This window comes from Phacochoerus africanus, chromosome 8 (genome assembly GCF_016906955.1).
Source record: "Phacochoerus africanus isolate WHEZ1 chromosome 8, ROS_Pafr_v1, whole genome shotgun sequence".
In the NCBI taxonomy this organism is placed as follows: domain Eukaryota; kingdom Metazoa; phylum Chordata; class Mammalia; order Artiodactyla; family Suidae; genus Phacochoerus; species Phacochoerus africanus.
Window position 1 is genome coordinate 52,683,298 of NC_062551.1, and position 254,277 is coordinate 52,937,574.

General features: G+C 48.6%; 5 protein-coding genes across 11 annotated transcripts in view; 2 read left to right on the forward strand and 3 right to left on the reverse strand.

Moving 5' to 3' along the window:
* Positions 1 to 3,421, reverse strand: part of AP2S1 (adaptor related protein complex 2 subunit sigma 1) — a 7,298-nt gene extending 3,877 nt beyond the window's left edge. Inside the window, exons 1-2 of the mRNA XM_047792121.1 lie at positions 3,277 to 3,421; positions 611 to 760 (exon numbers count right to left, since the gene is read on the reverse strand). Coding sequence (XP_047648077.1) covers positions 611 to 760; positions 3,277 to 3,279 — 153 coding nt within the window. The 5' untranslated portion in view covers positions 3,280 to 3,421. The remainder of the gene's footprint in view (positions 1 to 610; positions 761 to 3,276) is intronic.
* A 9,282-nt stretch (positions 3,422 to 12,703) lies between these two features.
* Positions 12,704 to 139,873, forward strand: ARHGAP35 (Rho GTPase activating protein 35). The gene is made up of 7 exons (XM_047789811.1): positions 12,704 to 12,834; positions 54,276 to 58,146; positions 74,078 to 74,222; positions 125,382 to 125,459; positions 127,398 to 127,529; positions 133,957 to 134,062; positions 134,870 to 139,873. Exons 2-7 carry the CDS (start codon positions 54,463 to 54,465, stop codon positions 135,225 to 135,227), a joined length of 4,503 nt encoding a protein of 1,500 aa, XP_047645767.1. The 5' UTR covers positions 12,704 to 12,834; positions 54,276 to 54,462; the 3' UTR covers positions 135,228 to 139,873.
* Positions 139,874 to 154,761: 14,888 nt separating this feature from the next.
* NPAS1 (neuronal PAS domain protein 1) lies at positions 154,762 to 173,452 on the forward strand. Of its 2 annotated transcripts, none has more exons than XM_047792595.1 (12): positions 154,762 to 154,907; positions 155,978 to 156,160; positions 156,557 to 156,792; positions 164,900 to 164,967; positions 165,223 to 165,312; positions 167,388 to 167,562; positions 169,443 to 169,558; positions 169,723 to 169,880; positions 170,411 to 170,517; positions 170,991 to 171,091; positions 172,302 to 172,396; positions 172,886 to 173,022. In XM_047792595.1, exons 2-11 carry the CDS (start codon positions 156,039 to 156,041, stop codon positions 172,362 to 172,364), a joined length of 1,236 nt encoding a protein of 411 aa, XP_047648551.1. In that variant the 5' UTR covers positions 154,762 to 154,907; positions 155,978 to 156,038; the 3' UTR covers positions 172,365 to 172,396; positions 172,886 to 173,022. The 2 variants fall into 2 exon arrangements, with proteins under 2 accessions (XP_047648551.1, XP_047648550.1); XM_047792594.1 differs by having other exon boundaries at positions 154,764 to 154,907; positions 170,944 to 171,091; positions 172,886 to 173,452.
* A 92-nt stretch (positions 173,453 to 173,544) lies between these two features.
* TMEM160 (transmembrane protein 160) lies at positions 173,545 to 175,980 on the reverse strand. Its single transcript, XM_047792497.1, has 3 exons — positions 175,668 to 175,980; positions 174,445 to 174,537; positions 173,545 to 173,892 (listed from the first exon to the last, which is right to left on the reverse strand). Exons 1-3 carry the CDS (start codon positions 175,873 to 175,875, stop codon positions 173,627 to 173,629), a joined length of 567 nt encoding a protein of 188 aa, XP_047648453.1. The 5' UTR covers positions 175,876 to 175,980; the 3' UTR covers positions 173,545 to 173,626.
* An 18,345-nt stretch (positions 175,981 to 194,325) lies between these two features.
* Positions 194,326 to 236,859, reverse strand: ZC3H4 (zinc finger CCCH-type containing 4). 6 transcript variants are annotated; one of them, XM_047789817.1, is made up of 15 exons: positions 236,809 to 236,859; positions 235,616 to 235,781; positions 219,982 to 220,201; positions 219,590 to 219,700; positions 217,457 to 217,679; positions 215,757 to 215,911; positions 214,710 to 214,806; positions 214,464 to 214,603; positions 213,742 to 213,852; positions 211,398 to 211,509; positions 210,521 to 210,630; positions 202,733 to 203,097; positions 202,192 to 202,511; positions 199,452 to 199,703; positions 194,326 to 198,221 (listed from the first exon to the last, which is right to left on the reverse strand). In XM_047789817.1, the coding sequence occupies exons 2-15, from the start codon at positions 235,774 to 235,776 to the stop codon at positions 196,705 to 196,707; spliced, it is 3,894 nt and encodes a 1,297-aa protein (XP_047645773.1). In that variant the 5' UTR covers positions 235,777 to 235,781; positions 236,809 to 236,859; the 3' UTR covers positions 194,326 to 196,704. The 6 variants fall into 6 exon arrangements, with proteins under 6 accessions (XP_047645773.1, XP_047645775.1, XP_047645774.1 ...); XM_047789819.1 differs by lacking the exon at positions 236,809 to 236,859 and adding an exon at positions 234,165 to 234,226 and having other exon boundaries at positions 235,616 to 235,735; XM_047789818.1 differs by lacking the exons at positions 235,616 to 235,781; positions 236,809 to 236,859 and adding exons at positions 234,165 to 234,226; positions 235,360 to 235,498.
* Positions 236,860 to 254,277: the final 17,418 nt, after the last annotated feature.

Here is a 254,277-nt window from a genome sequence, read left to right on the forward strand (position 1 = left end):
AGGGCCACACCTGCAGCATATGGACGTTCCCAGGCTATGGGTCGAATCTGAGCTGCAGCCACAGCCAGATCCAAGCCAAGTCTGTGACCTACACCATAGCTCACAGTAACACTGGATCCTTAACCCACTGAGCAAGGCCAGGAATCAAACCTGCATCCTTATAAAGGATAGTTAGGTTTGTTACTGCTGAGCCATGACGGGAACTCCACATTTTAATAGTTTTAAAAAGGCACCAGAGGAGTTTTGTCGTGGCACAGAGGAAATGAATCTGACCAGGAACCATGAGGTTGCAAGTTCCTGTTGTGGCTCAGCAGTAACAAACCCACCTAGAATCCATGAGGATGCAGGTTCCATCCCTGGCCTCACTCAGCGGGTTCAGAATCCAGCGTTGCCATGAGCTGTAGTGTAGGTTGCACATGTGGCTTGGATCTGGCGTTGCTGTGGCTGTAGCGTAGACTGGCAGCTGTAGCTCCAATTCCACCCCTAGCCTGGGAACTTCCATATGCTGTGGGTGCAGCCCTAAAAAATAAAAAAAAAACCCACAAGGTTGAGCAGGAAGGGTCAAAAGGAAGCAGGGGAGTGTGGGAGGCAGGGGGGAGGGTCCGGTCACCTCCACAAAGTTGGTGTGTTTGGCATCTCGGACAGTGACCACGGCGTGCACTTCCTCAATCAGCTTCTGTTTCTCGTCATCATCAAACTGCATGTACCACTTGGCCAGGCGCGTCTTGCCTGCCCGGTTCTGGATGAGGATGAAGCGGATCTGGGGGCAGAGGGAGGAGGAGGAAGGGAGAGAGATGGGGAGGGTGGGCCAGTGCCAGGTGGCCCAGCCCAACAGCCCCACCCGCCCCCACAGGGGAGAGCAGGTCCACCCATCTCAGCCACTCCCCAGAGCCCAGCCAGGCTGGCCTGGCCGCAGGCTCTGGTCCCAAGTCCCTCCCACCCCCCTACTCCCCCCACCCTTGTGGAAGGATTTCTCTTCCACTGGCGGACGCTGCTACCATTGGTACTGCACTGAGTGCCAGGCTCTGCCAGTTCTTGTTCCCAGGACCCGGGACAAAAGATCTGCCCCTCTAAGCCTCAGTTTCCCCACCGGTGGAACAAGTTTCCTTAGAAGGTCCATCTTGTCAGGGTGTTTTGAAGGTTAAATAGGTTTATCAATTTAATCCAATGGCCGACGCTAGCAGGCATGCTCGGTGTCAGCTACAATTATCATCAGTGATGGCTAGGAAATGTGCTTTTGTGATTCTGAAGCGTCAGCTCAACTGTCCTCAGGTGACTATGAACACTGAACAAGTTCATGATAAAAGTGTTTAGTATAACGCTTACTGCTTACTGAGCTCTCAAGAAAATTAGCTATTATGACAGAGAGGCATTTTATCAAGTGGCTAAGAACTCAGGCTGGAGACTGTGAATGAATCCTGGCACTGCTGGCTGTGTGTCTGTGGGCAAATCACTGAACCTCTCTGGACCTCGGTTTCCCCATCTGTATAATGGACATAATGAGAATACATCCCTCATAAGACTGTTGCACGAGTTAATAAATATAAGAGTTACAGTACCGTGATGAGTGCACACGAAGCGATATACAAATATTAGGTTGTTGGTTTTTTGGCCAAGACCACAGCCTGTGGAAGCTCCTGAACCAGGGACTTGAACCCTTGCCATGGAGGCAACCCAAGCCGCTGCAGTAATCACACCAGATCCTTAACCCACTGTGCCACAAGGGAACTCCCCAATATTAGTTCTTAGTAATATTATAATTGATTATCATTTGACTTTGAGAAGACCATGGCCCAAGTTTCATCCTGCTAGGAAGCCTGCCTTTGGGCCCCGTTCTGTTTGAGATGGGCACGCCTGTGCCCATTTGATAGATGAAGAAACTGAGGCTCAGAGAAAGGACGTCTCACAGCCAGAAAGCAGAGCTGGGAATCCAAGGGCTTTGCTTTGAACCCACTTCCCCTGACGTGTGTGTGGCGGCCTCCACCCTCTCATAGAGTCCATTCTCTTCCCTAAACCTCATTCTCCACACACCATTCCTCCTCCCCCAACCAATCAAGCAGGACGGGAACAGGATATTATGGTCTCCTTTCAAGAACACTGTCTGCTGAGCCAGGGAAAACCACTTCCTAGCAAGGCAGGGGTCCTGGGAGACAGGGAGAGGGCACGGGGTGGAGGTGGGGGTACCCACACCAGGCAGCCACTGCCTGGGGCAGAGCCAGAGAAATATGGGGCACACTGAGGGCAGAGATAAAAGCAAGCCTGAAAAGCTGAGGGAGAGCTCTGCCTCTGACCCCCCCCCCAGTTCCCTCATGCACCTCTTCCTGTTTCTCCTCCCAATTAGAGTCTCCCCACTTCAGGGAATCCACCCTCAGAAGCCCTTTCCCTCCTGCACCCTCAACCCTCGGATGTCCCCGCTCCATGTCCCCCAACCTACTGTCTCCAAGACCTTACCCTAGAGCTGTCCCCTTTCGACTCCCTCTTTCTCGATTTCAATGCCCTCTGTCAGGTCTCCCCATCTCTGGGGAGGGGTACCAAATCCAGTGGCTTGTCCTTGCCCCCAAAGCCTCATCCCCATCTCTCGCACTCCCGTGCCTATTACCTACCCTCCGTGACCTCTTCCACTGTTCCCCACACATCTCTAGTATCCACTCCCTACGCCAAGCCTTCTCCCTTTTCTAGCACGCTTTCCCTAACTCTAAAGCCCCATTCCCTACAGTTGCCTACTTCCCGTTTCCAATGTTCAGTCTCTTCCTCTTGAAATTCTGTCTCCCTCATCAGCAGTATCCCGCCCAGTTCCAACACCCCCTCTCCGTCTGCAGTGTCAGCTTCCTGCCTCTAGAGACCCCCGTCTCTCCCAGCCCAAGGTCTTCCATCCTTCTCCAACTATCCGGTCACACTCCCAGAGAGCTCTCTTCTTGGGATGCCCCCTCGCCACCTCCAATTCCTTCTCCCCACCTCGGAGATCCTTCTTCGTGAGTTGCCTGCCAGTTTCAAAACCCTTCAGCCACCTCCAATGTCCCCTCCCGCACAGACCCCTCCTCTTGTCATCCGGTCTCCAAAGCCCCCTAGCCTTGAGAGCCCCGTTACACTCTGGCGTCCAGAACCGCCGCCCAGTCCCCTTCCCCGGCCTTTGGTCGGCCCCAATCTCGAGAGCCCCCGCCTGGCCCAGACCATTGCACCGCGGCCGGGGGGGCTTGTCAGTATCCCACCGCGCCTCGAGTACCTGCACATGGACCCACCCTCTGCCCACCCCCAGCATGGGCGCGCCCCCGTTACCATGGCGACCCCCGTCCGGACCCCAGCGGCCCCGGTCCCACGGCTTCTGGGAGGCTCGGGCTTTGGCGGCTGTTGGGGGACGCGGGGCTAGAGCGGACTTCCGGCAGAAGAACTCGCCCGCCCTCTCTCGCGCACAGCCGGCTGGGAATTGTAGTCCGAAGAAATGGGTTCGTTCGTCTGAGCGGCAAGCCAGAGAAATGGGCCTGTCCCAGCATGCTACGCGACTGTCCTTTTCCTCCCTCAAGGTTCGGTCTCCAAATGCATTCTGGGAGCCGTGGGTGAATGTCTCCTGGCAGGACTACAATTCCCGAAATGCTGGACAGCCAGCAAGGCAAGGGTTGCACTCTAGGAAATGTAGTTCGGCCAGCCTTCCTTCTCCCTCCCACCGCCCCCCCCAACAAGGCAAGAAGGACGTACTGGGAATAGCTGTTTTAGCAGAACACTGTAAATTAATTGTACTTTAATAGTAAATAAATTAAATATCAATCAATCAATCAATAAGAAACTACGTTGGGGGAGCATGGTCACCCAGTACTTTGTTTAGAATATGTTAAGCGACTTATGTGGGACAGTGGCTTAAGCGCATGAATTTGGAAGCCAGACTGTATGCAAATCGTGCCTTGTATTTCCTGGCTGTGTGACTCTGGGCCAGCAGCTTCACCTCTTAACTCAATTTCTTTAACTGTAAAAGACGGTTGATCAAGGGGTCACCTCAGTAGAGTTGTTTTAAAGCATCCGTAAGTTTCCAAAGTACTTAGCCCAGTGCTGGACATATAGTACGTGCTCAGTAAATATTAGGTAATGTTATGAATGTTCAGTATTAACAGACATCAGGTATTAGGGGTCTTCTTACTTCCTTTTTTTTTTGTTGTTGTTGTTGTTGCTATTTCTTGGGCCGCTCCCGCGGCATATGGAGGTTCCCAGGCTAGGGGTCAAATCGGAGCTGCAGCCACCGGCCTACGCCAGAGCCACAGCAACGCGGGATCCGAGCCGCGTCTGCAACCTACACCACAGCTCACGGCAACGCCGGATCCTTAACCCACTGAGCAAGGGCAGGGACCGAACCCGCAACCTCAATGGTTCCTAGTCGGATTCGTTAACCACTGCGCCACGACGGGAACTCCCCTTCTTACTTCCTATCCAGAGATACACTTGTCTTCTTTGAGTTACTTAAGCAGGCCCAGTGCTTTCCCACCTCGGGTGTCTTTCCTTTTTGCCTGCTGTTCCCTGGAAGTTCTTCCCCCTTTATTTATGTGTTTGTTTGTTTGTTAGGGCCACACCCTCCGTGTGTGGAAGTTCCCAGGCTAAGGGTCGAATAGTAGCTGCAGCTGCTGCCTGTGTCACAGCCACAGCAACGTAGGATCTCAGCCACATCTGCAACCTATACCACAGCTCACAGCCACTCCAGATCCTTAACCCACTGAGAAAGGCCAGGGACTGAACCCACATCCTCATGGATACTAGTCAGGTTCCTTACCACTGAGCCACAACGGGAACTGCCTTCCCCATTTCTTTGATCACTGACCTCTTTTCTTCCTTTGGCTTAAGCATCACCTCCACAGTCCTATATAGGGGAACCCAACATACCAAGTTCCCCTCTTTGACCCCCCCCCCATTCTCTAGGTCAGCAGTTAGTTTGATTTCTTTAAAGCCTTTTTACAGCTGTTAATGATTTTATTTGGGGTGTGTGTCTGTGTGTGTGTGTTGCCTCCATTGAGGGCAGGGAACTTGTTAACAATCTACATCCCCTAGAACATGGTGGCACATAGTAAGCATTCAGTAAAGGGATGGATACTGAGGGGAGACTTGCTCTAAGAAAGCAAGGTAAATTAGGAGTTCCCGTCGTGGTTCAGAGGTAACAAACCCAACTAGTATCTATGAGGACACAGGTTTGATCCCTAGCCTCGTTCAGTAGATTAAGGATCCTGCCATGAGCTGTGGTGTAGGTGGCAGACGCGGCTCCTCGGATCTGGTGTTGCTGTGGCTGTGGTGTAGGCCAGAAACTGCAGCTCTGATTCAACCCCTAGCCTGGGATCCTCCATATGCCGCGGGTGTGGCCCTAGAAAATACAAAAAAAAAAAAAGGATATCAGCTGGGGAGTTCCCTTGCGGCCTAGTGATTGAGGACCTGGTTGCTGCTGTGGCTCAGGTTGGATCCCTCATGCCTCGGGTGCGGCCCCCCTCCCCCCCCAAAAAAAAAAAAAGAAAGAAAGAAAAGAAAAAGAAAGAAAGAAAAGAGAAAGATGTCAGCTGGGAATGCAGTCATTTGAAGGCTCAATTGGGGCTGAAGGATCTGACTCCCAGGTGGCTCACTCGTAGGGTGTGTTGATTAATGCTGGCTGTTGGCAGGACTCTGTTCCTCACCAGGTGACCCTCTCCCCAAGGACACAGAGTGTCCTCATGTGGCAGCTATTTTCCCCCAGAGTGAATGACACATGAAAGGGCAGGGCAGAAGCTGCCTGCAATGTCTTTTATGACCTGGCCAAAGTCACACCCTGTCATTTCCACAATATCTTATCAGTACACAGAACTGCCCTGTCCAAGGTGGGAGGGGACTTGAACACCAGGTGAGAACAGCAGCGTCCCTCTCGGAGGCCTGGCTACCACAACTGCTTATAGCAGAGACACCTGGCCCAGCTGAAGAGTTGGGGACAGAGTTAGACTGAGTGTCCCAGCAGGAAAATAGACTTTGTCTCTGCTCTTAAGAGTCGCATGGCTTGGGAGTTCCCATTGTGGCTCAGTGGGTTAAGAACCTGACTAGTATCCATGAAGATACGGGTTTGATCCCTGGCCTCCCTCAGTGGGTTAAAGGATCCAGTGTTGCCTTGAGCTGGTGTAGGTCGAAGATGCAGCTTGGATCCCATGTTGCTGTGGCTGCGGTATAGGTCGGCAGCTGCAGCTCTGATTCAATCTCTAGCCCTGGAACTTCCAGATGTCACAGGTGCAGCCCTAAATAGAAAAAGGAGTCTCATGGCCCAGATGGTTTGGAGTCTGAGGTGTTATTCCACAACTTGAGACAGAAAAGACCAGTCCCAGCACTTCCAATTAAAAAAAGATGGACAGGGAGTTCCCTGGTGGTCTAGCAGTTAGAATTTGGCACTTTCACTGCTGTGGTGGCCTGGTTCAGTTCTTGGTCTGGGAAGTGAAATCCCACATCAAAGCTGCTGCACGCAGTGGTGGGGAAAAAAAACAAAACGAGAGAGATGGACAATATCAAGTGTATTTGGGAAAACATGGAGCAGCTGAATTTTTTTTTTGTCTTTTTGTCTCTTTTAGGGCCGCACCTCTGGCACATGGAGATTCCCAGGCTAGGGTCGAATCAGAGCTGTAGCTGCCAGCCTATACCACAGCCACAGCAATGCCAGATCCAAGCCGCATCTGTGACCTACACCACAGCTCACAGCATTGCCGGATCCCCCTTTTTTTTTTTTTTTTTGTCTTTTTGCCATTTCTTGGGCCGCTCCCTTGGCATATGGAGGTTCCCAGGCTAGGGGTCAAATCGGAGCTGTAGCTGCCAGCCTATGCCAGAGCCACAGCAACTCGGGATCTGAGCCACGTGTGCAACCTACACCACAGCTCAGAGCAACGCCAGATCCTTAACCCACTGAGCAAGGCCAGGGATCGAACCCGCAACCTCATGGTTCCTAGTCGGATTCATTAACCACTGAGCCACGATAGGAACTCCTGAAATTCTTATACATGGCTCTGGGGATGTCTCCAGGGATGTGAATAGGTACATCCACTTTGGGAACCTGGCTGGGGAAGGAGTACATGTGCATCCCATGTGACCAGCATTTTCGCTCTTAGGTACATACCTAGCAGAAATGAGTACAAATATTTATCAAAACACATGTTCAGGACTGTTCACAGCAGCGATATTACCTTTTTTTTTTTTTCCCCTCTCTCTCCCTTTTTTTTCTTCTTCTTTTTTTTTTTTTTTTCTCCACAGCGTGGGGAAGTTCCTGGGCCAAGGATGGAACCCACACCACAGCTGGGCAATGCCAGATCCTTAACCTGTTGCACCACCAGGGAACTCCAGGAACACTACTCATAATAGCCAAAAAGTAGAAACTACCCAGGTGCTCACCAGCAGTAAAACAGATATCTACACCGAGGTTCCTTCACACAGTGGAATACTACATAGCAGTGAGAATGAACCATCTACATCTACACAAAGGAAGGTGGATAAATCCAACAAACTATGTTGATCAAAGGAAGTCACTCACTGGAGTTCCCCTGTGGTGCAGCATGTTAAGGATCCATCCAGAGCTGTCCCTGCAGGGGCTTGGGTCGCTGCTGTGGCAAGGATTAGATCACCGGCCTGGGAACTTCCACATGGCGCAGGTGTGCCAGAAAGAAAGAAAGAAAGAAAGAAAGAAAGAAAGAAAGAAAGAAAGAAAGAAAAGAAAGAAAGAAAGAAAGAAAGAAAGAAATAGAGGGGAGGGAGGGAGGAAGAAAGGAAGAAAAAAAGAGAAAGGGAGAAAGAAAGAAATCAAGATAAAGGGTCTCCTTGTGGAAGGGGACAAGGGAGGGGGTGGGGGGGCGGCTTCTCAGAGACTGGTCACTTTATCTGGGTGCTGGATACAGGTGAGTATTCTTTTGCGAATATTCATCGAGCTGAACACTTGTGATTTGTGCACTTCTCGGTATACGTGTTATATTTCCATTCTTAAAGTTTTTAGAAATTGGGAGGTTCATCATCCGTCCTTCCGTCAGTGCGCACCGACTACATGCTCAGCACCGCCAGGCGCTGGGATTTTGCAGTGACTCTGAGCATCCCCGCCTCCTGTTCCTTCCTCGTGATTGGCTGCTCGTCCGGCCAATGGCGGAAGAGTTTACCTCGTTCAGACTGCCCCGCAGCATCAGCTAGCTGCAGCTTCCTCAGCTCGGTTTGCAGGCGGCGCTGTGAGCTCACCAACTCCTTGGTCAAGCTCAGACGTGGCTCCCACCCTCTCTCTGATTCCGATTCTGAGGAATGGAAAGAATATGCCCCAGCACTTCCACCCTTTGCAAAACTCTTTTGTGGATTTTTTCCGCTGCGCATCTCTCCGATGCAGGTCTGGATCCCCAGGTCCCACCTCATACCTACTGCAGCTCCACAGTTGGTGTGACCTCCAGTCCAAACTATTCTCGCCTCTAGGGCCACGTTTGGGAAATCTTGACAGTGGCCTAAGGGAGACCTAGGGACTTCCCCGTGTTCACTGGAGTGGAGTCCACGGAGTTTATCTTGGAGTGGAGTTTGGGTCCGCGGAGGTGGCCGCCCCCAGGGAAGCCTGTTTTCCCTGGTTGTTCGACTTGTGCAGCTAACACCCGCCCTGCCCTCTTGCGCACTGGAAAGAAACGCAGAGCTGGGAAGACCCTCCTTGATGGGTGCTCTCCGTTCATTCAGGGAAACACTGCCTGAGCCCCTGCCTTGTGCCTGGACTTGTGCTAGAACTTCAGCATTGATTGAGACTCCCCACCCCTGTCCTCATGCCGCTCAAAGTCAGGTGGGAGAGAAAGACCTACAGGGACAACCCGGAGTGGACAGGGCTTGGTTGGAGGACCCAAAGCCTAAAGAGGACACCTGATCCAGCCTGCCAAGATTAGAGAGGATCTCCAGAAGAAGGGACATCTTAGCTAATATTTGAAAGAAGGGTAGAAATTAGTCTTTGAATAAGGACTGTGTCTTGGCTACCATGGCCCCAGCAGCCATCATTACCTCTGTTTAGCATTGGATTCATTCACTTACTCATGAACAAGTATTGTGGGTCATGGGCCCACATTTGAGGAACTAGGCAGAGTTTCTGCCTTCAAAGGGCTCACAAATTGGTGAAGCCAATACAGAACTTCAACCTCTGACAGAATGCTATGCAGAAGGCACTAGGTGGGTTTGAGTTTCTATGCCACTCGCTAGCTATGTAATCTCACCGTGGCTTAGTTAAGTAGAATAAGAACTCTAAACTACATTGAAGGTGTTGTGAGGATTAAGTGAGTTAATATGTTTAAAGTGCTCTAGAATGTTGCCTAGCATAAAATGCTCATTTTAATCAAAGTATGAGAGGTCAGGCCAAATCTGGGAGGCCACGCTGAGAAAGTGACTTCGAGACTGACTTAAGGCAGAGCTGAAGGGCTCTAAGAGAAGGGGAGAGAGGGGTACCTGGATCCAGAGTGAGTCCAGGCTTCTCTCTTTTCTAGGTGCTGCCAGTTCAAAAATTTTCCAAGGTTGGAAGGCCCTAGAACACTGCATTGGAGTTATAAACACATATGAATTTAAGGTAGGGGAATCTGTTGTCCCTTATCCCCAGTATTTATGGCGTTCTAAAGTGATGGATCTCAAAATCACTTACATGCCAAGGTTTGTAGTGGCAGCCTAAAGAAATTCTGGCTGGGAGTTCCCATGGCTCAGAGGTCAACGAATCTGACTAGCATCCGTGAGGACAAAGGTTTGTGCCCTGGCCTTGCTCAGTGGGTTAAGGATCCAACATTGCCCTGAGCTGTGGTGTAGGTCACAGATGAGGCTCAGATCCTGCATTGCTGTGACTGTGGTGTAGACCAGCAGCTGCAGCTCCAACTCAACCCCTAGCCTGGGAACCTCCATAAAAAGCAAAAAAAGGAGTTCCCGTCATGGCGCAGTGGTTAATGAATCCAACTAGGAAACATGAGGTTGCAGGTTCGATCCCTGCCCTTGCTCAGTGGGTTAAGGATCCGGCGTTGCCGTGAGCTGTGGTGTAGGTGGCAGACGGGGCTTGGATCCTGCGTTGCTGTGGCTCTGGCGTAGGCTGGTGGCTACAGCTCCGATTTGACCCCTAGCCTGGGAACCTCCATATGCCGCGGGAGTGGCCCAAGAAATAGCAACAACAACAACAACAACAACAACAACAAAAGACAAAAAGACAAAAAAAAAAGCAAAAAAAAAGGGAAAGAAAAAGAAAATCTGTCCCTTGTACTGGATTTGTTTAGGCCATAGTGCTAAAAACAAACCTTAATATATAAAAATCAAACTTCATGCATTAAAAGTGTAAAAAAAAAAAAAAGTCAAAGGAACTGACCCTTATCAGTAATCAGAAAACCTTTATTTAATGGGATGCTTTAAATTTTTTTTTCTTCTTATGGTCACACCTATGCATATGGAAGTTCCCAGGCTAGGGATCCAATCAGGACTACAGCTGCTGGCCTTTGCCACAGGCACAGCAACATGGGATCCAAAATTCATCTGCAACCTACACCTCAGCTCACAGGCAATGCCAGATCCTTAACCCACTGTGTGGGGTCAGGGATCAAATGCGCATCCTCAAGGATACTAGCCAGGTTCGTTCCTGCTGAGCCACAAAGGGAACTCCCTGGGCTGCTTTAAAACTTGGGTACATCTAACGCAACGCTATAAATCAAGTACACTTCAATTAAAGAAAAAGGGCAGTGAGCTGTAACCTCAAAAAAATGGAGTTCCCGTCGTGGTGCAGTGGTTAACGAATCCAACTAGAAACCATGAGGTGGCGGATTCAATCCCTGGCCTTGCTCAGTGGGTGAAGGATCCGGAGTTGCCGTGAGCTGTGGTGTAGGTGGCAGACACGGCTCGGATCCTGCGTTGCTGTGGCTCTGGCGTAGGCCGGGCGCTGCAGCTGATTCGACCCCTAGCCTGGGAACCTCCATATGCCGCGGGCGGGGCCCAAGAAATGGCAAAAAGACAAAAAACAACGAAAACAAAAAAGAACGACTAGCATCCGTGAGGACAAAGGTTTTTATTTATCAACTTTTAAAATTTTTTTATTTTTATTTTTTGTCTTTTTGTCTTTTTAGGGCTGCACCCACGGCATATGGAGGTTCCCAGGCTAGGTAGGGGTCTAATGGGAGCTACTGCTGCTGGCCTATGCCACAGCCACAGCAACGCCACATCTGAGCCATGTCTGTGACCTATAGCACAGCTCACGGCAACGCCGGATCCTTAACCCACTGAGCGAGGCCAGGGATCAAACCCTCAACCTCATGGTTCCTAGTCGGATTCGTTTCCGCTGTGCCACGACAGAAACTCCATCAACGTTTTTAGAACAAGCCATGATTTTCTGTGCTCTTTACACATAGAACTCCTTAAATTCTCACAACAAACCTTACTAAAGAGATAAGATTATCATTCCACTTTTTACATGAAGAGACTAAGAAACGAAAAATGCAGTAAGAAGCATAGCGTTTCTTCATGCATTCCTTAAATATTGACTGAGCTCCCAGAACGCTCATCTTCCACGATCCGTACTTCCGGAGGGATCCCAGAGGAACCCCTCTTCAGTTCACAAGAACTCTGGGGTTATAGTAGTGCCCCTTCCCATCACTAATATTTCCCCTCCGGGCGCCCGAACTGACATTTGACTTGCAGTCATTTGCACAATGCTGACCTGGAGGACAGCGAGGCAGGCAGGACCAGGCCCTCGCCCCTCTCCGGGAAATCAGGGCTTCATAGAACCCAGAGCAAGTCGTAATAAGTCGCACGTAGCCTAAAGATTTTCCTCACTGCTAGGGAAAACAGCACGCGCTCCTCAGCACCGCCCTCTCTTCCGGAACGACGAAATGCAAGGTTCGGATTGGGCTAAGGCGGGCCACGCCTCCTCCTGTTCCCCAATCAATTCCCTCACTGGGTGCGCTCCCTCCTCCTCAGCTCCGCCCCACCGCCCCAAGTTACGTCGCTCCCTCTTTCCTCCTCCTCCGTTATCCCGGGGGCTGCGCTCGCGCGGCAAACCCACCTCCCTTTGCCTCTCATTGGCTGCTCAGGTCCCGCGCGAGCGGAATCGCGCCCTTCGCCCCCTCCCCCAAAGCCTGGCCATGCCTCTCTCCCGTTTTCTCCAAGAGCCCGCGTGAGGAGGGCATCGTCTGCTTCTGGCGCGCGCAACGGTGCGCGCGCCCCCCGCGGACCACTCCCTTCGCCTCAGCGCGAGTTGACGCTGCGGCTGGCATCCCTTATCGCGCACGCGCAGTTGCCCACCCCGTTCCTTCTGTCTCGCGCTGCCTCGCGCCGCAGCCACCGCAGTAGCGGCATTTTCTTGGGGCGCACGCGCACTGCGCCCTGTGCGGCCCGTTCCCTGGACCCGGCCGCTGCGGTGGCAGTGAGCCCCTCGGGCGCGTACGGGCTTTCACTTCTCCCCCACCCAGAGCGGGTTATTCCCTCGCGGCGCGCGCTCAGGGGCCGTTATCCCCCTGCAGAGGTCCCCGCACCACGCACGCGCAGTAGCGAGGGGGCACGCGCGCGGGAGCTGGGGCCGCAGGAAGGCGGTGCCGCTGCCGCCATTGCGAGGGAGGGAGGGAGCGAGCGAGCGAGGCTGGTCCGCCCTCCCCCTGGTTCCCGCCCCTCCCCCCTTCCCCTCCCCGCCCCCCCGCCCCGAGGGAGAGCAGCGGAGCGGCGGGAGGAGGAGGTGGAGGAGGCGGAGGAGGGAGCCCGCGAGGGAGGGTCCGCCCGGCCCCCCGCCGCCGGAGCTGCCGGCGCCGCCGCCTCAGCCGCCGCTGGACGAGGAGCAACAGAACATGGCGCCGGGGCCGCCGTCGCCGCTCCCGGGAATCCGGAGGCCGGGGCCGCGCTGAGGACGCCCAGCTGGTGAGTGCGCGAGCTCGTGGGCCCCGGTGGCGAGGCCGGGCGCCGCCCCGTTGTGGGGTCCAGGGGGAGGCGGGGACCGCGGGGCCCGGAGCCCGCGAACAATGGAGGAGCCGGAGGGGGAGGGGAGGGAGCGGCCCCCCAGCCCCCCGGGCCCCGCCGCTTCGCGCTGTGGCCCGGCCCGCCGGGGCCCGCCTGCCCTTCGGACTTGCTCCTGCCCGCCCCAGCCCTGCTGTCGCCGCGTCTGTCCCCACCCTCCGACCCATTGGGATCTCGGTGTCTGCCTCGGCCCCCCCGCTTCCCTCGGCCACTTCAGCCACTTCGCTCGCAATTCTGCGCCTCCCCTTTCCCTCTTCCTTCCCTCAGTAATGCCCCTCGCCCCTCCCGGACTCTGCAGTGCTCATGGGACCCACCTCCTCCGTGACCCTTCCGCATCCCTTAATTCTGGACCTTCACTTTCTGGTTCGTGACCCTTCTGCCTTCTCCCATTCCGCTCTCAGCACCCTGCCCCTGCCCCCCTCTTTGACCCGTCTGCTGTTACCCTCTCTTGCACCCCCTGGAGCTGTCCCTCTAGGACCTGCGGTTCCACCTCCTTGGAGATCCATCCGGGACCCCGTTTGTCTCGGCACTGCTGCCCTAGGTCTTCTCTTTGGACTTAATTCCATCTCCCTCTTGGGCCCTACTGTCCCCTCGCAAAATCTGTTCCACACCTCCCCCCCCCATACCCCTTTGGGCTCTCTGACCCCTGCCTCTCGGATGCACCTTGCCTGCTTCCTCCCTTAGTCAAAATGTATCATTCACATCCTTTCCTCTCTTCCAGACTTTGCTGCCTCCCCTCTCTGCCCCTCGTTCAGTCTCAGATCTTGCTGTACCCTCCAGCCTGCTTGCTTTCTGACTTTGCCTTCCGTGAAGCAGCCTCCTCTCCCTTCTCTGACCCTGCAGCTCTCATTTCTGCCATTCACTTCTCTGATCTTTTTCCCTAACTCAGCCTCTCTGCAGCCTCACGCCCTGCAGTCCTTTCTGCCCCGGTGTTGTCCTTGCCTGTTGTCTCTCCATCTCACCTCCTTATTGGCCCTCTTTTGAGCTGTTCCATTCAGTTGCCCCCTCTTCCTTTGACCTGTTTCCCCTTCAGTTCTCTGCTTAAGACCTGCTTCCACCTTCTATCTCCAAGTCCTGTCCATTTTGGCCCTTCTTAGATTTGCTCTTTACCTTACTGAATTATTGGTAACTTCTCTCTCTGTGATTCATCACCCCCTCCCTTCCTGTTGTGCATCTCAGACCTGCCCCGATCCTTTTTGCCCCTGCTCTTTCATTTGTTCGCTTCTGCCTCATCCTATTTTCCTCCCAGCTCTACCCCTTTTGGAGCTGTCCACTTGTCTGCCTATTTTGGGGATCCATTTTAACTTTCCTGCTGCTGTCCCTTCTTGGAGTGGTCCTCTTTAACCCTGGTCATCTTGGTACTGCCTCGCACCTCTGTTGCTTCTAAATTCTAAGTTTTCCTCCTGATCTCCCCCCACCGTTTTGATTCCCCTCTCAACCTCCAGTCTCTCCTTTCTTGTATTTGTCCTCCTTTTTTTTGCCCTGCCCCTCTTACCTTTTTAAGTCTCCTTCCCCCAGCTCTGCCCCTTGTAGAGATGTTTTCCCAATCATTCCTACCTTTCATTTCACCCACCCCTACCCCAGCTCCCTCTTGGAACTGCACAGTTTTTGGCTAGAGTCTCCCTCCTTTTTGTCATTCCTCTCTCAGTTCTGTTCTTCATTGCCTTGTTTCCTGCTGGGCTCCTTCTCTTCCCATTTAGTTCCTGTCAGACTTGCTTCTCCCACCTGCCCCCCTTGACTGCTTCTTCCCCCTGGGTGCTTCGCCTCTTCAGGCATGCCTTTCTCTGAACTCTGTCCCTCAGCTTTGGAGGGCAAGGGTCTGGGTTGGACCTAGGCTTCTCCAGACTCAGGTTTAGACTGCAGAGTCTCTCAGCGCCCTGACCCTGAGGGTTTTATCTCCAGGGATCCTGTGAGATCTCGGTAAATAGGTGGGGTTGGTTAATTGGCTACTGCTCTCTGGAGTTGGGAGTGTCTCCCCCATTTCCTTCTCTTTTGCCAAGGTTCGTGGTGGTGGGGGTAGATCTGTTTCCATTGCCCCATTTTCCCCCTCTCCCATTTTGCTCCCCAGCCCCTTTGGGTCCCTGGGCTTTGCAGCTTTGTCATTTGGAAAAGGAGGGTTGCAGCTGCTCACAGATCTGTCTTCTCTTTACACTTTCCCTCCCTCCTCCTCTGAGCAATTGTTAAGAGACAGTTGTACCCTCTCCCCCTTCCATCTCCAAGGCAGCACCCCTTGGGAGATCTTCGGAGTATGCTTCCCCCCACCCCCCATATTTTTGTTTTACCGTTGGTTGGGGAAATGCCAGTTTTCAAGTTCTCCCCAATCCCACCTGGGGTTATGGCCACACTTGGCATTTACTGCTTTGGGTCTGTAGAAGCTGCCTGTCTGTCTTGCCTTCCGACTTGGCCTCTGGTTTGCTGTGTGATCTTTGGAAGGGGCGGGGAAGGGTGGGCTTATTTCTTTCTTTCCTCTGGCCAGGAAGGATTTGTTTCCCTGGTCTTCAAAATAGTGAGGGCTTGGGTTTGGAAAGCTCTTTGGGGTTGTTTGTTGAAAGGGAGAGTGCCAAATGTCACTCAGATTTCTGCCCGTGATACTGCAGGCCTCCTAGTCACAGGAGCTGAATGCCTCTAGGCAGATCCTTGCTGGATTTGGGAAAGAGATGGGGCTCATTGGTACACGAGGAGTATGGGTGGGCCCTGACACTCCCCAAGCCTTTGGACTGCCCTGATTTGGTAGAGTGAGAAATGGGTGCCAGAAACTGGCTGACATTGGGATTTCGGTTTATTACCTGGGAAATGTACCTTTGCTACCTTTCCTTGAACTGATCTTCAGTGATCTTATGTTGGGGGTGGGGTTTAGGGGTTCATTCAGAGGAAGAGGTAATTTTTACAGAAAACCATCCAACCATTTTCCTTCCTTAACTTGGGAGAGGGAATCTTTTGCATGTTCTCTGTTTATTTATTTCTTAAGTAAATCAAAAGTCTGATTTTTTTTCCCCCTGTGGCCTAGGGCAATTGCATATTAAAGCAGCCATCCAGCTGTGAAGGAGCATTTACTGGAAAGATTTTTATTTCTTAACTGAGCTATGATCAAACTTTGTTTACTTCAGCACTTATTTAGAAATAGTTCTGTGTGAATATATCTGAAATAAAAAACATTCACTGTCATCTACAGAACTGGACCATTGACTCATCAAATGTTAGGGCAATTGTTTATGAGACAGTGTGAAGGCTGGATAGTGGATCCATATGGCTCCTTCAGCTTCTAAGTTCTTAGGCCTTTAAATTTTGTGTCAAGAAACTATGGCATTTGTCATCACCATTATTGACTTTCAGTATTTTACTGAATTTTGGTTCATTTATCTTAGTTTCTGTATATTTCTGAATTTCGGCCTTGTTGAGTTTATGTTCCCCATGTTGGTATAAATAGTTGTTTGGTTTTTTATTCTTAATGTGGACGTGGTGGCTAATTAAGAATAAAAACAACTGTGTATGCAGTACTGGTGAAATTTGTGTTCCAGTGTTTTAACATCACTGACAGCATAGAAAGTTTCTGTGTGCCCAAAGCCTGAGTTTGCATAATAGGAAGAGAAGAGACTGAAGAACAAAGAGCTGGTTTTTCTTCCTAAACTGGTAATTAATGTTCCATAGACTGTCATATTTCTCTCTGCTACAGAGGCTCCAACTCCTATATCAGAATTTGCTTTCATGGTGGAATCGGATGCTACAGAAATCTGAGGTAGTAGCCTTGGCCTTCTGGATCAGTTAATGTGCCACTTGGGGGTGGGGTATGAAGCAGGATACAGCAGTAGCCTGTTTTCGACCTAGTAACATGTCTTTAAGGGCTTTTGCCCTGCCTAGCAAATCTTTGTATCACTGGCCTGATGAAAGTTCCAGGTTTGTTTGTTTGCCTCACGCATGGCATGTGGAAGTTCCTCAGTCAGGGATTGCACCCATGCCACAGTTGTGACCTCTGCCACAGCTGTGGCAGCACTGGATCCTTAACCCGCTGTGCCTCACAGGAACTTCCCCTATCTTTTTTTATCTGAACCTTTCTTTTTGACTGTCTCCCTTCCCTTACCCACTGCCCCTTTTTTTCTTGGCATGATGAAGGTCAAAGCATTTAGGACAATAAAAAATCAGAATGAGAAAATAAGTTATTCCTCTTAATACTGGCTACATGGAAGAAGTTGTCCATGTGCAGATCCATGGACCTGATGGCGACTTTTGGCAAAGGACAGTCTGAGAGGAGTGAGGGTTGCACAGGTAAACTGCAGTCTCATAGGTATTTGGTCTGTATGTGATGAGGAAACACATCAGGTCAGCACAGTTGGAAATTGAAAAGGTGAAAGTGGTTGTCCATTTCCCTTTGGACTTTTCTGCTTTCTCCTCTTTTGTCTGCCTTGGGATTCTGAGGTGTTGGGCCTCTTGTAGGGCCTTCCTGTGATCTCTGACTGTGGTCGTTCACCAACTGGCAGTTTAAACACTGTGGTAACATACCCAGTGAGTGTGACATTTTATTGATCATCTAGTTTAGTTGTTTAAAATTTCTTTTTCACATTATGTGAAATAGATAAACTTGGAGATTCTCTGCTTGAAGAGGGAGGGTGACTGAAATCCCTCGGGTTTGGAAAAACAGTTTGAAGATCATTGCCTAGTCTAGCCTCCTCATTTACAGATGGGAAAATGGAAGTCTTGCAAGGAGCATGATGACAGGCTTCCTATCCTAGTTGGAAGAGTACAGGCAGGAGATCCTCTACTGTAGGCCTGAGCCTCATTGGATGGAACTTTGGACAAAACGCTTTATCTCTCTGGGCTTCACATTCCTAGCCTGAAGTCTTGGGTGCCATCCATCTCTGATTGTAGATTCTTGTCCTGGATCACATACCATGTTAGAGTTGGGACGGGGACTGAACTCCTGTACTGCTCTTAACCACTGTCCTCCCACCAAATCCTGTAATCCAGAATGGGCGGGGGATATTTCCTGGGGGATGCAATAAAATGAATTGGATTACCTTTGTTGTATGCTTTTTCAAATGTAAACACTTGGCTCTTTTTCAGCCATGTACCTGAAGATTAATTTATAATTTTGGGGAAAAGAGGCATCCAGATTGTATTAAATAAATAGCTAAAACCATATACCTCTTTAAAAACAGTATGGAATTTTTCAAGCTGAGTCATTGTTGACCTAGGCTCTCAAATAGCAGTGGTCTGAATAGCACTTGAGTTGCTGGTATTAAGAAATGCAAACAAATCATTCATGTTCATCTTCCTGAAAATTTATTTCTATTTAATTTTTGATACAATGTTTTATCATGGTTCATCTGTGAGGAATTCTTGAAAATAATATCTGGCATCTGTCAGTCTCATTTTCATTTATTTGCGTCTCTGATATTAAGAAACACCATTAACTTGATATATGAGCGGAGAACCAGGTACTTTCAGCCATGAAACATCATCACAGGAAAGTAATATTTATTTTAGTTGGAAATAGCCATTCTTGCCTATCTCCTTCATCTTCCTTTATTGGAATGAACGTTTTCATTTTATGAAATTTTGTGGTAGTCGTGACTGTTGCATTATGCATCTATAGGTATTTCATACTCTTTTTGTTCTGCTAGTGTCTCTGTGTTCTTGTTTGGAAAAATGTTCTCTTGCTAGTCACCATTGTAATATTTGCACTTGGTAATCGGACTCGGCCAATTGAGAGACAGCTTTTCGTGGCGAAAGAATGTTGAATTGATAATGAAGAAACCTGGGTCCTAGCCCTGTCTCTGCTGCTTACGAGCTGTATGACTTGGGTCAAAATCATTTTCACTTCTCTGGGCTGCAGTTTCTTCATTAGAAAAATGAAAGGGTTATACTAGTTGGTTCCCATTCTTTCCCATCATACCTAGCAAAATACCTTGGACATAATAGGCCCCCACTATGTACATGCTGACTGAAGCCAAGCTGGTGCTACAGCCTTATTCTCTTTTTTGGGGGGTGGAGTTGGGGAGGGAGGCTGGGAGACGTGTGCACTGACTATAATGGCTGGGTTTTTTTTTTCAGGCTTGAGACTCTTAGATGGCATGCCCTCATGGTCAGCATTTAATCCCTATATGTATATAGAACATAAGTGTCTTGACCAGGGCTATACAGCCGTAGGGCTGTATTATGGACATATGTCTGTCTGAATCTAAAATTCGTACTGGAGTTCCCGTTGTGGCGCAGTGATTAATGAATCCGACTAGGAACCATGAGGTTACAGGTTCGATCCCTGGCCTTCCTCAGTGGGTTAAGGATCCAGCATTGCCGTGAGCTGTGGTGTAGGTTTCAGATGCGGCTCAGATCCCCCCTTTCTGTGACTCTGGCGTAGGCCAGCGGCTATGGCTCCGATTAGACCCCTAGCCTGGGAACCTCCATATGCTGAGGGAGTGGCCCAAGAAATGGCAAACAGACAAAAAATAAATAAATAAATAAAAATTAAAAAAAAATAAAAAAATAAAATTCATATTTATTTTATTAGACTGCCTTGCCTTTCTGGGATATAAGAATAAGCTATAGTTCAGTCCCTTGAGCAGTGTCTCTGGAGCTCTGGGATGCAGATTTGATTCCCGGCCTGTTACAGTGCATTAAGGATCCGGCATTGCTGCAGCTGTGGTGTAGGTTGAAGCTGTGGCTCAGATCTCATCCCTGGCCTGGGAACTCCACATGCCCCACGGTGGCCAAAAAAGAAGATGAAAAAAAGATTTTCATATTCAGAGACTGAGCACACATTGGGTTCCATATAAAAGAATCTACAGCTGCAAGTACCAGCTTGCCTTTCTAGTCGGCATATTGAAAAAGTTGAGCATTTTGTTTCTGACCTAGATTCACACCCTGGAATAACAAAACTGTAAGTAAATTTGTTTAACAGAAAGAAGATAGAATTGTTGGGTCATGGAATGACCTTAAATTGATGTTTTCTTTGGCAAATAGAAGATTATCTGAATTGCTGCTAATTGAGAAATTTTCTTCCGATAAAAACTTGAAACGTATAGATTAAAGTAGACTTTGCTCCTTGACTTATTTGTGTGGCACTCCCCCAAATTTTTATTATTGTTTTTTTAATGGCTGCACCTGTGGCATTTGGAAGTTCCCAGGCCAGAGATGGAAACTGTACCTCTGCAGTGACCTGAGCCACTGCAGTTGGACAGTTGGATTCCTTTTTTTTTTTTTTTTAGGGCCACACCTGTGGCATATGGAAGTTTCCAGGCTAGGGGTTGAATTGGAGCTGCAACTGCAGCTGCTGACCTATGCCACAGCAAAGTGGGATCCTAGCCGGGTCTGTGACCTATGCCATAGATCATGGCCAGGCCGGATCCTTAACCCACTGAGCGAGGCCAAGGATTGAACACGAAACCTCATGGTTACTAATCTGATACAGTTCTGCTGCGCCACAGGGGGAACTCCCTGCAGTTGGATTCTTTTTTTTTTTTTTTTTGTCTTTTTAGGGCTGCACCTACGGCATATGGAGGTTCCTAGCTAGGGGTCAAATCAGACCTATAGCTGCTGGCCTACACTACAGACATAGCAACAGCAGATCCTTAACCCACTGAGCGAGGCCAGGGATTGAACCTGAATCCTCATGGATACTACCCAGGTTCGTTAACTGCTGAGCCACGACAGGAACTCCTGCAGTTGGATTTTTAACCCATTGTTCTGAGCTGGGGATTGAACCTTCACCTCCACAGTGACCTGAGCCACCAATTGGATTCTCAATTCACTGTGCCACAATGGGAACTCCTAAAATACTTAAAAAACAAACAACCCCCCCCACTCAATTTGGAGTTCCCTGTGGCCTATTGGTTAAGGGTTTGGTGTTGTCACTGCTGTGGCTGAGGTTTGATCCCAGTCCTGCATGCCATGGGCACAGCCATGAAACAAAAAACCCTGCAGGGAGTTTCCCTCGTGGCCCAGCAGTAGTGAACCTGACTAGTATCCATGAGGATGTGGGTTCAATCCCTGTCCTCACTCAGTGGGTTAAGGATCCAGCGTTGCTGTGAGCTGTGGTGTAGATCACAGACGTGGATCCCAGGTTTCTGTAGCTGTGGCCTGTATCGTAGGTTGGAAGCTGCAGCTCCAGCTCAAATTTGACTCCTAGCCTGGGAACTTCCATATGTCGTGGGTGCAGCCCTTAAAAGACAAAAACAAAAAAAACCCCTCCCAAATCCCCCTGCAATTCAAAAAAAACGTTGGGGTGAAGGGATGTTGGCCAGCTACAGCTAATAGCGTCCTAAAGTGTAAAATAAAAAAATGTATTGTTGGGAGTACTGGTCTTGGTGCAAGGGAAATGAATCCGACTAGGAACCATGAGGTCACGGGTTCGATCTCTGGGTTAAGGATCCGTTGTTGTGAACTGTGGTGTATGTAGGTCACAGACGAGGCTCTGCTGTGGCGTAGGCAGGAAGCTGTAGCTCTGATTCGACCCCTAGCCTGGGGATCTCCATGTGCTGCCAGTGCGGCCTTTCAAAATATATGTATATATGTATACGTTTACATATGTAGTTGCATTGTACTTCTCCCCATTTCCATATAAAAGAAGAATCAAGGAGTTCCTGATGTGGTGCTATGGGTTAAGAATCCAACTGCGGGGGTGGGGTGGGGGGGTAGGAGGGATGGACTCGGGGTTTAGGCCTGGCATACGCACACGGAGGCATATGGAATGGCTGGCCAATGGGGACCTGCTCTATAGCACAGGTGATCCTCTGTGTGGGGAAAGAATCTGAAAGAGAATGGATTTGTGTATATGGATGACGGAATCACTTTGTTGTACAGCAGAAATTATCACGACCTTGTAAATCAACTATATTTCAATAAAACTTTAAAAAATCAAAGAAAAAAAAGAATCCAACTGCAGCAGCTTGGGTCACTGCAGAGGTGGGGATTCAATCCCCGGCCAGATACAGTGGGTGATCCCACTGTGGCATACGATGCAGCTGTGGCTCATAATCAATCCCTGGCCAGAAACTTCCTTATGCTGCAGGTGCGGCTATAAGAAAATAATATAAAAGAAGGGTCGACACCGTGGCTTCATCTGGTTGCAGCTTGGACTATGTAGGAATCAAAGACAAAGGAAAATGATTACTGTTAATTGCCATGGGCAATTAAAAAGGATTCTTTGTTCAGTAACAAATTGTGTACAAATGAAAGTCAGCCCTGCATTAATACAAGATTATTAGATTCTCGAAATCAGCATCTTCAGCTGGAGTGGCTTTAACTTCAAGGGAATTGTCTCATTGGAAATAGTGTACCTAAATGCTTGGTGATTAAAAGTATTACTAGGTCTATTTTTAAAAATGCTTTTTAAGTTTGTAGGTGGATGCTGCTTTTGTTATATCATTTTGTGGAGGAGTGGGACTCACCTATGGCATGTGGAAGTTCTTGGGCCAAGGATTGAACCTTTGCCACAGCAGCGACCTGAGCCACTGGAGTGACAGCGTTGGATCCTTAACCCTCTGCACCACAAGGGGACTCTCTGACATCTTTTTTTAAAGGGCCACACCTGCGGCATATGGAAAGTCGAATTGGAGCTACAGCTGCCTGCCTACGCCACAGCCACAGCAGTGCAGGATCCCAGCCATGTCTGCGACTTGCCCAGTTCACAGCAGTGCTGGACTCTTAACCCACTGAGTGAGGTCAGGGATCAAAACCACATCCTCATGGATACCAGTTGGGTTTGTTACCACTGAGCCACAATGGGAACTCCTTTTTCTTTTTTGGCCTTGCCTGTGGCATGTGGAAGTTTCTGGACCGGGGATTGAACCCATAACGTAGCAGTGACAACACCAGATAGTTATTTAACCCACTGAGCCACACAGGAACTCCTTAAGTGTACGTTTCTGAATTTTCTACATGTACAGACCCCTTTTTCACATGATGGGACATAATTTCCTTTTCCACAGTTTTTTTGTTTTGTTTTGTTTTCTTTTAATGGCTGCACCTGTGGCATATGGAGGTTCCTGGGTCAGGAATTCAGTCTGAGCCACAGCTGGGATCTTGCTGCAGCTGTGGCAATGCCAGCTCCTTTAACTCACTGCATCTGGTTGGGGATTGAGCCCATACCTCTGCAGTAACCTTAGCCACTGAAGTCGGGTTCTTGACCCGCTGTGCCACAGTGGGAACTCTTCTACACAGTTCTTAATAAATTGGAAACTGTTTGAGAGTCTCCATCTGTCAGGCACTTAGGTCATGACTTTAATATATGAATGTAACCTTACAGGATGATATTTATAACTTTTCCAAGATTGTTCGAGGTCACATACCTGATAATGAATGGGAGAATAGCGATCTCTTACAAGCTGCAAGCATCTTGTAATGACAGATCTTCCCTGTTTGTGTTGTAATTCCATATTGTTTGGGTCTCTGTTTACTGGGAATTAAAAGGAAATAGGTATGGCCCCTGCTGTGACATCCTGATGGGACTGCCAGGCACGAAAACTGGTGTGAACTTTCTGGAAAGCGGTTTGGCAGTGCTTTAAGAGACACATAATTCTTGATCTAGTTATAGATACCTCTATGGACCAAGAACTAGAAATGAGCACCAAGATTTTACATTTATACAAAGATGTTTTGTTTGTTTGTTTTTGTTTGTTTTTTTTTTGTCTTTTTGTCTTTTCTAGGGCTGTACCCGCGGCATATGGGGGTTCCCAGGCTAGGGGTCTCATTGGAACTGTAGGCGCCAGCCTATGCCAGAGCCACAGCAACTCGGGATCCGAGCCACGTCTGCGACCTACACCACAGCTCACGGCAACGCCGGATCCTTAACCCACTGAGCAAGGCCAGGGATCGAACCTGCAACCTCATGGTTCCTAGTCGGATTCATTAACCACTGAGCCACGAGTGGAACTCCTGGTAACTTTTTTTTTGTCCTTTTTTTCTATAGGGCCGCACATGCAGCATAGGGAGGTTCTCAGGCTAGGGTTTGAATTGGAGCTGCAGCTGCTGGCCTACACTGTAGCCACAGCATCAACAGATCTGAGCCACATGTTTGACCTGTGCCGAAACTTGTGGCAAGGGCAGATCCTTAACCCACTGAGTGAGGCCAGCGATTGAACCTTCATCCTCATGGATACTAGTCCAGTTCTTAATATGTCGAGCCACAGCAGGAACTCCCAGGGGAATGGTCATTTTATGAAAAGTCTGGAGTCATGAAAAAAGGATGCTTTTGGAGAATTCTTGACATGGGAAAGTGCACACAAAATTAAGTATGAGAAAAAAGCAGGATATAGAACTGTAAACAGTATGGTTTCAGTTATTTTAATATATATGGAGGAGAGTGGAAGAAATATGCTAGAGTACTGTTAGAATTTATCTCAGTGCTGTAGAATTTTGCGTGATTAAATTTTCTGAGTTTTCCGCAATGATTTTACTAATCAGAGAAAAAAGTTAAAAAATTTTTTTGCAGTGTGGTTGTATTATGTTTGGTTTTTCTGGTAAACATATAAGGGGAGAATTGAGCTGAAAAGCAAGAAATTAGTAATAATGAGATCTGTTGGACTCTAGTACTTTTGTTTGTTTGTTTGTTTTGTCTTTTTGCAATTTCTTGGGCTGCTCCCGTGGTATATGGAGGTTCCCAAGCTAGGGGTCGAATTGGAGCTGTAGCCACCGGCCTACGCCACAGCAGCACAGGGTCCGAGCTGTGTCTGTGGCCTACACCACAGCTGGATCCTTAACCCACTGAGCAAGGCCAGAGATGGAACCTGCAACCTCATGTTTCCTAGTCGGATTCATTTCTGCTGCGCCAGGATGAAAACTTGAGGTGTATGTTTCTACTTCTCATTTTTACATAGACTAGGGAAAACTTTGCCACAGGTCAGCACCGGTAATGTGTGGACAGGTGTTAAAATAGATTCTTGTCCCAGTTCCTCCATTTGTTTTGCCACCTTAAACAAGCTCTTTAGAAACCAAAGTAATGTATAAAAAATGTTTAGCATATAGTAAGTGCTCGATTGAAAGGGATTGTTATTCTCAAATGGTGAGTTAAGTACCAAGTCAGTTAAGTGAAATCCACTGCTATATGCCACTGGGAATTCTGAGAGGTAGGATTTTATTAGTTGCAGAAGTCTTCTACAAAGGTGTCCTCTCGTCATTCTTTCCTCGCTTGTTTCTTCTCAGCAGGTCACTGGAGGCACTAAAGAAAAACCTGACCGTTGCTCGCCTGCTTTAAAACCTTTAGTGCTTTTCTGTGGTCTCTAAGATTAAATCCAGATCACTAGTGTGGTCTGTAGAATCCTTTATACTTGGGCCCATCCTACTTTCCCAGCCTCAGTTCTTGGTCTCCAGAATGAGATCTGTTCTTTTTCTCCCTCTGTGTTTTTGATGAAGCTGGTTCCTCTTGAGAGTTCCCTTACCAGTCTTCTGATTGGTGAATTTCCTGCTCATCCTTCGACATCCTCTCAAGTGTCCACTGTTCTGAGATCTTTCTTCCTGGGGTTTTTCCTCAGCAGGTCTTTCCTGCTAAGTGTTCCATTAGCACTTTGCTGGTGATGTTATACATATCACTTGTTTTTGTGTAGTGATATGTTTCTATGGGGCTGTATCAGCAGTCACAAAACACCCATGCTGTTCCCTTATCCCTGTTCCCTGGCTGCCCAGTTGTCCCCCTTAGAGACATAAGTGTTCTATCAGAGGTATTTTTTTCCTTCCAGAGATATTTTATGCACATATAAACAAGCAAATAGAAATACGTATGAGCCCCCCCCACCCCTTTACATGAATGGTAGCATTCTGTGATTACTGTTCTGTGTCTCCCTTTATACTTTTTTGTTACGGTCATACCCGCGGCTTATGGAGGTTTCTAGGCTAGGGGTCTAATTGGAGCTACAGCTGCCGGCCTCCACCACAGCCACAGCAACACCAGATCCATGCAACCTACACCACAGCTCACGGTGACGCCGGATCCTTAACCCATTGAGCGAGGCCAAGGATCGAACTCTCAACTTCATGGTTCCTAGTTGGATTTGTTTCCGCTGCGCCACAACCGGAGCTCCTCCTTTTTTCCATTTAATATTTTGGGAAATGTTCAGTGTTAGCACAAAGGAAGCTTCCTTGTTCTTTTTTATAGCCTCATGGTATTCCAGTAGACAGAGACACTGTAATTAGCCAGTCTCCTATTGATGGGCTTTGGATTTGTTTCTGGTTCTTTGCCTTTGAAATCAGTGTGCTAGGGGAAACTTGCATGTATGTCACTTTGCACATGTGAGATTATACTTGCAGGAAAAATTCCTGGAAGTAGAATAGTTGTCATCATCTTATTCTTTTTTTTTTTTTTTTTTTTTTCCTGTACCTGTGGCATTTAGAACTTCCCTTGGCCAGGGATGGAACCCTCGCCACAGCAGTGACCTGAGCCACAGCAGTGACAATGCCAGATCCTTAACCCACTAGGCCACCAGAGAATTCCTTTCTTCTATTACTACTTTTTTTTTCTTTTTTCCCCAGAGCCACACTCACGGAATATGAAGGTTCCCAGGCTAGGGTTCTAATTGGAGCTACAGCTGCCGGCCTACACCACAGCCACAGCAACACCAGATCCAAGCCGCATCTGCGACCTACACCATAGCTTACGGTGACGCCAGATCCTTAACCCACTGAGCAAGGCCAGGTATCGAACCGGCAACCTCATGGTACCTAGTCAGATTCATTAACCAGTGAGCCACGAGGGGAACTCCTCATCTAAGCTTACCTTAGTGTAAAAAAACCCCAAAAAACCCAAAGCCTGTTACCCAATTCTTACTATAATGCTTTCTTGAAACATTTTACTTTTGTTTTTGGGGGAATAGCCCTGGAAATTTTGGTATTGCATGATGCTGAAGTGGATGGCCAGTGGCATGTATTGTGTGTCATCAGCCAGTCTGGAATGCTCACTTTAATAACCATTTCAAATGCTCTTCCAAGAAGCTTTCCCCAGATCCTTCCTCTATTTCTAGGACCTGAATTAGCATCAGACCTTCTTTTAGATCAGCCCTGTCTAATAGAACTTTCTGCATTATCCTTTACAACAGCCTCTAGCCATATATTTCTACTTGAAATGTGGTTAGTGGGACTGAAAAATGAATTTTAAATTATACTTAATTTTGGAGTTCCTGTTGTGGTTCACTGGTAATGAACCTGACTAGTATCCATGAGGACTCCAGTTTGATCCCTGGCCTTGCTCAGGGAGTTAAGGATCCTGTGTTGCCGTGGCTGTGGTGTAGGTTGGCACCTGTAGCTCTGATTTAACCCCTAGCCTGGGAACTTCCATATGCTGCATGTTCAGCCCTAAAAAGTGGAGAAAAACAAACAAATTTAATTTTGAATAACCTTTAAATGGAGAAAGTATTGGTGAGTGCAGATGTAGGCTATTATCTTCCACATAGGATTTTTCTTTTTCCTGCCTCTCCTAACTCTGATATAGGGCCATGCTTCTTGTGTATTTGATGAGTGTTTGATAAATAGCCCTCAGGACTGAATATATAAGGAAAGTAAAAATATTCTTTAAATTCTACTTCCTAGGGATAGCTATTGTGTTTTAATTGTAGAAGAAATTGGCAGTTTTCAGTGACAGCAATTTCTGTGAAGGATTCATCCTTGATTCTAGAATCAGCATTAATCAGAGTTGTAGGTTTGGGAATTTTAGGAGATGGAAGCTTAGGATAAATGTAATAGAAAGGGTCATAAATGTAATAGAAGTATGACTAATATTGGTCAAGTATTTTTATGAAGATTTTTGTGACATAATCCAATTGTATCCTAATGATTAGAGTCCTTAGAAAGTCTAAGAATTAATCATCATTCTTTCCTCTTCCAACTCCCAAGCGATTTTGCTGGCATTTGTTTTGAGGACAAGTTGGGTGTTCAGGTAATTTTGGTTTGACTCTTTCTTGGGGTGCTCAGGGTATTTCAGGAGAGAAAGATTAAAGGGAATTTATTACTTGCTAGCAAGACTAAAGAGGCAGAAATGTATTGGCTTGAATTTCTTTTTTCTTGTAATGCCAGCATTTTGTAAATGGATGGGGGGATTGTTGGTGGCGGGGGGCAGGGTGGGGGGGGTGGGGGGGGGGGAGGGAGTGTATGCTTGCTTGTGCTCACGTGCCTATGGTTCTTTCTCCTGTAAAGACATCACTGATTTAATTTTCGTTAAATTTCTTTGAATCTCTAATAGTTCTCCTTACTCCAGATCATCTGTTTTGGAGAACTTCTGTTCTGTTCTGAAGTAATGTAGTATTTATATTTCGAGCTGGCTGGTGATGTTGGGGTATAGTGAGGCATGGAGAGACAGTGATCGTGATAAATGATAAAACTGTGGTCCTCAGAAGTAAAGGGAGGACTTTAAAAAAAGTCTTTTAATTAAAATGTAGTACTGGATCCTGGAGCAGAAAAGAGAATTGATGGGAAAACTGAAATACAAATAAAGTCTGTAGTTTAGATTTTTGTACCAAAGATAATTTCTTTGTTTTGACACATGTACCATGATTCTGTTAACATTAGGGTAAGCTGTGTAAGGGCATATAGGAACTCTCTGTAATATCTGCAACTTTTCTGTAAATCTAAAATTATTTCAAAATAAGTTAAAAGACAAAACAGGGAGAACAAGAGCATTTAAGCACTGTAATTCCCTAGGGATGGGGGTGGGCTGGGATCTATATAAATTGAGATCCTATAAGGGCCCTCTGGGAGTTCTGCCTGTCTCTGTCCATTTCTCTCCTTAAATTCAGTGTTCTAGCCATGTTAGATGACTGTAGGTCTCCCTGACATCCTTACTTCTGGCCGTTTTCATATACTATTTCATTTTTCATGGTGTATTTTCTTGCCATCCCTACCTCTTAACTAATCCAAAACGAAAACCAAAAAAAAAGCCTCTAAAAACAAACAATAACCAAAAAACCCAACTAATTCCTTTTTTTTTTTTTTTTTTTGCCCCCGCCTGTAGCAGATGGAAATTCCTGGGCCTGGGATTGAACCCATACTACAGCAGTGACTTGAGTCACAGCAATGACAATGCCAGATCCTTAACCTGCTGAGCCACTACGGAACTCCTAACTAATTCCATCAATTGATGATTGAAGTATGCTTGATTTTTATAGTGTTGTGCCAATTTCTGCTGTACAGCAAAGTGACCCAGTTACACACACACACACACACACACACATATATATATACATTCTTTTTTCTCATATTATCTTCCATCACATTGTATCCCAAGAGATTGGATATAGTTCCCTTTGCTATTCAGTAAGGTCTTGTTGCTTATCCATTGTAAATGCAATAGTTTGCATCTTCTCACCCTACAAACTAATTCCTTTTAATTCTTTATGTCTGTCTTGGATGTTATTTCCCTCAGAAAGCCACCCCTGGAGTTCCCATCGTGGCATAGCGGAAACGAATCTGACTAGGAACCATGAGGTTGTGGGTTCAATCCTTGGCCTCGCTCAGTGGGTTAAGGATCTGGTGTTGCTGTGAGTTGTGGTGTAAGTCACAGACACAGCTCAGATCCTTCATTGGCTGTGGCTGTGGTGTAGGCTGGCACCTGTAGCTCTGATTTGACCCCTAGCCTGGGAACCTCCATATGCCTCAGGTGCAGCCCTAAAAAAACAAAAAACAAACAAACAAACAAAAAAGCCACCCCTGACCTGCATTGGTCAGCCCCTTGCCTGAATTTGCCTCCTGAATTTATCCCTAATGTGGTACTCATTACTCTGTTCTGATTGCCTGCTTTCTTTTCTCTTTATCCAACTGCATCTTAAACTCTGTGCTTTTCATCATTTTATCTCTAAGCTTATAACCCAGGAATGTAGGCATCATTGAAGTTCAGGAAATGTTTCTTTTCTGTGTATGTGTCTTTAGGGCCCCACTTGCAGCACATGGAGGTTCCTAGGCTAGGGGTCTAATCGGAGCTACAGCTGCTGGCTGATACCACAGCCACAGCAACTCGGGATCTGAGCAGAGTCTGCAGCCTACACCACAGCTCATGGCAAGCCAGATCCTTAACCCACTGAGTGAGGCCAGGGATTGAACCAGCGTCCTCCTGGATTCTAGTGGGGATCATTAACCACTGAGCCATGAAGGAACTTCCTACCTAAAGAATTAAATGCTGGCTTCTTGCTCACATATTCCACAGATTGATTCTAGGTTATCACTCAGCCTCCTATTCCCTGTACTATAACTTCCAATTAGACTGGATCACTTGTTTTCTTCTGAGCAGGAGTTTACCACCACATGTTGGTCCCTCTGCCTACGCTGTCCCTTTTTCCATAATTTGCAGGTCCATTTCTCTGTGCTTCAAGTCTCCTTCCTGATGCTGCCTTTCTTAATTGTCATCAGCTTATAAATTCCTTGAAAGCATTCACTCTCATTCATATTTTACCTTCCAGAGGCACAGTCCTTTGTATAGAGTTAGGCACTAGATAAAGGGTTGTGGAACTAAAGTGAAGAATGGTGCATAGGAGTTCCCGTCGTGGCGCAGTGGTTAACGAATCCGACTAGGAAACATGAGGTTGCAGGTTCGGTCCCTGCCCTTGCTCAGTGGGTTAATGATCCGGCGTTGCCGTGAGCTGTGGTGTAGGTTGCAGACGTGGCTCGGATCCCGCGTTGCTGTGGCTCTGGCGTAGGCCAGTGGCTACAGCTCCGATTCGACCCCTAGCCTGGGAACCTCCATATGCCGAGGGAGCGGCCCAAAGAAATAGCAAAAAGACAAAAAAAAAAGAATGGTGCATAAGCAGGAACTAAATATCTGCTTAAAGGAGGAAAAGGATTTAGGTTAAAATTACTGAAAACAAAAAAAATCATCAGATGCCAGTGTGAGTTCTGAGTTCTGGGAGAGAGTTTGGGAAACCCTTTTATAGCCTCAGTGACAGCCTGGGTAGGGAGAAGAACCCACCCTGAATGAGGAAGCAGGAGTGTGGGGGAACAGGTAGCCAGCATTTTGGCCTTAGCCAGGTTATAGCACTTTTGGACTGGGGTTATCTTCTTTGGAAAGTGGGTTGGACTTTTTGAATATGTAATAGTGGTGGTGTTGATGAGCATCTGCTATGGGAATATGCTAGGGAGCAACCAGGCAAGACCCCCTGCGTTGGTTCCAGTAGAATGTACTGGATGGATTAATCCCAGCCTTAAAATTCTGTGGTCTGGAGAATGGGGTTCCAACCTCTGTTTGGAATTGTGAGGATTGAATGAGAAAGGGCTTTAAAGATTATAAAGTGCTCTTCTCATTTGTTTTGAGTACCCTCCACCCCACCTTTGACCTACAACTTAAGCAGATTAAAAATGTTTAAAATGTGTATGAAAGTCACTTTCAGCATTTTTACATTAGCCAATCCTCAGTGAGGTTGTCGTGCCATACTGTAAGCACATTAGCATAAAAAGATTGGGGAGAAGCTTTTACTACCAATAGGAGTATGAACTTATGATTCCAGGGTTTAGGTAGATTCAGGCTCTTAATTCTTTCCATTATAAGTGAATCCTTTAACAGGATTGGAATATAGATTTGTAATACCATCTTCACCAATGAAAGATGTATTTGAGGAGAGTACATCTATATATGCAAATTTTGAAGTTTTTTTTTTTACGTCGGGTTTGTTTCTACCTTTCATTGTGAATTTTTTTTTTTTTTTGGTCTTTTTGCTATTTCTTGGGCCACTCCCGCGGCATATGGAGATTCCCAGGTGGGTCGGAGCTGTAGCCACCGGCCTACACCAGAGCCACAGCAACGCAGGATCCGAGCCGAGTCTGCGACCTACAACACAGCTCACAGCAACGCCGGATCCTTAACCCACTGAGCAAGGGCAGGGATCGAACCCGCAACCTCATGTTTCCTAGTCGGATTCGTTAACCACTGCGCCACGACGGGAACTCCTGTTTCTACCTTTCAATTGAATTATCCTCCCCTGACCCCCCCCCCCCAAAAAAAAAGATTTCAGGCTGACTGGCTCTTTACATTCTTAAATGCAATTTCATGTTGAGGAAATCCACACTACTGATTTGGGGCTCTTTTGACCATAAATTCAGGCTACAGTTGTTCTTTAGGTGCTTCCATTTTGTGATTAGGACGAACATTTTAAAGCACAAATTCCTTACCTTTAAAATTGTCCCCAGAATCTTCAAAACAAAGAGTAAATGATGCAATTAGGATGCAATCCATAGCCTGTGGATTTCAAGGAAAATTATTTTCCACAGAACTCAGAAATTCATTGACAAAGTCAAGCTTCCTTTTATTTTTTAAAATGTTTTGTTGTTACTTTTTGTTTATTTGTTTTATCTTTTTAGGGCCACACCATGGCAATTGGAAGTTCCCAAGCTAGGGGTTGAATCAGAGCTGCAGCTGCTGGCCTGCGCCACTGCCACAGCAACGCCAGATGGGAACTGAGTCTACAGCCTACACCCTAGCTCATGGCAATGCTGGATCCTTAACCCACTGAGCAAGGCCAGGGATTGAACCCGAATCCTCATGGATTCTAGTCGGATTCGTTTCCGCAGTGTTACATCTTATTCTGCTGTTTTGTGAGTTCTTGGGATTGAGATGAGATGGATTTTTACCTACCCACAGACTGTTAGTATAAGTGCTTTAATTCCTTTAAATTTGAGACTTATTTTCTTCCCAAAGAATTTAATTTTATGATTTTCCTTATTTGGGACCAAACCTCTCAGGATTCACATGAACACTGCTGTCTGATAGTAAGAAGGAGATACTCTTTCTGGAACCTTGAAAGAGTATTTCTAGAAAAGTGGAGTCACATAATTACTTTTTCTGGTGACTTTTCAGGTGTACTTTTTTTGTTGTTGTTTTTTGTTTTTCAGGGCCGCACCTGCAGCACATGGAGGTTCCCAGGCTAGGGGTCGAATTGGAGCTATAGCCGCCAGCCTACACCACAGCCACAGCAGTGTCAGATCCAAGCTGTCTGCGACCTCCACCACAGCTCACGGCAACAACAGATCCTTAACCCAGAGCGAGGCCAGGGATAGAACCTGAAACCTCATTGTTACTAGTTGGATTTGTTTCTGCTGAGCCACGACGGGAACTCCCAGGTATACTTTCTATGTTAGTAGAAGTGAATTTTTGCAATGGGTTGAGAAAAGAAATGAGGTTAAATTTGAGGGCAGAAACGTAAGAGCATCTTCTCTCTTCCATGGTTTGAGAAATGAAGAAAGGTGCAAGTTGGTGTTCTCTCTGATGACTGAAATCATGTTCTCCCCCCTCTGGCTGTGAGTGTAGCATGTGGAAATTCCAGGGCCAGGGACTGAAGCTGCATCACAACTGTCGCCCATGCCTCAACTCTGATAATGCCAGATCCTTAACCCACTGTGCCACCAGGGAATTCCAATATTAATTCTTAATTGCAAATTACAGCCATTTTCCTTCAGAGTCTCATTTTGGAAATGGTCATTGTGGTTAAAACCAAGGCAGACATTCTGTTTTTCCTGAGTCTTGGGTGACATCAGTGTGCCTATTGAGAACACAGAATATTGAATCCTTCTGACTTTGGGTGAGTCATTTAATCTCCAAATCTCAGTGTTCTTATCTATTGAATGAGGAGACTGCCTCCCTTCCTAAGTGGGTTTATGAAGTTGTAAGACAAGGTATGTGATAGTACTTTGAGCAACATAAGGCACACATACATTTTTATGGGCAATATATTATTAAAGTGTTGCCCCTAGGTAGATAAGAAGCTGTCCCCCTTGTAGTGGAGAGTCCCGCTAAAAGAGCAAATGGATTGTATGGAAATAACCTTTATTTTCTCCAGAATGCTTTAGCTGCACAGCTGTTTTTATCTATTCTGACTTTGCAGCAGCGCAGTGTTGGGGTTAAGCCATGTGTATAGGTTTCAGAAGCAGGCAACTAGGGCCACACAAAGCTGGGTGATCTAGAATGAGTCACTTGACCTCCCAGAGCTTGTTTTCTCATCTGTAAAATGGGGATTATCATAGTACCTGACTTCTTAGGTTATTTTGAAAAATGAAATGAAATCACACGTGCACATTATTTATTTGGTACTATGCCTGGCTCATGAATATTTGCCATTATTGCTTACATAAAAAGGAGATGACAAAAATGGGAAAACAATTGGTGTAGGCATGTATGTGTGTTTAAGGCCAATTCTCGGGTATCTTCTGTTCCATCCTTTACCCCACTTACTGTGCAGTGGGAAGACTTCATGCTGGCGTGGGACTTCCAACTCTGATTGTTTTTTTATTTCTCACCTGGCCCCAAAAAGGCCTGCAGTAAATGTTAAATAAGTGGTGAACCTGAGGCCACTTGTTTTGAAGTACTGGCTTAATGATCAGAGAAAGATAGGGTGGTAATTGCTAGATATATTTTTCAATATTCCAGTTTGTTGTGAGTCGATTATCTATTCAGCATTCAGTAAATCCTATTTTATCCGACCTTTTAATTTTCCAGTCTCTGAAAGAAATGTGTTGTGCCTAATACTCGGGAAGTGCTTATGTTGGGTTGTACAGCATGGTTTCCTGTGGTAAGATTGTTAGAAGTAATACTGGATTAGCTAAAAATGTTCAACCATTTATCTATTAGGTATGTTGTCAAATGAAGTATGAAAATGATAACAGCTGATGGCCCAGTTTCATCAGTCAGTCTGGAAATCAGTGAGAATCAAGCTTCTTTGACTCCTCTGAGGTTTCTATTTCATGGAACATTTTTTGTTAATTGGAGAACTGGGTCAGTAGATGATGTGACTAAGGGTTATAGGTGTGGTTTTAATGGTTGTTAACCCCTGGAGTTATTGTGTTTTTATTTACTTAGCCTTTTAAAAAATGTATATGCTCCAGCACTTCTTACCCTTATTTAGGTTTAGTGTAATACCTGAAATTGAATTTAAGAGAAGACTTAGAGATGTCTAAGTGATCTCTGAGTAGATTGGAAACACACAGACTTTCAGGAGCCGGAGGTTTGTATCTGCTCTAGATTGATTCAGTTCTTCATCCTTTTAAGAAAGGTAAACTGTGTTCTGGGCAGTTTTTTGTAATGAGGTTTCAAGCTAGATCTTTAACCAAAAAATGGAGGCTCTCCTCAGAAGTGCAAGTTCAAGGGTGACTTCGATAACGAGGAGGCAGAAATCCCTTCCTTGCATACCAGTTGAACTCCCCCGCCTCCTCTCCTTAGTGACTGCATTTCAGGACTTGAAAGAGCTTTGGAATTCTTTAAGTGCTTTGGATGAGACTTGTATTCAAGTTGTTTTTGAGAACTAGACTGACTATTTGCTTGACCTTCACCCCCAATCTCTATGGATTCCAAAAAACTGTATAAAATACATCAGTCAGACATCCTATACCTAAGAAGTACCTCCTGCGTGTGAGGTTCTGGGGAAACAGAAGGAAGCACAGAGTAGACGGATTCTCTCTATTCCCTTGAAACTCAGTGAGTCAAAGAGAGAAGTGATACTTCCTTTTTAAAAAATGTACAGCTAGGATTTCCTGTTGTAGCTCAGCAGAAACGAACCTGACTAGTATCCATGAGGACTTGGGTTCAATCCGTGACCTCAGTTGGTGGGTTAAAGATCCAGCGTTGCAGTGAGTTGTGGTGTAGGCCAGCAGCTCCAGTTCCAATTCAACCCCTAGACTGGGAACTTACATATACTGCACCTGCCACCCTAAAAAAATGTACAGATAAACCATGTATAAATGTATACCTAAATAAATATACAGCTAAACTGGCATTTTAATTTTTAGAACTAAAAAATCATATCGGGAGTTCCCGTCATGGCGCAGTGGTTAACGAATCCGACTAGGAACCATGAGGTTGCAGGTTTGGTCCCTGCCCTTGCTCAGTGGGTCAAGGGTCCGGTGTTGCCGTGAGCTGTGGTGTAGGTCGCAACTCGGCTTGGATCCCGCGTTGCTGTGGCTCTGGCGTAGGCTGGCAGCTGCAGCTCCGATTTGACCCCTAGCCTGGGAACCTCCACATGCTGCGGGAGTGGCCCAAGAAATGGCGAAAAGACAAAAAGACAAATAAATAAAAATTTATATTGTCATTTACCTAGGGAGACATTTTCTAGGATTTCGTTTTATGGAATTAAGAAAAAAAATTGGTAGTTTTCATTCTTTTGCCATTTTATATTTCATTTTTCATCTTAGTTGATATTACTATTTTTATTTCTTCATTATCTGCTGTTGTATTAGTTATTATCCAGTCAGGAAAGTGGGAACCATTCTAGATGCTTCAGGCAGAGAGGGATTTAAACGTAAGGAATTTGTTGCAGAGGTGGTAGAAGGGCTGGAGGAGCAAAAGGAGGAAAGAAAAATGTGTGGAGAAGCACAAGGAGCAAGGGGGTTCTTACCCAAAGATCGGAAAGCTGCCTTTGGAGTCTGCACTCACAGATGAGCTGCTGACTTGCTGCTGCTCCTTGGAGCCACATCATCGCGGTTCAGCAGGAACCCAGAAGCCAGCAGTCCATTGATGCTGCTAGAGCCTGTGGTGTGTGCAGTTGCTTGCTGCTGCTGCAGACATACCAAAAGCAGGAAAAAGTGTTGTATCGCTCTTCTGCCATCCAGTCTCTAGCCTTTGTCAGAATCTTTACTGGAAGCCAGCTAGCAAAGGAGTCTGGGAAATGTAGTTTGCAGACTTTGAGTTCTGGTGAGACACAGAAGGGAATAGAAGGTGCAGCTGTGGCCAGATGAATGGTATCATTGCCTGGGGAGGTGAATCTGTCATAGTGGGCCTGAGTGGAGAAGGCATTATTTTTAAACTGATAACATTCAGATAGGTGGAGAAGTGTTTAAGCATTCCAGATAAGGGGTATAGCCTGGGTGGAGGCGTGAAAGCAGGAATATACCAGACCTGTTCAGGGAACATGATAGTCCAAACTTGAAATTCTTATTGAAGAATAATTGGAAAGGTAGATTGGCATCAAATTGGGGTGGAAGTGTTGTGATAAAACTGTTTTAGAATTAACACAGGAGTTTTCTTGGGGCACAGTGGGTTACGGATTTGGCATTCTCACTGCAGTGGCTTGGGTCGCTGCTGTGGCAGGAGTTTGGTCCCTGGCCTAGGAATTTCCACATTGCCGCAGGTGTGCCCAAGAAAGTAAATTAAAAAAATAAATAAATAAAATTGAACCAGAGCAGTGATTTGGCCTGGGAAAAACTAGTGAGGAAACTTAAATGATAGTCTAAGGTTTGGAATGAAAAGGACACAACTAAGGCCACAGTAGTGGAGTTGGAGCTTACAATCCAAGGTAAGCTTTTTTTTTTTTCCTAATGGCCACACCTGCAGCATATGGACATTCCTGGGCCAGGGATTGAACCTGCACTTCTGCAGTGACCCGAGCCACTGCAGGTGGATTTTTTTTTTTTTTTTTAATCTTTTTAGGGCTGTACCTGTGGTATATGGAAGTTCCCAGGCTAGGGGTCAAATCAAGGTACAGCTGCTTGGCCTACACCACAGCCACAGCAACATGGGATCCAGGCCACATCTGCGACCTACACATACCACAGCTCACAGTAACGCCGGATCCTTCACCCGCAAGGGAGGCCAGGGATTGATCCTGTGTCCTTATGGAACTGGTCAGATTTGTTTCTGCTGAGCCATGACGGGAACTCCCCATTAACTGATTTTTGATTAAAAGAATAAAACAAGAAAAGGGGGGAGAAAAAGCCAAGAAGCAGAATGACGGTGATGAGATCATGTAGGGATGTATAGAATTTTGGGGTTTTATTAGAAGGGTTGTAAGCAGGAAATCAACAAGATCATATCTGTACTTGAGAAAGATAATTTACTGGTCTAGAGTAAGGATTGCAGCCAGCAGGAGTAGGGTGGGAAGGAGCACTTAAGGCTGTGGAGATACAGGAGCTCTGCCTTCCCTGGCAGCAGGTATATTTTCTTTCTCTGCTGTTGAATTTGAGGGTCTCTTCCAAGGGTAGGGATTGATTGTTATCAGTCTGATTATAATTGCATGCACTTAGGTTATCATTAGCCCAAGAAATCTACCTGTCTCCTTGAAGAACATCATTGTCTAGTGAGCCTGCTGACTACGGATAAAAGCTGTCAGGGCAGTTTGGCTGTGAGATACCATTTAACTAGTTTGTATCTGTGCGCCTCTCTTCCCCTCTATGAGATTTAATGACCTACTTAGGGAAAAAGTCCAGGCCTCTTGGCTACTCTCCAAGTGTTCTGCCACTAAAATGTTAATACTACCTTTCTCAGAGTTCTTCTGAATCCGTTTGCAGGCACTGTGTTTTGTTTTCGTTTTTGTTTTGTGTGTGTGTGAGTGGTTTTTTTAAACTTTGATTTTGACACTTTAAAGACTATTTGTACTAGTACTTTTTGCTGTAGGAATTTGAGTGGCTTTTGTTACTTGAAAAAGTCCTTTTTACTTGCTTTTTAAAATGGAGTTTAGTGGCCTGTGATAGGTGGGAATGTTTCTGTCTCCCAACATGCTAGTTGGCAAAGTAGTAGAGGCAGCTCTTAATAAAGGTCACTTTAGAAGAATATTATTTGGGTACTTAGCATTCTTGGCATTCTTGTGGAATGATACAGGTTTATGGCCTTTTTATTAAGTTCTTGAAATCGAACGGTCTTTAATTAGAAGCAAGCATGTGTAAAACTTGGTGACTCCAGACAACACTGGCCTTACTGTATTAGCTTTATAGAGTGTGGTTTGCGCCTGTAGAAATAGGGTTTTGGAGAGGGAATCAAGAAGGGGTGTGAAAAGGTTGTATCGAACACATTCTAACCTTGTCCAGGCCATTGGCTTACTGCACCCTTAGCTGTGTGGAATGTGGATGTACAGCTTTCAGGCTCAATTGCCTTTTGATTGTTCCTAACTAGGCTTTTAGCTCTCATGATTCATCTGGTTGAGTTGAGCTTTTCGTTAAATAGTCCATATGGAAAATGGAGTTCAGTAGCTTAAAATTTTAAACGTTTTAATTGCCGTCTTTGAATTGGTTGGCTTTAATGTAATATTTCAAATAAGACAGTGAAAGTGTATAAATTCAAGGGCTGACAAAGTATTACAAAATTCCCCTCCCCCCCCCCAAAAAAAAGTAAAAAAGTGAGAAAGTCCACTATACTCTATTGTGTAAGATTCTTCACTGGGGAAAAGGGCTCAGGAGAATGTTTGTCATCTCTATCCGAGTGTAGTTCAGGATGTCCTTAATGAGGAAGACTGAAGGGTTGGTATGTTTGATGGGGCATTTTGGTATAAACAAGGCTTATAAGTTGACGTGCTGATAACTGTGCTCTTTAGGGGAGTTGATAATCAAAGGGGTCATCCTGGTATGGATAGCAAAATTAAGCCCCTGACCGGCTCTCTTAAACTAGTGGATTTTCTGAGCAGAAAATTGAATAGTTGGATGTACGAGCAAGTCAGTGGTTTGAGGAGTTGGAAAGATACGTGCAGAAAGTGAAGGAGCTGGGTTAAGTCACCTCTGTTCAGCACCAAATGCTCTGCCTTCTATAGGCTGTGTCACATTAGCTGTGTTATAAAAGTTGTCATTTAAGATTTTAATACAGATAATGCTGTAGGTAAAGTCAGTCTACTGGCAAGGTTTTAAAATGATAATGTTTTTCTATTCTGTTCTTACCAGTGTGAGTTAGAAATCAGTAGCTATTTGTTGTACACTGCTTTTGACTTGTTGTTGAGACTTTTCTAAACAAAGTAGCTGTGATATAAACCCAGGGAGTAGGGGGTAAGGTCAACAAAGGAAGCACTCAGTGGATTTATGTTGGGATGAAACTGTGGACATTCTGTGCCTGTGTAACTGAGGAAGGTATGTTGTCACCTGACATGAGTATATTTGATAATTCGAACTCAGAGACATGGTTTTCTTAATAGCAGCCAAATACATGAGGTCAAGATAATTTCCTTTAGTAGGTAGGACAGCTGTCATGGAAGAGTAGGCTGGACCTGTTTTCCTTCTTTAGTCTGAGGACTGAAGTATTCTAAGAGATGACTCATTAGTTTTCATGAAAATTACTGGCCAAGGACTTTCAAGGAATGGTGGTTGATAAGGAGGAAGTAGTTACTATTCTGGTCTGTTATCTAAGGGAAAATCATGAAGCTCATATTTTACAGAAAATGCCTTTTATTAAATTCCTTATATGATCATGAGTGTTTTCTTAGGGTTATTTATTTGTTTTTTGTGTGTTTTCTAGGGCCATACTTGTAACATATGGAAGTTCCCAGGCATGGGGTCTAATTGAGCTACAGTTGCTGGCCTGCACCACAGCCACAGCAACACGGGATCCAGCTGTGCTTCAACCTACACCACAGCTCACGCAACACCAGATCCTTAACCTGCTGAGAGAGGCCAGGGATTGACCCCGAAACCTCATGGTTCCTAGTCGGATTCGCTAACCACTGACCCACGTCGGGAACTTCTGTTTTCTTAGTTATCTTTTTTTTTTTTTGTCTTTTTAGCTATTTCTTGGGCCGCTCCCGCGGCATATGGAGGTTCCCAGGCTAGGGGTCGAATCGGAACTGCAGCCCCCGGCCTACGCCAGAGCCACAGCAACGCAGGATCCAAGCCGCGTCTGTGACCTACACCACAGCTCACGGCAACACCGGATCCTTAACCCACTGAGCAAGGGCAGGGACCAAACCCGCAACCTCATGGTTCCCAGTCGGATTCGTTAACCACTGCGCCACGACGGGAGCTCCCTCAGTTATCTTTAGACTCCCTGACAGGACATGTTACTTTTATAGTTTGAAATTTATCCTGAAGTAGCGGGCAGTGGTTAGGTACTGTATGGAACATATAACAGAAGCTCAGGAAGGTATACACATGGAGAGGGACAGAGATTGTAGCTTTAGTAAATGGTACTGGCTGAAGGACACTCCTTTTTGTCCCCTTTCCAATCATTTGGATTCTAGGATTTAATTAACCTTATCATCTCTGTCACCCATCAATGGCAGAGTCATGTGTAGAAATAGCGAGGGTGTACATGGGGAAGCGGCCTCTCCTAGAGCACAAGCCTGACAGCAGCTGCTGTGACTTCCATTTTCCTCTTCAGTTTCCGTATCTATTACCTGGCTACCAGCTCTCCCCAGGTCTGCGTCCAAGGGGCTTTTGTTTCATCTAGAAGTCTTTTTAGTTGTTAATCTCAAGAAGAATCTTAGGAATTTTTCTTTTGGCCAGTTTTCTTCAGATTTTGCTTCTTATTTATCTGCCCTTTCCCCTTGGCCCACTCCCTTGACAGTGAGACATAGGGTCATCGGTTTAAGTATGGGAAGGAAATTATGGCCTTGAGCATAGTCAGAAAGAATCTGGCTCTCAGACACTTCCTGTGAGCCGCCACTAAATTACAAAGACTGGGCCCTGACAAGGCTTTTCAAAGGGTGTCTTACACCACCACTGTGTCAGTGTTTCCATCATAAGCAGTTATTTTTCATGGTGCTTATTATGACCAGGTTTGAAGTGGCCTTGTACAGAAAGCATTACCCAGTAGGGTGGGGGTAGAATAGCAGAGAGAGATACTGCTTTCAGAATTACCTCTTTTAACCTAGACTTACCATGCCATTCTGGCTCAAAATTCAGGGGGTCTCTCAGAGGATGAAGTCCATATTCTGCTTACTGTCTGTGACAGGCCACCACACAGGTTTGCCCCTGACCTCTCCCACCATGCATGTCTTTCGCTCTCATTCAAGTTCTCTGGCCAGGGCAGCATGATAGAGTGGGAAGACAGGCCGAGGGGGTAGGGGATCGGGGGTGGGGTGACGTCAGACTTAGGCCTGTTATACCAGGCTTCATCTCTTACTAGCTAAATTGTTTCCTTTCTCTTTAACTAGTTTCTTACACAGTCACTAATCTGCATAAGGTGTTTTTTGTTTGTTTTTTTTGGGGGGTGGGGGGGTTTTGCTTTTGTAGGGCCACACGTGTGGCATATGGAGGTTCCCAGGCTAGGGGTCTAATCAGAGCTGTAGCCGCCAGCCTACACCAGAGCCACAGCAATGCGGGATCCCAGCCTCATCTTCGACTTACACCATAGCTCACGGCAACACCCTATCCTTAACCCACTGAGGGAGGCCAGGGATCAAACCTGCAACTTCATGGTTCCTAGTCAGATTCATTTCTGCTGTGCCACGACAGGAACTCCTGCATAAGTTTCTTGAATGAGAGGAGAAAAGAGCCTTTTTGACTCTCTTTTGGCACAATCTTGGGAGTTAGACAACCAAATATCTGATCAGTAAATGGCTTTTTTTTTTGAATCAATGAAGTTTTTTGAGCTTTTTTTTTTTTTTTTAACTGTAGAACTTGAAATTTTTTTTTCTTTTTATGTGGAATCCCACCATATAAAATAGATCAAATTGAGTTGCTCTGTTTTAAGGCTGGAAGGTCTGATGTCCCACCTGTTCAGCCTTCTCTATAGCCCTGAAGATCTGCCAGTTAAACATCCCGGCTCTCCAGGCACTGCTCCTCATCATTGTTCTCATTGCTACTTTAGGTTTAGGGTCATCTGTTTGACATGTTGACCCCAAGCAGAGGCCTAGAAGGGAGAGAATATATTCCGGTGGTTCAGAGAGCCATGTTCAAATCGCAGTTCTACTTGCTATTTATGTGAACTTGTGTTTCTTCATATCCTTTTTTAAAACTATAGAGAAAAATATATAAAAGCATGTAAAGTCTGAAGAATTAGGAAGTGAGGAGTTCCCATCATGGCTCAGTGGTTAACGAACCTAAGATCGTAAAGACACGGGTTCAATCCCTGGCCTCGCTTAGTGGGTTAAGGAGCCGGTGTTGCTGTGAGCTGTGGTATAGGTCGCAGACATGGCTTGGATCTGGCATTACTGTGGCTGTGGTGTAGGCTTGCAGCTGTAGCTCTGATTGGACCCCTAGCCTGGGAACCTCCATTATGCCATGGGTGTGGCCCTAAAAAGACAAAAGACAAGGAAGGAAGGAGTGAATACCCTGGCCCTATAACCAACCCAAGTCAAGAGAGAGAGCAGAAGCTCCACTCAGGTCTTTTTTCTATCATATCTTCTTTCCTAGTCTCAAAGTAGGAATCTGAAATATGCTTTTCAGATGTTGAAGTGATAAATATTTCAATAGGAAATAACATTTTTATAGCTTTTTGTTAATAGTGCCTACATGTATCATCTTTTCATTCAGAAAATCCTTTTTTATTTTTTTTTTGTCATCTTGCCTTTTTTAGAGCCACTCCCGCGGCATATGGAGGTTCCCAGGCTAGGGGTCGAATCGGAGATGTCGCCAGCCTACGCCAGAGCCACAGCAACGCGGGATCCAAGCCGACGTCTGCAACCTACACCACAGCTCACGGCAATGCCGGACCCTTAACCCACTGAGCAAGGCCAGGGATCGAACCTGCAACCTCATGGTTCCCAGTCGGATTCGTTAACCACTGCGCCATGATGGGAACTCCGAGAAAATCCATTTTCTTTTAAACATGTCAAGTCATGAATCCATCACCTCTAGAAGATAGAGATAAACACTTCAATTTAGCAGATTTTCAAGAATGATTAATTGAGCCTAGGTGTAATTTCGTGCTGACACCAGGCTCCTCTCCTTCCCATGTTCTGTAGTGTAATTGTTTATTTTTCATCTCTCTCAGAGCTCTGCTTTTAACTTTGATTTGAAACAAGGCAAGTATGTAAGTAAATGTGGAGTCTAGAAAATGAAAAGGAGAAATAGAAAAAAGTATTGATTCTGCTAGTGTGAATCCTAAATAAGTTCTTTAGTCTATGAATTCAAATTGTTGCCCATTTAAATTTGCTGAATGTAGAAGTTGTTCTGTTTTGTTTCTGTGTGATTGACCATTGTTCTTATCTTCAATACAGGTGAAATTTTTTTTTTTTGTCTTTTGTCTTTGCTGTTGTTGTTGTTGTTATTTCTTGGGCCGCTCCCGCGGCATATGGAGGTTCCCAGGCTAAGGGTTTAATCGGAGCTGTAGCCACAGGCCTACGCCAGAGCCACAGCAACGCGGGATCCGAGCCACGTCTGCAACCTACACCACAGCTCACGGCAACACCGGATCGTTAACCCACTGAGCAAGGCCAGGGACCGAACCCGCAACCTCATGGTTCCTAGTCGGATTCGTTAACCACTGCGCCACGACGGGAACTCCCATCCATTCTTTTAAAAAGATTTATACATGTGGCATAACTTATTACTTGAAGTAGTCTGTTTTAGCACTGGCAATTTGTAGAATAATGCAACTGAGTAGTGAGAAATACTTAGAAATAATGGGCTGAAATCTCCATGTCATCTTAGACTGCCACCAAGGGAATAGAATAGTAAGGCTTACTGTTGGACTTGAAAATAAGCCAGCCTATTTTTCTCATTGACAGAAATGCCGGTTTCTTTCTCTATAAGACACATTTGGCTGGAGAGTGCCCCCACTTCTGTATATTCAGAGAAATTTTTTTTTTGGAGAATGTTCTTTCAAAAAGAACTTTTTTCCTACTGAGTTAAAAAAAATTGAATAGATCAAAGACTCAGAAGCAATTGCTGAAATAATTTTATGGGTTTTCTTTACCATTTCAAAAATAAATATAGGGGAGTTCCTGTTGTGGCACAGCAGAAACAAACTCGACTAGGAACCACGAGGTTCCATCCTTGGCCCTGCTCAGTGGGTTAAGGATGGAGCATTGCAGTGAACTATGATGTAGGTCGTGGACGCTGCTTGGATCCTACATGGCTGTGGCTGTGGCATAGGCCAGCAGCTGCAGCTCCAGTTCAGCCCCTAGTGTGGGAACTTCCATATGCCTCAGGTGTGGCCCTAAAAAGCAAAAAAGTAAAAAAATAAAAATAAATGTAGACTTGGCCTGAATACCAGGAAATTCAAAGGCAAAACTTGGCTGTGTTTTTGTATTTTGGGTTTGGTAGGAATCTCATCTCTCTGTATTTTAACGGTAGATAGGCTGTGATACCAAGGAGGTGTATTCGAGTAACTTTAGTTTCCATCTGGCCTTGGTGTTGGATTTCCTTTGGTGTGGAATATTTTTGCAGGTTCTCAGAAATCCTGTGGTGGTGGTGGTGTTGTTCTTAATATAGGTAACTCAGAGAAACTGTCCTGCATCAGTGAAGAAAGATTTCTCAGCCTTTGGTTTTATCTTTCTTTGTGGTTGCTTTGATCCGAGAGGCTGATCAGAACTCAGGAGCACCTGAGCGCTACAGAGGATAACATTTAAGGAAGTGCTTTTGCTGAAGGCAACTCCCTTCATTCATCAGAGAAATTTGATTTCATCCTGTGAATAACTTGGCTTAGGAATTTTGTTTCGTTGGGACTGGCTTGTAGAATTCTGCCTGAGAACTGCGTCAGGGTGAAGTATGGGCTATTTGCTTTATTCTGTGTGTGCTGGCTGGGACTGTGTTTTCCTACCCTGGAAATTCAGAGGTACCTTTACCAGGGGGTGGGGCTGAGGGATCAAGAGGAGAATTAAGGGACATTTGTAAAAATTATAAATGTAATGTCAGAGAATCTTCCGTAGCTGTTCTTTAAAAAAATTAACTTTAGGCCAGATTATTTTCAAAACAGACATCTGAGTTATCAGTCCTTGAAAACTGTTTTTGTTCCCTTTGTGTTTTCATCATTAGACTCTCTGGAAAGTGCTGTCCATTGAGTTTGCATAGGGTATAGTAAGAGCTGAATGCACACACATAGCCAGTGTCCAAGAATAGCGCATCTGTTGTATGAGATTACATGTTTCAAAACCAGATGGCTAAACACTTAAATCAGTCTTTCCAAAGATCCTGATGACCCATTTCAAAGATTTCCTGTACCCAGAGCCTTGGATGAGTGAGATTCTGTGACTGTGAGGAAATCCTCCCTCCTACACTAAACAGGGGTGGGTGGGTGTGGCCTCTGTTAGTGGGAGCAACTCCCAGTACTATTCTGGGCAAATACTTGCTATTTGCTTCCTTCGTAAATCCATCGCTTTCTGCCCCTTCCCCTCCATATTATTATAGTCTGTATTGGACTGAACGGTAAAAACACAATTGCCATATTCAAATGGTGTTTTCTTTCATGTAAGATAATCAGCTCTTAGACTGTGTGAATTTGTTGGGTCGGGAGTTAAGGTAGCAGTGTTACCCACCATAAATAACACTGGTGGAATAAAAGTATTTCCATATTAGATTCTCACAGGTAAAAGTGCAGTCTGTTCATGGTCTGAGCCCTGATGCCCTTCTTGTCTTATGCTGCTCATGCATGAAAATTCTGTGCCAGTCAGTCTGTCCCAAAACACATCTGGTGCCTTTTCATTTTGGTCGCCACCAGTCATACCTTTTCATGTCTTTAGAGTTCCTGGGCCATCTCGTCAAGCCCTGCCAGTTTTATGTACTAATTTAAACTTAATTACATCTGCTCTGACACTGTTCCTACCCTACCCCAGGTCTGAATGATCTCTTCCTTTCTCTGGATCCCAAGAAATGGTCTATGCCATTTATTGAATGTGGTCTCGTTGCTTTTTAATTAAAAATACTGTATCTCAGCATTCTCAGTGTAGCACAGTGGGTTAAGAATCAGACTGCAGCAGCCCAGGAAGTGTGGGTTCTATCTCAGCCCAGCACAGCAGGTAAAAAGATCTGGCGTTGCCACAGTTTCTGCATAGGTTGCAGCTCCGGCTTGAATTCAGTCTCTAGCCTGGGAACTTCTATATGCCGCAGGTGTGGCCATAAAACGAAAAGAAAAAATTGTATCTCAAATTATTAATTCACACCAGCAAGGAAAGTGCTCCATTTTTTCTTTCTTTTATCACATCTCAGAGGTAAATAAGTGTTTAATTTGGTTGTGGACATCTCAGTTCTCAATTCTAAGGATTAGAGACAAGGGAAATGCAAAAATGGTTAACTTCTCCAAAATATTATGAAGGAAGGACAATTTAGCTGTTCTGTAACTGGGGCCATCGAAGGGTTTACCTTTCTCTTTTATTCAGTGTTAGAGGCCGTGTTGTGCTTGTTGAGTTTGTTGTAGTCATTTCAAAAGATACTTCTCATGTGGTAAAGAGATGAGCAGAAAAAGAAAAAGGGCATTTCTTCATGTTTCAACAAATCACACAGAGGAAATGAAGACTCCCCCTGTATCATAAAGATGATAATTCCTATTTATAGCTAAATACTCTGACACATTGTGCGCATCACTAACTTTAAGGTTCTGTAAATTTATCTGGATTTCACAGGTGAATGGATTGGATAAATGAGGACCTTGGACTCTATTTCCAATGATTATTTAATTTCTTTTTGTAAAGGGAAAAACCAACAAAAACCTTACGAAAATCTACTTTAACATTTAACATGAAAATGAAAACATTGGGTTTTTAAAGATTATTTAAATTCAGTGATTCACTAGATCAGAGAGTAGTAGTCTCTTCTTACTAGAGCTTTTTTATATGCCATCTTTCCTGGCCTGTTTGGAAAATTTTAATTCTTCTGAAAAATTCTCCTTAAGGAATTTCTCTTGTTTACAGGGAAAATACTTCCTGTAGATTCCCTCCTTTTGTTTTTCCTCTCCCCTCTGTGGAGCAGTGAGTCTTAGTATGTATCTACTTAGTGCAAACATTTTAACCAACTCTTGATGGTAATTCATAGCTTTGAAAATCCATGCAGAAATTTAATGTGTTGAAAAGTATGAGGTATTAAGGACATTTAGAAAATGCTCTGCTTTCTGTTAGTTACAGTGCATATTTCCATTCCTTACTCCTATTGGAATTAAGAAAAATTATGGTAACAAGGATTTTGCTTCCTTTGCCTAGTGCCTTGCTGTGAAATTATTTCCTTATATCATCACATAATATTATATAATTATACAATATTATATTATTAGTTTGATGGTGTTTTCTGTGTATGGTTGTTTGAAACAAAATGTATTTTCAGGATTTGTTGGCTCTTCTCACAGAGATAGTAGTTTTGGTTATGAATGATGGTGTTTGCGTCTTAACAGGGCACTCCAGATCACAGAGCTCAGAAACATCTCCTCTTGTAGGGTAGTGGTGGGATGTGGGAGGTTGCAGGATGGGAGGGTGAAACACAGATAGAGCTGTTGACAGTATGAGCTTTAGCAGTCATAGTAGTGCCTGATCACCGTGGCATTTCTGTGTCCTATGAAATGTGTACTATCTTGGGAATGTTACCACTTCTGGCCCTGGGTGCGGTTGTGGAGGTGTTAAAAAAGAAAACACCCCTCCTCCTACCTTCCAGTTGAGGGGCTCTTGGGGACATTAGTTTCTTGGTTAAACAAGGCAAATAAACAACTCTGGAAGCTTGGTGACAGGTTCTAAGAAAGCTCTCAGATGTTTGCATTATGTTTTAATTCAGCATACATTTGTGACAAGAATTGAAAATATTCTTGGCATATTTTCCTTTCTGAATATTTCCTTTCTTGATTTATGGCTTAAAATATGAAACTGTATGTTAGGTTCAGTGTTTTTGTTTTTCAAATGTAAGTAGCTCAGTAAAGCTCGAAGATAAAACGAATTAACTGTTTTAAAGAATACTTTTTTCCTCCTCTTCTGAAACTCTTCAGTTTCAAAAGGATTAGTATTGGCAGATAATTAGAGTGGATGTTCAGACATTGCTCTTTGAGTATCTTAGTTGCCCACTACGAACACTGGTTCCGTCAGACTTAAACTCTGAAGACATTGTGAAGTCTTGGACATGCCCTGTCTTCTGCTTTCTCTTTCTTTGTGGCCTTCAGATCATTAAATTCAGTGACTCAGCTAATTTTTTTTAACCCACCTCTTAGAAAAGTTGAACGTGTTTGCGACCAAGCACTTAAGGTTATTTCCTTTAAAGCAAGGGTTTGAGACGTTTTTAGATTTATAACAGTCTTTGTTGTGTAATTCAGTCCAATTGAGGAACTAGTAAAACTGCATTATCCAGACATCAAAGACAGATGTGTAAAAAGAGCTTTCTTATACCAGGGATACTATTAGGTTTCTCACAAGTGGAAAGTTACCAGGTGTCCAAAAATTAACCGCTCCTATGCCAGCCAATTCTTATTTCTTACAGCTTTTTTATAAAGCATTTTGGGTTTAAAGTATTAGTTGCTACATTCTTGAGAGTTGAGAGTGTTGTTTTCTTAAGCATCTTTCAGATAACTGAGACTCTGACTTGAATAGACTAAATAGAATATCCTGCCATTTAAAAAAAATTGTAAATAACAAGGTGTTGAATGTACTGTGCATTTCAGTTTAGTTCAGAATTGAACTGATCTCTTTATTTCTTGGGGTTTTGTTTTCCTGAGATTTCTGCAGCGATTATTCTGCCCATTTTACAGAGGGTAAGTGGGATGATTTGCCAGCTGCATGCAGCAGTTGCTTGAATTAGGACCTGTGTTGCCAGGTTGCATTTGAAGATTGGTCAAATGAGGTTGAGTCCTGCCAGACCCTGGGATGAGGAATTGATAGAGAAGGGCTTGTTAGGTGAGCACCCTTGATTTCCTTAAACCTTTATCAGCATTCCTACCTGAGGTGCTGTTAAACTCAAGTCCATTAAAACAAGGTTGTAGTAGTTCCTGTCGTGACTCAGTGGTTAACGAATCCGACTAGGAACCATGAGGTTGCAGGTTCAATCCATGGCCTCGCTCAGTGGGTTAAGGATCCTGCATTGCCCTGAGCTGTGGTGTAGGTCGCAGAGGTGGCTTGGATCCCGTGTTGCTGTGACTCTGGTGTAGGCCTAGAAAAGACCAAAAAAAAAAAAAATTGTATATGTGTACTACAGAGTAATGTGCAAAAAGCACTTTGATTTTGTACAAATCTTTCCCTTTCAGGTATTTCAGAGGATGTATGTAAACATGCTTTAGATGCTCTTGAACATCTTATTATTTACTTATGGCAGCAATCATCTAGGGAAGGTGGGGCATGAGGAAGATTGATTCCCCCCGCCCCCGCCCCGCCCCCACCACCACCTTTCTCATAGATGCCTGCTTGCTCCTGCTGAAGTCTGGAACTTGGCTTCTATAAGAGTGTGCCATTAGGTTATCTGGAGGTGATTGTTCACAGGCATTGATATTTCTCTTTTGAAAATGGTCAGACAATTCTTACATACTACATCTAGCCACATTTTGTTTCCATAGAGGGTTTGGCTTTCTTGGTTATCAGAGGAAGATATGGATGTTTGGGAAAGACCTTTTGAGGTTATCTTTCTAGGGGACAGTTGTGCTTTCACAGTTGTTGCTGCCTGGTATCAGTCAGGGTAACGTGTCATGGCTTGACTTCCGGTGGTCTTTCTTTTGAGATAGGCTTACAAAAAATATTAAGGTTGTGGCAATACTGAATTCCTACCAAGTGTAAATGAGATTCAAAAGAAAATTGCTCTGTTTGTTTATATTAAATTCTTCTCTTTGGTGAGTTCCCATTGTGGATCAGTGGAAATGAATCTGACTAGTAACCATGAGGATGCAGGTTCGATCCCAGGCTTCGATCAGTGGGTTAAGGATCCGGTGTTGCCATGAGCTGTGGTTCAGGTTGCAGACTTGGCTTGAATCTGGCTTGGCTGTGGCTGTGGTGTAGGCTAGTGACTACAGCTCCGATTTGGCCCCTAGTCTGGGAACCTCCATATGCCTAGAGTGAAGCCTTAAAAAGAAAAATAAATAAATAAATAAATGAATTCTTCCCTTTGGGACTGTTTCAGAAGACTCTTTATTTGGCTACAGGTTTAGCAATTATACAATCATATTTGTGTAAGTAGATTGCAGTGCAGTATAAAGTGTAGTAGCCATAAGATCATTTATGTAGAGGCAGCCAAAGACTACATATTTCACTTTTTTTTTCCTTTTTTTCTCTTTCTTTTTAGGGCCGCACCTTCAGCATATGGAGGTTCCCAGGCTAAGGGTCTAATTGGAGCTACAGCTTCTGGCCTACACCACAGCCACAGCAATGCCAGATTTGAGCTGCGTCTGTGACTTACACCACAGCTTGCAGCAACTCATATAACATTTCGTTACTTCAGCTATTCAAACTTTAGGTCCTTTTAGGTGTCACTTCTCAGCCACATTCTGTGGTTCCTCATAACTTTTGGGAAAGATTTCAAACCCTTTGAAAGTGACTTAATCTGGTCTCTGCTTACTTACTAATGCATTGTATTCATTTCTTCCTCACACTTTTTTCTTTCTTTTTTTTTTTTTTTTTTTAGGGCCATTCCCACAGCATATGGAAATTCTCAGGCTAGGGGTCTAATCATAGCTGTAGCTGCCAGTCTACACCACAGCAATGAGGGATCTGAGCCATGTCTGCGACCTACACCACAGCTCACAGTAACGCTGGATCCTTAACTCACTGAGCGAGGCCAGGGATTGAACCCAAATCCTCATGGTCAGGTTCACTACCTCTGAGCCACAACGAGAATTCCCCCCACATACTCTTTATTTCAGCTGGTTCTCCAGTGGGGTCATGCTCTTTTCTGGGGAGAGAGGAGTCTTTGCACATTTTATTCCCTCTGCTTCAGGTTTCACCTGAGATGAAGTTTCCCCAGCAAGGCTTTCCTATATCTAAAGGCTGGGCTTAGGAACTCTTTAATATGCTAAAATAATCAGTCATTTATTCACTCCTTCAGTAAATGTTTGTGTCAAACATGTTGTCATAGCCTAAGGACACAGAAGTGAACAAAGCAGCATTGGGCCTTATCCTCACAGAGCTTATGTTCTTGTCAGGGAAACCACCCCATATTCATACCCCTTTAAAAAAAAAGAAAAGAAAAAAAAAAAAAAGGAGTTCCTGTTGTGGCACAGTGGTTAACGAATCCGACTAGGAACCATGAGGTTGCGGGTTCGGTCCCTGGCCTCGCTCAGTGGGTTAACGATCTGGCGTTGCCGTGAGCTGTGGTGTAGGTTGCAGACGCGACTCGGGTCCCTTGTTGTTGTGGCTGTGGCGTAGGCCGGGGGCTGCAGCTCCGATTCGACCCCTAGCCTGGGAACCTCCATATGCCGCTGGAGCGGCCCAAGAAATAGCAAAAGGACAAAAAAAATAAATTAATTAAAAAAAAAAAAACTTAAAAGAAAAAAATATAACAGGAGTTCCCGTCATGGCTCAGTGGTTAACAAACCCGACTAGCATCCATGAGGACACGGGTTCGATCCCTGGCCTCACTCAGTGGGTTAAGGATCCGGCATTGCCGTGAGCTGTGGTGTAGGTTGCAGATGCGGCTGTGATCCTGAGTTGCTGTGGCTGTTATGTAGGCCGGCAGCCGTAGCCCTGATTAGGCGCCTAGCCTGGGATCCTCTATATGCTGTGGGTGCGGCCCTAGAAAAGACCAAAAAAAAAAAAAGCAGCCACGGAGGAATATCCTGTACACTTTACCCAGATTCACCTGTAGTTAGTATTTTTTTTTCTTTTTTTTTTTTTAATGTCTTTTTACAATCATACCCACAGCATATGGAGGTTCCAGGCTTGGGGTCCAATTGGAGCTGTAGCTGTTGTTATGCCACAGCCACAGCAATGCCAGATCCAAGCCATGTCTGCGACCTACACCACAGCTCACTGCAACACCAGATCCTTAACCCACTGAGCAAGGCCAGGGATTGAACCTGCGTTGTCATGGATACTAGTCAGCTTTGTTTCTGCTGAGCTGTGATGGGAACTCCCACTTTGCATTCCTACTCTCTCTCAATGTATAGATGTAAATTTTTTTGGACCAGTGATATACATACAAGTATTTCCCTCTAAATACTTCAGTGTATATTTCCTGAGTAGGGCTGTTTTCTCAAAGATAGTTATACACTACTTCATAAATTTACATTGATAAAATACTTTTATCTAATTCCATCAGAGTCCAGTGCTATTAATTGATCTAATGATGTACTGTATAGCCTTCCTCCTCCTGTCCCTGCACCCCCTCTACAGAGTTCAGTCTAGGATCAGATATTGCATCTAGTTATGAGGTCTCTGTAGCCTCCTTTAATCTGGAATATTTACATAGTTACTCTTTTATTTTGGCCACTCGAAGGCATATGGAGTCCCCAGGCCAGGGATCAGATCCGAGCCTATGCTGCAGCTGCAGCAATGCCATGTCCTTAACTTACTGTGCTGGCCACGGTATCAAGCCTATAACGTTCCAGCACTCCAGAGATGCTGCCGATCCTATTGCGCCACAGTGGGAACTCCTTTCCATAGCTACTCTTTGTCTTTATGACACTGATTTTTTTTTTTTTTTTAAAGTTCAGGATCCCCCCCCCCCCCATAGAACCTTGCTCATTTTGTGTTTGTCCGATGTTTCCTTGTGATTAAATTGAGGTCATGGATACTAGGCCATTGTACTACATAGTGATATTGTATCTTCCTGGGGTATCACATCTGGAAGCACATGATGTCCTTCTCATTCTCTTTGATGGTAATTTTCTTTACTCAAAACATTGCCCACTATCTCCACTGTATAATTAGTGTTTGTTTTTCTTCCCTTTGCAACTAACAAGTAGTCAGTCATATGAGGAGTGACAGCTCATTTCCATGCAAAATTCTGCTCCTAATCACAACTTCCCCTCTAAATTTAGCATCAAGTGATGATATTTTTTTTTTGGCTGCACCTGTGGCATGTGGAAGTTCCTGGGCCAGGGATTGAATCTGCATCATAGCAGCAACCCAAGCTGTTACAGTGATAACACTGGATCCTTAACCCGCTGCTCCACAAGAAAACTCCCAAGTGGTGATTCATGTCTGATCCACTATTATAAACTCAAGTTCTTATTTTCTGCAAAGGATTATAATTCATTACTGTGCTTAATTATTTGATGTTCAAAATGGCCCAGATTTGACTAGTGGATTCCCCTTCAAAGTTGGCTCCTGTGTCCTAGTGAGGTGCCCTGTGATTTTTTCGAGCACTTCCTTCCTTGTACAACAAGATGTTCTTGGCTTGTATTGTACTAACCTTGCCTTAGCCTGGAATCAGCCATTTTTCTTTCTTCCTTCCTTCCTCCAATCCTTCTTTCCTTCCTTTCTTCCTTCCTTCCTTTCTTTGTTTCTTTCTTTATGTGTGTGTGTGTGTTTAGGGCTGTACCCACATCATAAGGAAATTACCAGGCTAGGGGTCCAATCTGAGCTGCATCTGCCACCTACACCACAGCTCAGCAATGTTGGATTCTTAAGCCACTGAGCGAGGCCAGGGGTCTAACCTGTATCCTCATGGATACTAGTCTGGTTCATTACCGCTGAGCCATGACGGGAACTCCTGGAATCAGCCATTTTTCCAAGGAGCTTGCAAACCCTTGTTTTAGCACTTGGCACAGTGCTCACTTATGTGTCTTCCTTCGTTAGATGATATTGTACCTCTCTGAAGGTACATAGGTGTCAGTCTTATTTGCTCTTATATCTTCACCCAGCTTGAGCCCTGGTGCATTTGATGTTTACCATAATTATTTGTCCAATAAGAAAATTGATTTTTGCTATCATTTGCTGATTAAAATTGGGTTTGAAATTATGATGCTGATAGGTTTTCTTTTTCCCTCCCTTATCTAGGAAGAAATGTTGGCTATTTGGAGATGAGAAGTAGCAAAAGCTGACCTCGTACTGGTGTACAAACACTACGAGACCTTAACACCTTGGCTTCGGGCTGCCCCACTTATAATGTCAGGAAGCCATTGGGTCCACTGGAAAACACTAATCTGATCTCGGAAGTGGCTGATCGTGGCAGGATGTGTCGACAATGATGATGGCTAGAAAGCAAGATGTCCGAATTCCCACCTACAACATCAGCGTGGTGGGATTGTCTGGGACGGAGAAGGAGAAGGGCCAGTGCGGCATTGGAAAGTCCTGTTTATGCAACCGCTTCGTGCGCCCAAGTGCTGACGAATTTCACTTGGACCATACCTCTGTCCTTAGCACCAGTGACTTTGGTGGGCGAGTGGTCAATAATGACCACTTTCTCTATTGGGGAGAAGTTAGCCGTTCCCTGGAGGATTGTGTGGAATGTAAGATGCACATTGTGGAGCAGACTGAATTCATTGATGATCAGACTTTTCAACCTCATCGAAGCACGGCCTTACAGCCCTATATCAAGAGAGCTGCTGCAACCAAGCTCGCATCAGCTGAAAAACTCATGTACTTTTGCACTGACCAGCTGGGGCTGGAGCAGGACTTTGAGCAGAAACAAATGCCAGATGGAAAGCTGCTAATTGATGGTTTTCTTCTTGGTATTGATGTTAGCAGGGGCATGAACAGGAACTTTGATGACCAGCTCAAGTTTGTCTCTAATCTCTACAATCAGCTTGCAAAAACAAAAAAGCCCATAGTGGTGGTCCTGACTAAGTGTGATGAGGGTGTTGAGCGGTACATTAGAGATGCACATACTTTTGCCTTAAGCAAAAAGAACCTCCAGGTTGTGGAGACCTCAGCAAGATCCAATGTAAATGTGGAGTTAGCTTTCAGCACCTTAGTGCAACTCATTGATAAAAGTCGGGGGAAAACGAAAATCATTCCTTATTTTGAAGCTCTCAAGCAGCAGAGTCAGCAGATAGCTACAGCAAAAGACAAATATGAGTGGCTGGTGAGTCGCATTGTGAAAAACCACAATGAGAATTGGCTGAGCGTCAGCCGAAAGATGCAGGCCTCTCCTGAGTACCAGGACTATGTCTATCTGGAAGGGACTCAGAAAGCCAAGAAGCTTTTTCTCCAGCACATCCATCGCCTCAAGCATGAGCATATTGAGCGCAGAAGGAAGTTGTACCTGGCAGCCCTGCCGTTAGCTTTTGAAGCTCTTATACCCAATCTAGATGAAATAGACCACCTAAGTTGCATAAAAGCCAAAAAGCTCTTGGAGGCCAAGCCAGAATTCTTGAAGTGGTTTGTTGTGCTTGAAGAGACACCATGGGATGCCACCAGCCACATTGACAACATGGAGAATGAGCGGATTCCCTTTGACTTAATGGACACAGTCCCTGCAGAGCAGTTGTACGAGGCCCACTTAGAGAAGCTGCGGAATGAGAGGAAAAGAGCCGAAATGAGAAGGGCATTTAAAGAAAACCTGGAGACTTCTCCTTTCATAACTCCTGGAAAGCCTTGGGAAGAGGCCCGTAGTTTTATTATGAATGAAGATTTCTACCAGTGGCTGGAAGAATCTGTATACATGGATATTTATGGCAAACACCAAAAGCAAATTATAGACAAAGCAAAGGAAGAGTTTCAGGAGCTACTTTTGGAATATTCGGAATTGTTTTATGAGCTGGAGCTGGATGCTAAGCCCAGCAAGGAGAAGATGGGTGTCATTCAAGATGTTCTGGGAGAGGAACAGCGATTTAAAGCATTACAGAAGCTCCAAGCAGAGCGTGATGCCCTTATTCTGAAGCACATTCATTTTGTGTACCACCCAACAAAGGAGACATGCCCTAGCTGCCCTGCCTGTGTGGACGCTAAGATTGAGCACTTGATTAGTTCTCGGTTTATCCGACCGTCTGACCGGAATCAGAAAAACTCACTCTCGGACCCCAACATTGACAGAATCAACTTAGTGATCTTGGGCAAGGATGGCCTCGCACGAGAGTTGGCCAATGAGATTCGAGCTCTTTGTACAAATGATGACAAGTATGTAATAGATGGTAAAATGTATGAGCTCTCCCTTAGGCCAATCGAAGGGAATGTCAGGCTTCCTGTGAACTCTTTCCAAACACCAACATTTCAGCCGCATGGTTGTCTCTGCCTTTACAATTCAAAGGAATCTCTGTCCTATGTGGTAGAGAGTATAGAGAAGAGCAGAGAGTCCACCCTTGGCAGGCGAGATAATCACTTAGCCCATCTCCCCTTGACCTTAATTTTGGTGAACAAGAGAGGAGACACCAGTGGAGAGACCCTGCATAGCTTAATACAGCAAGGTCAGCAGATTGCAAGCAAACTTCAGTGTGTCTTTCTCGACCCTGCTTCTGCTGGCATTGGTTACGGACGCAATATTAATGAAAAGCAAATCAGTCAAGTTTTGAAAGGACTCTTGGACTCCAAGCGTAACTTGAACTTGGTCAGTTCTACTGCTAGCATCAAAGATCTGGCTGATGTTGACTTGCGAATTGTCATGTGTCTGATGTGTGGAGATCCTTTTAGTGCAGATGACATACTCTTTCCTGTCCTTCAGTCCCAAACCTGTAAGTCTTCCCACTGCGGAAGCAACAACTCTGTTTTACTTGAACTACCAATCGGACTACACAAGAAGCGCATTGAACTGTCAGTTCTTTCGTACCATTCCTCATTTAGCATCAGAAAAAGCCGGTTGGTCCATGGGTACATTGTTTTTTATTCAGCCAAACGTAAGGCCTCCTTGGCTATGTTACGTGCCTTTCTCTGTGAAGTGCAGGATATTATCCCCATTCAGCTGGTTGCACTCACTGACGGCGCTGTAGATGTCCTGGATAATGACCTGAGTCGGGAGCAGCTGACTGAGGGGGAGGAGATTGCTCAAGAAATTGATGGAAGGTTCACAAGTATCCCCTGTAGCCACCCCCAGCATAAACTTGAGATTTTCCACCCATTTTTTAAAGATGTGGTGGACAAAAAGAACATAATTGAGGCTACTCACATGTACGACAACGCTGCAGAGGCCTGCAGCACCACAGAAGAGGTGTTTAACTCCCCTCGGGCTGGCTCTCCCCTCTGCAACTCAAACCTGCAGGATTCAGAAGAAGATAGCGAGCCGCCTTCTTACAGCCTGTTTCGAGAAGACACATCACTCCCCTCTCTTTCCAAAGACCATTCTAAGCTCTCCATGGAACTGGAGGGAAATGATGGGCTGTCTTTCTTCATGAGCAATTTCGAGAGTAAATTGAACAACAAAGTACCTCCGCCAGTCAAACCAAAGCCTCCTGTCCATTTTGAAATTACAAAGGGGGATCTGTCTTATTTAGACCAAGGCCATAGAGATGGACAGAGGAAGTCTGTGTCTTCTAGCACCTGGCTACCTCCAGATGGGTTTGATCCTTCTGATTATGCTGAACCCATGGATGCTGTGGTCAAGCCAAGGAATGAAGAAGAAAACATATACTCCGTGCCCCATGACAGCACCCAAGGCAAAATCATCACCATTCGGAATATCAACAAAGCCCAGTCCAATGGCAGTGGGAATGGTTCCGATAGCGAAATGGACACCAGCTCTCTGGAGCGAGGTCGCAAGGTATCCATTGTGAGCAAGCCAGTATTGTACAGGACGAGATGCAGCCGCCTGGGGAGGTTTGCTAGTTACCGAACCAGCTTCAGTGTGGGGAGCGATGATGAGCTTGGGCCCATCCGGAAGAAAGAGGAGGATCAGGCATCCCAGGGCTATAAAGGGGACAATGCCGTCATTCCGTATGAGACAGATGAAGACCCGCGGAGGAGGAATATTCTTCGCAGTCTAAGAAGGAACACTAAGGTAAGAGACAAGCTTAGGAATGAGTCATGGGAGTGTCTTCCACAGTGTCTTGGTGAGAGTTCATTGATGATGATGATTTTCAAGGGCAGCTTATTCTGGTAAAATGTGTGTGTGTGTTTTTTTTGTTTTTTTTTGTTTTTTTTTTGCTATTTCTTGGGCCGCTCCCTCGGCATATGGAGGTTCTCAGGCTAGGGGTTGAATCGGACCTGCAGCTGCCAGCCTACGCCAGAGCCACAGCAACGCGGGATCCGAGCCGCGTCTGCAGCCTACACCACAGCTCACGGCAATGCCAGATCGTTAACCCACTGAGCAAGGGCAGGGACCGAACCCGCAACTTCATGGTTCCTAGTTGGATTCGTTAACCACTGCGCCACGACGGGAACTCCTGTGTGTGTGTTTTTACTCTTTGTTTGACTTAGCGTAAAAGAGTAGGCAGTGTCTCAGATAACTACTACTGGTAGCTCTCTCAAGTGGTGAGGACCTTGGATAGATAGTCCGAAATGTTTTTGTCCAAAACAGTAATTAGGTAATTATCAAAATGAGCAGATCGTGTAGAACTTCTCAGTGTCCCGACAAGTAGCCAAGCCAGTGACGATACGCTTGGTCTTTCTTCATTGAACACCAGAATCCAAAATCACGTGCCTCGGTCTTTGACTGCTAAACAAGCATTTTATCCATACACCTCTAAAATTCTTCCCCTTGCTGATGTGTAAAGGTAGCTACATTGTATATTAGGGAATGTTGGATGACTGTTTTATTTGCACACATAAATTAGTGAAAGCTCTTCAAGTACGTAAGATAACCTTGCCAGTGCAAGTTATAAACTTGTCCCATATTTGTAAAATTGGAGTGCCCTCCACCTCTTTAAGTGAGTTCCTACTACTATGAGTGAGAGCTTCAGATTTAATTTAGGGACCACAAGTGGGGCAGGAAGGGGGAAAAAGTAAATCATGCATGTTAGGAATGTCAGGCCTCTGTCGGATGTAGAGGAAAGAGTCCCAAATACTGCAGCAGAGGAAGTCCTTATCTTGTGTGAAATTGTGTTGTGCAGGGCAGTGTACCTTGTCCTCTTGGACTTAGGCTTTGACACGGGAAAAGTATTTCCCAACTTCTTCTCTTTTCCCATTTAGAGTTGGAGGAAATACCCATTGTGTTTCAGAAAAAGACATCTTGGTCACCACAGCAGAACTCTGCTAGGGAGTTCCCACTGTGGCTCAGTGGGTTAATGGTTCAGCTTGTCTCTGTGGAGGCACCGGTTTGATCCCTGGCCCAGCGCAGTGGGTTAAAGGATCCAGCATTATGCATGAGCCCTCCCCCAGCACTAGTATACAGCCGGATTTCTTTATCTTGAAAGCTTTTGCTCCTCTCCCTGCTGTGAAGTGGCAGAGAACAAAGCCACTTGTCTGAAAGTGTTTCAGAGAACTTTGGAAGAAAGGTTGCCCAAAACGTAGAAGACATATTAAATCAGAAGGATCTAGAATCCAGGCTGTTGTGAGAGCTGACAATTCCATTGTAAAATACCGTCTGGAGGCTAGTTGTGCAGCTCATGCTGGTTAAGAGGGCCCTTGAAGATGGAGGAACATGGTGCTGTGGAAAACCTTTTCACTTTGTATTCCCTGCGAGCATGGCATGCTCCTCAGTGTGACATTGGCCAGAGCTTCTAGAATTTTCTTACCTATGCAGTTTCAGAAAAAGCAGGGCAGTATCATTGTGGGTTCTGTTCTGCTCCCATTCTGAGCTGAATATTCATGAATATCATAGGCATTCTCCTGTTTGATTTCCCCTTGGTTTGTTTTTACATTTATATTCCGTCATCTACCTTCAGTATTTTGTTCTCCAAAGATTACCAGTGGGCAGACCCATGGAAGACAGTTCTTATTTAGGAAGCCGGAAAGTAGCCTGACCAGCTCCCCAGTATTTCCCCAGAGCTCTCCTCTTTAATACCAGAATCCAAACATTTTGGATGTTTAGACTTGCTTCTCTTCCTCCTCCACTCCCAGTGAAGGCTGTTGCCAGCACAGCTGATCTAAATGCTGACAGTTTTCTAATTGTGGGGGTGTTTGCACACCTGGGAATTAGGAAGATGGCATAATATCACACTGTGAATCATAACTATTTTCCTGACTTCCAGCTACATTTTTTGTTTTGCTCTGGCCACGGCATGTGAAAGTTCCTGGGCCAGGGATTGAACTCTTGACACAGCAGCAGCCCAAGCTGCTGCAATGACAGGGCCAGATCCTTAACCAGCTGAGCCAAAAGAGAACTCCTCCAGCTACCTTTTTCTTTTATAATGACCATGCCCTCAGCACATGGAGTTCCTGGGCCAGGGATGAAATGGGAGGTGCAGCTGTAATTTATGTCCCACTTTCGGCAACACCGTATCCTTTAACCCACTGCACCAGACAGGAAATTGAATCTGCATCTCCATGGCAACCTGAGCTGCTGCAGTCAGATTCTTAACCTACTGCATCATAGTGGGAACTCTTCTAACAACTTTTTTTTTTTCTCTTCTCCTTTTTAGGGCTGCACCTGTGGCATATGGAGGTTCCCAGGCTAGGGATCAAATTAGAGCTACAGCTGCTGGCCTGCACCACAGCCACAGCCACATCAGATCTGAGCTGAGTGTGTTACCTACACCACAGCTTACGGCAACACCAGATTCTTAACCCACTGAGCGAGGCCAGGGATTGAACCTGCGTCCTCATGGATCATAGTCAGATTCGTTTCCATTGAGCCAGGATGGGAACTCCTAACGACATTTTAAATACTGTTGAAAATAATACTTTTAAAATACATACCCAAATAAGCTGTGCTTTAAAGAGTATGCTCAGCAGAAAACAGCTGGTTACAGTGAACCTCTGAGGTAGCTGCCTCCATGCTCTCATAATGAGCACTTCCTTAACCTAGAACTTCCTTATGCTGGGTGGCTAGGTCAGCATGCAACAAGTGATCGACTTTCCGTCTATCTTAGTTATTATGGGCCACACCTCTTCAAGTCAAATTAAGAGTGATACCTCTGGCCCAAGAGCAATAGCATGCCAGAAGTCATTTAGGAGTATCCTTTGGAAAGAGTGAGTAAAAGGTGAGGCTGTCTTCTTCCTGACTTGGAAGATGGTGCCTTGAAATGAGCATAGCTGCTTTGTCATCCTAATGCAGAGATAAGCAAAGCCTTCATTCAGTTCCCTGTTGGAGCAAACCTCCTATTGCTGCCTTTAAGAAATCAGACTGACACTTGTTTTACTGGAAAAGCAAGATACCATGGGGCAGAGAATGCCAAGCCAGCCCCTACATGGGGCATTTGGCCTTTGATTTTTTTTTTTTTGGCATGACAAAGCAGTACAGAATTTGAAGTGAGGGGTGAACCAGTTGGTAATGGAAAACACACTTAGTCCCTCTTGCATGCCAGACATCACTGGGGAAATGGCACTGATCCTTCTTGCCCAGACCTTAGTGCCCAGTCGAGGCAGCAAGACCTGCACAGCCTCTGAAAATAGGTAGTCTGCCTAGGAGGGCATGGGGAGAGGGGCTGTGTTGGGGCAGAGCAGAAATCCTGTGCTGGATGTTGTTAAGGTGGTATCGTCTGTGGCGATTAGGAGCTCAGGCTCTAGGAATCAGGGGACCTAAAGTCAAATCCCAACTCCTCCACTTCCTTGCTGGGCCTTTAGGCACATGATTCACCTCTCCAACTCCCTTTTGCAAAAGGGGCGAACGTAGTAGTGGCACCTTCCTTGTATGTTATGAGAAATGGAGTGAGATTATGCTTGTAAAACACTGAGCATACTGCATGCTGTATTATTATTGTTTAACTTGACCTTGGAAAATAAGTAGAACTTAAGTGATGTGAGGTAAGGAAAGGCTTGAAGGAGAAAATAAGCATGTTGTATTGAAGGAAAGGAGAAAACTGCTCTGGTCTAGTTGAGGGCTTGATGGACCCACATTGTCCCTACCTTTTGTATAATTTTTAACCCCCTGTGTTACTTAGCTGCTTTCTCAGCCCTCATCCTAGCAGCACCCCTAACAATAATTACAATAGGAGTTCCCGTCTTGGCACAGTGGCAACTAATCCGACTAGGAACCATGAAGTTGTGGGTTCGATCCCTGGCCTCACTCAGTGGGTTAACGATCTGGCGTTGTCATGAGCCGTGGTGTCGGTTGCAGATGTGGCTCGGATCCTGTGTTGCTATGGTTGTGGTGTAGGCCAGCAGCTCCAGCTCTAGTGGGACTCCTAGCTTGGGAACCTCCATGTGCTGTAGGTGTGGCCCTAACAAGCAAAATAATAATAATAACAACAACAAAAAGTTGTGCTCTGGGTACTTGTGTGATGTAGGTAAAGAATTGCTTGGCACCCTTGGCTAACTTGTTAGATTAGCTCCTTACTGTAAAATTGAAGTTGGAGTAAGGAAATCGCTTTCCTTTCTACTAATGAAAGTGCAAACTGTAAAGCTGATTCTCATTCTGGTTCCTTTTCCCAGCTGAACCATTAGCAACTCACCCTCATAGTGGGAGCCTTCCGCACTCAGCTGAATGAGATTGAAAATCTACGACTGCACTTCAGTGGGGTCCATGAATAGATGCTTTGTCTGTGAAGAGGTGTCGTTGCACATGGTCTCTGTCTCACAGTGCCATGCGTTTGCAAAGATGAGATCAGGACCAGCAGGGTCTTATTTTGAAGCCAAAAAACAATCTGGGGTGCCTTGCTCCACAAAATGTCCTCTTTGGGCAAGCCCAAATTGCTGAATTTAGTGTGCTTGACCACAGATTTAAAGGGAAGATATTATTGGCTATTTACCCTACTATCTGTTGTGCTCTTATTTTGTGTTTTTTTTTTAAAAAAAAAAAAAAAACAAGACAAAACAGAATGATAAAGAAAATCTTTCACTCAGTGCAACCACATGACAAGACAACCTATTGAAAAGCAAACCAATTCAATCACGCATTGTTTGGTCTATAAGGCACCAAGTAACCAGTTTGACAGTTTGTGTCCCCCCCAGTGAATTGGCTTATTTCATTGGATTCAGTGAATTGGCTGGTTGTTGTGGCTTTGTGTGGACACAGCTCTCATTTTGTGAGGCCTAGAACGGAGTTAAAGTCTCTAGTGTGAATAAAAACCAGCTGGGGGATTGGACTGCTCGCTCCCTAGGGAGGGATGTAGCATTTTGACAGACAAGCTGAATGGTATGAAATATGAGCTCTTTGTAACCTGCTCAGGAAAGACCCTCAGTGTTTGCTTCAGAAAAGACCATTCCTACTCAGCTGTAAGGCCAAATAAATACCTTGGTCTTCAAAATGGTGTGGGGTTGCAAACTTGACCTTGGATTTTTCTGATTTCCCCAGAGAATTTTATCTTTTAAAAGAAGTACTTTTGCTCCAGAGCACATGTTCATACAGTCTTTTTTTTTTTTTTTTGAGATTTTATTTATTTATTTTTTTTAGGGCCGTGCCTACAGCATGTGGAGGTTCTCAGGCTAGGGGTCCAATTGGAGCTGTAGCTGCCGGTCTACACCACAGTCATAGCAACTTGGGATCCATGCTGTCTTTGACCTACACCATAGCTCACAGCAACACCAGATCCTTAACCCTCCAAGCAAGGCCAGGAATTGAACCTGTGTCCTCATGGATGCCAGTCAGGTTTGTTAACCGATGAGCCATGTCGGGAACTCCTCTATTTATTTATTTATTTGATGGCCATAACCACGGTATGTGGAAATTTGCAGGCCACAGATTGAATCTGAGCTGCAGCTGCAACCTCCATTGCAACTGTGGCATCACTGGTTCCTTTAATTTACTGCTCTGGGTCAGGGATTGAACCCTCACTGAGGGTTAACCCACTGAGCCACGGCAGGAACTCCTCATTCATTCTTTTAGGAAGGAAACATTCAACTCAATCCATGGGCATTGGTGAGCACTTATATGCCTGTCATTGTGCTAAGAAGCATATGTGTGGTCGTTGTGTTCATCTAGTTTACAGTCACAGGGATGGTAGATTTTATACATGTATTTATGTGCATTTTGAATGTTAGCAGAGTAGAGGTACAGGGTGCTAAGGAATTACATAGAAAGGAGTTTTATCCTCAACTAGGATATCTGGATAAGCTCCTCAAGAAAATGATATATAAGGAGTTCCTGTCATGGCTAAGCAGAAACGAATCTGACCAGCATCCATGAGGATGCAAGTTTGATCCCTGCATTGCCGTGAGCTGTGGTATATAGGTCGCAGACGTGGCTCAGATCTGGCATTGCTGTGGCTGTAGCTGTGGTGTCAGCTGGCAGCTGTAGCTCCAATTAGACCCCTAGCCTGAGAACCTCCATATGCCCCGGGTGCAGCCCTAAAAAGCAAAAAAAGAAAAGAAAATGATATATAAAGCTAAGACCTAAAGGGTGAAACAGGCAAAATCAGTGTAGATGGAGGCTTCCTTTTGAGAAAACAGTATGGAACTGGAGCTGTCTCTGCATACATGGCATATGCAGAGACTTGAAAGAAATCTAAAGTGGCTACTGCAGAGAGTGAGGGAGAGCCAGGCCAAATAACAGAGAGCTGCAGATCCTGTGTGAAGGATTTTGTACTTTCCTATATTTATTGAATACCTACTGTGTGCCAAGTACAATACCAGGTATTTTCACATCAATTTTTCATCTCTTTCTCAGTCCTAATGAAGAGATTTTTCCCCCCGCCACAGGGTGCAATGGCTTGATATGGGGTCCCAGTTCCCAGGCCAGGGATTGAACCTGGGCCACAGCAGTGAAAACACCAAGTCCTAACCACTACACCATCAGGGAACTCTTTTAATGAAGTGATTTTGAAATCCTGGTTTTAGAGATGAGGAAACTGAGGCTCAGTGCAATTAAATACCTTGCCCAAGTTAGTGTCATGACTAAGTGGAGGAGTTGAGATTTGGGAACCCCATTTTCCTGACTTGCACTTCCAGTGGTTTTTTAAAGTCCAGTCTCCAAGAAAGATGGTGATATTCCGTAGCCAGGCACACATTTGGACCACTCCGTCCAGTCAATTTGTTCATTTTGGACATAGGACTTTGGTTGTTATCTAAAAACATCTATTTCCCCACACTGCCCTCTAAGAACAACATGGTGCTCTTTGTTTCTAGCTTCAGTGTCTACTTAGTAGAGGACAAAAAGGCATGGAGACACCGAAATAGCAACTGGAAAAATTGTTTTGGACTGGTGTCACTCGTTTCTTAGTTTATTTTAAGCTGAAAGAACTGCTGTAGTTTGTTTTTTTGGTGACAAAAATAGTCTATCTTTAACTATCTGCCTTAGTTTACAGCACACCTGTTCTTAAAAAAAAAAAAAAAATTACAATAGGCAACCCAAATCTATTTTTCAGAGGACAGAGAGCTGCTCTGATCTTCTCTAAGCCAGTTTGTTCTCCTCTACCACCTAGTGATACTGAAGTGTCTTTGTAGGAACTCAGATTATTTCTTTTTCTTTTTTTTTTTTTTTTTGGTCTTTTTGCTATTTCTTGGTTTCTTGGCCGCTCCTGCGGCATATCGAGGTTCCCAGGCTAGGGGTCAAATCGGAGCTGTAGCCACCAGCCTACGCCAGAGCCACAGCAACCTGGGATCTGAGCCACGTGTGCAACCTACACCACAGCTCACGGCAACGCCGGATCGTTAACCCACTGAGCAAGGCCAGGGACCAAACCCGCAACCTCATGGTTCCTAGTCGGATTTGTTAACCACTGCGCCATGACAGGAACTCCCAGAACTCAGATTATTTCAACTCAAGTCAGGAATTACCTCTACTTCCACGGAGTCTAGATTGAGTGTTGAATTCAGGCAGGAATGTTTATAAACATTTCCTAGAACTAGTGGACCCTCTTCTCTGCTTAACTCCCTATTGCATTGGTCATTCGTTCTGAGAAAGCAACAGGGATTGACCCAGATTCATACCTTTAGAGACCAAAAAGCTATGGTCTTGGTTTATCTGGGGCCTATGAGGGGATGACATACCTCTCTTTTCACATCATGCAAGAGGGAGGGTCAGGGATGCTAGGAGACTTTGTGCTACTTCCTGTTTCATCCCTAAATAAAGATGCTCCAAGTTGGTGAGTGACTGGGTCATAGCAATAACTGCAAGCTTGAAGGAGACAAGGCTAATAATAAGTACATTTATGCTTTCATAATAGACTTTGCCAGTAAGAACAAATCCACCCTCAGGTTTTCTCTGAAATGTGGGCTTAGATTTTTTTTTTCAGAGCCAGAGGGGGAGCACCAGTCAGCCAAGAGTACATTTGGGGCCTGAGCAAGGAGCTTAATTGAAAAGGTCCTTTTGAAGAGGTGTTGGAAATAGAGAATCACCACCAAACTGAAAGCTGTGATATATGGTAAAGCACTTCAGGGGAAACCCAGAGTAATGTAGGTTATGGAATCTTTCTGTTTTCCTAAGGTTTCTTTCTTTTTTTTTTTTTTTGTCTTTTTGCTATTTCTAGGGCCACTCCCGTGTGGCATATGGAGGTTCCCAGGCTAGGGGTCCAATCGGAGCTGTAGCCACCGGCCTACGCCAGAGCCACAGCAACGTGGGATCCGAGCCGCGTCTGCAACCTACACCACAGCTCACGGCAACGCCGGATCCTTAACCCACTGAGCAAGGCCAGGAACCGAACCCGCAACCTCATGGTTCCTAGTCGGATTCGTTAACCACTGCGCCACGACGGGAACTCCATGTTTTCCTAAGGTTTCTACCAGTTATGGTTTAGTCCAGGGTGTTTGACTGCACAACTTGGCAGACCATCTGCCTGATCCTCTTGGGCTCTGCTTCTATCAGTTTCACTGTCAAGAGGGAGAATTGCCCTATTCAGAGGACACTGTCCCTATTCCAGTGGGGACATTCTGTATATGACATTCCTCCTTAAAAAACAAACAAACTTTATTAGGTATGTTACATGTGTAAGGGTATTTATGGAGATAGGAGAGCATATTTGAGGTTGATAGTTTTGGATCACTAAATAGCTGTGCCTGCTGTTTCCATAGAAGACAGAATATTCTTTGTCCAGAAAAGGTGGCTGACCTCTTCATTGAAATCATGGGAGACTCTTTTTTGCTTTTGTGGCTCAATTGGTACTTATCTGATACCTAGGTCACCTTCGCTTGCTGTGGATATATATCTTCTCTTACCAGTTAGAGTGTAAGTTCATTGAGGGTGAGAGATTTGCTGATATTTGCTTTGCTGCTAGTTTGTTATGTAGCCTTAGGTATAATTCATTAAAAGGGAAAAACACCTAGATTCCTACACTCTAGGAACTTAGGCCATTAGGAAAATGGTCATATGCGCATGTTGATGACTCTCCCTTGATCACTGCTCACAGAGTGATGCAGGAAACTTATTTCCTCATTTGTTTTTTATTTGTTTGTTTGTTTTGCTTTTTAGGGCCTCACGCACGGCATGTGAAGATTCCTGGGCTAGGGGTTGAATCGGAGCTACAGCTGCCGGCCTACCCCACAGCCACAGCCACATCAGATCTGAGCCGCGTCTGCGACCTGCACCACAGCTCACGGCAACGCCAGACCCTTAACCCACTGAGCGAGGCCAGGGATGGAACCTTCGACCTCATGGGTTCCTAGTCAGATTCGCTTCCGCTGCACCACCATGGGAACTCCTCATCTGTTTTTTAAAAGGGAGTCTATTGATACAGTGTTGTCAGTATGAATAAGACATTCTGAAGCCCACCTTCTCACATCCTAGTAAGAGCAGCACAATGTTAGCAGAAGAAAAAAATACTCTGTACCCACAGAAATACTCCTCCGTCTTAGCTAAACTTGAAAAAATATAAAGAAACATTGGCCTTGTACGTTATTGGAAACTTTTTAATTCAAGAAATTGATTGTCAGTCACACCTCAGGCTCTGGAACCTAGTTATCCTCCAGGCTGATAGAAGGGGCCCTTCTCTTAGCTGTTTCCTAATCTTTAGCTGCCATTCTAATCTTATTCTTGCCCCTGTGGACTTGAAGGAACTGTGGAGAGGACTTACTATCCCATAAGCAGATGGCAGACATCTTAACTCTGCCAGAGTCAGGAGTTTCCCCTTTATGCTCTTTCTTGTTTCAGAAAGGCCGAGAGGCCAGAGGCAAATTCCAGTCACTGTTCTCCATGGCGCAACACTGGCATAAACTGTTGGGTTCATTTCTTTATTTCCTATGCCACCTGATTAGTATCAAGACTAAGAATCAGGCGTGGTTTTTTTTATTTTTTTTTTTTAATTTTTTTGCTATTTCTTTGGGCCGCTCCTGCGGCATATGGAGGTTCCCAGGCTAGGGGTCGAATCGGAGCTGTAGCCACCAGCCTACACCAGAGCCACAGCAACGCGGGATCCGAGCCTCGTCTGCAACCTACACCACAGCTCACGGCAACGCCGGATCGTTAACCCACTGAGCAAGGGCAGGGACCGAACCCGCAACCTCATGGTTCCTAGTCGGATTCGTTAACCACTGCGCCACCACGGGAACTCCCAGGCGTGTTTTTAAGGACACTGTGAAGTAAAGAACAATGGACTGTATTATTCATTCCAAAAATACCTACCGAGGAGTTCATGTTGTGGCATAGCAGGTCAAGAATCCTACCAGTATCCATGAGGATGATGGTGTGATACCTAGCCTCACTCAGTGGGTTAAGGATCTGGCATTTCTGCAGGCTGTGGCATAGGTCGCAGACTCGGCTCCGATCTGATGTGGCTGTGGCTGTGGTGTAGGCTGGCAGCTGCAGCTCTGATTCGACCCCTAGCCCCAGAACTTCCATATGCCCCAGGTGAGGCCCTAAAAAGAAAAAAATCTACTCAGAGGGCAAGGTGAAGTTGATTTTAACTGATGCAGCCCTCTGTTTATGTCAGCGGTGTTTCATCATGGAGATGGTTTATGTAGGGGAAAGAACATGGGGCTTTGGCATTCATAGATCACTGGCCTCTGAATCCTGGCTGTCTCAGTGCTGGGTGTGAATCTCTGTGAGCCTCTGTTTTTTCATCTGTAAAATGAAGTTAGTAACTGTTCCCTTGAAGAGTGGTTGTGAGGTTTCAAATAACTGTGCAGAGCACCCGGCACAGTGTGTCTAGCAAATGGCCACGTTTGGTTAATCACTGTTATCTTCCATTTTTGACCCAGCCAGACTCCAAACTTAGAGGCACAGATGTGTAGATTGTTCTCAGGGCTTGATTTCTTTGGCTAGATGCTTTTTTCAGTCCAGCCTGTTAATGAGTGTCCCCAGAAGAAGATGGATGTTTGGATGGTGTTACTTTCTTCTCTCCAAGGACCTGCTGCTAACAGTGCTCCACTGACTCCCTAATGAGTGACACATGACTGACGTGGGACTGAGACATCTGCCAGGCTACTCAGAAGAATGGCATTTCCATCTTGACAATTGCCCCGTAACCCTTCAGATGCCTGAGGTGGTGCTTGTCCTATCAACAGTCTAGCCCAGTTCTTGGCATGCACCACAAAGTCTGATTTCCTTCTTAAAAAGGTTTAGAGTTAGTTATGCAAGAATCCCTGCCTGATTTTTTAATACCCTAAAGAGGTTTCAGTTAATTCAAGGAAGTATTTTGACATTCTGTAAAGCAGAGTTTGTTTAAATCTTAGACAGAATGAGAATGAATACCCATGTCATTCAGCAAGGGGATTTGATGCCAAAGCTTACTCTCTGTTTTATAAGAAAAAGCACTGATCTTCTCAGACTCTTGGAGGTGAGAGGGATGAGAACAGTTCTCTCGTGTAGTCTTCCATCCAACAGAATCTCTTTGCAGTGAGAGTGGAACATAGGTTGCAGCCTTGGCTTTGATTACTTACAGAGCAGTCCTTTCCTTCTTAAACAGCTGGGGGTTTGTTTTTTTTAATTTCTCTGGTCAGAGTTACCTCTTTGTTTTCTCTCTCCCAACAGAGTCATGACTGTACAAAAGAATCTGTTCTTTTTCCAAGAGATAGTCCTGTAGCTTTTTGAAATAGCTGTCAGAGTGTCCCATTCTTGGCTTGTCCAGCGTAAAAATCCCTGGTATTTTACGTGAGTCTTCATTACCTTTAGACATTCTTCAGATTGGCAGTGTACCCTTAATCATTTATTTGATCATTTATTCATTCTGTGTATCCTAAGAACTTTCAGAAGGCATTGAGCTGCACTGGTTAAGAGTGCAGGTTTTTGTTTTTTCTTTTTTTTTAATTTATTTATTTTAAATTACTCAAATGAATTTATCACATCTGTAGTCGTATAATGATCATAACAATCTGATTTCACAAGATTTCCATCTCACAGCCCAAGCACATCCCCCCACCCCCCAAACTGTCTCCTCCAGAGACCATAAGTTTTTCAATGTCTGTGAGTCAGCATCTGTTCTGCAAAAAAGTTCAGTCTGTCCTTTTTTCAGATTCCAAATGTCAGTGAAAGCATTTGATGTTGGTGTCTCATTGTATGGCTGACTTCACTTAGCATGATAGTTTCTAGGTCCATCCATGTTGCTAAAAGTGCTGGTATTTCATTCTTTTTAATGGCTGAGTAATATTCCATTGTGTATAGGTACCACATCTTCTGGATCCACTCCTCTGTCGATGGACATTTAGGTTGTTTCCATGTTTTGGCTATTGTAAATAGTGCTGCAATGAACATTGAAGTACATGTGTCTTTGCGAGTCGTGGTTTTCTCTGGATAGATGCCCAGGAGTGGGACTGCTGGATCAGATGGTAGTTCTGTGTTTAGTTTAGTTTTCTGAGGAATCTCCATACTGCTCTCCACAGTGGTTGCACCAATTTACAATCCCACCAACAGTGTACTAGGGTTCCTTTTTCTCCACACCCTCTCCAGCACTTCTTGTTTGTAGACGTTTTGATGGTGGCCATTCTGACTCATGTAAGGTGGTACCTCATCGTGGTTTTGATTTGCATCTCTCTAATAATGAGTGATGTTGAACATCCTTTCATGTGTTTCTCAGCCATCTGTATGTCTTCTTTGGACAACAGTCTGTTTAGATCTTCTGCCCATTTTTTGATAGGGTAAGAGTGCAGGTTTTGTAGTCAGAACTGACTTGGGGCAAGTAACTGAATTGTTCTGGGATTTGGCTTCTTCATCTATAAAGTGGAGTTTTAACACCCATACCCACAGATCTGTTATGGGTCTGGAATGAAATAATACATATAAAGAATTTAAACACGGCTCTAGTACTTAATTAGTATTCAGCTGATGGAGGCTGAATTTTCTAGCCAACTTAGATTGTTAAAACACACCCCATCATCTTGTTTTCTAATATTGAGAGGGTGGAAGGAGTATAAGATTAAAATATAATTTATCGTCTGGTCACTAAAACTGTGGTCAGAAGGCGTTATAGTGATTAGAAATAGCTTCTTTGGAGTTCCCGTCGTGGCGCAGTGGTTAAGGAATCCGACTAGGAACCATGAGGTTGCGGGTTCGGTCCCTGCCCTTGCTCAGTGGGTTAACGATCCGGCGTTGCCGTGAGCTGTGGTGTAGGTTGCAGACGCGGCTCGGATCCCACGTTGCTGTGGCTCTGGCGTAGGCCGGTGGCTACAGCTCCGATTAGACCCCTAGCCTGGGAACCTCGATATGCTGCGGGAGCGGCCCAAGAAATAGCAACAACAAAAAGACAAAAAAAAAAGAAAGAAAAAGAAATAGCTTCTTTGTAGCTCTCTTAAAGTTCTTTTTTTTTTTTAAATTCCTTTACAACAGTTTATTTGGAAGTCTCAAGGTGCTATTGAAAAACAATGCTATTGTTATGTTAGTTTTGACAGACCAATTCTGCCTCATTGATTTTGGCCAAAAGAATGTCACTTAAATCCAGATGGTCTTCCTTGTGTATTCAGATTCTGCAGCTAATAGTTGAAATGGTGTGGCATTTTTCAGGGAGAACTTTGCTTGACTCATTGATATCCGGTTGCTGCACTGTGTAACAATAGAAAACACTCACCCCCTCTCTTTCCTTTAGTAACAGCTCACTTTATTGGGACTTTTATACACTAGGCCCTGAACCATTTCTAGTACATCACATCATTTCACCCTCAGGAGCACCTTGTGAGGAGGGTACTGTCCCCAGGATGCTAAGTCACGGAACTTGTCAGAATTCAACACCAGGACTGTTCGATTTGAAAGCCTAATTTTTTTTTTTTTTTTTTTTTTGCCATGCCTGTGGCATGTGGAAGTTTCCGGGCCAGAGATCGAACCCACGCAGTGACACCACCGGATCCTTAACCCAATGGGCCACAAGGGAACTCCTGTGAAAGCTTAAATTCTTCATGTTGTGCTCTGAGTAGAAGATGCTAGGGAGAGAGTCTAGATTGTTTACATTGATTTCACGTGAAGATGAAATCATTAATCATTAATTGTTTTCCTTCTTTGGTTAAAAAAAAAAAAGTCTGTAGTCAGAGCCCGATTGCCTTAGGCAGTCTATAAGGGAGACAGCAGCAGTACCACCCTCAGGCAACCTGAGAGAAGGGTCACTGGTTTTACCAGAAGTGGGTATATTTCAGTGACAAGGGCGAGAGACAGGCTGTGTGGAGTACACTTTCTTCCCTGGGACTCGGATCCATTGACATTGCCTGCAGTGCTCCATACCAGATCTGTTAGCAGGCTGTGTGAGGACTGGATTTCTCTTGCCTCGGAGTTGTCATTTCAGATAACGTCAGCCAGCAGCCCAGAAATGCCCTGGTTCCTTCTTTCATGTACATTTTTTTCTCAGCTTTTCTGTTTTCGCCACTGGTTTGCCCAGGAAGTCCTCAGTAAATCTCAGACTAAACAGGAAGTGATTTCTTTCCGTATAAAGGGGTACCAGAAAGAATGAGGGTGAGCTGTCCCCTTTAGCGGATTTTATGCAAAGATCCCTAAATACTCTTAAGTTTATATGTTGGGCATATTTGTAAATAAACCTGCCTTTCTAAATTGAGCTCGTTAACTTAGACATGAAACCAAATTGCTGAGATTCTCTTGGGTCCTAAATGGACCTTGATTCTGGTTACCCTCCTCTTCAGTAGGTATTTTAACAAAGGGCCAAGATGTTTGGAGTATTTCTCTCGCTTTAGGGAATTTGCCATTTGTTAGAGCATTTTTTTCCCTCATATGATCTTCAAAATAAAAGGATTGAATAATTTTGGAACAAAATATCTCAATAATGTTTATGAGCATGGGCTTGGGAGTCAGACCTTCCTGGGCTTGAATCCCAGCTCTTTCACTGACTAGCTGTGTCATTTAGGCATGTGAGACCTTTTTTCCTTGGTAAAATGGAATGTTGTAAATTTTAACAGAAATAATATCTAGGATTTGCTTGGCACATAGTAAGCTCTCAAGTAGTTGTCACTGCTGCTGCTACTCCTGCTACATGAGGAAGGTGACCGCTGGGAAGGAAAAGACAAAGAATGATCTTATTTGTCATGTCTGATTAGTTGGTGTTCCCTTTCCTAATGCAGAAGCCATTGGGAATTAACCCCAGGCTGATGTAGCAGAGGGAATTCTTCCTTGGGGCTTTCAGCAGAATGCATGCTCTCTCTTTTCTGGAAGGAGGAAATTATTAGGTTTCAATTTCACTTTTTAGGCTTTTTAATATATTTTAGCCATCTTTATGTGTATACTATCTATTGTCTGGGATGTTTGGAAGACTTCCTGTTTATTCCGTTGCACCCCTGGTAAAGGATGCTGGGCAGCCATCTATCTCATTGTTACTGAATAAACATGGCCTGCTTCTTATGAACACCTTTGTTCTGCTCATGCAGTTTCACACTCAAGATGTGACTGTGTGGCAACTTGCTGTCATCTTTTGTGATATTTGGAGGCTGGAAAATAGAAGATTATTGAGATGAGTAAGTGGGTCTCTATCCTCCTTGGACTCTTTCTAATAGTTTCCATACCACTGAGTTCCCCTCTGGAAGCCTTGCTGATGTTTGAGTTGTGTGTTGAGACTTACTTTGTTTTTGTGCTTTCTTTTCTTTCTTCTGGACAGAAACCAAAGCCAAAACCCCGGCCATCCATCACAAAGGCAACCTGGGAGAGTAACTATTTTGGGGTGCCCTTAACAACTGTGGTGACTCCAGAGAAGCCGATTCCTGTTTTTATTGAGAGATGTATTGAATACATTGAAGCCACAGGTAAGTGTTAATCTCAGAGCTTCACTGTGTACAAGATGCTTTCTAGAGGACTAAGTCATCTGGAGATTCTGGAATCATTTCTTGTTTCCATGAGATGCTTTCTGAGGAGGAGCTGAGTAATCCCTACAGCTGTCAGACTTGTGGCTCTTCCATCTTCATGCAGTTTTGAGGCTGTGGTGCTGGATCTATTAGGCCTTTCAGTGTGGAGGAGCAGTCCTATTCTCAGGACTGCAGTTTCGGCAGTGCTTCTCCAGCTCCCTGTCATGGCATGCAGCCTGTTTGTCCCCTACAGGTCTCTCAGCAGGGAAGTTTTGTTTATCAGTGACCTCAGCACTGTCCTGGACACAAATGTTATTAATACATTTTAGTTGACTAAAAGGAGCACCTGGTTGTGGCCATTAAAACCCTTAGCCATCGGTCAGGTGCCTGAAATTCATGTTTGTTAAGAGATTTTTTCCTGAGGTACAAAACCAGCTGGGATGCTTAGATATCATCTGCATTTGAGTTCTGCTGACAGTTTGGTGTAATCGCAAAGGCAGACAGGTCTTAAAATGAATTCTGTATTGTTCTTGAAATGATTAAATATTACCTATGTTAAAAACATTTATTCATTCAGCACTTCCATAATGTGTCTCCTTGGCATTTCTTTTTGAAACCCCTGGAGCATCACCAATTTCATATCATTGTTTCCCTTGCTTTTTTTCCCAGATGCTTTCAAAGCTGATGAGCTTTGAGGAGGTGCTAGAGTAGGCACATGGTTATGTGGATTCTTGAGCTTTAAGAGTTTAGTTCAAGAATATAGTCTCATTAAACTGATTTGTAACCAAGGTAGGGGGTTATAGCCTCCCTATGTGTTCTTGCTAATTCTGTTATTACCTGTAATGACATTAAGTATTGTGTGGTGTGGACAGCCCACCAAGCTCTGCTGATAATTTCAGCAGCATCATATTAAGCTGAGTGATGGTGTTAATATTTACTTAGCATGTGCCAAATCAGGGAAAATGGGTTTCAAATTGAAGCTCTCTAAAGACTTTGTAGGGAGTTCTTTTGTGGTACAGTGGGTTAATGATCTGGCCTTGTCACTAGAGCAGCTGTGGTCACTGCTATGGTTCAGGTTCAGTCCCTGGCTGGGGAACTTCTACATGTCACAAGTGTGGCCAAAAAGGAGAAGATTTTGTGGTTATTTCCAGGATTTTCTCTGCAGCACATCAGGGTTGAATCACAGCACTTTTTATAATTGTAGCAGATCTGTAGCTTTGTATAGTCCTTCAGTACCCAAAGCCTTTTGTCAGTTTCCCTCTTCTTGATACTGGTTTTATATCAGTTCCTTCCAGGCACCTCTGCCTTGGGCAAGGAGTAACTCTGCAGGAAGCAAGTTAGAATGATTCAGGCCTCTCCTTGTTGACCTAACACTTGAGAGAGATAGTTTTGTATCAGGGGTGGTATTGCTGGGGTGGTTTTTCCCCTGACTCTATTTTGAAGTGATTCCAGATTGGTAGGAAAGTTACCAAAATTTTTAAGTTGTAACAAATTGAAAGTTACAAGTCCCAGGTTTCTTAAATGTTAACATGTTACCACATTCCTTCTATCCTTCTTTATATATACATTTGAATCTTTTTTTCTGAAATTTTTGGAAGTTGCAGGTATGATGCACCTTGACTTCTAAGTATTTCACTGGATATTTCCTAAAAACATTCTCTTTATGTGACCACCATGCAGTTATTAAAATTAGGACATTAACATTGGCCCAGTACTAACCTATCTAGTCTATAGACATTTTCATCTCATCAGTTGTCACATTACCATCCTTTAATAGCAAAAGATAGAACTTTTTTATGGCCTAGGAGCTAATCTCAGACCAGGTTACATTTAATTATCAAATCTCTTTAGTCTCCTTGAATCTGGATCAGTTCATTTTGTCTGTTTTTTTCATGGCCTTGATAGTTTTAAAGAATACTGATCAGTTATTTTGTAGGGGCTTCCTCAACTTGGATTTTTTTGATGTTTCCCCATGATTCAGTTCATATTTTCACTTTTGGCGGAAAGAGCAGGGCTGTGTCCTTCTTGGTACATCACACGAAGTGGCATGTGTTGGTGATTTGTCCCATCGCTGGAGGTGTCCTCTCTGATCCCTAGATTAGGTAGTGGTGTCTACCGAACTTCTCCACCCACCGTAAAGCTACTCTTTCCCCCATTGTATGAGTAAATACTTTGAAGCAAGATGCTTTGAGACTGTTTAAGTATCTGGTTGCTCCTACTATTTTCCCTCACTAGTTTTAGCATCCGTTGATTCTTCCTGAGACAGTGATTACCCTAATTCCTTCTTTGTTTATCAGTTAGGATTCTTCTGTCAGGGTGAGCTTCTCTTCTCAGGGGGAGTCTTTTATGAGTGGGCTCTTTGACTGGCTCACCTGTGGTACCACCAAATGCCTGGATTTTACCCACATGCCCTCTAGCTGAGCACATAAGTGGGCTTGGCCTACCATACCCACCGTGCTTCTCTGACTCTTAGACTGTGTTTAGCATTTTTTTAAATCCAATACCTCTCTGTGCTCTTCTACCTGTGAAGCCTTTCAGGTGTGAACACCTCTTCAATCCTGCCCCCAGTTCACCACCACTACTACTGAGCTGGTACTTCTGTTAAAGCGCTGTTAGATTGCACTGCTGCTCATGCTATCACCCAAAAGCTTAGCTTTGTCACCCTCTCACTCATCTAATTGTTCCCAAGTATATCGCTTCTGTGTTGTCATCTCTTGGCTCTGTCCCCTCCACTTCATTTCCACTGCCCCACCATAACCCTCCTTCTCAATCCATCCTGATTACATACAGTTCCTCTCCTGGAAACCTCTCCTTACTTCCCCATTGCTTACCAGAGGCCGGCCCACTCTTGGCTGCTCCCTGGCACATGTAGGAACTGCAGTGCTGTTTATGCTGTGGTCTGCCTGCCTTCCTCCCTCCATCCTTTCCTCTTTCCCTCCCTCCCCACGTCTTCCTGTTTTATACTACTACAAGAATTGATTTTAAAATTGTTTTACAAGAATATACTCAATGTATTAGGACATGACTGGAGCAGAATTTCTTTGTGTTTCTGTTTTACATGTGCCCTTTGTGTGGTTTGAAGTGTGTCCCACATTCCTTCTTGCCTCTAGAACTTGTCCTCATTCTTCAAAACTCCCCCAACCCCAGTAGTGAGTATAACCTCCCTAGTAGTTTTCTTTGGCACATTTCAAATTCCTGGGCACAGTATTCACTGTTCTTATCTCCAAGAGCTTGGCACACAGCATATGTTAATTGTTGATGGAATGATTGGTTTTACCCCAGAACACCTTAATTCCATTTTCTTCTTCCTTTCCTTCTCCTTTTAAATTTGGTCCTATGCTTCCCCTCATTGGCAGTGGTTTGTACTTTATAAAATTTCAGGAAGAAAAGTTAAACCTGGTATCTGTGAGCTTAGTATGTGCGTTGGGGAAAGTTGTCTTTGTGTACTGTTTCCTAAAAGAACTTCCCCTCTTCATAAAATTAAAAAGTATGTTCATTTTAGAAATTCAGCAAAATGCAGAAACTGAAAAAGGATGTAAGGATTCATTGATGTCCCACTTAATGAAAACCACTGTTAATGTTTTGATGTATTTCCTTATAGTCTTATTTCTCTGCATGTGTATAGGTTTTTGCTTTTATATAATTCAGGATATGTGGTAGGAGAGTTCTCAATTTTTATGCTTTTTGTTTCTCTTTTTCGGTTTTGTTGTTGTTTGTGTTTGGTGGTGTTTGTTTGTTTGTTTTTTGCTTTTTAGGGCCACACCTGCGGCATATGAAAAGTTGCCAGGCTAGGGATCAAATCGGAGCCACAGCTGCCAGCCTACACCACAGCCACAGCAACGTCAGATCTTAACCTGCTGAGCAAGGCCGGGGATCCAACCCACATGCGTCCTCATGGACACTGGTTGGGTTCATTGCCACTGAGCCACAGCGGGAACTCCCAGAGGACCATTTTTTGAGAACCATGGCTTTTTAAGCCAGACGTTATTTTGTGAGCATGTTCCCCTGTCGTTAAATACTCTGTGAAAATATGACTTTTAATTGCTATACGATGTTCCGTTAAATGGCTCTATCACAAAGTACTTAACCATTCCCCTGTTGTTGGGCCCATGTAGTGTTTTCTCTTGATGTACTTAAAATAAATTAGATTCACTAGGAGGGACATTGGGAAGAGCGATGTAGAGCTTCAGAAATGCAGTTAGACCACGTTACAGTCAGCCTTACAGTACAGTCTTACAGTAGATGACAATCTTTGTTCTGCCATTTGCTCATCTGTAAACTGAGGGTGATAGCAGGACCTGCCTACTCGGGCCACCAGGGGCACTTGCACATCGGACTCTGAGCGTGACACCTGGCACCTGGAAGTGCTCAGTGTGTGTGATCCTGTGCTGGTTGTGGCTGTCACCTTCACCAGTAGTATATCTGGTCTTCCTTCCTATTGCCTGTCAGACCTGACCGTTACATGTAAAGTTATGACCTTTTTCTTTTCTCCGTAACTTTTAAGTTTGAAAATGGTAAAATCCATTGAAAGAGTAGTACAGTGGCCACCCAGTATTTATCAGTGGGTAACATTTTGCCACTTTTGCCCCTTTCTCCCACAATTTTTATTGTCGTTAAATCATTTGAAAGTGAGCTGCAGGAATTCTCCTGCCGTCACTGCAGCAGCTGAAATTGCTGCTGTGGCATGAGTTCCATCCTTGGCCCCGGAACTTCTACATGCCACGGGCATTGCCAAAAAAAGTATTTTGAAAGTGAGCTAAGGTCATCTTGTCACTTCAGCTTAAAAATTTCAGCATATATTCCTATGCTCAAGGACTTTCTCCTCCATAACTGTAATAACATTATCACTTTTAAGAATATTAGCTTTGGAGTTCCCGTTGTGGCTCAGTGGTAACAAACCCGACTAGTATCTACGGGGAGGTGGGGAGGTGGGTTCGATTGCTGGCCTCACTCAGTGGGTTAAAGATCCAGTGTTGCCATGAGCTGTGGCGTAAGTTGCAGATGTAGCTCAGATCTGGCATTGCTGTGGCGTAGGCTGGCAGCCACAGCTCCCTAGTGCGGGAACTTCCATATGCCCCAAGTGTGGCCCTAAACAACAACAACAAAAAGAAAAGAAAAGAAAAAAAAGAAAAGGAATGTTAGCATTAATTCAGTAGCATTTCATATACTGTGTATATTTAAATTTACTCAGTTGACTTATATATCTCTCACTGCTGCGTTTTATGCTCTAAGATCCAGTCAGTATTCACAGCGCTTTTATTATTGTCTCCTTAGGCCCTTTCAGTTGAGGACAGTTCTCTCTGCCTTTTTTCTTTTTTTTTTTTAATGATGACCTTTTCTGAAGAGTCTAGGCAGTTGTCTTGTAGACTGTCCCATTGTGTGGTATGCTCTCTGCACCTCTCCATGCTTCTCAGCCCTTTCTGACACCACCCGTAGCCACCTCATCGTGTGGCTCCTGTCTGAGCAGAGGACGGGACTGAGGACGCAGGGGATGGGGCAGCAGGACTGCGGCCTCCCTCGCTGGACAGAGCACGCTGGACTTAGGGACTGAGTAAGGCTTCCTCTGACTGATTTATACTGGCCTTGTACTTCGGGAAAGCCTGTGCTGCCTGCCACCTGACCACCCCAGCCCATCTCTCACTCTCCTGCTTCCTGTAGAAATTGCCACGCAACCCAGTGTCCATGTGGTGGTTCAGACAGTCACTTTGAGCCCAGTGGAGATGATACACAAAGTGAAACTTGTTTGCCCTGACTGCCTCATGTAGGTCAAAGTCAGAAGTCTTTGTGTCCCTGATTTCGTGTCCGTGTTATGCTCCTCTGTGCTCATCCTGGCAAATAAAATATTGCATCATCACGGCAAATAAAATATTGCATCATCACTTTCAAGGGCAGTACTTGGGTGTTCATACTCCTGCTGCCACAGTGAGGTCTTTTATTCCTCAGGGCCCATGTTGCTATCCACCTGCCACTTTATAGCCAGTGTCACAGTAGAAACCAAAACCAGAACCTCGGAGAGGAAATGGTGTGACTGTTATGAATTGGGACAATTTAAACCATCCCGTCACCTTAAAAGCATTTTTTTTCTTATTATAAAAGTAATATACTTGCTTGCTATAAAAAGTAATCAGGAGTTCCCGTCGTGGCGCAGTGGTTAACGAATCCGACTAGGAACCATGAGGTTGCGGGTTCGGTCCCTGGCCTTGCTCAGGGGGTTAACGATCCGGCGTTGCTGTGAGCTGTGGTGTAGGTTGCAGACGTGGCTCGGATCCCGCGTTGCTGTGGCTCTTGGCGTAGGCCGGTGGCTGCAGCTCTGATTCAACCCCTAGCCTGAGAACCTCCATATGCCGCGGGAGCGGTCCAAGAAATAGCAAAAAAAAAAAAAGTAATCATTATAAACATAGAAAGCCCCTTATAATCCCAAGTTTCTATGTAATCGGCATTAATAATTCAGTTGTGTTTCCTGCTAATATTGCCCACTAAACATTTAAAAACATGAGATCATGTACTTAACTGTTCCTCAGCTTGTCAATTTTTTTTTTTTTGTCTTTTTGCCATTTCTTGGGCCGTTCCCGTGGCATATGGAGGTTCCCAAGCTAGGGGGTCCAATTGGAGCTGTAGCCGCCAGCCTACACCACAGCCACAGCAATGTGGGATCCAAGCCTTGTCTGCAACCTATACCACAGCTCACAGCAATGCCGGATCCTTAAGCCACTGAGCAAGGCCAGGGATCAAACCTTCGACCTCATGGTTCCTAGTCAGATTCATTAACCACTGAGCCACGACGGGAACTCCAGCTTGTCTTTTATTTGTTTTAATTCAATATTGTGTATCTTGTGCATCATCTTTACAAATTTCTTCCCTAGGCCAATTGCATTTTAACCTTTGGCCTCAGAAGAGAGTGGCAAAAGTTTGGTCAAAGGGGGTCTCTGGGAGAGCAGCTTTTTTGCTTTTAAGGGCTGCAAGTGCGGCATATGGAAATTCCCAGGCTAGGGGTCGAATTGGAGCTGCAGCTGCCGGCCTACACCACAGCCACAGCCATGTCAGATCTGAGCTGAGTCTGCGACCTACACCACAGCTCAAGGCAACGCCAGATCCTAACGCACTTAGCGGGGCCAGGGATCGAACCGGAGTCCTCCTTGATACTAGTTGGGTTTGTTATTGCTGAGCCACAATGGGAACTCCAGGAGAGAAGCTTTGTTTGCAGCCAACTCCACATTCCAGGGGTGGCCCATGGCATGTTCCTCTGACTACGCTGTCCCAGCCCTATATTTTGTGAGTAAATTGCCAACTTGTCATAAGCACAAATCACAAAGAAAAGGATCACTGGCTTCTTGGCTCAAAATATACTGCTCCTGCTATTACCAAGACTCCATTGGAGCTCCTCCCCCATATTCTTAGGTTATAGCTCATAACATTGTAGGTGGAGATTGGTTCTGGTTTGCACCTGTCTTTTTTCCTGAGCTTTCTGACCAATTCATTTATCCTTGCTCCATATTTTCTAAAATTGGAATGTGTTCAAGAAATGGCTAGTAGGTAGAACAGCTTTCAGATCGATTTGCTGATGCTTTTAGCCCAGCCCAGGCTCAGGGACAGTCTTTGTGCTTGCTGCACTAATAGGATATTAGATTTTCACTCTCAGCTCTGGTTACATGGGAGGGCAGGAAAAGAGCAGGTAACTCCTGCAGCTGCAGGTCACCACTGTGGGAGGCTGGAGGAACTCACTGGGTGTCAGACTGACTTCATATTTCTGGCTAGAAAACTTTTTCTTCCAGTTTTTATCCAAGTGGAAAGTTGGTTGGGGCAGTGGCGTCTCTGCTCCCCTTGACTCCTCCGTGAGCCATCTGAGATGTCTGCTGTGTGGCAGGAAGTAGGAACACTCAGTGCTGGACAGTTTCTCTCACTAGAGTTGGGGTGAGGATTTACTTTTAGAGCCTACTCACACTCCTGAGAATAATGTCTCAGGATAAGTATGCTATTTGTACACCTCATTGTGGTCACAAAACTAAGGTTTTAGTTTTTGCTTTTTGGCTATGCCCATGGCATGCGGAAGAGTCAGGCCAAGGATCAAGCTTGTGCCATATCACTAACCAGAGCCATAGCAGTGACAATGCCAGATCCTAAACCCATTGAGCCCCAAGGGAACTCCTTTCGTAGTTGTTGTTGTTGTTTTAAACTAAAGTTTTAAATTCTGGGTCTCTGGGCCAATTTTGAGCCAAGGCTTCCTTCCCACAGTTGGAATATTCATGTTCTGTAGCACAGAAACCCCCTGAGGGAGCTTCCAATTGTCACTCTTCCGCATCCCGAAGGTATACTACCCGGAGGCTGAATACCTAGTGCCCTGCTCTTCTGGGCTCTGCTGCCTATATCCCCAGGCCCACAGCCTCACTTGTCAGCAATTTGACTAAAAATAGTGTTCTCTGGGAATGATTTCATAATGAGTGAGACCAAACCACCTTGCTCCCTCTTTCTATGATTTTTAACCATTTTCTTTTGAGAGTGGGAGGGGGCAGGTGACAGTGGTACAAATTATTCTGCACCTATCAGTCCTTTTCTTTTCTTTCTTTTTTTTTTGTCTTTTTGGTATTTCTTTGGGCCGCTCCCACGGCATATGGAGGTTTCCAGGCTAGGGGGTCGAATCAGAGCTACAGCTGCTGGCCTACACCAGAGCCACAGCAACGCAGGATCCGAGCCGCGTCTGCAACCTACACCACAGCTCACAGCAACGCCGGATTGTTAACCCACTGAGCAAGGGCAGGGACCAAACCCACAACCTCATGGTTCCTAGTCGGATTCGTTAACCACTGCGCCACGACGGGAACTCCATAGCAATCCTTTTCTTAATTGCTTTGCTTACTAAGAGGTGACCAATCCCCAGCATCTCTAACAAGTGCTGCAGAGGGTGAGAAAAGGAATTGTTCCCAGGGAGAAGCAGTTTCATTTGGATAGAAAGCAGCTCTTTTGCATCTTGATTTATAATGTATTCAGACCGTACCATATAAATAATTGGTAGGCCATAGTTTTGTTGGTGCATCTTAATTTCTGTTGGTTCCCGTGGAATGAAAAACTCCCTATAGTCAAGGAAGACTGCACCTGTTTAAAATAATAATGCCAAAGGAGTTCCTGTCATGGCACAGTGGTTAACGAATCCGACTAGGAACCATGAGGTTGCGTGTGTGGTCCCTGGCCTCGCTCAGTGGGTTAAGGATCCGGCGTTGCCATGAGCTATGGTGTAGGTCGCAGACGTGGCTCGGATCTGGCTTTGCTGTGGCTGTGGTGTAGGCTGGCAGCTACAGCTCCGATTGGACCCCTAGCCTGGGAACCTCCATATGCCACGGGAGTGGCCCTAGAAAAGGCAAAAAGACAAAAATAATAATAGTAATAACAATAATAATAATAATGCCAAAGATGGCCTGCGGTCAGGTTAATTCTCCCCCTTTTCTATTCCTGACACATGTACTGAGTGCTTGCTATGATCCAGGCATTGTACTGGGCACTTGGCACATGTGATTTCATTTCACAAGAGATGTTTGTTGTTGCTGTCAATCCAGATGTGGGAAGGTAGCCCTTGGGAGTGGGTCAGTCAGTGGGTGAAGGATCCGTCGTTGCCGTGCTCTGTGGTATAGGTCACAGATTCGACTCAGATCTGATGGTGTTGGGACTGTGGTGTAGACTGGCAGCTGCAGCTTCAATTTGGCCCTTAGCCTGGGAGCCTCCATATGTCACAGGTTCAGTCCTAAAAAGCAAAAAAAAAAAAAAAACCCAACAGCAGCAACAAAAGTGCATTCCAGCTTGGCTGGAATTAAGGTTTTATTCATTTATATTCTCTTCCCCTGCTCTCTGGGAGGAATCCTACCCCAAAATCTGGTCACAGAACCGGGACTCTGCTTTTTAAGGCATTGTCTACCTGGGCACAGCAGTACTCCTGAAAGTCACATTTATTTTTCAAAACTCTTTTTCTGAAAGTCCTGGAATCAAACCACACTCCCTTCTCTGGGGTTTCACTGTAATGCAAGAGGAATTTTGTTTGTTTGTTTGTTGAGGGGGGGTTGTTTGTTGCTTTTTAGTGCCACACCTGCATATGGAGGTTCCCAGGCTAGGAGTAGAATCAGAGCTATAGCTGCCGACCTACACCACAGCCATAGCAACTCGGGATCCAAGCCTCGTCTGCAGCCTACCCCATAGCTCACAGCAATGCCAGATCCTTAACCCACTGAGTGAGGCCAGGGATTGAACCCACATCCTCATGGATACTAGTTGGATTAGTTACTGCTGAGCCACAATGGGAACTCCAAGAGGAGTCTTTTCCATCTGCCTTCCAGGAGCACTCCTTGATGGGCAGCAGAATCACGTCAAGCTTGACCTCTCATCTCTGGTTAAGTGGGAAGATCAGTTAGAGCCACATGGTGTAGAAAGACAGAAATTGCCTGACAAATTGTTAGTAGGTCTAAAAATATTTACCTTACTATCTTTTGGTGTGGGTGGGAGAATGACAGATTTCGTTCATTCAGCACATAGTTAATTATTGTATTAATTTATTCGTATATTAATGCTAGGCATTGTGTTGAACTGAAGTTGCCGTCATTATTCTTGGGGTGGGGGAGAGAGACATAATCACATGAATGAATAATTAATTCAGGCAAGGAACATTATTGGGTTTTAAAATCACTGGAGAATAAAACGACTGACAGGAGCAAGTGATGATATGGAGCAGTTAGAACCCTCACCACTGCTCCTCAGGTCAGTGAACAAACAGGTTCGTGCATCCACAGGAATACTATTCAGGGACCAAAAGGAATGAATTACCACTACGTGCAGCAACATTGTCAGATATCAGAATCATTATATGCTGAGAGTGATAGAAGCCGGACACAAAAGAGTACAAATTATGATTCCATTTATATATGGTGCTGGAAATGCAAACCAATCTATAGTGACAGGAGGCAGATCAGTGGTTGCCGGAGAGCTGGGATTGGCAAGAAGAATTGATTGCAAAGAGGCATGGGAAAACTTTTCAGGTGATGGAAATACTCTATATCTTGATTATGGTGATGATTTTACCCTCAAGTATACATATTTCAGAATTATTGAATTGTATACTTTCAGTGGATACAGTTTATTGTACATAAGTTAAGCCGCAATGGTTGTTTTTTGTTTTTGTTTTTAATCATTTAAGGGGAGAGGTATTGAGGGAATTTGCATGTTCTCAGAATACCACCCAATATTTTAACTACTAATTATAAGGGGAAATGCACCTTTATAATGGAGAGGTATGGGGGTTTCCACCTTAAGAAATCAGGATCAGAGGAGTTCCTGTTGTGGCTCAGCAGGTTAAGAACCCAACTAGTATCCATGATCCCTGGCCTCAGTCGGTTAAGGATCCAGTGTTGCCACAAACTATGGCATAGGTCACAGATGGGGCTCGAATCTGGCGTGGCTGTGGCTGTGGCATAGTCTGGCAGCTGCAGCTCCAATTCACCCCTATCTGGGAATTTCCATATGCCACAAATGTGGCCCTAAAAGCCCCCCCCTGCAAAAAAAATCAGGATCAGGTATGGCACACCCAGTTCAACCTAATGTTATGTGCCTTTTTGCCCAAAAAGTTTAATCTGAATCTTATCATGAGGAAATAATCAGACAAATCTAGAATGTGATATATTTTACAAGATAAATTGGCTTGGACTCAATAACAAGGTTAGTATTGTGAAAAAGAAAAAAGTTTGGTGGCCTGTTGCAACTTCTGCATTTATAACATGGACTCCTTTCCCATTCAGGTAGCCAAGGGTTAAGTCCATGAGCTTTTGAGTCACCTCTGGTGTTCTGACTTTCCCATGAAATAGCTGGCCTTAAACTGTCTAAGCCTCATTTTCCTGTTCCTTCCAGTTGGGAATAAAAATAATAGCTCTTACAAAGGGAACTTTTTAGAATTAAACGAACTTCTCTGTGTAATGTTCTTAGCATAATGTCTGGTACATAATAATCACTCAGTCGATGTTGTCCATCTTTTTGGTGGCTCTTGGTACTGACTTCCTGTGGTTGTAGAAATCCAAACGGGACACTTCCACAGGACAGTAATAGATGAGATTAGATAATGTCTGTAGGCAGTTTTTTAAAACTTCTCATTGAAGAAGTTCCCATTTTGGCTCAGCAGAAACAAACCCAACTAGTATCCATGAAGATGTGGGTTTGATCCCTGACCTTGCTCAGTGGGTTAAGGATCTGGCATTGCCATGAGCTGTGGTGTAGGTCACAGATGCGGCCTGGATCCCATGCTGCTGTGGCTGTGCCATAGACCAGCCGCTGCATCTCTGATTTGACCCCAGCCTGGGAACTTCCATATGCACTCATGGTTATGTGAATTGTTGATTATCATTGCTGTATACTATTCCATCATAGTGAGTAGTCCACACTTTTTTACTCAGTTTAGTCTTCTTGGGTATTTGGGCACTCACTTTCCAGTTTGGGGCTATTATGAATAGGGCTGCTGTGAACAGTTGTGTACGAGAATTTTAGTGTATGTATCAGAGGGTTTTTTGTTTGTAGGTTCCCAGGCTAGGGGTTGAATCAGAACTGCAGCTGCTGGTCTATGCAAAGCCACAGCAATGCCAGATCTGAGCCATGTCTGCGACCTACCATAGTTCACAACAACACCAGATCCTTAACCCACTGAGCGAGACCAGGGATCGAACCCACATCCTCATGGATGCTAGTCGGTTCATTCCCACTGGGCCCCAGTGGGAACTCCTGGTTGTATATCTCTACTCATGCATTTTAGGTATATACCCAGGAATAATTTTAGCATGTCGAACATGTTGGTTTAAAAGATGTCTTGAAGCACATATTAGTTCTACCGGAGGCACAATAAGTCTATGAGCTTGAGAGCTAAAGCAGTAAGAGGATCTCTGGTACCTATTTATAGCTTTGTGGTTCCTTTCTTTTAAGGGGTAAGGGGTGGTTCTGGCAAGGGTGTATGTGGGTGCCCAAAGCTGTGTCGTACATTCTTTTAGCAGCTAGATCATTCCCATTTGCAGAGTGTGCCTGCTAGAAGAGTCTTGAATTCTTCCAGAACCTTGCAGTATAGCTCTTCTCTTTGCTGGGGCTCTCCCTGTGATTCCGAGTTGAGACTGTGATTAGCACAGATCTTCATAACTAACCACATGGTTTTTACTTGACGGGCATCGTAGGGCATTGCTCCCTGATTGAGTTTTGGCCATTTGTAGCACAGATAAATAGGTGCTCTTATTGACACCTGCCACTGAGATTCTGAAATAGTAAGGTTCAGCCCTGCAGGTGGTTTGTGAGGGGAAGAAGGAGAGGGGAGGCAGAGTCTGGAAGCAAGGCTCTTACCCCAGTGTCTCTGAGGATGATCCTGGAGCCATGCAGCCATGGCTGGAGATCACCTTGTCTGTTTTGTTTACAGGTCAGAAGTGGCCCATGGCTCTTCTGCACAAATGGATAAAATTGGTCTTTGACAGAATACTTAGAGCTGTGACCTTCCTCCTGATTGAGCTCATTTGCCTGGGTAAATGAGCAGAGTGCTTTCTGCGTGGCAGATTTAAATTTCACCACTAATTGAGGATAGCATCTTTGGGGAAAAACGCTTGCCATTAGATCAGAGGCCTTTGGGAGACAGCCTGGCAACAAGCACATCAGGGCAGATGAAGGCCGGGGGTGGGGATGGGGAAAGGACAGAGCGCAACTGTTATCAGTAACTGAGGGACAGACCACGGAGAAGCCAAGTGAAGACTTTTGCCGTGTGCCTGTGGCGACTGTGATCATGTGCACTACGTGTTACATATTTTTGGTGGCCTTTTCTCCCCTTTCTCCCTGCTACTGATTAGTCTGTACAGGATGAACCTGGAGCCAAACCACCTGGATTTACATCTCTGTTCTGCTGCTTATGAACAAATGTTTAATCTTTCTGTGACTCAGTTTCCTCAGCTGTAAGGTCAAGATAATGATAATACTTTGAGTCCTTGCAGTAATTCAGTGTGTTAAAAACCTTATAACAGTACCTGGCAGGATGTAAGAGATCAGTTAGCATTTGTTGCTGTTGCTTTTAGCACTGACCCTCTAGTGGGGCCTCTCAGCCTGCTGGAGACCTCATCTGCTGCTGTCTGCTGGGCTCTGTTCCCCTCCCCTTGTGCAGAGGCAGCTCAGCTTTGAGGTCCAGCCCAGGCTTCTCCCTCCAGGGAGGATAACCCATTGACTCACTTGCCTTTCTGAGTTTCAAAGGGCTTGATAAGCAGGGGGGTCAGGCGTGGACTTTAGAACCAGTCGCACTGGGTTCAAACTCCCAGCTATGCTACTTTTCTTCGTTAAACCATTTCACATCTCTGAGCTCGCTCGGTAAAATGCTGCTGATGGTAATGCCCACCATATTAGGACTGTGAGGATTGAATGCGATCGTGTGTCTAAGACACCTTTGGCACATACTGAACGCTCAGGGGAAACCTTGCTGTTTTGTGGTGAAATTTTCAATATTAACTTCTTGCCTCTCATTATTTCATGGGTTGGTTTTGAATCCCTATATAGATGTTCACCTCTTGTAGTCAGGGAGGTTTGTTGCATATTTTAGATCTTCTCCATGTTTATCCAGCCTGTGGGAATCTGTTTTTCCACAGACAATCTTCACCTCCATTTTACCTCACTCTTCAGAAAACTCTGCGTTCATTTCTCTGCCTGGTTCCCATGTGCCGGAAGACTGGGCCCATAGAACTGCGAGGATCCTGTTCTTCCCTCGTTCACTGAGCACATAGATATGGAGTACCTTATATACTATGCACCATGTGCTGTTCCAGATGCTGATGGTGGAGTACTGGACATAAAAGGCCTTGCCGTCATGCAGTGGCCCTTGCAATCTAGTGGGGAAACAATGATAAAATATAAAGAATTTTGGAGTTCCTGCTACAGTACAGTGGGTTAATGATCTGGCTTTTCTCTGGGGCATTGCCAGTTCAATTCCTGGCCTGGCTCTGTGGGTTAAGTGTCTGGTCTTGCCACAACTGTGGCATAGGTCACAAATGTGGCTTGGATTTGGTACCTGGCCTGGGAACTTCCATATGCCGTGGGTGCGGCCAAAAAAGGAGAGGGGGAAAAAAAAAAGAAGAATCTTAGTGATGAGTGCTTGAGAGGGAGACAAAGCAGGAAAGTGGTATGAGAAATATCTGGGGTGAGTGTTAAAATTGTAGATTTGGAGGGCTGGGGCGAGCGCCTTTGGATGAGAGGCTGAAGTAAGTGAAGGAGGAATCCATGCCATTACCTAGGGAAGAACCTTCCAGACAGAACAGCAAATTCCTAAGATGACAACATTCCTGGTAAGCACCTTGGCTTTTACTCTGAGTGAAGTAAGAAGCCATTGGAGGGTTTTGAGTGAAAGGACTGTAATTGACCTTTGTTTAATAAAATAACTCTGGCCACTGTGTGGAGAATAGTCCTGACCCTTCAGGGCTTGAATGCACTTGATCTAGCTGCCTTTCTGCAAATCTTCCTCCATCTGCCCTTCCTTTCTCTGGATATGTACCCAGTCCCCCATAATGCTGGCTTGGGTTCACCTAATTCCTTAGTTTAGACCTGAAATGGTAGAGGTGTGTAACTCAGCCTGGCAGGGAGGTGGGGGACGCCTGGATTAGAGCCCAAACTGGAAGAAGGCAAGAAACGATAAGCAGATGGGTCACTTCCTGATCCTGACTGGCCTTTCCAACCTCATCTTTCCTCACACTTTTTCAGTTTTGTTCTTCCATGTCTTTGCTCATCGCCATTCTTACTGCCTTATGTTGTTTCTCCTCTCACCTGACAAATCCCCACTCTTTCTAAAGCCTTCCCTCTCTAGACATGCCTCTGTTATAGCAGGTTTTCCCTTGTTGAGGTCAAATGAGGTTGTAAGGTTGGGGCTCTGGTCTAATAGGATTAGCGTCCTTGTAAGAAGAGAGATGAGGAGTTCCCTTTGTGGCTCAGCAGTACAGAACCCGACTAGTATCCATGAGGATTTGGGTTCGCTCCCTGGCCCTGCTTAGTGGGGTAAGGATCCAGCATTGCTGTGAGCTGTGGTGTAGGTCACAGGGCACAGCTCGGATCCCGAGTTGCTGTGGCTGTGGTGTACACCAGCAGCGGTAGCTCCGATTTGACCCCTAGCCTGGGAACTTAAATAGGCTGTGAGTGCAGCCCTAAAAAGACCCCAAAAAAGAGAAGAGACATGAGAGCACTCTTACCAGAAACCAAATTGGTCAGCACCTTGAGCTTGGAGTTCCCAGCCTCCAGAACTGTGAGAAAATAAATTTCTGTTAAGCCACCACCTACCACCCAGTCTATAATATTTTGTCATGTTAGCCCTAGCCAAAGAATGCAGATGTCAAGGTGATTGATGCAGGCATCAGAACTGAGATCTTGGGAGTTCCCGTTGTGGCTTAGCAGAAACGAATCCAACTAGGAACCAGGAGGTTGCACGTTCGATCCCTGGCCTCGCTCAGTGGCTTAAGGATCTGGTGTTGCCATGAGCTGGGGTGTAGGTCGCAGAAGCGGTTCGGATCTGGTATTGCTGTGTAGGCTGACAGCCTACAGCTCCGATTCGACCCCTCGGCTGGGAAACCTCCATATGCTGCCAGCACGGCCCTAAAAAGCAAAAAGAAAAAAAAAAAGAAGAACTCAGATCCTTAAGGTATGGGCTGATTCTTTCTCATTTATGCATCCCTGTGGGACCTAGCTCTCCAGAGACCTCAATCAGGGATCTTTGGGTTCACATGCCCAGAACAGAGCAATTGGGTCAGTAGGAATGGGAATTGAGGCAACAGAAAAGTCAGAAAGACTGAAGCTGCTCGCAGAAGACGTGGAAGACTGTCACTTGAGAGTCCTGGTCTCAAAAGATAAGCTCACTCTTTTGTGTTGCACACAGGTTTATTTGTTTGAAATGTAAGATGTTTTGGGTGTCAGACAGTTGAATCCCACTTTTTCAAACAGAGGTGGTGCAAGGCCTTGTGATTTCACCCTCGGCCAGAATCCTTTGTCTGTTTAAGTTTGGTGGCCTCCCAATAGTTTAAAAACAAACTCACACAATTTATCTTTTCAGGTAACTGCAATTTGGTTGAAACAAGACCTTTCTAATATGTAGCTCCTGATAACTGCAACTATAATCAGTGTTTCTGTTTTGTGTGTTTCAAAAGCCACAACAGAAAACTCTTTCTTCTGTTATAGTTGTCAGGAGCCAGCATTTGGACTGTGGCAGCAAGAGAGTGTTTTTGTGGAAACTTAATCTAGAATGCAGTATTTCACTTCCTGGCCTGGGCTCTCTATGAAGAACTTGTGTTCCTTTATAACCCATAAAGGGAATGAAGGACCCCAAATCCGGGTAAATTCACAATTCTTCTGAGCTTTGAAAAGTGTAGGTTATGTAGTTGTTATTGTTTTAATACTAAACTAAATGAAACTAAATGAAGAAAAACATGGTGCAAATACCCAATCTGAATTGAATTAAATATAACAATTACTGATTCTAAGAAGCCCTTTCATTCTAACCTGGCCCTGTCCATGTGATAATAGCTACTGTGGGAAGGATTGCGGGCCAGTACAGCAAATGGTATTAATGCTAAGTTAACCTGGTGTGGAGAATGTTAAAATGGCCCAAGATGTACATCATCAGAGGGAAGGAATGTGGTAGTAGCTGTTTTAACAACAATAATAATGAGGATAATTAACATTTAGGAGGAGCAGTCCTAAGCTGTTTATAAGCATTATTCATTTCATCCTCGTGGTGAGGAGTTATCCCTTGCCCACATACAGCCAGCTTTTCAACAGCCTTCTTGGCAGCAATTATGTAAGGCTGACAATATCTTCCTAATCTGAACATCACTCTTTCATGTTTCCTGTTTTGGGTAAGAAAGCCCTATCTTTAGAGTGATCTTTGAAAGAAAGGACTTACACAGCATTTAAATAATACGAGCAAGATTACAGGGGAACTCTTTAAACGATTTAGGAAAAAATGGCTGTCTTTTTTACAAAATGGAAATTGCTTTACTATTGTCATACATTTCTTCTTGAAAGATATAAAGAAAAAAGTAAAAATGAGCCTTAATGCTGTCACCCACTTGTAATCATCATTTACTAGGAGAGGTAATACAGCAAACTGGTGAAGCACAACCCACTGGAGTCAGTCTGCTTGGATGCCAGGCTTCATTCTGCCACCTCCTTAGCTCTGTGACTTGGGGCAGGTTACTTACTCTAACGAAGCTTTAGTTTCCTCATCTGTTAAGTGGGTGTGCTGATGAAAAACAGTATTCTGATATATCCAAATATCCTCTTAAATTTTTTTTAATGGCCACGCCCACGGCATATGGGAGTTCCCAGGCTAGGTGTGAAATTGGAGCTGCAACTGCAGGCCTACATCACAGCCACAGCCACACCAGATCCGTGCCTCATTTGCAGCCTGTGCTGCAGCTTGCAGCAACGCCAGATCCTTAACCCACCGAGAGAGGCCAGGGATCAAACCTGCATCCTCGTGGATGCTAGTCGGGTTCATTACTGCTGAGCCACAATGGGAACTCCCTAATTTTTAAAATAAGTCATTTGTAAGCCTTCTGGGACCATATTAAACCATATATTAATTTTTTATATCTCTGTGATACTGTATTTTCTTTTTTGTCCCTCAGCAGCATTTTAAACTTCATATAGCTTTTGGCTTCTTTTTTTTCCCCCTCAAAGCACTTGTAAAAGGAACTAATAGGTCTGTGTTTATATAGAGATGAAAGCTTTTGATTACTGCATATTCACTTTGTATCCAGGCTCCTTACTGAATATTTTATTGCTTGTAATAGTTTTTCAAATGATTCACTCAGACTTATTGAAACATAATTTACATATAATAAGATGCATCAATTGTAAGTGTACACCCAGTGAGTTTTTGACAGATGTGTACAGTTATGTAATCACCACAATCAAGATACAGAGTTTCTTGGCATTTTTTTTTTTTAGATAAATACATAGTAACATTAGTAAATAATTATAATTTATCTCCTTTTCCTCATATTTATTCCTCTGAATTTTCCCCTCTGAACTATTCTGTTGGCCAATAATACTTTCAGGACAGTATGATATAATGTTAGTAGTAGCGGGTATTCTTACCTGTTCCTTATTGGCTTTGGGATGATTTTTTTTTTTCTTTTCATCTTTTAAGGACTTAACCTATTCATCATTTTTTACTAAGACTGTTTTGGTTTATCAAGAGTGCAGTTAAATTATATCAAATATACCCTGAGCTTTTATAAAGATGCAGTCATTATAATTTCTCTCTTTTGATATATTTAGGAATACATTAAGTTAATAATTTTCACAATGAGATCTTACTGTGTAGCACTGGGAACTATGTCTGGTCACTTATGATGGAGCATGATAATGTGAGAAAAAAGAATGTATACATGTATGTATAACTGGGTCACCATGCTGTATAGTAGAAAATTGACAGAACACTGTAAACCAGCTATAATGGAAAAAAAATAAATATTGTTATATAAATTAATAATTTTCTGGAGTTTCCGTCGTGGCGCAGTGGTTAATGAATCTGACTAGGAACCATGAGGTTGCGGGTTCGGTCCCTGCCCTTGCTCAGTGGGTTAACGATCCGGCATTGCCGTGAGCTGTGGTGTAGGCTGCAAACGCGGCTCGGATCCTGCGTTGCTGTGGCTCTGGCGTAGGCTGGCAGCTACAGTTCCAATTAGACCCCTAGCCTGGGAACCTCCATATGCCGAGGGAGCGGCCCAAGAAATGGCAAATAAAGACCAAAAAATAATAATAATTTTCTACTGTTGACCCACTCTAGCAGTCCCAGAATAGATCATACTTGGTGTGAAATACTGGGAAATAGATTATTTGGTCTTTGTCTGCAGGTTCTGCCACATAGCTCCTAAAACCCCTGGAATCTCTGGACTGATGTCTTTTGTAGGCTAATGAGATGACTGGTGACTTGGGGCCCCTAGGATGGGGCTGGTCCCCAGAAAGACCAAGGATTATTAGAGGTTTGAAATTTTTGGCCCCATCCCCCAACCTCTGAGGAGAGGCAGGTGGCTAGAGACTGAATTTAATTACCAATGGCCAATGGCTTAACCCTTCATACCTATGTAATGAAGCCTCCTTAAAAATCCCTAAATGATGGGAGTTCCCGTCGTGGCGCAGTGGTTAACGAATCTGACTAGGAACCATGAGGTTTCTGGTTCCATCCCTGGTCTTGCTCAGTGGGTTAAGGATCTGGTGTTGCCGTGAGCTGTGGTGTAGGTCGCAGACGTGGCTCAGATCCGCGTTGCTGTGGCTGTGGTGTAGGCCGGCAGCTACAGCTCCGATTGGACCCCTAGCCTGGGAACCTCCATATGCCTCGGGAGCGGCCCAAGGAAAGGCAAAAAAAAAAAAAAAAATCCCTAAATGATGGCGTTCACAGAGCTTCTGGGTCTAGATGCCAAGAGGATGGCATGCTCAGAGGAGGGCACAGAAGCTCCGCTCCTCTTTCCCCACACTTACCATATGCATCTCTTCCATTTGCCTGTTCCTGAGTTTTAACCTTCATGATAAACCAGTAATATTATGTAAAATGTGTTCTTGAGTTTTGTGAGCTCTTTTGGGAAACTAACAAACCTGAGGACAGGTTGTGGGAACTCCTGATTTATAGCCTGTCAGTCAGAAATACAGGAGGCCTGGGACTTGTAACTGGTGCCCAGTGTAGGGACCAGTCTTGTGGAACGGAACCCTTAATGTGGGGGTGTACACTCACTCTGGTGTAGCTAGTGTCCGAATTGAGTCGTTGGATATCCAGAGAGTTGGAAAATTGGTTGGTGTGAGGAGAAAAAAAAAAATGTACATTTGGTGTCAGAAGTGCTGTGAGTAAAAACAGATGGCTTAGTTACAGAATATTATTTTAAATGTGCTGCTGAATGCTATTTGCTAATAGATTTTGCGTCAGCGTTGATAAATGCAGTTATTCTTTAGAGATTTTTTTTTCTTTTGAATGTTCAAAAATGTTTATTTTCCTTATATGTTGAAATGGCAATTTTGCTGGATATAAAATTGGCTTAGGGAGTTCACACTGGGCGCAACAGAATCAGCAGTGTCCCTGCATTGCCAGGACGAAGGTTCAGTCCCTGGCAGGGGACAGTGGGCTAAAGGATCCAGCGTTGCCACAGCTGTGGCATAGGTTGAAACTGCAGCTCAGATCTGATCCCTGACCCAGGAATTCCATGCTGTGGGATGGCCAAAAAATAAAGTAAAATTAGGTTAGCCTTTCTTTCCCAGAGGACTTTATAGGCACCTCTCTGCTCTCTTCTAGTGTGGGCTATGTATTGGAGAGACCTGAGGCCAGCCTGTGTTTTGCCTGAATGCCTCAAAGATTCTCTTCTCCCTCCCTCTCTGTCCTCTCATCTCTCCCTCTCTTTAAAGGTTAATAAGTATACCAAGACAGACCTTGTTAATTGAATTAAGTCAGTTTTTCCTAGAATATAGTGAGCTCTTTTGATCTGTAGGTTCAAGTCATCCTAACTTATGTTCTGCACATCCTTTACAAGGTTTTCAGAAATGTCTTCTCTTTTCTGTGTTTTTTATTTCTGTAGCAAAAAGATTCAGTTTTCTCCTCTACTTCCCTAGGTCTGACCCTAAATGTTTTATCTACTTTTGTAGTCTCATATCTTTTCTAAGTATATCTCTGCTTTATTTATTTATTTATTTATTTAGTCTTTCCTAGGGCCGCACCCACGGCATATGGAGGTTCCCAGGCTAGGGGTCTAATCGGAGCTGTGACCAACGGCCTACGCCGGAGCCACAGCAACATGGGATCTGATCCAAGCCTCGTCTGTGACCTACACCACAGCTCACGGCAACGCTGGATCCTTAACCCACTGGGCGAGGCCAGGGATCAAGCCTGCAACCTCCTGGTTCCTAGTCAGATTTGTTAACCACTGAGCCATGACGGAAACTCCTGTCTCTGCTTTATACACTGTTTCGTAGAGAAGATGGCATTGTTCATTTGTTTTTTGTTTCATGGGAATATATTTTTGTTTACTAATGGCAACAGTTTTGATGAATGTTCTTTGCAGTTGGTTTTCTTGTACTTCTGTTTGTTTGCTAGTAGTCTTCCTGGAGATCTTATGCTGGGGTTGGGGTGAGTATGAGAGAGAGAGAGAAAATACATAACAAAGTTTACCATCTTAACCATTATTTAAATGAACAGGTCAGTATGTGCTAGATACTTTTTTTTTTTTTTTTTTTAGTTGTTGTTGTTGTTGTTGCTATTTCTTGGGCCACTCCCGCAGCATATGGAGGTTCCCAGGCTAGGGGTTGAATCGGAGCTGTAGCCACCGGCCTACGCCAGAGCCACAGCAACGCAGGATCCGAGCCGCGTCTGCAACCTACACCACAGCTCACGGCAACGCCGGACTGTTAACCCCCTGAGCAAGGGCACGGACCGAACCCGCAACCTCATGGTTCCTAGTCGGATTCGTTAACCACTGCGCCACGGCGGGAACTCCAGTATGTGCTAGATCTTTTATAAAATTGTCATTTATCTCTGAATGAGGTGATTCCTTCAGGGCAGACAATTTGTAGAAAATTCTTTTGGGAAGGGGCTAGCCTAGCAGGAGCTTTTCTTAAATACTCTGCTGGCTTTTCTTGCCCTCAGACATTTGGAATTGGCAGCTGGAATGCCCAGGCAGTCTCTCTCTGTCAGCCTGTGTCCTTGATAGACTGTCTCCTGTAGGTCTGCCTTGTGTATATGATTCTTCGTGCTAGACTGGGTTTGAGGAAGCCTCAGTCACCAGTCCCTGAGCAGTTCCCAATGTTAGAAACAGTGAGTAGCTGGTTTCACCCTTTTAGAATCAAGCATTTACTTTTTTTTTTTTTGTCTTTTTGCTGTTTCTTTGGGCCGCTTCTGCGGCATATGGAGGTTCCCAAGCTAGGGGTCTAATCGGAGCTGTAGCCGCTGGCCTACTCCAGAGCCACAGCAACGCGGGATCCGAGCCGCATCTGCAACCTACACCACAGCTCATGGCAACGCCAGATCGTTAACCCACTGAGCAAGGGCAGGGCCCGAACCCGCAACCTCATGGTTCCTAGTCGGATTCGTTAACCACTGCGCCACGACGGGAACTCCAAGCATTTACTTTTTAGAAATGGACTTGCACGCTTTATCCAACATCTGTAACAGCAGGCATTCTCTCTCATCGCTTTTCCCACACTTTTATTTGACCTTTACAGCATTTGGTGGTTCTTACTCATATATTGGGATTTGAGGTCACAGATGTCTCTAGTTTTGTCGAAGACGTGACGTTTCTGTTTCTCATTCTCCTGGTTGCTTTTGTGTGATTCTCTAGAAGAGAAAGGGGTAAAGTCTTTATTGTGCTGTTTTAAGATGAAGTGTACTCTTTCAACTTTAATAAATAAAGCATTCTGAAAAATTCACTTTTTATAGTCCTTATTTTTTGCCTTCTGATAAGAACTTCTTCCCTCCCACTGGTTATTAAATTGTTGCTTTTGTGTCATTTAAAGGTAGCTTGATCTTGTTGAGGGGGAGTGGTGGCTTGAGGGTTTATTGTGAGGGATGTCTTTAGACCCTTTTCTGCATTCTCTCCATTAGCCTGGCTATTCTGTCTCTCTGATTTTATTAGCATTTCAGTTAAATCTCTGTCCTCGGTTACCCATCTTCTGTATATATATATATATATATATATATATATATATATATATATATATATATCACTTGGCTGAGAAACTTGGAAAGAACTGTGTACTGCAGGAATAAATGCAGACCCTTCTAATCACCAAAACAGGAAGCTATTTGTGAGCTTGTAGGTAACAGACCCCTGTGGCTTCCTTAGGTCTTGTAGTGTGGAGAATTTCATAGGTTTTCATTCTTTAGTCTACATAAAGACAGTTCCTTTTTAAAGAATAGATGTTATTGTTCACCCCAGCCGTAATTATTACTGTCATGTCTTTTTTTTTTTTTTACTTTTTAGGGCCGCACCCATGGCATATGGAGGTTCCCAGGCTAGCTTGAATCGGAGCTGTAGCCACTGGCCTACACCACCGCCACAGCAATGCCAGATCTGAGCCAAATCTGCGACCCACACCATAGTTCACAGCAACACCAGCGAGGCCAGGGATCGAACGTGCATCCTCATGGATACTAGTCAGATTTGTTTCCACTGCGCCACGACGACGGGAACTCCTACTGCTGTCATTTCTTTAGCCAAATTTTTCTTTTCCAGCTGGTCATAGTATAGCAGTCAGATTAAGCCAGGTTAAAATTTCGGTGGCTTAAAAGAACAAAGTCATGGCGTTCCCGTCATGGCGCAGTGGAATTGAGTCCAACTAGGAACCATGAGGTTTCAGCTTTGATCCCTGGCCTCGCTCAGTAGAATAAGGATCCGTCGTTGTCGTCAGCTATGGTGTAGCTCACAGACTCGGCTTGGATCTGGCATTGCTATGGTTGTGGCACAAAGTTGTTTTTTATATTTTTGTTTGTTTTTGTCTTTTTAGGGCCGCACCCATGACATATGGAGGTTCCCAGGCTAGGGGTCCAATCATTGCTGTACGCCACAGCGCAGCAATTCGGGATCCGAGCCACATCTGCGACCTACACCACAGCTCACAGCAATGCTGGATCCTTAACCTGCTGAGCGAGGCCAGGGATCGAACCCACCACCTCATTTTTCCTAGTTGGATTCATTTTGGAACTCCTGTTTTTTGTTTTTTTGTTTGTTTTTTTTTTTCTTCTTCACTCATGATCTTTCTTTCTTTTTTTTTCTTTTCTAGGGCCGCTCCTGCGGTTGCCAGGAATCGAACCCACAACCTCATGGTTCCTAGTCGGATTCGTTAACCACTGCGCCACAATGGGAACTCCTTTTTTGCCATTTCTTGGGCCGCTCCCATGGCATATGGAAGTTCCCAGGCTAGGGGTCTAATCGGAGCTGTAGCCACCAGCCTACGCCAGAGCCACAGCAACCTGGGATCCGAACCACATCTGCAACCTACACCACAGCTCATGGAAACGCCAGATCCTTAACCCACAGAGCAAGGGCAGGGACCGAACCCGCAACCTCATGGTTCCTAGTCGGATTCATTACCCATTGGGCCACGACGGGAACTCTACTCATGATATTTCTTTTGACATCTGTGCTCTGCACTGTCCTCATTCAGAAACCCAGCTGATGGAGCAACCACCCTCTTGAATGATGCCAGGTGCAAAGGGATAAAGACTTCTAGAGGATCTTATTCTAGCAATTAAATGTTTCAGCCTTGCCTCAGTTCTACCCTCCAGTCAGTGGGCAGACTGGTCACATGGCTTACCCAGCCACAGCAGGGCAAAGAAATTTATTCCCTGTTCCCAGGAAAGAAGAGTGGGACATTGGGAGAAGCACTAATGATGACCAAGACTAACTATCACTTGTTTCAGCAGAGTTGGCAAGTGTTCCATTTAGAATTTCAGATGTTTGTGTTTGTACCTTTTTCTTTTGCATGGGTTGGAATGTCTGTGCCCAGCTCTGCACAGAACATCCTGGCTGATTTTGCAGAGGGAAAAGATTCTGAGCTAATCTCTGTTTTTTGTATGATTTTACTTAATCCCCAAACAGTCTTATGAGGCAGAGACTATTATTTTCCTGTTTTAATGATGAGCTAGTATTGCTAAAAATTAAGTCATTTGCCCCAAAGTGGCTTAACTAATAAGTAGCAGATTCAGCTCAAATGTTGATCTAATTCCAGTACGCAAGCTCTTAATTGTCTTTATATTTATATCTTAAAACCTGAATGTCCCCAACTTTTAAACGGGAGGCTTATTAGACTAGTTTGTCTACAACAGCCTTGCTGACTTAAAAATCTGCCTACCTTCCTATAACTAATATAATAGCCTTGGTTATCTATGCTTTGAAATGCTAACCCTTATAACAAATGACATTTCCTGGAAGCAGGGAACCAAAGCCTGAATAATTTGAAAATAGAAGTCTTGATATGACAAAGAAGGACAATTTATGGCAGCACATATTATATACTTCTCTTGCCTGAATGTAGCATAGACCTTGGCATCCAGCAGTCATGGTGGCAGGGTAGTTTCTGATCAAGATGTCCAGAGCCAGCATTCTTTGGGGTGAGGGTATATGCATAGACATAAATCAGGTGCTTTCTTTGGCCTTGTAAGTAAATATGGCAGTTGGGAGACCAGCTTTTAAAATAGCTTAAACTGGAGTTCCCGTCATGGCACAATGGTTAACGAATCCAACTAGGAACCATGAGGTTGCAGGTTCGGTCCCTGCCCTTGCTCAGGGGGTTAACCATCCGGCGTTGCCGTGAGCTGTAGTGTAGGTCACACACGTGGCTCAGATCCCGTGTTGCTGTGGCTCTGGTGTAGGCTGGTGGCTACGGCTCCGATTAGACCCCTAGCCTGGGAATCTTCATGTGCCATGGGAGCAGCCCAAGAAATAGCAAAAAAAAAAAAAAGACTAAAAAATAAAATAAAATAGCTTAAACTGGGAGTTCCCGTTGTGGCTCAGTGGTTAACAAATATGACTAGGAACCATGAAGTTGCAGGTTCAATCCCTGGCCTCCCTCAGTGGGTTAAGGATCTGGTGTTGCCATGAGCTATGGTGTAGGCCAGCGGCTACAGCTCCAATTAGACCCCTAGCCTGGGAACCTCCATATGCTGCAGGTGCAGCCCTAAAAAGACCAAAAAATAAAATAAAATAGCTTAAACTTAAGACTTGGGGTGGGGGTAGGGGTGCTATGTCCTAAACCTAAAGGTTTTTACTCCTTTTTAAAGCATTTGTGCTTGTTAAAAATAATCAAAGTCAAAATGTTTAGAAATTGGTGCATTCATGTACTGGTTTTTGGGATATAGCCATTAAAAAAGGTAATTGGGGAGTTCCCATTGTGGCTCAGAGGGTTAAGAATCCAGCTAATATCCATCAGTGTCTAGGATTGATCACTGGCCTTGCTCAGTGGATTAAAGTAATTTGGGCTGGCTTGCTGCTGTGCCAAAAGTTCAGTCCCTGGCCTGGGACTTCCACATGCCACACAGGTGCGGCAAAAAAAAAAGATTAGGTATATCTAACCATGTGGGACTATATGTCCATGATTTATTGTAAGGTGGGAAAAGCAAGTTGCAAAATAATGTATATATAATGATCGCATTATAAAATGTTGAAAACCTGTGTGTATATGCTTATGATTTGATGTGAAAGTGTCTGAAAATAGCAGAGGTTTTAGGAGTGCCTCCCAGGTGGCTCTGGGAGGGGAGGGAAATTTTTGATGGGGGTATGGTGAAAAATGCAGCTTTTGCTACTATATACTCTATATGTACTTGGTATATTGTGTGAAAAGAAGTTTTTGTTTTGTTTTTTAGGGCTACACCTGTGGCATATGGACGTTTCCAGGCTAGGGGTCGAATCAGAGCTGCAGCTAAGGCCTACACCACAGCCACAGCAACAATGGATCCGACCCAAATCTTCCATATATAGCACAGCTCACGGCAACGCCAGATCCTTAACCCACTGAGCAAGGCCAAGGATCAAACCCACATCCTCATGGATCCTAGTCAGTTCCTAGCTCACTGAGCCATAACAGGAACTCCGAAAAAGAAGTTTAACAGTAAATGTATAGTACTCCACTTTTTTTTTTTTGCTTTTAAGAGCCACACCCATGGCATGTGGAGGTTCCCAGGCTAAGGGTCCATTGGAGCTACAGCTGTCGGGCTACACCACAGCTACAGCAACATCAGATCCAAGCCATTTCTGCAGTCTACACCACAGCTCACAGCAATGCTGGATCCTTCACCCACTGATCTAGGCCAGGGATTGAACCCACAACCTCATGGCTCCTAGTCAGATTCATTTCCACTGCACCATGATGGGAACTCCTTTTTTTCTTTTTCTTTTTTCTTTTTTTTACTTTAAAAAATTAAACTGTATAGAACTGTTTGTGGTAGCAAAATAAAATCACTTTCTCTTTCCTCATATTTATCTGCTATTAGGAGTTTGAGTGGTTCCCTTGCAGAGATTGTTTTCTGTGCATATATGTGTACATAGTAGGTATCATGTGCACAATATGTTTGTACACAATTGGAGCAACACTAAACACACTGTTCTGTGGCTTATTTTCTTTTCCACTTAAAAAATATATTGTGCACCTTTTCCCATATTGGTAGGCATAAACTACTTACTACTACTACCACTTCTTTTAACTCTTCTGATTCCTATATATAGTGAGTAGTATTTCTTGGTCTGGGTTTATCATAATTTATTTTCTATTGGGGGATATTATTTCTGGTCTTTTATTATAAATAATACCACAGTGAATAACTGTGTATAGGTGTGTGTATACACATACCTACAGGTGTATAAATATATCCATAGAATAAATACCTCAGATTGGACTGAAGGGTACATTTTGTGTTTTGATAGATATCGCCAAAATGCTCTTCATTGTATAAGGGTAGCACAGTGTTTTTAAAATGGTAATATGGTAGGATTGCAAGATGCCTTAAAAATCATCTAGTTCGGAGTTCCCGTCGTGGCGCAGTGGTTAACGAATCCGACTAGGAACCATGAAGTTGCGGGTTCGATCCCTGGCTTTGCTCAGTGGGCTAAGGACCCAGCGTTGCCGTGAGCTTTGGTATAGGTCGCAGACAAGGCTCGGATCCCACGTTGCCGTGGCTGTGGTGTAGGCCGGCGGCTATTGCTCCGATTCGACCCCTAGCCTGGGAACCTCCATAGGCCATGGGAGCGGCCCTAGAAAAGGCAAAAAGACAAAAAAAAATCATCTAGTTCAACTCTATAATGTGGGTAAATCTCACGAACATGTAGAATAAAAGAAACCAGAAACAAAAGAATACATATTGAATGATTCTATTTATATAAAGAAAAAAAAACAGAAAACTTACCTATGCTATTATCCTTGGTGAGGCGTGGAGACTAGAAGGAGGCTTCTGGATTTCTGGTAATGATCTCGATCTTGATCTGGGTACTGTTTTCACGGGCGTGTTCAGTGTGCGAACATTCAGCACCGTACACTTCTCTATAAACTTAAAGTTTTTTTTTTTAAAGCATCTGGTCCAAGTCTTTTACGTTTTATAGATAAGACCTCAGGAATTAAAGGGTCTCCTGCCTGATGCAACTGAAGTTTCCTGAGAGTCTTATACCAGAAGCCAGAGCCCCAGGCTTTTTTGCCAAGATTGGACTAGTGAAGCTCTTGGCACTCAGAAAGACTGTGACTGTGACCATGTCTCTCATCTTGAGGAATTACGGTGTGTCTAAGAGCCCCCTGATGTGTCGAATGGAGTTTCTTATTCTAAAGCTCATGCTGCTATGTTTGGGGAAACCCTAGCACAGGCTTCCCACACCTGGTCAATAGACCAGCTCAGAAATTTTACAGCTGAGGAAAAGTCCACTTCTGTGTCATTCCAGCCTGTCTCCCACTCATGATTTCTTTTCCTTAAGCCGCCTTCCCATGCATCTTAATCTGTACTTTCCACTGTTTATTTCTCATTGTTTTAAGCTCTGTCTCTATTTCAGATAGTTGTATCTTTTTCAGTAAAAATCATTTATTCAAATTAAAAAAGAAACATGGAGTTCCCATCATGGTGCAGCAGAAACGAATCCGACTAGGAACCATTAGGTTGCACATTCATCTGGGGCTGCACTCAGTGGCTTAAGGATCCGATGTGGCTGTGGCTGTGGCGTAGGCTGGCAGCAACAGCTCCGATTAGACCTCTAGCCTGGGAACCTCCATATGCTGAGGGTGCGGCCCTCAAAAGACAAAAGACAAAAAAAAAGAAAAAGAGAGAAGAAACAACAAATTAAAAAGGAAACAGATTCATTTTATCCTTCGTGGTGTGCTTTAGGACAGTGATGGAGTGTTGGGTTCCAAGGACTTGTTTGCATGATGTGTGACTCGAAGAGGGGTGATTTTCAGCATCTAGGATTCCTTTATTTTAATGTGGAGAGTCTGTCTGGAAACTTCTGTGAGTCAAAGCATAGTTGGATATTTAAGCATGTCATGTGGTCAGAAACATTCCTTGCAGTCATCAAATTGATTGGAGATTAAGATGGATTCTGAGCATTTGCTAAAGTGCATGTACCTGTCAACTCTGCCAGTGCTGGTAGCACATCTATATGGGATGCCCTGTTTGATCATGAGTTAGAAATGTGGCTAAATTACAAGAGCCAGCCCTCTTAATATAAGACAACCTTAGCAGCATAGTCCATTCCATGTCCTGACAATACCAAGAGATTTGTGCAGACTTTAGGTAAGTATTTAAAGTCCAGGAGTTCTCATCATGGCTCAGTGGTTAACGAATCCGACTAGAAACCACGAGGTTGCAGGTTCGGTCCCTGGCCTTGCTCAGTGGGTTAAGGATCTGGTGTTGCCGTGAGCTGTGGTATAGGTTGCAGACGCGGCTTGGATCCCGAGTGGCTGTGGCTGTGGGGTAGGCCAGCGGCTACAGCTCCAATTCGACCCCTAGCCTGGGAACCTCCGTATGCCGCAGAAGCGGCCCTAGAAATGGCAAAAAAACAAACAAACAAACAAACAAACAAAAGAAATAAATAAAGTCCAGACTGGCCGCCTCTTCAATCTGAAACGTCCCTGCCGTGTGGAGGAAATGTTAAAGGTTAATTTGCTAATCTGTTCTAAAGGGGCGCTGGTAAATACAGTGCTGGGGAAAAACATTCCAGATATGAATTTGAAGAAGTACCAGAATGATGAGTCCCTCCCTATCTTGAACCAGACAGGGCCTTCTGTAAGTGGACACTCTCAGTAGAAAATTCCCATGTAGGACCTCACTCCAAGCTCCTAACCCACTTCACTCCTTTTTTCCCTTTTTTCCTTCACCCTCGGCCTCCCCTCTGGCGTCATCATACCCATTTGTTATCAGCAGGCCAGCTGGAGTCACACCTCACTGACTGACCACCCTTACTTGTATTGAGCTTGCCCTCCCTCTTCCGGACTTGGGTGCCAGTGTTGTATGTGTCCTCTGCTCAGCAGTCATCATGGTCTACCTTATGGCTTATCTTTTATTATCTTTAATTTGATGACACTTTTCACATCTTTACCTGATCTCCCTAAGTTGTCACCTCCTGAAAGGATATGACAGTGTTTCATTTTTACATCCCCACTATACATATAGGATTTAGTATAGTGTCACCCAGGTGGTATGCTTTCAGTAATATTTTATTGCTGTGATACTCTGCCCGTGTGTCATTTCATATAATATCATCAAAGAAGAGATTATTATAAATAGAAACTTCAGTTTCAAAATTTATTTTGCAAACTTAAGCAGGTAGTATCTTTCTGTCTTCTTTACACCAAAGGTCAACCTCCGTTGAAAAACTGTATAACAAAATTATTTTCCGGTTCTGATAGTTAACCCTCTAAAGTTAGGGTAATATTTGCTTGACAAGGCAGTTTCAGTTGAGCAGAAGAGTTCATGTGGCTTACTGGAGCTTACTGGCAGAAGATTTTATCTGGGTTTTAAGATCAATATGTGAATTCTTTGAAAAGGAAGAATAGGCACAACCAATATGAACCCAGGGGGAGACTAAGTCTCAAAACCTTGTAGAAATAAGTAGTCCTCGTAAGTCTTTGGCAGCCTATCCAGATATAAAGCATGAATCTAAAGCTATTGATTTCCCCTTCGTATTTATATTCAATTATCGTAGTACTACCTTTTATATCTTTCCCCTATATTTTGTGACATTTACTTCATCAACTATTAAATCCTAAAAACTGGATCTTTTCTAAGAGTTTGTTTCACAGATTTCACTTTCTTATTTTTATACCAAAATCATGTTTCCTAAATTCTTATTTTATAATGTATTCTAATAACTGGTAGAATTAATTGTTTCCAACTCCACTTTCCATTCCCTTAATTGCTCTCTTTACCAGAATATTCTTTAGTCTCTGGGTTTTTTACTGTCCTAAAAGAGTAACTAAGGACCTGTTATGTGCCACTTCCCCTTAGGTGCTGGAGGTTCAGAAATGTGTAAGACAGCTCATATTGCCCTGGCAGGGTTCTCAGTCTAGTGAAGATTATGGTGAAGACCAGTTAGTAAAGGAAGTAGTTGCCAGGAAACCTGTTTTTCTACCTCCCTGTTGCCTAGCTTAATCTGTGTACGCAGCAACCAACTAGGTCTACAGGGCAACCTTCCAGCCTGCCTCTGTGTGACATTTTCTTTTTAGGGCCGCACCCACGGCACACGGAGATTTCCAGGCTAGGGGTCGAATCGGAGCTGTAGCCGCTGGCCTACACCACAGCCACAGCAACACCAGATCTGTCTCTGCAGCCTACACCACAGTTCATGGCAATGCCAGATCCTTAACCCACTGAGCAAGACCAGGGATCAAACCTGCGTCTTGTCCTCATGGATACTAGTCAGATTCATTTCTGATGAGCCATGACAGGAACTCCTGTGTGACGTTTTTATTACATCTTTTAAAGATAATTTTGCTGTTTTTTTCTTTTTTGCAAAATATCTTATGTAACTCAGTGCATTTTTAACCCTTCCAATGGAGATTTTTGTCTGATTTATGTTTAAAATGCAATTGAACATCTTTGTGTAGTGTGTGGTTATTCAATAGAAGATTTTGGCATTTCTATATTTTTTTCTCTTCCTTTTTCTCATAATTAGTCATTGCAGCTGTTTGTCTTTACTTTCCTAGATTGTTGAGGTGGGTAGAGTGTAATAAATTAGTTTGTCAGTCTGTAAGTATGGCTGGGCCTTTTTTTTTTTTTTTTTTTGTCTTTTTAGCTATTTCTTGGGCTGCTCCCATGGCATATGGAGGTTCCCAGGCTAGGGGTCGAATTGGAGCTGTAGCCACCGGCTTACGCCAGAGCCACAGCAACGCGGGATCTGAGCTGCATCTGCAATCTACACCACAGCTCACGGCAACGCCGGATCCTTAACCCACTGAGCAAGGGCAGCGACCGAACCTGCAACTTCATGGTTCCTAGTCAGATTCATTAACCACTGAGCCACGACGGGAACTCCCTGGCTGGGCCTATTGAGTACAAGGCATTTTCAATGCTGAGGAGATCCTGAGCCTAAGGCCAGGTCCTCCTGGAAAGAGAGCTGCATGATAGAGGAAATTAATAGTTAATAGTTCACAGTGTGGGTTTGCCCCACGTCTGTGAGGCGGAACCATTAGGGGGAAGTCAGGGAAGGAGGAAAAATCCCTTGAGCTGATTTGGCCTGTCTGGGCTGGGGGCTTGACCTGAAAAGATAAGTTAGATGCTGTAACAGAGAATGGGGACGATTATTCTAGGTAGGAAGGACTGAAGTAGAAGTGAGAGGTGCGGTGCTGTTGATCTCAAATCCTTTGAATGCCAGGCTCTGGCATTTAGACTTGTGTTTTCAGACTCTGTCTCAGATCCCTAGGACTCCAAGGAGGTGCTTTTGTGTGGAAACCCCAAGGAAGGCAGGCCGCTAGGACTGTGGGTCCTTCACCCTTAAGATTTTATATGGAAAAAGAATTTGGTGCTCCTGAGAAAGCTTGTCAACCTTTGCTATCATTGGTGGAAGGCAGAGTTTGAAGGTTTTTATCTGAGAGAATTTGTGGACGCTCTCAGAGGCTGCTCCCCTGTTACCTTCCCACGTCAGTCAACCTAACCAATCAGTCCTGTTGTTTTTACCACTTAAATGGGTCTCGAATCTGGCCCCTGAGCCTGCAATTAGTCTCACTCTCTTCCTGGTTTATAATCATTGCCCCTTGCTCTGCTCTGGTCTCGTGTCCATTCAGGCCTTTATCCACACTGCTATAAACATCTTTCTAAAATAAATGAGATCACATCACCTTCCCCTGTTTAAAATTCTTCAGGAGTTCCAGTCATGGCACAGCAGAAACGAAACCAACTAGGAACCATGAGGTTTTGGGTTCAGTCCCTGGGTTCAGTGGGTTAAGGATCCGGCGTTGCCGTGAGCTATGGCGTAGGTCGCAGACATGACTTGGATCTGGTGTTGCTGTGGCTCTGGTGCAGGCTGGCAGCTATAGCTGTGATTAGACCCCTAGCCTGGGAACCTCCACATGCCGCAGGTGCAGCCCCCAAAAAAGACAAAAGACAAATAAGATAAAATAAAATTCTTCAGTGACTGACTATTACATCTAAAATAAAGTGTAATGCTGTTGTTAAGGTAGCAGAACCGGCCTCTGTCCGTCAACTAGCCTCACCTCTTGCCATTTTCTTCATCCCCAATGATAAACTTCAGCCACACAGATTAGAGCTGCATACAGCTTCTTAAGCTTTTGTGCTCTTTCTCACCTGCAGTGTCTTTACTTGCTGTTCCATTTCAGGAGCCCTCTTCTGGAGTCTCTGGCCTACCCCTGAGTTGGTGCCCGTCACCCTGTGTTCTGTAATGCTCTGTGCTGGCCTCTGTGAGCACTTAGATACTGGACTCGGATTGTCTTTCTCCCTCAATAGATCCTAAGTTCCTTGAGGGAATGGGCTGGGTCTTCATCATTGTATCCTCTAAACCAAGGACACAGGGCTCTAATAAATGATTCTGAATGAGTGAATGGTGTAGAGACATTCAGAAAACCTCAGCCCTCAAAAGTGCCATTCAGTGGAAACATGGAATTGTATCCAAAGAAAGGGAGAAGTAATAAGATATATATAATACTAAGGTCTTAAGCAAGGTTGCAGCAACTGAGTGGGAACAAATTTCCCTGTGTTCTTAGTGTCAGGGGTAGAGTGTGTACTGCCAGCAGTCCAGGGAGTGTGTGTGAAACTTTTGAGGTAAGATTTTAAATAGAGGGACCCAAAAAGAAGGGAGCTACGAGGCAGCAGAGCAAGGGGAAAGAAAGTGAATGAATTAGGCCGGCAGGGCTAATGGAAACATGGTGGCCTGAGGGTGGGGCTAGCCATGAAGATTCCAGTCCACCTCCTGAGTGGAGGGAAATGTCTACAAATCACTTTAGAATTTAGAGTTCAAAAACAGGAGTTCCTGTTGTAGCTCAGCAGGTTAAGAACCCAACTAATATTCATGGGGTTGCAGGTTCAATCCCTGGCCTCGCTAAGTGGGTTAAGGATCTGGCTTTGCCACAAGCTGTGGCTTAGGTTGTAGATGCAGCTCAGATCCAGCATTGCCGTGGCTGTGGCGTAAGCCAGCAGCTACAGCTCTGATTTGACCCCTAGCCTGGGAACCTCCCATATGCCACAGGTGCAGCCCCCAAAAGGAAAATAATAGTAGTAATAATAATAATAATAATAATAATATGGAGAGGCAGCATTATTCATTATAGGCAAAGAGTGGTAACGACCCAAATATCTAAAGGTGAAAGGATAAACAAAATATGGTCTATCCACACAGTGGAGTGTTACTCTGTCCTGAAAAAGAATGGTGTGCCTCCACATGCTGTGACATGTTTCCCTTGAACACAGTGTGCTAAGTGAAAGAAGCCAGTCACAAAAGACCGCCTATCTTAGGATTCCATTTATAGGAAATATCCAGGATAGGCAAATCTTTATTTATTTTTTTATTTTTTTTGTCTTTTTGCCTTTTCCAGGGCTGCTCCCGTGGCATATGGAGGTTCCCAGGCTAGGGGTCAAATCGGAGCTGTAGCTGTCAGCCTACACCATAGCCACAGTCACAGCAATGCCAGATCCAAGCCGAATCTTCGACCTACACCACAGCTCACGGCAACACCAGATCCTTAACCCACTGAGCAAGGCCAGGGATCGAACCCGCAACCTCATGGTTCCTAATCGGATTCGTTAACCACTGAGCCACGACGGGAACTCCACGAGGTAAATTCTTGAAGGCTGATCATTTAAGATCTCTTATTGGCTACACTTACGTTTTTTTTTGTGTGTTTTTTTTGTTTGTTTTTTTTTTTGCTTTTCTTTTTCCTGTTCTGGCTCTTAATTGCAAAGTTCCGTTTCACCTTTGAGTGCTGCAGAGTGCTGCTGCCACAGAGCCATCTTTGGAGTTTGCTTAAATATTTTGTTGTTTAAGGGACCTGATGCAGTTAGAGCAGGGAGCTTGGTAAAAAGCAGATTCTCAGACCCCTGGAATCCATGACTTGAAGGTTTATTTTTTATTTAGAGCTGCATAACCTTGGGACTATGGATAGGCTTCTGGAGGTCTGTGAACTCCTGAAAATCATTGCTGAGATTGTGTGTGTGTGTGTGCATGCGCGCGCGCACACACAGTGTGGATGGACCAGAATCCTCAGCTTCGTTAAGATACCGGAGTGAAAGGAGTCTCTTCCCAGAAAGTTAAAGACTACTCTGCAGCCAAGTGTTTGTGAAATACCTACCATGTGATCCAGAGCAAACAAGAATGATGGCACACCCTTGTCCTCAAGGAGTTTATGGTCCAGTAAAGGTAAAAAGAGTTGACCCTAAGCCACTTAGAGCTTGCAAAAGAGAACTCAGTGAGGGCTGGCAGGTAGATTCGTTGGAACTTAAAGGATGAGTGAGATTAAAGTAATTGAGCCTAGATCAAATAGTTGTCTCTTCACAGCTCTCTAAGACAGGAGACCTCATAGCTTCCTAGTGATTCCATGTGCCTTGGTGGTCTGTATTGAGTATGGTCCACCTCCAGTTTTACTGTGCGCCCGTCCCCTCCTTTTGGATCCTTTCCAAAATGGAGAGTCACTGACCTCGTATATGATGGCAAATACCAGTAATAACAACTAATAAAACGTATAATGTGGTAACATTAGTTCCTGGCTTTATTTCCAGTATCTCACCTCCATATTACAGATTGAAATTAGACAACCCCCCTAGCTTCTAGAGTTTAATAACTCCCTTGGTTTTATCCCTCCCACAGATAGATGCCTTAGCACCCATCTGTTTCTGTTGTGTTTTCACAGTGACTGCAAGAAATAGACTGGACGCCCAGTGTCCAGTTCTTTGGGTGGTGCACAGTTCCTCAGAAAACACCAACCCAGTCTTTTCTGGAACTGCCCTCCCAAAAACCCCCCCAAGTAGTAAACAAAAAATGGCTGCTAAGTGTTTGGAATAAGAAATCTGCATATATTTTCAGCTTTATAACTGAGAGCAAATTACAGTGTTGCCCTTCTAGGAGATAGCAGGACAGAAGGCCAAACTCTTTATTTGAGCTGATTTCCTACAGCTGTTGGTGAACTCCTAGATTGCTCAATCTAATTGGGAAATACTCTTTATTTAGCTCTAGCATGCAGCACAGAGCCTTCACAGAGAGGTGCCAAAGCAGCATCTGTGGACAGCGTGGTAGGAGTGACCCTGCATGTGTTCCTTAACTTCTCCAAGTCTCTGTTTCCTTGACTGTAAAATGGAGATGAAAATAACTTCCCTGCAGGGTACTGTGCGTATTAAGAGAGATAATGTGTACCAAGTGCCAATTTGGATCTCACATTGCCAGGCCCAGTGCTGTTTCCATGGGTTTCATCTCATTCTCATAGCAGTCTTCTGAGAAAGGTGAATTTCCAGTTTTCTGATAAGGAAAATGGGATTCACAAACAGGAAGATAGGAGCTGGGATTCTAACCCAGAGCTGTTACCCTTTGGCCATATTGCCTCCCTTCATCGAAGTCATTTGAAGCCCAAAGAAGACAGATCCATGGGGCCCTGCCATCAGTGGAACAGTGGGATCAGGCAGCTAATGTTAGACTCTGGTCTCCTACACCAGGGTTCTTTCTATCTAACTGCACCACAGGGGGAGTTTCCCTCCTGACACCAACTATGGGGGCCTTTTTCAACACCACTTCTTCAACTCTCTAACACCAGCCAGGTGTCCTACAACTCGGTTCCGGCTCTCACCACCCAGGGTCATCAGCAGTCCCTATGGGTTTCGGGCTCACTCTCACAGGGTCGTCTTACTTGCACGTGCCAGTTGCAGGTCCCTAGGCTACCAACACTCTGGCTTGGCCGCAAAGTCAGGGGGTTCCCACAGTCTCCCCCTAGCTTCAGTCATTTGCTAAGAATGACTCACAGAACTCAGGAAAATGCTATATATGTGACTCTTGAACAACAGAGGACTGCGTGGGTCCATTTATATGTGGATTTTTTTCAATAGTAAATACTCTAGTACTACCCGATCGGTGGTTAGTTGAATGTGCAGATGCAGGACCACAGATGTGGAGGGATCACAGATAAGGAGAGTCCACTGTAAGGTATAGGCGGGTCTTCAACTTTGTTAGGGTTCAGCACCCTAACCCCTACGTTGTTCAGGGTTCAGCTATGCTCGCTATTACAGTTTATTGTAAAGGACACAGCTCTGGAACAGCCAGATGGAAGAGAGCTTAGGGCAAAATGTGGGGTAAGGGATTCAGAGCTTCCATGCTCTCTCTGGGAGTTTCCATTCTTCCTCCCAGCACCTCAGTGTGTTCACCAACCTGAAAGCTCTCCAGAGGTTTAGGGGTTGTTTAGGGGTTTTATAGAGGTTTAGTCACGTAGCCACGATGGATTAAATCATTGACCGTTAGCAACTGAATTCACTCTATCATCTCTACCCTTCCTGGAGGTGGGGGTGTGGGGCTGAAAGCTCTGACTCTAATCAAGGCTTGCTCTTTGTGGTGACTAGCCTCCACCCTGAAGCTATCTAGGGGCCCCCAAGAGTTACCTTACTATCATAAACTGGTATCTTTGGAAGGGGCTAGCTGTGGATAACAAAAGACACTCCTGCCACTCAGGAAATTCCAAGGGTTTTAGGAGCTCTGTACCAGGAACTGGGGACAACGATCAAATATATATTTCCTATTATATCACACTGCCCCTGCCCTCCTCACAGAGTTCCTGTGTTTAAGACCTTGCCAGTGGGCTTCCTCTGCCCCTCTGTGAACACCTAAGGCTAAAGAGGCTACCGTCCTTTGAGGCTGGAAAGGAATATCAGGAAGAGCCCAGCCGTGGGCCAGGATGTTTGTCATCAGTGTGAGGACTCTCATGCAGAGCTCTTTCTTCCTAGAGCACCGTATGCACTTCGTCACCGACTCTCCCGTGACTTAGAGGACAGTGTTAACCTCAGAGTAGCACTAATCCCTTTTTAGAAGAGAGGAAACAAATCCCAGAGTCCTTTAGGCAGAGGCTACTCACAGCCATCAGAATGGAAAGGACCCTCGTTCCAGCCCTTTCTTCAGTGTTTGGGGCTGGTGAAGCTGTGAGCTTTATAGCATCAGATTAAACAGATTTAGAATTTTACCAAGTTTCTTCCCACTTGGGTACCTGATGCCTTAAAAAGGCTCCATTTTCTGTCCACATTTGTCATAGCCACTTTCTAGAGCTATCCTGAAAGAGAATTGGTGGGACTGGAGCTGTTAAATCTAGTCAGTTATTTCCCTGCAGTCAGCCTAGATCTCTGTAATTCTGTCTTTCAGAGAAGGCAGCTAATTTCAGTATAGATACTCCCATCTATCACTGTAACAATTTAATATAAAGGTGCAGTTACAGCTTGAATACACCAACAGGCTTTATGTGAGTAATTGCTGTATTTATATAGCTTTGAATTGATGATAAAGTGCTAAAATATGAGGTATGTGGTTTCATTTCATATGCTGTGATTTTTATGGGGGTTCTGTGTTACTTAATCTCTCCCTCCCCCTTTAATTCTAGGTTTGTTAGCCAGTTGCTTTCTCATTACCCAAATCGTTTTCAAACAAAGCTTTCTCCACTTTTTTTTGACTACCTCCCATGTGCCATTTCTTGCCACCCTCCTGGTTTCTGCTTGCTTATAAACAAGTCACTTACATTCCAAAAATGCCTCCTTGCCATAAAAGCAGGCAGGCAGCTCCACTTTTGCCTCTTCCAGACAAGCAGAGTTCATGTGGCTTGTGACTCGGCATTGCTAGCGGATTTCCTCAGGACCCAGTGCCCTGATCAGAACAGCATGCCCTGGCAAGCTGCCTGGAGAACCCAGCAGCCAAAGAGAAGTAAAGCCTGTTTCACAGAGTAATCCTGCCCTTCCATCCAAGACAGAAAATGTCTGGGTGGAAGCTGAAATCCCGAAACATTTCCAACAGGCCTGCCTTGCCCAGTGGTTCCAGTTGCGCTTTTTTTCTCCTTGCAGAGAGCTCTGACTTAGCCAGCGCAGAGAGGAGGGCACTGTGTCTGCCCCACTGGGCAGCGGGGCAGGCTCTCCTCTAAGAGCAGCCCCCACTCTCGACGGAGGGCCCTCTCACCCTTGCTTTCTTGCTCCCTCTTATGTGGTGTGGGGGGCGGGTTCTGCCCAGCTTCTGGGAAAGGGTGCAGCCCTCTTGTGGGGGATCCCAGCCAAGGCTTCATAAAGTGAGCGGCCCAGATCGGGAGACGGTACATAGAACAGCAGATGACTTATTACCCTGGTGAGATCTTGAAGTCACTGAGTCCCTGTAACTTCTCTAGGGAGTAGCAGAGGCAGGAAAACCAGTCCATAAAAGAAGGTAGGGGAGTTCTCATCATGGCTCAGCAGAAGCGAATCTGACTAGTATCCATGAGGACCCTGGGTTTTGTTTTTTGTTTTTTTTTTGTCTTTTTGCCATTTCTTGGGCTGCTCCCACGGCATATGGAGGTTTCCAGGCTAGGGGTCTAATCAGAGCTGTAGCTGTCAGCCTACACCAGAGCCACAGCAACGCAGGATCCAAGCCATGTCTGTGACCCACACCACAGCTCATGGCAACGCCGGATCCTCAACCCACTGAGCAAGGGCAGGGATCGAACCTGCAACCTCATGGTTCCTAGTTGGATTCGTTAACCACTGCGCCATGACGGAAACTCCAGGACCCTGGTTTGATCCCTAGCCCTGCTCAGTGGGTTGGGGATCTGGCATTGCTGTGGGCTGTGGTGTGGGTCGCAGACACGGCTCAGATCCCACGTTGCTGTGGCTGTGATGGGGCAGCTGTAGCTCTGATTTGACCCCTAGCCTGGGAACCTCCATGTGCCACAGGTGCAGCCCTAAAAAGACCAAAAAAAGAAAGGAAGAAAAGAAAACATGCCTGTTCTCTACTAGGGGGACCAACATTCAGCAACTAATCACACAGCTGTACAAGCGACTTTCAGGTTCTGCCCAGTGCTATCTGGGGAAAGTGTGGAGGTGGTGGAATGCAGTGGTTAAGCATGGGCTCTGAAGTCCCTACGGGATAGTCATAAAGTTAGTGTACAGCTCCTAGGGCTGTCGTGAGGGCCGCTGAGACAGTGCGTGTAAAATGCTTATCACTGCACCAGGCCCACAGTAGGAGCATTGTGTAAATGCAAGCAGTTTTTATTATCATAACAGACTTAATTTAGATCTCTGGGGGTCAGTGGAGACCTGAGAAAGCAAAAAATATAGAAGGAACAGGAAGTTCCCTTGTGGCCCAGCAGATTAAGGAATGCAGTGTTGCCACAGCTGTGGCACAGGTCACAACTGCGACACGAGTTCGATCCCTGACCTGGGAACTTACACATCCTGGTCCCCAGGCCACATGTGGACAGTTCTCCGTTTTATCCTAGATGCAGAGTGCAGGGATTGTGGGCTGGTGGGAACCGCAGTCAAGTTTTCTGCCAGAGCATTAGAGGCTTCTTAACCTGTATTCTTTCTTAGTGAGGCCAGGAAAGGAAGGACACTGGGCTGTGGTTGGTGACATCTTTGAACCTTTGATGGTTCATTGGAAATCAGGAACCTGAAAGAAGTTAACCTCTGCCCTCATTAATGCTTGAAAGGAATCTGTCTGTGACCTCAAGGAGCTTTTCTCTTGAGAGCCTGCTGTGGAAGGGACGTTAGCATTGTGTGTGTGCGTGGAGGGGGGTAGTGGTGACATATTGTACCTGTGTGTTAGTTCAGCTGGTTTTTTGTTGGTAGCTCTTTGTTTAGTCAGTGAGACACACCCGCCCCCCCACTGCCGTGGCACTAGCTCGCCTCAGAGTCACACTGCCATCACCCCTGTGCCATTGGGCTTGAGTGTGCCAGCAAAGTCACACTCAGAGCCCAAAGGATGCTCACATTTTTGGCAGCAAGATCTCCCAGCTGCTCCTGGCTGTGAACAATTGTGATTGCTTTGCAGAATGCAGTTTGCTCACCTCAGTTATAGGCCATACTCCTCTCCCCTCTGGCTGCCCGGAAAAAGCAGTATCAACTCTGAGCCAACGTAAGGTTCAGTTTATCATTGTGATTTCTTAAACATATCAAATGGGGTTTGCATTTTCTTGAAAGTCAAAGGAAAAAAACAGAGCCCTTCATTTGGCTCAGAGCAGGGTCCAGAAGCCCTCTTTCACAATTAATGACAGTAAATACATGGGTAGCTTATAAAGGATCAGCCAGATGCTAGAGCCGTATGATGTCCCAGATCTGGTGTGATTCTTTCGTCTCTTCCCTCCAGATCTCTTCCCTCCCTTCCTCCTCAGCCTTGAGATTTATGACATGGCCATGCATCCATACAATGGTGTTGAAAATTTATGAAGCCACCGTGCCTAGTTGTGGGGCTAATACCCAGTCAAGCAGTCATAATAAGAGTGCTAGTGGCATTCTGTCATGGGGAGAAAGGAGGTCTGGTGTTGCCAGAAACAGATCTTGATTGACGAGGGAATTACCAAGGGAAGAAAGACAGCTAACAAAGGGGCACTGGAGGGGCCAGGGTGACCCCGGTGTTCAAGTAATAGAAGGGCCAGAAAATCATTCCAAGCACATCCAAAACAGGAAGGCAGCAGGGAGATCTAGTGGGGATTCTTTAATGTTATCAATAGTAGAACTTCTTCATAGGAATAAAGCAAGGACACTGTCTGTTGGAAAAGGAGGCAGCCTTTTTTCTCTGGCTCTCTCTGCTTATCGTCCAGTTGACATGAGGCCGTTGAATGGGGTGTGAGTGAAGAGATGAAGGCATATGACTAAACAAGGGACGTATTGAGAATCCTTCTAACCTGTAGTGAACCTGGCCCTTACAGGATGTAGCCTGCATATACTGTCTTAGGGATAAGAGGGCAGAGAGCTGACATTGGAGGGAGGAGTGTAGTATTGAAATGCACAGTCATCTAAGACAGACTCAGGTGAGTTCAAGTCCTGCCCCCACCACTTACCCAGCTCTCTGGCCTTGGGCTTAGCCTCTCTGAGCCTTTATTTGCTCTCTGTAAAATAGGAATAAAAGTAATATTTATCTCAAGGAATATTGGGTACATTCACTATGGTAATTGTAGTGTTGAGCTTAGGAAGGTACCTGGCAGATAGGCCCTCAGCAAAAGTTAACTATTATTCTTTATTATTATCATTATTATTTCAGTATGCCAGCCATTTGTATCATTTGCTTTCAAATGTGTAATCTCTGGGTGGGGGGATGCACTGGGGTTGTGGGATGGGAATCCTATAAAATGTATTGTGGTGATCATTGTACAACTATAAATGTAATAAATTCATTGAGTAATTTTAAAAAAATGCGTGATCTCAGTATTCACATCTCAATAGTCGTTAATAATGAGGAACCCAAGGCTCTAAGAGGTGGAGTGATTTATCCTCAGTCACCCAGCAGCTTAAGACAGGGCAAAGATCAGTGGCACAATGCTGTAAATCAGTTATACTTTATTTTATTTTTATTTTGCTTTTTAGGGCTGCACCTATGGCATATGGAGGTTCCCAGGCTAGGGGTCTAATCGGAGCTACAGCTGCTAGCCTACACCACACCATGATGGGAACTCCCAATTGTACTTTAATTTAAAAAAGAGAGAGAGGGAGTTCCCGTCGTGGCACAGTGGTTAACGAATCTGACTAGGAACCAAGTGGTTGCGGGTTCGATCCCTGGCCTTGCTCAGTGGGTTGAGGATCCAGTGTTGCCGTGAGCTGTGGTGTAGGTTGCAGATGCAGCTCAAATCCCGCATTGCTGTGGCTCTGGCGTAGACCGGCGGCTACAGCTCCAAATTAGACCCCTAGCCTGGGAATCTCCATATGCCTTGGAAGAGGCCCTAGAAAAGTCAAAAAGACAAAAAGAGAGAGAGAGATGGAGTTCCCATCATGGTGCAGCAGAAATGAATCCGACTAGGAACCTTGAGATTGAGGGTTTGATCCCTGACCTTGCTCAGTGGGTCAAGGATCCGGCGTTGCCATGAGCTGTGGTGTAGGTCGCAGATGTGGCTTGGATCTGGCATTGCTGTGGCTCTGGCATAGGTTGGCAGCTACAGCTCCGATTAGAACCCTAGCCTAGGAACCATATGCCCCAGGTGTAGCCCTAAAAAGACAAAAAGAGAGAGAGAGAAAGACGGGGCAGGATCAAAACTGAGGTCACTTTGGAAGTTCCTGTTGCTGGCCTTGAAACTTAACCTGCCTGAGCCTTAACCTCTAAGAAAAAGAGGAATAGTCTATTAGATGCATCTTTAGCCTCCTTAATAGTCAACAGAATAGTAGTTAAAGCCGGTCTGGTATGAAGCATTTTAGAGCATTAGCAGCACCAATTAAATTTTTTTTTAAGGACGAAAGTGCCGGGTTTTATGTCTAAATATGGTAAGTGAAAAATAAACAAGTCCAAGTTTGTCTTGGAGGAAGTATTGATTTGTTGCTAGAAAGGAAACTCAGGAGGACCTGAGTCCTGGTGTGAGCGAGCACAGACGAAGCTTGGCCTGGCAGGCTACAGAAAGACTTTTGGCCAAGAACTCTGGTGCTGAGAAGTGGTTCGTGGTATCCAGGAATAAAAACTTATTGGGACAGAAAATCAGACACATAACAGAGCAGAAGATGGTTCTTCCCTTGGTTTCCAAGCTCCTATGGGTCACTTGTCCATTTCCCTGGTGCCCCTGGTATGCCAGGAACCACAGGCATCTCAGGAGCTAGAGTCAGCAGCAGCTGCTGTGTGGTAAAGTGAGAGATAAAAATGTGCCAGTTCTTAGCCTGTGGGGAACGCCTTGTGGCTGGCATTGGCAGGCCATCTAGCCTTCTGTGTCACCAAAAGAATTTTGAGGAAGATCATGGCAGAAAGCACTGTAAGGAGTCTTATCTGCAATGTAGGGGTTCATTAAATATATATTGAAAGGGGGAAAAAAGCCTTCTTGCTTTTCTCTTTACTTTTTTAATGTTCTTTGGAAAATCATATGTGGCCATGGTTTTAGTTAATATGTAAAGGCTTGCTTACATATAGAAAGCACCAGTTTTGGAGTTCCCATTGTGGCGCAGCAGATTAAGAATCTGACTAGCGTCCATGAGGATGCAGGTTCAATCCCTGGCATTGATCATTGGGTTAAGGATCCAGTGTTGTCGCAAGCTGCAGCATAGGTCGCAGATGTGGCTTGGATCTGGCATTGCCGTGGCTATGATGTAGGCCAGCACTGCAGCTCCTATTCGACCCCTAGCCTGGGAACTTCCATATGCCTTGGGAGCAGCCCTAAAAAAGAAAAAACCAATTTTGGAGTTCTCTTGTGATGCAGCCGGTTAAGGATCCAGCCTTATAACTGCAGCAGCCTGGAGTTCCCGTTGTGGCTCAGTGGTTAACGAATCCAACTAGGAACCATGAGGTTTCGGGTTCGATACCTTGCTCAGTGGGTTAAGGATCCGGTGCTGCTGTGAGCTGTGGTGTAGGTCACAGACACGGCTCGGATCCCCCATTGCTGTGTCTGTGGCGTAGGCTGGCAGCTATAGCTTCGATTCGACCCCTAGCCTGGGAACTTCCATATGCTGTGGGAGCAGCCCTAGAAAAGACAATAAGTAAATAAATAAATTAACTAACCAACTAACTGCCTGCAGTTACGGTACAATCCTTGGCCTGGGAACTTCCACATTCCATGAGCGCGTCTGAAAAAAGCAGTTTTAACACGTGGAAATGCTTTGTTCCTCAAGTATCTAGTAGTATTTATTTTTCCTTGTGTATTGCCCCACAATTTTATTGAATCATAGATATTAAGAGTTCGAAAGACCCGGAGTTCCCATTGTGGTGCAGCGGAAACGAAACGGACTAGAGACCCTGAGGTTGTGGGTTTGATCCCTAGCCTTGCTCAGCGGGTTAAGGATCTGGCATTGCAGTGAGATGTGGTGTAGGTTGCAGATGCGGCTCAGATCTGGCATTGCTGTGGCTGTGGTGTAGGCCGGCAGCTGTAGCTCTGATTCACCCCCTAGCCTGGGAACCTCCATGCTGAGGGTGCAGCCCTAAAAAGCGAAGTAAAAAAAGAAAAAAGAAAGACCTTAGAGGCCTGGACCATCTTCTCAAGCTGTGGCAGTTCTCATATGGTTCCCTGACCAGCAGCATCACCTGGAAATATGCTGGAATGCAGATTCATGGGCCCTACTCCAAACCACCGAATTAGAATCCTTACAGGTGCAGCCCTGGAACCTAGATCATAACCACCTTTCCAGATGATTCTGATGCATGCTCAGGTTTGAAAACTAGTGATTTAAAACATCACGGGCTCTGGAAGCATATGATAGGGTTTAGATTGCAGCTCAGTAGCTCTCTGACCTTGTGCGTGTTATTCTACCTCTTAGCCTCTGCATTCCCATCTGTAAAATGAGATGAGTAATAACCCCTCTGAAGAGGCTGTTGTGAGAACTGATGTAGAAATGCATGGTAAGCACTTAGTATTATGTGCCACACACACCATAAGCATTCAGTAAATGGTTTGTTGTTCCTGTTATTAACTGTGTTTTTAGACCAGGTATTAATCTTTTTAAAGAGCATCCTAGACAGATGGCTATCCAGTGAGTAGGCAGTTCAAAAGCTCTGGCCCTTTGCAATGAATGGCAGCTGTAGCTATTGTTGTTTTACATATTGAGAGAATGTTTGCCTTCCTACCATTTCCAGTCTTAGTCGTGCTCTGTTCTCTAGAGCCGTTGGAACAAGACTGTTCTTCGTAGAAATTGTTTAGATTTTTGAAGATCTCGTCCTTAGGTGTTTTGAGTTTTTTCTTGTTCTTTTATCAAGGATTAACTTGTTTCTCTTGTTTATTCCCAAAGATTAAGAGATTCCCAAAGAAAGAAAGAAGAAAGGCCTGTCACAAGACTCTGCTGTGGTAGTGGGTCTTCGGAGATTTCTGGTGTGTAGAGATGAATTTAAGGTGGAAGCTTTCTCATTTGGACCTCAGGGCATGGAAAAGACCTTGTGGCTAGGGGGTGCTGCTTTCTGCTGCCAGTTGTGAGTCAGAGTCACCCCCAGAGTATTTCTGTGTGGTCTTAGGGTCCCAGGATGCACACCCCTTGAAATCCAGCATCTCTGAGGGCCTGCTCCTGGCCCCCAGCCCTTTTCCTGCTCTGGTCTTGGACTCCTTGGCAAGCTGCCCTTGCTCGTCTGGCATCCTAGTTCTCACTTGCTTTGCTAGCACTCTATTTCACAGTGTTTGCAGTCTGCTGTAAGGTTTTTGTTTTTGTTTAATTGATGTCTAATTAATAGTTGTGAAAAATTGTACTAGCCAAGCAAGTGATACCATTCCTAAATTATGCCACATTGTTGTGTAGGGCCGAGGCAGAATTGCTATTTTAAAATGGGGTTTTGTAATATAAACTTGCTTTCAGGTTACAGGAAATACTAAGTTGATGATTAATTGATGCAGTGGAGCTGGCCTTGGCTTTCAGGTGCTTCCATTTTTTGTGATCATCCATCTCATGAGGTTTCAGCAGGCAGGCCCACACCTCTCTTAATTTCCAGATAGCTCATTTGCAGTTTGGTCTCTGCCCTATGCTGCTGGGGTGTACGGCCGTTAGGAGACTCTGCAGAAGACTCCGCTGTCCGTGCTGAAGGTTAGAGTTGCCAGAAGATGATGAATGGCCTGGGGCTGTTGGGACCTTCTGCAGTTCAGAGGGTGCCTCTCCATGCTGGGGCTCAGAACTGTGGACATCGTGACTAAGTCAGGGACTTTTTAGCACCTGCCACTTATTCGTTCCATTGTTTTCTTTGTATTAGAGAGGGCTGACATTCAAGTAAAGAGAAGAGTGGAGTGATTTCACTTCAACCTAGGGAGTGAGGAGTTGAGTCTGTTGAGACATCCAGGGCTTCCCCAAATGTGGGTGATTTCACATGTAAGCATGTGACATGTGTTACCTGAGATGTGAAATGGGTAGAAGGTTTAAATATGTCTGAGAAGAGTTTAGAAAAGTCACTGAGGAGCAAGACCATTCTAAAATTATGAACTGAAGGTGGTGAAGAGGAGCCACCCTGACCTGTGACTTTTGGAGGTTGACAGCAATAGGGGGATAGACCATCTCAAAAGCGACCCAGAATACTAAGGGCCAGTGGGCTTCACCCAGGTGTGGTATTTCTTCAAGGGGTGGAAGGGAGACTGTGTCTGGACCCCAGCATAATGGTGGATAAGAGTTAAGCATCTTCTGGAACAGCGTGGAGGCAGAGGAGTGGCAGGGCCCTGAACTTAGACCACGGTCCCTCTCCCCCCGCCCCGCTTTTTCTTTTTCAGCTGCCCCATGGCATATGGAGTTTCCTGGCCAGGGATCAGATCCAAGCCCCCGTTGTGATCTACGCCGCAGCTGGAAACACCAAATCCTTTAACCCACTGTGCCAGGCCAGGAATCAAACCTGCATCCTGGCACTGCAGAGATGCCACCAATCCTGCTGCGCCACAGCAGGAATTCCAGACCACTTCCTTTTTGATCTTTCACCTAATAAGTGAGTGAGCTAGTGGCGGGAGTTGCCGTCGTGGTTCAGTGGGTTAAGAACCCAACATAGAGTTCCTGTCGTGGCTCAGTGGTTAACAAATCCAACTAGGAACCATGAGGTTGTGGGTTCAATCCCTGGCCTTGCTCAGTGAGTTAAGGATCTGGTGTTGCCGTGAGCTGTGGTGTAGGTTGCAGGCGTGGCTCGGATCCCGCGTTGCTGTGGCTCTGGCGTAGGCCAGCAGCTGTAGCTCCCATTTGACCCCTAGCCTGGGAACCACCATATGCCGCAGGAGCGGCCCAAGAAATGGCAAAAAGACCAAAAAAAAAAAAAAAGAACCCAACATAGTGTTTGTGAGGATGTGGGTTTGATCCTGGTCTCGCTCAGTGGGATAATAAGGACCGGGCGTTGCTGTGGCTGTGATGCAGGCTGACAACTGCGACTTTGTTTTGACCCCTATCCTGGGTTCGAATCAGCCCTAAAAAGAAAAAGAGTGAGTGGTGCATGGATGTGAGAAAGCACGTAGCTCAGTGCATGACTGTGACCGTGCAGGAAATGTTAACTCCTAAAGGGAGGGCCGTGGGAAAGGGCAGCATGGGTCTGGGGTGCATCGGGGCCTCAGGCTTGGGTTGTGTCTGCACTTTTCATGCTGAGCACAGTGATGACAGCTCCTTTGTAACTGGGCATTACACAGTAGGGTGTCCTTGGGGCTGGTCCATTAACCAGCCCTCTTTTCTCTGGGGTGAAAGGTCCACGTGCAGTTAACAGCTTTTAGGCCAGAGAATTGATGACTTTTGTTTTTGGTGTTCTTCAAAGTTCACCTGCCACTAGTCTGGGGCCCCAGAAACAGTCAGACTGACTACTTTTACCTTGCCTCATGGGCACCTCTCCAGAGGCGTCAGTTACAGTGATAACTGATGTTGAGACATTTGGTTCTTGGGAACCTCCTAATTGACTTAAGGGCATGGTCCTCTCTCCACGGCCCACTGCCTTCTGGTGGCCTCAGGGTGCCTCCTCCATGCGCCTTCAACTAGTCAGAGTTGCTCAAAACCATGGCCTTCAGAGGAGACCCAGGATTGGTTTGGCCATGAGCCTTGGTTTTTCACAGTGACTTCATTGTCCTGTAGACCCAGGGTCTTAAAGGTGCAACAGTGAACTTTCCCTTCTGGAGGGAGGGAGGGAGAAGCAAGTCAATGGACAGTGCTTGGAGGGCCCTCCCCGCTGAACAGGGCTTCCCGGGCCAACGGGTGGGGATTGAAGGATAGAATTTTACTCTTGGTTTTTTTCTCACCTAATACTGTGCACTAAGTTCCAGAAGGATTGCAGAGTTAAATGTAAATTTAAGAAAAAATTATAAAAAGGACAAGAAGGACGAAATAGAGACTATGATCTAGGAATAGAAAAATCTACTCTATGGAGTTCCCATCACGACTTAGTGGGTTAAAGGGCCCAGCGTCGTCTCTCTGAGGATACAGGTTTGATCCCTGGCCTCGCTCAATGGGTTAAGGATCCGGCATTGCTGCAAGCTGTGACATAAGTCACAGATGCAGCTTGGATCCAGTGTTGCCATGGCTGTGGTCTAGGCCCCAGCTGCAGCTCTGATTCAGCCCCTTGCCTGGGAACTTTCAAATGTTGCAAGTGAGGCCTTAAAAGAAAAAAAGGGAAATCTGCTCTAATGGCATTCCCACTGGGGCACGTTCTAGGTTTGATCCTGAATCCAGGCGTGTCCTGGATTGAGGATGCAGCATTGCCACAGCTATGGCATAGGTCACAGCTGCAGCTTGGATTCAATTCCTGGTCTAGGAACTCCCATAGGCCAGGGGCACAGCCAAAAAAACCAATCTGCTCTAAGCATAAAAACAAATGGAGTTCCCATCATGGATCAGTGGTCAACAAATCCGACCAGGAACCAAGAGGTTGCAGGTTCAATCCCTGGCCTTGCTCAGTGGGTTAAGGACCTGGCGTTGCCGTGAGCTGTGGTATAGGTCGCAGACGTGGCTCGGATCTGGCATGGCTTAGGCTCTGGTGTAGGCTGGCAGCTACACCTCTGATTGTACCCCTGGCCTGGGAACCTCCATATGCCGTGGGTGTGGCCCTAGAAAAGCCAAAAAAAAAAAAAAGAGAGAGAGACATCATAATGAAACTGACTGGCCTTGAGAACCTAAAATTTTTGAATTATATACTTCAGAAAAATTCATTACCCAAAATTAGAAGACAGATAGCAAAAGGGAAAACATGTGAAGATATATAGGGAGTTCCCATCATGGCTCAGCAGAAACAAATCCGACTAGGAACCATGAGGTTGCAAGTTCAATCCCTGGCCTCGCTCAGTGGGTTAAGGATCTGGCATTGCCGTGAGCTGTGGTGTAGGTCACAGTTGCGGCTCGGATCCTGCGTTGCTGTGGCTCTGGCGTAGGCCGGCGGGAGCGGCCCTAGAAAAGGCAAGACAATAAATAAATAAATAAATAAAATAATAACCAAATATTTTTAAAACTCTGAGTGAAAAAGAAAATGGGCAAAAGTGGATTGGAGCATCTAGGCAAGTCAAGAGTACTCAGCCCCACCCTCTCTCACGCTGGGTGCCTGATGGGGTCTCCCCTTCTTTCCTGAGATCCAGTCCTCCTCGTTCTCTGCTCTCCACTCCCTGCTCCTAAGACACCTGCTTGTTTCTCCTCAGGATTGAGCACAGAAGGCATCTACCGGGTCAGTGGGAACAAGTCAGAAATGGAGAGTCTGCAAAGACAGTTTGATCAAGGTAAGGCCACAGCCCAGCCAAGCATGAGAGGCTGGAGCCACCCAAGGCAGATGAGTAGGCGAACTGCCAGTGGAGCCCCTCAGGGGTGCTCCTGCCTCACAGATGCAAAGCCGAGAGGTGCTGGCTCAGTGACTGAACAAGAGGAAGTATTTGGGCCCAGTCAGCCTTACCTCCACGGGCACACTACCGCAGAGGAGTGGGGAACGGACATAGCATCATCCTCGCCTGAGCTGCGTCAGCCAGGCTGCCCCACATGGGCCACATCTCTGCTCCTTTGCCTGTTCACAGTGTAGGCATGGCCAGTGTAACCTTCTTTGACCTTAGTTTCCTGTGTTACTATCCCACACCCCCACACACACTGCTCACCCTGGCACCTGCCTCGTTCACTGGGAAAAGGCCTTGCTTCCCTTGGACTGGGCCGTGCAGGGGCGATTGTGGGCACGTGATGTTGTATTGAGGTAACAGTCCTGTTTTGCCAGGGCCACAGGAGTACCCTCCCCATGACTACCTTCCTCACACAGTCCTAGCACAAGAGAAAAAGCAAGGGAGCCTTTTGTGATGAGCTGGGCATGGGGTCCTGGACTCTCAGAGCTGACCTCTCATGAGTAAGACTGGCTCTTCGCAGAGACTTGTCTCCTAAGCTAGATCAGGCCTGAGAGGCCTAGAGCCAGATGGCCAAATCCATTTCACCCTGACTCAGTGGCCCAAGTCTAACTCTTAGAATTGAACACACTGTGGGATGAGAAGTCACAGCCACCAGTGTTAGAAGCAAAAGAGCCAAAGCAGCAAAAATTCACAGATGTCTCTGGCCAATGAGGATGGAAAGCTGAAGGTCAAAGTAGGGTCTGCCTTAGCATGTGGCCTTAGGAGACCAATCCAGGCGGCCTGTTGGACAAAGCAGCTAACCAGTATGCACTGGGAGCTGACACCCAAGCACCCTGGGGGCCATAGCACTTTGTAGCCACATAGTCCCTCTTTGCCAGCTGGCAGCAGGAGGTGGTGACCCGTGAGAGCAGGGAAATGTGTCACTCTTGCAAGCTAGGAAGAAGGGGTCAAAATGAGCGTATAGCCATGCTTGGGTATACACTTATATATACGCCAGAATCTATACCACAGTTTAGAACCCCCAGATCAAAACTGATGTCACTGTCAGTAGATGATTTCTTATAAATCAGACACGCATTAAGAAGAAGGTATACAAAGAAAAATTGGGTGTTCCCGTCGTGGCTCTGTGGTTAACGAACCTGACTAGTGTCGATGGGGATATGGGTATGATCCCTGGCCTCACTCAGTGGGTTAGGGATCCGGCGTTGCTATGAGCTGTGTGGCTCGGATCCCGAGATGCTGTGGCTGTGGCCAGCAGCTACAGCTCCGATTCGACCCCTAGCCTGGGAACCTCCATGTGCCAAAGCTACGACTCTAAAAAAAAAGACAAAAAAAAAATTGGAGACAGAGGTCAGTGGTGTATCATAAGCTGGAAGAGCCAAGACAGCAGAAGAATAAATACGTCTCCTTGCCCTTCCACCATAAGGAACAAGGGTGGAATGGCAGTCGAGATTGTTGGTAACAATTTGGAAACCGACCAGGAAAAGTGAGCAAGCCCTCTGGGAAAGCTTCCCGGTTTCCCTGAGCAGGAGGGCTACGGAAAAGGTAGCAGCAAATCCAGGCCAGACAAGGGAGGGTGGATGCACATGATGGCAGGCGCAGCAACTCTACGCAGAGGAAGAATTGGGTGGCAGCCTCTGTCTGTGAGTCTCAGCACCCAGGATACCACTTTCTGTCTAATCTGTGATAATCCTGAGTCCCTGCCCAGGCTCCAGGCCTGCCCTGGGCAGCAGCCCTGTCCTCAGATTGTCTCAGTTTTTCCCAGATGCTAAGTTTTCCTTGCCGCTGGCCTTCTTAGATGAGTCTGGCCTCACTCTCCTAAATTCCTTTCAGACCACAACCTGGATTTGGCAGAGAAGGACTTCACAGTGAACACCGTGGCCGGGGCCATGAAGAGCTTTTTCTCAGAACTACCAGACCCCCTGGTCCCATACAACATGCAGATGGATCTGGTGGAGGCACACAGTGAGTACCGGCAGACCTCCGCTGGCTCCACGCTGGCGAGTGGCGGGAGGGGGCAGCGCTGTGGTGATGCCCTGCCCTCACAGAGCTGGCACTCTGAATCTTGAAACTGAGATTTGAAGGAGGTAAGGAGAGGGCACTAACACCGTAACATCCAAGGGCTGACAGATTAAGCCCCCTGCCTTTGTAGACCAGAGGTGCTTCTCTGTGGGTTCTTTCAAAAAGGTTGCAGATGACCCCAAAATTCCATGAGTTAAGCGGCTAGTTTTGGTGCCAGACCCGGGGCAAATCTCCTTTGCTTGTTCCCAGTGTAAGCATGGCCAGCGTAACCTTCTTTGACCCTAGTTTCCAATGTTACCATCCCTTCTCCTGTTACCGAATGAGATGAGAGGTCTGGAGGCAGGGTTGTCTAACAGACGGTTAAATGGCAGGGCTTACTTTCCTTTCCCTTCTTCTCACCCACCCATCTGCTCCCATCTCTCACAGAAGGCATTTAACGTGTGGCCTGGGGCCAGATAGACTCTGAGGAAGCCATCTCCTTGAGGGAGGGGGGCAGCTCCAGTGGCCCTGGCCAGATCACTTGAGGCTGCAGCAAGTTGGCACCTCTGGTGGGGGAGTGTTGTCTGGGGGGGTTTTTTGGCCACATTCGTGGTATGTAGAAGTTCACAGGCCAGGGATCAAACCCACGCCACAGCAGCACCCCTAGCTGCTGCAGTGACAACACCAGATCCTTAACCTGCTGTACCACAAAGGGAACTCCCAGCACCTCTGGTTTTAGAGGTCACCTTTCATGCCATCCCTCCTGCCCTGACAGCTCTTTCTGCCCCAGTCTCCCCTCTCTCCAGAGGCCTTTGTCCACATGTGGGAACCTTCCCACTGGGCAGCCTTTCCCAGACCTTGCACAGTGCTGCAGAGAGGGCCTGACCTCTCAGAGCTTTACTCAGGGTGGCACTTCCTAGGTTTTTTAGCCCAAGGCAGCCTCCCTACTTTGTACCTCTGATGGGTTAAGACCTCAGAAGCCACCACTGCTGTGCAGCTTCAGAAGGGGATGTCCTTGCTAGTGGCCAAGGGGGTGGGGAAGTGGAAATGGAGTGTGTCCCCTCAGATCCCAGGACACTAGTTTTATCTTGCTACCACCCACCTCAAAAGAGGAAGATTTAAGCATGTATGATTTACTTAAAAGGCTGATGGCATGAGCAGAAATTTAGAGGAGGTCACACATTCACAGTCTTTTAAGTCCTGGGTTATATACATTCTCAGCGGCTTTGGGAAATTGAGATGCTGACAGAAGCGCAACCCTGAACTGTGGAGCCAAGGGCTTGCAGGGCCCCTAGAGTCACCACTCTGGGGTCTGCATTTCCCTGGTATTTGTTTCCACAATCTGGGTGCCGCCTTCACCATATTTTATACACAACAGTCTTGGCTGATTGAAATCATTCACAGCTTCTGAGCTTATCCAAGCCCACGGGGATGGGGCAGAAGCACACAGTTCCCTGGCACTGTCATAGGGTTCCCTGGCCTTCCTTCCCATCTCCCTTCCCAGGGCAGGAGTCTGGATTTCTCCCAGATGAGCTGGAAGCAGGGACAAGGTACCAGCTTCTGCTCTGATCCTGCCATCCAAAAATAGACGTCCTCTCAGCAATCACTTCTCCTGCAGGCTCCAGCCTGGCTCAGATGGGAAATGTAGGAATCTCCATCCTGAGCCTTTCCACCTAAGCTAAGCTTGTTAGGAAGAGAAGGTATGAGCCAGAAGCCTGAAGATTCCTGATAGCATTTGTCTTGACTTGGCGCCATCTAGAGGCTAGCAGAGTCCTGGCACCCAGTAGAATCCCATTGTTTCTGCGGGAATTGCTGACATAGCATCTTTTTGTTTTTGGAGGGTTGTGGAAGGCAGGAGAGGAAGATGTTATTGATGGGGCATCAGCTGCCCTTCCTATAGTAGCTTCTGCTGACTTCCACTCATTAGGAACGGAGCTTCTTGCTGCTACTGGAGCCTGGAAAGGGTGGAGATTTTCCGCTTCCGCTTCCTAGTGTGTGTTTCCTGTGCCCAAAACTAGTCAGCTGGAGCTCTGTGGTCTTGAACCTGATCGAGAGGAGTGTATCTCACCAACACGGCACCTCTCACAGCCAGAGAAGTTGAGTGAAGAGTGGGGCTGTATGTGTCAGAGGGTGGGTTTATCTGAGCCAGAGACACCAGCCAGGCGATGCCAGAGTTAGTGTTAAGGGACATTATGGAACAAAGATTTTCATGCCTAAAAGTAGCTATTCCCAGCCTGGCTGGGTTTCCATAGCAACATCAACTTGACCAGCTCTTTCCACTTAATACATAGGAGCTGTTGTGTCTGCGTGTGTTCAGGGCTTGGAAATGGTGTCAGATCCTATCACAACAAATATCAAGGTCACTGTCAAATTGTCTTGTTAGCCCCTGGAATTTCATAATATTGAACACTGCTGAAATTGTGCCTACAAACAGAGATTTTTGTGATTATTCACCAGTTATCTTCCTACCACAATCAAGGTGATATGTAAAAGATTCAGAAATGAACAAGAGGGAGTTCCTGTCGTGGCTCAGTGATAAACGAATTCGACTAGGAACCATGAGATTGCAGGTTCGATCCCTGGCCTCGCTCAGTGGGTTAAGGATCCGGTGTTGCCGTGAGCTGTGGTGTAGGTCGCAGACACATCTTGGATCCCGCGTTGCTGTGGCTGTGGTGTTGGCTGGTAGCTGTAGATCTGATTCGACCCCTAGCCTGGGAACCTCCGTATGCCACGGGTACGGCCCTAAAAAGACGAGACAAAAAAAAAAAAAGAAAGAAATGAATAGGAGCAGCCAGATCCTATACCACTAGGGAGCGGCCGGGTGGGCATGACCTTTCTATGTGGAGACATTGTTCCTGCCCTCTCCTCCCAGGGTACACATTGAAGTCAGCTGCCAGGCAGCATGAGGCAAGCTGAGCTAGAAGTGCAGAAAATGCAGTGAGGAGGGAGTACCTGAGCTTGACTCAGATAGGACCGGGATTTCAGGAGACAGAGAAAGCGGCTTTGAATTCCCCATTCCATCACATCCTTGCGTTTCACCCCAGCCTTCAAGAAATAGTGTCATTTGGAGTTCCTGTCATGGCGCAACGGAAATGAATCTGACTAGAAACCATAAGGTTGTGGGTTTGATCACTGGCCTCGCTCAGTGGGTTAAGGATCCGGCGTTGCCATGAGCTGTGGTGTGGGTCACAGACATGTCTCGGATCCTGTGTTGCTGTGGCTGTGGTGTAGGCCGGCAGCTATAGCTCTTATTAGACCCCTAGCCTGGGAACCTCCATGTGCCACGGGTGAGGCCCTAAAAAAAAAAGGCAAGAAAAAAGAAATAGTGTCATTTATTTTTGCCCCACATCTTTTCCCTTTGCTCTCATGACCAACCTCACAATCCCACCATCACCTCTCTGGAATCCCTCTGGTCCAGCCAGTCAGTCTGCACACACCCTGTCCTGTGTTTTTTGTGCCAGAAGCGGCCCTAGATCTGACTCTGTCTCAGTCCAGGGGCTCTGAGCCTAAGGACTTTTGGCCTCAGGGCCTCATTAGCCCCCGCTTATTGCTTATCAATTCTGTGTGTTCATTTTAGTCTATGGAGAAGACCAGTATCTTTTATCAGATTGTCAAAAGGAATGAATGACCCCAGATGATTCAGGATGCCAGCTTATCATCTTGCCCTTTCTATCTGAAGATGAGACAACCTAGGGCTAGAGATTAATAAATGACTGACTTGCAAGGTCTCCAGGCACACCGATCTTGCTGCTTCTTGGGCTCTTGTTCGTGTACTGCCTTGTGATGTTGCTAATCCTAGGATCCTGCTTCAGTGGCATCATTAGCCCCATTTCCTGCCTCCAGCCAGGAGGACTGGTGAGGCCAGGCTCTTAGATGAAGGTGCTGCCATTCAAGCGCTTAATTAAAACAAACACAGCTGTGTTTTTTGTTATACGGGCACCTAAGAGAGGCCTGTGCCAAGCTCACATCTGGAAGGGGGCACAATTATTTTATTAAGTGAGACTCTGAGCCATGCACGTGTTTCTTTTGGTTTTCAGTATAATTGTTCATCCACATCCCCCACCCCAGAGCAGTATACTTCTTTTAAGTAAACTTGTTATTGAAACTTAATAGTAAAGGGTTTTGAAACTCAAAGCCCTTGAAGTTCCTGTTGTGGCTCAGTGGATTAAGGACCCAACGTTGTCTCCATGACGATGCGGGTTCAATCCCTAGGCCTCACTTAGTGGGTTAAGGATCCTGCGTTGCTGTGGCTATGGTACAGGCTGGCAGCTGCAGCTCCAGTTTGACCCTTAGCCTGGGAACTTCCATATGCCGCGGGTGCAGCCGTAAAAATAGGAAAAGAAAATTTAAAAAAGTATGCCCTTGAGGTTGGACCCTTACCGTAAATCTTGGGTTCAGAGAAATAAAGCTGATAATGGCCCCACATAATTAGTTCCTGTGATTTTTCAATAGTCAGATGTTGCCAAAATACCATTTTTATCAAGCCACGCTCTCAAGTCAAAACATTCGCCCAGTTTCATGCTCATTAGCCTCCCAGCAAATGTTCCCAGTAGCTCCGTCCCTGCATCTTTACAGCCTCCTCTTCCACTGGTTCCCTGAAACTCATACTTGCTCCCAAGTGCTTTTTATGTGTGTGTCTGTGAGCTCTTCCTTTCATGGTATGGTGTCTCCACGTAAAGGAGACACTGTCCTGAGCCCCTTTTATGGGCAGGGAGACTGATGCTCAGATGTAGCACTTCCCTAAGATCATACAGCTGGTTGATGTCAGAGACACCACCCTTCCTCCCTGTACCGCCGACCTGCCCTCCCAGGATTGGCTTGAGGCTCCTTACACCCGCTTCCCCGAGACTATGACCCTCTAGGCGCATCACCCACTACAGAGGCTTTTAACTGGCAGGCCCCAGACTCCCTAGGGAATAGATGGTTTTGGGGAGTCTGTGAAGCTCCAGGAATCATAAGCAGACTTACATACAGTTCGTTTGTGGGCGAGGACCCAGAGCTTCCATATATCCTAAAGGAGCCCACACCCCCAAACCAAGTGGGAACCATCATATTCTTAACGAACCCACTACCTGCCCACCCACCCCAACCATCACTTTTGGAATAGCTGCCATCTCCTCATGGGATCCTTCTGGGACTTTTCTGAGCCCAAGAGTCCTAGAGATAGCTTTCGGTTCCAGCACGTGGCTGTAGGGCTATCTTGCTGTGCTCAGAGAGGTCTCTCTGCCACACCCACAGCACACGGAAGTTCCCAGGCTAGGGGTTCAGTTGGAGCTACAGCTGCCGACCTACACCACAGCCACAGCAACGTGGGATCCAGGCCACATCTGCGACCTACACCACAGCTCATGACAACGCCAGAGCCTTAACCCACTGATCCAGGCCAGGGATCGAACCCACAACCTCATGGTTGCTAGTTGGATTCGTTTCCACTGCACCACAACGGGAACTAGAACCCCCATTTTTATCTCACTCGCCCAAGCCAGCTCTCCCAACCAAGGAGGGCAGGTCCACTCAGGAAGAGGGAGCCAAGGCCCCAGGGAGCACAGTGGCTCTGCTCAGACTCTGCAGCCCGTTGGACAGGGTTTGGTTCCCAGACCAAGATGCTGATTTCTGCAACCTCTCTGGGCCCCAAATTACTTTTCCCTAAAATGGGATGATAGCTCCAGCCTCATAGGAGGCCTCACTGAACCAGGCCTGGCATGGCTGAAGCATTTCCCTTGGGTTAGCTTATTTTCACCCTCTCAGTCCATTAGGATTCTATGATGGGCAAACTGTGGGCAGTAGGGGGGGAAGGGGGTACGGAGTCCCTTTGATGAACTGCATAAGAATTCCCCCACTGTTTCCATCAGCTCCTCCAATAGGGAGATATGTAGAGAATCCCTGTGACTCTAGGAAAAGGACAGAGCCCTGGTCTTGTGACAAACTCCCTCCCTAGACCGTCTGTTGGCGTGGGTGGGTGGCAGCGCTCTCCCGTCTGGTCAGGAAGCAGGCAGGCTTTCTGCATTGGGATGCCTGTCTCCAGGGGCAACCGGATGAGCAAAGAATGGTGTTCTTTATGGTGGAGTCTCTCTGGATCGTGGAGTCTTGGGTGGTGGGGGCCAGGAAGCCCCAGGCATACAGTGGTCCCCTTCAGCAGGGGCCTGGGACATGGAGGTAGGCCTGGCCCCTGGCCCTGTGCCACGGCCAGGTGTGCCAGCCTTAGGCACCAGCTTGCAGGGAAAGGATGAGGTTGCCCTTGTCTAAGCCCTGGGCCATCCTCAGAGAAGGTACAGTACACAGCGTACCCTTCGTTGGCCACCAGCCCTCGGTTTTCACCAACTGCCCAGGACCAGTGTCTGCTCAGAGCCTGAGACCCATCAACCTTCGTCTTGGTTTTCTCTTTCCGTAGAAATCAACGACCGGGAACAGAAGCTGCATGCCCTAAAGGAGGTACTCAAGAAATTTCCAAAGGAAAACCATGAAGTCTTCAAATACGTCATCTCTCACCTGAACAAGTATGTTGCAGGGCTGGCCATTTGGTCTTTCCTCTTTCAGAAACCTCCAGTCAGGGCCAGTCAGCCCCTCAAGCCCGGCCGGGCGCTGGCCCGGCTCCTCAGTGTGGCCACGTCTGCTTGCCTGGAAGCATCCTAGGCTCTTGGCTTCTCCACCTCAGGCCTTTGTCCTGGTTCTGTCTAAGCAAGGCCTGCATGGCCCACAGCACACATCAGGACCTTGCCCCAGGATTTGTGTTTCCTGACCTGCGTGACAAAACGCTGGGCCAAGATAGGCGCGCTGTGTGAAAGCAACTCCAGTCCAGCAAGTGCGGGGAGCTCCGATCAGGAAACCTGCTACCTGGATGGTTCCCACGGCTTTTCACACACAGACTAAGTCTGTTTTACAGGCAGGCCTAGTCCTCTCTTGACAAAAAATGGTGTTTTGTGAGCCCTGGTTTGGGACACACGCATATTCTCTCTCTCTCTCTCTCAGAGCATTGTCCCCCACTTTGGGGGCCTGAGGGAGAGTCCCTGAGACATTCTGCCAACCTACAGGGCTTGCAGGGGCTTCCTGTGAGCCGGGGCCTCAAAGCCACATGGAGACCCTGGAACCCAGGATGGGGCAAGGAGGGCTCAGACCTCAACTCCCAGGCCTGGGCTGGAGAGCTGTGCTGGGGCCTTTTTTGTTCTCAGGCCGTTGGTGGCGGGGGGGGGCAGGCGGGGAGAGAGCAGCCAGGGTGGCAGTGACCATGAGTACAGGTGACCGAGAGCCTCACCCAGGCCCTCTGCCCTGTGGAGCTCTGACCTTGAGTTTGGTGTCGCCCACAGAGTCAGCCACAACAACAAGGTGAATCTCATGACCAGTGAGAACCTGTCCATCTGCTTCTGGCCCACCTTGATGAGACCCGACTTCAGCACCATGGACGCCCTCACGGCCACACGGACCTACCAGACAATCATTGAGCTCTTCATCCAGCAGTGCCCCTTCTTCTTCCACAACCGGCCCATCAGCGAGCCTCCCGGCGCCACACCCAGCTCCCCCTCTGCCCTGGCTTCCACTGTTCCCTTCCTCACCTCCACACCTGTCGCAAGCCAGCCCTCACCACCCCAGTCGCCACCACCCACCCCCCAGTCCCCGATGCAGCCACTGCTCCCCTCCCAGCTTCAAGCCGAACACACGCTGTGAGCCCCCAGGGCCCAGGGCAAAAGGAGACAAGGTCTTCTCTCTTTGACGGGGTGGTATTTGGCCTTGAACAAAACCAGGTCTACTAGGGCAGAGGTGGAGAGGGTGTCCCCTCTCTCTTGTCCCCTTCTGAAGACCTCGGCGGTAGCACCAGCCAGCACTCCACCATCAGCTAGGCCGTCTGGTGCCCTGAGCCCAGCACTGCACGCCTGGGGCTGGCTGCAGGCCCTCCCCTCTGACGTGGACCTTTCTGAGGACTGAATTGGCCAGGCAGCGATGCCTGCGGCCCTTCACTGCGCCCCAGGACCCCCCGCCCCCGATCTGTCTGTGCATAACAGCCTCAAGGCGTCTGCCCACTGGACAGAGACCTGGCCTTGGCTGGAGGAGGAAGAGGAAGTTCTGAGATTCAGGCCGTCCCAGGGCAGAGCCAGCAACCCCTAAAGAGAACACTTGCCGTCTGTTGCACCTGGCTCTTCCCACCTTCCATAGCTGCACCCCCACGCCCAGTTAAGGGGTGCAGCCTGTCTAGCAGCCTCCTTGGGAACATGTGGGCCACAGCTCTGCCACCCCAAGGTACCATGCTGAGGACATTAGCCCAGCAGACCAGAGCAGAGGGAGGGTAGCTTTGTGCCTGGACTGGGTGAGTGTGTGCAGCTCCCCCTCGCACCCCTTCCCATTCACAAGCCTTGGGGATACGGTCCCTTCAAAACAAAGGAACACTGGAAGAAAAATGGAAAGACCCCCTCCAATGATTTTTAAAAAGAAAAGGAAAGAAACTATAGGAAGGAAACTACAGACCTCAAGATTCAGCTTTCTTCCCACCTCTGCCAAGAGGCAGACAAGTGAAAAAATTGGCCCTTTGTGACAGCAAAACAAGGATGCCCGGGGTGATTGCCTGAGACCCTGCTGGGGCCCCACTTAATGTCGGGTTACTAGAGTCTCACCCCAAGAATACGCAGTTTGAGCCCTTGATGGGAAGAGCTGGGGAGACCAGCCTGGATCCTGGTCTGCCTGGGCACCCACTGCAGTGCTGTGGAGACAGGCGTGTGTGCGCGGGGGCCAGCCATGGGTGCTGGGGTGCAGTTGGGATGTGGTTTAGTGTGGTTGCTGTTGCAGTGGAGTCATTTGTATCGTGGGCTGTAGGGGGTGCTGGCAGGGGTGTTTGTGGGAAGTGGGCAGTGTGGGGGTCCGCAGCGCCACGCAGGGCTGCCCTTCACGTTTCCGGGCCATCAGGGCCCACAGGAGGTAAAGGTACAAAGGCCATCAGAGTCGTGAGGAGGGCATCATGCCTGCCTGTCACCATCCTCCTCCCATGGCCTTCCCCCGCCCTTCCTGGCTTTTCCACTGGCCTTCCTCTGGGAGAGGCCTCCTCATGCCCCACCTTTGCCCCTCAAACACAGCAACCCTGCTAAGGCTGCTGTAGATACTGGCTGCCCCTCGCTCCCCGAGGCTGGGCCATGGCCTCTGCAGTGGAAAAGCCTGACACTAAGGTACCCTGGGCATGGGGGTGTGGGGTAAGAGCCCCACACGCCCCCTAGTCCTCCAGGGCTCTTTGCACTTTAAGAAGCAGCACCTGTGGCATGTTCCAGGCTGCCCTGGGTCGCCTCAGCTGGGTGGCCTGACAAAGGAAGAGATGCCTCCAAACAATCTCAGCCACTCCCAGCCTCAAACTCTTCTTGTTGGCTGCTGGAGGGTGGCGTAGGCCCTGTGCTCACTGACTTCTTCCTCTGGATAAGCTGGATATCTTAGTGTTTCTGGTTCTTGTACGGCAAAATAAGGTGCTTGGGAAAATTAAAGCAACTTTTACCGCGTCTTAAGGACACTACAAGTCAAAAAACAAACCTAAGGTACATGAATGTTTTATGTAAATGTTATGATGGACTCTCTTCTGGTGGGGCTGTGTCTGGTGCTTTAGGTCAGGGCTTGGCTGGAAGGTGATACTTGTGTTTAGTTTGGACAGAGGGGGCCAGGCCCAGGCTTCTCCAGCCCTGCAGCTCCCCCAGCGCTGAGCCCCAGGCAGGTCAGGAAATGACTGCATTGAATTCGTCTCTGCCTTTTTCTGGGTCCTGCTCACCTACTCCCAGTCAGCCCTTCAAAGTATGGGGGGGAGGGAAGCCACAGGGGTAGTCTGGGGCCACTGTTCTTTGTGCTGGCACACTGGGCCATGCTACCACCTAAACCTCTGCTCTGTACCAGGAACTTCACCTTCACAAGCGCCCCCACTCCCCTCAGTCCTTGAGACTGCATAGATCTGTAAGCCGTAGGTGAGTTTTCTGGAAGGGGGCATACATAGTAAGGGCAAACACAGTGCTTGGCATCCTTCCCTGGGTCAGAATAGCAGAGACCAGGCCTCCAGAGGGTAGCCTCTAGTCCCACAGCACCCCCTGCTAGCCGGTCTGGGCAGCTGCAGAAACCCCTTACCCCTGCCCCTGTTGTCCCGCAAGGGCTCTCACAGTGTGCAGGTGGGGACAGGGCTCGTGCCCAGTGAGCCACAGTTGGACAGGTAGCTGTCTGTTTCCTCTGCTAACTCTCTAACTTCTCATTTTCTGCTTCTCAGGCTGACCCTGGCTGGAGGACGTTTTTCGGTCATTCTGAGTTGGCATTGCCTGCAGTAGTAGTACCGGGCCCTGGGCTTCCACTCTGGTTATTGGGGGGGTGGGGTCAGCTTTTGGACCAAAAGGGCCCTCAGAGGGGACCCATGAAGGAGTATGGGCATGGTTGGGGCATGCTGACCTTAACTAGAATGTTCCCCACCGCTCCCATTCATCTGACGAGCTAAGCGCTGAAAAGCTCTTTCACAAGTCATTCTCATCGGAACTGCACCACACACAGGATTGAGGGCGTGGCCGGGGGTCATTAGCATTGGCCAGGGTGGCTAAACAGTTCAGGGGTGTCATGGCACTTGTTCCGTGCCCTACACCAAAACAGTTGGATGCCCAGAAGCTCTCTCCCCATCCAGTGTGTTCTTTTTACCCCCAGCAGAGTGTAGACACCAAGGACTGGAAGGAAACAACCCTTGATTTTAAGAATGAGACTGATTCTGGATGTGACACTGATGCTTCCACAGAGGGAGCTGGTCCAAGGTTAGGCAGCGTGGCTTACGAATTTTCCTTCAGTTCCTGGCTGTGTTGCATGTGGGGAGGCCGTCACTTGACATTTTGGGGAGCAATGCTGAGTGCTGTTTCCTGGGTTTTCCTACGTTGCACTGCCGCAATCTTCCTGCTTTAGGCAGGAAGCATGTTGGGGGTGAGTTTGTTCTAGCAGAGTGTGTTTGTCTTCACCAGGGTAGCCAGAGGGTGACATCATAGGAGCAGCACACTAGCCTCACCTCCTTCTGGTCTTGGGGGAGGCCTGAATGGATGCCTTCCCCTAGATCGCAGGTGTTCCAGCCTCAGCCCTGGAACTCGCAGACCAGCCAGCTGCAACCTGTGTGATCCAAGGTCATCTGCATCCGCGAGGGACCCCCCCCCCCCAGTGCTCCCCAGCATGCTGCTGGGGTTGTCTGCCTAGGGGCTCTGCTCTGCCAGTGGCTGTTTTTCCAAGAGAAGCTTCAGGGACTTGGGTGGGTGCTGGGGACTGGGTTCCCTCACGCCAGCATCCTCCTGTGCTGTGGGCATGGTGTGCTCTGGGGCCTGGAGACAGTCCCAGCGCTCACTACCAAGCACCGGTGGCTCTCCATAGATGATGGACAGGAGTTGCTGCCACTCTTGCTTGGCAGGTTCAAGCTGATCACTCATGCTTAGGTGAAACAACGACTGAGTCGTGTGTGCTGGAAACCTGAGTCACATCTGTGGCTGCCAGTGATTGCACCAGGAAAGGCGTGGCGTGAGGGGAAGGGCCTCCCCCAGCTATGCCTGCTGTGCTGTCCTGGAAGAGAAGGATTCTTACCAACTCTGGGAGCAGTCATTCAACTCCTCAAGGATCAGAAGCGACTCCCCTCAGCACCCTGCCCCACTGCCCAGCAGCCCTCCCTCAGCAGCAGGCTCCATCAGCAGTGATGTCACACTTCAGTGTAGTCAAGACAGGGCCTAAGTTATTGTTTGCATAAAAAAGAATCATGTTCCCTGTGTACATTTAAAAAAAAAAGTGAATTGTAAGAATAAAACTTGTTTGAAAATTTGGAATAGTGCTGCTGCCAGCTTATTTTTCTGGTACTTGTATTTTCACATGTTAAATGATCTTTATATATGTTGAATTAACAAATATTTTGAGTTTCTTGAGGGGGGAAAAAGCATATTAATGGTATTGAAATGTGTTAGTAGTTTGGCTGTGTGCCCAAAACTCTGTTTTCGCAGCAGAAGTGGAGAACTGTATGTGAAGAAAGTATAACCATTATTTCTTTGTATTTTAGGGGCTTTAACCAGGACATCCTCTAGTTGGTGTTAGGAATGTTTGCTTAATTTCCAGACTTTTTTTTTAAAACACATCGTGAGTTTTTTGAGGCTCCAACCTGACTGATTAGTGCATGGTCAGCCATCAACTAAGGCTGAGGCATCTCTGACTGAGGTGTTTTTGTTTGGTTTTGTTTTTTAAAATCATGTATTTGCTACAAAGTATTGTACTTGTCTCAATGGGAATGGTGTAAAAAACTGAAAAGGCCTTATGTGATATGTATCATAGTTAATAAACCAATCTTGTAAAAAACCAAACCTGAGAGAGATGAGGGTGGCCCTCCTCCCTGGGCCCCCTGAGCACACCCCCAGTGGGCAGCCAGCAGGGTGGGCTCTGGCCCATCCTCAGACCATCAGGCAGGAGGGGCGAGGCAGGTCTCTGGCCAGGGGGTGAGGGTCCCAGAGCCCCACATCCACCCCGCCTAGGGGGAGGCAGTCTCCCATGAGGAGCTGCTGGCACCCTCCACCTGCACCCCCAGGGCTGCTGCCAGGAGCCCCTTCTCCGCTCTCGCGGAGCCGCCCTGCTTCCCCTGCAGCTGCAGTTCTTTCAGGTCCTTAGCCGTTGCACCGCCCACAGACCCCTGTGGCCAGTGGGGCCCAGCAAGCCAGGGCAAGCCCAGAGCCGGCAGTCCCTGCCTTCCCTCTGTGCTCTGGTCTGGGTGGAGGCCGCAGCAGCGGTGCTGGGCTCAGATTCCCGGGTTTATCCCTGTTGACCCAGGACTGTTGGCCTCTCAGGACAGCACCTCTGGGGCGCAGGTTGGCTGCCCCTGAGAGACACCTCTGCCACCCAGGCTTGGTCCACTCTTATCTCTATTCTCTCCTCACCCTCTTCTCTCTTCTAGGCTCCCTAGGTTGCCCTCCAAGTGCCACCTGCAGCCATGACCTCTCTGTTCCCACAGCCTCCCTTCCGGCCCAGGTCCTGGTTCTAGTCCACCTGGACTCTGATGGACACGCCCGTACTTTAAGTGGCCTCCCTGCCCTGTCTTCATCCACCGAAGCTATTCCAGAAGGCAGAGCTGGCAGGAGTGGGGACGAGTCACCCAACGAGCTGCCTCTCTCCCCTCCTGTGCCCCCGGCGGACGCCGTCCTTGATCACAACGCAACCTTCCCATGCCTCAGGCTCTGCACGCGGCTGCCCCACGGGTGCCTCCGCCTCCGTCTAAATCTTCCTCATTCTCCGAAGGCGCTTGCTTGCTTCTAGCTTCCCAGCTTTCGCTTGTGCTGTTCCCTCGGCCTGGAATCCTTCCCAGCCACATGCCCCCAAACCTCACCTCTGCCCATCAGATCCAGGCCTGCCCTTCAAAGCCAGTCTTCCTCCATGAAGTCGTCCCAGACTCACACACGGATTCACTCAACATCTGTTGGCCTGCTGTGAGGACTATGTGGCTCCCATGAATGTTTGAGCTTGTGTCTTTTTTTTCGTGGCCTTTTTAGGGCCGCACACGTGGCATAGGGAGGTTCCAGGCTACAGGTAAATCAGAAGCATAGCCACTGGCCCACGCCACAGCCACAGCCATGCCAGATCCAAGCCGTGTCTGCAACCTACACCACAGCTAGTCAGATTCATTTCCGCTGAGCCACGATGGGAACTCCAGCATTTGCCCTTTCAAAAAAAAAAAACAACTATAGTATACAGTTGGTACTCCATATATGTTCTGACATAAATCTGTCAATCTGTCTTTGCCTCTAGTTCCTTTTTTTTTTTTTGGCTGCTTCATGGCCTGTGGAATTCCTGGGCCAGGGGATCGAACCTGACACCCCCGATGCTGCAGTTGGATTCTTTTTTTGTTGTTGTTGTTGTTGTTGTTGCTATTTCTTGGGCAGCTCCCGCGGCATATGGAGGTTCCCAGGCTAGGGGTTGAATCGGAGCTGTAGCCACCGGCCTACGCCAGAGCCACAGCAACGCGGGATCCGAGCCGCGTCTGCAACCTACACCACAGGTCACGGCAACGCCGGATCGTTAACCCACTGAGCAAGGGCAGGGACTGAACCCGCAACCTCATGGTTCCTAGTCGGATTCGTTAACCACTGTGCCACGACGGGAACTCCTGCAGTTGGATTCTTGGCCCACTGTACCACAGCGGGAACTCCTGCCTCTACTGCTCGATGTTCAAGTCGTGTACTTGTGTTTTTCTCTCTTTTTTTGTACTTGTATACTTACATTTCTCAGCCACCATCCACCCAAGTCTAGAACTTTGAGGGGCCTGGTTCCCCCATTTGTCTTCTCAAAATGCCCCACCAGGGGCTTTGAGCATGGTGGGTCCTTGGTTTGTTTAGAATACAATGGTCTGTTTCCACCTTGCCTTTAACTTGATCTCTCTCTGTAAGCCGCCCTCTCCCACATGACTCCAGCCTGGTCCTCTGCTCCAGGTGCTGCCTTCCAATCCACCTGCCTATGACACTCCGTTTGGTGACTCCAGAGTGACACACCCATGGCCAAACTCCCAGCCCCTGTCTCCAAACCTGCTCTCATCCACCACACTCCCTCACAAGTCAGAGGCCCCAGAGACCCTCCTCAGGGTTTTACCCTCCCTTTCCCATCAACCCAGCCCACTTGCAATTTCCATGTTTTCCTTCCACACAGCTCTTCCTGGGTAAGTCACCCCTTCGCCCAGACCGGTCCCCCGCTCCGCTTTCAAAGAAAAAAAACGTTCTCTTCAACAGTGTTTGTCTGTCTTGCTATTCGGATTATATTCACCCACTTAACACCTATGTCCTGAGTGTTTACTCTGTGCCAGTCCCCGTGGAACACAGCCGTGAGCTGACCTCAAGTGGAACAGATTCAGTAAACAGGCAAAGAAATGAAGGCATGCCATGGTGCCAGCATCCATGAGGGGTTATGGAGGATGTGGATTTGAGGGAACAGGGACGTTACTTGGGTAGGTCAGGAAGACCTCTCCGGGAGGTGACATTGCAGTGGACAGGGACCAGGATGAACTGAGTGAGGCGCTTGCCTTGGATACAAAACTTAAGGGGACACAAACTTAGGGATCAAGATAAGAAATATTTCAATGTGTCCTTTTAAAAACTCAAAGCCTGAGAGCTTCCTTGCCTTCCTGCTTGCATCTCTTAGAAGCATCTTATCTTAATAAATCTGTTTCTTGCCTATCAAATAAATAAAAAAAAAAAAACCCTCAAAGCCTGGGAGTGCCCTGGCAGGCTAGCAGTTAAGGATCCGCTGTTGTCACTGCTGTGGCACCTGTTCAGTCCCTGGCCCAGGAACTTCTACATGCCACTGGCACACGTAGCCAAAAAAAAAAAAAAAAAAAAAAAAAAAAAACCCAACCATGATGATCAAAATTTCAGGTAAAAAACAGATTGAGTAACAGTGGTGTGAAGCCTGAGGCAAAGGGAGAAATTGGGGAGTTCCCTTGTGGTGCAGCAGGTTAGGGATGCTGTATTGTCACTGCAGCCACCTGGAGTGGAGAGGAAAGTGGGCATGGATTAGACCAGAGACAGGAGACACCAGGTGGGAGTCTGGATATCCTAAAGGTCAGGGCGACAGAATCTGCTCAAGATTGCACGTGGCAGAAGTTCCTGTCCTGGCTCAGTGGTTAACGAAACCGACTAGGAACCATGAGGTTCGATCCCTGGCCTTGCTCAGTGGGTTAAGGATCCAGCGTTGCCGTGATCTGTGGTGTAGGTTGCAGCGCGGCTTGGATCCCGCATGGCTGCGGCTGTGGCGAAGGCCGGCGGCTACAGCTCCGATTAGAACCCTAGCCTGGGAAATTCCATACGCCGCGTGTGCGGCCCTAAAAAGAAAAAAAAAAAATTGCACGTGGCTGTGAGACAGAAGAGGTGGGATGATTCCAAGGCTGACACAAGGTGTATCTATTTACTCTCTGTTCCCCAGGCTACAGCCAGCACCCAGCGAGTACTAGGCACTCACAAGCCTAACGCCAGGAGGTGGAGAGGCGGCGTGTTACTGCGTGCAGCCGCCAGGGGGCAGCAGAGTGCCGACCGCTCCAGCCCGGTCGGACCTGGGAAGTGTTGGAAGCCAGGTCGGTAGCATTTTTAAAGCAAGACGTCAAAACAGCACGATTAGAAGGATGGCGGGTCCCGGGCGGGGGGGTTCTGAGAATGGGAATGGGGTTGGAAGTGTCCCCAAAGCAGGCTAAGGAGCAGATGGGACAGCTACTCTTCCCGTCATTTCATCCAACCATTCATCCATCTGTTTATTCCATCACACAGGGGGCCAGGGTTCCTATCTTGGCTCAGCGGTAAAGAACCTGACTAGTATCCATGAGGACGCAGGTTCGATCCCTGGCCTCACTCAGTGGGTTAAGGATCTGGTGTTGCTGTGAGCTGTGGTGTAAGTCACAGACATGGCTTGGATCCTGCATTGCTGTGGCTGTGGCTACAGCTTCAATTGAACCCCTAGCCTGGGAACCTCCATATGCCCAGGGTGTGGTGCTAAAAAATAAAATAAAATAAGACTCAAGGGGCCAGGCCACACAGGGCCTCTGAGGGCAAGATAATAAGCTCAAAGTTTGTCCTGAGGGCACTGGGGACTCGTGAGTGTAGTTTGAGCCGTGGGTAGATTTGCAGGAAGCTGAGGAGGGAGAAGAGAGACTGTTCCCAGGTACTCTGTTTCCTGGGGGAGGGTTAAAGAGCACACACTTGACATAAATGTCATCAAGACAAATCATATTAACAAAAGCTATTAATTTAGAGACAGTTGTTACAGGGCATCGGGCCCTGTTTTCATGAGTTTTCAGGTATCAACTCAGTTTCACACAAACTCTATAAAGTAGGCATTATCATAATCCCCACTTTCCAGATGAGGAAACTGAGGCACAAATGGGCCAGGTCATTTATCCACCATCACAAGCTAGTAAGCAGGAGCCAGGATTTGAACCCAGAGCCCATGGCTCTTCCTGTGGCTCCTGTAATAAGCGACCACAGACTCGCTGGCTTACAACAGAAGTGTGCTTTCACACTTTGGCAGGCCAGAAGCACCAAAACCAGGTGCCAGCAGGGCCCTGCTTCTCCGAAGTTCTAGAGAAAAGCTGTTCCTTGCTTCTTCCAGCCTCTGCTGTCTCCAGACCTTCCTCAGCATCCTTCCAATCTCTGCCTCCATCCTCACATGGCCTCTTCTTTCTCCCTGTGTATTTTTCCTGTGTATCCCCTCTTCTCTCCCTCTCTCTCTCTCTTTTTTCTTTTCTAGGGCTGCACCCGCGGCATATGGAGGTTCCCAGGCTAGGGGTCCAATCAGAGCTGCAGCCACCAGCCTACACCACAGACACAGCAATGGGGGATCCGAGCCGTGTCTGCGACCTACACCCCAGCTCACAGCAACACCAGATCCTTAACCCACTGAGTGAGGCCAGGGATCGAACCCGCATCCTCATGGATACTAGTCAGGTTCATTACCACTGAACCACAACAGGAACTCCCTCTCTTCTGTCTCTTATAAGGACACTTGTCACTGGAGTTAGGGCCCACCCAGATAATCCGGGATAGTCTCATCTCGAGACCCTAAAGTTAATTACATCTGCAAAGACCCTTTTGCCAAAAAGGTCACATTCACAAATTGCAGGGCTAGGACATGGATATATCTCTTGGGGTGGAAGGGGCATTGCTCAAGCCCTTCTTCCCCATGGTACTATTATTGTCATTGCTGTCATCAGTCTTATTTTTATGACTTTGAAAGGCAGCTTGGGGCTGAAATAAAATCAGGGATGCCCATCGGGCAGACGGTAGAGGGTGGTTTGGAAGGTGGGGCGATGCGCAGCAGGCCTGTTTAATCATCGCAGCGGAGTTCCCTGGTTAGAACACATCGCTTTCCATCCCTGTTCTGGAAACCGAGACCCCAGAGCCAGCCACTGCCCGCCGGGGCCAAAAAGTAAAGAAATAAAATAAAGAAATAGGAGTTCCCATCGTGGCTCAGTGGTTAACAAACCCAACTAGGATCCATGAGGACGCAGGTTCAATCCCTGGCCTCACTCAGCGGGTGAAGGATCTGGTGTTGCCGTGAGCTGTGCTGTAGGTTGCAGACTCAGTTCAGATCTGGCGTTGCTGTGACTGTGGTGTAGGCCGGAAGCTGTAGCTATGATTGGACCCCTAGCCTGGGAACCTCAGTATGCCTTGGATGCTGCCCTAAAAAACAAAAAAATAAAATAAAATAAATAATTTCAGAGGTATCGCCTCAGAGCCCCCCTTCACCCTGCTGCCTCTGCAGCAGGTGTTCAGCCTCTAGTCCCTCCTCCAGGGGGGATTCTGTGGGGTCAGCCGTGGAAAGAGAGTCCCCTTCTCTCTGGGGGGAGCAGTCCTTGGTGGGGGGAGCCTTCAGCCAAGCTCCCGTGTGGGAACCGCAGACCCCGAGCCGTCTGTCTCTGTAGCTGGTCCTCCAAGCACGTGGGTCACTGTGAAGACAGGGTGCCCATCATGCACCGCTCGAGCCCACGGGCTAGTTGGCCGCTTGCTACTCTTTTTTTTTTTTCCTTTTTTTGTCTTTTTGCTATTTCTTTGGGCCACTCCCGCGGCATATGGAGGTTCCCAGGCTAGGGGTCAAATTGGAGCTGTAGCCACCGGCCTACGCCAGAGCCACAGCAACGCGGGATCCAAGCCGCGTCTGCAACCTACACCACAGCTCACGGCAACGCCGAATCGTTAACCCACTGAGCAAGGGCAGGGCCCGAACCCGCAACCTCATGGTTCCTAGTCGGATTCGTTAACCACTGCGCCACGACGGGAACTCCCCGCTTGCTACTCTTTAAGTGCCAGCGCCTCCATCTGGGCCCATGGCCTTGCCCGGTGTCACGTGGGGGCAGGCAACCTGCTCCGGGATGCCGACCCTCCCGCCGTGGGCTGCGCCAGAACCATCATCTCGCTGTTCCGTGAGGCTCACGGTCCTCTTTTGGCACCTGTGCACGGGTGACAGGGAGACCTTACTGTCCATCATGAGGTCCGAGCTCTTTCCTGACACCTTGGGTGACCTGCAGAGGACAACATGGGGCTAGAAGATGGGAGGCACCGGGGACAACACCCAAGTGTCACGCTGGGTGACATTTAGATGTGGGGCCCTTTATTGAGTTGGTGGGTGGTGGTTCCTCTCATTTCCTTTATTCTTCCCAGGAATTGTCAGGACTTGACCAGCCTACCTAAAGTCATGTGTGTGCACCCACGCACACACGCATACAAGCACCCACTCTCACACCCACGCACACACGCACGCACTCCCTGCTTTTTCTTTTTCTTTTGGCCATGCCCTCAGCCTGTGGAAGTTCCAGGGTCAGGGATCAAACCTGGGGCACAGCAGTGACAACGCCAGATCCTTAACCTGCTGAGCCATCAGGGAACTCCCCACCCCTGCTTTATTTTTCTCTAGCATTTAGCTCCACCTCATGTAAATTTTTTCTTCTTTTGTCTCCTGACACCACCACTAGGGTGCAAGCCCAAGTGACAAAAATTTCTGCCTGTTTCTTCCCTGTTGGATCCTCGGAGCCTCTGGCACACAGTAGGTGCTCAATAAGTGTTTTCTGGCTAGCTGGATCAAAACCAAAAGCAGGACAACTCTGGGATAACAGTGGCCTGTCCATGTCTCAAGTGACCTTCATGGTCCATTTAATATGCTTTCAACTGGAGTTCCCGTCATGGCTCAGTGGTAACAAATCCGACAAGTATCCATGAGGACGCAGGTTTGATCCCTGGCCTCTCTCTGTGGGTTAAGGATCTGCCGTTGCTGTGGCTGTGGTGTAGGCCAGCAGCTGCAGCTCTGATTCAACCTTGTGCCTGGGAACTTCCATATGCCTCGGGTGTGGCCCTAAAAAGACAAAATAATTATAATAACAATAACAATATGCTATAAACATATTCTGTCTCAGAACTAAACATGATCTTGTCCTCTCAAGGAACACATTCCTGGAGTGGTGGCCCCATTAGCACCCCTGGTGGCTGGGGTTGGGGATGGGGGGACATCTCCTTGACAACCTGAGTCTCATCATCCTGGCCTTGAACCAGCCCTGGCTCCAGGGACGATGACTATATATAAGTTTCCCAAATGCAGGAGTAAAAGCAGGAGGGATGCAGATGAGACTCATAGTAGGACTTCCGGGAAGTGAGAGCCTGGCATATGCTAGGGAGGTCTCGGGGAGAATGACACTCAGCTCTGAGGGGTCTCACCGCTACCGGGACCAACACCGCCTAGGGAGCTCAGACCCGGCACCTGCTCCCCCAGCCTTTCCTGCCTCATCTCATTCAAGGGCGGCTCCATCCTCCAGGCCCTGAAGCCAAAACTTCTGCATGCCCTTGACTCCTCCTTGCCTTCTGTCACCCCCACCTCTGGGCACCAGCCAACCCCACGAGTTCTGCTTTTGAAATATCTCCAGAATCTCACACTCCTCCCAACCCCCACTGCCTCCTGGTCGGGCCACCATCACTTCCTGTCTGGATTTTTCCAGTCGCCTCTTCAACTGGTTTCCCAGCTTTTTTTTTTTTTTTGCCATTTCTAGGGCTGCTCCCAAGGCATATGGAGGTTCCCAGGCTAGGGGTCCAATCGGAGCTGTAGCCACTGGCCTACACCAGAGCCACAGCAACTCAGGATCCAAGCCGCGTCTGCAATCTACACCACAGCTCACGGCAATGCCGGATCCTTAACCCACTGAGCAAGGCCAGGGATCGAACCCAAACCTCGTGGTTCCTAGTCAGATTTGTTAACCACTGAGCCACGACGGGGACTCCCATGTTTCCCAGCTTCTGCTCTCAGCCCTTATGCTCCTTTCTCCACCCAGCAGCCCAGCTTGTCTTAGAAATAGAAATCAGGAGTTCCCGTCGTGGCTCAGTGGTTAACGAATCCGACTAGGAACCACGAGGTTGCGGGTTCGGTCCCTGGCCTTGCTCAGTGGGTTAAGGATCCGGCATTGCCGTGAGCTGTGGTGTAGGTCACAGACGCAGCTTGGATCCCGAGTTGCTGTGGTTCTGGTGTAGGCCACCGGCTACAGCTCCAATTCAACCCCTAGCCTGGGAACCTCCATATACCGAGGATGCAGCCCAAGAAATGGCAAAAAAAAGACCAAAAAAAAAAGCAAAAACAAAAAAATAGGAATCAAGCATTCCTGCCTTCAGCAATCAGAAGTTAGGGATAGACCTGAGCCACAGCAGTGACAATGCTGGATCCTTAACCTGCTGAGCCATCAGGGATCTCCCATAGATTCTTCTCATACCTCAGGTTTCCCAGCAAATGCCACCTCCCTTGAGAAGGCTTCTTGTCACCATAACTACCCTTCAGTCACTTTCTTGCCTCACCCTGTTTTATTTCCTTCATAGCACTTAGCCTAGCAAAGATCATCTTTTTTATTTACCTGTTTTTCCTTTTCTTTCTTTCTTTCTTTTTTTTTTTTTTTTTGGTTGTACCTGTGGCATACAGAAATTCCCAGGCCAGGGATCAAACCCATGCCACAGCAGGGACTGAAGGCACTGCAATGACAACACTAGATCCTTAACCCACTGAGCCACAGGGGAACTCCATCATATTAAGAATTCTGCTGCTGTCCCTTTTCCCCCTGTCCCCTCCAGCCCATCACATCTTTCTCTTCTTGCCTGAGACCTAACCTCTCTTCAAAGCCTCACAGTAAGCATTCTCTTGATTGATTATTTATTATTCCCTATCTTGCATCCCTCAGGGTCACATCCCTAAGTGCCAGATCCAAGCCACATCTGCGACCTACAGTACAGCTCACGGCAACGCCGGATCCTTTACCCACTGAGCGAGGCCAGGGATCGAACCTGTGTCCTCATGGATGCTAGTCAGATTCATTAACCACGGAGCCACAGCAGTAACTCCCTCATTCTTCTAGTACTTAATTTCTTTGACAAATATTCTATTTTGAGATGTGTGGGATGTGGGGGAGCAGTTTTTCATTTATTTTGGGAAACCTGTTAGATTATCCCCATTTTACAGATAAGAAGAGTGAGACACAGGGAGGTAAAGGAAGCTGCTCAAGCTCACACAGATGGAACCAGAATTACAACCTGAGCCCATCACATCACCTTAAATCCATCATCTCTTAGTGGCGAATGAGAATATTTAAGAAGTCATTGGGGAGTTCTTGTTGTGGCTCAGCAGTAACAAACCCGACTAGTATCCATGAGGATTCAGGTTCGATCCCTGGCCTCACTCAGTGGATTAAGGAGCCGGCGTTGCCGTGAGCTGTAGTATAGGTCATAGACACAGCTCGGATCTGGTGTTACTGTGGCTGTGGTGTAGGCTGGCAGCTGCTGCTCCAATCTGACTCCTAGCCTGGGAAGGTCTACATGCAGCTGTGTGGTCCTAAAAAGACAAAAAAACAAAGAGTGAAAAAGAAGACATTGGAACCCTTCAAACACACACACATACACTCACATCCATGGTCTAGGGCCTGGCAAAATCCTTGTCCCTCTCCTTGATTTCCCCCGGCTATAGGGAGCTCATCACCTTCCAGGACTCATAGCATCCTTCTCCTTCTCTTCCACCCAGGCTTCTTTGGGAGGAACGGGTTCTCCATGCTTTGATGGGAAATGTCTCCAAAGCCGAGGAAGGCCCAGGAGAGCTGAATGCAGCCGAGAGGCTGAGAAGCCTGGCCGGGGCAGGAGGTGTCAGATATGAGACCATGAAAGTCTAAATTGCCACCATCTCCAGATCCCCTCCCTACCCCTTCAGGCCCCAGGTGGTAGCTATTCACTACTTTGTCTGCCTCTGCGCGCACCCAAACTTGTCCCTAAACCTTTGTCAAGAGTTCTTTTTGAGGAGTTCCCGTTGTGGCGCAGTGGTTAACGAATAGACTAGGAACCATGAGGTCGCAGGTTTGATCCCTGGCCTTGCTCAGTGGGTTAAGGATCTGGTGTTGCCATGAGCAGGTGATGTAGGTCGCACATGCGGCTCGGATCCCGCGTTGCTGTGGCTTTGGTGTAGGCCAGTGGCTACAGCTCCAATTTGACCCCTAGCCTGGGAACCTCCATATGCTGCGGGAGCAGCCCTAGAAAAGGCAAAAAGACAGGCCAAAAAAAAAAAAAAGAGTTCTTTATGAAAATGCACCTCCAGGAGTTCCCATAGTGCCTCAGCAGAGACAAATCTGACTAGGAACCATGAGGTTGTGGGTTCTATCCCTGGCCTTGCTCAGTGGGTTAAGGATCCAGCATTGCCATGACCTGTGGTGTAGGTCACAGACGTGGCTTGGATCCTGCATTGCTGTGGCTCTGGCGTAGGCTGGTGGCTGTAACTCCGATTAGACCCCTAGCCTCCATATGCCCTGCAGGTGTGGTCCTAAAAAGCAAAAAAAAAAACAGAAACCATGCACCTCCATTCCCAGCTGGAGGGCCCCTGCTCTCTCCCCCGGGGTTCAGCCTGATGCATGCCCTGACCTGGAAGCTATCCTATTTCTTCACCACGGTATTACCAGGGCGGCAGAAGGGCTCAGACATCACAGAGCAGACCACCCATTTCACAGCTGGGAAACTGAGACCCAAACTGTGCTTATTAGTGACTCCGCGAGGGATGAGAGGTAAGACAATTTCTGTCTGGGTATATGAGGGCGGATGTGTGTTTGGATGTATGTATCATGTCTAGCATATTAAATGCCTGGTTCTATTCTCAGCTTTAAATGGCTGAACTCAGCGGTTCTCAGATTTTTTTGGTTTCAAAACCTCTTTGCATTCTTAGGAAAGACCAAAGAGCTTTTATTTCTGTTTCATAAGCCATTTCAGAAAGTAAAACTGAGAATTTTTGAAAATAATTTAAAAATTCATTTTTAGGAGATCCCGCTGTCGTGGCTCAGCGGGTTAAGAACCCAACATAGTGTCCATGAGGAGTCGGGTTTGATCCCTGGCCTCACGCAGTGGGTTAAGGATCTGGCCTTGCCACAAGCTGCAGCACAGGTCGCAGATGTGGCTCAGATCTGGTGGTGGTGTGGCTGTGGTGTAGAATGGCAGCTGTGGCTCAGATTCAACCCCAGGCCCTGGGAACATCCATATACCATGGGTGTGGCTGCAAAAAAAAAAAAAAAAAACCCTCTTTTTTTTTGTCTTTTTGCCTTTTCTAGGGCCACTCCCGCGGCATATGGAGGTTCCCAGGCTAGGGGTCGAATCGGAGCTGTAGCCACCGGCCTATGCCAGAGCCACAGCAACCTGGGATCCGAGCCGCATGTGCAACCTACACCACAGCTCACAGCAACACCAGATCCCTAACCCACTGAGCAAGGCCAGGGATCAAACCTGCAACCCCATGGTTCCTAGTCGGATTTGTTAACCACTGCGCCACGACGGGAACTCCGAAAACCCTCATTTTTGAATAGTAATAATAAACGCATTATGGGCTAACATAAAATATTTTATGAAAAATTTTAGGAATTCCCTGGTGGCCTAGTGGTTAAAGATCTGGCATTGTCACTGCTGTGGCTCAGGTTCAATTCTTGGCCCAGGAACTTCTGCCTGCCACAGGCATAGCTAAAAAAATTTTTTCAGATGAATGTCATTACTTTATACTTTTGCAAACCTCTTTAAAATCTGGCGTCATAAGGGACACCCAGGGAGTTTGCATCGTGGCGCAACGGAAACTAATCCGACTAGGAACCATGAGGTTGTGGGTTCGATCCTAGGCCTCACTCAGTGGGTTACGGGTCTGGCATTCCTGTGGCTGTGGCATAGGCCAGCAGCTACATCTCCGATTTGACCCCTAGCTTGGGAACCTCCATATGCCACATATTTGACCCTAAAAAGGAAAAAAAAAAAAGCAGACACCCAGATCCTCCTGGCTGCTTCTGCAGGAAGCCTGCCATGATATCACATGGCATACAGCTTCTGGGAAACCCCACTGGACACTCATGGGAGAATGAATTGAAAAAAGCAGAAAATGTCTTGGTGTGAAAATCTGACCCCACAGACCCTCTGAGATGGTCTCAGGCATCAGTGCCCGGGTCACACTTTGAGAACTGCTGGCTGAACTTAATGCTCAACAATGATGCTATGAGGTGGGTACTAAAATGAAATTATCCTCATTTTACGAGGGAGAAAATTGAGGCCCAGAGAGGTGAAGTTACTAGTCGGAGGTCACAGAGCAGTAAGTGGCAGAGTTGGGGTCTGAACTCCAGGAATTAGACTGTTAACCTTGACAAGATCTGTGTGTGTGTGTAATCATAAAATAAATAAGTTGCAAGGAGTTCCCGTCATGGCTCAGTAGAAATGAATCTAACTAGTATCCATGAGGACGCAGGTTCGATTCCTGGCTTTGCTCAGTGGGCTAAGGATCGGTGCAGGTCGCCAACACGGCTCAGATCCCACATTGCTGTGGCTGTGGTGTAGGCCAGCACCTGCAGCTCCTATTCGACCTCTAGCCTGAGAACCTCCCTATGCCACGGGTGTGGCCTTAAAGAGACAAAAAATAAAAAATAAATAAATAAGTTGCAGGTATGTGCGAAATTCTCAAGGCCTGGCATGGTACCTGCCCAGGCCCCACAGCCAGTGTCAATAGTTAAGAGCCAGTGATCTGGAGTTCCCTCGTGGCACAGCAGGTTAAGGATCTGGCATCGTCACTGCATCAGCTTGGGTTGCTGCTGTGGCTTGGGTTTGATCCCTGGCCAAAAAAAAAAAAAAAAAAAAAGAGCCAGTGATCTGAGCTCGAATTCCTACCCTGACACCATAACAGGTCTCTCTGGGGAAAAAGGAGAAAATACTATTGGCTGAGAGACCATCGGCAGCAGGCTATCTGGTATCTATGCCTCAGTTTCCCTAGCTGTAAAATGGGCTTAGTCATAGAACCCAGCTCAGAACTTTGCTGTTGGAAAAAGAATTAGTGGAACATAAGCATCCCAAATTGTTGGGTGTGGTTATTCTGAGCCATTTTAAGAGTATTCCCATTGGAAGTTCCCGTAGTGGCTCAGTGGTTAACGAATCTGACTAGAATCCATGAGGACGCAGGTTCGATCCCTGGCCTTGTTCAATGGGTTAAGGATCCAGAGTTGCTATGAGCTGTGGCATAGGTTGCAGATGCGGCTCAGATCCTGTGTTGCTGTGGCTCTGGCGGAGGCCGGCAGCTACAGGTCCAATTCGACCCCTAGCCTGGGAACCTCCATATGCCGCAGGTGCAGCCTTAGAAAAAAATTTTTAAAAAGTGTTCCCATTGAGTTCCTTGTGGCCTTGCAGTTAAGAATCCAGCGTCACTGCCATGGCTCAGGTTACTGCTGTGGCATGCATTCAATCCTTGGCTGGGGAACTTCTGCATGCCAGGACCTTGGCAAAAAAGTGTTCCCATCAGCCAGTGCCCATGAAGGTTCAGGGGTGTGTGCCTCAGTTCTCTGTCTGTCCATCCAGAGGTGGCCCTTGCTCTTTGCCACCCCCTGCCCACCTGCCTCTCCTAAGACTTCGGTCCCACCTTCATTAGCTGCACTGTGATCTCCTAGGAGCACCTAAGCACCTGGACACTCCCATGCCAGGCTGCCAAATGGGCTTGGGAAGGAGAGGTGTGGTATCCCCTAGGCTGGGTCATCTGGATCCCTGTTCTCTGTGGGAGGCACTGTATTTCCTACGTTCTCAGCTACGGTCTAATGGGAAGCTCCGATGTTTTGGTTCCCACAGGAGCACAAATAAGACCCCAGGATATCGTGGTCACTGAAGTTCCTCGGATTCCTGTGTCCCGGTCCCTGGGAGGTCCGGATATCAAATCCTGGTCTTATAGGTGGGGGTGCGGGGTGGTGAGCGGGAGGTCACCTTCTTGTCCAAAGGGTCTTGCTGACAACTTGAAGTTTTCGGCTGGAAAATGAAGATCTCCGACGCCTGGATTTGCTTCTGAGTCTCCACCTCTGCAGAGGACTTGGGTGCAGGATGCCGCCGTTGTCCGGAGGGGCTGCTGGGGTGCCCGGTTTTCTTGGGGGAGAGAGGGTGATAGTTCTTCCCGATGGGGTATGGAGATGGAGCCTGGATGCCGGTGTTCCCCTCTCGCGGTGGAGAAACTGACTGAGGTTCTCGTTTGGGTGAGAAGGGGCTGGCCCCCTGATGCTGCCCTAGGGTGAGAGGACGCAGACACCTGAGCAGCCCAGGACTCCCTTGCTGGGAACCCCCTGCCATGGAAAAGGCCGAAGTGGTTGACGCTGGGCTGGACCGAGGGGCGGAGACTCAATGGGCGGGGCTCTAGCAGACCCCGCCCCCGACCGCTAGCGCTGTCCCAGCGCATTCAGGTCTGCGAGGCCTCGGTGGGCGCGGAGAGCCTAGCACCACAGCCTGCGCGCCCCACCGAGCCCGGCGCGTCCCGGGGTCTATGGGGCCGCTCCTCTGCGCCGCCCGGCCGGCCCCACGCCGCGCCCGGAACCTGCCCCGCGGCCAGGTAACGAAGCTGTGGGTCCTGTGGGTAGGGGACGCCTGGTGCCTGGCATGAGAGGACAGGGAACTCCTGGCTCCTGAAGGAAAAGGGGACCGGAACTCCAGTGTCCTGGGGGCTAGGGCGTCGGAGCGTCTGTATCCCGAAGCAGAGGGAATGGGCACACGGATGTTTGGGTCCTGGGGAAATAGGGAGCTAGGGGATCTGGACCCCAAGGTCTAGGGCACCTGGTTGGGGAGGCTTGGAGGTGGCATGGATATAGGGGTGGGGGGTGGATCCTGAACGCCCAGTCTTGGAGGAATAAAGACATAACGGAACACGTTCCTAATTCGGGGGGATCTGGATAGGAGGACACCTGGGCCCCAAGGGTCAGGTCCACCCCGGGGGCGTCCTCGGCCTGAGGCTCTGGCCACTGCATCGGGGGTTGAGGTTCGCACGCCAGGGTCTTCAGGGAGGAAGTTGTGGCTGCGGAGATTTGGCGGCCGGGACACGTGGCACCACCCAGAGGGGCTGGGGGTGGTCTCTGGACAGAGCGTGGGGTGGGGTCCCAACCCTCTGCCCTGCTATCTCCTTAGCCCTGTCCAGGAAATAGACGCACCGCAGATTCGAGAAGCGGGACTTCTAGGGTGTGCTTGGGGGGTGGGGACGGACCCCCGGGGCAAAGGGCTCTGGGGGCCGAAGCTGCGCGCTGCTGGGCTCCGGCGAAGAGCCCGCCCCCCGCCCGGCTTGGGCATGCTTGGCACGCAGCGCGCGGGCCGGTCGGATCCGTATGCGCGCCGCGTGCGCCTATTGGTATGCGGGAGCCGGCCCGGCGCGGGCGTGAGGCGGGCGCGCCGGCGGGCGGCGCGGGGGAGGCGGCGGCGGGGCACGTCCTCGCCTTGAGCTTCGCCTCGAGCCCGGCACGGTGAGAGCTGCAGACTGTGTAGCGGGGCCTCCAGGGAGGGGAAACTGAGGCACCAACCAGCCCCAGCGCCTTGACGGGACCCTGAGCCCCACGCGGACCTCGGTTTACCGAGCAGGCGTCCCAGGGCCCCCCTTGAGCACTGAGCTCTGTCTCCGGCTCCTTCCCGCTGCAGGAGACGCGGCTCTCGAGTCCCGCAGGCTGCTCTGAGCCCGCCTGAGCCGGTCCCCGCGGAGATGGCGGCCCCCTACCCCAGCAGTGGCGGCGGAGGCGAAGTCAGGTGCGGGGGAGGTCGCGGCGGCAGCGTCCCGTGGGACTTTCTGCCGGGGCTCGTGGTCAAGGCCCCTCCCGGACCCTGGTGAGCAAAACCCCGCCCCTCTGGCCTTGGCCCCGCCCCTAAGGGAAGAAATTCACACTCTCTGCCCCGCCCACTGGGGGCTAGAATTTCTTACCGGGAGTTGCTGCTCTACTGCGGTTCGGTAACGCCCATCCCTGGCGTTCTGTTCCGAGCCCCCCTTCCTTGGAATTCCTACCCAGTACTCTTATCTACCCCCTCTTCCTCTTCCCCAGAATTTAGACCCAAGGTTCTGTCCCCACGGCCGCGCGTAGAAGTCACACTCAGGCTCTGCCCCCACCTGAATCGACCTCCAACGTCCCGCCTCCTGCCCGAGGCCCGGGGAGGCGGGGCTCGCCCCTCGACCCCAGACCCCCGAGCCTGGCTCCCGCTGACGCCCCCTCCGCGCCGCCCGCCCAGCCTGCAGGCGCAGCGCAAGGAGAAGTCCCGGAACGCAGCGCGCTCGCGGCGCGGAAAGGAGAACCTGGAGTTCTTCGAGCTGGCCAAGCTGCTCCCGCTGCCCGGAGCGATCTCCAGCCAGCTGGACAAGGCGTCCATCGTGCGCCTCAGCGTCACCTACCTCCGCCTGCGCCGCTTCGCTGCGCTCGGGGCGCCGCCCTGGGGGCTGCGGACCGCGGGGCCGCCGGCCAGCCTCGGTGAGTGCGCGTGCAAGGGGGCGGGGGTCTCGGCGCTCTCCTGGGGGCAGGGGAGCCCTGATCCGAGGTGCGCACTAGCCCTGCCCTGCTCCTCCCCCGGGAGAGAGTAAGGCATTTGGAGTCAGACCTTTTGTGCGTCCCTGTCAGGCGGCTTCTATTATCCAAGCCTCAGTTTATTCATCTGTAAAGCGAGCACACGAGGTGGGGACAATTGCATGACTTCTGGCCTTATCAATGGCCTGGCCACGGCAGGGATCATACCACTAGCACATGTTATTCGTATTAGGGGAAATGAATCATTATCATCACAGAAGCGACCCGCAGCTCCATGGGCGGGACAGAGGGGACCCAGCCTGAGCTCCCAGCCACGAATGGGCAAGAAAGCCCCGCCCTCAGATCCCAGAAGGAACACAGACTCTGGAGTCTGAATGCCCAGTTTGGGAGAGCGGGAAGGAGACAGGATACTATGGCAGGTCAGATGGCGAGCTTCAGAAAGACAGGGGTCCCTGCCCCACTCGACCGCTCGCCAGTATCATGATCGCCTCACCTCTCTGTGCCTCACTTGTGAAATGGGAATCAGGATGAAGGCTCTCGCCACCGCTGCCCACCCCACCCCCCCAGGCTGAGAAGGGGTAATAGGTGTAAGGACCCTCTACACACCTGGCACTGAGTGAACAGTCAATATGTGGCTAGTACTGTTATTGATGGTACCTGCAGGTTTATTGAGCATCTACTATTCTGAGCCCTAGGATCCAGCAGGAAACAAACTGGATAAAGGTCCCTGCCCCAGGCAGGCTGAGGTCCTACTGCCAAGACACAGGATGAAATAAACAAAGAAATGCAATGGATACTATGTAAACCTCTAGACTATGTAAAACAGATATATAGGCAAATATCTCTTTTCCTTATTATTCAGACTTTATTATTGATAGATGTTTCAAAGTGTTATTGTTACTACTTCTATTTCCTATTTTATTGCTTTACTCTTATTACTAGAAGAGAGAGAATCATGTTCAGCTGCGAGTGCAGGGGACAGGGACAGGACATCCTGGGCTACTCCCCCACCACCACCAAAGGGATGTCCTTAGGGTGGGGTTGGAGGGGCTCCAATTCCCCTCCTGCCCCGGTCTCGGGGGGAGGGGAAGAGAAAATAGCATTGATTAAGCTCGCAATAAATCACCATTTAAATTTAAATAATCCGGCTTCCCAGGCGGTAATTAGGCGAATTGACTGGCGCGGAGAGAATGCGGCATTAGCGCCGCTGATTACTGTCATTACGGCGAACAACATGTGCGCCGGCGGGGGATAAACATCTTGTCTATTGTCCCCAAGCCCTGGGGAGAGAAAGGGAGGGGAGACGAGGAGAGAGCCCCGACGGCGTCCGCTCCCCCCTCTCTAGCCCCGCTTGCCCGGCTGGGCCATTCGAGGGCCAGGGGCTCGCTGACGTCACAGCGCTGAGGGGACCGACCACCGACCTGAGCAAGCCCCTGCCTGTAGGTGGGAAGGGGGACAGGACAGTGTGGGGAGGAGATATTGTGTGGACTCCCTCCCGAACCCCCACGCTGAAGAAACTAAGGCATCTCCTGCTCCGCCAGGTCCCAAAAGAGGCCAAGCACCTGCTTCCCAGGTGCAGATGCCAAACTGACCGCGCGACTTAAGTGCCGTGAGAGGGCAAAGCGCTGTGTCTCTGGTTCTCTGAAGAGGAGGGGAGATTCCATATCCTCCTCAAAAATAATAGTAATAATGGAGTTCCCCGGCGGCCTAGCTGTGAAGGATCCAGCATTTTCGCTGCAGCAGCTGGGGGTTCGATCCCTGGCCTGGGAACTTATGCTTGCTTTGGGGAGGGGATAATAATATACATGTCAAGAGTTCCCCTTGTGGCTCAGCAGGTTAAGAACCCGACTAAAATCCATGAGGATGCCGGTTGGATCCCTGGCCTCACTCAGTGGGTTAAGGATCCTGTGTTGCCACAAGCTGCCACATAGGTCCCAGATGTGTTGCTGTGGCCATGGCTAGGCTGGCAGCTGCAGCTCCAATTTGAGCCCTAGCCTGGAAATTTCCATATGCCTCGGGTGCAGCCCTAAAAAGAAAATAGTAATAATAATAATTATTATTATAATAATTATATACACATCAGACACCGTGTTGAGCACGCTACATATTTTTGCTTAATCCTCAAAAATCGTCGGAGGGGAGTTCCCGTCGTGGTGCAGTGGTTAACGAATCCGACTAGGAACCATGAGGTTGCGGGTTCGGTCCCTGCCCTTGCTCAGTGAGTTAACGATCCGGCGTTGCCGTGAGCTGTGGTGTAGGTTGCAGACGCGGCTCGGATCCCGCGTTGCTGTGGCTCTGGAGTAGGCCGGTGGCTACAGCTCCGATGGGACCCCTAGCCTGGGAACCTCCATATGCCGCGGGAGCGGCCCAAGAAATAGCAACAACAACAACAACCAAAAAAAAAAGACAAAAAAAAATCGTCAATGCGTGATTCCCATTTTATAGAAGGGGAAAACAGATGCAGAGAGGTCAAACTGTTTGCCCAAGGTCACACAGCCGGGAAGGGGCCCACCAGGCTCCAGAGTGCACCTTCTCAACCCCCATACCTGGCATGTTGGAGGGTCTCCAGGGGTGGGTCCTACCTTGCAGATCTCAGCCTCTCTCTGGGCCTCACTCTACCATCTGTAAAATGGGACGAGAGATGCTGAAGTCTAGCCAGAGGGCTCTGAGTCTGGAGAGGAGACCGCCTTGACCTTATATCAGCATTTGTCATTCATTCAACAAATACCCAATAAATACCATCTCGGGGAGTTCCTGTCGTGGCTCAGTGGTTAACGAATCCGACTAGGAACCATGAGGTTGCGGGTTCGATCCCTGGCCTTGCTCAGTGGGTTAAGGATCCGGTGTTGCAGTGAGCTGTGGTGTAGGTCCCAGATGCGGCTCGGATCTGGCATTGCTGTGGCTCTGGTGTAGGCCAGCTGCTACAGCTCTGACTAGACTGCTAGCCTGGGAACCTCCATATGCTGTGGGTGAGGCCCTAGAAAATACAAAAAAACATATATATGTACCATCTCGGTGCCAGGCACAGTTCTAGGTCCTGGGGAAACAGCAGAGTACAGGACAAAGTCCTTGTCCTCAAAGGTGGACGTACAAACCTGGCACAATAGGCCCCCTGCCCCCACCTCCTGGGTCTCTTCTTACCCCCTCACCCCTTCACTCCCCTCCCCCACTTGGCCCACCTTGCTGTTCAGAGAAGACTGTTCGCAGGGCCTTTGCATGGGCTCTGCTTCCACCCAGAGCCCCCTTCCCTTAGAATGTGGGCTCTTCAGACAGCCCCCTGCTTCCAGCACTTCCTGCCTTCCTCTCCTACCTTATTTCTTTCTTTTCTTTTTTTTTGTCTTTTTGCTATTTCTTGGGCCGCTCCCGCGGCATATGGAGGTTCCCAGGCTAGGGGTCCAATCAGAGCTGTAGCCACCGGCCTATGCCAGAGCCACAGTGGGCTCATTAACCCACTGAGCAAGCACCGAACCCGAAACCTCATGGTTCCTAGTCGGATTCGTTAACCACTGAGCCACGACGGGAACTCCTCCTACCTTACTTCTTTCTGTAGTACTTACTGTCATTGATACTCGATATTTCTTTCTTTTTTTTTTCTCTTTTGGCTTTTTTTTTTTTTAGGGCCCCACCCATGGCATATGGACGTTCCCAGGCTAGGGAATCAGAACCATAGCTGCTGGCCTACGCCACAGCCACAGCAACACCAGATCCAAGCTGTGTCTGCAACCTACACCACAGCCCTGGGCAATGTCAGATCCTTAACCCACTGAGCGAGGCCAGGATCGAACCCGAAACCTCATGGTTCCTAGTCGGATTCATTTCCACTGCGCCATGACGGAAACTCCGATACTCTGTATTTCTTATTTCTCTTGTTCATTGCATTTCTCTCCTATAGCACCTTGTTTGTTGATCCTAGAACAGTGCCTGGGGCACAGTAAGGGGTCACTAAATATTCATCAGTAACTGTGGAACTGGGAGAGAGGAGAAGGGACATCCTAAGTCACAGGTCAAATACAGCCTCTCTGAGAAAGTGGCCTTTGAGCTGAGGCTGGAAGGCGGTGAAGGTGCAAGCTGTGAGAAAAGCTGGAAGTAGAGCCTTCCAGCCTTGGGAAGAGCAAGTGCAAATGTCCTGAGGCAGGTGGTAATCAGCTTGCTGGGTGCAGCCCACAGCCATGAGGTCAGGAGATCTGGAGAGGGGTAAGTGAGGCAGGAAGTTGTCAGCGGGTCAAGAGGGCCAGGTCTTGCAGGACCTTGTGGGTCATGGGGAGGACTTTGGCTGTCATCCCAAGTGACATGGGAACCAGTGAGGTGGTGGATATGAGGGCAGAAGCAGGGAGTCCAGTGAGGAGGCAGGTGCAGTGGCCCAGATGGGAGGTGGGGCAGCTAGACCCGGGGGAGGGGAGGGGGGGCCATGGGGTTTGAGGTGGTCGGATTCAGGTCAAGCAGTGAGGGTCCAGCCTCTGGACTTGCAGAACCTGGAATGGGCGTGCAGGAAAGAGAGGCTCAAGTGGACGGTAGGGTCGCGGTACCGGGCAGGGTTCAGGTTTCCCACAGCAATACCGAGACTAGCTCCGGACTCATCTACTGTGCACCAGCTCTGTGCCGTTTTCAGGCATGCACCTCTTCTGCTCTGGCTCTAGACCCACTTCACAGATGCATCTGAGATGAAATGTACCCGCTCCAGTCCTCAGGCTTGCTCTCAGGGAGCAAGGCACACTCTGATTTTGCCTGTCCCAGACTTCCAAAGCCTAATGAAATCCCAGCCCACTAGCAGAGGTTGGGGGCATGGGGTGGGGGCAGCAAATCCCTCAGGGCAGTTGAGAATGGGAGGTGGAGGGGGGCCGTGTGTGAGGCCTTGGCTTCTCCCCCTCAACCCCCTCTGTGTGTGGAGGAGGAGGATGCTCCAGCAGTCAGGCTCCGATAGGCAACTCAGCAAATGTTTGTTGAATGACTGAACGATGGTTGGGGTTTGGTCTTGAGGAGGGGGCAGGTCTGGGAGTAGTGAAGGGCCCCCTGCTGAATCTGGGGGACACAGAAGTTAAGGTGTTTGTGGGAGAGAGGAGGGAACGTGGAGGAGTCGGGGAGTTGGTGGGTGTGGGCGAAGGGGGAAGGCTGGGGGTAATAAGACACACCAGTCAGGGATGGGGACAGACCCAGGGGACAGGAGGGAGCAACAGCAAGTGGTTGAGCCCTCCCCCCTCACACCACCCGTCCCTACATGCCCATTAACGCTGTTAATTGCAGCCGTTCAGTCTGACCTGGGCTGATCCTGTGAGAGGGAAAATGAAGGAATTAGCAAAAATGACAGGGGAAAATTGCGACAATTAGCTGGCGGCATTGTTCCCGCCTGTCACCCGGCTGGTTCCCGCTGCATCTCTGGGGAGGGGTCCCCGTTAACCCCCCCCATCATTGTTCCTGGAGCTCCAGGTGGGGGTGGAAAAGGGTGTGAACAGCCGGGAGGGTGTCGGGGTGCTCCTGGGGGAAAGGAGGTGGAGCCTAGACCTTAGGGGGTTGGGAGCAGGGGGCTCCCGATTTGGGAGAGGGGGCGGTATTTTGCCGCCTGGTGTTTTGATGGTCTGGAGATAACAATAGCAATCTCGCTGTTAACATTGATCCCAGCTCTGTGTTTCAGAGCACCTGCTGCGTGCAGGCTGGTGGGGGGGGGGGGTGCGTGGGGGGGGGGCGGCTTTCTGTTCCTAAGCCGATGTTGAACGCCTCTGCGTGGTCAGCCGCATCTTAGTGAACCCTTTTTTTTCCCCTTGGCTGCACTCACTGCATATGGCAGTTCCCCGGCCAGGGGTCGAACCCACCCCACAGCAGTGACAACACCAGATCCTTAACCCACTGAGCCACCAGGGAACTCCTTGGCAAACCGTCTTGACAGAGGAGGAACCTGAGGCACAGGGAAATGAAGGCACGGGTCCCAGGGCACACAGTTGGGGAGGAAGAGCTCTTGACATCAGACCTGGACCCTCAGCCCTGCAGAAGCCAGGCGCTTGGGGACCCTCAAAATCACTGGCTCCCCAATTCGGGCACGGACCCCCGAGGGGTTCGTCCTCTGCAGGGTCAGGGAAGGGATCTTGGGTGGGAAGAGGGTCCAGGAACACAGAGCCTCTGCCCACACCCGGCGTGCCTGTCCAGAGCGCTCTGCTCCTGGCTGAGGGGGGAGGGGTTGGGCTGTGTCTCTGCCTCCATCTCTGTCACCATCTCTGTTGTCCTCCCGACACGTTCTCTGGATCTGTCTCTGTGCATGTCTTTCCCTCTGTCCGTCCAGCTCTTTATGTCTCTCTGTACCTACTTCTGTCTCAATTTCTCTGGGTCCATATATGCCTCTGTCCCTGTCTCTTTCTTTTTTAAAAATTTTATTGGGGAGTTCCCGTTGTAGCTCAGCGGTAACGAACCTGACTAGTATCCATGGAGGTCATAGGTTCGATCCCTGGCCTCACTCAGTGGGTCGAGGATCTGACATTGCCGTGAGCTGTGGTGTAGGTCGCAAATGTGGCTCGGATCCCCCCAAGCAGCTGCAGCTCTGATTGGACCCCTAGCCTGGGAACCTCCACATGCTGCAGCTATGGCTCTAAAAAGCAATAAATAAATAAATAAATAAATAAATAGGAGTTCCCTAGCAGAAACAAATCTGTGCGCTGTGGTGTAGGTCGAAGACACGGCTTGGCTCTGGCATGGCTGTGGCTGTGGCATAGGTCGGCAACTGTAGCTCCGATTCCACCCCTAGCCTGGGAACCTCCATATGCTGCGGATGCAGCCCTAAAAAGACAAACGACAAAAGTCCATAAATACAATGAAATAAACTGTGCCATTCAGTTTATTAGCACAACATTGTGCAACCAGCACTTCTGTCTGGTTCCAAAGCCTGTTCATCACCCTGCAAAAACCCTGTGCCCACTGGCACTCCCTTTCCAACTCCTCTTGTCCCTGCCCCAGCCCCTGGCAGCCCCTGGCTAATCTGCTTTAGGCCTCTGCATTTGCCTATTCTGGACATTTCAGATGAATGGAATTCTACCGTCTGTGGCCTCATGAGTCCAGCTTCCTTCACCATAATGTTTTCTTTTTTCTTTTCTTTTTTATTTTTTTTACTTTTTAGGGCCACACCCACGACATATGAAAGTTCCCAGGCTAAGGGTCCAGTCAGAGCTGTAGCCGCCAGCCTACACCACAGCCACAGCCACAGCCACAGCCACATCAGATCTGAGCCGCGTCTACAACCTACACCACAGCTCAAGGCAACGCCAGATCCTTAACCGGCTGAGCGAGGCCAGGGATCAAACCTGCATCCTCATGGGTGCTAGTTGTGTTCCTTTTTTTTTTTTTTTGGTCTTTTTGCCTTTCCTAGTACCGCTCCCACGGCATGTGGAAGTTCCCAGCCTAGGGGCCTAATTGGAGCTGTAGCTGTTGGCCTACGCCAGAGCCACAACAACACGAGATCCGAGCCTCGTCTGCAACCCACACAACAGGTCACTGCAATGCTGGATCCTTAACCCACTGAGCAAGGCTAAGGATCGAACCCGCAACCTCATGGTTCCTAGTTGGATTCGTTAACCACTGAGCCACGATGGGAACTCTGCTAGTTGTGTTCTTAACCCACTGAGCCACAACAGGAACTCCCCATGCCATCTTTTTGGTTCTTCATAGCTGACCGCAAATAATAATTCTGTGTTTGTTAGCTTTTTGCTCGTTTTTAATCTGCCTTGGCTTGGGTGACTTGTGAGGGCAGGACTGGGCTGTCTTGGTCACCTCTGTGTCCCCAGCACTACTTAGTGCAGGGCCTGGCACATTGCTGGGGGGAAGGGAGTTTGCTGAATGACTGAAATGGGTGAATGAATGGAGGAATGAGTCCCTTTCTGTGTTCCCTACTTTCTCTCTGTATGTTCTCCCCACCTCTGCCCAAACCCCAGGCCTCTCCCTGAGAGCATCCAGGGCCTCCCTCAATATGGTTACAGGACTGGGCAGAAGAGAGATATGTAGCCTGAGGGCCTGCCCAGAACGCCAGGGGTCAAACCAACAGGACCCGGCCTCACCCCTCCCTCTCCCACCCCAGGCCGCAGGGGCCCCGTGGCGCTGGTCTCCGAGATCTTCGAGCAGCACCTGGGAGGACACATCCTGCAGGTGAGGCCGCTTCCCCGCCTACTGCTCCTTGCTGCCACCTGGTGGCCACCTCCGAAAAAGGCACCCTTTCCTCCGGCATAGGGAGCCCGGGAACCGGGGGCAGAATGCCCTGCTCCCCCTCCTGCCTGCTCCTCCCAGCGCCACTGAAGCGCCTTACCCCGGAATAATCCTTCCTTGGCGGAGATGCAGATTTCCGAGAGCCTTTTACAGATACCAGGCCCTCCTCTCCCCGCCCCCTGTCTCTCCCCACTCTAGTCCCTGGATGGCTTCGTGTTTGCCTTGAACCAGGAAGGGAAGTTCCTCTACATCTCAGAGACGGTCTCCATTTATCTGGGTCTCTCACAGGTAAGGAGCTGGCTCCGCGCCCTTGGCGACCCTCCTCTTTCCTGGCCTCACCATCCCAGCGTGAAAAACGGACTGCATCTTTGGTTCCCAAGTGCATTCCTTGGAACCCCACATGGCACCGAATAGGGCTCCTCCTCTGTTTTTTGTTTGTTTTTAGGGCCATACCCGTGGCATATGGAAGTTCCCAGGCTAGAGGTTGAATCGGACCTGCAGCTGCGGACTTATACCACCGCTCATGGCAACGGTGGATTCTTAACCCACTGAGCGAAGCCAGTGATGGAACCCACATTCTCATGGATACTAGTCGAGTTTGTTACCACTGAGCCACAACGGGAACTCCCCCGCTCCCACCTTTCCTTTTTTTTTTTTTTTTTTTAAGAGGAGGGTTCTTCAATTACCAGGTCGATGTGAAGACAGAGAATTAGCAGACAGGTGACTTTGCCAATGAGTAGCCGCCACGTGTACTGTATTTACCAAAATGTCTTTCTTCTTAAACTTAAAAGATTACAGCTGTGCATATCAGCAGGGTTTAGGTTTTGCAGCTTGGAAGATTTTCTGCGGGATTTTAGTTGACTGGCTTGCGTTTTGCTTTTATTGCAGCCCATTCTTTCTGCCCCAGCTTCTACAGCTGGTGGCTGGAATACAAAAGGAGGGCAAGGAGAAGCCAATAGCCCCCATCTCCGGAGTCCCTGGCTCCTTGTGGCATTTTAGGCCTTGCCAATCCGATCAATACAAATTGCTGTCAACTTTTGTCGTTTTTACGAAGATTTTTGACAAGTGGTAAATGTACAGAAGATGCCTTGCGTTGGCATTTGGCTTTCGTGAAGAGCTCTTCAGTGAGTTGTGGGCGATTCCTGGAGGAGGAGGAGCCTGAAGGAAGACTAGAAACCGAGGCAGGGAGGGAGGAAGAGGGAACGGCTTGAAGACGCGGGAGGGGGAGGGGTTAACGAGAGGGAGGAGTTCAGGGGGGTGACCAGTAGGGGGAGCCCGTGACCCCCAAGCCCAGGGGCCGTGGGAGCCCCGGGTTTCTGAGAGGAGGCGGGCCACGACCAGGTGAGTCACATATGGAAGAGGATGGTTGTGGGGCCAAAGGCCAAGAGGATGCGGCGGGGCGGGGGCGGGGGCCTGAACGCAGCAGGGGGAAGACGGAGGCGGGGGTGGCCGGACTCGGAAGGTGTATAGGTAGGAGGGCTGCTGTGAGAAATTCAAGGGGTGAACTGAATATAAAAAGTCGGTCTGATTAAAAGATTCTAACTCTTTAAAGAGTTTGAAAGCCATTCCGCTGCTTGTGTCCTGATTTCCATTCCTGCTGGGACATCCTGTGAGTCATTTCAGGGCGCAGCTGATCGGATGTATGGGGGTGACAGTGAGTAAGCAGGAGCTGGGGAAATGGAGGCTATTGCACCCCAATCCCACCCCCCTACACAGCTGTAGGGGTCTAATGCTGTAGACAGAGGCAGGAAATCCTCTTTGTTTGTTTGTTTTAGCCGCCCCACAGCATATGGAGTTCCTGGGCCAGGGATCAAATCTTGAGCCACAGTTGCGACCTAGGTTGCAGCTGCAGCAATGCTGGATCCTTAACCCACCGTGCCAGGCCGGGGATCGAACCTGCTCCTGATCCCCTTGCACCGGAACTCCGAGAAAATCCCTTATTATCACTGGATTTGATAATTTGAGAGTTTTGTAATTTTCTTTTAAAAGGTTAAAAAAAATTTTTTTTCTGGGAGCTCAGTGGGTTACAAAACCGACTAGTAGCCATGAGGATGCTGGTTGGATTCCTGGCCTCGCTCAGTGGGTGAAGGATCCGAAGTGGTTGTGAGCTGTGGGGTACGGTCGCCTGGGATCTGGCGGGGCTGGGGCTGTGGCATGGGCCAGCAGCTGCAGCTCCGATTGGCCCCCTAGCCCGGGAACTTCCATATGCTGCAGGTGCGTCTGTAAAAAAGAAAAAAATCGAATAAAATGCATAACACCGGCATGAAACACACCTGCATGTAGGTGAGCCTGAGGCAGAACAGTTGGGCAGGTGACTGCGCGCGCACCTCACACCCCCCTGCATGTCCCTCCTTCGCCGGCAGGTGGAGCTGACGGGCAGCAGCGTCTTCGACTACATCCATCCCGGGGACCACTCTGAGGTGCTGGAGCAACTGGGGCTGCGGGCGCCGACCTCCGGGCCCCCCACCCCACCCTCCGTCCCCTCGTCTTCCTCCTCCTCCTCATCGTCCTCCTCGTTTGCGGATACCCCTGAGATTGGTAATTCCCAGGGCCCCCAAAGAATGAGGCCTGAGGGTATATCCGGGAGGCTGGGTAGAAGGTCTCCAAGTATGTCTCGTTTATCCAAAAAGCGCCCTTGCTAGAGTTGTGCAGAGCAAGTTTTTGTAAAACGAACCAGAGTCTAAATTGAGGCTACTTCCTAAAGTTGCTTAAGCGCCCTAAAATTGCCTGGATCCCCAATATTTGAGCTTTAGAAAGACCCCTCTGGCTGCTGAGTGGAGGTGAGCGCCTGTGGGTGACGGCTGGAACCAGGCTTTGGTAAATAATAATAATGTATTAGAATCCCCTTGTGACTTAGCGGGTTAAGGACCCAATGTTGCTCTGTGAGGATGCAGGTTTGATCCCTGGCCTCGCTCAGTGGGTTAAGGATCGGCATTGCAGCAAGCTGCGGCTCAGATCCAGTGTGACATAGCCCTCAGCTGCAGCTCCAATTCGACTCCTAGCCATGGAACTTCCATATGCCACCGGTGTGGCTGTTAAAATAATAATTAAAAAACATTTTCTTTAAAGCATGCTTATTGGGCATTTGCATGGACCCTGCCTTACCTACTTTATTAAATCCCCAACCACAATCCCACGAAGCAGGAACTATGACTATCTCCATTTTATAGAGGAGAAACCTGAGCAACAGCACAGAGAGGTTAAGTGTTCCAGGTCACACAGCTGTAAGCAGTTGAGCTGGGCTCCAGCCCAGATTTAGTCTCTGGCCTCTGGCTCCAGGGTCTCTGCTTCTGCTTCCTCTTCCTCTTCTTCTTTTTGTCTTTTTAAGGCCACACCCAAGGCATATGGGAGTTCTTATGCTAGGGATCGAATCAAAGCTGTAGTTGCCAGCCTACACCACAGCCACAGCTTAATGCACTGAATGAGGCCAGGGATCTAGCCCGAGTCCTCATGGATACTGGTCAGGTTCATTACTGCTGGGCCACAACGGGAAGTCCAGGTTCTGTGCCTCTAACCTTCCTCTCCAGGGGAAAAGTCCACTCCTTGTTGGGGAAGGAAGATGGTGGAGACTACCCTGAAAGTTCCTTCTGCTCTGAGTTATTGGGGGATTGAGCTTAACTTTCTTATAAATTGGCTTTTCTTAGGTGGGGTTTGCTTAATAACAAAACCACCTGAGCTGTCAGCCGTGCTTACAAGATTGAGATGTTTGTGACACATGTGGGGGTTGGGTGGAGCATGATTATATTTATACCTAAAATTGAGGCACGGGGTCATCTGGATGTGAACATATTTAAGACTGTTTCATGGGGTTTATAGAATAATCTGCCTTTGCGAGTCCTATTTGTTGCTGTAGCCTGAGCTCCCACTCTGTGCTTGGCCGTGTGCTGGGCAGGGCTGGGACACTGTAGTGACAAGACCAGCACCACCCTTCTAGAGCTCATGGTCCAGTGGGGAAGACTGACCTGTTTGTTCCCAGGCAGTGATGACCTAGAGTGGGCAAGGCTGGGGCAGGAGATACCAGAGGGGTGTCTAACACAGCCTGGCCATCAGGGAGGGTTTCCCCCGGAGATCTGACCCCAGACCTGGAGGTTGAAGTGAGAGATGATGTCAGCAGGAGGCAGTTCTTGCTAAAGTCTTAAGCCAGAGTGAGGAGGAGCTGGGCTTCTTCCCAAGGGTACTAGGGAGCTATGGCAGGTTCAGGGCAAAGGAGGGATAGGGTCAGATCCTGTAGAAAGAGCTGGCCGGGTGCTGCTGGCAGGGGATGTTAGCGAATGATGTCGGGGAGCTTGTAGAACCATTAGGTCGGTCTGAGTAACTGTGGCCATGACCCTGTGTCTGGATACCTGTGCAGAGGGTGGGCGGTGGCTTGTGTGTGCCCTCTTTGGGACCCCATAACCTTCCTTCACTCTCCGCCCCAGAGGCCAGCCCCACGGAGATGTCCCCCTCCTCCCGGGTGCAGGAGCGCTCTTTCTTCATCCGCATGAAATCCACTCTCACCAAGAGGGGGCTGCACGTCAAAGCCTCGGGATACAAGGTGGGTGCGAGCTCTCGGCTCCAGCCTCTGGCCCCCGCGCCGGTGTCTGGCTGGAGGAGAGCCTGCACCACTGCCAGCTCTGCCGCGGTGCACCGGCGCCCGAGGATGAGGGCCAGAGCCTCTCGCCGGCCTTGCCCTCCTGCAACCGCGCCCGCCACCTGCAGGTCATCCACGTGACGGGCCGCCTTCGGGCCCGCGCCCTGGGTCTCGTGGCCCTGGGTCACACGTTGCCCCCGGCCCCCCTGGCTGAGCTGCCGCTACACGGACACATGATCGTCTTCCGACTCAGCCTGGGTCTCACCATCCTTGCTTGTGAGAGCAGGTACCGGGATTGGGTGCTGAGGAGAGCGGGCCGGGCACCGGGGGGGGGTGGGGGGGGAGAAGACTCGGGGGCGGGGCCTCCGGGATGGAGGCGGGGCTGCGCCCGGGCCTGCCCTTCGCGGAGCCGCTTTGCAGAGCTCCCTCTTCCCTGATCCTATTTCTCTCTGCCCATCTCGGCCTCACATCTCTTATCTACTGCATCCACCCCCGGCCCCCGCCTCCACGCACTGGGGTGGGGGGATTGGAGACGGGAATTAAATAGTGAAAGTCTCCAAGCTCTGAGCGCCTCTGGAGTGCCCGGGGCCACCCCCCCGCCTCAGGAGTGCCATCTGCTTGAATGCCGGTGGAGGGCTGCCTTAGGAGGGACGATATTATAAGCCTTCTCATGCCCACTTCACAGAAGGAAAAACCGAGCACTCCAGAGCGAGGGTTTAGACCCTCGGCGATTCCAGAGCCAAGTTCTGCTTCTTTCTCCCCACCCCACCGTCTCTGACCCCTTCCCCTCTCCTCTCTGTTGCCCCCTGACCTCAGAGTCAGCGACCACATGGACCTGGGGCCCTCGGAGCTAGTGGGCCGCAGCTGCTACCAGTTTGTCCACGGACAGGATGCGACCAGGATCCGCCAAAGCCACCTGGACCGTGAGAACCCCTCCCCCGCGACCTGAGCATTCCCACTGCGCCGCTCTCGGGAAGTCCTCTGGGGCTGACCACAGCCCCTCGTGCTGCCAGGGGGTTCGGTTCAGCACAGGAAGAGCAGTGAGACTCTGAGCAACGGCTCAGGACATGGGGGGTGGGCAGTGAGGGGGACCGTGGGGTCCTTCTGACCCACCCTTCAACATCCAGGGGCCTGGAGGCGGGGTTACCGCTCCGTCTTCCTGACGCGCTCTCTGTCTCCCTCTCTGCACTTGGCCCTTCTTCTCTCCCCGCCCTCTCCCCTGCCCTGCCCTGCCCTGCCCTCCGCCCCGGCCCCCTCCCTCCCTCTGCCTGTCTCTCCCTGCTCCCCTGTCTCTCTGTCCATCTCACCCCATCCCGCCCCATCCCTCCCGCTCCCTGGGCGGGGCCCAGTGCTGGACAAGGGGCAGGTGATGACCGGTTACTACCGTTGGCTGCAGCGCGCCGGGGGCTTCGTGTGGCTGCAGTCTGTGGCCACCGTGGCCGTGAGCGGGAAGAGCCCTGGAGAGCGCCACGTGCTCTGGGTCAGCTACGTGCTCAGGTGAGGGTTGCACCCCCTTCCTCTCCCCCAGGGAGCTCGGAGCTCCCTCCAGAAGACTCTGACAGCTCCCCTCACCTTCGGGTGGGGGCTTTTCGAGGAGGGCTTCTAGAAAAGGACAAGCCGGGTGTGGGGGTAGAGGACATGAAGGGGAACGGGGCCTAGGGAGAGTACAAGCCTGGAGGTGGAATGACCTTGCTTGCAGGGGGCCGGGGGGAGAGGGACCACCTTCCAGGGAGAAAGAGGCAGCTGCCAAGTGGTCTCAGGCCTAGGTTGATTCCGGGGCACTGAGGAGCCGTGGCAGGCCCTTACCAGGGGAGGGCCACCACAGAGCAGAGCAGCTGATGGCAAGAACTAGAGGTGGGGGAGTTCCTGCCATGACTCAGTCGGGAACGAATCTGACAAGCATCCATGAGGACGTAGGTTCGATCCCTGGCCTTGCTCAGGGGGTTAAGGATTTGGCGTGGCTGTGGCTGTGGCGTAGGCTGGCAGCTACAGCTCCAATTCGACCCCTAGCCTGGAACCTCCATATGCCTTGGATGTGGCCCTAAAAAGACAAAAGAACCTAGAGGTGGCAAGGGATTCTGGGCTGAGGACACAGCCCAGGCAGAGGCTCCTCAGCCAGTCCCATCTGAGGAACTAAAGGTAGAGCTTCGGGCTGAGGAAAGCTGAGGACGACCACGGTGGCAGTGAGGGGAGGGTCAGAACTGGAGAGTCACAGTCAGATATGCTTTTTGGAAAGACCTCTCTGGCTGCCATGATGAGGGTGGTCTTGGGGACAAGACCGGGGCCAGGAGGCTGGGGGCAGGTCCTGGGACATGCCAATTGGTACAGGTGGGGTAGGGGAGATGGCCCTCTGGCCTTCTCTGGCTTTGCCAGGCCTGGAGCAGGAGGCTTGGAAGGAAGATACTGAGGTCAGATGAGCATGAAGGGACACTTACGTGTCACATCTAGGAGGCCACAGGCTGCAAAGATCTGGCCTCAGGAGATGGGGTCAAGTTGGGCTAGAAGCCAACTTGGAGTGTGGGGGCCAGTGATGAGGCCTGAGTGCCCCCAGTGGGGGCTCGCTATTCACCTTGGGGGTGGGGTATCTATCCTCAGATGGGGAGGGGAAGTCTATACTCACAAGACGGGCGGCCAGGAGGGGGTCTCCCCTTACCAGAGGCTGAAAGGCCTGGGACCCCAGCTCCCAATCCCATCTGCCTTGTTCCAGCCAAGCCGAGGCAGGGGAGACACCTCTGGACGCCTTTCAGCTTCCGGCCAACGTGGCCTGTGAGGACGCGTCCAGCCCGGAGCCAGAGCCCACAGGTGAGCCCCACCTCTTACCCCAGCCCCTGGGAGGCTCCGAGCAGCCTCTGGGACCTGTGCTGTGTGGTAGGAAAGCCACTTACAGTAAAATTAAAATTCCATTTGCTTGGTCGTACTGGCCGCATTTGAAGAGCCCTGTAGCCAGAGGTGGCCAGATCTAGGGAACATTTGTCCTTGAAGGAAGTCCTGTGGAACAGCCTGGATCCAGGCCAGTCTCTCAGTCCCAGTCCCCTGACATCTGGGGCCTGATCACGCCCTGCAGTGGGGGCTGTCCTTGGCACCATATGGCATTTAGCAGCATCTCTGATGTCTACCCGCCAGAGTCCAGGAGCAGCCTCCTCCCCAGTTGTGACAACCAGAAAGGTCTCCAGATCTTGCCAAATGTCCCCTGAGGGGACAAAACCACCCCAGCAGCGACCCTGGGGTCTAGACCACTGAGCACAGCTCCATTCCACCAACTGGCGCCCCCTCAGCATCTTCCTCTTGCAGAGCCGGAGCCTCCAGTGGAAGGAAAGCAGGCCGCCCCCCGGGAGGAGGAGGAGGCCCCCCAGCCCCGGGGCAAAGCCATCAAAGTGGAGCCCAGCCCCCGGGAGCCTGAAGACCGGGAGGACAGTGGGGATGAGGAGCCCTTGGGCCACCTGGCCCCTCCCAGGCCCGAGTTCACGTCTGTCATCCGGGCTGGGGCCCTGAAGCAGGACCTGGTGGGGCCCTGGGGCCTGACACCTTCTGGAGACCCCCCACCTTCCCTCCTGCACACGGGCTTCCTGCCGCCCGTCATGCGGGGCCTGTGCGCCCCGGGCACCATCCGCTACGGCCCGGCCGAGCTGGGCCTCGTGTACCCGCACCTGCAGAGGCTGGGTCCTGGCCCCGCGCTCCCTGAGGCCTTCTACCCCGCCCTGGGACTGCCCTACCCCGGGCCGCTGGGCCCCAGGGTGCAGCGCAAGGGGGAATGAAGCCTGGAAAAGGCGCCTGCACAGCCGGACCTGCGGGCGGGTAAGGACCCCAAGGGGGCCGGGCTCTCGGCCCCTGTGAATTAAACGCCGGCGGTGCCCCGCTGCTCCTCTCTCTCTTCCTGACTTCTCTGCACCGGCCCCTGCCCCTCCCCGCTCGGCATCCCCGCCGCAGCAACCACCACGCCGAAGCCGGAGTCAGCGAAGTGTCAGGTTTTAATGTCCCGGTCCTCGGGCCCGGGCTGTCCAGCGCCCCGGCCGTCCCCCGCGGCCCTGCGGCTCACTCCGGTGGTGGCCGTCCCGCCTCATCGGGCCCTTCGGCCGCGGCCGTTCCGTCATCCTCGGGCACGAGTTCCACATCCAGCTCGAGCTGGCCCATGTAGAGGCCGACGGCACAAGCCCAGAGCAGGCCGGCGGCCAGCACGGCGCCCACTCCCGCGGCCGCGCCCCCCAGGGACAGCTGCATGGGTCCCCGCAGCGCCGCCAGGCCCACCACGTAGGAGGCGCCGCCCCACACCACACACAGGCCGCCCAGCAGGAAGAAGCCTGTGGGACAGAGCAGGGCAGGGTCAGGGAGCGGATCCTGGGGGCCCAGAAGGGTCAGGGGACAGAGGTGGCCTTAGGGTATGGGTGCCCTGGAGGGCAGGGGAGGGGGCAGGGAGGGTACAGGGCCAAGGTCGGGATGTGAGAAGGAAGCAGAGGGTGTGTCTAGGACTTGGAGGGGGGTCCAGGATCAGAGGGTGGGGGCGCTGGTCTGAGCAAAGATAAGGGGCAGGACCAGGCCGAGAGTGGGGCTGCCTGAGGGCGGGACCTGCATTTTTGTCCACAAGTCAGGTGGGAAAGGGTGAGCACCCACAACCCTGCCCTGAGCCACCCCCTCAGGTGGGTCCAGTGCCAATGAGGCAGGGATGGGGTGGGTAGAAGGTGGATGCTCACCAGTGAGGCCGAGGCCACTTTTGGTGGGGGAAGAATGAGGGGTTCTAGCCACAGCTGGGGGGGGGGGGTGAGTCTACCCCCATGGAGTGGGGTCTGCATTCCCCAGCTGAGGGGGGGGAGGCGTCTACACTCTCTGGTGGGAGAGCAGGGGTATGTACTCACCATAAGCAGCTTCACGCCCCATATCACTCTGCATGAAAGAGATGACCCCGATGCCCGATGCCAGGAGGCCATTGCGGAACCAGGAAAGGAAGGCTGTGTGTGTGTGGGGGGGAGATGGGAGGAAATCAGCAAGGGCCCACACCCTGCCCCTGCCCCTCCCTGTCCAACCAGACAGAGGGGCTCCTCTTCATCCCACCGACCCGACCCCAAATCCCCACCTCTTCCTGACAGCCCCCAATCTAATCTTAGAACCCCCAAAACCCTCACTGAGCCCATCTCCCACCCAACTCTGCAACATCAAAGATTCAAGACAGTCTGCAGAATCTGGAGGGGGATCTAGGACCAAAACTGCAGAACCTAAATCTGGGGACGGGAAGATTCCAAGAGGTCAGCTTGGTCAATGTCTCCCTCACATCCCCATGGGCCACCCCCTCACTTCCTTCTCAAACCTCCACACCAACCGTTACCCCTCCCCGCTCCCCCAGGCCTCTCTCCAGCCTCCCAGCTCAGTTTACTAAATCCACGCTGCTATCAGGTGTGCTCTTCCTGGAGGTCATTCACATCCACTCAAGTCCCTGGTGTGGCACTAATCGGGGCTAGTCGGGTTACAGCCATCCCCACCGCTACACCTGTCTACGATCTCTAAGACCCATCCTCTCCAACCCGGACCCCTCCACCCCCACCCTGCACTCTGCCAAATGAGGCCCCACCCCCTGCAGCCAGGAGCACCATACCCTCCAATCAGCTCAGAGCTGCTCTTCTATTGGGTGTTCCCTCTTCCAACCCAGAACTTGCCCTCTCTTCTGTGGGGATCCACGCTCCCGCCTTATGCAGAGTGGTCGCCTCTTTAATCCGAACTGGCCTCTCCAACGAGGCCCCCCTCTTGTAGGCAACTCCCTCGCCCCTAGCCCTCTTTGAAAGCCTCCGCCATCCGGACAGGGCCGTTTGATAAGGCTGCCTGTCCTGGCCCGACAAAGCTCTCCAATCCCTACTGAACCTCATTAACCAGACCCGCGGTCGCATCTGCAAGCCCTTCTATGCGGACAGTCTGCGCTCTTGCAGCCAGCGCTTCCCTGCTCTCACACGGAAGCCGTTCTTCCTCCTGAGCCTCTCCCTGGGCCAGGTTTCCAGCAGGGTCCCACCACCATCGTCCGCTAGCGCGCGCGGGCAGCTCAGCTATTCGGAACCCCTACTCCCATCCGAGGCCGACCCCATCCCCAGACCTGTCTCATGAGCCTTCCGAAGGAGCCAGGCATCTGCGCGATCCAGCTCGGACACGGGGGGCGGCGAAGCCCCAGCGCGGGGGCCGTGGCCAGGGGCAAAGGACCCCCGCGCGCCCCCGCTCCGGGGCCGCGGAGGCGGCAGCAGCGCCCCCCGGAAGCGGAGTCGGGCTAGGCGGGCAGCCCGAGCCCACCACCAGCCACCTCCCATGGTTCGCACTACGGCCGCCGCGCACCGCACCGCCCATGGGCTGCCGGTAGGCTGAAGCTCACGTCACTCGAGCTTAGCGGCCTATCTATTGATTATACGCGTGCCACTCAGGCCCGGTACGTACTGCCCATTGGTCAAAATGGCGCTGATCCCGCCTCTGTCATTGTGCCGGTACTGCGCGGCCCACCTTGTTGTTGGGGCTGGACTTCAAATCCCAGCGTTCATTGTGCCTGGGGAAGGCGGGTCTTCTGAAGTCGGAGGCGCGATGTCTGCCGGTACTTGTAGTCTTTGTTAAGTAACTTTAATTCTTAGGGCCAAGAAACCAAAACCAAACAATACTTGTGGTGCTTAATGTAGAACCTTTGCAAAATCTCGAAGAGCCCAAAAGAGAAAGTAAAACTCAGCATTAATCCCACCAATGAGGAGTTCCCGTCGTGGCGCAGTAGTTAACGAATCCGACTAGGAACCATGAGGTTGAGGGTTCGGTCCCTCCCCTTGCTCAGTGGGTTAAGGATCCGGCGTTGCCGTGAGCTGTGGTGTAGGTTGCAGACGTGGCTCGGATCCCGCGTTGCTGTGGCTCTGGCGTAGGCCAGTGGCTACAGCTCTGATTCCCCCCAGCCTGGGAACCTCCATATGCCGCGGGTGCGGCCCAAAGAAATAGCAAAAAGACAAAAAAATAAAAAATAAAAATAAAATCCCACCAATGAGTGGTTACTGCTAATATTTGGGTTTTTTTTTTTTTTTTTTGGCCAAGCCCCTGGGCATGCACAACTTCCCAGGGATCCAACCCGGGCCACAGCAATGAGAACGCAGGAGCCTCAACCCACTGAGCCACACCAGGGGATTCTGTCTTTTATCGAAAGAGATGTAAAACGTTTGTTATATGAAAAAAATTAATTTGGCAATCACTAATCAATCATGAACATTGACCTGTAGCACTCAATACTTTGCAACGGCATATTTTTTTTTCTTTTTTAGGGCCACACCCGGGGCATATGGACGTTCCCAGGCTAGGGATGGAATGGGAGCTGCAGCCGCCAGCCCACGTCACAGCTACAGCCACAGCCACGCGGGATCCCAGCCGCATCTGGGAACTACACCACAGCTCACGGCAATGCCGGATCGTTAACCCACTGAGCAAAGCCAGGGATCGAACCCGCAACCTCATGGTTCCTAGTCGGATTCATTTCCAAAGAGCTACGATGGGAACTCCAGCATAATTTATTTTTATCTATTATTTATTATTATTTTGTCTTTGCTAGGGCCGTACCCGTGGCATATGCAGGTTCCCAGGCTAGGGGTCTAATCGGAGCTATTGCTGCCGGCCTACGCCAGAGCCACAGCAACGCCAGATCCGAGCCGCGTCTGTGACCCACATCAGAGCTCACAGCAATGCCTTAACCCACTGAGAGAGGCCAGGGATGAACACGGAACCTCATGGTTCCTAGTCGGATTCATTAACCACTGCGTCACGACGGGAACTCCAGCATAATTTTTTTTTTAATATTATTTAAGAGTTCCCCTTGTGGCTCATCAGTTAATGAACCCAACTAGTATCTATGAGGACATGGGTTCAATCCCTGGACTCACTCAATGGGTTAAGGATCTGGCATTGCTGTGAGCCGTGGTGTAGGTCACAGACATGGCTAGGATCCTGCATTACTGTGGCTGTGGTGTAGGCCAGCAGCTGCAGCTCTGATTGGACCCCTAGCCTGGGAACCTCCACATGCCGCGGGTGCGGCCCTAAAAAGACTATATACACATATATATGTATGTGTATATATATATGAATTTTTTTTGAACACAGTACAAGATGCAAAAGTTACAAAGTAAAAAAAAAAGTTACAAAGTCATCTAATGATAAGTAATGCACATCCCATTTCCCAAGCCAGTCCCCATCCCCTGATCCGCGCAGCCTGTTTCAACGGTTCACACTGATGCTTCATAAGAAGGTACCACAAGTGATCCCAAGCCCTAGATTGTTTGCGATTTTCCCTGCAATAAATAATTGTAGGAGTTTCCATTGTGGCTCACGGGTAACGAACTTGCCTAGTATCCATGAGGACACAAGTTGGATCCCTGGCCTTACTCAGTGGTTTAAAGGATCCAGTGTTGCAGTGAGCTGTGGTGTAAGTAGCAGATGAGGCTCAGATCTGGTGTTGCTGTGGCTGTGGTGTAGGCTGGCAGCTATAGTTCCAATTCGACCCCTAGCCTGGGAACTTCCATATGCCTCGAGTGCGGCCCTAAAAAAAAAAAAAAAAAAATGTTTCCTTTTAGGTTTAAGCCTATGAGTTGAGAGGGACCTGATTTCACTGCCAAACTTCAGGGGCCAGCTTCTGTCTCTGGGTCCACACATGGCTTTATTTATTTTTGCTTTTTAGGGGTACATTTTCAGCATATGGAGTTTCCCAAGCTAGGGGTCTAATGTGAGCTACAGCTGCCGGGCTACACCGCAGCCACAGTAATGCGGAATCCAAGCTGAGTCTGTGACGTACACCACAGCTCACAGCAATGCCAGATCCTTGATCCACTGAGTGAGGCCAGGGATCGAACCTGCAACCTCATGGTTCCTAGTTGGATTTGTTTCCACTGTGCCACAATGGGAACTCCCACACATGGCTTTACATATCCCCTTACTACAGTGTCCTCATGATTTCTGTGCTTATCTGTCCCTACCATCAGACTGTGAGCGTCCAGGGGACTGCATCCTTGACTGACAGATCTCCTGTGGCTCCACTCAATCCTGGTAGGGGAATTGGTAAATAATAAGAGCACACACTTACCAATGAGCTTCTCTGTGCCAGGAATCGTGTTAGGCACACTATGTGCACTGGCCGCACCTGAGGCTTGAGGAAGTTTCCAGGCCAGGTACAGAACCCCCATCACTACAGCAACCCAAGTCACTGCAGTGACAACACCAGGTCCTTAACCCAGTGTGCCACAAGAGAACTCTGCTCCCCTCTTTTACAGAGAAGAAAAATAGGCTCAGAGAAGCGAGGTAATAAAACTTAATGTTTGCTGAGCACGAACTCTATGTGTCAGGCAGTGATCTTGCTTCATGAATCCTCACGATAAGCCTATGCATTATGTCCCCTTATTCTCCCCTTTCTACAGAGCAGGAAGAGAGGTTAAATTAGTTGCCATAAATCACACAGCTAATTAGATAAGTCCAATGTCAAATTACTAGCCACTGTGCCATGCAGCTTATACTCATTCATTCATTTAACAAGTTTGACTGAGCTGCTCTCTGACATTATGCTACACATTTGGTATAAATCAGCAAACTGATCAAATTCTCTGCCCTGAACCTCCTCAATTTGATAAAGAGCATTGATAAAAATACCTACAAGTTGGAGTTCCCATCATGGCGCAGCAGAAGCGAATCCGACTAGGAACCATGAGGTTTATGGGTTCGATCCCTGGTCTTGCTCAGTGGGTTAAGAATCAGGTGTTGCTGTGAGCTGTGGTGTAGGTCGCAGACGCAGCTCAGATCCTGTGTTGCTGTGGCTGTGGCGTAGGCCAGTGGCTACAGCTCCGATTGGACCCCTAGCCTGGGAACCTCCAGGTGCCGTGGGTGCAGCCCTAAAAAAGAAAAAAAAAAAATTGCAATTAGTATCATTTTTTTTTTTCCCATGGCTGCCCCTGAGGCTTATGGAAGTTCCCAGCAGCTGCTAGCCTACCCCATAGCCACGGCAACACCAGATTTGAGCTACATCTGTGACTTAACATCACAGCTTGCAGCAATGCCAGATCCTTAACCAACTGATCGAGGCCAGGGCTCAAACCTGAGTCCTCATGGATACTAGTCGGGTTCGTTATCGTGGAGCCATGACAGGAATTCCCCTAGCATCATTCTTTTTTGTTGTTGTTGTTGTTGTTGCTATTTCTTGGGCCGCTCCCGCGGCATATGGAGGTTCCCAGGCTAGGGGTTGAATCGGAGCTGTAGCCACCGGCCTACGCCAGAGCCACAGCAACGCGGGATCCGAGCTGCGTCTGCAACCTACACCACAGCTCACGGCAACGCCGGATCCTTAACCCACTGAGCAAGGGCAGGGACCGAACCCGCAACCTCATGGTTCCTAGTCGGATTCGTTAACCACTGCGCCACGACGGGAACTCCCCCTAGCATCATTCTTAGTTGTGAAATATTTACTGCTTTTCCCTTAAGATTAGAAACAAATTAAGGACTTCTACTCCCGTTACTTCTAATCAAAATTATATTGGAGATCCTAGCTAGTGTACTAAGGCAGGAAAATAAATAAAGGGCACAGGAGTTCCCACTGAGGCTCAACAGCTTATGAACCTGACTAGTACCATGAGGATGTAGGTTCAATCCCTGGCCTTGCTCAGTGGGTTAAGGATCTGGCGAAGTCATGAGCTGTGGTGTAGGCCGGCAGTTGCAGCCTCTATTCGACTGAGCCCTAGCCTGGAAACCTCCATATGTTGCAGGTGCAGCCCTAAAAAGACAAAAAGAAGAAAAAAAGGGCATAAATATCTGATGGAAGAAGTAAAACTGTCAATATTTGCACATGATATGATTGCTTATATAGAAATTCTAAGGAATTGAAATAACCACTAAAACTAATAAATGAATTTAAGCAAGGTTTATAATCAGGGTATATGATCAATTTTAAGAAATCAATTTTATGTTAAACAATAAAATAAATGCCAATTATTTACCATCGTGAGATAGTTTCCTTACTTAATTGTGAGCAGCTGTGATAATTATATTTTCTGATGGAGTTCCTGTTGTGGTGCAGTGGAAGCGAATCCGACTAGGAACCATGAGGTTGTGGGCTCGATCCCTGGCCTTGCTCAGTGGCTTAAGGATCTGGCGTTGCCATGAGCTGTGGTGTAGGTCGCAGACGTGGCTGGGATCTGGCGTTGCTGTGACTGTGGTGTAGGCTGGTAGCTATAGCTCTGATTGGACCCCTAGCCTGGGTGCCGCCCCCCCCAAAAAAATTTATATTTTCTGAGATGTTCTAGCGTGAGTGGAGATCTTATGAATCCAGAAAAGCGGCTCTCTGTTCACCATAACCCCGACCAGAGCAGGATATTGATAATCTTGACCCTCCAATGTCACCCCATTTAGCTTCTGGGTCCACAGGGAGCGGATTTATGCAGGGAACAGACAATGTTCAACTTACCTGTTAAGGAAATCACTCTGCCTTCCTTTGGAGGGTGGAGGGTAGCTGGGAGAGATCAGCAACTTGCAAACTGACGATGCTAGATCCTTGACCTTCTGCGCCAGAGGAGAACTCCTTTTTTGTTGGTTTTGATTTTCGACCACTGCATGCAGTAGCCTGATGTGCGAGCTCACTTAGCAGGAATTGAGCCTGGGCCACAGTGGTGAAAGCGCCAAGCCCTGGCCGCGAGGGAACTTCCCAGAAGGTGTTTTTAAAAGAGCATCTAGGGCTGTGTGTCCCTCGCTTAAACCCTCCCACGAGGGGGTGGGGGAAGACCTTCCACAGCTGTTCTTTGCTCTCCAGAACCTCTGCTGCAAGGCCTGCTGAGCCAGGGCCCTTCCAGAGGCAGGGCTGAACCTCTGCTCCTTCCTCTCCTACTGGGAAGAGCTCGCATTTCAAGGAGGGAGAGGCAGGTTGGGGAGCTCTGAAGGGGGTTAACCTTGGGGAGGGCATTCAACGAGGCTGTAATAGCCCACCTGCTGGTAATGAATACTAAGCATTAAATGGGATTAAGTGGGAACTGAAAATATTCGAGACACATTTTTCACATTCTTGGCTCGTGAAATGGTTTCAGCTGATGAGAGAGAGGGAGAAAAAAAGATTAAATGCCAGAAAGGGTCAGGTCAGAGAAAACAAATCCTCTTTAAAGAGACAGATCTGACCAGTTGCCTCTGTCTGCACTTGTGATTTGATCAGTGGTTCTAATTCAAATCAGCTGGAAGCTAAAAAAAGTATTGAGAGTTCCCGTTGTGGCTCAGCAGCAATGAATCTGACTATATCCACGAGGACACGGGTTGATCTCTGGCCTCGCTCAGTGGGTTAAGGATCTGGCTTTGCCGTGAGCTGTGGCGTAGGTTGCAGACAAGGCTAGGATCTGGCGTGGCTGTGGCTGTGGTGTAGGCCCACAGCTGTAGCTCTGATTCAACCCCTGGCCTGGGAACCTCCATATACTGCAGGTGTGGCCCTAAAAAGACAAAAAAGGAAGAATTAATGCTTGAGCCTCATCCTAGAGCACACAGTCAGGACCTGCGGATCAGGCAGATCAGGCATTGATATTTTTTTACAGTGAATATATTTTTATTCACAAGAAAAGAAATGATACTTATATAATGTGATGGAGCTGTTATCCAACAGAGTGCTGGTAAGCATCCCGCAAACTGTACCTATAGACCAATGTATATCAAATCATAACAGTAACATGGACCTAGAGATTATCACACTAAATCAGTCATATAGAGAAAGAAAAATACATGATATTGCTTATACGTGGAATATTTGTAAATGATACAGGAGTTCCCTGGTGCCTTAGCAGGTAAGGATCCAGCATTGTCACAGTTGCATAGGTTGTAACTGTGGCTCAGATCTGATCCTTAGCCCGGGAACTCCATATGGAAAAAAAAAATCTGGAAAAATATATAACAACCACTTTATTGTACAACTGAAACTAAAACAATATTTTAAGTCAAGTATAACAAAAATTCTAAAAACTCACCAGCTACATTGCAAACTTACATGATCACAGTTTTTATTTTTTTATTTTTTTTGTCTTTTTAGGGCCACACCCATGGCTTATGGAGGTTCCCAGGCTAGGAGTCAGATCGGAGCTGTAGCCGAGGGCGTATACCACAACCACAGCAACCATACCACAGCTCATTACAATCCTGGGTCCTACTGAGCAAGGCCAGGGATTGAACCTGCATCCTCATGGATACTAGTCAGATTCATTTCCACTGAGCCATGACTGGAATTCACTTTACATTGTCTCAAATTTTTTTTTTTTTTTTTTGGTCTTTCTAGGGCCGCACTCACAGCATATGGAGGTTCCCAGGCTAGGAGTCAAATCAGAGCTGTAGCCGCCGGCAACGCCAGATCCTGAACCCACTGAGTGAGGGCAGGGACCGAACCTGCGTCCTCATGGATTCTAGTTGGGTTTGTTACTGCGGAGCCACGACGGAAACTCCCTGCTTGCCGATTTCTGAGCTCAGACTATTTTCTCTACTGCAACAGGCCTTTCTTTTTTCTTTTTTTATGGTTGATTTACAAAGCCTGGAGTTGTTTTTATTTGACATCTCCCTAAAATTTCTCCTGTGTTCTTCATTAGGTTATTTCCTAGATACCTCCCAGTTTTTAATCACTCTGGGAAAGGTCTTCTGATTTTCTGTTAATTTCCTGGTTGGATATTGCTGGTCCAGAAGAATGCTCTTGGTCTTTTTCTTTGCTACTAATTTTTACAATTTTTTTTTTATAATTTGAGATATAATTCACATACCATAAAAATCTATTTTTTTAAAGTGCACAATTCAGAGTTCCCTGGTGGTCTAGAGGTTAGGACTGGGTGCTTTCACTGCTGCTGCCTGGGTTCAATCCCTGATATGGGAACTGAGATCCCAGTTCAAGCCACTCCACATGGTGGCAAAAAGAAAAAAAGAAAAAAAAAGATATACAATTTATTAGTTTTTAGTATATTCACAAAGGTACATCATTAGGATATAACTTCAAAATGTTTTCATCATCCCCAAAAGAAATCTCACATCACCATTCACAGGCCATTAATCCTATCTCTTTCTTGCTTTTTTTTTGTCTTTTTTTTTTTTTGGCCTTTTTTAACCCCACGTCTATGGCATATGGAGGTTTCCAGGCTAGGGGTCGAATCGGAGCTGTAGCCGCCGGCCTACACCACAGCCACAGCAACTCGAGATCCAAGCGGTGTCTGCAACTTACACCACAGCTTCATGGCAACGTTGAATCCTTAACCCACTGAGCAAGGCCAGGGATCGAACCAGCTACCTTATGGTTCCTAGCTGGATTCATTTCCCCTGCGCCACAATGGAAACTCCCAAGTTAACAACTTTTATGACATCCTGGCCCCTGTCACTTCATCTCTTTCTGACAATCTTCATGCTAATTCTAGAGAACTGGGAGTTCTCAGGCCAGGCTCAGGAATTTTAGCAACACAAAATACAAGCCAGGGAGTTCCCATTGTGGCTCAGTCGTTTACGAACCCAACTAGTATCCATGAGGACTCAGGTTCGATCCCTGGTCTTGCTCAGTGGGTTAAGGATCCAGCATTGCTGTGAGCTGTGGTGTAGGTGGCAGACATGGCTTGGATTGGGTGTTGCTCTGGCTGGGGTGTAGGCCAACAGCTGCTGCTCGGATTCGACCCCTAGCCTGGGAACTCCTGTATGGCACAGGTGTGGCCCTAAAAAAGCAAAAAGTAGGAGTTCCCGTCGTGGCGCAGTGGTTAACGAATCCGACTAGGAACCATGAGGTTGCGGCTTCGGTCCCTGCCCTTGCTCAGTGGGTTAAGAATCCGGCGTTGCCGTGAGCAGTGGTGTAGGTTGCAGACGCGGCTCGGATCCCGCGTTGCTGTGGCTCTGGCGTAGGCCGGTGGCTACAGCTCCGATTCAACCCCTAGCCTGGGAACCTCCATATGCCGCGGAAGCGGCCCAAAGAAATAGCAAAAAGACAAAAAAAAAGCAAAAAGTAAAGAAATAAAAATAAAATGAAAGTCATATAAGCAGCAGCAGGACTTGGCTGCTGATTATATAGGCAGAAATGGAAAAGAGGCTAAATAGGATTTTAGGTAATGCTAGGAAATGGGGAATATATAGCATTTTTCTTGACCAAATGCCACCTCTCCACATTTCATCCTCCCTACCCAGGCACTCTCTTCCTAGTAAAAATGACTTAAGGGAGTTCCCTTGTGGCACAGTGAGTTAAAGCCCCAACATTGTCTGCTGTGGCATGGGTTTGATCCCTGACCCCGGAACTTTCCGCATGCTGCAGGCCTATGGCCAAAAAAAGAAAAAAATATATCTAATATCTTAGCAACTTTCAAGTTACTGTCATCTGTACTCAGCATGCATTAGATCCCCAGAAAACATTCATCTTCTAACTGGAAATTTGGACCCTGTGACCACCTTCCCCTATTTCCCAAGAACCGCCACTCTGAAAGCAGAATCGTCAGGGCAAGCCAAGCTGCAGGGAGGGGCTGGGGCCCTTTGCCATCACCCCAGAGTTCTTACATTCCCTGAGGCTTCCTGGACACTTGGCTCAGCTTCAGTATCCTGTGTATGCATCTCCAGGCTTGGATACCCCTGGGGTGGACATGGGCCTTCTGCCCACTTCCAGTGAGGCAGCTGTGGAGTATGAGACATGAGGAGATCAAACGGAGGGATCGAAAGGCTCTGGAAAGGAGCTCTGTTCTCCCTGCCCCTCAGACCCCGACCTAAGCCTGTATTGTTCATTGGTCTCTCAGCTTAAGTCACTGCCCTTTCTGACCTCACATCTATGCCCCCAGGCCACAAGACCCTCTCTCCCTCCACCTTTGCTTCTCCAGAGGACCTGAGCCACAGTAGTGACAATGTTGGATCCTTAACCCACTGAGCGGAGCCAGGGATCAAACCCACATCCTCATGGATACTAGTCAGGTTTGTTACTGCTGAGCCACAATGGGAACTCCAAGAACTTTCTGCCCTGCTAGAAAACTCTCCTAATCAATCTATAAATCTACAATTTCCATGTGAATGCTGCCACTTGAGGTAGGATGGCCTTGCTCAGTGTGAAACCTTGACAACTGTACAAGGCAATCCTATGTCCTATATACCTGAAAGGAGCCCAGAGAACTGACTCTTTCCTGGACACCCATTCATCCATCCACTCCCTCTCCAGGCTTTCCTGGGCTCCTCTTCTACAAGAAGTGATCCCTGTGTTTAGAACTTAGATTAACCCCTGGCTTGGAGCACTGGTTATTCTTAACAGAGCCCTTCATGAAGACACATCAGATCATCCGTGAAGTGTAGGAGAAGCAACAGTCATAAAGCTGGTAGAGTGAGCTGTGTGGGGAGAGAAGAGTGAAGTCGAGATCCTTCCTGGGAAGACTCAGAGCCTGCCCTTCTGCTTCCTGGGACACACTGGGGAGAAAGGGAGGTGCCGATGGTGAAGCAAGGCTTAGTGGGGAGGGGTCCTCTCCCCCCTCACCTCCTCCTCCACCAGCTGTCATATCTCCTCCTCACTGCAGACCCTCCTCTGTAGCTGGACTGTGACTCTGAGGACACCCCAGCGTAAGGGCTGGGTCCTCTACCTTTCTGCCCAAGCAGCAGAAGGCTTCACAGCACCCCTCAAAGACAGCAGATGCCTGGGGCACGAGAAAGACAGTCTATGTATCTTAGATCCATGCTCCTATACCTACCTCTCTGCATGTGGGACAGATGCAGCTCTGATCTGATGTGGCTGTGGCCATGGTGTAGGCCGGCAGCTGCAGCTCCGACTTGACCCCTAGCCTGGGAACTTCCATATGCCACAGGCTCCAAAAAGCAAGCAAACAAAAAACACCTCTAAGAGAATAAATTTGCCTTGTTTTCAAGCCACAGAGTTTGTGGTCATTTGTTACAGTAGCAACAAGAAACAAATACAGTTACCAAGCTTGACTAGGGATACTGTCGCCGGGAGGTGGGCGGTCTTGCCGGGCAGGTAGACAGAGAGGAGGATTTTCAGTTGTGTTCGTTTGAACAGGTGGGAAGTCCAGGGTGCTCGCTGGCGTTCAGAACTGTGCTGGCCAGTGCGGCAGCCACGGCGCACAGGTGGCTCTTTAAGTTTAAACTTTATCAAAAATTATCCCAGTTGCACTGGCCATGCCTCGAGAGCTCATTGGCCACCTGTGCCATATGGGATAGAATTGAGAGAGAATATTTCATCATTGTGGAACATTCTAGTGGGCATTGCCAGGTGAGAGAATAAGACACAGAGAATGAGATGTCATAATATTTAATGTTAGAAGAGCAGCCTGGGGTGTTCCCGTCGTGGCGCAGTGGTTAACGAATCCGACTAGGAACCATGAGGTTGCGGGTTCGGTCCCTGCCCTTGCTCAGTGGGTTAAGGATCCGGCGTTGCCGTGAGCTGTGGTGTAGGTCACAGACGCGGCTCGGATCCCGCGTTGCTGTGGCTCTGGCGTAGGCTGGTGGCTACAGCTCCGATTTGACCCCTAGCCTGGGAACCTCCACATGCTGCGGGAGCGGCCCAAGAAATGGAAAAAAGACAAAAAAAAAAAAAAAAGAAGAGCAGCCTGAAAGTAAGGGGAAGGGAAGGGAGCAGGAAGTTGATAGGAAATGTCTAAGGTTGACACATTTTGAGAGAAACAGAGTAACCAGCAGACGAAAGAAGAAATAATGCGAAAGCTTTTGCCTTTCAAGAGGGCTACTGGGGATATGGTGGGATGGTCAGAGGTGGGTGCTATGGAATGAACGGTATTCCAAAGATTCGATTGTTGAAGCCCTAACCCTTCACGTGACTGTATTTGGAGATAGGGCCTTTGATTTCTTCATGTTTTGTTTTTTAGGGCCGTACCTGCAGCATATGTAGGTTCCCAGTCTAGGGGTCGAATCGGAACTGCAGCCGCCGGCCTACACCACAACCACAGCCGCGTCAGATCCAAGCCACATCTGTGACCTGCACCACAGCTCATGGCATCGTGGGATCCTTAACCCATTGAGTGAGGCCAGGGATGGAACCTGCATCCTCATGGATGTTAGTTGGGTTCCTAACCCACTGAGCCACAAGGGAACTCCGAGATAGGGCCTGTAAGGAGGTAAATAAGGTTAAATGAGGTCATAGGTTGGGACCCTGATCCGGCAAGATTAAGATCCTTAGAAGAGACATCCGTTTTCTCTTTCTCCCCTTCTCCACCAAGTCCTATCCCTGGGTCCCGACCACCCCAGCTCACTCATTGGCTGGAGCAACCTGTAGGAATGTGGCCTCCACCCAAAGTGGGGAGTGGATTTCTGGACTCATGAACTTGGGCCTTAAGATAATGCTGCTCCCTGCAGTTAGTGATCCAGGCCACCACACTTCCTCAGATGGCTGATGTAGCCCCTGGCATGGCACCTGCAAACAATGAGGGCTGCCTGGGAGAAAGGAGGGCTATCTCCAAATATTTCCAGCTCTCTGCCTCTCCTGCCACCCAGTAGAATTACACCATCCCACCCCTGGGAAGTTAGGCTGGGCCCCTAACTAACTAAGGAAACAAACTGCAGAAGCCAAGTCCTTAGCTCTTGGGGAGAAGTATTTAAGAGCTGGTGGGCTCCTCTCCACCTCCCTCTCCACTGCCAAGTTGTTCCAGGGGCAGTGCTTGTGGCACTAGGAGGAGCAGAGCCCCCTGACTGTGGATGAGCCACTGAGATTTGGGAGTTTATTTCTGTAGCACAAACTCACCCATCCTTACCAACACAGCTGTCAGGCTGCAAATCCTAACAAACTGTTTCCCAGTGTTGTTAAGAGATGCTCACCAGGTCACACCATGGACAACACTGCTGAGAGAAAAGGCAGTTAGCCTGTTCCCCCCACCTGGGGCGGGGCGGGGGGGCGTTTTTTGCAAATACCCAGCGGGGTTCCTAGGAATATTGAATGATCATGTCTCATTTCTGGGCGGAAGCTTGTTTATGGATAAGGGACAATCCATTGATTGTGGCGAGAATGACTTCTAAAGAGATTTCCAGGAGTTCCCATCGTGGCATAGTGGAGGTGAATCTGACTAGGAACCACGAGGTTGCAGGATTGATCCCTGGCCTCAATTAGTGGGTAAAGGATCTGGCTTTGCTGTGGCTGTGGTGTAGGTCAGCGGCTACAGCTCCGATTCTACCCCTAGCCTGGGAGGCTCCATGTGCTGCTAGTGCAGCCCCCAAAAAAAGACCAAAAAAAAAAAAAAAAAGGAGACTTCTAAAGATTTTTTTCTGGGGGGGGGGGCGCACCCAAGGCATATGGAAGTTTCCAGGCTAGGGGTCCAATCAGAACTGTAGCTGCCAGCCTATACCACAGCCACAGCAATGCCAGATCCACGCCTCATCTGTGCACAGCTCATGGTAACACTAGATCCTTAACCCACTGAACGAGGCCAGGGATGGAATCCGCTTCCTCATGGATATTAGTAGGGTTCATTACTGCTGCACCATGACAGGAGCTCCGAGACCTCCAAAGTTTTTATTGCTGGGTGAGAAACACTTAATTAGCAACAACTGTGGCACATGCGTTTCAGGACATTTCAAAGGGCGTTGTTAAGGTCCTACAGAATCATCAGAGCCTTCTCTGCCTGCATCCCTTGAATCAGCTGAAAGAATAGTGTAGGGGGTTTGAACGGTGGTCCCCAAAACACACATTCACATCCTAGCCCCCCCAAACCTGTGAATATGGCCTTTTTGGGAAAAAGGATCTTTTCAGATGTAATACTCAAAAACAATTTTCCTGGTGTTCCCGTCGTGGCACAGAGGAAATGAATCCAACTAGGAGCCATGAGGTTGTGGGTTTGATCCCTGGCCTCGCTCAGTGGGTTAAGGATCTGGCAGTGCCATGAGCTGTGGTGTAGATCACAGATGCAGCTCAGATCTGGCATTGCCGTGGCTGTGGTGTAGGCCCTCGGCTACAGCTCTGGTTTGACTCTTAGCCTGGGACCATCCATATGCCGCGGATGCAGCCCTAAAAAGCCAAAAAAAAAAAAAAAGCAGGTTTCCTTTTGGGGTGATGGAAATATTTTGGAACTAGAAAGAGCTGGTGGTTGCACAACACTGAATTGCTCATTTTAAGGTCATTAATTTTAGGAGTTCCCTGGTGGCTCAGTGGGTTAAGGATTTGGCATTGTCACCGCTGTGGTGAGGGTTCTATCCCTGGCCTGGGAACTTCTGCATGCCATGGGTGCAGCCAAAAAAAAAAGTTAATTTTATGTATCAGGAATTTCACAATTAAACATATTAATATTAAATACATGAGGAATATATATATTAAAGTGCCAGGAAATATTCACTGTGCTTGGAGTGTAATAGGGTATGACCAGTTTGGATGACAGTTTATTTATATATTTTATAAATAGATATATATACACTTGTGGCTGCACCTATGGCATGCAAAAATTCTCGGGCCAGGGATTGAACACACGCCACAGCAGTGACCTGAACCAGTGCTCTGACACCACCAGATCCTTAACCGTTAGGGTGCCAGGCAACTCCTAGAAGCTTCTTATAAAACTCAACCTTCACCTGCCCTATGACCTCGCCATCTCACTCATAGATGTTTACCCAAGAGAGATGAACATCTTGTGTTCGCCCAGAGACCGGTACGAGAGTGTTTGCTGCAGATTTATTTATAACAGCTCCGAAGGAGAAATGGACAAATGTCCCTCAGCAGGTGAATGAGCAACTGTGGTCCACTGTCCAATGATGCACAAGAGTGCTATGAAAGCAACGAGCTGCTGATACAGACACCAGTCCGGATGCTGCCATCCAGAAGTGCAGAAGTTATCTAAGAAGAAATCAGAGCAGTTCCTGCTGTGGTGCAGTGGGTTAAGGATCCTGCATTGCCACAACTGCGCATAGATCGGAGCTCAGATTCTACCCCTGGTTCGGGAACTTCCATGTGCCTCAAGTATGGCTGAAAAAGAAAAAAAAAATCAGAAGCGTGGCTGCCCCTGGGAGGGTGAGTGCAAGGATTGACCAGAAGGAGCATGAGGGAACTTTGTTCTCTAGATTGGTAGGGGTTTGGGGTATTCAGATGGAAGTGATTCTCAAAACTCCACAGTGCACATGCAAGATTTGTGCATTTCATGATATGGAAAATTCCACCTTAAAAAAAAGAATGTACATAAATATTGACGTCTGATTAATGATAAACATACTGCAGGATTTAGGGTATTCTAATGTCTGAAACTTATTTTGAAATGTATCCGAAGTTATGATGGATGGGTGCGCGGAGGGATGGAGAGATGGCTAAATGTATGGTGAAGCGAGTACAGTCACAGGGTCTGGGTGGTGGGGCAGGGCAGACACCTGAGGAACACCTAGTATTCCTCACCGGTCCCAACCTCCCAGTGGGAGGCTCTTAGCATCGCTCTTGGCCCCACTCACCAGCCGAATCTGTCCTGTCTGGTCTCCATTTCTTCCTCCAACAGTAACGCTCCTCAGGGCTCCACGTGTTTCCTGCGTGACGCTGTCCATTCCTGAAGCTTTGATGATCAGGGGCCACAGCCTGCAGCCCAGAGCTCCAGGTCCAAAGCTGCCCTCAGCCCCTTCCCAGCCCACCTTCCCCTCCCACGTGCCATCTCAGGAAAGGAACCGCACTCCCCCGGGGCTGCCTCAGACATCCTGTCCTGACCCCTCACCTTTGTCACCTGCCACATCTGTCCTGGTCACAACCCCTCTCTGCTCTACTCATAAGTCTCAAGCCCACCTGATCCTTTTGCTTTGTTAGGCTCCCTACTTGCTGCCCCCCCAATCCATCTCCAACAGATGGAAGGTTCTGGACTCCAGCCATTACTTGAATACAAGCTCTTCCCTGCCCATATCTGTGTGTAACACAGCCTTCAAGGCTCCCCAGGACCCGCCAACCTCCCAAGCCCTAGGCGCCACCTTCCTTCCCCTCGCAGACCTCACCCCAGCCAGCGGTTCATCCCTGCTGGAGCCTGGTGCCAGCCAGTGGATCTGAAGCAGAGGGGGGCACAGCCCAGACACGTGAATGATGGCTGTACCACAGCTGGGGCTTCCAACTCCTGCGAGTTCTTCCCCCTGCACTAGCCCTGCAGGTGTTTGCCGGCTCACCTTCCAAGCGGCCACAGGCTCGCCCCAGGATGCTGCATATTTGACTAGTCTAAGAACCAGACATTGGACCTCTGTGCCACTCTGGCCATGGACCAACACAGGGGGAGGGGCAGACAATCTAATCCTGCCAATGAGACTGAAAGGAAGTCTGCCCAGGGACGTCGAAGACGCGTTTCCTTGCTCATAAAGAGATACGTGGGGAGAGTTTCTTTTCTGTGTCTGCACTTGGCTGTGTGAGAAGGCGAAGGCTGGAAGACATCCTGGCCTTGCAATCACGAATGGCAGTGTGGAAAGATGGGCTGAACCTGGGCGAACTTGGAGTTCACCGACTTTACCACCCTTGGACCTGCCCTACCAACATTCTTACCTGAGATGATGGACTCCTGCAGCTGAACTGGAGTTTTGAGTTAATAGGTGACATCATCCTTGCTCAGTGTAGATGAATTAGAAGAAATTCAGAGATTGAACCCCGAATTTTTTTTTTCCTTTTGCCATTTCTTGGGCCGCTCCCACGGCATATGGAGCTTCCCAGGCTAGGGGTTGAATCAGAGCTGTAGCCGCCGGCCTACGCCAGAGCCACAGCAACGTGGGATTCGAGCCACGTCTGTGACTTAAACCACAGCTCAGGGCAATGCCGGATCCTTAACCCACTGAGCAAGGCCAGGGATCGAACCCACAACCTCATGGTTCCTAGTCAGATTTGTTAACCACCGTGCCACGATGGGAACACCTGAACCCCGAATTTTTGAGAGACCTAGAGCTTACCTGCTTAAACCAACAACCAGGATAAGGGCCACGAGAATATTTCCTTGAGAAATATTGAGGATGCCAATTAAAGGACAGGATGGGGAGTTCCCTTCATGACTCCGTGGAAACGAATCTGACTAGCATCCATGAAGACACAGGTTCAATACCTGGCCTCGCTCAGTGGGTTAAGGATCTGGCATTGCCATGAGCTGTTATGTAGGTTGCAGACGCGGCTTGGATCTGGTGTCGCTGTGGCTGTGGTATAGGCCAGCGGCTACAGCTCCAATTCGATCTCTAGCCTGGAAACCTCCATAGGTCGTGGTCATGGCCCTAAAAAGCAAAAAAAAAAAAAAAAAAAGACATGTCAAAGGTGTCTGTTTTAATCCCAGAAACTGTGAATGTGTAATTTACATGGCAAAAAGGATTCTGCAGAAGTGACGAAGATCTGAGACATATAGTAGGTGACCCAAGCTAATCACATGGGTTTTAAAAGCAGAGAAACTAGGAGTTAAGAATCAATGTCGTCACTGCTGTGACTCGGTTCGCTGCTGTGGTGCAGGTTCAATTCCTGGCTCATAACTTCCATGTGCCCCGGGGTTGGCCAAAAAACTAAACCAAACAGAGAAGTTTTCCCAGCTGTGGTCAGGGAGAGATGTGACAATGGAAGAAGGGGTCACAGACATGCGACATCTCTGGCTTTGTAGCCAGAAGAGGGTCACAACCCAAGGAAGGTGGGTGGCTTCTAGAAGAAGGAAAAATGAGTTCCCGTCATGGCTCAGCAGTAATGAATCCGACTAGTATCCATGAGAACTTGGGTTCGCTCCCTGGCTTCACTCTCTGGGTTAAGAATCTGGCATTGATGTGAGCTGTGGTGTGGGTTGCAGGTGTAGCTCAGATCCTGCGTTGCTGTGGCTGTGATGTAGGCTGACTCGACCCCTAGCCTGGGGGACTTCCATATGCCACATGTGTGGCCCTAAAAAAAATAAATTAAAAAAAGAAGCTGGAAAAAGCCCGTAAATAGAGTCTGTTCTTCCAGAAGGGGTGCAGACCTCATCCGACTTTAGCCGAGTGAGACTCATGCCACGTGTCTCGCTCCCAGAACTGTAAGGCAACAAGTCTGCGTTTTAAACCACCAGGTTTGTAAAATTTACATGGCAGCCATGGAAAACCATTAGAGGCCCGCTGACACCCAGAAAGTGGAGTAAGTTCAAAGAAGGCATAGCCACTCTCTAGGCCACGTCCTGCCCCTTCCCAGCCTCACTGAGTGTGGCTTCCTCAGAGGAGACTCCTGATTACAAGCAGTTAGTGTCTGTGACCATCTGCGCTGCTGTCACAAAATAGCAGCGTCCTGGAGGCTGCTGTCGAGGGCCAGCAGCTCCAACGGTCTCATGAAGAGCCTCTTCCTGGTTCCCAGACGGCCGTCCTCTTGCCACATCCTCACGTGGTGGAAGGGGCCAGGGTACTCTGGGGGCTCCCTTTCGTAAAGGCACTGACCCCGCTCATGAGGCTCCGTCCTCCTGCCCCAATCGCCTCCCCAAGGCCCCACTTCCAAACGCCGTCACATTGTGCGACTCGGTTTCGACATGATGAATTTTGAGGTGACAAACATTGTCAGTGGCAGTTAGGGCTCCCACTTCTCATCCCTGGAAGCCAGTCCGGTTGTCCCGAGCCTATCACTGACCTCTGCCGTGACCCGGGTGCAGGTCACACCATGTCTGTATGGGTCCCCCCAGAGCTGCGGCTCAGGCGGCGTGGGATGCCGTCCCCAATCGCTAAGGAGAGCCGAGGCTGTCCGGAGGCACCATCCCCAGGGTGTCATGGTGACGGTCATCCTGGGACTGGCCACTGAGAACAGATTGGGTTTCAAGCCTGCACATCACCCCCCTGTCACCTCGGGGGCCAGGGACGTAGGAGCAGCATGGAGAGACAAGACCCGCAGGCTTTTTAAAATAACTGCATCCTTTAATGGCAGTAATACAATTATTGGATTAAGAGACCACAGGAGAAAGGGCAGGTGACGGTTCTGGAAGACAGATCTGGAGTACAAAAGGGGGTGGAATAGAGTCATGCGACAATCATTGTAAAAATACAGTACGTTATATACATATTTGCACCATCAACTTTCAACTCTGAAATAGTATTTACACTTTTGTTACAATCCTGGTTAGAGAACAATTTTTCTTTAAAAGCTCGGCCTGATGGCAAATGAAAATTTCGGGTGAATTCATAGTCCCATGAGGTTCTTAGGCTGAATATTCCGAGAGGAGAGTTCCAGCTTCTATTTCATCCACAGATTTTTTAAAAAGGTATTTAATTTTGCTTTTACAAAAGAAAATTTTCAAAGGAGGGAAAAAAACCCAACCACAGCCACACTGTGTATTCTTTCTTATTTTACAAACATCAAGGGCTGCAGCCCTCTGCTTCAAGGCCAACTCTAGTGGCTGAAGAAAAATCTCACTAATGATTGTTTAAAAAACAAAACAAAACAAAAAGACACAAAGACAAACCAAACCAACCTGATCATGGCGCACTGACCCCGACGGAGGGGCTGCGTCTCCTGCGCTCACTTCTGGCCCCAAACTCAACCACCATTTCTCTCCTGGGGGAGGGGGGTTGGTATAGGAGCCTCGTTTACCTCCCACCCCAAGGAGGTAGGAAGGGGGCCCCACTGGCTGGGACACCAGGTTTCCTCATTATCAGCGAGGAAGAGTCAGGGACCTTAGGCGAGACAGCTGAGGCGGTGGGATGAGAAGGGAAGGGGCAGGAGACAGTCGGCATGTACTGACATGCAGGCGGAAAGGACCCTGGCCACCCAGCCTCGGCCAGTTCCTCTCGGGCCCGTCCCTTCAGGCCATGTTCGTAGTGTGGACCTCCTCTGGACAGGACAGGCCCGGCCAGGGTCTTAGGGGCGGTGGGGGCACTCGGGGCAGGCATCTCTGCTCCCTTCCTGGCTCAGCCAGATGGGAAGAGCAGGACACAGGCTTTGGGCTCCTTGCCCCCACCCTCAGTGGGGTCCCAGTCCCTCTCTTGGAGAGGGCCATGCAGCCCCTTCCTTGCCCTGGCTCGTCTCTCACCCTTTCCTCAGGCCCCTGTCCCCAAAGTAACCACAAATCCAACACTGTACATGCTTCTGAACTCATGCACCTGTCAGCTTGGAAGAAAACCAAACGCACCAAAAACCATAGGCCCTAAAGATATGGTGCAAGGAGGTGTGAAGAAAGCGGAGGGAGCAGAAACACTTTGCCTAGAACCACCAAGGGTTCCCTGTCGGAAGCCTGGTGGAGTGGCCACGCCACGGATCCTTGAGCTGTCCCCAGAGGGGCTGGCACACTGGGCACTCTGGCTTCTGAGGCCCAGGGCAGACCCCAGCAGGAGGGGAGAAAGGCATGGCCGTGACACGATAGGACAGGATGAGGGATAATACTGACGGAGAACACGTGGTCTGCGGAGGCGGCCTCCTGGAGGCAGCTCTTGGGGGACATCGCCCCACACCAGCCCTGCTGACTCCAGGTCCATCTCTCACCCTGGAGTCTTCTGACACAAGCTGGACGGCGCGGGTTTAGGGATGCACTCTGGACGGAGGATGGCAGGAAGGCTCATGTGTGAATCCAGACGAGACAGCAGTGGGAAGGGACTCTGTCTCTCCCAGCCCAGGCAGCTTCTGAGGGCTTGCTCATTCTTTCTTGATACTTTTTCACTTCCACTGGCCCCTGAAGTGGGTCATCATTGCCAGCACACTGCAGAGGAGACGGGGTTCTAGAAGCGCCTGGACCTGCTTCCACGCTGGTCCTGCCCACTGTCGTGGCTCCATCTCTTCTTATTCATGCAACACAGGGTGAGCAGTGTTTACTGCCTCCTTGATGTCTGCTGTTCCTTTTGTCCTGGGGGCATGGGGGCTAGGGGAGAAGGAAGAGGGGCCAGGCTTTGCCCAGAAAACCCACCGGACCCCCAGCCACCAGACCACGGCCCCAGCCTTTAAGGAGTCCCTGAAAATCAGGCCCGGCCAGGCCAGGAGGAGTGCCAGTTGGAGCTGAGGCCCGGGGAGTCGCGACTGTTCACACATACACGTAGGTTTTCTCACCGGGAGCCTAGAAGCCCCACAGCGCTGACCAGAAGTGAAGATGGTTATGTACAATTTATATGTTTCAAAGAAAGTACTACCAAAAAAAAAAAAAAAAAAGGCAAGGGGAAAAAAAAATAGAAAAAAAGGAAAGAAAGAACACCCTCCCCCTCCCCCCAAGCCCCCAACTCTGGTTTCTGCCCTTAAATATTGCCCTGGGAAGGGTAGGGTGCGGGGAGCTCTCGACTCTGGCTTAACACTACTGGCAAAAGGGGGAGGCAGTGGGGTCAAAGCCTTTAAAAACATCTTTCAGGGACCCAGCGTCCTGCTCACCCTCTCGGGCTGGACTGTTGCCGGCAAAGGGGCTTCCGGAGCCCGTCTTGGGTGCCTGTTTCACCGTCCCGAAGAGCGTGGGCACGGGCAGGTTGTGCACGCCGGGCTGGGGGGAGGCGCCCTCTGGTGGCGGGGTGCCTGAGGCAGCGGCGGCAGGGGTGGCCTTGGGCCGGGGCCGGTTGTAACTGTTGTATCTGTCCGTGGCTGTGGCCGCGCCCCCATCTGCCCCAGGCTTCCCCGATTCGGGCTGTTCCAGAGCGGACTTGCGGACAAATGGAGGCTCCTTGGCCTTGGTGGCGGAACTCTTGCCGTTGCCCTCGGGGCCCTTGGGCTGGGTGCCCGCATCAGCAGCAGGCTCTGCGGCTTTGCCACCAGCATTGGGAGTCCTGGGGTCATAGAGGCTGATGCCACTCAGCACGCTGCTCTGCCCACTCCCGCTGCCCTGGCCCAGGCCGCCTGCTGCCAGCACTCGGGGGTCATAGGGGGCGGTGGCTGGTGGGGAGGACTCCCCGCTGGGGCTGGCGGATGGAGAGACTTCAGTGGAGCCAGGCTTGGCAGCCCGGGAGGAGGTGGCAGAGTCTGCTGGTTTCTGCAGCCGAGGGTCGGTGGGTGTCTTTCGCACTCGAGGGTCACTGGGCTTGTCACCGGGACCAGGGGCTGCCGAGGGGCCGGTGGCATTGACAGTCTTTAGGATGCGAGAGAGGAGCTCGAAGTCAGGCAGGTTGGAGCCGGATGCGCTGGGATCTGTGGAGGTGCCTGGGCGCTGCCGGGGGTTGGGGGGGCCCGAGGTGGTGGTGGTGCGGTGCAGCCTGGGATCCAGGGCAGGCATGGACTGCAGGGCTGCGGGCACGGGGGGCACAGCATCCTGCTTGGGGATGGGCAGGGGGATGAGGTCCTCAGGGTTCCAGAGCACAGTGCGGGCGAAGCTCGGCTTGCTCAACGTCACATCTTTCTTGATGTGGCTGAACTGCTGCAGCTGTGATCGCGGGTCCCGCAGCGGGTGCCCAGGGAGAGGATCCAGGGGAATGTTCACAGCCTTCTCCCGAAGGGCCCGCTCCCCTTCCTCTTCCTCTGCAGGGGGTGGCCCAGACCCCTTGGAGCCACTGGGGCCCACGGGACTGGAATGAAGGCCGCCTTCGGGCTTGGGGGTGGGCAGGGAGCGAGCCAGTCGAGGGTCTGAAGGTCCTGTGTCGCCTGGGCCTGACCCACCGGAAGCCTCAGCATGACGGCTGAGTCTGGGGTCCCGGCTGAGGCGGGGGTCAGCCAGCCGGCCTCCCGTGGGGTGGCCCTTCTGGAGGCGGGGGTCCCCCAGCCCACTGCTGCTCAGCTCCCCGCCGGAAGCCTGGGGTCGGCTGGATGTCTGCTGCCTCAAGGTCTTCAGGATGGAGGTGACACTGCTCCCACCTTCATCCTCATCGCTTGAATACCAGTTTCCAGGGTCACCTGAGAAAAAGCAGAAAGGCGCAAGGAGAGGGTGAGTGGCCACAGTGTCTGCCACCAGGCTTCCTGGACCCCATGGCGGCCTGCTCCTCTACCTCTTACCTCTCACAATTTCAGGTTCTCCTTTCTTAAAACACCCCCCTCCCCTCCAAAGGATGCCACCAAGAGCCAGGGTGCTCAGGCAGGCCAAGAATGGAGCCCGGCAGGCCGCTGGCTAAAGCTTATGGACCTTTCTCCATGTGCCAGCACCATTCTAAGTGATTTGTCTTATTTGTCACAATCACCCAGGATGTAGTATTATTAGCAAGCCCATTTGACAGATGAGAAAACAGAGGCAAGGACAGTGCCATGAGATTGGGCAGGGGGCGGGGGCCGAGCCAGGACTGAGCTCAGACTCTGAGCCCAGAACTCTGCTGCCACCTCCTCACCTCCAGGGCAGATTCAGGCCCCTACGTGGCAGGCCCAGCTCGCAGGGCCTGTGAGCCGACTCGGCTCTCAGTGTGCCTGGGGCTCATCAGCACTTGCTTCCCAGGCCCCTCGCACGTTACAGAGACCCAGGGAAGGGCAGTCACCAGCAGCTAAAAGGCGGGGCCGGGTGGGCAGACTCAGAAACCGGCCCGAGTCCAATGGTCTAGGCAGGTGCAACCGGAGGCGCCGGGGATTTGTGTGTGTGTGGTGGGGGGGTGGCTGTCCCCTGTTCTCACTGTCCCATTTACCCCTGGGCTCCTGTCAGGTAGGGCCACCCATGGCCTCTGGCTTCAGGTTCTAGATACCATTTGTCTGCCCCATGTCACCCTGGGGTGGATGCCATCAGGTCCCTGGCAACTGCCTGTGACTATGTATATTGCTACTGGCTTAGGTCAACGACTAGCCTCAGCTGCTGGCTTTCCACGGACATGGTCTGGGCAAAGGGGGACTGAGTGTCTCCCTACAGCCTCCTCGATGAGGGTGCGGGGTCAATCTGTCATCTGCTGTCTCCTCCAGGCACCAGCCCCCCTCCCTCCTCGATGGGGTCAGGGTCTCTCCCGAACCCCACACACAGAGGGCCGCCCCAACTTCTACTTTTCTCAGGGACATGCAGCAGCCCTGCAGCTTCACGGCCCCGGGCAGGGGGCCCTCCCTGGCCACAGGCTCCTTTCCGGCACGTTCCCCACCTCTCCCCTGCACGGCGGCCCGGGCCCGGGGGGCCTGCGCCCACTGGGGAAAGCCCCTGCCCCTGGGGAGGACACATGCCTTCCTCATTCTCCCGGTCCTGCTTGCTGCTCTCAGCCAGCCTCCTCGCTCTCTCCTCCTCCTCCTGCTGCTTCTGCTGGATCCTCAGGTACAGGGCCCTCTGGGCCGAGGGCAGGAAGTCGGGGACACCGGCGCCCGGCTTCGGCCGGCCTGGGGGCCCTCCCTCAGAGAAGCTGTCAGGCTCCAGAGGGTGCTCGGGGAAGAGGTGCTCCCCAGGCTCCCCCGGCAGCTCTTCGTAGTGCCCGTAGTCCTCTGTGGCAGGGAAGAACCGAGGGTTCACGTCGGGAAGGGCCGCACGGCGCCAACTCCGACCCACCCTTGCCCTTCACTGGAAACCGCCCCCGATGGCGATGGGTGGGAGCAAGCAGCCCCCCCAGCCCTCCTCCCCCCGCCAGGGGGCCCGCGGAAGCCTGACAGAGGGAGATGGAGCAGCCAGCGGGGAGTCCCCACCTAGGATGCAGCCACTGACAATGCGGTGCACAGTGTGGCTTAGTGACATGGGCAAATGCTCATGAAGTGAAAATAGGACGGAACGTCATACAAATGTTTATTAAATGCAAAGAAAAGGCTTTGAAAAGACAGACAGAAGACAGCCCCTCTGGGAATGAGACTGGGAGAGGGGCTGAGAGATCTTTCACTTTAGGGGCCCCTGAACCCCACACACGTTTATGAGCATGGTGTTGCAGAAGGGGACGGGGTGGGGTGCTGCTCCCACAGAGCATCTAGGAAGCACAAGACTGAAGGGTCTGCCTCCATTGCTGAAGGGCAGGCAGCCACCTCCTCGACAAATTCTACCCAAGTCGGAGCCAGGGACGGGGGAAGAGCACAGGGGGGTGCGGGATGACGCACGCGGAGACCGAGTGTGTGTGTATCGGGGACAAAGCCTAGTTGGCACCGCCCCATAGAAGGTTCTGCAATGAACCCAGGAAGAGAATCTTTATCTTAAACTTTCAGGATTCAAATGATTAAATCTGTAAACACTTCACACACAAAGCACTTGAAGCAAAAAGTGAAAGGTCACTTTTTTCTAGCCCATGAACTTCGTAACACATCAAGCTGATGGGTGAGCCACTCTGTGTCACACCCTGGCTGGGTACATGGCTTAAACCACAGTCCCACCCATCATCCTGCTTGGAATTTAAGAGTGAATTACTTGATGGTCCTGCAATTCTGAATGTACTAAAAGCAACTGCACGGCATTGAGAGGGGAGATTTCACAACGTGGACATCAGAATGAGTTACTCCAGAGACAGCAGTCGTCACTGGATGGCAGACTCGGATTTCTCCCCGCAGACCCTCTCCAGGCCCGTGTCACTACACACACTGTTTACGAGGGGAAGAGACCGGGGCAGACACAACCCCTCCAGGTCACCTGCTCTTCCCGCTTGAGAACATGCCTCTGCCCTCTCCTCCTCAGGACTTTGAACCGTATCCTTTGCCGAAAAGACCCCCACCGACCCCAGCCTGGTCGGCTCCCTGGCCCTCCCTCCACGGTTCCTCATGGCTGTCAAATAGGCACCTCACGCTTGATGTGGCCGAAGCAGAAGTGCTGCCCCCCCCCATCCCCCAGCAGGATTTCTGGCATCGGGGCTGGCGAGCACGCCTGTCGAGGGACTCCACCCCAGCCGCCTCGTCACATGGACCCTACAGCGCCACCTCCAAACCTAGCCCTGCTGCTCCCTGGTGGCACCCAGCCGCCGCCCACCTCACCTCTGCCCAGGATGACTCATGGGCAGCCCATGAGGCTCCCGGACTCCACCCTGGACCCTACCAGCACCTGTCGCCCTGCCACCCCTCCACCGAGTCCCCCTGGTCACGGCCTGCAGTCCTGTGCTCTGGGACCTCGCCCCCACCTCCCTCTGCTTTTCTCAAACAGGACGCCTGGCCGGGGCCTCCATACCTGTGGGAGCTGCTACCTCTGCCGTGCCCGGGAGCTCCTTCCCCGTTCACGCCCAACTTGCATTCCCTCCTCTGCCAGGCCTCTGCTGACTGGGGCGCCCCCAAACACAACACAGTTGCTGCAGCTGCCTCCACCCTGTCACCTCCCCCTGCGGCCCAGCTCGCCTCTAGCGATGACTCGCGCTGCAATGAGCCTACGTGCTTATGCACACGTCTCCTGCCTGCTACTCCCGCTAAAATGCAGTTAAGGCAGAGGCCACGTGCTCTGCTTGCTCCGACCCCAGGCCTGGAAGCACGCCTGGCCCTTGGCAGCAAGGACACATCTCATCCTTTTGAAGGCTCCGACTGATGTGGCACTGTCACCCAACCAGCCCACGGTCAGACACCTAACTTGTCACCAACACATGTTCTCGTTTTAGCAAGAAAGGAAGGAAAGGAGGAAGGAAGATGATCAGTGGTGGGGACAGAACAGCAGAGTCGCAAGGCAGCTCCAAGCCCAGAACCATCTGGAAAGAGGCCGCTTTGGCTGAGGGCACCTCAGCCTTGTACTCGATCCTACTGCATACCGCCCCACTAACTCCCCAGGCTCCCGTTCACGCAGACCAAGCCGGACTTATAAAAAATTAAATAAATTACAGCGATGATAAGCATAACACTCCTTTTGGATTCAACAAAGTAGTGACACATGTCACTGAAAACGCTCAACCACTCACAGGACAGAGATGGAGTTGGATTCATGTTTTCCAAGACTCAGACCAAAGAAGAAAAACCAGATCTTCCTGACTACATTCCACTGTGCCAACCCAGCAGCCCCAGCTGGCCCCACCCAAGCCCTGCATACCTGTGTCCCCAATGAGGCCCGGCTCCATTTCCATGCCCTCCTGCTGCTGGTAGAAGTTTTCATAGAAGTTCTGGGCTGGCGGGATGGGGGGCATCATTCCAGAATGTGGGGAGTCTCCAGGACCATAGGGCATCATCGGGGGGCCTCCTGGTCCCATGGGTGGGCCCGGGTTCATGCCTGGGCCCATCGGCATGTCGGGGTGCATGTCGGGGTGCATGTCAGGGTGCATGTCCGGGTGCATCGGGCCCCCCATCGGCCCTGGGGGTCCCATGTTGGGCCCAGGGCCCATCGGCCCTGGGGGTCCTCCGGGTCCAGGGAATCTAGAAGGAGAAAATGGTATTGTGAGAGGGGCTGCAGAGGAAGGGTGGCGGCCACAGTCCTGAGGAGACCCAGAGGCCTCCTCATGGTTGAGCAACGAGCAGCTCCAACTTGGGCCTTGGAGCTTTGGAGAGAGACAGGAGGCTGGCTCAGCCAGGCTGGCGGCGACAGGCCGCGGCACAGAGGAGCCTGGCTGAGCCCAGAACAGCCCCAGGGCACTCACCTCACACCCAGCTTCTCCGCCAGCTGTCCTGTGGGCCGCACTACAATCTCAAACAAGGAGGGGATCTTCTTGTTGTACATGTCCTGCTGCTGCTGCAGCTGCTGCGGGGACAGCGGCTCATGCACCGGCATGGGCATCTGAGGGGGCCCAGGGGGCGGAGGCGGGGGCGGGGGTGGGGGCGGGGGGCCACCCTGCAGGGGCCTGCCATTTGGAGAGGTGGGGGCCGGCGGGCCGGGCGGGCGGGGCGGGGTGGGCAGGAGGCCCACGCCGGGGGGTGGTTTGGGCAGGGGGTTGATGCCCTGCTTCTTCAGTTCCTCGACTTCCTTCTCATCCTCGGCGCCTGCTTCCGCGTCATCGGCCAGCATCTGCGGGTGAGAAGGAGGAAAGGCGGCGAGGCTCAGGATGGGAGGGTCAGGTTAGAGCACACTCACGCCTGCCTGAGGGCTGAACTTCCTGAGGAAAACTCGCCAATACCCTGAGGCCATCACAGCCTAAGGCCGATGACCTCTGAGCCTCTTTGGTTCAGAAATCAGGGACCCACACTACTGCATCCACACTCGGTGACCAGCTGACAGGAGAGCCGTTCTTGTTTTGCAGCAAAGTACACGTACTGTAACATGCACCACAGCACCATTTTCACATGTACAATCCAACAAAATGATGTGCATTCATGATGCTGGGCAACCACAACCTCTACCTGGTTCTAGAACTTCTCTATCCCCGCAAATAAGACTCCTACCACTCAGCAGTCACTCCCCATCCCCCACCCCCCCCCCGGCCCCCACAACCCCTACTTCACTCCCTGTCTCCAAGGATTTGTCTTATTCTGGACAGTTCATACAAACAAAACCCTATAATGTGCAATCTTTTGTGACTAGTTTCTTTTGTGTGTGTGCTTTTTAAAAAAAATCGTTAATTTTTTAAATATTTAAGTTATATTTTTAGGGCTGCACCCACGGCATACAGAGGTTTCCAAGCTAGGAGTCAAATCAGAGCTGTAACTGCCTGTCTGCAGTTCACAGCAACGCCAGATCCTTAACCCACCGAGCGAGGCCAGGAATAGAACCCGCATCCTCACGGATACTAGTCAGATTTGTTTCGCTGAGCCGTGACAGGAAAGCCTAAATTTAAAAAAAAATTTTATTTATTTATTTTTGGTTGTTGTTTGTTTCTGTCACTGGCTTCCTTCACTTAGTGTGGTGTTTTCAAGACGTATCCATGTTGTAGTTGTGTCACTTATTTTATCTATTTCAAGACTAATAGTCCTTTCCTGTTTGGATTTTAAGCGTCTCTCACCGCACCTGCAATCAAACCTTAATCGCTTAGGAGGACTTCACAGGGCAGCAGGGCTGGGCGTCTGGGGAGGACTTCGTGGCACCCTGGAAGGTTCATTTCCTTCTACGGTACGTGGACTCCTCTACCCTAGGCATCCAGCCCAGTTTCAGTTCTGCAGACAGCTAAGCTCTTTCCAGCGCGGGGCCCTGGCCTGGCCCAGGCCTCTCCCTGGGCGTTTATTTTTCCCTCCATTCCTCACGTGTGGCTCTGTGTCCCCCACACGTCGGGGTCTCTTACTAAAGGCCAACTCCACGTGACTGTCCTGGTCTCCTGTCTTCACTACCGGGACACCCACAGCTCCCTTGAAAACAATGCCCAGGCTTTGTAAGATTTTATATTTAGTTGTACCTTTGTTTACTCCTGGCCCAATGATACCAACCCCAGGAGAGCAGGACCTTCAGCGCCCACCGTAAGGCCTGATACAGGGAGATGGACAAACTCAAAGTCTTACCAGTCAGGATGCTGTGCCGAAGTTACCACCACAGGTGTGCCTACTTTTCTTGGAAGGCCAGCTTGCAATAGTGGCCTTCAGCTAGTGCCCGGGAACCTGGATGTTCAAGAGGCCCCCCCGCATTCCCTGTGTCTCGAATGTTTGTACACACAATGTGCTTTGTGCAGAACATCGCTTTTCCTTCTGGGAGTCTGGGGTTGCGTATGTGCCAGGCAGAGGCTGCCCTCAATAAAGCCCTGGGCACTGAGTTTCTAGCGCATGCCCATGATGCAACATCCCACACATGTTGTCACAACCCGAGGAGTTAAGCCTGTCCCCACAACTCCATGAGCCCGAGTGCTCTTGGAAGCTGGTGCCTGGTTTCTCCAGTCTTCACCCTGAGCCTTTCCCTTGGTTCGTTCTTCTCTGTGTGCTTTCATTAGGATAAATGCTTAGCCATGAGTAGGACCACCTGCTTGGCCCTGGGAGTCTCCCCAGCAAACTGTCCAATCTGGGCCTGCATCATCTTGGAGACCCTGGCACAGATGGCTTAGTGGATCCTAACATGGGGTCCAGAGACGGCCCATCCCTGGCCCCTCAGCCTCAGCGCTGCTTAAGACAACTCCTTATGCTCCTCCACTGAGCATGGTGGGGACTGTGGGTGGTGGAAGCAGGCACCCCTGGCCAGTGTCCTGGCTTTTCTCTCTTCTTACCACTAGCAACGGTATATGGACCCATGGAAGCAGGGTCCAAGAAAAATTTGGCTTCAAGGGAGATGGAAAACGTGGACTGATCAGTGGAAAATATTTGTCCCTTAAAGCCCTGCTACTCAAGGTGTGTTCTGGTTGTAGACCAGGAACACAGGGGGACCTGACGAACCAGGACTGCATTTTAACACGTGTCCACTGCAGTTTGGAAAACACCGCCGGAGACGAGCTGTGCTGGGAGAGCCCAGCACCTCAGTGTCTTAGCACCGCTCTCGCTGGGGGTATGGGGCCCAGGGGCCCTGACTGCTCCACTGCCCCCCGTCCCACCTGCTTCCCTCCCTCTGGCCAGCTGGCCCCTTTTAGTTCCTCAACTGTGCCCGCAGCCGTTGCTCACACCGTGTCTCCTGCCAAGCACGTGTCTCCGTCACTCTTCCGGTTAGCACAGTGTCACCTCCTCACCCAGCCTCCCCTCCTATCAGCCTGTTAGAGCGTCTCTGGGCTCCCTGCCCATTCTCTCTGCTTCCCCGATTCCGGTATGCCATCAGTATCTATCTGATGATTGTATCCTATCTCCTCACCAGTGTCCCCCCACCCAATGCCCAGAATAACACTTGCCACAGACTAGGTATGGCCACACATTTGTTAAATAAACAAGCAAGGAAAACAAGCAGATGCATCTCCCTTGCACCTCCCTCATACTCCCTGGACGCTAGAGGATGGGCGCAGCAGGGCCGGGGGCGCGGGGGTGTAATAAAGGAGGTGGGGCTGACTGCCAACGTGGCTGCTGGTCTTCCTCCCCAGCTCCCTGGCCCGGAGGGCCTTGTCCACCCTCTGGCCTTTGGCTGCTGCCCACTCTCGCTGGGCTACTTCACAATCTAAGCTACAGGTGCCATCTCCATCTGGCCACACCCCAGTCCCCGTGCCACTAGCTTGGCTTTGTGAAGGATGGACCTGCCACCACCTGACCGCTGACCCAAGGTCAGGGCGTTATCCCTGACTCCTCCCTTCACATATTCCACACCCAAACACTGCCTTGGAGCTGGGGCCCAGCCCTCCTAGTGGCTACCTGCCCGGCACAGCCCTACCTTCCACCCCAGACCCCCTCCCAGCCTCCCGTGCGGTCTCCCCAGCCTTCTCTGCACACAAGCACAGTAACCTGCGGTTGCAGAGGTGGCCGTGCCCGGCACTGCTAGGTCCTTTCAACGGCAACTCAGTGCCCTCAGGTGCAGGCAAAACCTATCAAGGTTACACCTCATTAAACAGGAGCAAACTTGACCACAACTTCCTCTCCACCCGCAGAGGGGGTGCCATGGTCCAGCCATGAAATGCAGCACGCTCCCATCACCCTAAGAAGAGAGCTGCCGGCGGCGAGCGCCCGGCACTTCCCTAGGCTACTCAGCAGGCGGGAACACCCAGTTTATGGCCCTTTTGCTGGGGACAGAGCTGCGGTGATCCTGCCACTGCCATCCCTGGCATGGAGCACAGGGCTCAGCATACAGGGGCACGTAATGCACTCCAAAACCAAAGGACCTGAAGCTCTGGCCCACAGGACAGCCTCTGAGAGGGTACTGCCGATCCCCGGCAAGGCTAAGGCCCGTTCTCCCACACGCTCGCCTCCTGGGGTCTGGTCTACACCTGGCACTTCAGCTTCTCCAATGTGCCCTGCCACGGGGACTCCCACTCCAGCACCCAGCCTCCCTCATCCCTCGCGCAGACCCCACAACATCCGACCAGGACTCCAGCCTGGGGACTCAGCCAGCTCCCTGCACTCATCTCTTTACCCACCTGCCCGCCCTGGGCCGAGGGTGCTGCCTTGAAGGCATGGGCTGAACTGCATCAGAGCCCAGGACGGTGATGCATAAAACACATAAGAGAAAATGACCACCCTCTGACTGCAACCCCCAAAAGCTGAACCCAATCCACTCAGGCCGTCTTGCACGGATGCTGTGGAGGGACACAGCCGTCCCTAGAGAGTCCTGTGCGTCCCTTCCTAGGTCTCTCTGCAGCAAGGAGGTGTGCTCCCGAGCCCGTCACTCCAGACAACCAGGGCCTGGCTGGGTCCCACAACCTCCCCCACCAGGACTGATTCTGAATGATTCCAGGGTTTCCCAAAGTCCAATTTTCCTTTTCCTCTTAATGGAAAACGACTGCTGCACCTGCATGTACACAGATGTGTGGGCCAAATAAATTAGTTCATGTCAGTTTGCTAAAAATGCTAAGCTTCTGCGGCCACGTGGAAACTATGCAAATGTTCTTCAACTGGTGACTAAATCGCCGACCTGAGATCATCTACACAATGAAGACTGCCCAGGACAGACAGAAACCACCACCAGCAACTGCGAGAACGTGGATGAATTTCAAATCCATTACGCAGTGATGAAGCCAGATTCCAAGGGCTACAGAAACTACACACAAGTTTAGAAACTATGGACGATACACATCTACTTCTGCTGCGTTCTTGAAAAGGCAAACTATAGGGGCAGGTAGCAGATCAGGGTTGGAGATGGGAGAAATGCTGACTCTGAAAGGGAGTTTGGGGAGTGGATTTCCTCTATAGATTGTGAGGTGGTTAATGATTTTCTGTGTTTGTCAAAATTCATAGAACAAGGTGGTACACAAACACACACGCGCACACACACACACACACCCCCAAGTATACATGTGACATATGGAAGTTCCCGGGCTAAGGGTTGAATTGGAGCTGCAGCTGCCAGCCTACACCACGGCCACAGCAACACTGGATCTAAGCTGCATCTGTGACCCACACCACAGCTCACGGCAACATCAGATCCTTAACTCACTGCTGAGCAAGGCCAGGGATCCAACCCACATCCTCATGGACACTATGTCAGGTTCTGAACCTGCCGAGTCACAATGTGAACTCCAGGAAGGTGATGCATTTGAACAGACAGAAATGTCACTGAGAAGCAGGAAAAGAAGGCTGAAGAAAAGGGAGAAAGCGTACAGACATTTTGAGAGAGGGTAGCTAAGGCCCAGTCCTAAGTGGCAACATGGCTTGGACCCAAGGGCTGCCCAGGAGCCTTGTGCCCTGGCCTGGCTGACCATGCTGCAACCATCCAGGGAGAGGAAAATGGCTGACCCCATGCCCTCATCGGGGTTAATCTGGGCCCGCTGTAAAAGTTTAAGTTTTACTCTCTGACCAGAAGTTCAACTCTGGGAATAGTTTTTGTAGGTTCAATACTCATTTTTATTATTATATTTTTTTACTTCTTAGGGCCGCACCTGCAGCATATGGAAGTTCCCAGGCTATGGGTTGAATCGGAGCTGTAGCTGCTGGCACAGCTCACGGCAACACTGGATCCTTAACCCACTGAGTGAGGCCAGGGATGGAACCCCAGTCCTCATGGATACTAGTCAGGTTTGTTATTGCTGAGCTATGACGGGAACTCCCTGTTCTTCTTTTTCTTTTTTTTTGTCTTTTTGCTGTTTCTTGGGCCACTCATGAGGCACATGGAGGTTCCCAGGCTAGGGGTCAAATTGGAGCTGTAGCTGCCGGCTTACACCAGAGCCACAGCAAAGCGGGATCTGAGCCGCGTCTGCGACCTACACCACAACTCATGGCAACGCCGGATCCCTTAACCCACTGAGCAAGGCCAGGGATCGAACCTGCAAACTTATGGTTCCTAGTCGGATTCGTTAACCACTGCACCATGACGGGAACTCCTCTTTGCCGTGAGCTGTGGTGTAGGTCACAGATGCGGCTCTGATCCGGCGTTGCCGTGAGCTGTGGTGTAGGCCAGCGGCTGCAGCTCCGATTAGACCCTAGCCTGGAAACCTCCATATGCCACGGGAGTGGCTCAAGGAAAAAGCAAAAAGACAAAATAAAATAAAATAAAATGTGGCTATTAGAAAATTTAAATTTAAATTTGTGGCTCTGATCTAGAGTGCAAACTCTGACTCTCCAGCAGGGGGCAGTCCTCAGTCAGGCTGACTTGTTCTTCAAGTGAGAAATGAAGCTGCCATTACTCTTCCCACTACTTACCCTGCAAGTGACTCACAAACTCTAGACAGCTACTGGTTACAAAACCCTATTCCTAGAATAATAGGCCAAAAGGCCAGGCAAAGATGAGAACTTTCTCCACAAATGTGGTCCTGATGAGGTGTGGACTTTCTTTTGCTTTGCTTTGCATGCCTCACCTCAAGCCCTCAGGCAGCCCCTGCCCACATTTGGACAGCTGAGTCACGGATGGGTGAGTCCTTGAAGCTGGCTGAGGCACTGACTCTTTCCATTGTCAAAAAAGAGCCAACCTCCTCAAACTTTCTGGGAACCAGATGGATGGAAAGAAAGCCTTCCACTGAAAAGACATGTGCTCTTGCAACCATCCACCCTGGGATGGGTGTCAGGAAACCAAGGACAGGAACCTGAGGCCCCAAAGTCCTTGGCCTGACTCCTTTGGGAAAATGAAAGGTATGAGGGTGAGTTTCTTCTTTTTTTCTTTTTGTCTTTTTCTAGGGCTACACCCACGGCATGTGGAGGTTCCCAGGCTAGGAGTCTAATCGGAGCTGTAGCCACAGGCCTACGCCACAGCCACAGTAACATGGGATCCGAGCTGAGTCTGACTTACACCACAGCTCACAGCAATACTGGATCCTTAACCCACTGAGCGAGGCCAGGGTTCGAACCCGCAACTTCATGGTTCCTAGTCGGATATGTTAACCACTGAGCCACGACAGGAACTCCAAGGGTGAGTTTCAAGTGCCACCTGGCTGGTAAGGATGCCTGACACCTCACTGGAGGAAGTCTCCCCACCCTGAGAGCCTCCAACTGCCCTGTACTTTGTCTGTTACATAAAAGAACCCTTAAGAATTGCAAACTTTACACCTTTCTATCAAAACAGAACCCATCCCTGGAATTCCCTAGTGGCCCAGTGGGTCAAAGACCTGGTGTTGTCACTGCTATGGCTCAGGTCACTGCCGTGGCAAAGGTTGATCTCTGGCCTGGGAGCTTCTGTGTGCCGTGGGTGTGGCCAAAAAAATCCAAACCCAAACAATCAAACAAAAGAACCCATCCCAGGTCTCAGCTCCTCTTTGTGCACCATGGGGCTCTCTCTACAGGACAGCTAAGAAAACACGACTGTGACTGGAGACACATCAGGCAACACCCTCTTAGGTAGCTGCCCTCAGTGAAAAGTGCCCTGGCCAGAGATATGATACACACGCGCCCATCTCAATTTTCTCTGCAGAGACTACGGGCTTCGTGTCCTCAACATGTCCCAGCCCAGAGGCCAGAGAGGCAGGGGTAGTGCCGCATTAATGGAAGGCGAAGCGCCTGGCTCCTGTCAGCCCGGGCCTTACCTTATCCAAGAGCTCTCTCGTCTCCTCAGTCAGAGGGTCGTGTGAGAACATGCAGTCGTCACCGTTGATGCAGTTCCCAGTGGTGTGATACAACTTACAGGGAAAATCACGTTCACGGCAAGTTAAGGCAAATGCTTCATCTCATGAAACCCACCCAACCGAGGACAGAATCCAAGTCTCTTAGAGATGAGGAAACAGAAGCCCAGAGAGGGGAAATGACTGGCTCAGGGTTGCACTGCAGGTTGGCAGCTGACCCAAGAGGAGACCCTGGGTCTGGAGAGCTTCCCACCCCACCTCTTAGGCCTTGAGGCTGTGCCCTCAGATCGTCATTCCACAGAAATAGGGGAAATTTTCAATGATTTGCCCAAGGTTACGTAACCATTTGGAAAAGTCTCAGAAAAACAGCAGGTAATGATATAGGCCAGTACACTTGACCACTGGACAATACGGGGGTCAGAGATGCCAACCCTCTGCGCAGTCAAAAATCCAAGGACAACTTATAATCCGCCCTCTGTATCCTTGGCTCTGCATCTGTGGATGCAACGAACCACAAACTGTGTAGTCCTGCAGTGTCTACTACTGAAAAAAAATCCATATCTAAGCGGATCTGCACCGTTCACACCTATATTGTCCAAGGGCCGGATGTGTATGTAAAGAGAAAGCATAACCTGTGGGCCTGAGTTTGCTCATCTGCAGAATGGGAACAGCAGACCAGTCACAGGGGCGATGTGAGGGTTAGAAGGGAGGGAGACGCACAGGAAGCTCTTGGCATGGCAACAGCACCCGGAGCAAAAGTGCCAGGAAGGTCAGCTGTTATCACCAATAAAGCAAATAGATTGCAGTCTCCATCAGATCAGATGCAGGCGCCAAAGGATATCATGCATATAGGGGCAGTTCTCGGCTCTGGCACAAAATCCAGTGATATAAAACTTGCACAGTTCTCGCTTCTTTGGTAGCTCGATGTCATGGCTAAAATTACAGTGGTCTCCCTGGAAGAGAAAGAGAGGTGGTGAAAAGCTAAGGTGGTTTGCAAAGGGAGGTACTGCTCTGTCACTGCTGAAGCACAGAGGAACCAGGACAGAAATGAGCCCCACCCCCATCCCGAAGGGACAGGACACCCAGGAAAAGCAGGTTCGCAAGTGTGGTTTCCTGCTAATTTTATTTTCAGTCTTTTTAGGGCCGCACGTATGGTATTTGTAAGTTCCCAGGCTAGGGGCTAAACTGGAGCTGTAGCTGCCGGCCTACACCAGTCACAGCAACACCGGATCCTTAACCCACTGAGCAAGGCCAGGGATCGAAACCACGTCCTCATGGATAGTAGCCAGGTTCGTTATCGCTGAGCCATGGTAGGAACTCCCTCCTGCCAACTTTAAACTTCTGCCCAAGTGTGTGTGTTCCTTTCCCTCGCCCCTGCCTCCCTCCTCCATGTCCCCACTCTCATCTCTCTTCTGCCACCTTTCACTGCTTCTTTCACTGTTTTTTTGGTTGCACTCGCGGCATGCAGAAGTTCCAGGGCCAGGGATCGAAACTGTGCCACAGCTGCAGCTCAAACCACAGCAGTGACAAAGCCAGATCCTTAACCCACTGTACCACCAAGAGAACTCCTCACTGCTTCTTTCTAATTCTTCCTCCTCTTGCCTTCCCTTCTCTCCCCTTCTCTTACTCCCTGGTTTTCACTGTTTGCTGCATGTCATACCCAGTATCCAATTTTATGCTTCTTGCTTTCTAACAGAATCCAAATTTTGTTTGCGCCCAGCCATAAATACTCTATTTCTACAACTTCCCATAGAGCTCTAGCCAATAAAATGTATGCAAAAGTCCCCAGGAAGACAATACTGCCTTGATTTAAAAAATTAAAAAAAAAAAAAATCCCTTCACACATTTTTCCTCCTCCTACCCCTCAGACATGGTGCCTGGAGGCACAGCAGCCATTAGGCAACCATGAGGATAAAAGCCACGTGCTTAAAAATGGCAAAATAGGAGTTCCCGTCGTGGCGCAGTGGTTAACGAATCCGACTAGGAACCATGAGGTTGCGGGTTCGGTCCCTGCCCTTGCTCAGTGGGTTAAGGATCCGGCGTTGCCGTGAGCTGTGGTGTAGGTTGCAGACACGGCTCGGATCCCGCGTTGCTGTGGCTCTGGCATAGGCCGGTGGCTACAGCTCCGATTCAACCCCTAGCCTGGGAACCTCCATATGCTGTGGGAGCGGCCCAAGAAATAGCAACAACAACAACAACAACAACAACAACAAAACAACAAAAGACAAAAAAAATAAAAATGGCAAAATAAAAACTAGGAAGGAATTTGGGTCCTCCAGGGTGCCACTGACCAACACACCAGCCCTGCAGTGCACCCCTAGCCACAGACCCTTAGTTCTGAGACACAAACGTCTATGTGTTTAAGCCAGTGGAGATGAGTTTTCCACTATTTGCAGTCAAACCATACAATCCAAATAAAATGACATCCAGGTGAACTGAAGAGAGAAGCTGTTCTATACCCATTCATTGCCTCTTAGGAATAGCTAACCACTTTTGTTTATATGCACTTTAAGTTTCTAAAAACAGTAAGAGTTGCAACTATAACAAGGAATATTTTATGCATAAACACATCTTTGAAACACAGCAGTATTTTTTCCTAAGGCAGATACACAAGTGCAGTCCTCCCTGGGCACCTGCCTGCCAACGTCCGCCTGCTGCCTATATATATGAATAAAGAGCTGGCTGGTAGAACTAACGCTGGATCTTGCTTGCTTCCTTCATAACTCTGTGGCTCGCTGGCCCGTCTTTCAGCATTAGACTCTGCTGTGAAGTTCAAGGCTGGTCTGATTGCCCCCATCACCTTTTCTGTTTGGATGCCTTAATAATTCCCTCTCCAACATCGAAGCTCAATAATTTAACCAGGATACGCTACATCTTTGCACTAGCAAAATGTTCTAATAAAATATCTGAAGCCACATGGATTGAGTGAAAATTTCGGCCTAAATATCCCCCCAAACCAAAAAAAAACCCAAATGTGTCACCCATCTTGTTCTAGCTCGTCAGTCACTCTGAGGAGTGAACTGAGGCTTCCAGGCCCCTGGGCATCTCTCAGATAATCACTCCAGATCCATCCAAACACTGCCCTCCAGTGAGTGTGGCCTCCAGAACATTCCCAGAGGCCCACGTGTCCTTGGGAGGGGTGCCACCCTGCCCCAGGCACCCTGGCAGTGGACCGGGCCCCTTACCCATGTGCACCGCCCTTCCACGAAGTATTTGCAGATGACTTTGCCTTTCTTGTCGGACTGCTGGTGGGGTTTGTCATGGTCACTCCGCCGGTAGCTTCCGCCACCGCCATCCTATGAGGAACACAGGGTGCAAATGTAAAGGGAAATGAACAGGAAGGGGGAGCGGCGCCAGTGCAGGCCAGGAGGAAATGGGCTGTAAGCGAAAGAGGGTGAGCGGGGTGGGCTGGCAGGGATGCGCATGCCCTCGTTTAACCAGAGCACTGGCCAGCAGGTTACACCCAGCACCGGGGGCTGTGGGGCTGGAGCCCACGGTGTGGCCCGCAGGCACTCGGAGGGGCAAGGTTCTGGCACCTGGAGCTGCGGGCAGCTGAAGACCCAAGCACCGCACACCTGTGCGGGGATACATCCACTCCTAGCAGAGCGGCAGGCGCTTTCCAATAAAACGCTCCACAGTGACAGGATGGGTCACCTAGAACCTCCCAAGACTGGGGGACTCAGAAAACCGGTGACCGAAGGTGCTAGAGACGTGGTTGTAAAAGCAGAGTGTTCCACCAACAGCGCATCCCCCACGAGAGCTGACTCGTGCTGACAGGCCCTGAGGGGAACAGCTGACGGGAGCAGGGTGACAGAATCAGCCTCAGGGGACGGCTCATTAAAGGAAAACAACTTTGAGAAGGAGTCTTTGAGTAGAAACATCAGATCAGAATGAAGGGTCGACTCACGCCCATGTCCTCATCGTAGAAGTCGTCGTCCTCGTTCATTCCGCCCTTGTTCATCCCTCCACGGCTGCCACCTCGACCGCGGCCCCGGCCCATCCCTTTCCCTCGACCCCGGGAGCCCCGGCCACGGCCTCGACTTAAGCCTGCGGAAGAGAGAAGCGGCGTCACCCTGCAGCCTCTCTCCAGGACCCACGTCCGGCAGCTGCCAGAAGGAGCCCCACGGACGTGTCCCTCCTGGCCCCTGCCCACCTCGTCCTCGGCCGTCCTTGGACCGGCGGTACTGGTTCAGCTCCTTAGAATAATCGTCATAATCCTCGTCTCCCATCGGCTCCTCACTTTCTCCATACTGGGATCCCCGAGGGAAGAAAAGCGGAAAAGTGTCATTTGGGGAACAACGAACCATGTCCTTCACGGTACACTCTGCCCCTTTCTGCCTTTTTAGTGCTCAGGACATCCGACTCAGAAAGCCAGTGAGCAACCCAGGGATGCACACCTACGCCCCCTCTGCACATGCCGCGGCCTGAGCGACGCCAGTCCTGGTCCCTTCCCTGCAGGCGTCGCTCTCGGGGGCAGCGCCCAAAGGACGGCTGCACAGGAGACCAAAGGGTAGCGTGGAAGGGTCTCAGGCAGGGACAGAGCAGCGAATGCGGCAGTTCTCCGAGTATGTGTGCATGTGTGCACGTGAGTGCGTGTGTGCAGGAGGTGAGTCAACGGGCACTTGATTTCAAGGCATGAAATGTTTCGAGAACACACTCAGGAAGCCTGTCGTCAGCATCAGGGATGAAGTCTCTGAGAGCAGTGGGACGGTGTATCTGACAGCTCATCCTTTGGTACTTTGAACCACTGGAAGGTTTTCTCTACTCCAAATAATAAAAGAACATTTTAAAATACATAAACCAGAGGTCCCATCATGGCTCAGCAGAAACAAATCTGACTAGGACCCATGAGGATGTGGGTTCAATCCCTGGCCTCGCTCAGTGGGTTAAGGATCTGGTGTTGCTCTGAGCTGTGATGAAGGTTGCAGACACGGCTCGGATCTGGCATTGTCGTGGCTGTGGCATAGGCCAGCGCCTCAGGTCTGATTCGACCCCTACCTAGGAACCTCCACATGCTGCAGATGCGGCCCTAAAAAGACAAAGAACCAAACAAAAAACAAAAATAAAACACACAAACCTGCCATCTGATGCTTTCTTTCCACCTTAGTCTCCCAGGCCACCTCCAACAGAGCTTGCAGCCCACCAGCCAGCCGCCACCTCCAACTCCCACCCCCATCCCCCAAGCTGGAGAAAGCCTCACCTCCATCTCCTCCTCGTAGAAGTCGTCGTCATCTTCTGGGTGGTCTCCTCCCATGGAGCCTCTGCCCCGGCCTCGGCTGCCCCTGCCCATGCCTCGGCCTCGAGACCCTCCACGGCTTCCTCGGCCCCGGTAGCCCCGGCCCCGGCCCCGGCTGCCTGCAAGGACATTCAGACAGTGAGGGCCAGAGCGAACAGAACCACGAGCAAGAGAGAAGTTAACCCATCATCTACCCAAAGTCAACCATTTCCTCCCCCTCCTCTGCTATGAAGCTTTCCCAGCTGCTCCAGGCCGAATCACGGTTCCTGGGCCCCTCGATGGAGGTGGCTCAGCACTGTAGACACATACCCGCTCCAGTACTCACTACACAGTGGCATTAGCCACGGGTGCCGACCGAGCACTTGAAACATAGGGCTGACCAAAGTAAGAAATGCTGTGAGTACAGAGCGTGCACTAGATTTTGAAGACTTAGTTTAAATAAAACACAAAATATAAAATATCGATCACATCTTTTTTTTTTTTTTTTTGCTTTTTATGGCTGCACCTGAGGCATATGGAAGTTCCCAGGCTAGGGGTCGGATCAGAGCTACAGCCACAGCAACCCCAGATCCGTACCAGGTCTGTGACCTACACCACAGCTCATAGCAATGCTGGATCCTTAACCCACTGAGCAAGACTGGGGATCGAACCCGCATCCTCATGGTTACTAGTCGGATTTGTTTCTGCTGAGCCACGACGGGAACTCCACATATATATTTAGTATGTGTTGAAATAAGGTTTTGAATGTATCAGGTTCATAAAACGTATTATTAAAATTAATTTCATGTTTTATTATTTTTTAACGTGATCACCAGAAAATGTGTAATTAGATGGCGTCTTGCATTTTATTTCTATTGGATACTGCTGATCCACAATCTCCCCAAAAAGCTGGGCCTATTCAGGGAGGAGTCCAAGAAAGACTGCTGGAAGGAAAAAACAAATGAAAAGCCAAACAACAAGCTGAGCCTCAAGCAGGGCTAAGAACTGCTGAGCTTGAACTTCTGGAAGCCTTCTAAGGGTGGGAAATATCACTGCCAGGAGATGATTGTAAGAGGCCATGCTGAGTCTCGGGTGCTCTGCCCTCCCCTACCATCCTCCTAGCTGCCACAGGTTCAAGGTTCAGAGGTGTGGCAGTCCCGTGGGCTGCAGTCACACCTTGTCAGGTGATGGGAAGGTTGGAGCAGCCAGCTGGCAAGTTACCCTCCTCAAACATGAGAGAAGCTGTCCCCCGTCTCTTCACAGTGGACCAGGAAGTGAACTTACAAAACAATCCTGGGGAGTTCCCTTGTGGTACAGTGGGTTAAGGATCTGCATTGCCCCTGCAGTAGCCTGGGTTGCTGCTGTGGTGTGGATTTAATCCCTGGCCTGGGAACTTCGTCTTGACGCAAGCATGACCAAAAAATAGCAATGACAACCACTCTTCAGCCCCAGCATCCCTCTCCTTGCCTCACACCAGCCTGGCCCCACCTCCACCACGCCTCGGCACTGGACCTCCCCTCACATGGCTGAACTCTGGCCCCCTGTGCTTGTGTGTGCAGCTCCCTGCCCATCTCTTCTCCCAGACTTGACGCTTCATGAGCACAGGGCCAATCAGGTGTGTCTCACTCTGTACCTTGCTCCCAGGTCTGCTCCAACACCCAGAGGCTGAAGCTGTCGGGTCTCACCTCGGCCTCGGCTGCTGCCCTCCTTGGCACGCCGGTACTGGTTCAGCTCTTTGGTGAAGTCGTCGTAGTCGTCCTTGCCCATGTCCTCCTCCTCGTCACCCTCGTACTCCCCATACTGCTCGTTCTCGTAATCTTCATACATGCTGTAGCCTTTGCTATCCATCTTGGAGTAGGCCTTCTTGGGCAGGGGCGTGGTATGCGACGGGGGGTACTGCTGGTGGGACTGATGGGGAGAGGAGGGTGAGCCGGCCCTGGGGCCTCGGGTCCAGACCACCAAGAGCCCCACCGATCCCTGAACTGGTCCATCTGTCTAGGTATCTCTGCTGTCCCTGGGGTGAGATGCTAGTCCCAAGCCACTCTTGGGCCTGGTTCCCACCGGAGTGAGATGCATCCCGTTTGTGAGATATATGTTTCGAGTCTTCAGAAAGAGCCACAGACTTAAAGAAACTTGAGAAACACACACCTCATGATCCCTGAAGAAGTGGAGAGGGAAAAGAAGGGCGTACTTCCCAGGGACATAGAACAATCTCATTTGGGGAGGGAGCCTGGTAGGCTAGAGGGGTGCTCCTTAGTCAAAATTTTCCTGGGGCTGTGGAATTCAACGAATGAGCCAAACTAGAAAACTATTTTAATGATGCTTTTCAATGTGTGCTAGTCCCAAGAGATAACAGGATGAAGTTAAAAAATATATACACGTGCACGCATGCGCGCGCGCACACACACACACACACACACACACACACACACACACACACACACACGGAAACCACCAAGATGTTCTTTCAGCAGGTAAATGGGTGAGCAAACTGGTACATTCACACAATGGAGTATTCATTCCGTAATTAAAAGAAATAAGCTACGGAGCTATGAAAGACAGGGAGGGACTGTAAACACATACCGCTAAGTGAAAGAAGCCAAGGTGGAAAAGCTACGTATTGTGTGAGTCCAATTCTATGACATTCTGGAACAGGCAAAACTAGAGAGACACTTAGGACACTGGTGGTTGTGGGGAGGGAGTGGTGAACAGGTGAAGTGCTGAGGATGTCTAGGGAACTGAAACCCTATTTTATATGATGGTTCATCGTGAATCGATAGCAACACGCATTGATCAAAACCCAAGGAACTGTGAAACACAAAGGGGAACCCTAATATAAACTACAGACTCTAATAAAAAATAACACACTGGAGGAGTTCCCGTGTGGCTCAGCGGTAACGAACCCGACTAGTATCCAGGAGGACATGGGTTCGATCCCTAGCCTTGCTCAGTGGGTTAAGGATCCAGGTTGCTGTGAGCTGTGGTGTAAGTCACAGACCCGGCTGGGATCTGGCGTTGCTATGGCTCTGGCATAGGTCGGCAGTAACAACTCTGAATGGACCCCTAGCCAGGGAACCTCCATATGCCTCTGGTGTGGCCCTAAAAGGACAAAAAATAGGGGGAAAAAAAAAAAAGCCTCAACCCCTAGTTCCCAAAGTTCATGATGTTCCCTCCATTGCCTGCCAACCTCTGATTTAAAATGTGAATCTGTATTAGTAGATCAACGTCAACTATAATATCTTACAAGTTATCTGTTATGATGGATGATGCTGGGACATCATTAAGAACTACTAGCTTTATAAGTATTTTTTATTAAAACTTGAAAATCGACATCGACTTACTTTACTGGTTTTGCTGGGGGAAGAAAATACACAAACTGGGACAAATAATCAAAATTTACGTTTAAGCTCCATGACAGAATAGGATAAATATTTAACTTCTGGTCTCACAACATCTGAAATGATTTACTCCTGTGATCACTTAATTCTCATGCCAGTTTTCCACAAAAGCTCATTTCTAAACAGTGGAAAAGTCAGCAATGACAGGAAGAAATCATCTTTCTTGGATGCACTGGTCCTACCCAGGGTACGGGAAGAAGTGGCATAGAGATGACTGATCAAACGCCAGCTCCTGTCCATCAGAGCTGTGCAACCAGGCCCAAGTTCTCTAAGCCTCAGTCTGAAGATAAAAATACCTGATCTTGCAGAATTCAAATCCACGTGAAAGGCCACACCAGAAGGCCCAGCACATAGCAAGCGCCTAGCAAACATGGGCAATGTTATCACTCTGTGAGGAGCCCCTGACCAGCCATTACTCACCGGCGCATACGGGGGGCTGTACTCTCTGTACTTGCGGTGCCCCTTCTCGCTGGGGCTGAAATCCGAGTCATCCGAGAAGTCAGAGAAGTCATCGCTGGAAGAAGCATGGCGCTGCAATGACAGGGGCAGAGGGTTCAGTGCTTCTGCTGCAGGCAGGCCCCAGCGCGGACTGCTGGAATGTGCCAGAAGGGCTCTGTGCTCTACGTGAAATGCCTCACCTAGGGGCATTTGGTGGCAATGGAGCATGAGCTACCAAGGTCTTCATTGGAGAAAGGAAAAGCAGCACTGTTAAGAGTGCCCTCCGGCCTGACACAGCAAGCCCAGCCCCAGGGCGCCGGCCGGCTGCCCACCCACCCGGGCAGCACAGGCCCAGTGCGGCCTCCGGGACCTACTTTGTGCTTGGATTTCCGCCTCTTCTTGGACCTCCTCTTCTCCTTCTCTCGCTCTTTCTTGCGTTTCCGCTTCAGCCTCCGGTGAGACTTCTCCTCGTCAGAATCGCTGTGGTGCTTATCCCCCTTCTCCTTCCGGCTCCTCTCCGGGCCTCCGGAGGTGTCCTGGGTCTCCTCGGCCCCGTCATCTTCCAGTTCGCCTTCTTCCAACTCACCATCCTCCCTACAAACCAACCCCAGAGCCAACGTGAACACGGGGTTTGAGAGGAGACCCTCTGGAACTGGCCAAGGCCGACAGGAACACGGCCGACGCTGAGACAGAGACCTGGGGAGGGGACCACGCTGTGTCCTGTCCCGTCTCTTATCTCCCCCCAGAGGGTCCTGTCCTGGCTGGGGAGCAAGGGGGCCAAGGCTTTTAAAGGTACTGCTACTAATGAATTGTTCAGGCCCCCGGGCCCCAAATTTCAAGGCCAGCTGCACAGCTCTGGGCCAGAGGGGGGAACTGAGCAGGGAGAAAGGGGAAGGGTCCTAGACCCGAGACCCTTCTTGAGGTCCCCACACGACGGCTGTCAGACTGCCCACAGAAGGGGTTTGCCCTTGTTTCCCACCTGACTCACCTCGCCTCTGGGCATCCTTCCTAGCCTCCCCATCCTAGCATCTCCTGACTAGGTCAAATCCCCACATCACCCCAATTTCTAGGACTTTAAAAAATAAAAGCACTCCCCAAATATGACCGATGCTGCCAATAGGATATTGTGAATATTTACAGATCTGTGGGGTGGGGTGGGGTGGGGGTGAGGGATAAAACAGGGTTAAGAAAGCAGCAGCTGGAAAAATAATCCAGTTTTGAGCCAAACCCACAGTTACAGTTCTCACAAGTACAGGAGGTTTTTTGGTTTTTGTTTTTTAATGACTGTAAAAAAAAAATAATAATTTAAAAACTCCCAAAGTTCCTGATGCATGATCATGGTTAAGTATGTGAGCGCATAAAAAACTCCTTCCAAAAAACAAACAAACAAACACCTCCTTCCTTCTCCATTATCTAAGACCCACGAAGAGAATGAAGAGAATGAAGAAAAGATAAAGGAAACGTAATGAACCCCGGTCCTAAAAGGCTAACCACAAAGGGAACTAATCCAGACAGCAAAGGCCTTGGCTGTTGTGCTGGGACCAGGTCGGTGTGGGAATAAGCTCAGCAGACAAGCCCAGCCCCTGGAGCCGGGAAGGTTCTAACAGGCTTTGTAGGAAAACAACTGCCGACCTCTCTGAGGCCCCTTCACAGCCTATTCGCTCACATCGCTCCCTTTGTGCGTCTCCACGCTGTGCCCCAACTGTCAAGGAGACCTTCCTATTAACTCTCATTCCCAATTCAAAGGGGTTGAGGCACAGCTTAAATCCCAAGAAGTCCAGCCCCCGTCTCCCCCCTGAAAACTGTTGCCCCAGCAGAGGTCAAGGGCGGCTCTCAAACACAGAATGCAGGACCAAAACCTCCTCCTGGTGCCTCAAAGTAAAAATACAGAGGGGCGACAGATGGGTGCCTCGTGCAGTTTCCTTGTAATCCACCAGGTCGTCCTGGGCCAGCCTCAGGAAGATGCTGAGTAAACTTGGAGGAGGCAGCATCCCTGACCAGTGAGGCCCCTGCTGGTTTGGGTGCGGCCCACAGGAGGAGCCACTCTCAGGGGAGTGGCTCTGCTGGAACCGCCCCACCCACAGAAGAAGCACCACCTAACTGGGGAAACTGGTTTTGGCAAGCTTGTCAAGCAGAGGGGGAAGCTGTTATTCAGATTCGGGGGCAGGGCACACTTCCTGCTGCTGCCTGGAGTTTCACAGGACACTGGGAGAGTGGTTCCCAGAGCAAACATGAGGTGTGTCCCTGCTGGGGACCCTGTGGGAGGGCCAGGTCACCACCCGTCAGGAGAAATACACGGTGAGACAGACTAGAAAAACAGATGCTATGGGAACCGGGGAAAGCCCAGAGACAGACCAGAGAGGAAAGGGTTGGAATTCTGTGAAGAAGAGCTAAAAAAAAAAAAAAGCCTCTCTCTCCATACTGGAATCTGGACCGGGAAAAGCTGAGAAGGACAGGGGTGTAAAGCAGCCAGAACTCCAGGGCAGGGATAGAGGGAACGTGGGGAGACAGGAACTGCCTGGGGGCCTAGAAGCCCAGATGAATGCAAAGAGCAAAAGGCCCTCCTGGAACCGGGAGAGGTCTGTCAGAGTGGAAGGGACCGTGGGACACCATCAACTGTCATTTCCAAACAGGAAGAACTTAAAGGGACAGGAGACGAAAGGATCTGTTGAGGTCAGACAGGAAGTGGCAGGAAGCTGGCTCTAAGCTCGCCATTCCTCCTCAATCTGGGAGGAAGGAGAGGGAAGATAGAGCCCACGCATCAACCGCCTACTTGGGGCAACATTTCTGAGCCATCTTCTCTGTACCAGGTCCTTGAGCACCTCTTTTCTGCATCGTTCTTGCAGGAAAAGATATACATTGCAGGAAACCCAGTCCACAGGGCAAGGTCTATGCCATAGGGCCGAGGGAGTCCAGCCAGAGGGAGCTGGTATCCCCAGGCACTGCCCCACTGCTACAGCTCACGGGTGAGGACACCGTGGCAGGAAGCAAAGGTCTTGCCCAGGATCAGCTGTGACTCCCATCCCTGTCCTACTGCCTCACATCTAACACCTGGGGGGAGGGGAGACACAAAAGACCATCCGAGCAACTCCCAGAGCTTTACCCATCATCAAGAATAATTCCAGAAGGAGGTCTTTTCATTCCAAAGGATTTATCCAAGGCAGGGAAGTGCGGCAATCAAATCCACCATACAAAGACTTTTAGCCGAAGACAGATTCTCTGCATTATCTATATTTACAACTCCAGGCAGATCTGGGCTCAGTGAGAATCTACAACTTTTCACAAACCAGGTAAGTTGACACTTGAAACTTTGTGCCCTTGGAGTTGGGAGCAGCCGAAAAATAAACAGGATACCAAATGCCCCTAGTGATTTCTGAAGGACAGTGGGATGGCCACACTTGTCAGTCCACTGTGCCCGCTCAGTGCCATCTGGCCCCATCATGCTCTCCAACTCTTCAGAGCCCTGGGCTCACCTCTGACCTGAGGAGGTGCCCTCTGCCAACACCGGCAATGCCCAGCTAAAGGTCCTCATGAATGCAGGGTCTACTTTCTTCAGCCTCCGTTTAACAGAAGGGAAAAAACAAAAAAAAAAAAGACGATATTCAAACCAACTGGGACAGAGGTAGAAATCCTGTGGGCCACCAACACGACTGCACAAAGGCTGCCTCCACAAAACAGCAACCGGTTTAAGTGGTGCCACTTAAGAGACTGTCTGCAAAATCCCCGTCAGAGTGGGATTAAATACCGAGGGAGCAAGGTTAATAGATGGTGACATAATCCCCCAAGCAAAGTGGGGGAAGCCACTCTGCGCTAATCATTTCAATCTAGACGTGCCAAACCCTCTTGAGACAAGCCCGCAGGAGAAACGCTGAAGCGCTGGCCTGGGCAGAGACCGCCCGATTCCCAGAGCCTGGACTGGCAAGGTGTTGGGCCGACCGGCCAGAGACATCAGGGCACCAGGAGACCAACTAGGAACTGGAGCCCAGGAGGACATGGACAAAGGCTGCTGCCCTGCCGAGGGTTAGTTCTGCCTTGTGCCTCCCGAACTAAGCATCCAGGGCATTTAAAGTTCCACATGTAGAGCTGGGGATGCCCAGCTTGTTTTCCTGGGTCAAAGATGAGCTCTGGGTGCCCACTCTAAGGAATGCCTACGGGGCCAACCCCACGGGCCACGGACGACTTAGGTTCATCGTGTACTGTGGGTTTGGCAACAACAGTACCATAAAAAAACCTCAGGCTTTAAAGTAAAGTAGACTGGCCCCACCCTCCAGTCTACACAAGTGGGCATCCTGCTTCTTTCTTCAGACCAAATGATTCAACTGGCTCTGCATCTTTCCTAGCCTGAGCTCTTGGTGGGGAACCTGAGCCTTGGTTTTCTCATCTGTAGAATGGATTCTGTAGAGTACCTACCTCAAGGGGTTGTGAGGGTTAAACGAGACAACATGAACAAAGCTCCTGACACAGGGGCAGGCACAAATAAGTACCAGACAAACAGCAGCTTTGATATTAAGCAGCAGCTAATATGAGCACCCAGCTGGAATGCTTCCCGGGAAGCAGTTTCTCTGTGGAGAAGCTACAGCCAACTCCCCACTATCCTTGGCCTGTCCATGCATGCACTGTCCTCTCCCAGTAACCCCTACTGGCATCTCCTCTCCTCAGCTCTCACCTAGGTGGTACGAGAAAGGAGCCACGGAGCTGACCAGGAGGAAAAGGCACAGGGAGAGTTGAGCCCCGGGAAAAAGGGACAAAGGTCTCTTACAAAAATGAAGTTTGGCAACATGAAAATTCCTTAGACAAGAGAGCTGGATGGAAACAAAAAGGGGCCTGGCTTTATGGATCTACCTGGTTTACAAAAAGAGAGAGAGAGCGAGAGCAAGAGCGGGAGAGAGGCAAAAACCAAAAAAGATGAAAACCCATGGGAGCAGTGGCTGTTACCTGAAGATCATGAGAGCCCTTGACCAGAGGCAGCTAGGTTAATGGGAAGGTCAGGGTTATGGTCATTAACTGCCCAAACTCTCAACAAATTGCCTGGGTAGGCTTTGAATGACCATTAACTAGGCACAAAATTACCAAAATTACAAGGAGGCTCCACCTCTTCAAATGTTTAACCACAGGCCTAGGATCCCCAAATCCAACTCTATGGGACAGTCGTTTACTACGAGTAAAGGCTCAGAGCCTCTCCTTCACAAAACTGGCTCAGGGCTCACGCCTGAGGAAGGCCCCCAACACCTTCCCCCTCAATTTAGGCTGCGGTGAAGCACCCACAGCCAGGGGTGGGGGCACCTCACTTAGGGGCTTTCAGAGGCAGGACATTCTTGAAATAAACCTCTGGGTCTTGCACATGTTTTTCAGTGTCCTTACTACCTAGGTTCATCAATCACAAATCAAGAGCAAATGGGCGCTGTGCCTCCCTCTCCCTCAACATTCTCAGGTGTGGTCATCACTGGCTCTGTGACACCACAGCATTTCCATGGCAGTGTGCCCACATCGTGGACACCACCTGAGCAGCAGGCACAAACCAACCATCATGGAAGAAGAGAAGCCTAAGCTGTACCCCGAACCTCTCACTTCAGTGGCAGCAAAATGGCCTCCCAGCACCAGGACTCGGACACGAACACCTACAGGCAGAGGTCGATGTGGGGGGAATTAGAGAAATTACAACCTGGACTGGGTATTTAAGATACTGAGAAATTATTGTTAATTGTGTTAGGCATGATTATGGTTTTGTGGTTATGCTAAAAAAATATATTCAAGTTAAAGATTCATACTGCAGAATGTATGGGTATAATGAGATGAGAACTGGGATGCGCTTTAAAATACTTAACAGGGGAGTTCCCTTGCAGTGCAGTGGCTTAAGGATCCAGTATTGTCACTGCAGCAGCTCAGGTCGCTGCTGTGGCACAGGTTCAACCTCTAGCCCAGGAGTTTCCACATGCCATGGACATCGCCAAAAATCATAATAAAATAAAATATTCAAGGGGGATGGGGGAGGTAGTAAGATGAACAAAAACTGGCAAAATGAGTACAACTGCTGAAACTGGTGATGGATCTATGGCAGACCATGCTACTATTTTCTCTTAAATATGTTAGAAAACTTTCCTAACAAAAAGTCAAAAGAGAAAAAAGATGCCCTGGGGGGGAAAACCTCTCCGTAAAGGGAGGAAAGGTTGTTAAGGGCCTCGAGAAGTTAATGTCCCCAGCTTAGAGCTGGAGTCGGGAGTTCCCCGTCCTGGGAAATGAATCCAACTAGGAACCACGAGGTTGCAGGTTCAATCCCTGGCCTCTCAGTGGGTTAAGGATCCGGCGTTGCTGTGAGCTGGGGTACAGGTTGCAGATGTGGCTCGGATCTCGTGTTGCTGTGGCTGTGGTGCAGACTGGAGGCAACAGCTCTGATTAGACCCCTAGCCTGGGAACCTCCATATGCCGCGGGTACAGCCCTAAAAAGACAAAAAAAAAAAAAGAAAGAAAGAAAGAAACAGCTGTTGAGTCCAAGGTGGGGGCCTTGGCCAGCCCTCACTAAGGCCTCATCTCTCTGCTGTGGTTTCAACTATAAAACCTGCCTGCGTACCTCAGGGTCTTTATATGTCCAAGAACAGTGGGAAACATTCATTACTAACACCCTGAGCAGCAATTTCTATGGTAAGCACCACACTGCTGGGCCCTCCAATGTCACTGCAATGCATTAACAAACTTACACAGTAGCAGTTTGCTAGTATCCCCATTTTACAGACAGGGAAACTGAGCCCAGAGATGGAAGAAATTTGCCCAGAGGGTCACAGCAGGAAGAAGAACTGGAACTTGAGCCCAGGACTTTCTGACTCCAGGCCCAGCTCTTAATCTCGACTCTAAAGACAATTAGAAATTAGCTAAAAAAGAACAATTTACATAACAGGGCAAGGGAACACAAAACAACACATAGGCACAGAAAACCGATGAAAGGAAACAGTACTGCAAAAAATGCCAAAGTGGAGTTCCCACTGTGGTGTAGCAGGCTAAGGATCCAGTATTGTGACAAAGGCTGAGCATAGGTCGCAAATGTGGCTTGGATTCCCACACTGCTATGGCTGTGGTGTAGGCCAGCAGCTGCAGCTCTGATTCTACCCCTAGCCTGGGAACTTACATGTGGGGCAGGTACAACCCTAAAAAAAGAAAAGAGAAAAAAAAAAAAAAGCCAAAGTGAGATACTAAAATGCTGGGCAAATTCCTTAAACCCTCTCTGTGCCCCAGTTTCAACTGTGAAGGGAAGGCAGTAAAGGAACCTCCAGGATGAATATATATCCTCATGGGGGAGTTTCCTGAGACTGTGCAAACCAAGTGTTTAGCACCAATCTGGCCCAGAATAAATGCCTAGGAGTAAAAACTGTCAACGTGCAAAGATATAAAGCTAATCCAGGCCTTCCCAACTCAGCTAAATGGAATTGGGACATTCAAAGGTACAACCAAAGGACACTTGGATAGTTTAGGGATTAAGAGGTACCCAGAAAGTTTCAAGGAATCCCAGCAAAAAACCAAACAGGACCTATCCCAAGATGGACAGAAAGCAACCAGAATCTAAGGGAAGAAAATCCCACAGTCCTCTAACACTAGAAGGAACATTCCATCCCCAAGCGAGCGGCATCCACACTGGGGTTTGTCTAAACACACAAACCTCTTGGGTAGAACATTTCTAAAGAGCTTAAAACAAACTGACCAAGAAAAAAACCTGGCCTGCCTGGGGAATCTGAGTCAAAGCATCCTTTTCTTTGCTCAAGTAGCTCTTCTACTCCCACTCACTCTGAAAACAGCCATGCTCTTGATAAAGGTATTTCTCTGATCCAAGTTCTTCCTGTCAGATGAACCTCTGAAATTTGCTTCTCAGCAACAAAGAATTTCCTAAGCACCTTCTCAGGCCAAGCACACTTTGGATTGCTTACAGCTGGGAAGACGCTGGTTCTTACCCAAAGAGGGATTACTTCTGATTCCAGAAAGGAAAATCTAACCATGAAACTTGTGAACTAAGACTTCCTGTTTGTAATTTTTTCAGAGGAATCAATTTGGTTCTATTCAACCAAAACAACGTATTAACATTTTCCTCTTAAAAGAGACCTGGCCTGGGACACAAAGATTTCTTGTTCTTATACCACTAAAGGATTTCTTGAGAAGAACTGTAATTATCTGTACACAATTATTTGTTACTTTCCAGTCAACTGTGGGCTCCTGGAGGGCGGAGCAGAAGGAGGCAGACCATCATCCCTAAGCTTCCAAGGGCCCAGCACAGGGCCAGGTACAGACTGGGCGGGTACCTGAGGTCTGTTCCACACAAACAAGCCATCTGTCTCAACTACCCACACCCTCTTCGTCAATTTCACAGACAGTGGACTATTTCCCAGGCAGCCACCTAGTTAACTTAAAACTCTAGATGTCAACTGAGGGGCTGTCTTCAGTCGAAAAGTCAGTCACCAAGTGTTTATCGAGAGGCTCCTGACAGGCCAGGGGGTAAATGACAAGAGCTCCTATGTGACAGGTGCATCAGCACAGCAGATGAAAGTGGCTGCCAGGGCTGCAATCCCCCTCTGCTGCAGAAAGGCTGTGCTTCCTGGACTGCTCTGGTGGCCCGTGCAATGGCAGGGCCTGGAATCCCAAGGAAACCTAAGCCCTAGTGTCTGTTAGGAAAATGAGGAGGGCAATAATCCAAGCCACCTGCAGTAGACATTTAGCCAAGTGACACTCGCTCATGTCTGGGCCCAGCTCCCTTGGGTTGGGCCATAGCAGGGATGTGTTAGCTGCCATCCCTTCCACTCTGGGCTTCAAGAGGTCTTCAGTTACTTCTAATGAATGAAAATCCCTTTGATTTACAGGTTCAAAAGCCTGGACTTGGGCTTCCTTCATCCACTGGAAGGAGTGAACACAGCGATGATGGAGCAAGCTATGGAGGGGCAGGAGCACACCCCCACTCTCCCTGGGGACCACCTGAAAGTTCCCTCCCAGTCTCCCCCACCACTACAATAAAAATAACCACAGTGTCTGCTGTGCTGTGCAGGCACTCCTGGGACCAGGCCCATCTTCCCAGCGCAGAGGCCAGCAAACTTTTTCTTGCAGGGCAAAAGACGAAATATTTTAGGCTTTGTGGGCCATACAGTCTCTGTCCTCATTACTCAACTCCGCTATCTGGCACAAAAGCAGCCAGAGGCGATATAAACGAATGTTCCAATAAAATAGCACTTAAAAAGCCAACGTCTGCTGCTCTCTGTCCTATCTGCAGTGGCTTTCAAATTTTGACCTTGACCCACATCTCCTCCTCTGCGTTTCTCTCCAAGAATGTTCACAAAGCCACAGTAAACCTTCGCGGCACACTGCTCTATCCTCTTCCACTTTTTGTTTTCCAAATGCAGGAGGCAAATCAATAAATGGACGTCACAGCCCACTAATGCCTGCATACTGCAGTCTGAAAAACATCCTACCAGATCCAGGACAGCACGGGGGTACAGAGCTCAGGTCTGGGTATACCCGAGGTTCTGGGTGCCACCGCACCCAGTAGCTCTGTGACCTTCAACTAGTGACCTCACCTCTGTTTCAGTTTCTTGGCGTAGGGCTGAAGTGAGCTAATGCATGAGAGGCACTCGGCCCCTGGTGGGTAATCTTTGACCTTCACGTGACAGGGCCCAAGAGGTACTGTCACACCTTTGGGAAGGCCAGGAGGTTAGCAGTTGAATAACTCACCGGTCACATCCAACCTGCCTGACAGCCATGTCCACAGCCATCCAACACTCCCCACCACCTCTCTACCAGAATAGAGCCAGCCTGGTGTGTGTGGAGCAGGCAGCATCCATGCTGTATTATTAAGCTTTATAAGTTTCTGGGACCACACAACAGGGACAAGTAGGACAAGGGAACCAACTCGGAACAGCTGCTGAGCCAAGGTTTCACTGATGGCTCTGCCTGGAATCTAGCCACTTAGCCTAAACTTACAAGTCTTTTTTTTAACTCAATAAATTTTATCATACTTATAGCTGTACAACAATCATCTTAACCCAATTTTACAACCTTTCCATCCCAAACACCAGCCCATCCCCCACAACCTGTCTCTTTACACTTCACTTTTAAGGCCTGCCTTGCAGCTGGGTATCATCAGGAGCCGCAGTAGCAGCAACAAACTCTCACAGTGGCCAGAAGCTGCAGAAGGTAGGCAGACACCAGAAGGTAACATGAGGCCTGGTAAAGGCGGTGCCAACCTCTGCCCAACTCTAAATAAAGTCCTGAGGGAGAAGAGCTCCTAGAACACTGCAAAAACTGCTCCACTCCAAGAAAAGCACGGGACACGCCTGGCTGCTGAATGAACACAACCTGAACTGACTCAGCCAAATCACCAAGGGGTGGGAAAATCCTGGAGCTGGGACAGACCTCACTCATCTCTCTCAGAGACTCTGGGGAGAGTCAAGGACTAGCTGAAGGGGAGCTGACGCGGTAGCAGTGGGGGAGGGGCCAGAGCCCTGGTCTCCCAGCTCTCAGGAGGCCCACCAAGGTTGCAGCCCTGATCCTAATTGCAAAAGATCCACAGGGGAAGGGAGCCAGCCCGAGCTCAAGACAGTGACTGTTCTAGCATATTCTACTAAGGACAGTGGCAAGCAAGACATGCCTGAAGATGGCTCCCACTGAGTTTTTTGCTTTTTCTTTTTTGGCAACTGGAGTTCCCAGGCCAGGGATCAGATTGGAGCTATTGTTGTGACCTAAGACTCAGCTTAACCAGGAGGGGCTCTAACCTGCATCCCCGTGCACCCAAGATGCCACCGATCCCACTGTGTCACATCGGGAGCTCCTCCACTGAGTTTTAACCCCGACTGGCTCTTTGCAGTTAATTAAATACGCTGACCAAAAACCTAAGAGGTGAAAAATAAATTGACTTCCTTCGAAAACAGATGTTACTCATTTCTGTTTACACACCAGAATGTAAATTCTGTTTAGAATTTTTCTCTAGTACAGATGGCAGGAGATAAACGAAGACTCTCTGAATGCCAGGCATTGTATGGGTGTCCTGCATATGCCCATTTGATCGCAATGACCCCAAGAGAAGGACGTTATCCTCAGTGCCCACTGCACAGAGAGCCAGGCCCAGACACAATCTTATCTGCCCCCGGAGCCCACACTGTTCCTTCATATCCTGTTGCCACCTTCCATGTTCAAAAGATGTCACCAGTTCCCTTACCAACAGCAAGCTGAGTCACCAGTTCACACAGCTAAGAAATAACAACAACAAAAAACACATCCGAGAGAGATCCTCTATCCAGAGCAATTTGGCCAGCAGAAGCAAACTCTGCTCTGAGCAAATAATATGTGCACTGCTCACCAAAAAAAAAAAAAGAAAGAAAGAAAATTGTTCCAATAGCACAATGCAACTATGTCTACGACACCAAGAGACTATGTCTTCATTCAGCAACTGTTAGGAATTCATTTAAAAACTGCCCGTGGGACCTCATATTGTTACTAAAAAAAGCAAAAAACCAAAAGCAAAAGAGATACATAACAAGGACTAGGCTGATGAATCTGGAAAGCCAAATCCAGGAAATCTGGCTCCCCACAAAACAATCTGCTTTACGTTAACTTACCCAAATGAACTTTAGATGCCAACCAGACAGACAGGCAGCTTTTCCATTCTTTCCACTGGGTTTTAGCTCTGAAACCAACCTCAAACTTACCAGAATTCCCTCAACCAATGAGCAGATCACGCCTATGGGTCTTTGAATCGGCTTATTAAATACCAACTGCCAGAAATCTCAGAAACCATCCTTTTTTTTCCTACTGTGTCACCAGTTATACTGCCAAAGCACACGTGAGCACGTTGCTCATTTCTAACTCGGCCACTTCACTATTTGCTCTGGATTATTTTCTCCTAACCTCCTAAACTGCATCAGAACCAGTTGTTCTAGTACTAAAAAATACCTTCTATAGGGGCCAAAATTAGGTTCTCTGAAGCATGGTTTGACCTGAAGTGCTTGGAAATAGTTTCATTAGCAATTATTTACTGTAACTGGATCTGGCCTATACGATGAGACCTGGTTCTAGGGACCTCATACCCACCAAAATGGAAGTGAACAACAAACAGAGCAACCCTGGGACCTCCATTTTTCTATCAGGGGAGGGAAAAGATCTAAGAGAAAGAAGCAGAGATGGCGGTACTATTCAACGACAAACCAGCCCAATATGAAATTGTCCACATTCAACTGGATGGAAAAGTACAACCTCAGACCCAACCATCCATCCGTCTCTAACCTGCCAGTCAACAGCTGAGAAAGGCTCCACTCCTACAGGCGCCAAACAACTTTCCCTAGGGATCAGCCTTCCCAGCTGAAGGCTGAAGAAGAGCCATAGAGGTGGTTTTCTAAAAGAGCTAAGCTCTACTTTAAAAAAATAATGGCTTGTCAAGAATCAAAATTTAACCTTCAGAGCAAAGAGAAACCCTAGCTGGGAGATAGTACAGAAAGTGAATTAGAAAGCCCTTTGGAGGAATCATTTTTTTCTTCTGAAGAGCAAATCTGAGGGGAGTAAAAAGTAAAGGGGTTTCTGGGCAGAATAAACATATTTTCATAAGTGATTTTGTTTCTACTGGGAGACCTTTGCTTGCTTTCAGATTAATCCTCTCCCCAGAGAACATAAAAATGTTAAAGATTACAAGTGTGTAAGAGCTGCTGTTAAATCAGGGATTCTGAGCGACACCCTTTTTTTTTTCTTTTTTTTTTTTGCAACATCCATTAATTTGAATTTTAACTAATACTGGTACATCAGTTTGGGGGGAAAGGTAGTACTGTGACATTTCAAAAACAAAGACTACTGAAATTCAGTTTGACATCATTATTGGGGCTGCTTGGATGTGATGGATGAGATTCCTTTAGAAGAAAAAAACAATAAACCATTGTGCTGGTATGCCTGAGCGTTTTAAAATATTTAAAAATTAATGACTGCTAAAATTTTCACTCACAAGAAAAATTCCATTTCCTTCACATTTCATTTTAACAATAAAGTTAAAAAGGCATCCTTCCACAACTCAGTAGCCCTTGACACTTGGAAGGTTCATCTGTTAGCGTCCAGTTTCTGCACTTGGCTCCTGGAGGAGGAATTTCACAGAGGATGGGTAACTCCAAATAAATGCAAAGCATCTGCTGCTGACTCTGCGCACTGGATGGTGTGTTCAGTTTGTGCTTCAGACATTTTTTGCAGACTACTGGACTGTGTGGACCATTCTTCCTCCCACAAATGATTTTCATACCTAAGATCACCACAGCAGTTAAGTTGTGAACATGTTGAGAGGAAGATCAAAACAAGTGGTCCACTGCAGTTTACATGTTTTCTCATCTAAGTGTCAGTGGACTTATTTTCATCTAAGAATGGAAAAAGAGGAAACAGGACCTTTTGCAGGGGAAGAGGGCTGTGTGCTAAAAAGTCTTCTCTAACAAAGTATGTCAGGGACCAAAAGTGGGCAAGAGGGAAAAATGGAACTTCAACGTGTTTTGTCTTTTAACGGAAGAACTTATGCTTGTAAAACACATTAGAAGCAGTGTTTGGTTCTGCAAGTCATTTCTGTTGCTGTTTTTTCCTTGTACACGTAGGAGAGGAGGGGGTACTGGGGGTCAGAGGAAGTGTTCTCTCCACCATGGCTGGGCATGTAACACGTTTGCATCAACTTTTCACGGTCAGGCATGTGCTTCCGAACAAAGGAACAGTGGAGACAGGGAGAGGAGACTGAGGCTTGACACACTTTACAGATTTGGTGCTTAAACAGTACTTTACAAATGACTTGCTTAATTTAAACGTCCATCACCATAAGAGACATTGGAGTCAAATGAGAAAATTGGATCTACTTGAACCACAATCTTTTGGGGGGGGGGCAAAGGGAAGGAGAACATTAACTTGAACGTAAGTATCATAAATCAAATTCAGTAACCTTGTCTCCCACAAATGGACTTGAAGTATCCACTTTCTTCAAAGATGAAGGCTGGAGACAAAGCAATGGATTGACATGGCAAGAGGGATGCCAAAGGCTTGAAAACACAGGGGCCTTTTATATAGGTTTTTGTCATGTTACAGTAATACACTTTTTTCTTGAAAAAAAAAAAAAAACTGTGTACATTAAATTTTAAATATTAAACATTGAAAAGGATGTGCAAGTCTAAAAGGGCTCAACAGGGTTAGAATCCTGATTCGAACATATAAATTCACTCTCTCAAGCATCACTTTGGTCTAAAGGCGAGGAGGAAGGCAGGCAGGAAAGGGACAAAAAGAGGGAGATAATTGAATTACTCAATAAAAGAGGCTACTTACCATCCCAACCCATTGTAAGACATACACTTCTGACATAAGAGAACTCCTTAGAGGTCGAATAAAGCGTGTAAGCACCTTTGAGTAATGCACCTGCCCCCAAGAGGGGGCCCAGGAAGCCCAACGTGGGTTTAGCGAACAGACCTTTGCTAATCTGTTTATTTCCTTGAACTGGAGTCAGGCTGCGATGGGCTGCGATTCCCAGGATGATACATTTAATTAGAACAAAACAGAACAAAACAAAAAAAAAATTTTTGTAAAAGCTCACCAAACTGCTGCACTTGTGTCTCTGAATGTGGGTGGCATTTCTTTTAAAAGGCAAAGTATGGTCTGTGAAGGAGAAAGGGAAACGGGGGAGGTAGGAGTGGGGAGAAGGGGCCGTGGTGCCTGGCAGGGAAGCCCTAGCTAAGACCCCTGTCTAAGGGAGGGTCCTCCCCAGCCCCGGGCTGCGACGGGGCAGCCATCTGTCCAGCGCCTTCTCTTCTCCTCCCCACCCCCACTCCTCCAAGCCTCACTTGCCAGTCGCCTGAAACCCTTCCACCACTTCCAATGCCACACTCTAGCCACCTCTTCCCCTGCCCCAGCGGGAAAGTGTGGGCGAACCCTGCACCCCGACTTTCTGCTGGAGCAGGGAACACGGGGCCCCAGCCTCGCGCTGAAACGCGCCGGGCTGGCCCCCTTATCACCCTCCCTCCAGAGAAGGGCAGGAGGCGAACCCATTTCGCACTTACTAAAGGCAAAGGGGGCGCTCCCTTTCGCCCTCTGCCAAGGCGCAAGGAAACCTCGTTTTCTCTCCCGGAAGGGATGGCGCCCCGTTTTAGCTCTAAAGAGGGACCCCCCCCACAAGAAAGAGGGGAGCAACTTCCTCTCCTCTCCAGGGCAGGGAAACCTAACCTCACCAGCTCCCTCCCCTAAACGCATCACCTACCTACATAAAGCAGGACCCTTCCCTTTAACGAAAAGACATGGGCTTCCTCTCCCCCACAGAGAGACAGGGGCTTCGAAAGGGGGCTAGAGATACCCCCAGTTCTGCCCTCTAGGGAACAGCTCGGAAACACCTCCCGCCAAAAGTGCTAGAGCCCCCACCGAAAGGGAACCCCCCCGTTAGGATGGATAAAGAAGTGAACGAACCCCCACTTTCTGCCTCCTACGAAAGCTAGGGGACCTCTCCAAAAAGGGCAGGGCACACCTCCCCCAGGAGAAAGGATATTGCGGGGGGGTGGGAGACCCCCAACTCCAAACCCCTAAGAGCGGGGCTGTGGCTCGAGATCTCCCCCAAAAGGGTCCGGGAGCCCCTCCCCCAACCCCTTCCCCGAAGCCAGGCGACGGGCAGGCGGGCCCGAGGCTGCCAGCTCCGGGCGCAGGGGCAACCAGGACCCCAGTGGGCCTCCGAAGCCCCCCCTCGGCGCCCCCTCCCCAGGGCAGGCGGGCGGGCGCGGGGGGTCCGGGGGGCGCCTCCTCACCTTCCCCTCAGCATGGCGCCCAAAAAAGACAGAGCGAGAGCGAGGGAGAGCGGGCGAGCGCCGCGAGGGGGGGGAAACGCATGAGGCCAGGAGAGAAAGCAAGCGAGAAAGAGCGAGCGAGCGAGAGACACCCACCGACCCCGCCCTTCCTCCTCCTCCTCCTCCTCCGTGGCCCGGCCCAACATGGCGGCCGCCCCCCTTCCTCCTCCTCCTCCTCCCCCCGGGGACGCTGCCCCGGCCGGGCCGGGGGCCTGACCTGTCGTCAGGGAGCGGGAGGCGGTGGTGGAGGAGGTGCGGGGTGGCCGGGCAGGCGTCGGGGGAACACGGAGGAGGCGAAGGCGTTGATGGCAGTGGCGACGATGGCGGCGGCGGCGACTCTGATGGCGGCGGCGGGGGGGTCCCGGGCGCGGCCTCCATAGTTCCTTTGGGGGGGGAGGGGATGTTAATGCACGAAAAAGGACTGCTTGGGCGTGGCGGGAGGGGCACACTTCAGCTCGGAGGGCTCCTGACAGGAATGAGTATATATTTTTTCGGTTTCGGAATCACCTCTGCGCCGACCTCCGCGTAGGCCGCGCGGCCTTGGCCTCAGAGGGCCGCTCGCCGCCTGCTTTCTCCGCAGCCCGCCTCTAGGGTCACTCGCTCACGGGCGCGGGACCCTCATTGGGGCGAGAGGGCCCCCCCCCCACACACACACACCCCCTCGCGGGCCCGGGGGAGGGTCGGAGACCCGGAGGACACGGACACTGGTGGGTGGTTCGGTGTAATTAGCGCGGGCCGCGCGCGATGGAGCAAGCGAGGGGGAAGGGGAGAAGAGGAGAGCGAGCAAAGGGGATTTAAAAAAAAAAAAAAAAAGGATTTTAGGGGAAGGAGACGGGCCGCGGAGACGAGCTGACTGTCTGTCTGCCCGCCCGCCTAGGTGCCCCAGCTGCCCGGCCTCCGCCGCAGTCAGAAATTCACACAAAATGGCGGCTTGGCCCGGACGAGCCCAGAGGCTGAGGCGGGAGGAAGGGCGAGGTGGGAGGGGGATCAGGGAGGCGGTGTCACGTGGAGCTGAGACACGAAGGGCGGCGGAAAAGGCCGAAGGTGTCTGTGGGGGTGGAGCTAGAGAAAGAATGGGAAGGCCCGGGGAGCCGGAAATAGCCGAGGCGAGTCGGGACTGGCGGGGGGGGCGGAAACGAGGAACCGAGGTGATCCGGAAAGAACCGAAGGCGGTGCCAAGGGTGGGTGACAGGAGGCGGAAACAGCCGAGTGAGGCCGGGCGGCGGTAATAGCATTTAGACAGAAAGAACTGAAGTGTGTGGCGGGTGAGGCGATTAATAGAGTAAGAGAGTTTGAGGAATTCGCCTGAGAGCAGGCGGGAAACAGAGAACTGCCAGCCTGAAGAGTCGAAAGGTTTAGGCAGAAGAATGGGAGAGAAGGAATTCGAGCTACGGAGAAAAAAAAAATAACCGAAAGCTGGTGGCCGGGTGCCTGGAGTTGTAGGTTTCCGGAGGATGAAGCCGAAAGGGCCCGGAGATGACGTCATTAGAGACCTCGGTCGTGGATGTTATCCTTGGGCAGTGTGAGAGGGCGGGCCTTGGTAGTGCTTTGGAAGTGTTTAAGAACCTAGAACGTAGTAGGTGGAAGACTCTTAAATGCTGGATTTGGGAGCACTGACAGGGTTCGACAGTATAAAAGGTTAAATCGTTTAACCCTCACAACTGTACTAAGGAAGCTACTATTATGTCCATTTAATAGGTATCCTGAACCTCAGTGTCTTAAGTTTTTGGCTCGAGGTTGTAAAATTACGCGCAAGGAGCCCAGCAAGATTTTTAATCAGAGCTGGCATTCCATTGCCTCCTGCAAAAATTTGTTCAGTCCTATTTTCAAGAGAGGATATTGGTTGGATACTTTATGAGCTTCTACATGGCTAAGTGCAGTGATGGGCGATGGAAACATAGTGTCTTTATGTATCATAAAAATCGATAATGCCCCAGGGGAAGGAAACTGAAAGTTAAAGAGTAACTGAAGGGTTCTTAATATTTTGGGGGGCAGGGTTGTTTAAGCTGACACGGAAGAAGAAGAAATAGCTCCAGGCAGAGGAAATACCTTATTTCAGGCCCTGACAAGGCAAGGATCACTTAGATGCCAGGAACCGAGAAAATTCTTGTAGCATGAGAGCGATGTGGAGACAGAGGCGCCAGATCACATGCTATATTAATCCTACTATAAAATTTAGAAATAAACTCTGCCAGGGTAATTTACAACCTCCTTCAGGAAAGAAATTAGCATTCCTGATAAAGTAAAATGATTAACCTATTTTCTTTTTGTCTTTTTAGGGCTGCATCTATTGCATTTGGAAGTTCCTGGGCAAGACATCAAATCAGAGCTGCAGCTGCTGGCCGACACCACAGCCACTGCAACTTCAGATCCGTTCCGTGTCTGTGACCTACACCACATCTCAAGGCAATGCTGGATCCTTAACCCACTGAGGGAGGTCAGGGATTGAACCGGAGTCCTCATGAATACTAGTTTGGTTCCTTACTGCTGAGCCACAATGGGAACTGCCCCTTTTCCCTATAAAACCAGGCTCTCTTCCGTTGCTCTTTGGACTTGCCTCTGGTTCCTCTTAAGTTGTAAATCCTGAATTGCAACTCTTTTGTCTCTGGATAAACCCATTTTGGAGATGAAATAACTGGCTGTTTTATTGGTTTGGGTTCAGTATTATACAACTTGATAAGAGAATATACCATGTAATCACCTAAATGATGAAATGGAGAATGATAAGCCAACCCAGAGGCCCCTCCTAGCCCCATCTAGTCACAGCCTCCCCCAGGGTAATCGACCTTCTGATTCCTAACCTCATAAATTAATTTTGCCTTCATGTCCTCATCCAAATGGAATCTACAACACATACTCTTTGGTATCTGGCTTCTTTCACTCAACATTTAATTGGTGGCATGTGGTTGAAGTTCATTTGTTCTCATTTCTGTGTAGTATCGAAACTGACAGCACTTAGGACTTGAACCTAGGCTGAACCCAGGCCTCTGTCCACCATTACTGAGCAGAAACGCAGAGACAGAGTTTGGGGTGAAGGAGAAAAAGATAGCTTTATTGCTTTGCCAGGCAAAGGGGGCCACAGCAGACTACTGCCTTAAAGACTATGCCCTCACAGATAAGAATCAGGGTAGAGGCAAGCTTGTATTGTCTTTCAAAGCTGATGTTTAGGAGTTCCCATCATGGCTCAGTGGAAACGAATCTCAGTAGCATCTATGAGGACGCAAGTTTCATCCCCGGCCTTGATCTGTGATTTTAAGTATCCCACGTTGCTGTGAGCTGTGGTGTAGGTTGCAGCGGCCACTCAGATCTCATGTTGCTCTTGGCTATGGCGTAGGCTAGTGGCTGCAGCTCTGATTCAACCCCTAGCCTGAGAACCTCCATATGCCATGGGTGCGGCCCTAAAACAAACAAACAAACAAAAAGATATTTAGTGGCCCCAGGACTGGTGCTGGTGGTCCTCCTTCATTCCCAGAATGAAGAATGCTTCATCGAGTAGTTCTTCCATTTCTTGAGAGTTTTAGTTCTACGGAAAGGCTCAAAGATATTGTTATGTATTATGTATATTCCTTAAGGAGGAACCAGGACCCTGCCCCAAGGCTCCACTGCTCCTCCCTGGTCTCTGCATCCCCTCCCTCCCCTGATTAGCCACTGCCCTTTGGAACTCAGGGAAGGTCATGGAGGCTGAGGCTTATTCCCTAAAAACAGAAAGGCTTGTGTGCCTAGGGGCCCCACAGGGCAGGAGCTCTGTTACAGTTACTGTAAGTTTATTTTCTGTCTGTTAGTCTGTTTCTATTTTGTAATTAAATTCATTTGTATCACTTTTTTTAGGGGGCCACACCCACAACACAGGGAAGTTCCCAGCTAGGGGTCAAATTCCAAATCGGATCTGCTCCTACACCACAGCCACAGCAGTGCCAAATCCAAGTGTCATCTGCAGCCTACTCCACCGTTTGCACCAACACCAGATCCTTAACCCGTGGACCAAGGCCAGGGATCGAACCCACATGCTCATGGATACTAGTCAGGTTCTTAAACCATAACAAGAACTATATTTTTAAAAAACTTTTTATGAAAGTATAGCTGGTTTACAATGTTACTTCAATTTCTGTTGTACAGCAAAGTAACTCAGCCACATGTACAAATACACTTTTTTAATAGTCTTTTTTTTTTTTAATACTATACATTTTTTATACTATCATGTTCTAACCCAAGAGACTGGACACAGTTCCCTGTGCTGTACAGCCTTGTATCATTTTTTTAGATTCCACGTATAAATGATATTTGTCTTTCTCTCTCTGACTTACCTCACTTAGTAAGATCATCTTTAGGTCCATGCACATTGCTGCAAATGGCCTTATTTCATTCTTTTTATGGCTGAGTAACAGTCCATTGTATATAGTATCACATCCTTTTTTTTTGTCTTTTTGCTATTTCTTTGGTGTGTAGTTTTGTTTTGTTTTGTTTTAGGGCCGTACCCATGGCATATGGAGGTTCCCAGGCTAGGGGTCGACCCGAGCTGCAGCTGTGACCTACACCACAGCTCATGGCAATGCAGGATCCTTAACCCACTGAGTGAGGCCAGGGATCAAACCCACGTCCTCATGGATACTAGTCACGGGTAGTCCCTATTGTTATTAATTTGAGCAGTCCTTTGCAGAGAAGACACATTGCAGAGTGTGGGCCAATACCAGCAGCTGGCTCCAACCTCTGGAAACCCTGGGGAAGAAAGGAGACCACTGGTCAAAGAGAGACATTGTGCTGGATCCTACTGACTGCCAACCCCATCTCTATTTCTACCTTCTTTCTTGCTAATGCAACCTTGGATTTATTTGGGAGGCAGGAGGTAAAGAAGTCCAGTTTAGGAGATGGTCAGTCATGGGTCTACCTAGTTCTTAAAAAGATGGTGTCGCCCCCTAGAGGACATTTTGAAAATTATGGAGGGAAATTATTTTTGAACTAAATTATATTTAGTTCTCAAGAGGAAAATACTGGAAATTTGTGTGGGCTTTTGGGGGGCATCACAATAATGAGGGGGTTGTTACCAGCATTAGAGGCTAGGGAATGGGGTGATAGGATGTTCTACAACATTACATTGGTAATGAATGATGGTCTAATAAATGAAGTCAATGATCTTTCTTAAACAATGGAAAGAACTGTTGGGAAGTTCCCATTGTAGCTCAGTGGTAATGAACCTGACTAGTATCCATGAGGATGTGGGTTCCATCCTTGGCCTCGCTCACTGGGTTAAGGATCCAACGTTGCTGTGAGCCATGGTGTAGGTCTCACATGCAGCTCAGATCCCTTGTGGCTGTGGCGTAGGTGGGCAGCTGCAGCTCTGATTTGACCCCTACCCTGGAGAGTTCCATGTGCCGCAGGTGTGGTCCTAAAAACCAAAACCAAACAAATTTAAAAAATGCATAGAAAAGGAAATTTGCAAAACATATATCACCACTTTGGGGGAAATAAAAATGTTTTTGAACTTGATAGGGGTGGTTGTCAATGGCGGCTGCATTAAATGCCATTAGAGTGGTTAATTTTATGTATTGTGAGTTTCACTTCAATTAAAAGAAAGTTTAAAAAGGAGTTCTCAAAGTTCCTGCTGTGATGCAATGGGGATCAGTGACATCTCTGCAGCAGGTTAAGGATCCTGCATTGCCACAGCTGAGGTGTCCGTTGCAAACATGGCTTGGATCTGATCCCGGGCCCAGGAACTCCATATGCTATTGGGTGGCCAAAAAAGAAAACATATATAAATAAATAAAACAGAGTTATCTTCTCGTACAGTGGGTTAAGGATCTGGCACTGTCACTACAGCGACTTGGGTTGCTGCTATAGCACGGATTCAAACCCTGGCCTAGGAACTTTCATATGATGTGGGCATGGCCGAAAAAATTAAAAACAAATATATCCCCAAGTTTTAGAATATACCATTACATTGAAATTTCTCCAAGAGCTTTAAAAAAGTAAAATGGGGAAAAGGGAAAAGGGACCTTTTTCGATATTGGATGTGTCAGATATGCAGCAGAAGGCAGAGCAGTGAGCTTTCTTTTCAGGGCTCTTTTTCACGAAGAGATCATTTTACAGGAATTACTAAATATCCACAGGTAGTGGCTCAGGTCACTCCCTAACCAAATGCAAATGGGTCCATGCCATGGATCTTTTTTTTTTGTCTTTTTGCCATTTCTTGGGCCGCTCTCGCGGCATATGGAGGTTCCCAGGCTAGGGGTCCAATCGGAGCTGCAGCCGCCGGCCTACGCCAGAGCCACAGCAACGCGGGATCCCAGCTGCGTCTGCGACCACAGCTCACAGCAACACCAGATCCCCAACCCTCTGAGCAAGGCCAGGGATCAAACCTGCAACCTCATGGTTCCTAGCTGGAGACATTAACTGCTGAGCCATGACGGAAACTCCTACATGCCATGGATCTTTAAGGTCACTTTTTTTTTTGCCGCTTGAATCCGAACCACAGTATCCACCAGAGCCACAGCCATAACGATGCCAGATTCTTAACCTGCTTCACCACCAGGGTCACATTCAGGGTTAGTATATGAACTAATAAATCATTGAATGCTAAGGATCTGTTTTTGCTCTTCAAAATAGTTTGACTCCTTTATTTTGCTTTTTGTGATCCATATACATTTCACTTTAACACTATAAAGCAACTTGGCAAAAGTGTTTATTTCCAAAGGCTTATCCAAAAGATACTCAATATAGCCTTCTGCTGCCCAGTCATTCCATAGCTTTTATTGCTTTTTATTATTTTTTATTTTATTTTGTCTTTTCTAGGGCCAAACCCAGGGCATATGGAGGTTCCCAGACTAGGGGTGGAATCGGAGCTGTAGCTGCTGGCCTATACCAGAGCCACAGCAACGCAGGATCCTTAACCCACTGAACAAGGCCAGGGATTGAACCTGCAACCTCATGGTTCCTAGTCGGATTTGTTAACTACTGAACCACGACGGGAACTCCCTCCCATTCCATAGCTTTTAAACTTCTTCCCTAAACAGAAGTTACTTGATCTTGTCATTGGCATTTTTACCTGTGATCACTAGCAGTGGCCAGCATAGTATGATAGTTTTGGATTCAGAACTTTAAAACAAGGTTTTAAAAAACCTTTTTAGGAGTTCCCTGTCGGCCTAGTGGCTTAAGGATCTGTTGTTGTCACTGCTGTGGTGCAGTTTCAATCCCTAGCCTGGGAACTTCCACAATCCACAGGCACAGCCAAAAAATAAAAGTAAAAAAGAAGGAAGAATCAAATGAATCCTCATATACCCATCATGCAACGTCAACTATTATACACTGGTAGCCAAGCTGTTTTCTCTCCCACTGACTGACCACCCCCCCAACTCTGACTGTATTGAATCAAATCTCAGATTATTCCATCTATCCAGCTAGCTAGCTAGCTCCACACACATATATACAGTTATGTCCACATATGTAGCTATATATATACACATATTTTTTTGTTTTTGTTTTTGCTTTTTAGGGCTGCACATGCAGCATATGGAAGTTCCCAGGCTAGGGGTTGAATTAGAGCTACAGTTGCCAGCCTACACCACAGCCAGAGCAACACAGGATGTGGGCTGGAGTCTGTGACCTACACCACAGTTCACGGCAATATCCGATCCTTAACCCACTGAGTGAGGCCAGCAACTGAACCCACATGCTCATGGATACTAGTTGGGTTCATTACCATCGAGACACAATGGGAATTCCTGTAACGCGCCCGCATGCGCGCGCTCTCTCTCTCTCTCTATTTTTTTGGTCTTTTTTGTCCTTTTAGGGCTGCATCTGTGACATGTGGAGGTTCCCAGGTTAGGTGTCTAATTGGAGCTGTAGCCGCTGGCCTATGCCAGAGCCACTGCAACACGAGTGGCATCTACGACCTATAGCACAACTCACAGCAATGCCCGACCCTTAACCCACTGAGTGAGGCCAGGGATAGAACCTACAACCTCATGGTTCCTAGTCGGATTCATTGCCACTGCACCACGACAGGAACTCCCATGTATTTTTAAATATGCACTGGTACCTGAACTGGCTTAAATAATATTTTCCTCTCCTCAAATTCATGTCCTTCCTGTAACTTCAGAATGTGACCTTATTTGGAAATAGGGTCTTTGAAAACACGAAATAAATGGAGTTCCTGCCTTGGTGCAACAGGATCAGTGGCATCTTGGGAGCACTGGAACACAGACAGGCTCCATCCCCAGCCCAGCATAGTGGGTTAAGGATTTGGTGTTGCCACAGCTGCCATGTAGGTTGCAACTGCAGCTTGGATCTGATCCCTAGCCAAATAACTCCATATGCTCCAGGGCAGCCAAAAAAGAAAAAAAAAGTGGGAAAAAAAAAAAAGGAGTTCCCATTGTGGCTCAGCAGCTAAAAACCAGTTGTAGTCTATGTGGGGATGTGGGTTTGATCCCCGGCCTTGCTCAGTGGGTTAAGGATCTGACATTGCTGTGGCTGTAGCATAGGCTGGCAGCTGTAGCTCTGATTCAACTCTTAGCCTGGGAACTTTCCATATGCTGCAGGTGCAACCAGAAAAAGACAAAAAAAAAAAGAAGAAGAAAGAAAATTAAAAAAAATATTTTAGAAAAGGAAATAGGGTCTTTGAAGATATAATTAATTAAATTAAGATGAGGTCACACTGGAGCAGGGTGGCCTTAATTCAATACGATTGGTGTCCTTAGAAGAGAAGAGACACAGTACATGCACACCCTGGGAGAAGACCATATGACAAGAGAGGCAGAGATTAGAGCGATGCATCTACAAACTAAGAGATGCCAAGGATTGCTGGCAACCATCAGGACTAGAAGAGGCAAGGAAGGATTCCTTCCCAGGGGTCTTCAGAGAGAGAGTTTAGACATTCATTTCCAACTTAACTGTGAACCAGGAGTTCCCGTTGTGGCTCAGAGGTAACAAGCCTGACCAGTATCCATGAGGACGCAGGTTCAATCCCTAGCCTCACTCAGTGGGTTAAAGATCCGGTGTTGCTGTGAGCTACAGTGTAGGTCGCTGATGCGGCTCAGATCCAGTGTTGCAGTGGCTGTGATATAGGTTGGCTGCTGCAGCTCCGATTTGACCCCTAGCCTGGGAACCTCCATATGCCGAGGGTGCGGCCCTAAAAAAAAAGAGGGGGAGAAAAAAACAAAACCTTAACTGTGAGGCAATACATTTCTCTTGTTTTAAGTCACCCATCTTGTGATACTCCATTATGGCAGCCAAAGGGTACTAACACATGCCCATAACTTTCATGCCAATCCAGGACCAGAGGGATTATCCCAGCCTCACCCTTTCTCCATTTGTCCCCGCTCCAAAACTAAGACAACCTGACCTGTGCTCACCTTCATATACTGGATGCAGTTATGAAGCAGTCTATTTTAACAACATACTTAAACTTGGGGAAATAACTGCTAGATGAGTTTGACTAGCCTAGCCTAAGAAAAATTCTAGTTAAAATGCCATGTATTATTTCCTAAGGCTGCAGGGCTACCCTAACAAAGCAGTACAAACGGTGGCTTAAAACCACTGTTATTGGAAGTTCCTGTGTGGCGCAGCGGGTTAAGGATCTGGTGTTGCTGCAACGGTGATGGGGGTTGGATCCCTGGCCGGGGACCTTCACACAGGTGCCACCAGAGTTAGCTGGTGTTCTGAAGCCAGGTCTGAGATCAAGGTGTGGCAGCGCTGGTTCCTTTAGAGGGCTCTGAGGGAGGATCTGTTCCAGGCCTTTTTCCCTTAGCTTCTGGTGAAGGCCAAAAGCTTTGGTGTGTAGTTTTGTTTTGTTTTGTTTTAGGGCCATACCCATGGCATATGGAGGTTCCCAGGCTAGGGTCAAATCGAAGCAGTAGCCACTGCCCTACGCCACAGCCACAGCAATGCAGGACCTGAGCTGCATCTTCGACCAACGCCACAGCTCACAGCAACGCCAGATCCTTAACCCACTGAGCAAGACCAGGGACTGAACCCGAAACCCCATGGTTCCTAGTCTGATTCATTAACCACTGAGCCACGATGGGAACTCCCCCTCATCCAATGTATTTTAAATAGCCCTAAAAGTTAGATGGTTGTAACAGGAAGAGCAAGGAAAGAAGACAGACTGGAATGAAGCAGTACACGGATCTTTGTTTTGTGGTTCTCCACACTGACAGCATTTTAGAATCATCTGGGGAGCATTTTGTAAAAATCCCAATGTCTCAGCTCCACCCCAAGCCAATTAAGCAGTCTCTGAAGGTGGGGTCTGGGCTCTGTGTTCTGCTGCAAAGCTCTCCAGATAATCCTAATGTGCAGGTGGGATGGAGAACCACTGCTGGCCTGGTGGTGAGCAGTCACCTGGGTGGAGGTAATTATGTAATCCTTAGACCCAGGAGCCCGATCGACTGAATAACTACTCTCCACCCCTTTTAAGTTACAGTTTTAGCAGCTGTTCTGATTAGCCGTTGCTAAAAAACAAACTGCCCCATGGGTATATATCCAAGAGAAGTGAAAACTGTGTCTCAAAGAGATATTTGTACACCCATGTTCACAGCAGCCTGATTCATTCACCAGAGTAGAAAAGCCCATGTGTCTGTTGACGGATGAATGGATACACAAAACGTGGTCTGTACTTACAGTGGAATATATTCAGCCATAAAGAGGAACGAAATTCTGGAATTTCCTGCTGGCACAGCAGGTTAAGGATCTGGAGTTGTCTCTGGGAGGATGCAGGTTTGATCCCTGGCTTTGCTCAGTGGATTAAGAATCTGCTGTTGGGAGTTCCCGTCGTGGCGCAGTGGTTAACAAATCGGACTAGGAACCATGAGGTTGCGGGTTCGGTCCCTGCCCTTGCTCAGTGGGTTAACGATAGGGCGTTGCCGTGAGCTGTGGTGTAGGTTGCATACGCGGCTCGGATCCTGCGTTGCTGTGGCTCTGGTATAGGCTGGCAGCTACAACTCCGATTAGACCCCTAGCCTGGGAACCTCCATATGCCGCAGGAGCGGCCCAAGAAATAGCAAAAAGACAAAAAAAAAAAAAAAATCTGCTGTTGCCGTGAGCTGCAGCAGAGGTTGCAGATGTGGCTTGGGTCTGGTATTGCCCTTGCGGTGGCACAGACCCCCACCTGTAGCTCCAATTTGACCCCTGGCGCAAGAAATTCTGTGCCACTGGTGCAGCCATAAAAAGAAGAAGAAGGAAAAAAAAAGGATCCAGAGTTATCACTGCTGTGGCTCAGGTGGCTGCTGATGGCCCAGGTCATTCCCAGATTGGGAACTTCCACATGCCGTGGGCATGGCCAAGCGATATTTGGAGGAAACATGACAAATCTGAAGAGGCAAGTGCTTCCCATACTTGCTCACTTCAAAGAGAGCATCAAATCATTCTAAGCAAAGTGGTGCTCGTTCTGGAAGAGGTTTTTTTTTTTTTTTTTTTCCTTTTTTAGGGCTGCACCTGTGGCACATGGAGGTTCCCAGGCCACGGGTCTAATTGGAGCTGTAGCTGCCAGCCTAGGCCACAGGCAAAGCAACGTGGGATTCAAGCCGTGTCTGTAACCTACACCACAGCTCACGGCAATGCTGGATCCTTAACCCACTGAGCAGGGCCAAGGATTAAATCTGTGTCCTCATGGATACTAGTCAGATTCCTTTCTGCTGAGCAATGATGGGAACTCCCTGGAAGAGCTGACTTGCATCTTCAATAGTCAGGATCCTGAAGTTTTTATATTCTCTACTTGCCTCAAAGCATAATGATCGCATATTGAAATTAACAAATAGATTTCCAGGAGTTCCCATCATGGCATAGCAGAAACGAATCTGACTAGGAACCATGAGGTTGCAGGTTCGATCCCTGGCCTCAATCAGTGGGTTAAGGATCTGGTGTTGCTGGGAGCTGTGGCGTAGGTCACAGACATGGCTCACATCTGGTGTTGTGGCTGTGGCTGTGGCATAGTCCAGACCCTTGGCCTGGGAACCTCCAAATGCCGCAGGTGCGGCCCTTAAAAGCAAAAAACAAAACAAAACAAAACAAAAACCAAAAAGCAGAAAAAGAAAAAAAGATTTCCGAAAAAGAAAAAAACAAATAGATTTCCAGACTTAAAAAGAAAAAAGACCAGGAGTTCCCATTGTGGTGCAGTGGTTAATGAATCCGACTAGGAACCATGAGGTTGCGGGTTCGATCCCTGGCCTCCATCAGTGGGTTAAGGACCTGGCGTTGCTGTGAGCTGTGGTGTAGGTCACAGACATGGCTCAGAACCCGAGTTGCTGTGGCTCTGGTGTAGGCCAGCGGCTACAGCTCTGATTAGACCCCTAGCCTGGGAACCTCCATATGCTGCTGGAGTGGCCCTAAAAAAGGCAAAAAGACAAAAAAAAAAAAGAAAGAAAGAAAAAAATGAAAAAAGACCATACACCTAAAACTAATACAATGTTGGAGATCCTACTATGATGCAGTGGGTTAAAAATCCAAGTGCAGAGTTCCCGTTGTGGCTCAGTAGTTAATGAATATGATTAGGACGCATGAGGTTGCGGGTTCGATCCCTGACCTTGCTCAGTGGGTTGAGGAACTGGCGTTGCCATGAGCTGTGGTATAGGTAGCAGACGCTGCTCGAATCTGGTGTTGCTGCGGCCATGGCATAGGCCAGTAGCTACAGCTCCGATTAGACCCCTAGCCTGGGAACCTCCACATGCTGTGGGTGCAGCCCTAAAAAGCAAAAAAAAAAAAAAAAAAATTCATGATCTGGTTTCTTGATGGATGCCTTTGTCCCCTGTGCCCCTATGGTCACCATGGCTCAATCACTTGACTTCTCTTCATTCCTCAGGCGTCTAGTGGGTCATTACTTTCTCTAAGAGATCTTTGCTTAGCACATGGTACAAAAATACTCCCTCAAGACTTTATGTACCGCTGAGCATCGGGCTGGGTATTGACAAGATCCTCAGGGAAATTTAAATGAATGAGTCCATCAGAGAGACTAAATTCAGAAAGATGGAAAGTGAGTTTACACCCTCAGAATAGTCTTTCCTGACTCCCGCTCTAGGTCAGATACTGTCAGATACCCTCTTCTTTTCCTTGACAACAATTCTCAAAGTTTCCATTTATTTTTATGCTGCTCTCAACAAAGAAAGATAACAAGAGTCAAGGAGAGAAAGAGGTGGGGAGTTCGCCGGTGGCCTAGCATGTTCAGTATCCAACACTGTCACTGCTGTGGCTTCGGTTGCTGCTATGGCATGGGTGTGATCTATGGCCAGGAAACTTCCACATGGGGGGGTGTGCTACCCCCAAAATAGAAAGAAAAGAAAACCCTTTAAAAAAAAAAAAAGAGCAGTTCCTGTTGTGCCTTAGCGGTAACGAACCCAACTAGTATCCATGAATATGCGGGTTTGATCCCTGGCCTCCATCAGTGGGTTAAGGATCTGGCATTGCCATGAGCTGTGGTGTAGGTCACAGACATGGCTCGGATCCTGCGTTGCTGTGGCTGTGGCACAGGTTGGCAGCTGCAGCTCTGATTCCACCTCTTGCATGGGAACTTCCATATGCCACAAGTATGGCCCTAAAAAGCAAAATAAAATAAAATAAAATAAAATAAAAATTTTTATTTTATTATTATTTTTTTGTCTTTTTCTAAGGCCGCTCTCATGACATCCCACTGAGTAAGGCCAGCGATTGAACCTGCAACCTAATGGTTCCTTGTCGGATTCGTTAACCACTGAGCCACAAAGGGAACTCCTAAAATAAAAAATTTTTAGAAAGAAAAAAGAAAGAGTTGGGGTTGGAAAAAGAGAAAGAAAGCAAGAGGAAAGAGAGTTGGGTAAAGAGAATATTCAAGTTATTTAATACTCTGTACCAAGTGGTCCCAAAATTTAGTAGCTAAACAGCAAACATTTATTTTATGTACATATCTGCACTTTGGCCAGGGCTTGGCAAGAATGGCTTCTCTCTTCTCCCTCTTGGGTGACTTGACTGTCTGCCAGAGGAGCTCCTTCCACGGTGGCTCACTCATAAGGCCAGCAAGATGGTGCTGGCAGGGATGCTAGACCTGGCTGAGGGTCAGAAGCTTTGATTTTTTTCCATGTGGCCTTCTCTATAGGTTGTTTTGGCTTCTGCTAACGTGGAGGCTGGGGTTAAGAGCAAATGACCCAAGAAATAGAAAGTGGAAGTTGGCCACTTCCTTTTTTTAAAAAACAACTTCACTGAGATATTCGCAAATCATGCAATTCACTCATTTAAAGTGTACAGTTCAATCATTTGGGGTACATTACATTATTTTATTTATTTTTTTAGGGCTGCACCTGCAGCATATGGAGGTTCCCAGGCTAGGGGTCTAATCGGAGCTGTAGCCACTGGCCTACACCACAGCCACAGCAACATCAGATCTGAGCCCTGTCTGAGACCTACGCCACAGCTCCTGGCAACGCCCGATCCTTAACCTACAGAGCAAGGCCAGGGATGAACCCGAGTCCTCATGGATACTAGTCAGGTTCGGTACCGCTGAGCCACAATGGGAACTCCCCAGCATTCACTTCTATCTCACACAAACACACACACACACACACACACACACACACACACACACACACACAGGCTATATCTGTGGCAAATAGAAGTTCCTGGGCCAGGGACTGAATTTGAGCTGCAGGTGAAACCCATGCTACAACTGTGACACCAGACCCTTAACCCACTGCACCATGGCGGGAACTCCTCCTATCATATCTTATTAATCAAGTAGTCATGGAGCACAGATTCAAGGACAGAGGACATAGGTTCTACTCCTCTCCCCCATTATAAATGAAGGCTATCAAAGGATCTGAGGACATGCTTTAAGTTTCCCTCTGGCAGTCTCTAAGGAGAGACCCTCCGGGAGGCAGAGTCAGACAAAGAGAATGAGCTTAGACTCTGGGTCTTGGCAGATGCAGCCATCCTCTCTGGTTGGAGTTCTTTTCCTGATTTAGAAGTTTTCATCTTTATTTACTCGGTAAAGCTCAGCTGAAATTTTGTATTCTCAGAGTATCCTTTCCTGACTCCTATGCCAAGTCAGACTCTGTCATAATTCCTTCTTCCTTGATAACACTTCTCAAAGTTCCTATTTATTTTTTATGCCACTATTTTATCTCTCGTACTGGGCTGTGATTCCCCCCATAGCAGGAGTGTGTCCCTTTTTGGGGGGCCTGTCTGTGGCATGCAGAAGCACTCAGGCCAGGGATGGAACCCCGCCACAGCCATGACCAGAGCCCCAGCCATGATGACATCGGATCCTTAACCCTCAGAGTCACTAGGAGAATTCCAGGAGTGTGCCCATTTTCTTTTTTTCTTGTCTTTTTTTTTTTGGTCTCTTTTGCCTTTTCTTGGGCCACTCCCTCAGCATGTGGAGGTTCCCAGGCTAGGGGTCGAATCGGAGCTGCAGCTGCGAGCCTACACCACAGCCACAGCAACGCCAGATCCGAGCCACATCTGTAACCTACACCACAGCTCACGGCAACGCCGGATCCTTGACCCTCTGAGCGAGGCCAGGTATCGAACCTGCAACCTCATGGTTCCTAGTCGGATTCGTTAACCATGGAACCACGATGGGAACCCTTCTTTTTTTCTCTTTTTAGGGCCAAACCTGTGGCATATGGAAGTTCCCAGGCTAAGGGTGGAATCTGAGCTGCAGGCCCATGGCCACGGCAATGCCAGATACAAGCTACATCTGCAATCTACGCTGCAGCTTGCAGCAACACTGGATCCTTTAATCCACTGAACGAAGCCAGGGAACTCACCCATATCCTCATGGATACTAGTCAGGTTCTTAACCTGCTGAGCCACATGGGAACTCCAAATGTGTCCATTTTTATCAGGATTATAACCCCAGGACCTGGCACAAAGTTCAACACATAGTCGAGATTTGGTAAATTATTTGTTGAGTAGTTGAACTAGTGAATAATTCTCTTTTTTAAATTTTTCTTTCTTTCTTTCCTTTCCTTTTTTTTTTTTTTTTTTGCTTTTGAGGGCCGCACCCTCTGTATATGGAAGTTCCCAGGCTAGGGGTCGAACTGGAGCTATGCTTATCAGCCACAGCAACGACAAATTCAAGCCACATTTTCAATCTACACCACAGCTCATGGCAATGCCGGATCCTTAACCCACTGAGCAAGGCCAGGGATTGAACCATCATCCTCATGGATACTGGTTGGGTTCATCACCGCAGAGCCATGGCAGGCACTCCATAGTGAACAATCCTTTGATTGATGAAGCACTGTCTCCCCTTCTTGTATCAGCACCACTCAGGGCATATTTCCCTTGTTCACCTTATCATCACAGGATGTGACACATAGTTGATGTGGTAACCAACTTTCAAGATGGTCCACAAATGATCCTTGCCCCCAATAGTCACACGCTTTCATCATCCCCTCCCACAATGAACAGAGCTGACCAGTAAGTGGCCAATAGGATATTGGTGACCATGTGTGACTTTCGAGGCTGAGGCATAAAAAGCATTCCTGCTTTCAGCCTGCCCTGAAGGATCACTTGTGCTGGGGGACGCCAGTGCCATGTCATGAGGACACTCCAGCAGGTGGACAGACCCACGTGGAGAAGAATGGAGGTCCCCAGCCAGTAACCAACATGAATTTGCCAACCACGTGAGTCACCTTTTTTTTTGGCTTTGGTTTTTAGGGCTGCACTCATACCATATGGAGGTTCCCAGGCTAGGGGCAGAATTGGAGCTACAGCTGCTGGCCCTTGCCATAGCCATAGCCGCATTGGACCCAAGCTGCATCTGTGACCTACACCACAGCTCATGGCAACACAGGACCCCTGACCCACTGAGCAAGGCCAGGAATTGAACCTTTGTCCTCATGCATGCTAGTTGGATTCATTTCTGCTGAGCCATGATGGAAACTCCCCACTTCTTTTTTTGTCATTTCTAGGGCCGCTCCCATAGCATATGGAGGTTCCAAGGCTAAGGGTTGAATCGGAGCTGCAACCTACACCACAGCCACAGCAACGCCAGATCCTTAACCCACCGAGCAAGGCTAGGGATTGAACCCGCAACCTCATGGTTCTTAGTTGGGTTCGTTAACCACTGAGCCATGAGGGGAACTCTTTTTTTTTTTTTTTTTTAATAGTCACACCTGAGGCACATGGAAGTTCCTGGGTCAGGGCTTGAATTCGAGTCAGATGCTTTAACCCACTGCATTGGGCCAGGGATCAAACTTGCTCCTCCACAGAGACCCAAGCCAATGCAGTCAGGTTCTTAACCCACTGCACCACAGTGGGAACTCTGTAAGTCACTTTGGAAGGGCATCTTCCCCAGCTTGTCCTCAGAAGGCTGCAGCCCTGGGAGTTCCACTGGTGGCACAGCAAGTTAAGGATCTGGCGTTGTTACTGCTGTGGCTCCCCCTGCAGCTGTGGCCCAGATGCAGTCCCCAGCTGGCATCTGACTGCATCCTCATGAGACACTTTGAGCAAGAACTGCCCACCCAAACTGCTCCTGCATTACCGATTCACAGAATAAGAGATAATAAATAGTCATTAAGCCCCCAAATTTCTATGTAATTTATTTCACATCGCTTACCAACAGAGTAGGTATTGGCCATGTTCTTGTTTTCTGTTTTTTGTCTATTTAGGGCCACATGTGCATCATATGGAGGTTCCCAATCTAGGGGTCAAATCGGAGCTGCAGCTGCCAGCCTATACCACAGCCAAAGGAACACTAGATCTGAGCCACATCTGCGACCTACACCACAGCTCACAGCAACGCCTTAACCCACTGAGTGAGGCCAGGGATTAAACAAACATCTTCGTGGATCCTAGTCAGATTCCTTTCCACTGAGCCACTATGGGAACTCCGGTCACATTTTTTTTAATGATATACATCTTTTGTCTTTTTTTTTAGGGGTTTTACCCACAGCATATGGAGGTTCCCAGCCTAGGGGTTGCATTGGAGCTGTAGCCACTGGCCTACACCACAGCCACAGAAGATCCAAGCCACATCTGCGACCTACACCACAGTTCACAGCAACGACAGATCCTCAACCCACTGAGTGAGGCCAGGGATCGAACCTGCATCCTCATGGATGCTAGTCAGATTCAATTCCGCTGAGCCGCAATGGGAACTCTTTTTTTGGTGTCTTTTGTCGTTTTAGGGCCACACCAGCAGCATATGGAGGTTCCCAGGCTGGGAGTCTAATCGGAGCTACAGCTGCTGGCCTATGCCTGAGCCACAGCAACATGAGATCCGAGCTGCATCTGGGACCTACACCACAACTCACCGCAACGCCGGATCCTTAACCCACTGAGCCAGGCAGGGAATGAACCCGCAATGTCATGGTTCCTAGTCGGATTCGTTTCTGCTGCGCCATGACAGGAACTCCGAGAACTCTTTTCAATGGTATTTTGACCTGGGATGAATTACTACCCTTTTCTGGGTCCCAGAGTCATATTGTAAAGTGGAGGAAAAGTCTATCTTTGAGGTTCACGGAATATGTACCCCCTGGATAAGATCAGAGCACAAAGTAGGAGCTTAATGTACCACCAGCAGTGTAACCTCTTGTATGTGTGCCACACAGCCTGGATTTGAATTCTAGATTCACTACTTCTATGATATAAGACTTCGTTCAGGCTACTGATAATTTGTTGTACCTCAGACTTCTTAGCTATGGTATGGGACTATTAAATAAATTATCTACTCTCATAAGGGTTAGAGAAATAATCCATCCACGTAAAGCCCATTTACCCTACATGAGGGAGCAGCCGTTTTTTTCCTTTTTTTGGCTGCACTCTTGGCATAGGGAAGTTCCTGGGCCAGAGGTCGAATCCAAGCCTCAGGCGTGACCTATGCCGCAGCTGTGTCCTACACCATGGCTGTGGTAACAATGATCCTTTACCCACTTTGCCACAGCAGGAACTCATTTTTTTTCTTTTTCACTGCCCTTGTCC

What these genes read in the sequence shown, in the direction of transcription:
- ARHGAP35 (XM_047789811.1), top strand. Translation starts at nt 54,463, where the DNA reads ATGATGATGGCTAGAAAGCAAGATGTCCGAATTCCCACCTACAACATC. An exon ending in GTCTAAGAAGGAACACTAAG is followed by an intron (nt 58,147 to 74,077) that starts GTAAGAGACAAG and finishes TCTTCTGGACAG; the next exon opens with AAACCAAAGCCAAAACCCCG. An exon ending in TGAATACATTGAAGCCACAG is followed by an intron (nt 74,223 to 125,381) that starts GTAAGTGTTAAT and finishes GTTTCTCCTCAG; the next exon opens with GATTGAGCACAGAAGGCATC.
- NPAS1 (XM_047792594.1), top strand. Translation starts at nt 156,039, where the DNA reads ATGGCGGCCCCCTACCCCAGCAGTGGCGGCGGAGGCGAAGTCAGGTGC. An exon ending in TGCGGATACCCCTGAGATTG is followed by an intron (nt 167,563 to 169,442) that starts GTAATTCCCAGG and finishes TCTCCGCCCCAG; the next exon opens with AGGCCAGCCCCACGGAGATG. An exon ending in CCGCCAAAGCCACCTGGACC is followed by an intron (nt 170,518 to 170,943) that starts GTGAGAACCCCT and finishes GGCGGGGCCCAG; the next exon opens with TGCTGGACAAGGGGCAGGTG.
- TMEM160 (XM_047792497.1), bottom strand. Translation starts at nt 175,875, where the DNA reads ATGGGAGGTGGCTGGTGGTGGGCTCGGGCTGCCCGCCTAGCCCGACTC. An exon ending in TCGGAAGGCTCATGAGACAG is followed by an intron (nt 174,538 to 175,667) that starts GTCTGGGGATGG and finishes ACACACACACAG; the next exon opens with CCTTCCTTTCCTGGTTCCGC. An exon ending in GGGGCGTGAAGCTGCTTATG is followed by an intron (nt 173,893 to 174,444) that starts GTGAGTACATAC and finishes TCTGTCCCACAG; the next exon opens with GCTTCTTCCTGCTGGGCGGC.
- ZC3H4 (XM_047789817.1), bottom strand. Translation starts at nt 235,776, where the DNA reads ATGGAGGCCGCGCCCGGGACCCCCCCGCCGCCGCCATCAGAGTCGCCG. An exon ending in GAACTGCCCCTATATGCATG is followed by an intron (nt 210,631 to 211,397) that starts ATATCCTTTGGC and finishes CTTGCCGTGAAC; the next exon opens with GTGATTTTCCCTGTAAGTTG. An exon ending in GCGGAGAAGCTGGGTGTGAG is followed by an intron (nt 202,512 to 202,732) that starts GTGAGTGCCCTG and finishes TTCTCCTTCTAG; the next exon opens with ATTCCCTGGACCCGGAGGAC.